Source organism: Peromyscus eremicus, chromosome 16_21 (assembly GCF_949786415.1).
Source record: "Peromyscus eremicus chromosome 16_21, PerEre_H2_v1, whole genome shotgun sequence".
NCBI lineage: Eukaryota > Metazoa > Chordata > Mammalia > Rodentia > Cricetidae > Peromyscus > Peromyscus eremicus.
Genome location: NC_081432.1, coordinates 25707251 through 25942562, shown reverse-complemented (window position 1 = coordinate 25942562; position 235312 = coordinate 25707251). Strand labels below are relative to the sequence as shown.

The window sequence follows — 235312 nt, the reverse complement described above, 5'->3', positions numbered from 1 at the left end:
CATAAGCAGTGCTCTAAGTAAAACTAGCTATTGCCAAGCATGACTTCACTTGCTGCCTGGAAAGATAACCTGGAGAAATAGCTGAAACAGTGGGTCACTGCCCTGAACAACCTGACCACAAAGGCTTACACCTGTCAACTCTAACGTGCCTTTACAAAACAAAAGCTGACTGCCATGTAGGCTTCTGTAAACCATCCTTTGCTTTCTCACCCCCTGTGGTTTTAGAGTAGAAAGTGAGAGTGCAGCTGGACCTGAGCTTTCCGGAGCTGTCGTGGCTTCGGTCCACGGGCGACACTACTCTTCCACTCTCATTGGTGTCCACCAGTGACATCTCTTCTCTTCCACGCTCATTGGTGTCCACCAGTGACATCTCTTCTCTTCCACACTCATTGGTGTCCACCAGTGACATCTCTTCTCTTCCACGCTCATTGGTGTCCAAGTACTATTCTAGAAAGATTCCCACAACATTTCAAGTAAAATTCAGAGAACCTGATGTTGTAGCAAATACAGTCATTCATCACTAATCCGTGAGGATACATTTTGAAAAATGGGCCATTAGAAGACTGCTGATCCGTGAACACTATAGACTTATATTTACATAATCTAAGGCATCATTAAGACACACACACACACACACACACACACATATGTGGGGAGAGAGGGAGAGAGGAAGACTCACTATGTAACCCTGACTGGTCTGGAACTCACTCTGTAGACCAGGCTGACCTTGAACTCAGAGATCTGCTTGCCTCTCTCTCCCAGGTGCTGGGATTAAAAATGTGTGCCACATGGAGATGGGGATTTAGCTCAGTGGTAGAGCGCTTGCCTAGCAAGTGCAAGGCCCTAGGTTACGTCCTCAGCTCCCGGGGGGGGGGGGGGGGGGGGGGGGGATGTGTGCTACCATGCCCAGCTGTAGGTGTGGAACCATCCATATATGCAGTCAGATCATGACCCGGAGTGGTGTGTGACTGTCTTTTGAGGGTGAAGGAGTGATAATTATCTTTTCAAGTGCTACTTAAAAATCAAGCAGAATCAGGACACAAATTAGCTAGGGTTTGGCAATATGACAATTGCTCTGATAGATATGAGAGTGTTCAAATCACTGTGATAACAGTAAGAGTGGTCTGGGTAGATCAGCAAGACTGAAAACCTCATTAAATAGAGGATGGACTCTGAGGAGAGACAGTGCTGTAAAACTCTTGGGTAAGCCTGAGGCTAGCAGAAGGGGAAAAGTGAGGCAGTAGCTGAAGGAGGAGATGGGATCAGGTGAGGATTTAAATACCTTATTTTCTGTATTAAATTAGTTATGTGTGCAGGGTAATGAATGCTACATCGTGCACGTGGAGGTCAGGTGACAATTTGGGGAGTTGGTTCTCTGTCCACTGTGGGACCTGGGGTCAGACTTAGGTCATGTCATCAGATTTGCGCAGCACACACTCTGCTGGCTGGGCCGGCTTGCCGGACCAGGGAAGGATTTTTTTAAAGGCAGAAATGTAACAGAATATGTCTATATAGTAATATTTTTAGAGGTCCAATAAAAGGAAAAAGGTCTAGAAAAATGGTTTATTCTCCCTCGCCTGTAATTCATTCCTTTACAGTTGGCCTTCTGTAGCGTTTCCCAGAGGCTGTCTTCCTATGACGCAGATTTGCCTTCCGGATGCTAGTCTGGTAAGATAGTGACCAACATTCCAGCTACTCAGAGAGCCTGAGGCAGGAGCATTGCTTGAGTCCAGGAGTTTGAGACCAGCCTGGGCAACGTAGTGAAATCCCATCTCAACAAAAACGACAGGCATTTTGTCAAAGGTATTTCAACTCTCTTGGTAGGCTTGTGTACCTGAATCCAGATTTTGCTAGGTGGGTGCAGGTGCTTAATACTAATAAAAGTCTAGTGAGTTATACATGCAACTTAATGTCTTCAGTTGACACTTTTTAAAAAGTATAGGGAAGGAAAACTGTTACTCCTTTACCTTCTTGGAGTTCTTATATTGGATTCGTTGGAACAAAAAGTAGATTAATGAAGTAAAAAAATCAAATGGAAGCTTATTAACATGTATATGTCATATATACATGGGTTTTACCCATGGGAAAAAACTGAGTATATTTCAAAGAAGTAAGTGAGAATTTCAGGTTAAATATGATCCTGTGCTGAAACCAAGCATTCCTCTGTCTGCATGCTCGTGCATGTGTATGCATGGGTGTGGGGCGGAGGGCCCGTGTGCATGGAGGCTGGAAGAAAGCATCTAGTGTCCCATCTGTCACTCTCCATCTAGTCCATCGAGGCAGAGTCCCCCCTCCCCCAGAACCTTCAGCTCTCATTTTCTCAGCTAGGCTGGAACCCAGTGAACTTCGGTGATCTTCCTGTCTTCTCCACGCGCTGACTAGAGCTGGAGTTACAGACACGTGTGGGATGTTCTGCTTGTCTCCAGGGTCCCATGGTTGTGCAGCAAGCTCTTTTTTTTTTTTTTTTTTTTTTTTTTTTTGGTTTTTCCAGACAGGGTTTCTCTGTGTAGCTTTGCGCCTCTCCTGGAACTCACTTGGAAGCCCAGGCTGGCCTCGAACTCACAGAGATTCGCCTGGCTCTGCCTCCCGAGTGCTGGGATTAAAGGCGTGCGCCGCCGCCGCCGCCGCCGCCGCCGCCGCCGCCGCCGCCGCCGCCGCCGCCGCCGCCGCCACCACCACCACCACCACCACCACCACCCCCCGGCTGCAGCAAGCTCTTAACCACTGAGCCGTCTCTCTAGCCCTGCACGGCACAGCTGTGGTGTTGAACAGGGGTTGAAGAGGAACCTGGAAACAGCACTGCCATCGGTGCCCATCCTCTTTTTACTTTTTGAACATAGCCATGCATTCCATCTTCAAGGTATGCTTTGGTCTTGTAGCTCAGGCTAGCCTGGAACTTGCCGTGAGGCTGAGAATGCCCTTGCTCTTTTAGATAACCTAGTCTTGGAACCTCTTCTATCTGTACATAGAATTTTCTTCCTTTTCCAGCCACTGCTACATGGTATTGCCTAGGTGGCTATGTCGTATTTAATTAGTCCTCCTTGGGAATTCTTGAGGAGTTCTTAGTCTTTTGTTACAAACTGTGATACAGAGTCACATGTGCAGAGATTTCACAGGTGTCTAAGTGCATCCTAGAGATTTTTTGTTTGTTTGTTTGTTTGTTTGTTTGTTTTGTTTTTCGAGACAGGGTTTCTCTGAGCCTTTCCCGGAGCTCACTCTGTAGACCAGGCTGGCCTCGAACTCACAAAGATCCGCCTGCCTCTGACTCCCAAGTGCTGGGATTAAAGGCGTGCGCTACCACCGCCGGCCAACATCCTAGAGATATTATCAGGAGAGTTACCAATGGCCCTCCATAGACTGTACCTACTTTTTGTTTTATTTTGACAGGGTTTCTCTGTGTAGCCCTGGCTGTCCTGGAACTCGCTCTGTAGATCCGCCTGCCTCTACCTCCGGAGTGCTGGGATTAAAGGCATGTGCCACCATCAGCGGGCTTGTACCTACTTTTTATGTAACTGGTTTTCTGTAGCTGGACATCAGGCTTCTTTGCACATTGACCGAGGTGCTGAGGGCTAGCACTTTACCACAGAGCTGGCTACACCATCCATCTCTCTCGCTATAACTTAAATTTGCGTTCTCCTAGTAAAAGTGAGCTTAAGTTTCTTTTCCTAGTTTTTAGAGACGTCTTTACCTTTCTGACTGCCTTGTCTCTAGCCTAGCTGTCTGTTGGTTTTCGGGATGATGCTTGCTGATGTTTTATGATTATCATTTTAATATTTACATGTATTGCATCATTGTTTATCCTTCTCGAGTTGGACATTTTGTTTGTTTACTTATGCATGTGCATATATCCCAAAGTGCCAAGGACTGAATTGAGAACCTCTTGCGTGCTAGGCGAGTGCCGTCTCAGAGCTATGTCTGCACCCACTGATTTACATTTAGAATGTGCCTCTTTATTCTGCTGTGAACAGTTGTTACAAAGCACTTTCCTGCGTATTTGGGAATGTTTATTTGGGAGTAAAAACAGACCCCAACATCTATCACAGCTAGCTCTGAACAGGCCTTGCCTCACCTGGGTCTTAGTCCTTCACCTGTAAACCGAGAGGATTGTGCTAACCGATTTCCTGCTCTGTGCCCTTTTAGCATTTCCCCAAAGCAGAGTGCGGTAAGCTTCACAGTCCCCACAGCCTGGGTTCTGGAGCACAGCAGTGACACACTGGTGCTAGTTTCCAGCCATCCTGTTCTAGCAGTTTCTTGTTGGAGAGACGAGGCTTCATTTGGTTACAGATTTGCTTTTCACTTGCCTTCCTGGACACTTTTCAGTCAGAAATGTACTTGATGTTTTGTTTCATTTACATCAGAGATATTCTCTAAGAAGCTGACTTTAGTGATAGTGGGGAGTTCGGAGGGAGCTGGGTAGTGAGAATGAGAAAGAAAATATTCTTGCTTTAATTTGGTTTAACACTGGTCAGTAAATCTGCATCCATCTTCATTGCTGCCGAATGCCTCTGTTGGCCTGTTGAGCTTTCCAGACCCCAGGGGGACACTAATCTCTTTAAGTCTGTTTCCCCTCAGAACTCAGCACATGAGTTCCATACCCCTCCACTAGAGAGCTAAGGACTAATTACAATGGGGCTGCCTGTTCTTAGTGGGGCTTCACTACTTGGCATCCATGGAAATCCCCTTAGAGATGATACTAGCATCCATGGAAATCCCACTAGAGATATTACGTGCATTGTTTGATGTAGCCCAGCAGTAACAGGAGGCATAGACATAACGTGTGGACCTAAACGGTGTTTTAAACAAACCTCAGGACTGCTAAAGCTCCCTGGTTAGCTCTCTGCCTTTGATTCCTGTCAGTTTGTTCCCTGCAGAGCTTGCCCATACATTGGTACTCTCTGTGTGTGAGCCCACAGTGGCCAGAAGAGGGCTGGATGACAGGCAGTCAGAAGCCATCCTCTGTGGGTGCTGGAAACCGAACTCCTATCCTGCAAGAGCAGCAACTGCTTTTAACCACTCACTGTCTCTCTAGCCCTGAAATGTCATTTTTGACATGACTTTTTCCTATTTAAGAACTCAAGGGTCCTCCTAGTGTGTGTGTGTGTGTGTGTGTGTGTGTGTGTGTGTGTGTGTGTGTGATAAAGATTCTCAGCTTGGCCCTCCAAGGTCTCCTCAGTTGAATGTGGCTTACCTAGTTCTTCTCCCAGTCTTATCAGATGTGCACTCCCAGCTTGTTCCAGCTTGTGTGTTGACTGTGTTCCTTGTTTGTCGCATTGAAACTCCCTCAGGGCCGTTTGCTTCTGGTTGTCAGTGATGACCACATTCTCTCCAGACAGCTGTGTTATTTGTCCACATTTTTGCTGTTGCCAAAAGCAATGCTATTTATATCTACACATGTGTACATTTGGAAAATGTTAATTTAAAAATGAATCAGAAAAAAATGATTCAGAAGTTGTTGGCTAGGAAGAAAATATAAGGGACAGCCTCTCCATGTTGGATTTTATTAGTGTATGTGCAGTAATGGGAGATGCCTTCTGGGGTTCAAGAGTGATGTTGGGATTGTGCAGCTTAAGTCACAGAAAGTAAATGTTGACCCACTTTGTCTGTAAGGACAGCAGGATTAAGCTCCAGTGTTGAGATTGAACCTGGCCTGGTACAGGTGGCAGGGGCATGATGTATCTCAGTCCCAGGGAAGAGTCAGTAAGAGACCAGTAATTGAGCCCCAACCACCAAATACAGTTCTTTTCGTAAATTAGAGGTTCTTAGTAGACATAAATACTAGGAGCAAGGGCCTGTATCATTTATACTATGCAGATGTTTTTCATGTGAAAATAAAATAGTTAAGTAATACAAGCCCTGTCTCTGCCTGATTGTGTGTCTACAAAGGGAAAAAAAAAAAAACAAAAAACATTTGAAGGAAATTCAGAGCTGAGTGGAGAAGCAGGTGTTTGGGTAAATATACTGCCCTGGGTACATGCACACCAAGTACAGGGTGAAGGGGACCCCCTCACAGCAGGGGCTCCACCTCCCGCATCAGACACAAGCCACACCCAACACCTGTTTTCACAGAGATCCTTTATTAAGCAGGGAAGAAAAGTTCAAGTGGCCGCTTTCTGACTCAGGCGGAAAACAGCAGCAGATGACCTTGCAGGTGTCATTTTTAAAAGAAAGGGAGGTCTGTGTTAGAATGTTCTAGGATGTGGTGGTAACGGAGATAGAGGATGAGGGAGAAGGGAAAAGGGGCAGGGGTATTCGTCCCAAGGGACAAAGGGCAAATGGTGGTTTATAAAGGTAAAGGGGGAAGCCCCTGTGTTAGGATGAGGTGTTTAATTTTAGGTGAGCCAAAGGGGGCCCCCGACCACCGGATTCCAATACTCCGATAGCTGGACCTTGGTAGTCAGCCCCAGGAGGACGAAGTGGCCAAACAAGGGAACAGACCGCGGTGGCCAGCCTCAGGAATGCAATACAGTGGTCCCCAGCAAGGCAGAGGGAATTGGGGAGAAGGGCAAGGCCCACCAGAGCCACACACTTGAGTGGGCCAGTGTCCCTTCAAGGGGTAATTTAAATTATGAAGCAGTGTTCTGTGCTTTGGGAAACATGGCTGTGCAGGGTGGGGTGAGGCCATAGATGGGTAGTTGAGTAACTCAAATAAGGTACCCCACAAAAAGGTTAAGGGGATCTGTCTTCCTCCGCCTCTGCCTGGAGAAATCGAAAAAGGAAAGACGACCTGTGGCCTCGATGTCATTGTTTAGAGGAGGGAAAAGAATCATTTCCCATTAATCCTCTCAGTGGAAGTGTCTGTCTAAAGTGACTCTAAGATTTTTGGAACGCCTGTGGCGTTTCTGTCCTTTCATCAAAATTTTGCACCGATCACAGACTGAGAAGGAAATAAAATCAAAGCTGACCAACCCAGCCTCTCTCGTTTATAATTGTTTTGTTGGTGCATTGATGTTTATGCATATGGAACCCTGATCATGTTCTGCAAGCACCCTCTACTTTCTGGCTGTGGATTTCTTGTTGTTGTTACTTTTGTTGTTGTTGTTGTTGTTGTTATATCAGGACAGGCTCCCTGGCCTGGAGTTTGCCAAAGCTGTCCAGTGATCTGCCTGTCCTGGTCTCGGTAGGACCCTAGGGGGCTTGGACAGGTCCTGATCTGTTTCTGTTTTGTTAGTTTTTAGTTGTTGTTTTGAGACAGAGTTTCACTGTGTAGCCCTGGCTAGCCTGGAGCTCACTCAGTGGACCGGGCTGGCTGCTGCCTCCAGAGTGCCTAGGATTCAAGGCGTTGGACCCCCATGGTAGAGCTTTAAAAACATTTTTAAACATGGGCTCTAGGAATTGATGCCATCCTTGTGTTTGTAGAGTACCATGGAGCTATCACCCCCACTCTCATATATTTCTTTAGATACCATTTTAGAAAAATCGTTTTAAATATGTTTCAAGATGCTGGCAAGATGGCTTAGCTGTTAAAGTTCCTTGCCACCCAGCCTGACAACCTGAGTTCAATTTCTGGGATGCACATGGAGATAGGGGAGAGCTGGTATCTGACAACTGCCCTCTGACCTCCACACACATGCCGTGGCATTTGTACATATATATGTGCACAGCACATGTTTGAGCACACACACAAATAAGTATGTACTAAAATTTTAAAGAATATTTTAAGTGTGTCTTGCTTCCTTAGAATCTAAAATATTGGTGATTTGTTAGATTCGCACACACGGCTGGGCATGCAGTATGAATTTAATAAGTTCATTTTGAGTGAAAATGCCTCAGTAATTCTCTTGGATGTTGAATTAGCTCTTGCTGTGGCAACGAAGAGCCCTCCAGTTTTGGTGGCTTTCACTCTCAAACATCATTTCTCAGCTGCATTCTGAAGGTATGCTCAGCTGGTTCAGCTGAGCCTGACATGATTTGTTCAGGCTGAGATCGCTTTCTTTGGGAACCCAGGGGTGGTGGTGGGGTGGGGGGACAGTGTCTGCTTCCAGAATGACCTCCGGGTGAAGCAGAGGAAGGAACGTGTCCTAAATGTACCTTGCAGAACTCGTCCACATTCCGTTGGGCAGAGTGAGGAACATGGTAAGACACACGCCCCAAATTAAAGGACAGGAAAGTGGAGTTTGCCTATGGGACGGGAGATGTGAGGGTGAATGTCTGTTGAGAACTGAGCAAATATAAATGTTTCTTGTGATGAAAACATGTATATTTAGAATTAATCAGCCAGACTCAGAAGCAGTCAGAAGCCAGTGGGACACAGGCCTCCTCTCCATCAGAACTCATCAGGGTGACATCGACCACAGTGTCATGAGAGCTTCCTCACAGCTGTGTCAGGTGACCTTGACATCTAGACGGAACACATGTGCTCTCTTCTGTGTTCCTTCCTGGGGGAACTCGATGGCACGTAGGCCCGGTCTTATTTCTCTGGGGGTGCTCTTCGGACAGAGTGTGGGGTGACTTACAGTGCCCCTGCTGCCTGGGAGGTAGGTGACATGCACGACTCTTTTGTGGCTTTCATTCAGCACAGCGTTCTCTGCCTTTAAAACCTTCATTCTGGAGATAGCTTTGGGAAGGGAGGGGCTTCACTTTTGGTACCATCTTGGTGACGTTCCCGGTGGGTCTGGTATAAAACAAAACATTAAAGCAGTGTTTCTCAACCTGGGGGTCGCAATCCCCTTGAGGGTCAAATGACTCTTTCACGGGTTTGTATATCAGATTTACATTATGATTCATAACAGTAGCAAAATTACAGTTGTGAAGTAGCAATGAAAACAGTTTTGTGATTGGGGGTCACCACAACACGAGGAACTGTATTAAAGGGTCACAGCAGTAGGAAGGTTGAGAACCACTGCATTAAATGAATTTTTTTCTTTAGAGATACTTTAAATATGAAATGAAAAGAATCTGGTAGGGAGGAAGGTTTCCAAGGGCTGGGAATGCGAAAGATTTAATTAAAACTTCAATTACTTTAATGGAAGCATCTCCCAGCATCAACACAGGAAATAGCAACGTCTTCCAGCTAAAACTTGGTGCCATCTCGCTTTTAAGCTCTGGTCCCATGCTTTCCAGCGTGGATTTCCTGGCGAGTCACACTTAGACCTGTGAAATGAGCAGTTCGGTTGCCTGTTGCTGATGAGCTCCCGATCTGTTTGCATTGTCCTGTTTGTGCTTCGGGAACTTTCCCCCTTCGCAGTTCTGTTTCTTGTCAGGAGAGAGGTGCTGCAGGAGGAAGGCCTGCCTCCTCTGATTCTGTGGGCTCTTCGCTTGATGCTTCTGTGGCATGCACACCTTAGTGGGACATTCAGTAGCTTCCCCTGACCCACGAAGGGCACCCCACCAGCAGATTCTGCTGCCATGAGTTTTCCGTGGCTTTCTCTGGCATCCCCAATAGTGCTTTCTAGTAAATTTTACTGATATGATATCTTAGTAAAATTCCCAAACTTCCATGGCTTTGTCCTTTTCATAAAATCTAGAAGTCATCTCTGGTTGATACTCTCTGTCAGCCCTCTTTACAACTGAGTAGTTATTCTCCTGTTACAATTAATAGTATTTTCTATCAGGATTTCTCGGCTTAAGCTAGCATGTGGTTTCTGTCTTCTCATTTTACCTTGACGGATACATTTGGCTTGTAAGGAGTAGTTCCGTTTTCATAAGTCCTTCTGAGGCTAACACATGCAAAGCACTCAGGATTGTGTCTGACAGCGAGTACTTCATCAGCGTTTGGTGATGATGCTGCTGTCGTCATCATCATCACTGTCATCGTCACCAGCAGCATCTAAAGGTGATATTTCTGTCGTTCGTCCACAGGATGTTTCGTCTTAACGCCCTTGCCGCGCTGGCAGAACTAGCCGTGGGCTCGCGATGGTACCATGGGGCATCTCAGCCCACACAGAGCAGGCGAAGACTGATGATGGCAGCTTTCCTGGGAGCATCGGCGGTGACGGCCAGTACCGGTCTCTTATGGAAGAAGTGAGTGTTCTTTCCGGCTTGATTTTACGTCAGGCTCCTTTGCCGAATCATTTGGTATTGATGATGTAGATCTGTGAAATAGGGTTTCTCACATAGTTGTGCTATCCTGCCGGAGCAGCAGGTAGAAAACGGTGCTCCAAGCTCTGCCAGCTCCCCCTCTGGATATTTGTATGGTGAGATAGGGATGGCTTCCGAAAAGGATGTTGCCTGACACGTGAGAATTTGGTGGCCACATGAAACTAATAATCCTCGGTACTCTTGTGTCACCTCATCATTTTCTCACTCGTCGCTGAGCCTTCCCTGGCGGGAGAAGAACATGCAGTGAGCCGCAGGCCTCTATTTTTCTGTCTCTGCCACACTGCGTGTGTACCTTCCACTTCGTTCACCCTGTCTTCAAGTAGCTGTCTGTATGCTTGGCTTCCCAAAGCAGTACACTTTAAAAGTGGATTCCACTGAATAAGTATATAATAAAGTCTGCCCACTTTAAACATATAGTCAGTCCCATGATTATTAACAAAAGTATATAGTTGTGTAACCACCCTCAAATCAAGAAATAGAACATTTCCACCAACCCATAGTGTCTTCCCATGCGTCTTCCATGTCAGTCTCTTATTACCCACAATTCCAAGCAGGTGCTGAGCTGATTTCTATCACCATCCCTTTATATTTCTGAAATTTAGTCTAAGTGGGATCATAAAGGATTTATTTCTTAGAGGCAGGTGTGGTGGCCTAGCCTCGGATCACAGCCCTCGGGGACACAGAGACAGGAGCCCTGAGAATTTGAGGACAACTGTCTTCAGAACAAATAGTGGCAGAGAAATAGCCATGCCCGTGTGGATGTGTCGTCTTTAACACAGCGCGGCGTGTTTGAACTCTGTCCGTCTGCATCAGAAGTTAGAGTCCTTTTGCAGTCCAGTAGTTCTCTGTCATATGAACATCGTATGAAAACGTGTCTCCATTCATGAGTTGCTTCTTCCTTGTTTGTTCTCATTGATAAAACCACCTTGAAATCCATAAACAAGTCTTCGTTGCCTGTGGCTCAGAGGGTGAAGGCTCCTGTCACCAAACAAGGTGACAAACCTGACTTTGATCCCTGGGACCCACATGATGGGAGGAGAGAACTGACTCCCAACAACTGTCCTCTGACCTCCACACGGACACTGAGGTGTGTACCCCACACACATAAATAACAGTAATAAAATTTAAAAAATGTGTTTGAAGCAAAGTAAAACACCAAACAGTTTTTTACTGGGTTCTGGGCACTGCACCACTGTGGACTGGCTGTGCAGTGATCCAGTTCCCACACATTTTGTACTATTCTAGTCAGGCTAGCGTTTCATTGTGCTCTCTATTTCTCTAATAGATGATGCTCTTCCCAGAGTTATTGTCATCTCTTTGGCCTCCTTTGTTAATTGTCTATTCAAATCACCACTAAAAATTACATTACTTTTGAAAGATTTTTATTTATGTGTACGTGTGTGTGTGTGTGTGTGTGTGTGTGTGTGTGTGTGTACATGTGTGAAGGTACCTGCAGAGGCCAGAAGAGGGCATTGGATCCTCTGGAGCTGGAGTTACCAGTGCTCCTGAGCCCCGGACATGAGTGCTGGGACCTGAATTCAGGTGCTCTGTAGGAGCAGTGCATACTCCTAACCCCCGAGCCATCTCTCCAACTCCAAAGTGTATTTTTTTTTTTTTTTTGAGTGCTAAAAGGTTTTTCTGGACACAAGATTTGGACAGATATGTACTTAGTGTAAATATTGTCTCTGAGTGAATAGTGCACATTTTCACCTTTTTTATAGTGTCTCTCAAAGAACAAACACTTGATTTTGAGAGGTCCAGTTTGTCAGTATTGTCTTATTGAGGAAATTGTTGTTTATCCCCTAACGTATGCTCTCTGTGCTCTAAGTTTTAGGGTTCTGGCTTTAGGGCTTCCTGTAGGTTAATTTTTGTGACTGGGGTGAGGTAGGGGATTTGTTTTGTTTTATTGTGATGCTAGGGCCGGAACCCAGGGCGCTGTTTGTGCCAGGCACGTGCTGGGTCACCCTCCCAGCCCTCCACTTAGTCACTCCCGCAGCATCGGAAGAAGCTCGTCGTTTTACTCTTCAGTCATGGAGTTGTCAGGTCCACGGACGCCTTCATTTCCTCAGCTGTGTGTTTGCTTCCAGGAGTCTGTGCCTTTGGACTTTAGATGTACTGGTTTGTCTCTTTCTTTCTATTCTGTGTGTACGAGTGTTTGCTTACATGCATGTGTGCACCACATGTGTGCAATGCCCCTGGACTCCAGAAGAGAGAACTGGAGTGACAGACAGCCGAGAGCCACCATGTGGGTGCTGGGAACTTAATCTTGCAGGTCCTCTGCAAGAGCAGCCCCTGCTCCTAACCAGTTTCAATACCACAGACAGCTAATGGTGTTAGCAAAGTCAACCTGTTCTTTCGGCCCCCTTTCGTCATGACGTGGGTGAGTCAACTTTCACAGTCGTTCATTCTTCTTGGTTTGTGTATTTATGGTCTTTACTGTCTCCCTCCCGGTAGTGGTGGGTTTTGTTCTTTTTCTAGTACTTACTTTAGAGTTTTGTGTCATCCACCTGGTATTTCTGTGTTTTCCGATACAGGAAATTAACACCGTCTTCCAAGCAGCCTTTAGCTGTGTCTCACATGGTTACTATGTTGTTTTCACCCGGTTCATGTTATTTCCTACTTCTTACTATTTGATCTTTATTTTTGTCTAATTAGTTATTTGGAAGTCTGTTGCTAACACTTAAAAGTATTTGGTGGTTTTTTCCATGCTTTTTGTTTGTTTGTTTTGGGTTTGTTTATAGCTTAATCCACTGTACTTCAAGAAATAATTAGGAGGGTTTTATTTTGTTTTTGAAATGGTGTTTCTGTAGTGCCCAGGCTGCCTTAGAACTTGTAACCCAGACTGCCCTCTGGCTCAGATCCACCTGCCTTAGCTTCCCCTGGTGCTCCGATCATAGGCATACACCTCCAACGCCCCCTCCCCACTCGCTTGTTTTATGGTTGATTTTGTCCCTGACTGCAGCTTACTAGACACAGCTCTCTGTTTCATTTTCCTACTTTTTATTGACAGGTGTTAACCGTATTAATGGTGTCCAGTGTGCTATTGCCCTGTGTACATACACTGTGGATTGGTCTTCCTTGGGGGACGGTTCCGGACATCAAGCCCAAGTCCACCCGCCTGCTAGGCGCATGCCCTGCTCCGCCCTTTCTCTGTTCCTGCCTTCCCCCTTCTCCCTCCCTCCTTGTACTTGCTCTAAGAGCAGGGCTGACAAGCCTTTCCGAAGGGCCAGCTACTTGTGTAGCAGGGTGTACCAAGCCTCTGTTCCTGCTGCTGTTATGCACAAGCAGCACTAGTGACCGAAGCGCAGCTTCAGTAGACCCTGATGGCTGTGGAGACTTGAGTTCCATGTAATTTTCGTGTGTCACGGAAGATTATTGTTTGGAATCCTCTCAACCGTTTGAAAATGTGGAAAGCATGTGGGAGACTAGATTTGACCTATGGATCGTAGTTTGCCAATCTCTGCTCTGGACCGTGCATCATACATCTTGTGTTTGTCATAGCCTACCTTTAGGTGGTGTTCTATTACTTGCCATATGTGTGAGAACTCTGCAATGACATATTTTAAATTTCCGTCACTAACTGTTGGTATTATTGTGTTATACATTCCATGCCTGTATGAATACACACACCCCAGAGAATTTTGTTATTACTGGTTATTTTTGCTTTAAATTAAATTTTAAAGAAAGGGGCAGGGCCGGACATGGTGGGAAACAGAGGCAGGTGGATCTGAGTTTGAGGCCAGCAAACGTGAGGTCTACAACTCACGTTCCAGGACTTCCAGGACTATGTAGTGAAACCTGTCTCGAAATAAACCAAACAAGAAAGTGGCAACCATTGTCTTCAGTTGTATACTCAGAGGCACCAGCCTCCGATGGATGGCTCTAAGCTCAAGACCACACAGATGGCCCTGGTCAAATTCAGTAGATCCCAAAACAAAACAGAAGGACGTGACTGTAGGAAAGGAACTTCTGGAGGAGGGGGGCGAGTGTTGACAGTAGTGGGGGGAGCATAAGAACAGATAAGAGTAGGTAGACAATGTATGAAATTGCCAGAGAGCTGTGTGTGTGTGTGTGTGTGTGTGTGTGTGTGTGTGAGCACATGTGTGCATGTGTCGGTCAGAGGATAGCTTGCTGGAGTTGGCTCTCTTCCTCCCACTACATGGGCTCCAGGGATTGAGCTCAAGTCTTTGGGATTGGTGGCATGTGCTGAGCCATGTTGCCAGCCTGAGAAATTCTAAAAAGGAGAAAGATTTTTGCATTTATCCACACAGTTTCCATTTCTGGTGCTCTTCATTCCTTTGCGTTGGTCCACATTTCTTTTTCTTTTTTCTTTTTTTTCCCCCTTAAATTTGCCTTTATTTGTAACTTAATTCTTTTGTGCAATGACAACCATGTGAATGTGGTGGCTGGTTGCTTTTCTGTCTTTCCTTGAGCATGACTTTACTGAAAAAGAAAAAACGGGCTTGGAATTGGCATGTCGGGATTCACTGTGACGTATGGTGAGAAATTCCCTGCTTTGTGCTCTAAATCAAGAGAAAACAGAGTCACAGTGAATCAAATTCTACAATATAGTTAAGCATAATAATGTTTCAAAATGTGCTTGTAGGAGACTAATTGAAACAAATCACGCTTCCCTTCTGCCTGCGGGTCTACTCTTGAGGTAGAGTCCCTGTCTCCAAAAACTAACCCAGGAGCTATCTCCAATTAACAACTGCTCACAAAGGAAAAATTCTCCAAGAGAATCTTACTGGGTGTACAAACCACACCTAAGGGCAGGCCCCATGCCCAGCAGTAGATGGCCAACACAAAATGAACTCCAAGCTGGTTTTGGAGTTTTTGTTTGTTTGGTTGTTTTTTTGTTGTTGTTGTTTTGTTTTGTTTTATTTTGTTGTTATTGTTTTTGGTTCTTGTCTCATAATGCTTTGTTTGGGCATTTTTGCCATACTGGTCTTTTGCTTGTATATTATGATTTCTAATTCTTTGTTTTTATGGTACATGTTTCTCTGCTTTTTTGTTGTTGTTTGTTTTGTTTTATTCTTGCCTGTTTGTTTTCTAAAGAGAGAGAGAAAGAAGGCATGGAGTTGGAAGGGTCGGGAGGACGTGGGAAGAGAGAGGGAGGGAACCAAAATCAGAACATTTTCTATTGAGCTGGGCGTGGTGGTGCACACCTTTAGTTTCAGCACTTGGATAGGTGGATCTGTGAGTTGGAGGCCAGCTACATAGTGAGTTCCAGGATAGCCAGAGCTATGGAGAGAGACCTTGTTTCTAATTAATTAATTAGAGAGAGAGAGAGATTTTATTACTTGTTTTTTATTCTATATCTATTTTTTATTGCAGTAAACAGCACATAACATTTTTCATCTTAACCATTTAAAAACATATTTTAGTCATATTAAGTATATTCTCATTGTGAAATAGGACTCCAGAACTTCGTCTTGTAAGAATGAAGTGGTACACTTATTAAAAAGAATGGAATGGTATACCACTGAAAAATAAAAATGAAATATTAAACTCATTGAAGAGTAAGAATGAAATGGTATACTCATTAAAAGGTAAAAAATGAAGTGATATGCCCACTGAAAATTAAGGACGAAATGATATTCCTGGAGCTGGAGAGATGGCACGGAAGTTAAGAGCACTGGCTGCTTTTCCAGAGGACCGGAGCCCAGGTTCAGTTCTCGGCAACCTCACAGCAGCTGACAGCTCTTTAAAACTCCAGTCCCAGGGGATCCAAAGACCTCTTCTGACCTCTGCTGGCAATGCACACACATGATGCACAGACATACATTCAGGCAAATACTCTTACACCTAAAAATAAAATCTCAAAGAAAGAACTTAAAGCATGATATTCCCACTGAAAAGTAAAAATGAAATGATATACCCATTGAAAAGCAACTTCCCATTCCCTCAACTGTCCATCTTCAGGACCTTTTTCACCTTTACAATCCGAAGCTCCAACCCATTAAATAATAATGCCTCAGTCTTCATTCTGCTCTGTGACTTCACTAATCTTGGTAACTCATGGGAATGCCGTTATATAGTATTTGCCTTTTTTGGGCCTAGCTTATTTCACTTAGCAAGCTTCCTGTGCATAGGTAACAAGGCGAGGGGTGGGGGACGGGGGTTGCCGAATACTTCAGGGTTTTAGGAAGTCTTTCGTGTAGGACTTTGGACAAATGTGGTTGCTGCTCTGCTGAGCTGTGTATGAGTACTTGTTAATGGGATGGACCTCCATGGTTAACCTAGACTTCCCTTTTGCATCACCAGGGCTCACGCAGAGTCTCCGCCATGTGTCAACAGCAAAAAGCCTGACCCTGGTGATACAGGGAAGACTAAAGAGGAAGGGGAAGTCTCCAGTCATGACGGAAGGGCCGCGGATGCTGGGACCGAGCCTTATCCAGAAGAGAAGAAGAAGAAGCGTTCTGGATTCAGAGACAGAAAAGTATGGATCAGAGTTTTGCTACTGAATCAGAACTGTGTTCTAAAGGGGAGCCGTGCTGTCCACCTCCTCGTCTGGGTTTCAGATGGGTCACAGTCGCTCCTGAGTTCTTCACCTCTTTACTGTTGTTGTAAGCGAAAGGTACCCTAGGAGTGTGGAGCATCACGTGACAGAGTCGCAGCGCACACATGCGCGCACGCGCGCACACACACACACACACACACACACACACACACACGCGCGCACACATCTACTCACTCCAGATAGTGAGCCCACAGTAGACCAAAGTACAGATACCAGCAAAGGTTAACTTGGGGAGCTAGTATGTTTTATTGGGGTTATTTACAGGACCATGAATGAGAGGTCACCTACAGGAGCAGAAATGACTCAAAGAGAGCTGCTCACCCAAGCCCACCCCAGCATGAGTGATAGCTCACAAAGCTGGGAACCTGGAGCACACTGCACAGCCTGCAGGCAGCTCCACAGATTGGAGAATTTCCTTTCCAGGTGCCTCAGATAGTCTAAACCTCTTCCAGGTAGATCAGCTGATTTCTCCCCTCGCCCCCCAGGCTACTTGGCTGGTCTCTGCTTCTTTGTGGCTTCAGTGGCTGATCTGAGAGTGACTCTCAGCAGTCTCTACTATTTACTCTTGGTGGGGTGCAGGGGCGGCTAGTGAATCTGGTCAGTTTCAGGAACTTCCTAGAGCTGTTTTGAGTTGCTTACCTTCTGTCTTCAGGAACTATGTGTTTTCACCTCAGCTCCTCCAGAGATGAGATAAAAGTGAGCAGAGCAGTGTCTGTGGTTGGTCTCCAGGAGGCTCACACTTTTGGTTCTTTCAGTTCAAATAGTAAGCCCATGCTTGCTTTCTGTGTCTTCCTGTGACGTCAGACTTCGGAGTTCAGCAAGCATGCACATAAACACTCTAAAGGGTTATCTCTTAGACAACTTGCTTGTTAGCATTAAAATCAGTTGCTTCCAGCTACAGAAATATAAATGCCACAGCAGGTCAGGTTGCTTCCCATGTGCTGTGTCATGTGCATCTGTAAGAGTCACTCCTTCCAAAGTACAGAACTTTTTTGTTGTTGTTGTTTGGTTTTGCTCTTTTGGGAGGGCAACACCCAGCTCCCAAATAAATCACCCACGGAGACTTATTTCTTATAAATGCCTGGCCTTAGGTTGGCTTGTTGCTAGCCAGCTTTTCTTAACTCTAATTATCCCATCTACCTTTGGCCTCTGGGTTTTTAGATTTTTCTTTTCCTGTGTATCTTTCTTTCTTTCTTACTCCATTGCTGGTTGTATAGCTGGGTGGCTGGCCCCTTGTGTGGTTCCTCCTTCTCTCGCTTCTTCTTTTTCCTCTCCCAGATTTCTCCTTCTATTTATTCTCTCTACCTGCCAGCCCCGCCTATCCTTTCTCCTGCCTTGCTATTGGCCGTTCAGCTCTTTATTAGACCATCAGGCACAGTAACACAGCTTCACAGAGTTAAACAAATGCAACATAAAAGAATGCAGCACATCTTTGCATCATTAAACAAATGGTCCACAGCATAAACAAATGTAACACATCTTAAATAATATTCCAGAACACTTTTTAGATGAAATTATACAGTTTCTCAACTTCTAAATCCATTTGTGACCGGGGTGAATTTGAACAAAGGTTATATCACAGTTCGTCAGGTATTAGGTGAATTCTGTAAATTCAGAGCGTAGCGCTGCCACATGCTGCCAGTTTCATTTACACACTTCCACTTTAGAAATAGAGTCGAATGACTCAAGTCAACATGTGTCAGCCTGCTTCCATTTATAGCCTCTCCTCCCCTTAGCAGATGACAGTGCCTCCAGCATCTCAGGGGCACCAAAGCTACCAGTGCGGTGTATTAATTTGTACCTCCTGAAGCTGTAAAGCCTAACTGACCTACGTGAGGAACAGTTCTTAATTCTTCCCTAGTCTCAGAGGACGAGCCATGTCCCCTCCCTCTGTTGAAAGGTAGTCCTTGTGCATCTCATTCCCCAAGAATCATTTTCATCACTGACTGCTGTCACTATTTATTCCTTTAAGTAACATATAAACATGGTAAGAGTTCTTCTGTCCATAATTTAATGATCATAATCACATTTTTAATTCCGAATTTATTTTTTAGTATTTTATTTTTTACAAAACAAAATACATACTGTTTATAAAAGCAAAAATTACAAAGTATATACAAATCCATCTACTAAGACAAATGAGATCTTTTCAATAGAACATTACTGGAACAGTTCTTACAAAGAAGACTCGGGCTGTGAAGATGGTCAGTGGGTAAAGGCCCTTGCTGCCAAACCTGGTGACCTGAGTTTGATCTCTGGAACTTAAACCCCAGTGCTGGAAGGAGAGCACCGACCCCACTAGTCATCGTCAGCCCTCCACATGTGCGCAGTGGCATGCACATCTGCACATAGACACACACAAACATACAAACGTAAAAATGGAGACCTTAAAGAAATATTGCATGATAAACTATATCTTTTTATTGTGGGCTTATTAAAAACCATCTCAGGCTGGGCAGTGGTGGTGCACGCCTTTAAGCCCAGCACTCAGGAGGCAGAGGCAGGTAGATCTGTGAGTTCGAGGCCAGCCTGGTCTACAGAGTGAGTTCCAGAATAGCCAGGGCTACACAGAGAAGCCCTGTCTTGAAAAACCAAAATAACAAGAAAAAAAAAAAAACAAAACTCTACTACTCTTAGGAGTCAGCAGTTTGTATCATTTTAAAAAGAGACTGTATCTCTTAAAAGCTCTTGTGTGCCTCTCATGTATGAGGTAAAGCATCCTCATTTCTTTGTTTTTTGTTTTTTGTTTTTTGTTTTTTGTTTTTTCGAGACAGGGTTTCTCTGTGTAGCTTTGCGCCTTTCCTGGAACTCACTCTGTAGCCCAGGCTGGCCTCGAACTCACAGAGATCCGCCTGCCTCTGCCTCCCGAGTGCTGGGATTAAAGGTGTGCACCACCACTGCCCAGCACATCCTCATTTCTTAAGCAGTTGCTGTTTTATTATAACGAAATTCTTTCTTACTTGGTCAAAATCTCATAGATAGCTTTGATCCATGACCTTACTTCTGCTATTCACATACAATGTCTGGATTTTGTTTAAATTGTTTTCCTACAAAGCAAAATATATATGTGGGGTGCCACAACCACAAATGGATTAGCTTCTTTGTGTGTATTTTATTTTTGTCTTTTTTTTTTTCCTTCAGTGATCCTCCTGCCTTCACCTCCTGAATGCTGGGATTGTATATATGCCACCATGCCCCCAATACAAGTAGATTTTTATAATAATTACTTCCTCTCATATTTGGAATATATAGAAAACTCAGCAGTATACTTTTAATCCAGTTTAGCAGAAAACTATTCAGACCTTGCATTTTTCAGTTTGGCACCGCAAGCCATGAATTTTGGACCCAGGACATTGCCTACCCAGGGACAGTGTAGCTCATCGTTATCTGTCACTGTAACTGGTCCTGATAACTGTCTGATTACTTGTTGTTTTGTGATAGTAGACCCAGTTGTCTTCAGAGTTAACCTCTGTGAAGGTGATGGTGGCACACATCCTGCTGTGGGCCAGATGTCCCAGCCTGGCCTTCCCCTGATGAAGCCCTTGGGAAACTCTGTCGTACATCACAAGGCAGGCAGAAGCCAACCGGCTCAGTGGCATCTGGGTCGTGTGCAGCTGAGTGGTGTTTTTTCCCCTGGGGCAGGGACAGTTTGAACCCCACTCAGGACAGCAGCCTCTTAGTGGGGACATCCCTTCCTTGGCAGCCACCTTCTCGGTCTAGACCGACCGTTGATCCGCCTCCCTTGCTGTGTTCTGTCCTGTACTTGTCTGTCTGGCAGGGCAGGGCCTAGAGGGACTTTCTAACGCAGGAGGCACTTGGAGCCGCTTCGATAGGAGAGTTCCATGTACTGCAGGTGGTGGAATGGAGTGGATACAGGGTGTTCGGGATTTATCCATTTCTTGGCCTCTTGGTCCTGCACCAGCAGCTGGGGATGGCTACCTTCCTTCCCTGGGCCTTCTTTCACCTCTATGGGCAATGGGAGCATGAGCTAGTTCACGTTATCACCTGAATCAAGTGTTCATCACCCGATGTATTGTCGTTTTATCTTGCTGTTTTAATGTCAGATTTTTCCCCCCTTTGATGCTGAGGATTGAGCTTAGGACCAAGCATGAACTCTGTAATCAAACTATTTCTCCCCAACCTAATAATATGTTTTAAATCTCTTGATATATTGGGGACAGGCTCCGGGCCATTTAACCTTTAAAGTTTCCTATGGCTGGGCCTTATTGCCACTTATTTTAAGTGTCATTCATTCCTCCAGCCTCTGTATTACTTGAATATTGGCAGTCGGACTCTGAGGACTCTTGATTAGACTTGTCTTTGGTCCCTGGAGCCACACTAGTGGTGGCAGTGTTGTTTCCTGTTCCCAGTAAACTTGTAACGTCTGGCTGCTCCTCCTCCTCTTCCTCCTCCTCCTCCTCTTCTCTTTTTAGATTATGTGTTTTTATGTGTATTTAGACATATTTGTTTTTATGTGTATGAGTGTTTGCTTGCATGTATGTATGTGCAGCACATGTGTGTGGAGGCCACAAGAGAGCTCCAGGTCCCCTGGAACTTGAGTTACATACAGTTGTGAGCTAGCATGTAGTTGGTGTGAATTGAACCCAGGTTCTCTGAGAGAGCAGCAAGTGCTCTTGATCATGGAGCCATCTCTCCAGCTCCTTATTTTTCCTTTTAGCAGCTATGGTTATCAGTCCTTTCTGACTTCTCATTAGTGTATTTCACACAGAAAAATAATCCCTGAATTGGATTCAGTTATGCTCAGCAATTTTATGGAAGATATGTCTTAACGTAATGATGCTTAAGAAAGACTGATAAATGATGGAATGAATCATTATCATTTCCTTAGTAAGTTTTTGAGCATCCCCAGTCCCTCAGTAGTAGCCTATCATTGCTTCCAAACTTTGTTCTCTTGGACTCTGTCCTAAATTCCTCCTATAGTGATTTGGTGAAATCACTGAGTCACTAAAAGGAATCAGAGTTGATATGGAACAATCTCCAGGATATGGTGCTAAGTTAGAAAAGGCAATATAAATATACTAAATGTTACTAATATGTATATATTAAATGCTATGTGTATATATATATATACTAAATGCTACCAATGTGTACGTACTAGATGCTACTGATGTGTGTATACTAGATACTACCAATGTGTACATACTAGATGCTACCAATATGTATATATTAAATGCTAGCAATGTGTACATACTAAATGCTACCGTGTATGCATACTAAATGCTGCCAATATGAGGATTTACTAAATCTGTTACTTTTCTGAACCTATTGTTTCAGAATAAACTTTCTAACCACACAGAACCATTAGTTTATATTAACACTACAGCAGTTGAGTCGGGACGTGGGCCTTTTATCCCAGCACTCAGGAGGCAGAAGCAGGCAGATCTGTGAGTTCAAGCTGACCAGGGATACATACTGCAACACTGCCTCAAAGGAAAAATGAACAAAAATACTATAGCAGAATGTATATACTCAGCTTGTGGTCAAATTAGTAGTGTTTTGTAACATAATTTAGTAAGTCTTGCAACAGTCCAGAAACCTGATTCTCAGACTTGAAACTCCTGATCTCATGGTTTTATGATCTTATCTTTCTGCCTTGAATATGGTTGATTTTACCTTTTAATTCACAAAAGCCCCTGCCCTAAACATTCTGAACCACACTCTCTCCACTCTCTCCTCTCCCTCCCCCTACTCCTGTCTTTAGAGAGGCTACAAGAAATACCAATGGGCCGCAGAAAGGTTGTTTCTTCCGTAGCCACTATCCCTCCCTCCCCCTACTCCTGTCTTTAGAGAGGCTACAAGAAATACCAATGGGCCGCAGAAAGGTTATTTCTTCCGTAGCCACTATTGCCAGCAAATAGATGTAGTCTAAGTGTAATGCCTTTGGTCTAAGACTTGTAGCCAAGCCTCAAGGCTGTGCGGGGATTAAGTAGTTCTTGCTGTGTTTCCACGTGCTCAGTCTTTTAGTCTTCTGTGAATCTCAGATTTGAGATTTCTTTTTTTAAATGTATGTATGTATATGATGAGCGTTTGCCTGAATTGTGTGTCCGAGCACCATGTTCATGCACTAACCTCAGTGGCCAGGAGAAGGCATCAGATCCCCTGGAACTGGAGTTATGGAGAGTGGAAGCTGCCTTGTGGGTACGAGGAATTGAACCCTGGTTGTCTGGAAGAGTAACCAGTGCTCTTAATCTCAGAGCCATCTCTCCAGCACCCAGATTTTAATGCGAGTTCTCATTGAATTCCTGTCATGCGGAGTTATAAACTGGCAGTTCATTCTCTGTCACTAAAACCACATTTGGTGGTAGAACTAAGACCATTGCTAAACAGCTGCTGCCACTTCAGGGATAACAGAATAACTGCTGTGTTAATTGGACACATTTAATGTATGGGTACATTTGAAAGTATTGCCTGCTTTATAGATACAGAACTAATGAGTTTTTAGGTTTTATTGCATCGACACATTTTTATAAGATACTATTTAGTAGTGGCTACCTCAGCATATAAAACTAAGGTATAGGGGACTGGGAATGGAATGCACTTGGTGGGGTACTTGCCTGGCATTCACGCAGCTGTGGGTTTGATCCCTGAGCTTTAAAAAGCACGAGGTGTAGTACTGTGCACTGTAATGCCTGCATTTGGGAGTCGGAGGCCAGAGGATCCCAAGTTCAAGGTCTTCCTTATCTACAGAGCAAGTTTGTGACCAGCTTACAGACTTGAGACCCTGTCTTACAATAATAATAATAAATAATAATAATGTAAAATACAATTCAAGTATTAGAGACATTTTTTACTAAAATGTGTGATTGGGATAGTGTGTTGTGTACTCAGAAGATTCACATGTCAGACGTGTGAGCTGTCATAGTAACATGCAAACGTTTACTTAAATGTAGTCATGCTTGACTGTCGCTTTTACTCAAACGTCTGTGCACTGCCCTCTGTTTCTTTCTAGATTTGCTGCCTGGGAAGGTTTTCTGCGAATTTGCCTAATAATCTAGTCTAAAGTACTTCAGACCTGTAAATAATTGAGCTTCCGTGATACATATTTTATTTTTCTATGATATCATTTCATGTATTTTGCCTTACAAGGGCTGCTAACCATTCAAACCTGTGAAATTTCAAGTCTGTTTTCTCTTTGTATTCAGGAAAATCCACAGAAAGTGACTCCCTTTTTACAAGTTAATATTTAAGAGCCTACAGGCTACTGTATGCAGTAATTCCATTACTAAGGCTTTTTGAATTCTTTTAGTGGCATTTTTAGATTTTGCCAGCTTTCAATAACAAGAAATTTTTTTAAAAAAAAGGGGGAAATCTAAACAAAATTCTATGAACCTTGCTTCAACTAGAGTGTGAATGATATCTTGCAAGAAAGAAATTTAAAATTTTGAAATTGAGCTTATTTATTATATATACATATAAAAAATCCAACTGCAGAGAGATGATCAGCTTCTCTCCAAAATAAGATGAGCATATATGAGAGTCGGTGGACTTGAGCGTAGCTTAACATAGTAACATCCTCTGACTTTCTCTTTTTAGGTGATGGAATATGAGAATAGGATCCGAGCCTACTCCACACCAGACAAAATCTTCCGATATTTCGCCACCTTGAAAGTAATCAATGAACCTGGAGAAACGGAGGTGTTCATGACTCCCCAGGACTTCGTGCGATCCATAACCCCAAATGAGAAGCAACCCGAACGTAAGGTGCTAGCGTGGGGGCAGGCTTGGGGTACCCGTTTCTTAGGGCTGCTTTGCTTCCTTCTCTGGACTTCCTAACGTTTATGGGCGCAGGCAGTAATTAAAGTCACCATTTGACTGTTAGATGCTTGGAATTGTGCTCAGCTTCTACCGTCCAGTGTGGCTGTCTTGTTTAGGGGAACTAGCTGAGGTAAACGGTGTGTGGAAAGAAGCAGCATCAAGGTAAATGATTAAGGATGCTTTTAGGGAACACTGTGAGAGAATCATTGAGTAGGGTCCTCCAGGCTTTACACCCTCTCTTGGAGCAACCACTAAAAAAAAAAAGACAAGACTCAATGTTGTGATCCACAGTGTCATCAGCGTACAAGCAGGGGCGTGCTTACCACACAGTGAGTCCGCTCGATTCTGACAGCACTGTGCTGATTTTGCCTTACGGCATAGGACAGCAGCTCTGAGCCTGGTGTGGCTTCCTGCTGGAGGAGGAGGAGAGAAAGAGCTGGTCAGTGCAGACCTTGTTCTCCAAAAGTTTGCATTGTTCATTTTGACTTCCTCAGCAGTTTCCCACGCCGCCTGGCTCCAGCGGTGAGGGACATGGGACAGGAACTGCAGAAGGAAATGGCAAAGCGTGTCATTGTCGTACAGACACTTTGAGAAAGTCACTGAAGGCCTGAGGACTGAGGTCTTTAACAGCAGCTGAACCCTAGGGAGGAGAGAAGCTGATTTCTTTCTTCCACGGTATAGTAAACATACCCAAGGAAAAAGGAAATTACACAGCCATTCTAACAAACCAGAAAGCGTAATCCGTTAACAGGAGCAAACAACTAGACAGTAATCATCCCTGGTGTGCCCAGGGAGGACACCTGCGGCGGACAGCACGTGGGCAATGCCTATTCCCAAAGGAGTAGTTAAGACATTTCCAGACAACTGAAGCTTCGGTAGCTTGTTGCTAGTACACCAAGAATTGAAGGATGCACTTTATATTGACATGAAAAGACATAAGGCAGCAACTGAAAGAAGTCAAAAGCATTAAACCCCAGGCAAATAATATAAACCAGTACAGGCTGAACACTGTGAATCTGTGATCTGTAATGCAAAATATTCCAAAATCTGAGGTGTCTGCAATGTCAGTGTGACATTATGAGTGGATAATTCCCTATGTGACTGCTTGTGAATTGCAGTTAAAACACCAGTGCACAAAAAATATCATATAAAATTATCACTGGGCTCTGTGTATAGGATGCATATGAAGCATAAATGTATTTGATGCTCAGGTCGTACCTCCTCCACTCTATGTAGGTCTTGGGTATCAAATTCATGTGGCCAGGCTTAGTGACCAGCACCTTTAACCACTGGGCCATCCAACCCAAGAGTTAGATCCTTTTAAACTTGCTTCAGCCCCTTGTTTTGCGACGTGGGTGGGGGGCAGGGAGAAAGCAGAGCAGGGTGTACTCACAAGAAAGATTCTTGGAGAGATTTTCCTGTTTTTTTTTTTTTTTAATGATAGCATAGATATCATTTATGCCTGCAGAACAATAACTGTCCAGATAACAATCTTGTTTCCATCAGTAACTTTAAAGAATGTACTTTGCCTCTAGTGTGACAATGAAAATGAACCAATACTTTAAGATGGGCCACTAAAGACTGTTTCCTCACTTAAGGAATATTATCTTTATTTCTTTGAGAACAATTACTTTTTCCGGTTGTCTCCATATACTCTGGTATTAAACTCTGCAGTACTTTGCTGTTTGCTTGATTGTGTTTATGACGGTGGGGATTGAATGCAAGGCTTTCTGCATGCTGTGTTAGCATTCCACCACTGGGCTGCACCCTCCCCCGCCCCCTTTTTAATTACTGGAAAATGTACTCCATATACCGAATAGTTACTGAGAGTTCAGTACACAAGCACCCTTCTCATTTACCTGGGAAGCTAGAGTAATGAATAAGCGCTTTTCTTTTGAGAATCATGAGGGAAATTTCTGATACATCAAAATGAGATCTGCTGGGAAACTGGCTTCATTTTCATTTGCTCATTAGCAAGAATTCATTAGCAAGAGTGTTGATACAGCAAAATGAAATCGGCTTCTCCTGTGTGAGGTGAGGTGGAGAAGAGTGGGGCGTAGGTTTCTAGAGTTTGAATCTCTGTCTTCAGTGGTTGGACTCCAGCCAGCCATTCTACTTCAGCTTTGTCTTGTCATGACTTCACACATACTATATCCCAGGATAGCCAGCAGATCTAAATCTGTGAGGTTTAGTTTTAGAGCTTTTAAAATAATCACAAAGCACCGACTACATAAAGCCCTCAAATTAAAATTTTGAAATGAGCTGATGAATTTCAGAGCAAAAAGGTGACTAAGAATGCTTCTGTACTAAATATCAAAACTGTGTGTATATAGAATAGCCATAGTTAAATGTGAAGAGCATTAAAAGGAAAACAACATCACGTGCTCCTTGAACAATCTCACCCCCTCTGTTAAGCTGATGTGCCACCACCGTCCCTGGATATAAGTACGGGACTCAGGTGGCCGCTTCAGACTGGGGGTGTGGAGTGGCTCTCACTGTTGGAGTAAAAGCCGATTCTCTCTGGGTGTAGTGGTGCACGCCGTCAATCCCAGCACTCAAGAGGCAGAGGCAGGCAGATCCTTGTGAGTTTGAGGTCAGCCTGATCTACAAAGTGAGTTCCAAGACAGCCAAGGCTAAACAGAGAAATCCTGTCTCGAAAAACCAAAACCCCAAGCCAAACAAAAATGTTTCTCACTGCCAATTGATGACATAGGTAATCAGAAGCATGGAGTGGGGATAAAAGTTCCATGAAAACAAAGGAGTTTTGGGCAGAGCACAGCACACCCTATGGCAAAGAGAGTCTCTGTTTCCTTTCTACTGCGTCAGCCTGCTTCACTTTGCGTCTACACGGGAGAATAAAGTGTGAGTGAAGAAGCAGGTCTCACTGTGTGATGCAGGTATCCTGGAGTCCTCATTCCTCTAGGATGACTCTTCACCATGTTATGGATAGTCTTGCCTATAAAGAGCACTTTTAGCTAGTGACACATAATTTTTATACTTGATCAGGTATTTTAAATATATTTTTTGTAGTACTTTTTTCCTCCACATACCTACTGTGTTCTGCATTTATTTATTTACTTACAGGATTTCACTGTGTCTGTTTTTGCTTTTAATCTCCTGCAGTGTTGTTTCCTATAGAGTAGACCAACTGTAGCCGACTCCCTGGTTCTTTATGGCCCATGAACAGAGAACAATTGATACATTTTTAAAAGGGCCTCAAGACTGAAAGGAACACAAAACTATTTTATGACATTTAAGAATTTTATGCAATTCAGACTTCAGTGTTCATAAGAAGTTTTATGAGCATAGCACACTCATTCCTGTATGACAGTTTGGGAGCTGTAAGAGTACAGTGGAGTCGTTGTGACAGAGACCATAAACATTTGGCTTATAAACCTGAAGTATTTATTTTACGTTCTCTTAAAAAGGAAAACGTGCTAGCCTTTAGTATAGAGCGTTGTGTGGGAGTTAAACATGGGTTTCCTTGAGTGTGTGTGTTTTCACAAAATTAATGTGACATATTCAGAAATCTAAGCACTTTCAAAACCATGCTAACTTTTGGAGATACTTAGAGCCACGATATGCTGTTCTATAGAGAATAGCCATTTTTTTTTAATTTGCTGTAAAGACCAGGTCTCACTCTGTAGCCTAGATTTGATTTAGAGCAAAGTTTGTTTTGTTTTAAAGACCAAAAAAGTAAATATTTAAGGCTTCACAGGCCAAAAGGCAGAGCAGTAAATACTACTCTTATCTCTGGGGCTCTAAGGAAAAAGAAAAAAAGATAAAACAAAACACAGTGAGTTGGCTGGATGTGGCCTGAAGGCTGTCACTGGCCAAACTGCCCCTTCCGTGAACTTGTTAGGATTGAATGATGTGAGGGCATGTAGTCAGAATTCCTATTGTTGTGATTAGATTTGCCTGCTGATATGAAGGACCTCAAAGCCTTCAGTGAACGTGATTTAAGGAGAAAAGGGGTATAAGTTGAAGTCAGTTTGCAAGGTCTGTTAGGGTTATAGACATAACTGATGAGTCATAATTACTCAGATAAAAGTATTGAGTTTAAAGGCTGACACCAGTGGACATGGCAAGCTGGATGGGAAAAGCCCACATGGCCTCCACCCTACATGAAGAACTATGGGCAACTGAGGAATGCTGGGAGCAGGAGAGGTGGTCCTCCCCAGGGAAGAGCACCAACTGTTGTCCAGTGCCAAAAGGTCAGCCCTGAAGACATACATACAAGCAACATTATCGGACTGAACAGATTATATTGAGCAATATATATGTATATACATCATATACATATTTGCATACAATAACAATTAGTGAAAAAATCAACCATGAATTTGAAGGAGAATGGGGAGGGGTATATGAGGGTTTAGAGGGAGGAAAGGAAGGGAAAAATGGGATAATTAAATTATAATCTCAAAAACTTTTTTTAATTTTTAAAAGTATTGTTTAGATATCTGATAGCCATATGGCCTAGATTTATTAAACATCATCATTTTTTCCTTTGTGTGTATTTATGTGTGTATGTGCACATATGTGAGCATATTGTGTACACATAGGTGTGTGAGCATATTTTTGTGCACATATGTGTGTGTGCATATAGAGACTAAAAGTCAACTTTGCCCCATCCGCTTTGCGTTTTACAGAGTCCCACACTGTCCTGGAGCTTGAAGAGTTCGGCTGGCTATCTCTCCCTCCCAGCTCTGAGATTATAAACCTGGGCTACCACACCTACCTTTATCATCACGTTTCTCATGAACTTTGCATACCAGTTCAAAAGTATCAGACCCACACCCAAGGCGAAATATGCAAGAGATAAGCTGAAATCTGAAACTCTGATTATAAAAAGATAAACACTTAGTAAAGGCCAAGAACTACATGATTAAAGAACGTGAAGGCTCCTAGAAGATAAGCTAGATTATCATTCAAACTCTGAGGACAGACACACTGTAACATTTAAAATTATGCTAAAACCTCTAGTGTTCCAGATGTTTTATAAAAATTGGAAATCTTGAAATTTTCTATTCTACAATGAAGGTATCTTGTGTGAACCCAGAAAATTGACTTTGTCTCATTGTGAAAGACCTTGAAGTTTGTCACAGTTTACATGTTCTGAATTTATTAAGTGGCTGCTGTGGTAATCCACTTTAATAGTCTGGCCTTTGAGTACATTGAAATGGGTAAACTGCTGAGCTTGTGTGTAAGCACGCTGCCCTGTTGCTCTCCAGAATGCATGTCTCAGTAGAGGTGTGGTCATTGACAGCCGCTCTGTGTTCTCATGAACTGGCAGTTTTCACGCTGGCATGGCTTGGCCTCTGAAAGTTAGTTGTCCGAGCAAGTGGTAGAAGGAAAGATTTGAACTGGGGAAGGCGTATGCCTTGGAAGAGGGCATGGACCATCACTTGGGCCGTTGCTTGTGTCCTCTTCAAGAGCTTGTCATTAGTTTAGGTTTTGAGGTACCACACCCACTTCTTATATTCTTCTTAGGTTTTCCTGACTGCTTTGTGGGTTGTTTAAATACTTTACTGTCTTTTATTTTAAGTGATCTTTCTGTGTCTTGACTATATTTAGTGATTGTCAGGGGGATTACACACACTTCTCACAGTGTACTGTGAGAATGTAGTTTTACCCTCCTTCCCACCACAAGCCCTTCCCACTTTGTGCTGCAGTACCATCAGCCTCCATATTGAAAACGCCACTTCAAACTGTAGATGTGAAGAACTTCAGAGAAGACAGTGCTGTGGCTCTCACAGAGCTATCGACTGACTGGTGAACCGTTTCTGCTGCTCTTTTATTCTCTAGTTCCCACTTTCCTCCGCTGGCTGCCGTTCCCTGTGGTGACTTTTCGAGCAGGTCTCCTGTCATGGAGTTGTGCTTTGCCTTCATCTTACAATGTTTGTTTTGTCTTTATTCTTTTTGTTTGTTTGTTTGTTGTTGTTGTTCTTTATTTTTTTAAGTCAAGGTTTCTCTGTATAGCCCTGGCTGTTCTGGAACTCAATCTGTAGATTAGACTGGCCTTGAACCCAGGGAGATCTGCCTGTCTCTACCTCCTGAGTGCTGTCTTATTCTTTTTTTCTTTTTTGAAAGATTTATTTTATTTTATGTACATTGGTAGTTACCTGCATGCATGTCTGTGTAAGAGTGTCAGATCCCCTAGAACTGAAGTTACTGACCATTGTGAGCTGCCACATGGGTGCTGGGAATTGAACCTGGGTCCTCTGTCAGTGCTCCTAACTGCTGAGGCATCCAGCTCCTATTGTCTTTATTCTTTAAGGGTATTTTCACTAAAAAGGGCACACAGGGTTGGAGTCCTTTCCTTTCAGCCCTTGAATCAGCTGCCTCAAAGTATTTTCTTTGTCATTTTTTAGTAGTTAGATGTTTTTATCTTTTTTTAAAATTTAGTGTGTGTATGTGTGTAGGGGGTTCTTCTGAATATCTTAAATCTATAACAAAGTTGCCGAGGCAGATAGTATGAGTCACAAGAGTTAAGGTCCATTTCTCAGAAATATGGATATTTTAGGGACAGGTAGACTCACCATCAAAGGACATTAAGTGATAAATCAAAGTATATGAGTGCAAGAAAATTGACCTTACACAAATTATTCAGTATTTCCAGGTCTTAATTCCCTCATTAGTGAAACTGAAATAATAACTAATTTATAGATCAGTAGAAAGTTAATGTTCATCAATAGATATATGAAGTCAATATGCAAGTATGTCTGTATTATATAATTTAAAACAGGCAATTTCTTCTGATTACTACAAAAAATGCTGCTATTTTAGTTATAGTCCATAAAGTATATTACAGAAATGCATCCCACTTGCCCATCTTTGTAAAGGGCCTTTGGCAGTCTGTAAACTGCACACTACTCTCTTGGTCTTTCTCTGGGTCACTGCCGCTCCAGTTAGTAAGGATATATCTTCTTAGTTTGTAAGTTAAGACTTATAATGATCCTTCTTTCCTAAGAGACCAGAAGCTTTTCCTTCCTGGAAGCCTGTGAGGTGTAGGGGTTCCTTATCCTCGGTGCTGTGACGTTCACAACCAGAAAGACAGACACTGAATGTGGATAGGTTCAGGTTCATCCTGCTGAGAGCTCTTTGAAAAGGTTCTTTTTTTAGTTGCCTCATTCTCATTCTGGAAAAGGGTTAACTTCAGATTTTCTGCGCTGTTCCCTCCCTGCTTGTGAATAGGAAATGGTCCTGCAATAATGTTAATACCCTTGGGTTATGTCTGTTTTTTCTGTAGTCTCCACTCGTGTATGTGTGTGTGTGTGTGTGTGTGTGTGTCTGTCTGTCTATCTGTCTGTCTGTGTCTATCTGTCTATCTGTCTGTGTTCTTTTTTATGAGAAATTGAAAAATAAGGCAAAATAAGCCAAGTTTTAGTTATCTGGTTTAGCAGCCTGGAGGTCTAGCCCTCAGAGCCACTGCCCTGGATGACTTCAGAGAATGCTTCTCACACACAGGCAAATACTCTTCATTCTGTGCCTCTTTATTCTTCTGCTCTTTGTTTCTTCTCTGTTCTTATCCTCCTGCTTCTCCCCATCTAGCCTAATAATATTTTCTTTTATAGGAGGCTTGAAGCAATAATAAAAATTATAAGAGTTACCTGTCATTGGTCAAATGCACATTCCTAGGATAGACGATAAGGACAGAGTCATTTACCATGGCAACGCAAGGTTTCAAGGTCTCAGGACCAGAGGGAGGGGGCACAGTGCCCAGTCAGCAGACTTGGCAAGTGAAGAACTGGCAGGCTTTTCTTAGGGTGCTTTATGTGGATAACCTTGGTTAGACACCTGCAACTCTGACCTTGTGCATAATGGTAAAATCTTAAACTTATAATCTATTTGCAAAGGCCTCTAGGCTAGCCTGAACTTGCTCTAAGGTAAAATGAGCTAAATGTGTGCAGTCAGTCTGAGCGAAAGGAACAAAACAGGCTTGTAAGGGTCTACAGTCCTCGTGGGACAGCAGATCTGGCTGTGAAGCACATCCGAGTATATCTTCTATATATCAGTTTTATACAGTTACATGAGAAGTCATCTTTCTGACCATCCACGGACATGAGGTGAACATACCAGCTTTTGGAAAACACCCAAATCTGTTCTTAGGGAAGAAATGCAGTAGCATGTGAGAGAAAGTACAGACAGGAGCAACTGGTCATTAACAGTCAGTAACTCCATGGTCTTGCTCCCCAGGTGGGGCTCCCCACGGGGGTCGACCTGCTGAACACTAGTTGTCACCTGGTGTATACTCCCACGGCCTCTTGCCAGCTCTCAATAATCTGCAACTCTGTCTTGCTTTCTGTTCTTTTTGTTTGCTTGCGTGTGTGTGTGTGGGGGGGGTTGTCTCGTATATCCCAGGCTGACTTGAGCCAGGTGGGCAGCTGGGGAGGACCATAAGCAGCACCCATTACAGGTGTGTACCACCATGCTTGGCTTCAGTGTTTTTTTTTTATTATAGAAGTTTGTTCTGTCTTTCTTAATAATGCCATTTTTATTTATTTATTTATTTATTTATTTATTTATTTATTTATTTATTTATTTATGATTTTTCGAGTCAGGGTTTCTCTGGGTAGCTTTGCGCCTTTCCTGGAACTCACTCTGTAGCCCAGGCTGGCCTCGAACTTTTCTGATTATCTGTTTGCTTTTGTCTGTTTGTTTTAGTTGGTGGCCTTATTTGTTCAGGGTGGGGTTCTAGAAGCCGATTTCATTCAGGAGAAAATGTAATCGTTGCTGAGATTCCTTCTCAGGGGTAGATGTTAGCAGCATCTGCCTCTCCTCCTAAGGTCCTGGTAACAAACCAAGGCACAGCTCTGCTAGAATTCACTCAGAGTTTGTGAGTTTACGGGGCTTCCTTAGAGCGTAACTGAGGGATTACTTACAGAGGTATGGGTGCTCCTCTCCACCTAACAGGCCACACTGAAAACCTTCCCCAGTGGGGATGAGGGCTTTCTCACAGCTGCGTAGATGGAGCCCCACTTTCCTATCCCCCGCCCCCCGCGCCTGTATGCTCTAGCCCCTCCAGGAGGCCATGTGTAATTAAGGCAGAGGTGCATATAACAGGTGGTAGGGAAAAGCTAGAGACTCAGGTGAGTGCCTCCACCTCCTGCCACTCCATGAGGGGACATAGACGGTCATCAAGCCCACCTGGGATGTCCCATTGCTGGGGGTGCAGCAGAACTCCCAGGGGGGTCATTGTGTGGCCTGCAGGACAGTCAGTCACAAGGTCATCATTATCAGAAGCGGAGATGCAAGACAGAGCTTCTGGTGCTGGCACCATGTTCGTGAGCTAGTGTGAGGACTGGTGGGTAGACCAGCACCTTTCACACAAGTCAAGAGTTGATATCGGTCTGCCAGCACTGTCTGAAAACGGGGCAAAATAATCATTCTGGGGTGACTTTGGATAGATACTGTAGCTAAGCCATCCAGTATATTTAATTGAATAATTTAAAACAAAACGGAGCAGGACGGTGGTCATGCACATCTTTAATCCGAGCACTTGGAAGGCAGAGGCAGGCAGATCTCTGTGAGTTTGAAACCAGGCTGGTCTATATAGCGAGTTCTAGGACAGCCAGGGCTAGCTACACAGAGAAAGCCTGTCTCGAAACAAACAAACAAACAAAACAAAACCGAGAGCTGTCATGTGTTTCTGGTGAGCTCTGAACAGAGGCTAATTATTTTTTCCTCTCTTTTTCAGACCTGGGCCTGGATCAGTATATAATAAAGCGATTTGATGGAAAGGTAAGCATACTGGCACCCAAATGTCCTCTTTTCACTAAGAAGGTTTTTAGGTTCTCTAAAATCACGTGTCACAGATCCGTGAATAGCTGTGTAGCTGCTGAGAAGAGCGTGTTTAGGTTCAGGGGCCTGCGTCTCCAGGAGAGTCTACACAGGGAATCAAGCTGATTTTTTGCTGGGTTTGTTTGTTGTTGTTTTAATGTCTTTCCATGTAAGGTAACTCACGGTTTGCCTATTCCATGTATTAAGGCTGAATTCAGTGTTTGCTGACTTTTGAATATTAACACAAAAGTCATCACGAAGATGAATGAGCTTCCCAGTATTACGTTCACATTTCATATGATCATCTACCCGATTGAACCTTCTGGCAGTTTATAGCACTAATCCTAACTGTAAAACCATAAAAAAATCTCTGTCGTGCTTTTGTAACAGTTATAAAGAAGTCTCCTGATATGCATGTGTTTACATTGTACTTTCAATTCTTTACTTTGTACCTGATGGAGAAATCACATTGCACCACATCATTCTTAGGCATTGAAAGGGAAACCTTCAATTTTATTATCTCATAAAGCGGCCAGCTAAACATGGTTTTTCCCTTTCAGGATAAATTCTTCAAAAGGAGAAAAGAAAAGTTTACACAGGGTCAGAATGAAAGTAAAGGGTCAGTTTTAAAAATATTTTTTAATTAAAATATAAAAATATCATTTTCCCTCTTCCTTCCCTCCCGCCAGCCCCTCCCATGTACCAGGCCTCTTCCTTTGTTATTGTTACATGTATGTATGAATGCATAGATATATAAATACAATCTGCTGAATCTGTTTAGAGTTGCTTGTATGTAGATGATTTCAGGGCTGACACTTGGAATTGGATAACCAATGAAGGGGCTCCCCCTTGTAGAACAACTGAATCTTCTTCTCTAGTTCTTTGTCTAGGGGTAGAAGCCAGTGAGAGTTCTTCATGTCCGTTGGCGTGGTCAATGTTCAGGTCTTGTTTACACAGCCATATTGTGGCGGTACCGTGGGTGTAACTCCCCTGTCATTTCTAGGAGAGACAGCCTCACAGCGGACTTCCTCCTCTTCTGACTCGTAGCAGTCTCTATGTCCCCTCTTCCGTACTGTCCCCTGAGCGTTTTGCAGGAGTGACAGACGCATCCACTGGGTCCAGGCCCTCTGGGTCCAGGCCCTCCACAGCCAGTCGTCCCTGCCTCTCACCAGTTTTTTTCTGTAAGGGTCTGACTCGGGGTGAGAGCCACACTTAACCTGTGGGTGCAAAGATAAGTATGGGAGTTGAGTTTATGGTTCCAGGGAACAGGTTCTGAACGAGGAAATATTCTGGAGGAACTTGCTTTGCTTTTTAAATAGGCACTTCTCTCTCTGTCTCTGTGTCTGTGTGTGTGTGTCTGTCTGTGTCTGTGTGTATATGTCTCTGTCTGTGTGTGTCTGTGTCTATCTGTCAGTGTCTGTGTTTGTCTGTCAATGTCTGTGTGTGTCTGTGTCTACCTGTGTCTGTTTCAACTTGGAAGACATCTTGTATGAAGTATTTAGAGAATGCCATCTTAGCTTCTTTAAAGAAACAAAACAAAACAAAACAAACAAAACAAAAACAAAAAAAAACCCTTGTAACATAGCATTTAACACAGTCCATCATTTGACCACTAACAAACATTAGCTTATTTGATTGCTTTCTTATTGAATTGTATATCATAAAAGCCAGGACAAATATAGAACAGTAATTTCCTTGGGGTGCCTTTTAATTTTTATATAAATTGTATAGACCCCTTTCCATGTGAATCAGAAAAGAATGGTCCATTTGATACTGACAAAATAGCTGGGTAGTTTTACTGTTATGTTTAATTAACTGGACAGCTCTGATAAGAAGTGAATGAGATGTTCCTACTTCAGTTGATCGTCAGTGAAACTGAATTTGATTAAGCAGACTTTGCATTTTGGTGGGAGTCTTTTTCCAGAGCCCTTTCCTACCTTGTTAGTGAACTCTAGCTCTTTAAGAATACCAGCTCTTGTCTTTAGAGGAAAATCACAGAACACATCGGCCTCACTTTTATCACGTATTACTTTCAAAGCTGTCTACTAGAGGGCTTGAGTAAAGAATGCTGACATCTGTAGCGGATGTTGCTGGAAGAGCATGTTTTATAGACAAGTGATACTTTCAATATTCAGATTGAGATTAAAAGTTTTGAAAGTTTCAAATCTTGGATGACTTCAGATTTTCTCTGATGAAATATTTCAAAAAACGAAAAAAACCTATCACAGTGTTGGATATCTAACATAAGTACCAACAGCTGAGATGTTCTCAACCATTTCAGGTCTTTTTATAAGTAGCTTGTCTCAGTGGCTAAGGGTGCTAATTAAATAACTAATCATTTATTAGTACTATTAGAAATATGATAAAATAGCATATGGAAATATGTCATAGATTTTTTTTTTTAATGCACCCCTTCTTTTTTGTTGTTGTTGTTTTGTTTTTTCAAGACAGGGTTTCTCTGTGTAGCTTTGGAGCCTTTCCTGGAACTCACTCTGTAGCCCAGGCTGGCCTCAGACTCACAGAGATCCACCCACCTCTGCCTCTGGAGTACTGGGATTAAAGGGGTGCGCCACCACCGTCCGGCTAAATGCACCCCTTCTAATATGCATATATTCCCCTAAGATTTGTTAATGTAGTCATTTCATGTCCCATACATTATTTTTTATTAAAAACTATTTAATTTTCATTTGATGTTTTTAGCATCTCGTAATTGGCCTATAAACAAAGTATGTATTTCCAAGTGGGGCCTTGTTCTACAGTGGTGTCAAGTATCTAATCTTAGTTGCTATCTTTTTTTGCTTATTTCACGTGGTTTATAATCTTTTCTTTCCCCGTTTTGTCTTACTCCTTTTTCTTAGCAATGTAAATATAGAAATTGTGCTCTGTATTTTCTATTCCTGTGACATGTGGTAAGCAGCTCTCTTGGAATCAGACACCTCCACATTTTCTTCAGACATCCAAGTGGAGAACTGCGTGGTGTAGATGTGATTATTTCCTGAGCAGGGATGCAGGAATGCAGGAATGCTGACTCCAAGCTTTGATGTCACCCTGGACTTCTCTTCCAAATCTGATTAAGTTCTTACCCTGTTTGCAAGCACAGCAACAACAGGTTCCCATTGAAACCGACTGTTCATCACCATCCCGTGTCTCACTCCTCTCCCCTCCCTGTCTTTCCAGCCTTCCCTCTCTCCCCCATCTCTCCTTCTTTCCTACTTGTCAGTCAGTCTGTCTTTCTCATTTATGATGGGGATTGAACCCGAGCCTCCATATGCTCTACCACTAAACAGCAACCTCAGCCCCAAAAGTTCTTTAAAATTATTGTATTTGCCATAGTTAGGGTTTCTGTTGCTGGGCAGAGACACCATGCCCATGGCAACTCTTATAAAGGAAAACATTCTATTGGAGCTGGCTTCCAGTTCAGAGGTTTAGTTCATTATCATCATGGCAGGAAGCATGGTGGCGTGCAGGCAGACGTGGTGCTGGAAAAGCAGATGAGAGTTCTACATCTGGATCTGAAGGCAGCAGGAAGTGGCAGTGACACACTGATCTCAAAGCTCACCCCCTAGTGACGAACTTCCTCCCACAAAGCCACACCCACTCCAGCGAAGCCACACCTCCTAATAGTGCCACTCCCTATGGGAGCCATTTTCTTTCAAACCACTACAATATGTCACTGGATTCTCTCCCACTCTGTGGGCTTCCTCTTCACTCCGTTGATTATTTCCTCAGCTGTACAGAAGAGTCTTATGAGGTTCCACTTGTCAATTGTTGACCTTGATATTCTAACCCTCCTACCTTTAATAACTTAAAATCAATCAAGTCCAAATTTTGTTAATTAATATGTGTTCAGGTCTTAGTGATGCTAAATACAGATAAAATAGGCAGAATTTTAATGTTTTGCTTCTGATTTGTATTTTTGTTTACCCACCAATGCCATCTTTAATAATAGGATGTATTACTTATATCCTCTTTCTTTTACAATAGGGAAACTTTAGAAAAAAAGAAAAATTAGATTCCCAAACAGTGACTGAGACTGAATGGCCAGCTTCTTGAAGGCTGAAGCTCCCACAGATATTTCAGTTAGATATTACCAGGGTAAAAATGAAAAGTGAGAACATGACTGCTCCAACGTATGATGGAGGAGGCTCATTGCAGATATGAGGGGGAGCACAGACAGAGGCAGCTGGAAGGGTCCAAACTGAACCCGGCCATGGGTAGAGGAGGCAGTGAGAAAATGAGACAGGAGAGAAGGAGCAAAGAGAGGACCTGGGAACCAGGAGAACCAAGAGGTCAAGAGAAGAGCCACGAGGGAGCCAGGAGACCACGAGGAGGTCTAGCCGAAATGGTGGCGGGGCTTTCCAGGAAAAGAGAAGCTGGGGGAGGAAGCAAAGCTCAGGGCTGCAGTTAGGGTAGGGGTGAGGTATGCCAGCCGGGGTGACTCTGTGACAGGTACTTGTGAGTAGGGCCTGGGGGACACTGGCGGCCAGTGTCTACTTTGATACATTAAACAGGTACCTCAGTTAGCCGTTTGTCCTGGGTTTCTTTGAGACCTAATAGGGTGATGACCTGGTGCTTTGTAAAAACCGCATTAACATATTCACTGACTGGTTGTCAGTGGTGTATTTTTCTAGCTGAAAATGAAATCTCTAAATAAAAGTGTTTGGGTCAAGAGTAGCCTTATATGTCTTTAATCCCAGGATGCAGGAGGCAAAGGCAGGTGGTTCTTTTGGCCACCCTGGTCTACATAGTGAGTTCCAGGCCAGCAAAGAGTACATAGTGAGACTCTGTCTCAAGAAAAGAAAAGGCAAAAGGAAAAAGAAAAGGTAGTGGTCGGGTCTCTGCCTTTTTTTTGTATGCCGGGCATATAAGTGCTAACACATAAGTACTCATTTCATCTGGGCCATCCCTTGCTTAGGCGGAGCATTGTACATTTTACAGGTTAAGAAAAGAGGATAGACAAGCTAGGTCACTGGACAAGTCACACAGCAGGGTGCAGTCAGCCATCCTGAGTGCATTATCCCACTTCTCATGTACCCAAGGTATTGTAGGATGTGACCCATTCGTAAATAGTGTTAATCCCAAAGACGTGAGGAGGAAGACCAACTCAAATCACCGTGACAAAATTAATTAAAGCAGGCAGTTAATTAAAACAAGCTTTCCTATTCATGTACACGGGCTGCCTCCTCCTGAAGCGGGGTTCAAGAGGTCAGCCTTGGACGTGAGGAAGACAGGGTTTTTATAACTCAGCGTAGGGGGTTCCTGAAGGAGGATTTGGTGGGCAGAATAGGTGGGGTTACAGAAGCAGAAGTGACCACAGCAACCTTTTGAGATGAAGGTGTTGTGAGGTAGTCCTGAAGTAGTCATAACAAGCTGGTCACAACAACAAGTGGCCATGACGACCCCCTGAAACAAAGGCATGGTTGTCGTGTCCTGGAGCAGGCGGTACCGAGCCGTTTGTAGTTAAGGTTACAGGTGGGGCGTAGCCCAGCCCTTGAGAAACAGATTTCATCATAAACAGGAGAGAACCCAGTTTGTCTTTACTGTAAGATGGCTTTCAAGCCCAAGATGGAGGGAGGCTGGCTCATCAATAGGATTTTTTTCTCATTGAATGTTCTTGCCTAATTACTGTTTGTGAAAAAGAACAACAGCCACCAACACCCCCACCCTCTACCCCCCTTCCCACCCCACCCCTTTCCACCCCACCCCTTTCCACCCCACCCCTGGCCCATGCTTCTTTCACTTTCTGTTGGGTGGGAGTTGTTGAAGTTGTGTTCTGCCCTTTTGTTGGTGATGATGAGTTTTGGTTTGGTGAGTTTGGGTTTGAGGTTTGGGTGTGTTGGGTTTTGAGGCAGAGTTTCAAAGGATTGCCCAGTCTGGTCTTGAATCTATGTGTTTAAGCTGCTCTGCCTCTACCTCCCAGATAAAGCACAGTTGGAAACCAATAATAAATGAAAAAAAAATTTCATTTGAGGAAAGAAAATATGAGGTATTCAAATTTAATAGCTGGACTTAGAAACTAGAATCAAGTTTACTGTTCTGTGTTCCTCATGTTATCATATGATCAGTTGGCATTTTGGAAAGTACTGTCTTTGTATTGATCCTGTCCCTCTTGAAGTGATCAGTATAGTGTGTATTTGAGACACTGGCTCTCTGCTGACTGTGGTCAGGCCATTTGAGTAAAATGTTTGTTATGAACAAACCAGGAATTTTTTTCCTTCCAGTAATGATTCACTCTGTGTCAGATGGAGCACCATTTGGAAAGCACTGGTTATGATAACCTTTTTTATGAACCAGAAGTTCAGAGTGTAATTAAACTATTATAGGACATTCAGGTGCTGCCTCAGCATTTCTGGAAATCCTTTGGGCTAGCAGTACAGCTCTGTGGTAGAACATGTACTTCAGCATGGGTGTGGCTCTGAGTTCAGTCCCTCACACAAAAGGGGAAAAAAGTTAATTCTTTGACACTCACTAAAATTTTGTTTTATTTTCCCATCTTTCCTACTCAAAAGGTTTTAAAATCACTTTCAAAATCCTTTTTCATTTTTTTCTTACAAATTAACTTCAGTTATTTTTCCACACAGTATCACCAAAATAATAATAATAATAATAATAGAAATAATAATAATAATAAATCTAGCTTTGCCCTGTGAACTCTTTATTTTCCAAAGCATTTCTTTCCATGACATCTGTGCCTGCATTGGATAGGAAGTGGTCAGTAGATGTTACAAAGCATGCTGAACTGGGGTAAGAAATGCAGTCCCATGAGTTGTACGTCACAGTGTAACATGGTGTGTAGCAGAGAAGAGTGTCGACTTCAGATGATGATGTCATCCTTCAGACACAGGCTCTGCCGCCCAGTTGATGGGTAGAAACACTGTTAACCTCTTGTCTCTGACCCCGTCAGAGGATTTGGACCATAGGTGAAGCGGCTTGCACGCTCGTAGCTGTTTTGCAGGGCTGTGAGCGTGTTTCCTTTATGGAAGCGCTACCTGCTAATGTGTGCGTTATCTGTCTGGGTTTTAGCAGCACCATCCCCTGTGCATAACTGTTCTCAGTTGAGGTGTCTGGAAAAGTCTTCTGTGCTGTCTTTGCCTGGGTTGTTTCATATAGGTCCTCCGTTTACCCAAGGGAGACCTGTGCTCTGTGTTGACAGGAGTTCCTACCCCTCCGCTGTAGAATCCAATCCTTTGGGCCTCGGCCTCATCAGTCCCCACTGCAGGCCTGTAAATCACTTGTAGGCCCCTGTTTTTCACCCAAGAACTTTTGTAATGATACTGAGCTTGGTTTGAAAATGATGGTAAGTTTAGGTCAAATTTTATTTCACAGCCAATGAAGTTTACTTACGTAAAAAAGCTTTTTTTAAACCACTTGATATTTGGAGTGGAGCTCAGCTAAATTAACTAACCTGAACTACTCCCCGAGATGGCAGCCAACACGATGGGTCTTCATTATACAAGGACAGCCCTGATGCAGTGGAATGTAACAGAGAGTACATGCTCCATTCTGAACTGCTCCAGTGAACAGTTCCCGAGCCTCTGATATCCAAATTTGGTTGTCTCTGTGTGAGTATGAATGGCAAAGCAAGCAATTTGCCATGAAGTTGAAAAACACGTATCACTAAAATTGTGGGGCATTGTAATAGGAAACCTTCAATCCAGAAATGCCTTGACTGACCCAGGGAAGACATGGAGCCTTTGTACCACTTTAAAAACGTAATGATTCGTGTGTTCTCTCTGGAGAGTGTGACTGTCTGGGTGTGGTGTGGTGCTGGGAGGTCATGTTGTAGATCCTTGTTTTAGTGTGCCTAGTGGATAATGTCTAGACATTTGCATATGTTCTTCATTCTTCTATTTCCAGGTTTTCGGTGATCATTTTTGCAGGTTTTAATTGTTCCTTCATATGTTGTGTTTTGTGATCTATATATGTTTGATTTGGGGGGTTTTGTTCCTATAATCAATGTCAATTTGTTTTTTCTTTTTCTCATCTTCTGATCAGGATTTCTGGCAGGTACTGACTCAGCAGCATGTGCTTTCAATTAATCACTGCTCTGGAATCCATATTAATGCTTCAAAGGCAAAAGGTTCAGTGCATGCCCCTGTCCTTCCCCCTCCCCTCCCCCCAGAACGGTTCGTCCCTGTCACTTTAAATTTCCTGCTTCATCTCTAATATGACAATTCGAACACTGCACAGTCCTTGAGAATGGAAAACCGGGCATAATTCAAAAGGAAGTTTTCTCAGTAGCTGTTAACACAGAAGGACGAGAAACTTAGCTGTAGTCTTTTGCACTCCAGCCGATTTTAATAATTGGTCATTTAAATGTTAGGATTGCTTGGGTTGTTTCGTTCCTAATCTAGCATAGAAATGAAAGGCAGTTTAAATGAATAGGTTTATTTTTTCTTTTAAATTTCCTAATAAATGCAAACAAGCAGTTGCTTGTTGCTCTTTGCTCAATAAAATAAATGGCTTAAGAGGAAATTGGTGGCATATTTAGATTTCGTTATTTTGCCCTTTTGAATGAGGCAATGACTGTAACTTGGGAAAATAATCGAACACATGGGAAGACTATACAGGTGTAGAGATTTCCAAGGACACTCAGAACAAGTACTTTTTAAACTGACCTTCAGATGCGTTCACTCGTTAGCTATAGGGTATACATTTTAAAATTTTATTCACTTAAAACTACTCTTGCATTTTTTGATAATTAGTTGTAATAAAAATATAAATTCAACTTAAATATTAGCATCACTTGATTTGGAATGACTGGTGCTATAATTAGTGAAGACCACAGGGCACTCTTTACAGTGCATTTCCCCTCTGCTCCTGTGTTAAAATGGGGTGTATTTCAGTAGTTCTCCAAACCATTCACCCTGTAATTGGTGGAATACACTATCTTTCATAGATAACCGTGGCATTAACTGTATTCTGAAACAAACAAATACTCTAAATTTCATCAACACAATTAATTGATAATCCCATTTCAATGCTTCAGATCCTGGGGATTTTGTTTCAGAATAGCTAAGGTACAAACAAGTGCTAGTCAGAGGAAAGCAGGGCTAAGCTCTTCATGGTAGAATGCTTGCCTACCATGAACAAGCCCTGGATTTGGGCCTTAGCACTCCAAAACTTTTAGAAAGAAAAGAGAGTTGATTGATGGCCAATCACATGAGAATGTCTTGCCCATGACTCTCATTGTGGCAGGACAAATGGTTGGGGACAGCTCAGAGTCCCTCACTCTTCATTTATAACCTCGTGTTTTTAAAAAGACTTGTCTTCCAAAGAGATCCTTACATCAAGGAGTGAGGAGAACAGATGAGAATTACTAAGTGCCAGGAAGCCCTGGAATCTACAGCCCTGAGCACTCAACCATGTGTAGGTAGTAAGCACCAGTCATTAGGCTTTCAGTACTCCAAGTACTATTTTGGTCGAGCAGAGATTGGAAATCAACCATTATCCACTCGCTTCAGGAGCACATATACTGAAATCGGAGTGATGCAGAGATTAACACCATGGCCTCTGTGCAAGGAAGGCACACAGATTTTGAAGCAGTCTGCATTTTTCTATCATCCATATTTTCCCGAACCTTTTATGGGTTTCTGGAATCAGAATATAGAAACTGTTTCGTTAAAATTAAGATCTGAGATGTTAAATATTTTTAAATTAGCTTTTACTGCATCCTTCAGAATACCTTGTAAATTTATATTAAACTTAAATTTTCTTTTATAGATGGTGAGGGAATTGTTCATATTAATTTCTAGAAACAGCGCTTGTTTTGGTGACACGAGTCCATATCTTTTAAGCTCCCCAAGCAAGCAGCAGTCACTCATTAGAGAAGGTGGACCCTTGCTTATCTCTTTGCAGGATCTGTTCTTTGCATGCTGTTCCTACTGCCTGTGGAGAGGCTGGCCCCAGAGGCCTGCTCGCATAGTGCACTATTCTTCAGGCCAACTTATTAATGACGTCAGACACTCACTCACTGTATTGACGTGGAGTAACCTGGTCTCTTTCCAGTCTCTCGAGTTCCACCGCTCCAAAAGTCTGTGGATTTAACACATTTTGGTTATTCAGGTTGACAAAAGAAAGATAATGTAATCATTAAGTGCCCCCAAAAGGAGGTCATTTATTTGCTTGCCTCAAATAGTCAGATTCCTATTAATACATTTTTAGTACATTTTCATTTTAGGTTATGTTGTGTTTGAATTTGAGGTCAACCGAACGCATTTGATGTTCCATTTTTTATTTGAAGCATAAACATAACTGGCCATTACCTTTCTGACAACGCCTCATTCTTGGCTTTTTCATCATAGAACAATGTTTGTAGTTCACTCTGGCATGAAGAACTTGGTTCTAGATTTCCTTTTCCATATTACTTAAGTACGAGCATGTTTGAAGACCACAGTTACATGATTCTAGGAGAGCTACTCAAAACAAGCCTCTGCTATTTATAGACACAGGTTCTCACCTTGTTCTGAATCTCTGCTGATGCCCTGTGGTCATAGAGAAGCTAGTTCTTTGAGAATAGAAAGCTGTAAGAGTATAGAAGAGCCTTTTATTTTCGAAGTGATGCACATTTTGATGATGAATGAAGTCCACACTTGACTGAGTAAGTAAAGGCATACTTAATCACTGGCTCAGATTGCCCTCAGATTAGCTGAGACCAGCTAAGCCCCAAAGTTAATGCTCCACAGCAGTGAGTGAAATTGTCTTTCCTTCAGAAAGGTCCAGTCCTCAGGAACATTTTCGGAAACTGTACACACAGACACCTGTGCGCCCCTGTGCTGTTCACAGCATATGAAGTGCAGTGGTTCATGGCGTGGGCTGTGGAGTTAGAGTCCAGTCGGTCCGGTAAACTCGGGCCCTTTGTTAACTTGTCTAAACCGGAGTCATCTTAGATGCAATCCCAAGTGCTGAGATGACGGGCGTGACCGAGCATGCCCAGTGTCTGCAGCTTCTGCACTGCTGTGGATTGTGAGCACGCCTTCTGAGCTGTATTCCCAGCCCCGTAATTCTTAGAAACTCTTGGCACACCTGTAATGGCCAGTGGTGTTCCATGGATATCTTTTAATGTTTGGTATCAAATTTGTTACTAAAATTCTTTTGCACAGGGCTTCCTGAGAGATAGTAGCTGTCACAGTCAAGAGTGTGAGCAGTGATTCTTGTAATAGACCTTTTATTTTTCCTCATACTTATTTTCCTTGCTGTATTTTTCCAAATGAGAAAGGATGAAATTACTATGTTGACTCATAATTTTAAAGTGTATGCATGAGGTTGTTTTACACTAAGTGACAAGGAAGCCATTTATGATACCTACATGACGACAGCCAAGAAGCTGAGCTTGGGACTGTTGGGGGCAGGGATTGCTTTCTAGGGGGTTTGTTTGTGTTTAGCACTAGTTCATTTGTGTGTCCGAAGTTCAGATTTAAATTCTTAGATTTGGGTAGCAGAATATCAATAACGATCAAATATAACTTGTCCCACTAAAGCTGATGTAAAGGAGTATACAGGCATGTAGTATCAAAACATACGATTTTCTTCCCCTTAGAGTTTTGATGATACTTCAGCAGATACTGAGGATTCAAATAAATCACTTCAATAAAGTTCTGTCCTTCACTTGAAGTTAATTCCATTCCAGCAGATTTATTTGACTTGTTACTACTGCTTTTAATCATATCATCTGCCGCTGCTGTATTTTAAGCATCTTCATGATGACATTTTCTCTGAGGCTAATGAAATAAGGAGAACATTTCATTCTGGGTAGTTGGGTTGCTCTCAGAGCTCAAGTGGTCAGAATTGGGACTGAAAAGAGAATTGCTTTCTGCAGATGGCATGTACATCATCTCAAGCACCCCCGCCTCAGTTTGTTGCACACTCATATATGTTGCCTCCAATGCAAAAGACCTTTGAGAAGCTCAGAAGAGAATCTGAGTCAGAGAAGGGGAAATCGTAAACCACACTGAGTTGAAAACATTTAAATTTAATTTTCATTTGGCATGTACCAAATCCGACATTTCTGCACAATTGAGTATGGACCAAATCAAGAGGGCATATTTTAGCTGTGCAACAACTCCTGTTTGACTGGGAATAATGTGACTGTTTAAGACTAACGTTTTCCCAAGGCTTTGGCAGCTCTCTGTGCACCAAGGAGATAATGAAGTGTGAGATTCGCTCGCTGCATGAGAAAATCGCTGAATCTTCTCTAACACTCCCTTCTCCCCACTGTAACTCCAGGTAGTAATGCTGTCTGCCATTTGGAAACGATAAGCCAAAATCAAGTTTTCTGGAAGCAGTCTATTACTGTCATTAATTTTTCAAAGTACAACTACAAATATTACTAGAGGGATTTGAAATCTTTTTTTCAGCAGTATAGAGAAATATTGATTCTCCTTTGTTTCTCTTTCACAGTACTGGTGAGTGTGCCCAGGGCTTTGCTCATGCAGACCAGATGCTTGGCCACTCAGCAACAAATTTTGCTTTTAAAAAAAAAAAAAAATGTTTTTTCAAGACTGGGTCTCACTATGTAGCTCTGGCTATCCTGAGACTCGCTATGTGTAGCCCATACTGGCCTGGAACTCACAGAGATCCACCTGCCTCTGCCTCCCAAGTGCTGGGATTAAAGATGTGTGACACTACGTCCAGTGCCTTTTTAAATTTTATTTTGAGATAGGGTCTTACTAAGTTATTCAGTTGGTCAACTCATAATCTGCCTGTCTCAACCTCAGTACCTGAGATTACGGGCCCACACCATCACATCTGGCAAGAAACACTGATAATAAAATAATCCTTAACAAGTGTCATATTAAGTGTCAATCCAAACTCTTGAGGTTCATGAAAGCTGGCATCTTAATTTAAGTAGCAGTGCTGTGTGCCCCCTTTTCTTTTCCTGTATACCACAAATATGTTTATAGGTTGCCACATGAGCATTTAGTTTGTGGGGTCTGTTGATTTCCAGGAGCTCCTTTTGTTTTAAACTCTAGAACTTGAAAACTGGGTGTGGAATAGAAAGAATGGTGAGATTAAATAGGCTCCATCTAATTGAGTCCTCGAAGGGAAAATCACCTGCTCTGTTCTGATCAACCCTGTAACTAACCGGTTGGGAGTCACCACACACTGAATGCTAGCACGTTGGAATCCTGACTGGAAACCCAGCCTCAGGACCCTTCATGGTTCGTGCAACTTTAGCCATAGACTTGGTGAGTCCGTGAGACTAGTCAGAAGCCAAAGGGCAGGCACCTGAACACAAAGCCATCCAACCCAGTAAAACTATCGGGGGGTTTTAATTCACTGTGAAGTGTGGTGATCACATGTGGGGGAACAGTGTGTTATAGTGTAAGTTTACTCATAAAACTTTCAGTCTCGGGCTGGAGAGATGGCTCAGCGGTTAAGAGCACTGACTGCTCTTCCAAGGGACCCAGGTTCAATTCTCAGCACCCACATGGCAGCTCACAACTGTCTGTAACTCCAGTTCCAGGGTACCCAACACCCTCATATACATATACATGCAGGCAAAATATCAATGCACATTAGAAAGAAAGAAAGAAAGAAAGAAAGAAAGAAAGAAAGAAAGAAAGAAAGAAAGAAAGAAAGAAAGAAAGAAAGAGAAAGGAAGGAAGGAAGGAAGGAAGAAAGGAAGAAAGAAAGGCTTCCGATCTCTGCTTCTCAGGAGGCTGAGGCGGGAGGACCACAGGCCTGCCTGTACTGTAGAGTGAAACCAGGGCTAGCTTAGCAACTTGGTGAAACTCTATCTCAAAATCAAAAGTAAAAGGTCTGGGGACTCCACTCAGAATACTTGCTTCACACATACAAAGCTCTGAGTTCAAGCCCCCAGTAACCACACTCAGACATGTAAATCGGGCATGTAAGGATGTAGCTCAGGGGTAGAAATCTTGCCTGTTAAGCCTGAAGCCCTGGTTTTCTATTTAAAAAAAAAAAAATCAGAGTGTGATACCATAGTACAAGTGAAACCACACCTGCCCCTTCATGGGGGGCGGGGAGGGTCTTCATTACTTAAGGTCGATAACTTCGGTGTCTTAGTGATATCACACCTGTAGCTCTGTTCTACGTGTTGAAATAAGGCTAGGTTCTAAGTGAATACTAAAAGTTATATTTTTTTTCTTGTATGACAGTGAGCTTTGAAGTGTGCTGCAAAGTTTTATCATCCAAAAGGGGACATTGATCACTAAGTTGAATAGAAAGGGTACTCTAGGTTGACGTGCATTCTGCCTCACACTTTTAATTTCAGAAGTTGAAGTGATTAGAAAAGAAATTGATAGGTAACACCTGAGCTATATGATGTGGCCTGATACTTCATAAAGTGCCTGCAATTGCAATTCTCTTTCTAAAATATACTTAGTAATTTTCACCATACGCTGAAATAGCTGAAGCCCTCCCTTGGGAACCTGAAGATGAAAGGCATTTCTTCCAGATGCTCACTGTGTTGATACTGTAATAAACCTAGTCTTATAGCATATGCTCTTGGAAGATAGCTGAAGCAACTTTGAAATATTTCTTTTCACTTTTAAGCACAGCTTCGATTTATTTCTTATAGTTTGTGTATTATCTTTGCTATTTATATTGATTTCTTATATTGAATTAATGCACGTTCTTTGGATTTTCTTAGAAAAATTACATTTTGAAGAGAAAATGATAAGGAACATTGTGTTTTCCTTAAAAATGTGCCTCCCTTTAGCTCTGTGAGCAAACAGAAGATGTTTGCTTAGGGCAAAAAAAGACTTAAAATTTAGTCCAGCATTAAATATTACCCCAAAGATGAAGCAAGGGAACATTTTGCCTGCATTTTCCATTTGCAGGATTGAACATTAATGGGACCTCTGGGGTCAGAGACACCAACCAACACCCTCTCTGACAGTAGTCAGCCTTTCAGTTCCTTCAACAGTTAGTCTCCATTTTTACCGTACTTCAGACTTTTTCGTTTCCATTTTCAAACCCGTATCTCTGTTCTTCATAGCTTCCCTATATGTCACGGGCAAGTGATTTGAGACTATCATCTAATTAGAATTAGATCTTTTTAAAAAGCCAGCTAAGAAGAGCCATGGGCACACGTTAGTCTTAATAATTGGTTTCCTAGTAACTCTCATTCCTTTTTTTTTTTTTTTTGAGGCATCATCTCACTGTGTACTCCAGGGTGGCCTCAAACCTGTAGAGATCTGCCTGCACCAGCACTCCCAGCCCCCCTCCAGAATTCTGACACAACCCTTTGACGCTGTCCTCGCCTTAATTTGTGAGATCAAATACGATGGCTCTATGATAATTTTGGTGTCGGTGATTAAAATGTCACAGCTTTTGTACAGATCTTCTGTAGAGTTTTGTACAGATCTTCTGTACAGACTCGTGGCACTGATGAATGTGCCGTCCTGCTGAGCCTCTCTTTAACACGTGGATACTCACTCGGAAAATACACCGATGACTGCTATTCCTCCCTCTTCCCCACCCCCAACTCCAGAAGCTCTGATGAGCGCTGTGGACTTTCACTAAGGACCGAGAGATTACATGGCCACAGTGCATCACAAGACAGGAGCCGCTCACAAATCCTCTTTAGTCGTTCGTGCTTCGTCTTCAAGGAGCTGCTGTGCGGCACACCCGTTCTGTGCTCACCCCTCCCTCTAGCACCCACGTGCCTGTGCAGGCTGTCCTTGTTCCCTCCACTTCTCCATTCCTTGAGGTGTTCCACTCTCCCTGGACACACTGTCGGTCGTGAGTCCTCTTAGATGTCTTGTCTTCCCAGTGTCTTTAACTTCTTACGTGGAGCAGTTTGACCTTCTCGGGGCCCTCCTGCTCCCCCCCACACACACACACACTACCACAGTTCTCAGGATAGCAGAGGTCTCACCTGCAGCTACACTGACAAAGTCTTTCCTTCCCTGAAGAGCAGAAGGCTCCAGGCCCAGGCCTGCATTGGTCAGTGAGCTAGCTGGAGTAGCATTCCAAGTGTAGTGAAGAGGCCCTATGGAGACTGAGTGTTTATTGCCCACAGTAGGTCTACTGTAGCTCTGTCTAGTGACATTTCTTTTATGTCTGCAGACTGTCTAATTGTCCTAAGATGAGGAGGATGGGTCCAAATTGTGCCCTATCTGCACCTCTCATGCTGCCCTTTTAACCACCAAACAGTATAATATTAGCATAAACATAGACCTACAGAAAATAGCATAAAGTTGAGAATCTGGAGATAAACCTCATTCACAATGGGTTGACTTCCAGTGGTGGCCTAAGAGCATTCGGTAAGGCGAGAGTCGTTTCTTCCACACACGGAATGGTATTCACTGGCTATCTAGACACAAAGAATAAAGTTGAGGGCTGGCAAGATGACTCAGTGGGTGAGGGTGCTTCCTGCCAAGCTTCAAGACCTGAGTGCGATCTCCAGAGTCCAGGGAGTGGAGGAAGAGAACCCACTCCAAGTTCCCTTCTGACTTCCAGATGTACACCACGGCACGTGCACATCCCTACACACATACCCATTAATACACAAATGTAAAATATACACCATGTCACGTGCACATCCCTACACACATGCACATTAAATACACAAATGTAAAATGTACACCACGGCACGTGCACATCCCTACACACATACCCATTAAATACACAAATGTAAAATACACACCACTGCACGTGCACATCCCTACACACATACACATTAAATACACAAATGTAAAGTATACACCACGGCACGTGCACATTCCTACACACATACACATTAAATACACAAATGTAAAATATACACCACGCACGTGCACATCCCTACACACATACCCATTAAATATACAAATGTAAAATATACACAACGGCATGTGCACATCCCTACACACATACCCATTAAATATACAAGTGTAAAATATACACAACGGCACGTGCACATCCCTACACACATACACATTAAATACACAAATGTAAAGTATACACCACGGCACGTGCACATCCCTACACACATACACATTAAATATACAAATGTAAAATATACACCACGCACGTGCACATCCCTACACACATACCCATTAAATATACAAGTGTAAAATATACACAACGGCACGTGCACATCCCTACACACATACACATTAAATACACAAATGTAAAATGAAGCTGGACTGCTTATCTCACATTACAGGTAAAAACTCAAAATGAATCAGAAAGTTTTAAAAAGGAATTAATGCTTTCAAACTAGAAAGTAGAAGTAGCTCCGTGCCCTTGGCTTCAATGATGGAGTATTAACTACAACTTGAGATAAAAGGGGGAAAAAAATAGGTGAACTGAAGTTCACCGCAGAACCTTAGGTGACTCGCAGAACATTATCAGGACAGTGAAAAATGAACATGAAAAAGGAGTGAAAATATTTTCAGAGTATATAGATGATAAGGTCATAGCATCCAGGAGGTGTCAAACTGTTCTTAAAATTCATCAGAGCGAAGCCAGGTGAAAAATGGCACAGGCCTTGGATAGACATTCAGATGGCCTGTGCCATCTCAGGTCATGGGGCGTGTGGCAGCAAGCTGGGCACAAAGAAAGATGCACATCAAAATTTAATGAAGCCAAGTGTCAGGACCAGCACTTGGGAGACAGAGATAGGACCACCTCAAGCTTGAGTTCCAAAGCATCCAGGGCTGAATAGCGAAACCCTGTCTGGAAGAGAAAAAGAAAACATTACAGTGAGGTACCATTGTATATCCATGAGGATAGCGGCACGGATGTGTGGAAATTGGAACCTCTATGTTCCTGGGGGCGGGTGTGTGCTGAAGGCGCTGAAGGAAATGGTTTGGCTGTCCCTCAAGACTTACTGTAATAGGGAGTTCTACTCCTAGGTGTATGTTGAGAAAAGCCCAACTACTCTGACAGTTGTTAGGGATTGCATACAGCAGCCAAAAGGCAGACGTCATCTGAGTGGCCTGCCTGTGGATGTGTGAGCCAATCCTGGTATATACACACAGTGCAATGGTTCGGGTAATAGAAAGTGATTACTGATCCGCGCTATGTGGATGAACTAGAGAACATTTGATGGTAGAAGCCAGACACAAAAATATTCATTTGATGTGTGGTTCAATAGTTAAAATGGTGACTTCTATGGAAATGCCATCACAATAATATGTAATAAACCTTCAAGGAAGAACTGTTCCAGATAAGGGAACCTAAAGAAACTTGGCCAAATGATGCATTTTTATTCTGACATCTGGACTGGGGAAGAAGGGGCATGGGTGTAATGGTTGGGATAGCTGTCTAAGTGTGAAAATGGACAGGACGCAGGTTGACAAGATGACCTGAGTTTGAGCCTGGGAGCTCACATGGTAAAAGAAAAGAACTGACGTCAGGTTGTCGTCCGACTGCCACACTCTCACGGTGGTATGCACACAGAATAATGTACTGAGGTTCTTTATTAATGGATGATGTTAAGTAATACTATGTGTATTAATATTGAACTTTCTGGTTTTATTGAGTTTATTCTACAGTGCTTGAGAGAATGTCTTTGTTCACAGGAAATATATGCTGATATATGTAAAGTAATGTAAAATAGCACCACGTCTCCAGCTGACTCAGAGTGATGTGAAGGCTGTCTCTGTATAAAATATAAAGCCGGTGGAGTCATGTGTTAGTAAACTTGCATAAAAAGTATATGCTGGCTCCTTCTACTAGTCTGTCAATTCTTCTGTCAGTTTGAAATTGAGTGAAAATCTAAAGTTAGTGGCCAAGTGTGTTTTCTGTCTTTATTCTGAGCAGCACCATGGAGTAATAGTACTTGTAGCTCTGGCCAGCGGCCCCCTCTCACTTGGTAAACTCTCACCTGCTCCTCAACTTTTGGCTCCCAATGCCATCTTTATTTTAATGCACAGAGCAGCGTCTCCATGAGATTATTATAATGTTAATTCTTTGGCTTCCATATACACTTACTACTTTGGATAGCAATCATATGCCTGTGGAAACATTTTCTTTTCATGTAAGTCTTCCTGTTCACAATGTTTTACAACGTATCAGATCATTATATATAAATAAAAATTTCTATCAATTGTATGCACATATATATTTTTTGAGGAATTTACATACTAACTTTCCAGAGAATGGCCTTGCTGCCCTGGCTGTCTGTCCTCCAGTAGATTCTCCTCCTGGGTAGAGAACCAAGTGTTGGCGTAAGATCCAGCCATACTGAGAGCACCTTGAACTATGTGCTCATTTTAGTTGTCAAGTCAAAGATATAATCACTAAATACTGTCACGGGGGATAATATATCAGCCACGAGAGTCAGAGAAGCACTTGCTTCCTGTCTTGTGTTTGGTTTCTGCATTGCTGGGGATGGAACTCCAGGCCTTGGGCATGCGAGGCAGGACCTCTACCACCGAGCAGCAGCCCAGCCCCAAGTTCTTTCTCCAGTGGCGGCTGCAGTCAAACTCTAGAGTCTGGGACCATTTGGTTGGCACCGCCTGTGCCTGTGGGTCCACACCTGTTGGTGGGCCACCTGAGTTGGTTAAGGTCGTGCGGGGGTGATGCCATGCTGACTCCCATGGTGCCTGTGCTCTCCATTGCCTAACCACTTCTCTTTCCTTTGTGATGTTGATGGGATCTCCACTAGACAGAGGTAACCGTGGTAGCCTGTGCCTGGATGCTGGTGTGGTGGTGCCTGTCGGTTTTCATGAGACTCCCGAAGTGCTGCCTGCTGTTTTCTGCTTGCATGAGATTGTTGCTTTGACTGCGCTTCCTTGGTTGGAGTTCTTAAAACCTCTTTCTTTCTCCCCTACCCCCTTGGTGCACAGAATAAATAGTTTCTTAAATACCTGTGGTTGGTCCAGAACTTACGGACTTGGTTTCAAGTGCAACTCTCCTGTGGATCCTTTGCAGTTTTTGAAAGTATCTTCAGCATCACCACTATTTTGTGCTTCAGAGAGGAGTTCAGAGGAGGAAAAGTTTAGCTGGACAAGTGGAAAGGGGCCCTGTGTTAGGCAGGCTGCTACTGAACCTGGCCTTCATGATCACAGAGAAAGAAGGGAGGATACATTTGAAATAAGAGCTGAGGCAGGAAACCATTTGATTTCATCAAAAAGCTGAAATTCAGGCCGGGCAGTGGTGGCACACGCCTTTAATCCCAGCACTCGGAGTTAGAGGCAGGTGGATCTTTGTAAGTTCGAGGCCAGCCTGGGCTACAGAGCGAGATCCAGGAAAGGAGCAAAGCTACACAGAGAACCCCTGTCTTGAAAAAAAAACAAAACAAAACAAAAGCTGAAATTCAGTAGCATTCACTAATGTAATAATAAATAGGTTGTTGTGTCTAAATCTTGGGATGAATGTCGGATTTGGCATCATATTTCAGAATATTCTTTATCCCAAATACTCTTCTGTATTTCAGACTAAGATTAAGTCCAAAAGGAAAGAGTAAAATGAGCATTTCAGAAGCATGTGTATGGCCTTGACACCCGCTGCCTCCCTCCAGTTCAGATCGCTAACAGTGTGCTTTTTTGGTCAGTTGGAACCAGTTACCTGTTAGCTTTTTCATTTGTTTGAATTTTTTTTCCTTTGTGTTTCAGAGTGAGGTCAGTTGTTTTAAAATTAAAACAGTTCTGAGGTAGGGCTGTGTGTTCAATGACAGGAAATAATTGAAATCATTTTCTAATTTCCTATTAACCCAGTGTTTCAGCAAAAAAAAACCTAATCATTTGGCCTTGGAATTTTCATTAGCTTAAAAACTGTAAAGGATCCATAGGTTTTGAATGGCCGTCCTAGAAATGCATAGGTAGTGAACTGTGAGGTGACCGCCCAGTCCCTCCTGCTGTCTGTGTTCTAATCCAGCCCTGTCTTCTTTATTTCTTGGTGGAACCTGCGTATACTAGAAAATTGCCCAGGAGCGAGAAAAATTTGCTGATGAAGGCAGTATATTCTACACCCTTGGAGAATGTGGGCTCATCTCCTTCTCCGACTACATTTTCCTTACGACTGTTCTTTCCAGTAAGTATGAACGTCCGATTTTATTTGTTTGTAAGGAGCGCGCAGAAATAGAGAAACAGCTAAGCTGATTGGCTGGAAACCAATACCTATGTACAGTTAGTGGATTAGAACTCTTTCGAGATTTTGTTTGTTTTTTCTGTGATTTGTGTATGAAGTCACTTGAAAGGAAAAGAAACCTAAGGTGTCACGTAGAATTTTTAAAGCACACAGCCTGCCGCATTACACCTGCTGGAACCGGCTCTGCGTTCTGTGAGGACCAATCACATACCACGACTGCTGCGGCTCTGTGTCTTTCCACACACACCATTTTCACGTGGCTTTGTCCTCTAAGGAAAAGTGGCCCCATTTTCCTGCTTGTGTTGACTACCCACTTTTTAATCTTGGAAGACGATTTCTGGGGACTCAGAACTCAATATTCACTTATGTAGAACATGGGTTTGTGTCTGGTTTTTAAAAGTAAAACGATTTAGGGTGTGTAACACTGTGGAACTTTGTCTTCATGTGAATTTTGATCATTCAGAAAAACTAAACAAGATGTTCATAGCTCTCTGTGGTGTGCAGTCTGTTAAACTATAACTCAGGTGAGAGCTGACGGTACAGCTTGCTGGTTAAGTACTTGCCTAGTCTGTGTGGTCCTGGGTTCAGCCCCCAGCACTGCAAGAGCAAAGTACCAAAGTGAACCAGAGCTCAAACTCGACATTCTGTTGACGGTGATTGAGTGTTATTCCAGCTAGGAATGATACGGCCATCCCCCCCCTCACCTCCTCTCCTTCATCCATGGATGAGTTTCTGTAAAGATAAAACCCTGAGTCAGGTGGTGAGGGTGGTTTTGAGACAAGGTCTCTCTATGTAGCCTAGGCTGCCGTCAAACTTGGCAATCCTCCTGCCTCAACCTGCCAAGCACTAGGATTACAGGTGTACACCACTATGCCCAGATTATGAGTTTTAAGAGTTGGAAGACATGGCTCCTGCCATGACCAAGTTTCAGCCTTATTCCTTCCATGTAACTGCTGACAGGGATAAGAAGTAAATGTATACCTTATCACAGCTGTCCGTGGGATGCCACTATGTCAGAATGAGGGTCTGCAGTAGCCCAGCCAAATTAAAGCATATCTTGGCTCTGGCTTTTGTTTGTTTGTTTGTTTGTTTTGTTTTTTGTTTGTTTGTTTTGAGACAGAGTCTCTCTACATAGCCCTGGCTGTCCTGGAACTCATTGTGTGTGTAGACCAGGCTGGCCTCAAACTCAGAGATCTGCTTACCTCTGCCTTCCCAGTCTGGGATTAAAGGCACGCGCCACCACACCTAGCCCACACCTTGACCCTTTTTTAGTTATGAGGCTAGCCTTTAATGGCTGAACCATCTCTCCAGCCCAGACCTCGACTCCTTTTTAAAAAACAGAAATCATTTTCTGTGTATGTGTTTATACCTGAGTGTATGTATGTGCACTGTGTGTGTAGATGCTACAGAGCCACTCAGTGTAGGTGCTGAGAACTGAACCCTGGTCCTCTGCAGAGCAACAAGGTCTCTCAGCCATTGAGCCGTTGAGCTTTTTTTCTTTTTCTTTTTATCCAATTTGGAAGTTCTGCAGCTGCTCAGATATTGTGACCTTCTTCAGATGCACTGAAGTCATACCTTTCAGTAGCTGGAGAGTTTTCTCTCCGGATCCCGCCCAACCCAAGCAGTCCGACAGCCCACTTATAAAATAAACACACAGACACTTATATTGTTTAAACTGTTTGGCCTAATGGCTCAGGCTTCTAGCTATCTAGTTCTTACATCTTAAATTAATCCATTTCTATAAATCTATACCTTGCCACATGGCTTGAGGCTTACTGGTGTCTTCACATGCTGCTTGTCATGGTGGTGGCTGACAGTGTCTCCTCCCACTTTCTTGTTCTCTCAATTCTCCTCTCTGTTAGTCCCGCCTATACTTCCTGCCTGGCCACTGGCCAATCAGTGTTTTATTGACCAATCAGAGCAATTTGACATACAGACCATCCCACAGCACCTTTCCCCAACACTTCAGCCGGTGGCATGGATTGTTGTTGTCTTCATTTTACAGACATACAGAACGTTCCAGAACTTACCCCTAGTCCCACTGTCAATGAGTAGCTATTTTCAGATAGGGGCCTAAACTGAGCAGCGTCTGGGCTCCTGTAGCTTTCCTGCCCTGCTCTCGGTGTCAGCAGTGGCAGCTGGAACTCACTCGCTGCCTCAGTTTCTCTAAGGCTGAGCTGTGGAGAGGCTATGGTGGCAGTCCAAGTGTCCTTGCAGTCTTCATGCTCCATACAGCATTTTCACTTTATCTAACAAGCTTCCAGGGAAAATCCGCCACAGACATTACCCTGGGGTCAGGTCAGTGCTTTCCCACCCTCAGGGCTGGTGGAGTAACAAGGCCCATTGCAGTCTAAGTATGGTAAATGATTCCCAAGTCATGCTGGGAGAGGACAGACAGCTCCCTAAGCCTCGAAAGTGCTGGTATTGGACCCTCGAGATGGCCCAGTGGGTAAAGACTCTTGCCACCAAGACTCACAACCTCAGTTCAATCCCCTGACCCCACAGGGAGGAAAGAGAGAACCAACTCTTAAGTTGTATACACACACACACACACACACACACACACACACACGGGGGGGGGGGGGGGGGGGATAAATAAGCATCGCTAGTGAGTTGGTGTAGGACTAGAACATGCATTTGTGTATTTATTTTTCTGATGCACAGCAGGTAGCAGGGGCTGTAGAAAACCAAGAGGACAGTCGAGTCAGGACCGCCCTTCTGATGAGTTGTTTGCACTCAGTGAGTACACGCATGACATCCTTCCTCATTTGAGCGCTGCCAACACTCTGCAGTCCCTAGCAGGCTGAAGCGTGGGACCCCAGCATGCTTGAGAAGCTCCACTCCGTTGGCAAAAATAGAATCTAAGAACTATAGGTAGCAAGTTGTTCTTTTCCAATTGACCACGCCTCAAAATAAAACCAGGGAAGCTGCTTTGCTGAAGAAATTGCATTGTGCAGCGTGATTTCCCATTAAATGGTGTTTGTTCTCATTGAAACTTTTCAGAAGTTTGATGAGAAATATCGTGTGCATAAAGTAAGTGGCACTGATTTCTTACTCTTCTCCATATGTAACTTGGATGAAGGGCCTTCTTGGCCAGCTAAACACTGAACCCCTGTTCTCCCATCTCACACACACACTTACACACATATTCTCAGAAACCTTTCTCTTGCTTTTTTTTTTTTTTTCTCCTTAGCCTCCACCACCACTTCGGAGTCTGTAATTTGTTGTTTATCTCACTCATTGTCCATTCTCCAACCTAAACTGTCTCTTACAGAACAGCAGTCGCAAGTTTATGATAGTCACTACAGATACTTGCTGCCCCTAAACAGTTACAGCAAAGACGCAGAACGAGAGTGTAAGATATATCGAGATCGGTGTGTTTGTTTCCTCCAAAACCAGCCCTGCTGTTGGTATCCTAGGCCAGGAATAGTCCTTGTAGTCAGCTGTTAACGTCTTCGGTCTGCAGCTGTGCGGGCAGAGCGGGGAAAGATGGCTTTTAAATTAATGTATTTCAAAACACGCTTGATTCCTCATGCTAATTCAGAGTCCATGCATTGTATCCTTCCCTAGGCCGGGTACACAAATTCTGCTGTTTATACCTCATTTCTCTGATCTGCTTTGATGGATTCACTTAAATTTTTTTCTTAGCATGAGCATCTGTATTAAGTAGAATATTAAATATTTACTGGATAGCTACTCATCAATAAAATAAGTTCATATTCTTACTAGGCAAGATGATTAATAATTATTATTGAATAATTTCCAAAGAGCCTCTGATCCTTCAAGTAGGTTAATAAAAATCAAGTGAGAATACACAAGCATGGTTATTTATGGCTCATTATCTGCACTATCCAACTGCAGCATTCGCTCGTGGCCTTGAGACAGAAGCGGGGATTTTTCTTCATACCTAAGTACAGAGAAAAGCTGTCAGGGTTTATCTAGAATGCTCAATATTACTAATTTGGGTCATTTTTACTAATGTTGAGATTGACTACATAGTAACAATGAAACTGAAAATCTGACTCGTGCCTATTGTCAATTCATTTTATTTTGACGTGACTATTTTGTATTCTTACCTCCATATGTGTTCCAATTAAAATTACTAATTCCATGAGCTAATAACATGGAGTGATCTTAGCTAGGGCGGCAGTAGTCATTTGTAAAAGCTCATGACTAAGCATCTTCCCACCAGAGAAATGCTATGGCGTGCCCGGTACCGAGGGCTTTAAAGCTCGTGTAGATCTGAGAAACGTCAGGCAGAATTCAGTGTGTTCTGATTTTGACTCTTTTAGATTCCAGGCAATTAGTGAAGAAATTGAATTGTATTTTCACGGTAGCATAATTTGGCTGAGTAAAAATTAAGCCATGTCTTTGTTGTTTTGCATGTTTCTCACAAATACATCCACCTGCTGGAAAATTACAATAATGTAGCTTCTGTAAGCAATTTAAAAAACACTTTTAAATATGCAGTATTTTAGGTTATTTGGGGGTCTATGTCATTTCAGTAGCCCCAGTTTCTCCAGAAAGTTGACATATTTACATCTCTGTAGCAACAACCACCCGGGGTGCTTAGCTCAGATGAACAAGATTGAATTCTTGTAGGACATCTGACTCCATATTTTTGATGACAGTGTCACATGGACTTCAGTGTAATTCCCTGTCTCTCTTTTGTTACCCTGGAGCAGACTGTGGAAGCCGCCACTAGCCCTGGATAACTCTCTGCCGGCTGTCCCCTCTCCCTCAGGCCCTCCTCTGTCCCGTTTGCCTTCCACCGGTAGCTGGGATGGTTCTAGGAACTTAATTCTCAGTGTTTAAAAGTGTTTTTTAAATTGCTTACAGAAGCTACATTATTGTAATTTTCCAGCAGGTGGATGTATTTGTGAGATGTATTTGTGATGTCTAAGGGTTTTGCTATAAGCCCCACTTTTCACAGTGTTTGCCTGTTAGAAGCTAGACTGGACTCTAATGTCTGTGCCTATCTTATTATATATCTATCTACATGCCTGTCTGCTGTACCTACCCCTTCACCGTAAACTCACAGCTTACGGAGTTTGTGGATGCTCAGCCTTCATCATTTGCTGCCTCCATGCTCCTGAAGCAAATTTTTTAATGCTTTTGTAAGCTGAGTATGGTGGCACATGCCTATAGCCCCAGCACTTGGGAATCTGAGGCAGGAGGATTGCTACAAGTTTGAGGTCAGACAGGATACTTAGTAAATTCAAGGCCAGCTTGGAATACATAGCAAAATCTTGCCTTAAAAGATTGAGAAAAAAAATACTGTCATTGAATGTTTTCCCCAGTTATCATCTAGTCTAGAAAAGCTGTTCAACACAATTTGTGGCACATAGAAGTACTCCACATATATTTGTTGGCTAAATAAATAAAATTCTCTGAATGATTACTTAATATGTGTATATATATTAAAATTTTATATTGCTACACATACCTTCAGCTTCCTGATTAATACTTAAAACTGTATTATATCAATATTCTCTATAATATATAAACAAAGCCAGAAAATTAATTGTAACAGCCAATTTTATTCTACTGGGACACTTAATTGAAAAGCAAATAGCTTTTGAATGCATACCAAAATGAGTTACATGTAAAGAGGGTCCTTCAGATTGACACAGGTTAAGTAACAAACTCCAGTTCTTTATTAATGCAGCTAACTCTAAGCAGCTAGATGACAAATTCCATCTTGGCATAAGCTGTTGCCGTGGTTATTGAACTTCTGCTTTTGAAAGGAAGCCACCCAAAATGAAAAGAAGGTCAAGTCGGTAAACATTTTTCTTGTAGTGCTCTGAATACAAGGATGGGATCTGTCACCCAGGCAGATGTAGTTTGGCCATAAGCAGTAATGAAGTTGAAGAGAGTGTACTTATACTGTAGAACATGACCTTAATGCGGGTACAACACAGGGTTGCCTTGTAGAGTCCCCCTTCTGGTACTCTGGAGAAGTCTAAGCCCTCTGACATCTCATGCATTGAACACTTGACAGCGTCAATGTCAGGAAGGCCAAGGTATGTAAATGAAAGACAGCAGCTCTCTGGATAAAGCCCAAAGATAGGCTGCGGGCTGTCAGCCAGAAACATCAGTCACTGTGGTTTTCTTCACATAAAATTATAGGGATCAGGGCTGCAATGTATTTTCCACAGAAAATGGCATTAGGAGAAGTTGTAGGTGGACTGAATGTCTATATAGCTAGAAGCTGAAGAAATGCAAAGAACATCATAATCTTTCTAAGAGGCTTTAAAGCCCAGAGTCTCTTGACATGTTGAGCTCCATACTATGAATGTTCAGAAAACTTAAGCAGTTAATCAACTAACCACATGGAATTTCAATGAGGAATAAAGGTCTTTTCCTCTTAGGATTTCCAAATACCAGCACAACTGGATCAATATCAATTTGAAGTCTGTCCTGAGAATGCATTAAATTTGCAATTTAATGTTTAGAACATAATAGAGCAGAAACATGGTTCTCCTGACTGGGACCTCCCAATCAGCATGCCAGCAATAACAGCCTGCCACCCTCTTATTTTAAGGGTGTCTTGGATAGTCTGTAAATCCCAGAGCATGGGTTTGTCTTGGCGGTATGCAGAGTGTAGGCATCATGACCACACATTGCGTCTTCAGATCTGTGAAAAGGTTTAATGGTCTAGAGTTGGGCTCCATCCTCGAAACCATACAAGGGAAAGTCTTTCATAACTTCCAGAAATCTAAAGGACTGCATGAGGTGGAGATGAACTAGCACACTTGGCCATGGGTCGCATCCCCAGCGTACACATAAAACCACCTAGCATTGATTACCTCTGTGAGAGGTCATTTGTTACTGTTCTTCTCATTGACTACCAAATCCTCAGTGTTCCCCAGCCGTGTGTGCTGCAGATCAACTGCTTGAATTGACCTTTACATCTGATTGATGACGACCTTGTTAGAGTCTGGAAAGTTTTGTCAAGCACTTTCATGAAGTGCCTGCCCTTTAGCCCAGTGATCCTTTTCCATGAGTTCAGATGGAAATTATAATTTATAATTACATATATAATGATGTTGATGTAAAAAAATAATTGGAAAAGCACTCAGGCTGGCTGAGTTTGGTGGCTGACCCATGAAAGAGTGGACTGAACCAGTTACTATAAATCTATGCAATGAGGTTCATACCATTCTTAATATAATGTATGTAATACAGAGATGCTATCAGCAATGAAAATGTTCATAATGTATTGATCAGTCAAAATTTACCCATTTTCTGACTCTATATTGGGAAAACAAATCTGCTTTCACATGTTGTGAACTTTAGGTGTTTCAGGTAGACTTTTAGTCTTCTTTCTCCACCAAGGAAATTTCTAATTACTATATTCTCAAAGTTAGAAACAAAAATTTTGGCCAGCCTGGTGTACAGAGTGAGTTCCAGGACAGCAAGGACTACACAGAGAAACTCTGTCTTGAAAAAAAATCTTATTTTATTGTTTCAAATTATATAATATGGAGAAGCGTGTGTGTGTGTGTGTGTGTAGTGCAGGCACTCTACTGACTAAACCATCTCCCAGCCCAGAAATGAGATGTTTTTAATGACGTGATGCCATTTCACATTATACAATCTGGTTCCCCTTAAGTGTGGTTAATGAGAAAATACAGCTGTTCAGCCACAATAAACATATTCAAAAATAATCTAATTTACTCTTGTTGGGCATATTAAATTACTAAATGCTAAATTAATTTTAGTTATTAAATTACTAAAACCTAAAGCTTGTGGTATAGTCAAAAAGTTGGGGGAGCGTTTTTAATTATAATTCTAGCACAACCCAAAGGAAGAGCTTTAATTTAAATTTTATTTCATAGCAGAATTTTTCTGTAATGCTATAGTCTGGATGGGTTTGTGTTTTATTTAGCTCTATTCTTATTAGTCTTTGTTCTCTCTTATTGCCTTGTTTCTCAGAGGTGTCTGTCAGACACAAAGACTGCTTGCCAAGGAGAGAAGGTGACGGTGACTTCTAGGTAACATGTGACACTAGGAGTGACCAAGCTTTGACTGCAGAAAAGTCCACTTAGTTCTCATGCTACCTTACGGGCTTTAGTGAAAGTTTGCAAGTTTCTTTTTAAACTTAAACTGAATAAGGTTCTAGGGCAGTGGTTCTCAACCTTCCTAGTGCTGCAACCCTTAATACAGTTCCTCGTGTTGTGTTGTGGTGGCCCCCAACCATAAAATTATTTCATTGCTACTTCATAGCTGTAATTTTGCTACTGTTATGAATTATAATGTAGATATATAAATGTAATGTAAATATGTAACAAATGTGACCCAAAGGGGTCACAACCCACAGGTTGAGAACCACTACTCTAGAGGAAAGTGCCTGATGGCAAAGGACTGCCCAGAAGGAATGAGTTCTGGGAAGTATCACAATCCAAACTCCTGCCTTAAACTTGGGGCCATGAAAGCTCCATGGTGTGTCTTTTCCTCCATCCTTGTGCGTAGACCCGCAGGCCCAAAGCTCTTAGATCAGGGTGGGCGGAAAGGCTGGCAGACAAGCTGGAGCTAGGGTAACCCGAGTCACACACTGGGTTCTCCTCCATATGGGTCTGCAGCACCATGAGCGCCTCCTCCCAGAGGCCGCAGGTCACAGTGCCATTGGCCACCTCCTGAAGGCCACCGCTGTCCATGCTGCTGATGCTGCCTGTAGGTAAAAGTCTAGTGCTCCTGTCTTCTTGGGCAGTAATGGTGCTGAGTGACCCTATGCAGAACCATCTGGACTGTTTGATCCTGGGGTGAAGGTAGCTGAGCTAGAAGACCAGCAAGAAAGCAGGGGTTCGGAAGCCGTGGCAGACAAGGCTGATGGGAGCCTACATCACTGATGAAAGCCCTCTCCAAGCAGGCACTGGGCAGGTCCTCTCTAGACTCTCGGGAAGCTTCATATGTCCTTGTTCCAGCTGTGTGTTGGTTGTGGAGACCAGGCCTGGTCTCTTTCTTCACTTTTCTCAGCCTTTGTTCTAGAGCCTTGAAAGGCCCAGGATAGACAGGGCATTCTGGATCTGGGCAGGACTTGCCTGGGCTCCTGAGCATGATGAGCCTTCTGTGTAGTTCAGACAGTGGGGCCAACTTGTGAGAAAGCATGCCTGTAATCTCAGCACTAGGAGACTGAGGCAGGAGGATTGCAAGTTTGAGTCTAGTCTGGGATACACAGCGGGACCCTGCCTCAGGACTGCGCCTTCACATAAGAACAAGGGATTGTGCAGATATCTGGCCATTAAAAAAGAAAGAAAGAAACAGGTTGTTTCTTTTGCTCTTTAGCTAGAAGGCCCTCTTCAACTTGCAGGCTTGGCTCACTGTCATTGAGGAGAAACCGAAGTTGTTTCTGGAGAAGGACGCTGCCTTCTGCAGACCCTGACTCAGCACCAGTGGCCGAGCAGAGAGGAGAGCCCACAGGCTAAGGCACTGACGAGGCAGAGAACTTTAACCCTTAGGTTTGTGTATGTCTGGTGGTTGAGAAAGATGCCCATGAGCAAAAGGTGGGTCCTCTGCGAATCTGACAGCTGACTGACCTGTGGGAAGATTGCACTGCAAGTTAATTACTGTGTGGGATGCAGTCCCAGTTTCCAAGTGGGGCACTAGCCCTTACAGCAAGCCACCCACAGTAGTTCAACTCATCACTGCACCAGCCCTTACAGCAGCACATAGGTGACCTCATCACTGCACTAGCCCTTACAGCAAGGCATCCACGGTAGGTGACCTCATCACTGCACTAGCCCTTACAGCAAGCATCCACGGTAGGTGACCTCATCACTGCACTAGCCCTTACAGTAAGCATCCACGGTAGGTGACCTCATCACTGCACTAGCCCTTACAGCAAACATCCACGGTAGGTGACCTCATCACTGCACTAGCCCTTACAGCAAGCATCCACGGTAGGTGACCTCATCACTGGCTTAGTGCAGAAGTTAGCCTCCAGGACTAGGACAGCTCAGCTGCAGCACTTAGTTTTCCTACACTGGCCACCTTTGCCTGAATATGACCCTGCAGGTGACAACCCTAGACGCGGAACCTTCTGGATAAGAGTGTGACTGTCGGCTGTGTCCATTTGCCTCTGAAGCTCTTGGGCCATCCTTTCCATGGCCACTTCCATCTCTCCCTTTGGCTGCTTACTTACTCTCTAAATGACACTCGGATAGCACAGCCCAGGTAATCATCTGGATGGTGTGCTTGGAGGGCTGGTGGCCACTGGGACGAGGCACTCTTAGATGCTGTGACACTGGAACCCAGGCACCCTCCCGGCACCACTAGTAAGATAGCCGTTGGTCCAACCCCTGGCTCTTCCTCAGGTCGCTGAGGCTTTGCAGAACCCAGCTGAGTTCTCTACAAGCTCACTTTCCTTGCTTCCAAGGCTTGGAAAGGACCAGGTGACTCCTCCAGGTGCCTGTCCTCTTCTGTTTTCTTCAGGATAAGGGAAGAAAGAGGCCCCAACCTCGTCCTGGATAGCGGAAATCTGAGGTGTTATTCAGGGACTTAGCTTTGAAGCCTTGCAGCAAGACAGCAGCCATCCTGCTGATCCCCTCACCGCCAGCAGCAGAGCCCTCCCACAGGCCCCTTCCCGCAGAGTGGCTGCTTTTGAGGGAAAAAAAAGGCCAGTGGGTTTTCAGGGTACCTATGAAGCATTCACTGCCAGAAATAAAATCAAACTAAAGCAAGCCAGCCAAGGTCAATGAAAAGAAAATCCATCTGCTGCTGCTTAATTGCTTTTAAAATGATGCTGAGGATATTTGCATTTTGGAAAGCATTCTTCGGAAGCCACGCTATCCCAAGGCAATGCTGAACCACAGCTGGGGCTCACTTAATGGAGGAAGGATCCCTACTCAGTAAAGGATGGAAAGAGTTCCTCCAGGCACCCTCCAGCCAATACCTGAAGCATCCAGAAAATCTAGTCTTGAAGGAGTGGAGGTGCTTGTTCAGAATCCCAGCACTCCAGAGGCAGGGCCAGAGGATACTGAAGTTCAGGGCCAATCTGGCATGATAGCAAGTTCAAGTTCTGAGCCATCTTACATTAGAAAATAAAGAGATGTAGAAATGAACAAAAAGAAAATCTAATCCAACCAGAGCCTATAAAATGTATTTGTTTTTGAGACCAGGTTTTGCTCTATAGCCCTGGCTGGTCTGTTCTGCTAGACCACACTGGTCTTGAACTCACAGTGATCTGCTTGCCTCCACCTCCTGAGTGCTGGGATTCTAAATGTGTACCACTACACCAACTCTTTTTATTTTTATATGTGTGTGTGTGTGTGTGTGTGTGTGTGTGTGTGTGTGTACTTATATGACACATGTATGTAAGTGTCTATAAAGGCCAGAAGATGTCAGATGCCCTGGGTTACAGGTGTTTGTAAACTGCCTGATATGGGTGCTGGAAACCAAACTTGGGTCTTCCAGTCCCTCTTACAGAGTTTTCCTCTTCCCCGCAACCCTACAGAAAGCAAGACACCAGGACATGTAATAATCTAGCCCATTATTTTGTATCAATTCAGAAGTAACTGTATTTAGAATGTTGCATTTCTGAGAGGCACTGGCCATTTAAGGTGCTTCACGGTAGACCTTGGGATGCTGAAGATGGAAAAGCAAGTCTGAGAATTCTGGTAGAGACGGGATAATGGTTCTGTGGTTTTGCGTTTATCCAGATGAGGAAGCAGGTGTGTCTTTTATTTCTCTCGCAAACGAAACTGTGTTAGGTTGTAAGAGCTACGCAGTAGATTTGGGCTCTACATGAGAAATTTAATTAATATAGTAAACAGAGCTTGGGTCTCCAAAGCGGTGACTTCCAATTTAAATAATCAGAGGCTGTCTGTTCAGCTGTTGAAATAAAGCAGCGAGGCAGACCACTGACTGGGAGGTTCGTGGTCTTAAGGTTTCCATGACTCAGAATTCTCAGCTACTGCACGTCAGTTACTTCATTACATTCTGCAGCATCCTAACAAACAGTAAAGATGTGTGTGGGTAATAGCGCTTTGAGTGGAGAACCAGAGCAACTGAAAATCAAATTGCCCCGAGTGCAGCCTGTTCCTTTGTTCATCTTTCCATCAGTAACCAAAAAGCATTCTGAGGCAGCACCGGACTCTGCTGTGGGAAGAATCGGGATTAGAGGTCCCGCCTTGCACATTTCCTGTAAATGTGCAGTAAGTGGAAGTGGCCCCAGAGGTGTGGCTACGGTTGCTGCCATCTGATTGTTTGTTTGACTTGGTGGCTGCAGACAAAAGCATCAGAATGTTTAAGATGTGCTCTGGGGTCATATAGGGCTGTCGTTGCTATCATTAGTGTTATGGTCTAAAACGATTACGAAAATGGAGTCATAACTAGAATAGACCTGATTGAGCTCCACTGTCAAGCAGGGAAAGATTGTCATGTCCGTTTTCATCCTTTCCAACATACAGACCACAGAAATCACGTAGGAAGTAGGTTCTGCTGTTTTGGAAGGGGAAAGCCTCAATGTTTACTCTGTGAATAGCCTCAAGTTTAAAAGAATGCCTCTCAGAGCCTTCCCGTGGAAGCAGGTTATGAGTGACCATAAACCCTGAAGGACCCCTGAAGCCTGCCAGAACAGTTAGATCTTAAAATCCCTGTGAAGTCTTCACAAAGGGAAGCAGGAGGCTCTCCAGACAATTCCCCAACAGTACTATCAAAGGCACGCTGGTTTGGGGCTGGTTTATCTCGAATGTTTTGATGTGGTCGGTGAATAACTGAATAGACTGAGGGAATTCCTGATGGGAGGACCTACCCTGATGGGCCGGGGGCCCAAATGAGAATAGACAAGACAGCGCTGTCCAGCTTACCTCTGCAGGGCCCAGGGGACAGTGGTGCAGCCTTGGTATGTCCTCACATATGAGTAACCCCACAGACAGCCCATGCTTGGTTCAGAGGACCCAAGCAGGACAGAAAATCCCAGGAGCTTGTACGTATAGGGTGTTCTCTTGTTAGTAAAATGAATTTAACCTTCATTGTAGGAGGAAATATTAACTATGATTTGATAGACAACTCATTTAGTCATTGAAATAATTGTGCACATGCCTTATAAAACTAAGAGGACAGTAAGAATGAAAGACCATGGGACCAGCAAGGTGGCTCAGATACAGGGCGCTTGCCACCAAGCCTCATAAGCTGAATTGTGTCCCTGGGACCCTCATGGTGCAGGGGGAGAACTGACTCCTACAAAGATGTCCCCTGATTCCACATGTGTATTTTAATGCACGAACGCGCGCGCGCGCACGCGCGTGCACACACGCTCTAAATAAATATAAATAAAACAAATGGGGCTGGCAGGCTGGCTCAGCTGGTGAAGGTGCATGCGTCAAGCCTGACAGCTGCATTCAGTTCCCAGAACCCACATGATAGAAGGAAAGAACCCCCTCCTGAAAGTTGACCTCTGACCTACACACACACACACACCCCATATAAAATAAATAAATGTAATGAAACAGAAGAATCAAAGACCATGATAAAGCTAAATTTACAAGCATCTGTTACTGTGCAATCAGAGGAGATGGATGGGGTTCGTGCGTGGGAACACTGAGCTGGCTCTGGCCAGTTTCTCTTCATTGGCCTGTGCTCCTCCTGATGAGGTTTCTCCTCTGCTGCTGCTTTCCCCTTTCCCTGCTCCTTAAACACCCGCTCCTTCCCACGTTCTGCCCTTCCACACCCTTCTCTTTACCCCTCAGTTCTTTAGGGGGCAGCTTCATTTCAGACTCTTTGGAGCTAACCACGTGACACACCAGCAGGTCCCAGCTCTGACCTTCTAACCTGCAGTCCATATTCCCACTGTCCCCTCCGCATCTCCGTCAGAATGTGCCGTGGAGCCCCTGAATTGGGCAGATCCCAGTGGCAGCAGTTTCATCTCCTCACCCCTTTTCCGTGTGTTCTATTTCTTCATTTAAGGGACACGTAAGTTACTCAGTCATCTAAGGCAGCCATGCTGTCATCTCTTCTCACGCTCACCCCGTCCCAGCTGACTGACGATCAGGTTCTAGAATTTCTGCCTTCCTCAGGCATTTCAGGTTCATCAGCTCCTCTCCATTGGCACTGCCGTCACCTCAGGTCACATCTTCAGCACGTACAAGAGCTTCTGTGACCTGCTCTGAAGGCGACTGTTTTTGCAGCTCGTCCTTCCACAGACAAACCCTCTGTAAATGCCCGATCGTGCCCCTGTCCGGGGTCTCCGTGGCATCCACTGTCCTTAAGCCCTCAGGATCACAGAAACTAGGCAGGTAGCATAGGTGAGCGCAGTGGGCCGAGTGTGGGACAGCAGGGGAGGATGGGACAGTGGAGCTCAGCCTCAGCATTCTGAAAGACGTGGCACACCTCTCCGAGAGTCTCACGTTGCCTGCGGGTCTGTGTTCACCCAGCCGAGCCTAACCTGCCAAGCAGCTGTCTGCAGGGTCTCTGTGAGATTACCTCACAGAGGTGAGCACCTTGAAGTCCTAGCCTTGTAGAGGCTGACACGGCATTAGCTGTGATCTGTTGTTTGTTTTTAGGTCAGAACATCTCAGCGTAAAAAGAATGTGCTGTTCCTGATGAGTAGTTCTGTGTTCTTGCTGGGTCACAGTGTGAGGCTTGGAGGCCCGGGGTCGGTAGTGGTCTAAGCCCACTCCAGGCCTGCCACGTGCCAGCTGTGGGGTTCTCACCTGGACGTTTAACTGCTTTGAGTCTCAGTTTATTCCTCTGGGTGTGTGTGTGTGTGTGTGTGTGTGTGTGTGTGTGTGTGTGTGTGTGTTTGAACTCAACATTTTTGACCATAATATTTCAAGCAGGAAAGTGGCTATATTTATAATGAAAATATCCAGCCATTTTTATCATTTTGTTTCCATGCCAAAGGAGGCTCACTGTTGGCCCCACCACCTGATACTGATAAAAACAAAATGCTTTTAAAGAGAAGAAATAACGCATGTGACCCAAACACATGCAGACTCTGCTCCTGGAATTGACTACATGGGTGGCCACGTGGGGACTGCTCGGATTCTGACAGGAAATAAAGTAAGAGGTATAGGAAAACGATTGTAAAGGAAAGAAACTGTCTAGAATTGTACTCAGAGTGGCAGCGCCCCTTCTTGCTGGGGCTAAGAGGAAGGTCAGGTTGTATGGTTGTGCCTGTTACTCAAGTCTGGGTGACAGACCACTGTAAGCACATGCTCTTCAAAAAGCCTCTGGCAACCGTGACAGGCCACGACTCTGGAGGGTATTTAGTTGGTACTTTCACTTTGCCAGTCCTCATGTGTGCATCATATATACGTGTGTGTGGTGTATGGGTGTGTGGGTGTGTGTGTGTGTGCATGTGCACGTGCATGCATGCGCGTGTGTGTGTGTGTGTGTGTGTGTGCGTGTGTGTGTTGTGTGTGTGCGCGCACGTTCGTGCGTGTGTGTGTGTGTGTGTGTGTGTGTGTGTGTGTGTGTGTGTGTTGGGTGTGTGTGCGCGTACGTGCATGCGTGCGTGCGTGTATGCATGTGAATGTGTCTTATGCACAGAGTCTTGGAGATCATTCCAAAAGGTAGGAAGAGAGATGATCATGCCTTACAGTTTACTACAAATGCATGTCATCATACAAAAGCCATGTACCCTGAAACGTACAGAAGGTACAGGATGCTTTGGAGAATGCCATCGTCAGCTCAAGTGACCTGATCTTTGAATGGTGATCCTAACAGGCTTTTCTAGTTCCAGTACGGTTTGGTAAATTTTTTCAGCAGTGTCTTTTCATCTACATCCATCTCTCAGTCCTTGACATAGTTACTTCCCAAGGCTGTGCTACTTAATTACTGCCTGGCCTCGGCAGTGCTGGCTGGTCCTCAAGACTGAAATCAGATCCTTTGCATTGTGAGAGGAAGTCCCAGAAGAGCTGGGAGGGATTCACCCGGTGACAAAGAAGAGGTTCCAGCCCACAAATCAGGATTAGAGTGGTCTCAGACGCCTCGTGGAAGCCATCAGGAGCGACTTTGTCATTCTGGGTCAACAGTCCTTCAGCTGTTGGAGTGAGAACATATCAATCACATTCCTTGAAAAGAAGCCAGAGAAAAGTGCTTTGATGTTTATCTGGGGTTAGGCATGATCCCAGCGTTCAGATAGAAGTGATCTAACCGGAAACCTTGCCTCCTTTCCTGTGTACCCCCACCACAGACTGCAGGTTGCTGACCTTGGCAGAGGGGTCAGAGGCCAGCAGGGCGTCAGGAACAGCCCCTCTTTGCTCAGGTTTTACTCAGTTTCACCAAACCCAGGTGAAGCTCATGGTCTTCCCCCAGTAGCCACTTGCAGAGGGCTAGCCCAGTGCCACTGCTTGCCCTGGTCATCAAAGCCACCTTCAACGTCTTTCACAATACACGGCGGAGCAAATCTGCACCCGCCCCGGCACCCTGCACACCCTGACATCATTTTTGGTTTTTCACTTTGTTTGTTTGTTTGTTTGTTTGTTTCATGTGTATGTGTGTTTTGCCTGTTTGTATGTCCATACACCACTTACAAGCCAGGTGCTGGCAGAGGCTAGAAGAAGAGTTTAGATCCCCCTGGAACTGGAGTTACAGACAGTTATGAACCATCATGTGGGTACAGGAAATTCAGGTCTACTACAAGAGCAGCCAGTGCTCTTAACCACTGAGCCATCTCTCCGGTCCCCTCTGTTTGGTTTTGTTCTTTAAACCTGTGAGATTGTAGGTACAAAATCCACCAATAAATAAATAAGGTTATCCATCTTTAGACTTGACTCAAGCTGGGCATGGTGGCTTCTGACGTTAATCCCAGCAGAGGCAGGTGGATCTATGTAAGTTTGAGGCCAGCCTAGTCTACATACTGAGTTACAGGCCAGCCAGGACTCCAAGATGAAACCATGTCTCAAAATAACTAAATAAATAAAAGATTGACATATACTAATATCTTAGTAGAAGATTAGACAAAAAACTCTGAAAAGTGCCAGTAGCCTGTAATCCCAGCAGCTGTGAGTCAGAAGCAAGCAGACCTCTGTGAGTTCGAGGCCAGCCTGGTCTACAGAGCAAGTTCCAAGACAGCCAAGGATACACAGAGAAACTCTGTCTTGAAAAAAAGGAAAGAAAGAAGAAGAAAAGAAAGAGAAAAGTGCCAATAAACACATAAAAATCAAATTCTCCAAGCGGTGTCCTTCCCATCAATTGTAGCTGTGGCCTAAAGAAGAGGGGGTATAGACCAGGGATGGCGGTGCACTGGGGAGGCTGAGGCAAGAGGACCAAGAAACAGAAGGAACAGATCTCTTGGATGCCAGCATCCAGTGAAACAGACGATTGGAAGCTGAGGGGCCCAGGATTCCCCACAGCAGCTGAAGCCAGGAACTTCGTAGCCACTGACTAGCTGAAAGGAGAATTGGCACCCAGGAAATACTGCTATCGCGGATTCACAATGGGGGTCTGGGCTCTGATTATGCAGCATGTACAGAGCTCATCAGACATGCGTCTCTGTCTGTGTATAATCCTTACGTTTTATGGGTTTGGTTTTTTAGTAAAGAAGATGATGATGACTGAAAACTTATTTAGTGATATTAGGACAGATAGGACACTTATTTTGGTTTTGTCTATAAAGTTCTCTGAGTTGGGAGCGCGAAAGGAAGGGGGTGGTAAATATCTTGGTTTTCTTTACCAGAACACTTAATAGCATGAAGGAGAATAGCCATTAATTTATGTTTCATTACAACACATGAAGTCTATTGGTCGAATTTTGATTGCTTCTGGAACACTGAAGACTGATGGAGGAGCTTCAATCATCACTTAAGGGAATGAGCATCTCAAGCTTTGCATATTTTTATCTTTTTTTTTAAGCTTTAACATTTAAGGATGCTCCACTTAGTAATTTGTGTATGCAGCTGGCATGTTGGAGTGGGGGCTGCATGGCTTACAGAATGTCCTTCTGTCCTTCCAGAGAGCAGTGATAATGAGTCAACTCGTGGACGGGAACAGCTTGAAACCCTCACAGGAGACTGCGTGCATAGAACAGGGCAGACACTTAGAAAAGCGGAGTGGAAAGCTAGCTTGTTTAAAGGCAAGAGCAAAGGTCTAGACTCTGACATTCTTGCATTACAGCAGTGTGTCTCGTGGTAGACAGGCTTTCTCCATGCAGTAATTAATAGTGTGTTCAAAACAACATGGTGTACACGCTCAGTATGTATAACCAGTAACAACCAAAAAGTGAAAAAGAGTATCGTACAGCTGATAATGTGACATTTTAAAAGTCAAAGCTGAAGTGTTTAAGAAATGGGGCTCAGGGGCAGGAGAGATGGCTCAGTGGTTAAGATCACTGGCTACTCTGGAAGAGGACCCAGGTTAGATTCCCAGCACCCACATGGCAGCTCACAACCAGCCGTTAACTCTAGTCCCAGGGAATCCAATGCCCTCTTCTGGCATCCACGGACACTGCACACATGTTGTGTACAGACATACATACATACAGGTAAAACACCCATACATATAAAATGACCATTTTTAAAAAATGTAAAGGGTTGAAATACAAATGGACAACTGCTGTCTTTACTGTCCACAAAATCCTCTTGGGGTTTTAAGGAGTTAAGCCTTGATCTCAACATTGTCTCTTTATGGTTTGGGTATTATTTTAGTGGTAAGCCATCTTTCTGAAGCGATTTACTTTTGACCGACGTATTCTTTCCATTTTCCTCCTTTGTTCCTTTTCTACTTGCAGCTCCTCAGAGAAATTTTGAAATTGCTTTCAAGATGTTCGACTTGAATGGAGATGGAGAAGTGGACATGGAGGAGTTTGAGCAGGTGAGTTACGCTGACTTCCTTTTTTGGCATTCTTAGCCAGTAGGGAGTGAGCAGTAAGTGCAGCCCTAGTGAGAGCTGTGGCAGCCACAGTCTTCCCTAGGAAAGCTCACCTGCGTGTGGAGGCCGCCCTTGCTAGTCCTCAAAATGAGCAGATCCCCTGCCTCTTCTTACTTCATACCAACTGTGGCTATCACAAGTCATTCTGAAACACTTAGATGTCAGGAATTTGCAGATAGGGCTGGAAAGATGGCTCAGTGGTTAAGAGCACTGGATGTTCTTCTAGAGGACCTGGATTCAGTCCCAGCACCCACACAGTGGCTCACCACCGTCTGTAACTCCGGTCCTTGGGAATCCCAAGGCCCTCTTCTGGCCTCCCTGGGCACCATCATCACACATGTGATACACCAGCATATATGCCGGCCAAACACCCATACAGTATAAAGTAATTTAAAACAGAAGATGTTTTGTACAGCCCATCTAGACAGTGGATTGAGAATTGTGGGGTGTTGAAACCTCCTGAGATACAGACAGTGTTGTGAGGATGACTGCCCTGCTTGTATGGGAGGTTCTGTACCCCACCCCCACCCCAAAACAAATCCTTGTTTTCTGAAGACAGGTTCTCCAGGAGGCTTCCTGAGTCAGAATCCTGGTTCTCCTCCTTGCTGCTGCTACTCAAATATGTGTGCCTCAGTCTCTTCATCTATGAAATGGGGATAATAGGACGTAGCTCCTAGGATGGCTGTATTGTACAGTTGCAGCCTCTCTTGTGTTTCACTGACGTAATGAGTCTCAGGGCGGTGATATGATTCTGTCATAGGTTCAGAGCATCATTCGCTCCCAAACCAGCATGGGCATGCGTCACAGAGATCGTCCCACCACTGGGAATACCCTCAAGTCTGGCTTATGTTCGGCCCTCACAACCTACTTTTTTGGAGCTGATCTCAAAGGGAAACTCACCATCAAAAACTTCCTGGAATTTCAGCGTAAACTTCAGCATGATGTTCTGAAGCTGGAGGTAGGTGCTGCCTCGACCGACCAGGTGATCCCCCTTGTGCACATAGAGCCTTGGAGTCAGGGGCCTGTACTCAAGGCTTTCTTACAGTCTCTCTCTCCAGCCATAGAAACTGATGGGTCTAAACCTTAGGGCTGATCTGTGAGTCAGGAGCCGATGGGAAATGACATATTCTGCAGGAATTGTCATGGAGTAGTATGGTTCTAGGACTAAAACAAAAATGAAAACATTATAAATCTTAGCTGTCTTTGGATTACCTATTTAAGGAGAAAGAAACTTGAGGGTCATTGCAGTCCTACCTCAACATGTTTGCAAATTTTGTGTTTATTGCATGGAAGACACCAGAATGTAGAGAGAAGAGGGGATAATAAATAGCCCTTTCTGTGAAAGTTTGCAGAGGCACTAACAGCTGGAAACACAGAATGTCAGAAGGAAGATCTCTGTGCTCAGAGGTACAGAAGCGTCTCACTGTGTTTGAGATTTATAGCTCAGTTTTCCATTCAGAATGTAGCCAGTCATGCTGTTCAGGCCCCAGACACCCCACCAGAGAGTGTTGATGTTTTCACAGTGTGTCTTGACCAAGTGGGTTTGGGGCTTGGGGCTATTGATTCTATTCAGGGCATTCATTAAACATCTTCTCTATGGGCTTTTGTCTAGCGACAAGAAAGTTCTTATTTTTAGAGATTCCTAAAAATTCCTTTACAACCTCTTTTTTCCAACATAAGTCCTACTTCAATATTATTTGAAATTTCAAAACATTAACTAAAGTCATTAAAAGCACATGGAAAGGTACTGCTTCATTTTAAACCCTGTCTGTTTCTTCTCTGCACTCTGATTTCCCCAGTTCTCTGATTTCCCATCCCCACCTGACTCAGTTATGACAGTTTGGAAAATCGCAGGCTAATTCCAGTTATCTGAAAGAATGCTGTCTGATCCTCATGATCTGGGAGGAAAAAATAGAGGGATGAATAAAATACTAGATGAAGCTTTAAAATTTGCTATTGTGTTAGTTTTTAAGTGATCTAATGAATAGTCATTGCTGGCCATGATGCACATCTATAATCCTAGCACTTAGGAGGATTGCCATGAGTCTGAGGCCAACATGGGCTACATTGTGAGACCCTACCTCAAAAACAAAATGAAACACCAAGCTAGATTTATTAAGTAAGGTGCACCTGTAATTCTAGCCCTCAGGAGGTAGACACAGGAGGATCAGAAATCCAAGGCCATCTTCAGCTACATAGACAGTTGGAGGCCATCCTGATCTACACGGGACCCTGGAATAGGTTTCTACAGTTGCCCGGGACTTCTTATGGAGGCCTGCAATAACTACACACACTGCACCTGCGTTCAGGGTCCGCAGAGCTGTTCTAACCCGCTCTAACTCCCTCGCACTGCCGAAGCACACACAGACTGAGAAGGCATTAGAAGTAGCTGAGCGTTGGATTTCAGTGTTCCCCGCTACATGCAGAGGAACACGCCAGTCTAGTAAGTCACTGAGAAGATCCTAACAACTGAAGCGAAGCACTACATACTCAGCTCTCATTTAACCAGAAAGTTAATCATAATGCCTCAGATTTTAAATTTTTCTATTATAGCTTTTTATTTTTATTTGTGGAGGTGAGGACCAGAGGACAGCATATGGGAGTCAATGGTTTTCTCTGAAAACACCATGTGTATCCTGGGTCTCTAACTTTGGTCATCAGGCTTGGTGGCAATAGCCCTTACCCTCCAAGCTTTTTCTCCAGCCCCTACTAGTCTAGTTAGGTGCCATTTTGCTTTATTTATTTGTTTGTTTGTTTGTCTATTTATTTATTTCTCTATTTGTTTATTTATTCATCTATTTATTTATTTATTTAATTGGCGGAGTCTCACCATATAAATCTGACTGTCCTAGATCACACTCTGTAGACCAGGCTGACCTCAATCACAGAGATCCACCTGCCTCTGTCTCCCCAATGCTGGGATTAAAGGTGCACCACCATGCCCAGCAACATTTTGCTTTCTTTAGTCGTACGAAGAGGACTGTCTTCCAAAAACAAAACTCAGGACTCTGATTTCTGTCACTTACCTTACCACAGCAAACTTTCAGATAATGGAGTTTAAAATGGAACTTCTCAGAATGGAGAAAACCAGTCATTTAAGCCTTAGGACTCAACTTTGTGTAAATGCTCACATTAGCACCGCTGGAGCATCCCTCATCCAAATGTTTGGCAACATTGGTGTTTTGGACTTTTAATTTACTTTTCTTTTTGGATTTTGGAATATTTGCATGTGTGTAATGAGATATCTTAAGGTGGAAGTTTACATTGAACTGTGTATTTTTATGTCTAAAATATGTATACTAGAGATGCTACAACTATATATAGTTTGTGTGTGCATATATATGTATATACATATATGCATCATGCTGTGCCTTCATGAAATTTGTATTCTAACTGGAATATTTCAGTCTATTCCTCATATAGAAGAAAGTAGTAGACCCCATCCAAAAATTTTTGTATAAGGCTATATGTTCTAGACTTTGCATCCTATATCTAAATCGCTGGAATGCACACCAGACTGGTCTTTACAAACATCATAACATCTGGCAATGTAAATAGCTTAATTCCTCAGCTTTATAATTACAGTTTGACACAGAATACAGATTCATAAAATTCAGTTACAGGAGAAAGCTCTGCGAATGGCAGTACTTGACAGAACAACACAGAGTCAACCCCGAGGGCACAGCAGGCGGCCACCTGACCTCAGTTTAGCTGAACACTCCTGGAAACACGAGTGGGAGTCTAAAGAGACAGAGCACAGGACTCTGGACTTGAATCCTGGGGCTCAAAAGAACTGAAAGCCCACTAATACGTCAGTTAGCAGTGAGATGAAAACATACAGAAAAGCAGGCAGCCGTGGCGACGTCTTTAATCCCAGCACTCGGGAGGCAGAGGCAGGCGGATCTCTGTGAGTTCAAGGCCAGCTTGGTCTACAGAGTGAGTTCCAGGACAGGCACCAAAACTACACAGAGAAACCCTATCTCAAAAAAAGAAAAAAGAAAAAGAAAAAAAACATACAGAAAAGATGAGAGATTTCATACATACATTCCTATATAGAGCCATAATGGAAATCCTATCTCTGATACTTATCTCAAGCGCTCTCTGGTCTTTGTCGTTGATTTAGGATTATTTGTAGGCTTTGGACCAGGAAACGCCAAGACAGTTTCTATTTTCTAGTTAGCAGGTCCTCATATGAGGGAGCCAATAGATGGTTTTTATTGGAAGGTGGGGATCCCAGATTAATATTGAGAAAGTGGTGTGTGAACAGTTATTTACCCTGAATCCGTTCTTTCCACCTAATGACACGACCTAGTGACTAAAGGCCTCTGTTTCCCCAGCTCTCTTCAAGCTTTCCTCCACCAGTACAGGGTCTTTCCAGCTAGATATGTCTCCTTTGAGGAAGTGTAACTAGCGAAAGGCCATTGGCTCTAGCACCAGTGAGACCTCTGATACAACTTCATTTCCATAACTTCCTGACTGTGGTATGTGATGAATTCGGTATTCTCTCGGAGTCTGGCTACTCATTCATAAAATGCTTAAATGAGTCAGTGTTTTGTTGTGTCCTGAATCATGTCCCTCCAGAATTCATGAGCTGTAGCCTTTTTATAGTTTGGATTTGAAATGTCTCTGTAGAATAATGTCTTGGATGCAGGGTCCCAGCTTGTGACACTATTCTGAAGGCCATGGAGCCTTTGGAGACAGGGCCTGGCTGGTGGATGTAGGTCCCCAGGAGCAAGCCTTCGAAGGTTATCCCCACCTCTGGTTCCAGCCTGACTCTCTCCACTTCCAGGCCTGGCCCATGGGAACAGCCCTCACCTCAGGCTTCTGCTGACACTGGCCAAGCTGTTCCCCACACTGTGCCTCCCACCCATGAGGAGCTGAAACATACACCAAAAGCTTTTCTCCCTCAAGTTGGTTCTGTCAGGGTATTTAGTCGCCATGATGGAAAAGTAACACACAACCTTAACACCGGCGTCTCAGAATACAGCTGTATTCAGAGTCAGGGCCGGAACAAGTAATTAAGTTCAAAGAAGGCCACTCGATGGTCCAGATCCATCCGACTTGTGCCTTTGTGGGGAAAGAAAATGTGGACACACCAAGAGATACCAGGACACACATGCACAAAGAGGAGATGCACTCTGGGCAGCCCCCTGCAGACCAACAGGAGTGCCGCAGAGGAGACAATGCCATTTAGACCTTCCAGAACTGTGAGAAAGTGGATTTCCGTTGTTTAAGCCACCCAGTTAGAGAATTTTGTCAGGGCAGCCCTGCCACACCAGTGACGACAACAAGTCTTGTGCTTTAGTGTCTCGGCCCTGGTGTCCACGGTTGTACTGTTTGGTTGTGTGCTCCATTTGCCGGTGGCCTTAGACAGGTCCTAGGCGGTGCCACAAGTCATCCCAGCTGAAAGACCAAGAGGCTTTCCTTTGATTTTGAAATCATTTTCTGAGAAGACGTCTGGAAATAGCAGCAATTTTTGTGTTTATGAAACACTTTTAATTTCCCTTTTCAAAGTTTGGGTGATTTCTCCCTTCACTGAGCATGAAATAAAATCTCATCATCACTCTAAGAGGCAAGTGGAAGTGATTAATAAATCTCAATACCTTTGATATGGCCTTCATAATTCCATTATTCTTTCTGTCTCTTACTAGTTTATTTCATGGCTTATCTCCTTTAAAACTTGAGATCAGGGAGATTTATAGTTCCACTTAGCTGGTCTTTTCTGCCTTTTTCTCAGAACAGCAGTGTTGGAATTAAAGAAAGTTTAATCCATCACTCTGCTTTTCCAGAAGGATGAGACAATGAGAAGTCTGTGAGCATGATACTAAATGCCTGCTCTGGTCGAGGCACTGTGCATATATTAACTTGTTTTGAGACAGGTTCTCTTGGTGTATCCTTGGCTAGCCTGGAACTCCCAGAGATCAGCATGCTGCTGCCTGCTGAGTGCTGGGATTAAAACCATGCACCACCATGCCCAGCTGACCATTTTTAATTCTCACCAACTCCATCAGAGTTGGGAGCTATAACCATATCATAGGTGTAGAAATTGAAACTCAAAGAGGTGAAAGTCACAGCTGTTTTGTGGTAGTGTTAGGATTCCAAGCCAGGTACATTCCATGCTTACTTTCAGACTAAGCTATTTCTGCTTATGACTTGATTTTTATTTATTTTTTTCTCTTAGCCTATGCTAAGGTTTCTATGGGACTTAAAACAGTTTGGATTTTAGTGGCAGAAAAAGACCAAAGTTCTATTATTCTGCCTTCTCCATCAGTCCATTTTCCTGGCTCCTTGCTACCCGGTACAACTCTTAGGACTGAGAAGAAATACCTTGTTATCTACTGTTTATAAGCTATTACCTAAAATAGCTATTGTTAAGGTCCTGGAGAAGTCCCTCAAAAGACCACCATCCACATACGCAGTCAGCAAGAGCGTATTTATTCCAGCATGCTGGGGCCTGCCGTCCTACACAAAGACAAAATGGCGAGGATCCCGAGAGGAGCCTGCAGGCTCCTTTTAAGCACACCAAGGGGAGGTGCTAGGGCAGTTAGGTCACTTTAGATATGATTGGCTCAAGCAAGTGGCCATCATATTAGTACATTTTAATTGGCTAGGGCTAGTCAGGGCCTGGTTTAGGCTATAGCTTTTCCATTTTAGGGGAGTAGGCCTGGGCAAGTCCCAGGCCCTGTCCTTGAGCTGCCATGGAGGCTGGCTAGCCTAGTATGGCTGTAGGGACTGGCTCAGTGGCCCAGGCTTGGTACTTCTTATCTCCCTTGTCCCTGTTGTCAGGGGTATTAGTGATTAACTGCCCTTTGTTCATGGCTCTCTCAGAAATTGCTTGTTCAGTCTCAGGAAACTGAAATTGAGGCCTGATCTCTGCGAGAAGACTGAGCAGCCTGTAATGGCATCTACTCGGTCCTCTCAGCTATATTATAGTCATGAGAAATAATAGCTGGTTAAACTCTATAGTGTTTGAGTGCTCTTAAATTCCGATGGCATTTGTTTCATTCTGCCCCCCCCCCCTTCTCTATTTGAGAACAACACCAATGGGCTGGAGAAATGGCTCAGTGGTTAAGAGCACTGGCTGCTCTTTCAGAGGACCTGGGCTCAGTTCCCAGCACCCACATGGCAGCTCCTAACTGCCCGTATCATAGCTCTAGTTCCAGGGGATCTGATACCCTCTTCCAGCCTCTAAGGATAACAACCAAACGTGGTGCACTGATACACCGGCAAGCCAAACACCCATCACTTAAAGTTTAATTTGAGAGAGACAGAGAGAGAGAGAGAGAGAGAGAGAGAGAGAGAGAGAGAGAGAACAGCAGCAGCAAAAACATGGTTTTAAAGAAGTGATGTAAGAATACAAAGTTACTTTTTAAAAATTCTTCTTAGGTTAAGAATTCCATCTAAGGCTACCAGAAATTATAGTGAGTTGAGTTCCTTGGAGACAAGTGCCAAGTCTAATTCAAGTTAATATATTCATTGATTTCTTGAAGACTATATAGCAAGAAAGGTGTCAATCAAAATGAAAGGTAGAAAATTCTTTGAAATATTATGGTTAATTTTAATTTGGGGGGAAGGTGGAGGAAAGGAGCTGTCATGTCAAAGAGAAGTAAAAACTAATTTATACAAGAATAAAGACTGTAACTAGGATCTGCAACAAAGAAACTGGGAAATGGGGGGGGGTGTCTGTATGGATATTGTGTAGCCAACCAGTCGCACTGTGGTGCCTCAGGAAGCATGAGCATCAATTACCTGCAGATAAATTAGGTACAGGTCAAAGAATAATAACCGTCTTCTGTTTCTGGTCTTCAAAAAGTATTGGCATTAACTAAACTTGTTCAATAAGGAAAAAAAATGGGCCATAAAAAATATGCTAATTATCACAGCTATCAATAAAAACAGAGGGCGAGCAAAATGGCTGGGGGAGTAAAGATGCTTTTGACCCCAGTTCAACTCCCAGCACCATGTAAGCTAGAAGGAGGGAACTGGCTCTACAATGTTGTCCTCTGACCACCACATGGGCACTGTGGCAGACGGGCCTCCACACACCCGTCATACCCACACATCATCCACACATAGACACACACAGACACAACATACACACACTCACAATAAATAAATTGTTAGAAGGGAGATTGGAAAAAATGAGAGTTAATCTGAATTTATTGTCGTTTATATATATACATTTACCCTCCTCCTACCCTAAGAGATCTGCAGACTAAACTCAGGTTCTCAGGCTTGGTGGAAAGTGTGTTTACATACCCAGCTGTCTGCTGGCCTGTTGCTGTTGTTACCGTTTTCAGTGCTGGGACCTAACCCTAAGTTTGGCCTAAGCCATGCGAGTGCTCTGCCACTGTGCTATATATATATATATATATTGGCTTTTTTCAAGGCAGGGTTTCTCTGTGTAATAGCTCTGGCTGTCCTGGAACTAACTCCCTCTGTAAACCAGGCTGGCCTTGAAGTCACAGAGATCCACCTGCCTCTGCCTCCCAAGTGCTGGGATTAAAGGTGTGCGCCACCACAACCGGCAAGAAGCATTTTTAAAATGTCAAAGTGCCTAAGGAGACCCTAGAATCAATCATATTTAAATCTATCAAAGCATACTTCTGTGTACTCTTCTCTTGCTCTAATGATACCATTGCCTACAAGAGACAGACTTACACAAAGGCAGAGACCACAGCAGGAGGGCTTTCCACCGGGTACTTCCTGGAACTAGAATGTTCTGGGTAGTCCTCCCTTGGTAGTCCTCTTTGGTAGTTCTCACTTGGTAGACCTCCCTTGGTATTCCTCACTTGGTAGAGTCCTCCCTTGGTAGTCCTCCGTTGGTAGTCCTCACTTGGTAGTCTTCTCTGGTAGTTCTCACTTGATAGAGTCCTCTCTTGGTAGACCTCCCTTGGTAGTCCTCCATTGGTAGTCCTCCCTTTGTAGTCCTCACAGTCTAGATGTGTGTTGCTTTTTGTTTTTTGTCCATGTGTTTTCTGGAAGAAATGACTCCAGATGTGAAATCTATGATTTCTTTTTTATTTGTTTTTACTTTGGCATTTGAAGACAGGATTTCTCAGTGTAGCCCTGACTGGCCTGATACACATTATGTAGACCAAGGTGGCCTCAAACCTGTGCCGATTCTCCTAGCTCTGCCTTCCATGTACTGGTCTATAAACATGTGCCGCCAGGCCTGCATCTTGGCACCAGGTCCAGAGTTGACACTTCTTTTAATGTTTTATTTATTTAATGTGCATTGGTGTTTTACTTGCATGTATGTCTGTGGGAGACCAGCAGATCCCCTGGAACTGGAGTTACCGACAGTTGTGGGCCACCATGTGGGTGCTGGGAATTGAACTCAGGACCTCTAGAAGAGCAGCCAGTGCTCCTAACCTCTGAGCCATCTCTTCAGCCCCCCAGAGTTAGCTCTTAATTACGTGCAAGAAAACAAAATGGAGTTTTCACTGGGATTGCTTTCTCTTTTACTCTTTTGCGTCTACAAAGCAAAATGTAGGTAATAATAAATTTATAGTTTCTTATTCCATCCTTGGTTTTAACTTGAATTATTCAATAAAGGGTACTTTACTCCTTTAAGTATTTATAACTTTAACAAGCAAAGTATATATTTAAATGTTTGGGGTTTTTTGTTTTGTTTTAAGAAAAAAAAGACCTATTAAGATAATAATAGTAGTAGTCTCCTTTCTTGTAAAATGCAACTTTTATATTTAGTTATAAAACTAAAGGCATTTTACTAATTATTTTTTCCTTTGGAAAAAGCACTTACTCAACATGAACTGCTTTATTCTTGTCAAAGTGTTGAGAGAAGACCAGAGCAAGCATTTCCTGAAATGTAAAAAAGGGACCTGTGTCGCTTTCAGCAGAAAATGAGATGTTAACAAATCATTGCAGATTGTAGGGCAGGGGCTGGAGAGGTGACCTGGAGACAGAGCACTGGCTGCTCTTGCAAGAATCTGGGTTCAATTTGCAGTACCCACAAGTGGCTCTGGGGGATCCGATGCCCTCTTCTGGCTTCCATGGATAACGGGCACACTCATGGTGCACAGACGTAATGCAGGCGAAACACCCGTACACATAAAGTTAAAATGCAAAAGCAAAGTGTAGGGAAATAGAAAATCAAAATTCCACTATGTCTTCGCCCTAGGAAACTCTTCTTAAACAATATGATTATTCCAAACTACATACATACATACATACATATATGTGAATGCATATTTACATATATGCACATGTATGTGCTCACATATATGTGTGTTGCTTAATTTTTTTTCTCTTTCAAGCTCTTTATTTTGCTGTCTCATTCCTTAAATCTAGAGTATTATCCACAAAAAAGTCAACAAATTGCATCAGTAGCATGATCCATGCATATTAGCAATTGACTACAGAGATGGAAGATTTTTGTTATTGTTGTTGTTTTGGATTTTTTTGTTTGTTTAGTTGGTTGGTTGGTTTCTGATTTTTGATACAGGGTCTTACTATGTAGCTTTAGCCATCCTGGAACTCATAGAGACCCACCTACCTCTGGCTCCCCACTGCTGAAATTAAAGGTGTGCGCCACTACACCCAGCTCTAGAACCCAGGAAAAGTACTGATCACTGCTTTGAAAAATAGATCATCCCAAGGCAGTGGTGGCACACACCTTTAATCCCAGCACTCAGGAGGCAATGGCTGGAAGGTAAAGAGCTCAGGTTCATCCCTCAGCTATGTACTGAATTTGAGGCCAGCCTGGGCTACATGAGAGCCTGTCTCAAAAAAAAGTTAAAGATAGATAATAGAATAATAATTTTCCCTGATGGTTTTTATTTATTTTGTTTTTTTTTTTTTTTTTAAGGGGTGGGAGCATCTCAGGGTAGCAGAGTCTCTTTGTTGTCCAGGCCAACGTAAACTTCTAGGCTCAGTCATCTTCCTGCCCTGGCCTTCTGAGAAGGGAGAGCTACAGGCATGTGCTACCATGCCTGGCAGTAGACATGGTTCTTAAAGGCCTTAGCCCTTCTCAGTCAGATTAATCATTTAAATACCAAGGACTCTTAAAGGCCTGCCTTCCGCTGGTTTTCAGGTAACTTTGCAATTCCGAAGTCAATGGTACGGCAGTGATACCTTTAGAATATTTGGCAGTTTCCAGGATTTTTCTGTCATCCGGTATACTTAATGTTACATTCTAAATTCATTTTAAACCGGCCACATGAAAAAAAAGTTGAACTCATGAATAAATCATGAAGATTTGATCTTCCTCCTGGGAAACTTCTCTTGACTGTCACTCAGGGTCTCTGCAGCCCTTTTTCAGTAGAACACAAGTCCTTCTCAACTTAGGAGCTCGGTGCGAGTGTTTTCAAAATTCATAGGTCATCCATTTTGGAACTCGGGAGCAGGGATAGTTAGGGTTTTGCTTCCAGTTACAAGTGAATTTTCACACAATAGAGTTGAAATGCACGCAGAAAATGGAGAGCAGTCTGGGGAAGGACGAGTACAGATTCACAGTTCACTGTTAAACCTCTACATGCTCCTAGATGGAGTGGTCTGTGGCTGTCAGTCTGTAGCACTGTCCTGCCTATTAACAGCAGACCGATGTAAACTGCGTGATAAACGTACCAGCCAGCATCCCTTGGCCCTTTACCTTGAGCGAGGCCCTGTTGTAAGTGCTTCTGTTCCTTGTCTCATTTAATCTTCACAGTGCTGTGAGGTTGATAGTGTAATCCCCACGTTTAAGAAGTGTGGAAACCGCCATAGGTGTGCACCACAACACCCAGCTCACTTGCTAACCTATTGCTAGACACATCTGCCCATTCCAGGCCATGGGGGTGCACACCTTTAATTCCAGCACTCGAGAGGCAGAGACAGGCGAATCTCTGATTGTGGCCAGCCTGGTCTACAGAGCGAGATCCAGGACAGGCAGAGATACACAGAGAAAACTCTGTCTAATAGGGAAGGAGGAAGAAGTATGGAAACTGAGGCACAAAGAGGTTAAATAATTTGCCCCAAATTTACACACACTGATTCCCGACAGTCCAGATCTTCCAACTTGGACTAGCCTGTCAGGATCTGCACTCAGTGTTGATAATAAAAAAGCAAGTAAAACATTGCTCTAAGCTTCCAAAGATAAGATGAATGAACCAGCATTTTGTTTATTTTGCTGCAGCCCTGGTTAGTCTAAATTTGATAATTCTCCTAGCCTCAGCTCCCACACGCTGAGGTTATCTATCAGCATGCACCACCACACCCAGCTCCAGACACATTTCTCACAGTGTCCCTCCCATGTACTCCCTAGTGGCGGAGATAAGTGTCTGGTACAAGTATGAACCGGGATGTGTAAATCCGTCTGTGAGGTCAGAGGACAGGAGTCTGCTCAGGGGCATTTTATGTGTCACCCTTGACTCTGAGATGCATTCTGTCTGAAGAACACACTGGTCTCTTGTCATTTGTTCTTTTTCCTGGCGTGGAAAGGAGAAGTGGCAGGCAGTGCGAGTAACTCTGGGACTGCAGCCAGGAAAGAGTGACGAGAGAATGACCTTTGTGCCCGGGTTTGTCCCAGACCAGACTTGAATCGATGACTCTCCTGGGTGTTCTCCTGTACCCTCAAAGCTGGTTCTGCAAAAATACAAGAGGGGTGTGCAGACAGACAGAAAGACAGAGAGCAAAATTAGTGGACAAGATCACTGAATAGAAACCTGTAGGTTTCCCCAAGATCTAGCTGGACCTAGAGACAGACTAAATTTGGGCTCCTGGTCAGCCTTCACTGGGAAGCTTGCTAGGCATGGTGACAGAGTCCTGGAATACCAGCAGACAGGAGGTGAAGGCAGGCTGGCCAGCATGAGCTAGCTGTGCGTCCTTTCTAAAGTAAAACAAAATAACAAAGCATGAGCAAGCTTAAAGTTATCTGAGTTTTTTTTCTCTCTCTCTGATATAACACACACACACACACACACACACACACAGCAGTCTTTAGCTGCAGATGCCTTTCAGAAGTAATGTCTTTATATTTCAAGAGGAAACGCTTAAGAAAAACGGCAGTCTTTAACCTCTAGTATGTTGGAGTCTCTGGAGTCTAGACGGTATCTTAGGAGCCAGAGCCAGCCTTGCAGTAACTCATGAATAAATAATACATTACGCACACCCTGTTGACTTGATGTTCTGAGCAAATGCCACGTTAGAGGGTCGTATCATCTCCTGAGTTCAGCTAATGGCGTAGAAACGGATGTCCCTCACATCTCTCATTTCTCATTACTTTTCTTACGAATGTCTTCTCTGCCTCCACACCGACGCTCTCCTGTCTGCTTTCTGCCAGTCTGCCCCACAGGGGCATGAATATCTTTTCTTGTTAAAGCTTAGGCTAATGAAATATAAACTACTGCAGTCATTTCTTAGAGAGAAAGACAGACTTGTGGAAGTAGAGGAAGCAAAGGTGCATCCTGAGGAACTGGAGCAGCTGCAGAGATGGGAGGAAGTGAAGATGGGCGTCCTAGAGAAGACAGCAGCGGACCACGATGTGCTCTGTGTGCCGAGTGGGGGCGTGGGCGCCTCATCAGTGATGCGTGTGGTTCAGGAACACACTAAGGTCTGAGCCTCTAGAAAGATCTACTGGTACTGTGTAGATTAGCAAAGAGGAAAAAGCCTATTAAATGGTTATAGTGTTTATCCAAGGAGAAATCAATAAGGTAATCTTAGGAAAAAGAGAGGAGAAAGAAAGGGGTTAGTTTGAGAAATCCTAAGTGAAAGGTATTTCTGGATTCAGCATCTAGAAGAGGAGAGAAGAAGAGAGGGGCCACCTGGGTTCTCAGGAAAGTGCTGAGTTAGTTCTGTTTGGACATCTTCAGGTTGATGGGCTTTTAGGGTGAGCATGAGACAGGATCTCCCTAAACAGGCCAAGCTGGCCTCCAGCTCATGATAGCCTCTTGAGGGCTGAGGTTATAGGTCTGTGCCAGAGTGCTGGGCTCAGGCTAAAGTACCGATGGACACCTCAGGAAGTTTGTCAGGAAGTGGTTGGGTACATGGGCTTGGCATTCAGAGTAATGATACAGCGGGAGATGTAGAGGATCCCCAGTGTATGGCTTCTGTGGGTCTAGGAGCCCAATGAAGGATGGTAGATTTCCCTAAAGAACAAAAAGAAGCCAGGGACAGACTGGCTGTTGTGCAGAATGAGGAAGAGGAGCCTGAGAAGGATGGGCCTCCAGGAGAGCACCCTTGTGTCCACGGGAGAGGTGCGGTGCAAGAGTGAAGGGTACCAGACACCTGACCGAGTGGACAGGCAGCTGGAGAGAGGCCACGATGGGAAATGTGTTCCGCGTCGCTGCTTCGAGCAGCTTTCCTTGGCCTCTCAGTTCATCCATTCATCCACTCATTTGTGTGTGTGGAGGGGCGGGTTGTTAATTGCTTTTACAAGTTCACATATGTACACTTTTCAGACTGACCACTCTCACCTCCCACCTCCCAACCACCCCTGTCCACCCTCCCACAAATCTTTCTTGACCATTCTCGTTTCCTGACGTTGTTTTGTGACCCACCAAGATTAACCAGGGGCCATCTGTGTGACCATGGGTTTGGAGCTTGGTGAACTCAGCACAGGACCCACAACTTAAAAGAGAGATTTTTCTCCTCTCCCAGAACCTAGCAATAGCCTAGAGGTAAAGGGTAGGGTCCCATGAACATTTGTGGGGGTTTCTGTAGTTTATCTTATCTTGTGTATTGGTGTTTGCCCTGCGTATATGTCTATGTATAACATACATGCCTAGTGCCTTTGAAGGCCAAAAGAAGACGTTAGATCCCCTAGATCTGGAGTTACAGACATTTGCAAGCTACCCTGTGGGTGCTGAGAATTGAACACAATCTTCGGGAAGAACAGCCAGTGCTCTTTTTTTTTTTTTTTTTTAAAGATTTATTTATTTATTATGTATACAGTGTTCTGTCTGCACATATCCCTGCAGGCCAGAAGAGGGTGCCAGATCTCACTACAGATGGTTGTGAGCCACCATGTGGTTGCTGGGAATTGAACTCAGGACCTTTGGAAGAACAAACAGTGCTCTTAACCTCTGAGCCATTTCTCCAGGCCCCAGCCAGTGCTCTTAACCACTAAGCCAACTCAGTAGCCCCAGTATTAGTGGTTTTCGAGACAAACTATCACTATGTAGCCCAAGCTTGTCTTACATTTGTGGTGGTACAAGAGGCTAAGACAGGCACATGCCACCTATTTAAATCTGGTCCTCCCCCAATCCTTGTCCACTGATTCATGAGGCAATGGGTTATTTAACTTGTTCACTTTTCAATCCCTTAGTTCATGGTTAGCACAGAACAGGCACATGATAAGTATTTCACTATAAATAGAATAACCCATTAGAATAACTGGTATACTATAATAATGTTTGTATTTTTTAATGGGTTTAAATTTTAATTTTCCTTCTGTGACCTTGGAAGCTGTGCTGACCAGTTTTATGTCAACTTGACACAGACTAGACTCACTTGGGAAGAGGAAACCTTACTTGAGAAAAAAAAATGTCCCCACCAGATTGACCTGTGGTGCATTCTCTTGATTAGTGATTGATGGGGGAGGGCCCAGCTCATTGTGGGTGGTGCCAGCCCTGGGCTGGTGGTCCTGGGAGCTATTCAAAAGCAGGCTGAGCAAGCCAGTAAGCAGCTCCCCTCCATGGCCTCTGCACCAGCGCCTGCCTCCAGGTTCCTGCCCTGATTTCACCAGATGGACTCTGATATCAAACTGTAAACTATAATAACCCTTTCTTCCCCAAAGTGCTTTTAGTCATGGTGTTTTATCCCTGACTAAGACAGGAGCCTAGTCTGTTGTACAGAATGGAGGTAAGGCTGGCCCTCAGGCAGGTATGCAGCCCCCATTCTGCCCGTTTCTTCATCCTCACGTGGCCACTGACTTGTCATCCCGTTGCTGACTGCTCTCTGCTCCTCAGAATGTCCTGCCACAGCCCACCAGTGTCTCCTGCACATCTCTCATTGTTCAAAGAGGAAACGAGGGGGAAAGCAGTGACCTGGACTTCCTGTCCGTTCTTAGTCTGTGCAGCTTTGCAGCCTTCAAGATTTGGAAGATGACCGGAAAACCGCTCACTTTACAGCCGTTATATTGATCCAGATTTTAATGTCCTAGACCAGTGGTGCGGCCCCTGGGGAGCATCCAGGGACCCTTTGACAGGGGTCATATATCAGATCCTTACATTACGATTCATAACAGTAGCAAAATTACAGTTAAGAAGTGGCAACAAAAATAATTTTTTGAGAGGCAGACGGATCTCTGTGAGTTCAAGGCTAGCCTGCACTACAGAGTGAGTTCTAGGAAAGGCGCAAAGCTACACAGAGAAACCCTGTCTCAAAAAAAAAAAAAAAATTATGGTTGGAGGTCACCACAACATGAAGAACTGTATTGAAGGGTCGCAGCATTAAGAAGGTTGAGAACCACTGCTGCTCTGGATGATTTCTAACCTTTTTTTTTTTTTTTTTTTTTTTTACTCCAGAATTCTATGGTTCTGGGTAGAAATGGAGCCTTTGGCATGGGATATAGAGTCAAAAATCTGTTTTTGTTTGTTTGTTTTGCTATTTGTTTTTTGGTTTTGGGGACAGGGTTTCCCTGTGTAGTCCTGGCTGTCCTGGAACTCGATCTGTAGACCAGGCTGACCTCGAACTCAGAGATCCACCTGCTCTGCCTCCCGAGTGCTGGGATTAAAGGTGTATACCACCACTGCCCAGCTTAGAGCCAAAATCTTGAGCCTCTTTTTTCCTTCTTTTAATTTCTCCAGTTTGTGAAGGCTCTTATAGCTCTTCACACTTGCTACAGTTGGAAACAAAACACAACATAATAGGATGTCAGTAATTTTCAGTATATTCAAATAATATAAATATAATAAATAAGTAAATGAGGTATATTGAATTCATTGCTCTGGAAGATACCAGTGAACTATTTTGATAATATTTTCAAATTTCCATGCAGATATCTCGCGATGAATGATATTGGAAATTAAGTAGTGTGAGCCCCTGTAGTCTAGCTGCTCAGGAGGTTGAGTCAGAATGGTGAGCTCAGGAGTTCACCAAGGCAGCCTGAGCAATACAATGAGACCCTATCTCTAAAATGAAGAAAGAGGAGCTGGAAAGATGGCTCTCTGATTAAAAGCAATGGCTGCTCTTCCAGAAGACCCAGGTTCAATTCCTAGCACCCACATGATAGCTCACAACCATCTGTAACTCGAGTGCCAGGGGTTTTGACACCCTTTCTGAGCGCCATGAGTATGCACCTGATGCACAGACATACATGCAGACACAACACCCGTGTGTGTGTGTGTGTGTGTGTGTGTGTGTGTGTGTGTGTGTAATTTTTAAATAAAATAAATACAATAATAGTCTTCTTAAATAGGAGATTAGGATGGCCACTTCCTCTTTAGTGGACATTGTATAGAATTATCAATACGAAATTGCTGTTATCATTGATCAGGATATTAATAGATCCTGTTCTACCTTCAGTGCAGAAGTTAAAATTGTTTTAATGGATTTTCTGTGCATTCTATAACTAACTAATCTTCAACCATTGGCAAAGAAAAGGCTGAGAATATACCTCAGTGGTAGAGCACTTGCCTAACATGTATGATAATTCCTGTCACCAAAGGGAAAAAAGACAAAGAGCAATTCTTGAAGTGTCCCACTTGTATAGTAAAATTACCTTAACCATCTGGGAGGTGACAGTGATTTTGTGGTCTCATTTTCTCTCATATTCTCAATGCTATTGAGGGTGAATTAGTCGGTAAGGGCAGGGAAGGTGGGTCAGTCAGTAAAGCACCCGCTTTATATGCCTGAGGACCTAAGTTTGACCCCCGAATCCAAGGAAGGAAGTCAGGCATTGTGAGCACATGCTTGTAATCCCAGCACTTGGGGTGGAGGGTGGGGGGGAGACAGGCAGACCCTTGGAGCACGCTGGCCGGCCAGCCTAGTCTACTTGGCAAGCCCCAGGCCAATAAGAGACCATGTCTCCAAAAGCAAGGTAGATGGTGCCTCCTAAGGAAAGGCACCCAAGCTTGTCCCCTGGATGCCATATACATAGACGTACATGTATACCTGCACACACACACACACACACACACACACACACACACACACACACACACACAGAAAGTGAATACTTTCACTTAATTTAACAACTGTTACTGTCTAAGGCAGTGTCCGCGAAGCCAGGACTCTGGCCCTGCCTCTGGTATCCTCACTTAGTAGATGTTCCTGCTTAGACTCATTTCCCACACAGGAAATGAAATGGCTTCTACTACCTCACCTCCAAAGGCAAAGCGCTGCAGCTCCATATTAGTTAACCATTATCGTATGAGAAATTACCCTAATTAATCCGCAGTCGATGACTTGTAGCATATATCAGCTAGAAAATTAATGAGGTATATTGAGTTCATTGTGCTGGAAGATAGGAATCGATTGTTTGGCCAGCCTAAAACAGCAGATATATCACAGTTTCCAAGGGACAGGAACCCAGAGGCAGTCTAGCCGAGAGCCTAACTGAACCAGAGGCTCCTCCTGTGAGCTCGCCCACACAGCTGCAGGCAGAAGGCAGGCTTCGGTTCCTCCCCCACCGCCCCACTCTGTGAACCTCTTCGTAGATTCTCAGGATATGGCAACGGCCTCTCCCTGGGCTCAGACTGATCCTGGTCCACTGCTGGCATGGCCTACACAAGCCTCTGAGTGTTAGGAGAAAGGGAATGCTGGAGGCCATCTTTCTGACTTTGACCACCTTCCACAGAGTACAAGGTTGGCTTTAGGAAGCCGGAGCCCAGACCAGTCAGTTCCAGTGGCATGCTGCTTCCAGTGCTCCTGTCTCACGCACTGGGCCCCATCCCCCCTTCTCCCAGGGGTTTCTCTTCCCAGTGGTGATTTTATTTTAGATGGTTCATGGTCTCTCTGTGGTAGCTGGCACTGCTCAACCTCCCCGGAGTCCTCCCCACGTCTCATTAACTTTGAATCTAGTGAACAGGGAAGTGTGTTCCTTCACTCCTAGAAGACAGATGCTACTCTATAGGAGTTAAGCACTGTACATCACTCGCTTCTCTCTGTATCCTGAAAAGCCCAGCCTCCTGTGCTTATGATCCAGGCTGCCCACGTGCTTATACTTTAGGCACGGCCCCTTCCTTCTCCAAGAACAAGGTCTCCCTCAGCAGCTTCTGCATCCACAAGGAAACTGTCTCGAAACCTCGGTACTGAGTCTCCCCCATGGCTCCTAGGAGTAGAGCCTTAGACTAGGCAAGCCCCTGTTACGCTACACACCATGATTTGTGGCTGCCGTTTACAGCACACGTTCTGGGCATTGCAAACAAATGCCACTGCACAGTCAAAGCAGTATGTAGTATGCAAATGTTTTCATGCTTGTATTTTGTTTCCTCAATTCGAGGAATATATCAAGATGGCTTTCAATTGTAGGGCTTTTTTTCTGCAATATTTTGTAGCCAGCTTGGGAAATTCCTACTGTGACACCTTGGTAATGCATTTAAAACCCAACAGATCCCTTTTTAACTCTGTGTTTGAGGAATTACACTCTCATAAAATGTGGAATATGATGCAAAAAGTTATATAAAAACATTCATGTATCATTTAGTGACAGCCCCAGATGTCTGAATTATTTTATTCGTTTGGCCTAGTGAATATCAATTTTTAAGTAACACGTTACCTACTTGGCTATACACTTGTGTAAGTTCCGGTTATTCATCTAATAGAAACCCTTCCCCTTCCAGGATACTGGCCCGAGAAACGGGAACAAAGTGTGTTGCCCATCAGGCACTCCTGTTAGCATATCCTGACGTAGACTTTGTCACGGGTACCTAGCATCAAGGCCAGATTGTAAAATTTGAGTCTGGAGTAACACTGCGGCTCTTCTTGTCAGTCACTAATCTCATCTACTTACTTCAAAGAGCTCCTGCGAGCAGCTTCTTTCTTTCTCCTTCCTACCAGGAAGGGTAGTGAAATCTCTCCTAGATTATCTCCAAGTTTGTCTTAGCGAATCCTGGAACATATACGTGGATCTGAATTCAGCGCTGTAGTTCACTTTTAATAAATAGCTTTACACTCTGACAGTTAGGATGCCTGAGGGAGCAATATCTTCAATTTGCCTCACTTCTGTGTGTAACCACAGGTGCGATGTGAGCGTGGTTTTGCATTCAGTTTCTGCCAGAGAAATTAATAAGCTTGGAACTGTTTGGTGAGTTAAGTCCCTTTATCTGAACATGCAATCGTTAACTGGCCAGAGCTATCCAGATTTTACATATGCACCGTGCCCCGGAGCCAGCTCTGCATAGTGAAACCTAAGTTCACTCTGGAAAAAGGGGACCTAGCCTTCCGGTCCTTGCTAAACCAGACTTTAGAGGCCATCCAAAAAGGCTCACCTTCCACCCCTGGCTTTTCAGTGGTCCCCAGGCCCGTCTGATAGAGGACTCGGGGCAGATGCCGAAAGCAGAGGGCAAGTTCCATGGTTGCTACTGAGCTGTGATAACTGTATGTCCAACCCTAGTACTGACAGCTTTAAACACTTGAACTGCTGCCTCTGTGTGCCATCATTAGCTGGTAAATATGGGACAGAAGACCAAGCAGCTTGTTGCCACGGTAACATAATTTTAGTGTATCTAATTGGTGGGTCCTGATGGAATGTACTCATTAACATCCTTTCTGCCTCCAAACTAAAAACAGTGCCAGTCTCCTCAGGTAACGCTGGCCATGGAGGTGACAAGGCCCATTACTGCCTCCCCGCTGTGTGACAGCCAGAGCGGAAAGGCAGGAATCTGAATTGGAATGAAGACAGGGAAGGACCGACTATTCACTTCATCTTTTTGTCTCAGCTAGCCATTCAGGTCAGATCCATGGAGAGTTCCAGAGGGCAGAGAGCTCTAGGAGGTAGCAGAAGTGGCTCAGTAGTTGTCACTACCCCAGTTACCTCATACCAGTCATTCACGTTGACATATCAGAGCTGCCAATCTCGTGAGACCCAAAGAAAACATTGAAAGGACCTAAGGAGCAAAGCAGTATTTCGGACACGAAAGCATTCTTCTAGAACCAGCAAAAGAAAAACCTTTGAGGGAAAAAATACAGAACTGCCCAGCTTTCCTTTAGTAAAGGCATTAGTAGCAAAACTATGAACCAGTCATCATAGCCTTCCAAGTGATTAGTCACAATGAGAAATGTGCATGAAGCAGAAAGGAATTGATGGGGCTGGAGAGATGGCTCAGAAGTTAAGAGCACCGACTGTTCTTCCAGAGGTCCTGAGTTCAATTCCCAACACCCACATGGTGGCTTACAACCATCTGTAATGAGATCTGGCTCCCTCTTCTGTGTACATAATAAATAAATAAATCTTAAAAAAGAAAGAAAAAGGAAGGCATTGATACACTCAGTCCGCCCATTCCCCTAGTCACTGTCAGGAGCGCCACCTCCAGCTCCATCTGACCTCAGCTCAGCTCCTCCACATGGACCACTTCAGGGGCCTCCTGACTCGTGTCCCAGGCAGACAGGACCTGTGTAATTTCACCTCTGCCTCTTCCTCCTGATTCACCTCATACCAATCGGTCTCCACCCAAAGGCCTTTGTACTGTGATTGCCTGGGGTGCCCTTCCTTCCTCCTCCTCCCGCCTTCCTCTTGTCCTCCTCACCTTATTCCTTCCTGCAGCGGAAGTTCAACTTCACTTCCTCACAGAGGCCTGCCCTTATTCACCACCCTTCCCCGCAAGAGGATCACATGTTCCTTACACATTTCCAAAGCACCGCGTCCATTTTCTTCCCATCACTCAGCTGTCTAACCATCTAATTGTTAAGAGCCTGTCTGCAGATGCTCTGTGGGAACCTCTGAGAACGTGTTAGACTCCCCATCCTTGCCGAGGTGTCTGGCACAGCCGACGTGAGCCGTGTGGAACATGATCAGGGACAGTGTGAAGGGGCAGCTATCAGATGTGGACGCAAGCCTGATGCAGACAGACACACCCTACAGGCACACTCCCTTCCTAGCTCCTCGGTGACCCATGAGGCATCTTCAGGGGGATCAGCTCAGCTTTCAGCAAGGATTTGTGTACAGCGTGGGCCTGTGGAAGCCCTGGTTGTACTTGGTGAGGTACCACAACTGCCTCTCCTTGCCTTCATCATGATGAACCCCAGTGTGGACCAATCAGACTTTTTCCACAGGCAACTTGACATTGCAAGGAGGGACGGCTAGCCCCTTCTGGAAATTGTGTTGTGACACATAAACTCCACAGGATTATGCCCGCTCCAGGGAGCTCCTCTGTCTGCTGTGCACACCCAAGAAGCACACAGGAGGAGGCTGACAGAAAACCAGGGCTGGGTGGCTGCATAGAAATGGGAGGTGGTGGTGCATGCCTTTAATCCCAGCATTTGGGAGGCAGAGGCAGTCGGATCTCTGTGAGTTCGAGGCCAGCCTGGTCTACAGAGTGAGTTCTAGGACAGGTACCAAAACTACACAGAGAAACCCTGTCTCGAAAAACCAAAAAGAAAGAAAGAAAAGAAAAAGAAAGATGTGGTGGTACAGGCCTCAAACCCCAGTACAAAAGAAGCTGAGGCAGGAGGATCCTGAGTTTGAGCAGCCTGGGCTACATAGTGAGACCCTGTCTTACCAAGCGTAACTACCGCCAAATCCCCCAAAAAGAACAGTATTTCTGAGAATAGGAAAATAATTCAATCTCATCTTCTTATTTCCCTTTATTTTTGAGACAGGGTCTTCTGTAGCCCAGGGTGGCTCTAAGTCACTCCTGCCTCACTTTTAGTTTATGCATTGCTGGGCAACTAAAACCAGGACTCCCTGCATGGCAGACAGGTGCCCTACCCACTGAGCTATATCTGCAGAAACCAGGGATTCCTGCACAGGGGACAGGTACTCTACCCACTCAGCGACATCCGCAGTTCCCATTGAGTCTTTTATGATGTCAACTGGGAAAAACAGAAAAGAAAACAAACAAACAAAAAAGTCCTCTAGTTCACCCCTGTTCAACTATCCACTGATTGGCCAATCAAGCTCTTCCAATGACCAAGGAAAATCGGATAAGGCAGGTCACGTGAGAAGTCACCGGCTAATTAAGAGTCTCTTAACTATTATTTTTGTTTGCCGGGCACTTGAAAGTCTTTGAAGTTTGTGTATGGTCCACAGAGGTTTGTGATCACAGCGGCCTCACCCCATAAAACCTGCGCGTGCTGTGAGGTCATTATTTTTAGCTTTTCTAGTTACTTTCAAGCTTCTTTTTGGGTGTATGTCATCAAAAAACAAAACAAGCTGTCCTCAGCAAAAGGGAATTTCAGAACCCCAGGAGATGAAGGTGGCCCAGAGATGGGGAAGGGCAGGTGGGGAGAAGGAGAGAGGCTGGGCCCCCATTTCTTTTATTTTTTCTTTTCTTTTTTTGAGACGGGGTTTCTCTGTATAGTTTTGGTGCCTGTCCTGGATCTCGCTCTGTAGACCAGGCTGGCCTTGAACTCACAGAGATCCGCCTGGCTCTGCCTCCTGAGTGCTGGGATTAAAGGCGTGCGCCACCACTGCCCGGCCCACCACATCTTTCTTACTGAAAACCAAATGATATTGTTGGTACTCTGGCCCGCTAGATACTGTGCCTTTCACCCTCCATGTCCACTCTGCCTTCTCACTTTGGATGTTAAAGCTTCAGTGAATACATGTTTCCGAGTCTCAAACTCTTTATCTTTCTTACACTTGCCTGTCTATTCCTCAGTCAACTTAATCTGAATTCAAGTTTCTCTGATTTGTGCTTTACTTTCTAATTGAACATTTCCTGTTCTAAAACGTTGGCACTTTACAATAGAGTATTGACTATAGTGAAGAATATTAGCTTTTTCCATAATAGCTAATGATAATGAGCTCACTGCTTACGGAATGGCTTTCTAGATGATCGGAATTAAGAATGGTAGGATTAGTCTATCGTGGTGCACACCTTTGATCCCTGCACTCAGGAGGCAGAGGCAGATGATCTCTGTGAATTTGAAGTCATCCTGGTCTACATAGTAAGTTCCAAGACAGCTAGGGCTGCAAAGTGAGAACCTCTCCCAGTGGTGGGGGGTGGGAGAGAATGATAGTATTAAGCCAAGCAATCTAGCCTGTGAGCGTAGCTCAGTGGTAGAGCATGTAACTGTGTACAGGGTCCTAGGTTCAATTACCACTACCACCTAAACAAGAAACAGATCAGGCCAGTTAAAGGGATTTGGGGGAAGGGTTGGAACAGTGGCTCATGGTTGCTTACATGGTTACAGAGTACCCGACCAAGTTCAGTTCCCAGCACCCTCATTGGGCAGCTCAAAACTACCTGTAACTCCAGCTACAAGGAGATCTGTCTCCTCTGGCCTCCATGGGCACTACACTCACATGTACATACCCACACACATGGACACTTGCACATAATTAAAAATAAATGGTTTTTGTAAAAAAGAAAGGGGGAGGGGGGGCCAGTCTTTCCAAGAAGTGAGACCAACTGACATTTGTGCTCTGAAAACTGAAGGACAAATTAGGAATTTTTAAACTAGCGTCTTCAAAATAAGACACTGTCTTTAAGGCAGGAAGAAATTTCAGAGTACACAAATTAGTATTTAGCGCCACTTGTATGTGTAAAATCAGACAGCCTAAACCGCTCCATGGTTCTCGTGTAGCAGACTTCTCTGCATCGCTCAGCTGGCGATCATTTTGTGGAGCGTGGGGAGCTGCCACGGTGGATTCCTGGAATACCATCATTTCTCTAACCCCACGACAATTGTTCTTCTTCGTGTCTTGGGTCTGTGACATTACTGTAGGAAGCTTCCGTCAAGAGCTGTTTTTCATAACATTGTCCCCTCCTGGGTATAAAGGGACAGCCTAGCTTACCATTACCTGAGAGGAATTTCCGTTCTTTCTCTTCCCCCTTACATATTAGCGCGTGCATACTCGATCATCTCACAGCCTCTGTGACGGGCTTGGTAAATCGTGGCAATGTTTGTCATAGCTCTAATCAAGCCAGTAAAACACATCTGTGTCAGCAAATTTAGAAAAGCCCCAAGAATGCGGTGTAAGCTGTGTCCTGGTAAATGTGCAGGGCATTTACCTGTTCTCTGTCAGAGTACTGTGAGGCATAAATGAAGGAGCAAATGGGAAGAATTTATAATCACTGTCCCACACCCCATTAATTTGGGCCCTGCGTGGAGTAAGTGGAAGGCTTCTGGTTTATTCTTACAGCTCTGGTTTCCATAAACTTCCCGAAGCCTGGTTTTTAGAAGGTGGGTTTCTGATTCAGCCTTTAATCCCGAGCACAGCTCACTCTTGCCCGTCTCTTCTCCCTCTGTCTCCTCCGTGCAAGGAACTCATGCCAGCCATGGAGGGGCGGGGGTATTAAAAGCATTACTTCTTGGTCTTTCTTTCCTTCCTCAATCAGCTTTTCTATGCTACGTTTTAAAATGTATTGTTTGATAATTTCACACATTTGTATAATTATTTTGATCATTTTCATACACACCCTTTCCATCCTTCATTCCCTCTGAACCCTTCCTTCCCAGCACAGCCCCTCTTACATCCATGCCTTCATTTTTCTATGACCCACTGAGTCTGATTAGGGTAGCCTATATGAGCATGAGTATGGGTTTGTTTGTTTTTACTGACTCATGGGCAACTTCCTGTGACTACTGAAGAAGAATGACTCAACCTCCACTAGCAACCATCAGGCATTAACTGCCAATCGATCAGGAGCCCTTCTCCATGGGGTGTTGTCTTCATAGACAATGACATAGTTCTCTTTAATTCTAGCTGAAGGGAGGCTAGGGAGATGGGTCAGTGGTTAAGAATGCTGTCATCAAGGACCTGAGTTCAGTTCACAGCACCCACATCAGGTGACTCACCATCTCTAACCCCAGCTCCGGGGTATCCAGTGCCCTCTTCTGTCCTCCATGGGCACATATAAACACACACACAGCATACATTCACACAGATACACATAAGCAAAACTAAGAATAAGACCTTGTTTTTTAAATGTAGCTGAAGGTAACAGACACAAGTATAACCCCAAACCTTTTGCTAATAACGTTACACACGTCAGCTGTTTACTGAGCTCTCAGTCTGTGCCCGGCTGATTACTGCCACACTCTATCAAAAAGCAAAGCACAGACATTAGAAGGATGCACCGTTATCTTATCACAGAGAAAGAAAAGGAAATGCTGTTGAGTACCATGACAAAAGTACTTTTTTACTTTCTGGGTAGTAAAAATACTTAGTTATGAGCCACACCAGGATTTTTTCCCTGTCAATAACTATAAAGCTTACACTATTCCTCTAGGCTTAGACTTTTAGTATACGGCGTTCTTATGCAGACACAAAAGGGAAATGCAAGTAAATCAATTAATAAATTGGTCTAAACTTGCCCTCCACTCAGGAGCCAGCACACCTCTGAATGTTTTAGTCTATATGGGTCCTGTCTGCTTTCCCACATACTGTTGTCCTTTGAGCCATCACAGCATCATTGGTACAGCATTTTGAAAAGAAAATCCCACTGCTGCCTGGGTTTCTTCTAAGCTGTTGACACCCATTTTGCCAACTTTGACTTGTTTATACAGGCTGTGGCAACAATGGCAATGTTGCCGCCTGGCTAATAGCAAGCTTAGAAGTCCACTGGTTTCAGGGATGCTAGCATATAGGGCTGGGGAGTGGCCCAGCAGTTAAGAGCATGGCCTGATCTTCTCAGCTCCCATGTCAGGCAGCCCAGTCACGTGGAACACCAGCTCTAGGGGATCTGCCGCCCTCTTGTGGCCTGTGCAGGCACCAGCACTCACATGTGTGTACACACACACACACACACACACACACACACACACACACACACACACAGAGTTCAAAATAATAAAGGGGCTGGAGATGTAGCTTGTTTACCACTCTAGTTGCATCGTGAACTTAGGAGAACAGGGCCTAAAAATGAGGTGGACTAGAGTCTCATGCAACAGCCAGCTTTATTCAGAGCATCAGACAATTTATAATCTGAAGGTTGAGTCCTGAGTAAAGTGTACAGTCACAAGGACAAGCCGCATGTGGCAAAAACATGTTTTTCCATAGAGGTGCATGAATAACAACAGCTGAAGTTAACTTAACTCCTATCCTCTCCACCTGGGAGGAGCGTGAAAACACATTCCAAGAACAGCTATGTGTTTTGAAGAAACTGAGGTCACAAGACTCTTTTTTTCCTGGAGTTTTCTCACAGCACTCAGAATTCTCACACAACTCCATTCCTGGTCTGTGTCCCAACAGTGACTCATCTGTTAAGAGCATGTACTGCTCTTGCAGAGGTCCTGAGTTCAAGTCCCAGCACTCATATCAGGTGACTTACAACCACCTATAACTCTAGCTCCAGGGTATCAAGTGCTTCTGGGGATGGATACACACACACACACACACACACACACACACACACACACACAATTTCAAAACAATAATAATTCTTAAAATGTAAAGAACAATGTAAAGGCATCTACAGACACAGGCCAGTGACAGAAGTCATAAGGTCCTGGGTTTAATTCCCAGCAATATAGAATAAGAAGTTCCAGACCATCCTGAGCTATCTAGTGAGATGCTATCTAAAAAAAAAAAGTTAAGTAAATATATCTGAGAAAATATCAATCAAGGTAACTTTACATCTGTTATCTAACTTAACCTCACAGTAATCCCAAGAGAAAGATACTGTCATCTTATCCATGTTGTAGATGAGGTAGCCGAGGCTTGGAAGGGTTAAACAGGTTGCCTAGAGATACACAGTTGGTATTTGTCCAAGGGAGAAAAAAATCAAGTCTGTTTGACTGCCAGTGCTATTTTCTTGCATCCATGTTACATTGGATTCATTTCCAGCCCCCAGAGAAGCAGTATTTTTGATGTGGATTCGGGGGTGGAGGGTCAGGGAAGTGGGGGGGGTGGGTATCCTGGTTTTTCCACACACCAAAAGAGACGACAGGGCTGCATAAGTGTTTTCCAGAGGTTACCAGTTTCAGCAGCTAAATGAAAGGACACCCACCAATGTCTTCAGTTGAGTGTAGATCCTGCAATTCCCTTTTTTCTTTTCTTTTATTTATTTATGTATTTTTTTTTAATGTATGAGTGTTCTGTCTGCATGCACACCAGAGAAAGCTTCAGATCCCACCGTTATAGATGGTTGTGAGCCACCGTGTGGTTGCTGGGAGTGGAACTCCGGACCTCTGAAAGAGCGGCCAGTGCTCTTCACTGCTGAGCCGTCTCTCCAGCCCCGAGATTCAGTTTTCTAACTCAGATGAGTTGGTCTTTCTATGTCCTGATCAAAATATTCTTACTTTCCTAATGGGCTACCGTGTTACGCTAATGATTTTCAGACATCTGTCCTTGCCTGAATTTTATAAAAATTGATGACATGGCAGAGTTTTGTAATAGCAAGTAGAAGAACAAAACAGAACTTCACTGATAGATTCTTTGGGTTCTCACTTTAATGAGTAAATGCACCTGCCAGTCTCACCTAATTTATCACTCCAGCCTGCCTTCAGATGCTGAGTACAAATTGTTTTGGCTTGCAAAGTCTGGCACTGTGTCTTGCCTACAGCCTCCATCACGCTTGTTGCTGTTCTTGGCTGTTTGTCCTCTTTCTTCCTGTCTTGTTGTATGTGAGCTGACCCAGCAAAGGCAAGTCGTCCTTTCGAACCAGCAGAACCCACACCTTGTCATCTCCTTGAAGCTTTAGGGGCAACTTCAAGACCCCCTCCCATCCTCGGGAATAAATACCAATTCTAAAGAAGCCATACCATCACCCCTTAGGCCTACCATAGTCTCTACTGCAGAATGTCTCTTAGGTGCCCATCTGATGATAAATTGGTTGGTAAAGTTTATAAATAAGGCATAGACATTCAACCAAAACTATTTAATGAGATTATGCTATGTGACCTAGCACTGTATGTGACACAAAAAAATAATGTAAATCACAGGCTCTTCCTTCAAGAAGCACATAATACTGGGCCAGGAGATGACTCAGTAGGTAAAATGCTTGCTCTACAAGCACAAGGGCCAGAGTCCAGGTCCCTGGAGCCCACATCCAGCCAGCCAGAGCATGCTGATGTAGGGAGCACTCCTGTCGGCAGATGGAAGGTGGAGTCAAGCCAGTCCCCAAAAGCCCTGGGGCCAGCCCACCTGGAATATGCCGCAGAGAACAAGAGACTCTGTGGACAATAAGACAAGGACCGACACCCAAGATTATCCTCTGACCTCCACGTGTGCACTGTACATGCGCGTGTACGCACACGTGCGTGCACACACACCATAAACACGAAAGAATTTTTAAGCAGTATATAATGTTATAAGAGATACAGTCACCATGAACAAATAAAGCCTAATGCGGTGCAGAATATACTCTTCTGTTGTATCAGCAGACATGTCCAACACCTTGATATTGTGTCATAATATTGTTATCTACAGAATTTACACTCAGGAACCACACACGCAATCAAGTTTTTAAAAAATTGCAAAAATGTCTCAATGTTTTCCGTAGGTTGACAGTTTTGTGTTGGACAGCATTCCTAACTATCCCAGGCCACTAGTAAGTAGCCTGTAAGGCTACAGTTTGGGCGCAGCTGATAGGCCTTACCTGTTGTCAGAGCTCAGAAGATTCTGGAAAGCTGAGTGCATTTGAGATCATTAATAGGGCCATAGAGTTCAGGGAAGGACAGGGTTTGTACAAGGAGATGAAACAGGGACAACTCCAGAGAGGAAAAAATGACAGGAAGAAAAATTACCCAGGTCCTTAGCATAAAACAAGCCTTCCTCCAGAGTTACAAGTTATTCCAAGTCCTGTCACAACTGATGGACGCCTCCTTTGGAACGGAGTGTCTAAAGGTGATTGGGTTCTCCCTGCTTCGACCGGGCAGCTTTCATGTTTCTGTTTCATTGCTGTGAGAAATCACCAGGCGTGTGGGCAGCATAGCTGGAGGAGTTGGCCATATGTGAGATGGGGCTAATCCGCATCACGCTGGAGCTCACTGTATGCATCCCCACTGGGCAAGCCCGTGTATTCTGACTTACACGGGCTTTCTCCCTTTATCAATAAGAAGTCTTCCATCTTTCCTCAAGGTTGCTCCTTAACAGTATGTGTTTTTAGGGGCACGGAGGTGGGTTAATAATTGTATTTTTTCTTCTGTTTTTTCCTTTTTCACTTTTCTTTTTCACCTGTGGTGGGACAGGGTCTCACTGTGTGGACTGAGTGTGTCTCTAACTCTCCATTCTCCTTCCTCAGCCTCCTGAGTGCCTGGTGGACAGGCACGCACCAACACACCCAGCATTGTTTATCTCAGTTACTCCCTGGGATGAAAAGACGGTCAATTATGAATCGCCAAGCCCAATGGAAACTCCTTATCTTAATTACTGTTTCGTTTTCCAGTCTGCCTCACCTTTAAGTACACCAGGCCTGGTACTGGTTCTTTGGTTCAAGTAAGGGACAAGCCAGATCTCCAGCTCTCTCCTGAAACTGACAGGCTGTCAGCAATGCTAGGATGAACCTGCTGTATTTTTGCCTAGACAGTGGATCCCAGAGCTTTCTCTACAGAGAGGTGGACTCAGGAAAGCACAGGAGCATCAGTCTAGAGCAGTCTGCCTCTCTGCAGCAGATAATCTGTGAGTCCTTGGTTCTTATCTCTTGAAATTGGAGCATTTCTGGGTTTTTTATCCCCAGCAGTATTTCTATTTCCAAAACTCTTGTGATCTCACATGAAAAGAGAAGTGCCCTTGAACTCTGAATAACACTGGGACACAGATCTCACGGGAATATATAATGCAAAGCTAGAGATTTTTCATGTTACTGGAAGCAGAAATTGCATATAACATCTATTACTTGCTCAAAGTTACCTTAAAGGGAAAAGCCCCCGAAATTCTTCAGCAGTTCCGTGTGGAAACGTTTACTTCACCGATGGGTTGGGACATTGAACAGCAGTTACTGTCCTCGGTTTATTGTTCAGGTTCTTCAGGAAGGCTAACCAGAGCTGTTGCAGAATATGAATGTTTTGAGGGTTGGTGTATGGAAATCGTGCAGATCTGGCGAGGAAGGTCTGAGCGTTAAGCCTATGGTGACAGCTTAGCCCATGACAGCGTGCATACTGAGACCTGGCAATCTCAGAATTTCCCTTTGAAGATCATAGCTCTTCAGGCATCCTTTTCTTTGAAGACAGATCTCTCCTAACGCCACACTTGATGCACATTTGAACAGAAGACAGGTTAACTGGCTGAAAGTCGCCCCAGACTTCCTTCAGGAGAGGCAGCCTGATTAATTAGGCTTGCACAATACGTAAATCATAGTTTAAATCCCCAGTTAGCCAGGCATGGTGGCCACGCAAGTGGATCTCTGTGAGTTGGAGGTCAGCCTGGTCTACATAAGTGAGTTCCAGGACAGCCAGAGCTACACAGTGAGATCTTGTCTCAAAACAAACAAATCCCCAAACATTCCAACTAAAACTTAGCAGACTGCAAACTTTTAATCAAATGCAGCTGGTAATCTGCTTTTTGTTTGGGACAGGGTCTTTTTATGTAGCCTAGGCTGGAACTCACAGTGTAGCCAAAGTTAGCCTGGAGGTCTGGCTCCTCTTGCCTCAGATTCCAAATGCTAGCTAGCCATGTGACATCAGAGCCATGGGGTGTGATGTGTTCTTTATTTCTGAGGAGTTAATCACTGTCATTAAGCACTGCTGCTAATTATCTTTTAATATTTTAGGTGATGTTTCCTTGTTTAAAATACAGAAATCTTGAGTCAGGCCTCGTGGGTCACACCTATAATCCCTGCATTCCAGGTGTAAAGCAGGAGGTTAAAAGGTCAAGGCATGGTCTACACAGGGTTCAAGGAAAGCTTGGGCAATATAGTCAGACTTTGTCTCAATCAAAGGAAAATACAGAAACTACTGGTGAATATTTCATTTCTTTCCTTCCTAGGAAAGAGTTCGTAGGCATAACTAGTTAAAAAAAAAAAACTATATATCTAGCTGTAATGAAGATTTTCATCCATCAAATAGAGCTAAACAAAGTTAAAAGATGGGCAAACTGGGCAAAAATTACCATACATTAACAAAGGGCAAACATTTTATATCAAATATTACTGTTCCTATTTTTGTATGTGTATGGGTGTTTTGCCTGCATGTATGTCTGTGAACCACATGGGGCTGTCTGACCGAAAGGTTAGCCCCGTTCCTGGTCTGGTTAGGTGACTGGGACTGTGATTTGTCAACTGATTTGATCACAGCCCAAACCTCTTTCTTTTCGATTCCCTGGGGCGGATCTTAAACTCATGGGCTCAATGATTTTCCCATCTCAGCCTCCCAAGTAGCTAGGATTATAGGTGTAAACCACCTTTCCCGGTGGGGAAGCTGGGGGGGGGGGGGTGGTGGGGGCTAGACAACGACACACAAGGTTTTGCCCTGGAACACTATGTGGATGAGGCTTGCCTTGAAATCCGCCTGCCTCTGCCTTCCCAGTGCTGAGATTAAAGTCATGCACCACCATGCCCAGCCCACATCTTGAATGCTGGAATTAAATGTATTCACCACCATTTCTGGGTCCAGCTAAACCAGTTTTAACTGTAAGAAGTCTTCAGGTTTGGAATTGAAAAGTATAGTTGTTTAGGCTGGGCATGTCACTCAGAGATTGAATAATTGCCCAGCATGCACAAGGACCCAGCACCACAAAGACAAGCAGTCTAGCAGTTTAGTTAATATTCTGTACTCTCATGATCTGTGAGAGCCTAAAGGATTGTGTTAGCCCTTGCTGAGCACAGAGTTATGTTCCAAATTGTAAGCCTCAACTTGCCAGAAGACAACCATGAGTGAGGCTGTGAAGATTGCTCTTATGTTTAGAGATGCCCATCCAGTTACAGAAACAGATTTCAACTCAAACTTGAAAATATGGCATGCTTACTGGAAGAGGAGGGTTCCCATAGAGAATGGTGCCTGTAATCCGTTTCCTTTTCAGGAACCCGATAGTATGAAACTCCTGACGGTATAATAGTGGCACAGAAGCCCCATGCTGTCCCACTGAAAAGCACGGGTGTGTCAGCCCACTGGCCTGAGATCACCGCAGTCTCGCACTGTGTGGTTCAGAAGCTAGAACAGGCCTCTCCAGAAGTTTGTCATTCTGAAAAGCTTGTGTAAAGGAAGGATTTGCCTGGGGTCTGGACAGGTCTCCTCAGGCTGTCACTGGATGAAGGAGCACGATGCAGCTTTACATTTCCCGAGTGTTATAATGACCAAGGTCTTTGCTAAATGACGCCCCACGTTCAGATACTGGTTTCTTCTTCCTTTTTTTCATTTTTTTTTTTTTTTTTTTGCCCTTGTAAGAAAACATCTTTTCTTCTCTCCCCAGCTTTTCATCTTCCTCAGATCATTTCATACAGATATGTAGACCATCTGTCCTTCTGAAAGGCTGTTCCTTCTCTCAGCAAGGAGCAGGGATGGGAACAATGATGTACTGCGCAAATGATGTACTGCGCGTTTAGAAAGCCAAGAAAAATCCTAGCGTTGGCTGGCTTCTCTTCTCTGGCCCTTTCTCGCCTGTCCTGCGCCCTCTGGGGATCAGCAGGAGGCTTGTGTGCATTAGAGAATGTGGCTGTGGCTGCCCAGGGGAAGTGCTAGGCTGGCCTTGGAGATAGAAAAGCAGCACAGACAGTTAGTGGTATGCCGGGCCACACAGGTCCTTTGCCACAGGACTAACTAGAATGGAACTCGTTAAGTGTCACCTAAGTGGAACTTAAGGGACTGCAATCTGTGTTTGCTACGTCAGAGCAGGCCAGTGATTGCACATACGTTTCCTGCATTGTGGTAATTTTTTAATGACCCGTGTCTCTCCTTGAGGCCCTTCCTTGACTTGAGGATTGATCACGTGCCTACAGCGCTCCAAGGGCACACGTGCAGGATTTTCAAGACTTAAGATGCAAGATGGGAGCCAAGCATAGCTCACTTGGAGGGCTGAGGTAGCAGAAGCATGAGTTTGAGGCCAATCTGGGCTGCGGCGTGAGACTCTTCCTCAAAAAGTAATTGCACAAATGATCTCTGCAGCCATGTAACATCTTGACATTTTAAGCTCTCAAACCTTCACTCAGTAGGTCTTCAGCTTTAAAGTGTTGAGCCAGTAGAGTATTTGTGTCTGTCTGTTAGTAGCTGTATGTGTGTGAAACACACACACACACAGCCCCGCCGCCGCCATATTTAAGACCTCAGAAACCAACAGGCTGAGGCTCAGTGGTAGAGCACTTGCCTGGCACACGTGATGCCCTGCAACGTGAAAAAACTCATTAGTTAGGTAGTTTTGACTCTGAAGGGCTAGTAGGTTAAACAGAGAAGTGCTGCCCAAAGACAAATCATAGAGCCAAAGCCCTGAGTTGTGAAGTGGGCCAGACTATGCAGAAAGGACAAGTATTAGAGTTCAAGCCTTTTCAGTTCTAATTGCTTAATAATAATGGAACATGTTACTAAAAGCCAAGTCTGGATCTTCAAATACAGTAAAAATGCTACTTTGGTCATTGAAATTGCTACTTGAGGATCTCCCCTGGAGCCTGCCCTGGAAACACAGCGGAGGTGGGCTTGCACCTCTGGAGGGTGAAAACGGAAGGCCTTTCATGAGCCTTAAGCAAGCCAGCTGCTGTGAGGTTTACAAACAGGAAGCATTCGGACCTCAAGTCTGCCTGGTCAGAGAGGGCCGAAATGCTAAGGTGTGAAATTGCCCATGACATGGGGAATTCCAGAAAGGGCAGTGAATGTCCAGACCCTTAAAGGCCAACCTGGAGAACAGGGGCCATAGCTTAGGCCTAGGATCCACTTCTAAATGAATTCTGAACCACTAACTCTGACTCAGGCCTTTAAGCTCACTGGAAACAGAGATTCGCCCACTTTAAACAGTGCAGAAAGTTGCCTACTTGCAGAATTTTTATCAGTTCCTCCGTTTTGTTTTGGGATGGTAAATTGAGCCATAAATCAAACTTAAATCGAATCCCAAAAACTTTGGGTTTTGTCAGAAATGAATTGGTCCTGTAGAAGTGATAGAGTGGCAGATGTAAAATCCCGAGTGCCCAAGTGGGGAAGGAGACTGTCACTCAGTATTGATGATGGTGATTCCTTTGCAAATAGCTTTGCTTTCATTTAAACGTGGTTCTCAGTCCCCCCACCCCCACCCTCGACTGTTCTAGCTTATTCAAAATGATGGGGTGCTGTCCTGAAGGTTGCTGAGATTAAAGGCATGCGCTGCCACCGCCCAGTTTTAAATGAAATCTTAATTTTCTGATAACCCTTACATTAGCTAGAGGTTCTTAATGCTTAGCCTTTTCATCTGCATATTTAAATATCTTTAACGATTTTTTTCAGTAGCTTTGTAGTTAGCATGTCTACTGAAGGCATTTTATGCTGTATTCATCTTTTTTAAATGCTTATTTTTCTTAAGCTTTATTGGTAGCCTAATATTCAGTTACTGTTTTCCAGAGAACTTGTAAATACACTATTCTTGTTTGAAGTCCTTAAAGATCTAAGTGCATACAAAAACTTGATTTTGCATATGCATAATTGATAAAATTTGTAATCGTTTTTAAGTCTTCCCTGAGAAACAAGGGCATGAGAAATTTTAGAAAGTGGTTATTACTATTAATGTATGAAATCCCAGCACTCAAGGGGTAGAGACAGGCAGATCTCTGTGAGTTCAAGGCCAGCCTGGTCTACATACTGAGTTCTAGGCCAGCCAGAGCTACGTAATGAAAGCCTATCTTAAAGAAAAGAAAGAAAAAATGTGAATTTTTGTAGAATTTTAAAATTGGCCCTATCCTCTCAAGGATGCTCCTGACCTGTGAGGGGTGAGGAGCTTTGGCTATTCTGTGTTTTATTGTTTGTTTTTATTAGTATCGACACATATTAATAGCTCAGTAATGATTTCTTTTCATGATAATTTCATATAAGCAGTTATGGTTTATCTGAGAGAAACTGAGGCCCAATTCATTTCTTTCATCAAACACAGTTAATCATTCTGCGGTCCATGTCGAAACACCTTCCGTTTAACTCCAGAAACACTGTCTGCTTCCCCCCAGTTTGAACGCCATGACCCGGTGGATGGACGGATCACTGAGAGGCAGTTTGGTGGCATGCTGCTGGCCTACAGTGGAGTACAGTCCAAGAAGCTGACCGCCATGCAGAGGCAGCTGAAGAAGCACTTCAAAGATGGCAAGGTCGGTCGCCTTGGGTGCAGGGAGAAACGAAACCATGGGAACGTCTGGCTATTGCAAAGACATCAACAAAACGAGAATGTGTCTTGAACCGGTCATTGTAACTCAGGGTTACAATGAATGCATCTCTCGTACCTGAGGTGCAGAGAGAGAAAAATAGTGAACAGTGGACAAAGAACACGAGAGTAAGCCCAGATTTCCTGTTCACACAGAGGTAGTACCATGCACTGGGATCAAGAGGTATAAAAGAAGCTAATTTGGATAGGAAGATAGAGTTCTGTCGTAGATGTCTTCTATTTAACTATTTTTGTTGATTGGTTGGTTGGTTTTCGAGACAGGGTTTCTCTGTGTAGCCTTGGCTGTCCTGGAATTTGCTCTGTAGACCAGATTGGCCTCGAACTCACAGAGATCCTCCTGCTTCTGCCTCCAGAGTGCTGGGATTAAAGGCGTGCGCCATCATCACCTGGCTATGATGTCTGAATTTGAGAAGGCAACTCAGTATCCAGGTCTGCCTCAGAGCTTTGAGCCAGGTTTGGTGATCACAGACACTGTTAGACTTACAACCATGAGAACTGGAGAGATTTCATGAGGAGGGTCTTACACAGAATGAAAACGGTGGATCAAGGACAGAATCCAGTGAAACATGATTTTGAGAAGTCGGGTTAAGGACTTACTCAGTCTACAATTAAAAAAAAAAAAAAGTCACTATAACACCATAACCAAAAGCAACTTGGAGAGAAAAGGGTCTAGTGGGCTTGCAGGTTATAATTCATCATCAGAGAAAGCCAACAAGAAACTTATAGGCAGGAACTAATGCAGAGACCATGGAGGAATGCTGCTTACTGGCTACTCTCCATGGCTTGCTCAGTCTGCTTTCTTATACAACCCAGGACTACCAGCCCAGCGATGGCACCACCCACAGTGGCCCTCTCCTATCATTTTTTTTTTTTTTTTTTTTTAATCTTTTGAGACAGTGTTTCTCTGTTGTAGCTTTGGAGCCTGTCCTGGAACTAATTTTGTACATCAGGCTGGCCTTGAACTCATGAAGATCCACCTGCCTCTGCCTCCCGAGTGCTAGAATTTAAGGTGTGTGCCACCAATGCCTGGCTCTCCTATCAATTTTTAATCAAGAAAATGTCCCACAGACTTCCCTACAGCCAATCCAATGAGGTGGTTTTCTCAGGAGAGGTTCCATCTTCTCAGATGACTCTAGCTTATACCAAGTTGGTAGAAGATTAACACACAAGGCCACAAACTTTGAGTCCAAAATCAGCAGTAAAGACAAACCTAGAACATATGAGGAGCTTGATCAGGAGCTTGTGTGTCTGGAGCATCCCAGACCAAGGACAGATGAGGTCGGAGAGGCACAGAAGCCTAGGCATTACTCAACAATGAGAGGGTGCTGAAGGCTTGAGGCAGAAATGACATGGTTGGTTATATACATAAAGAGAGTCATGGCCCCATTGTGGAAGAGAACATGGGGAACCAGCAAGAGTAGGAGCAAAAATACTGATTGATAGTAAGGTTGTTAGAGAATTTAGGAAGAGATGAGGAGTCTGAGCAGCATTGGAATCAGAGACCTTGGGTCCACGGGAGCTCTACTCAGTCCTGCTCGGGGTCCTTGGCACTGGCTGCACCTGGTGCAGGAAAGGACAGGTCACAAAGTGCAGACAGAACTGGGGGAGGAGGGGACTGAGCAAGCAACTTGACTGCTAACTGCTCAGGCACAAAGACACACAGTAGAGCCTGAACTAGAGCAGAGAACTCATGGGTTCTCACTGCAAGCCCCAAACCTTTCCGGTGGACAACAGTAGTCACGTGGCCGTGATCAGAACATCAGCCCAGCACTGAATATGTTCCGTGAGTGATTGCCAAAGTGGTGTGGTGTGCTCAAGACAAGGCCTCAGCTGCTTCCCTAGTGGTTTCCATGGTTGCTGTAGGTAAAGTCCCTATCCTCATTGGCCTTGGGAATTGAACTTTTCCTGTCTGCTTGCCATAGGACCATTCTAGCTTTTAAGAGCCAGAAGTAAGAGAGCCAACATTTGTCCCAGTTTTCTTATTGTTATGTCAGAAATCTTTCATGAACACCACTGCTTCCTAACTGCTTCTCAGCTGGACATTTTTCCTCCTTGCCTTGGATGTTGAAAAGCCGAAAGGATTCTGAGCCAGCCTAGCTTCCTCTGAACTCGGTCCAGCCTGTTTCCACAGCAGGTGTTCTCTTAGCCGAGGGGTAGACTTGTCATCAATTGATAGTGAGAGAATATTTCCTCCCCTGGAGAGTGCTTCTGCACCATCCAGTACCCAGCTCGTGTCTGTAAAAATTATATTATATTGATTGCGGGTGCCCAGGTGGATGTTTAGCCCTTTGCTGGACACATGATGTTTGTATAAAGCAAGCACTATTTTCCGTAGACAGACTTTTCATCTTTGTTGGTGAGAGCTTTTACATGTTTGTTGTTTGTTAGATGTTAGGGGTGCTGAGGATCTAGCCTGGGGCCTCCTGTATGCTAGGAGATCTGTCACACTGAGCCATGTACCCAGCCCGGGCAGAACTATTTTTAAAGGTAGCTACAGACATTGGCTTGACCTTAAGTTAGTTATCAATCATGATAGGCTAATTCATATTTTATCCTGAATTTCTATTTGAAAGTAACGAATTAGGTGTTGGAGACATCTCCCTTGAAGGCATACAGTGTTTTAGCTTGTCCAGGAGTTAATTTAAGACCCAAGACCTTGCAAAAAAGAGCTGATGTGAAAGGACAAACTGTGAAATTGGAAATCTGGGTGCAAACTCACTTTTGGCCCGAATTTCTAGCCTGCTTTAGCTAGGAGATTAAAATTGATTGCCCTCTCGTGTTGATTAAATAGTTGTGAACATAGCAATTAGCCAAAATGAGAGTTAATAAAGGGCCTTTGCTCCTAATATTACCAGTCCATCCCTCCAGAACCATTTCCCATTAAGAAGAACTCTCCATCTGTTTCTAAGCGCTTCCTTTATTCCACTTTGGATTTGTTAACATGAAAATGTAAGGGCTAGAGAGAAGCTCAGCACCCACGTGGTGGCTCCCAGCCATCCGCAACTCCAGCTCCAGGGGATCTGACGCCCTCTTCTGGTCTCCACAGGCACTACACATGCACATGGTGCACATACATATACACCAACACTCATGCCCATAAAATAAATAAATCTTTTTTTTTTGTTGTTTTTTGTTTTTTGTTTTTTCGAGACAGGGTTTCTCTGTGTAACTTTGTGCCTTTCCTGGAACTTGCTTTGTAGAGTAGGCTGGCCTCGAACTCACAGAGATCCGCCTGGCTCTGCCTCCCGAGTGCTGGGATTAAAGGTGTGCGCTACCACCACCCGGCAAATCTTTTTTTTTTTAAGATTTATTTATTTATTATATAAACAGTGTTGTTTGCATGTATCCCTGCAGGCCAGAAGAGGGCACCAGATCTCATTACAGATGGTTGTGAGCCACCATGTGGTTGCTGGGAATTGAACTCAGGACCTCTGGAAGAACAGTCAGTGCTCTTAACCTCTGAGCCAATAAATCTTAAAGAAGATAAAATGGCAAGAAGTTCTTCAAGCCAGTTAAGTCAGAAGTTGAGTGGTAGGGGTCCAAGCACATGCTTCCTAAACTCCCTGGTTTCTTTCACCCCAGCCTTTATCCCATTTTCTCCCCATTAATATCCTACCCAAAGAAGAAAGAATCCCTTGTAGAGTTTAATAAGTTCATTACTACTAGTTGTATAGTGATGAGCTTCGTAGTTTACAAATGACTACCTACCAGTTACTGCTTTCTCTTTTTTTAATATTAATACAGTATTAATTCGTCTTCTCTCTGTCAAACTCTGAGCCAACCACTTTCCGAGACATCTTGGGAAGGTCCAGGAAAAGGAACAGATGAGACCCGGGAGAAAGAACTGTTGAGGGGTAAAAGTGGAGACAGCTTGTTCACATGGGAAAAGGGTGAGATGGCTACCAATGGGCAAGAGAGCCCCCTGGTGTCTGAGAAGGCAAAGCCAGGAATTGCGTTAGACTGTTCTTCAGAGAGGGTTCCTGGAATCACCAGATGCCCCAGATGGTCCCAGTCCCAGAACTAGCCACCCCATGATACCTCAGCGCCAATGAGCCTGGCTGTGTTATAAATGTCCCTTGAAAGGATGCAGGTTTGGAAGCTGTGTCTTGGTATAGATGAGATGAGGGACGTGGGCCTGCCAGGCTGTTGAGGCTCTCATCTGTCAGTGTTTCTGGTCAGTTCAACACCACTGCAAAAGATGCAGTAGCTGCAAGGTACTCCTGATCAAGTAGAGATGAACCTGAGACAGACCTGCATTTTCAGGGTGCTCTGAGGCAGGAGAGCTGGTCCCAGTGGAGAGAAGACAGCAACAGCCAGATGTGGTAATGACCACTTTCAATGTGCTAGACATTTACCTCTTTTGTGCCCGATTATCACAGTCTTACTTGGTAGACAGAACCATTGTTCAGATTTAAAAAAAAAAAAAGTATTCTTTAGAGCCTTAGCGATTGACTAGAAGTCACGCACTGTCTTAAGAGGCAGCACTAATATCCAAAGCAAAGAAAATTCCACAACCTTCCTACTCATGACCTGTTTATTGTCATCATTTTGTTTTTAGGTTTTGATAAGAAATTAACTATGTAGCCCGTACTGGCCTTGACTTCTCAATCCTCCTGCCTCAGCCTCCAAGTGCTGGGCTTTCCGGCATGTACCACCACTCACAGCTTATTGTCACTGTTTATTCCCTATGATCTGAATAAGCACAAGGTTTGGGAGACACAACAACCCATGTCACCAGGTTCCAGCCTAAAGTTCTTAGGGAAATAGAAAGGCCCATTTACTGGAGCAGATGGTGGAGGACCATAAGTCCGTAGCTGAGAAGCCTGGGAGCCTACCCTCTTGACAACTGGAAATCACTGACATTTTGTGAGCAGGGAAAGATGGAGAGATGAAGAAAGTGATGTTTCAAGAAAATTAGATACTCTGGAAAGTAACAGAAATATGTGACTCCCCTGCTGCAGGCTGCACTTGAAGATAAGTCTAGAGCTTATGAAAGGTGGGTTCTGTATGAAGCAGGAGACGGAGGCGAGACTAGATGACAGGATGGTGACAGCCATGTTATAAGGAAGAAAACGATTCTTCTCCGTGAGCCACAGGAGAAACTGGAGCAGTTGGACTCACTCCCTGCAGATGGATTCCCTCTGTCTGATTTAAGTCGGGGCAAAGGATTTGTCTGTGAGGGTGTTTATGCTCATCCCTGGCCACTGGCCATCAGTGCTGGATGTCTGGTTCTACAGCTGACTCCAGAGGAAGCCAGGTTCTCCTTCCCATAGTTCTTGTCTACTCCAGCTGCATTTGTTTGGTTTTTCGAGACAGGGTTTCTCTATGTAGCCTTGACTGTCCTGGCACTCACTCTGTAGACCAGACTGGCCTCAGACTCACAGAGATCTGCCTGTCTCTGCCCTGTATACTCCACCATGCCTGACAAAACTTTATTTTTTTTTAATTTATTTATTGGGGAGGAGAGAGCACATATTCTACAGCATGTGTGGAAGTCAGAGAACCTCTGGAAGAAGCCTGTGATCTCCTTACACCTGTGGAGTCCAAGGATCGAACCTAGGTCATCAGACTTGCCAGTAAGGCTCTTGATCCACTGAGTCATCTCACCAGGCCTGCATTTTAATTTTTTAAACAACCTTTACTGAGCTATAATTTATAAACCATAAAAGTCACCATTTTTTAGGTGTACAGTTCAGTGGTTCTTAGTAAATGTGCAGTTATGCAACATCGCTGCCATCCTATATGAAAACATCTCCATCACCCCAAAAGATCCCTCGTGCTAGTTTTCAGTCACTGCCCATCCCTGCCCTACTCCCACAAATCAACCCTCTAGATAGTCTGCCTTTTCTGAGCATTTCATAATAAGTACAACACCATAGTGTTCTTTTTCTCCTCTGGCTTCTTCTACTTAGCATACTGCTTTGAAGATTTATCTGTGCTGACGCACATATTAATCATTTTTTGCTTTTTATTGCTGAGTAGTAAAGAATAGTCCATCATCCATGTTTTCTCTACCCATTCACCATCAAACACACAACCAAATTGCTTCCATTTGTAGCTGTTAGGAATACTGCTGTTCTCAGAGTTTACATGCAAGTTTTTAAATGGACCTGTTCTGTTGTTGTAGACATCCTTTAATTTTTTTTATTATTATTTTATGTGCATGGGTGTTTTGCTTGCATATATGTTTGCAAAACACAAGTGTGCCTGGTGCCTGCAGGGGTCAGAAGAGGTTATCAGATCCCCCTGGGACTGGAGTTACAGATGGTTGTAAATTGTCATGTGAGTGCTGGGAACTGAACTTGGGTCCTCCGGAAGAGCAGCCAGTGCTCCTAACCACTGAGCTTTCTCCCTAGTACCTGGACCTATGGTTTTTGTTTTTATTTTTTAAAAGACTCCTAGGAGGGAGATAGCTGGGTCATATATATTTTTAACTTTTTAAGAGATACCCAAACTAGGCCAATCATGGTGGTACACAGCTTTAATCCTGGCACTTGGGAGGGAGAGGCAGGAGAATCTCTGTGAATTTGAGGCCAGCTTGGTGTACAGTATGATTTCCAGGACAGCCAGACTCTTGAGTTGTAAGGTTCTTTATACAGTCCAGTTATAAGTCCTTTATCAAAAAAGTGATTTTTAAATATTTCCTTTTATCTTCTCATTTACAGTTTTCTTCTTGGTTTTGATGAGCTCTGATTCAGAGGTTTTTGGTTTAGATTGTGCATTGCTGTGTTATGTAAGGACTCTTATCTCACTCAGCCATAAAAATATCCACTGTTTTCTTCTAAACTTTTTGTTGATTGCTTTTACTTTCAAAAGACAGTTGGCCTTGTTAACAACCCCTGGTGTTAAATGCATTGTTACAATGCCTACAAATTGCCTCTGCTTCCACCCGCTACTGTTAATCTTACCTTCTTTTCTGAGTAGTCTGGCTTTTATGTAAGCCCGTCTTCCCTAAGGTCACTAGTTAACTAGTTTATAGAACAGTTGTCAATCATGTCTTTTCTACCTCCCTGTAGACTGTCAAGAAAGCTCTACTGACATCAGGCTCAGGGGAGGACACTCCCTCTGGCTGCTGTTGACATTGGTTCCTTTCACAACAGTAGATCTTATGAGAGCCTTAGTCTTCCTATTTGAATAGTTCGGCTCACAATGAGCAGAGCCCTCAGCTTCTACTCTACATCCCAGAGCTCATAGCCATGTGTGGGGGGTGGGGGAGGGGAGGAAGAGAGGGAGACAGAGAGAGAGGGAGAGAGAGAAGCAGTTACTGGTAAATAAGAATGTTGAGGTTGCTGTCATCTTTTTCTTGAAGGAAGCCTATGGAAATCATGAGCTCCATAACATCAAGGCCTATGTCCAGTGCAGTTTTATTTCTCTTGCTGTTCTTGGCAGGGTGCTGGGTGGCAAGTAAGCACTCGATAAATATTCTTTATTGCATCTGTATAATAAAGACAGAGCATTATATATTAGATTAACAGTGCCCTCAGATGATGTGTGTCCCACTGTTTGTCTAGATCATGATGAATAGGCACTTGATGCAGGCTGTCCTCCCTCCCTCTGTCTGTCTGTCTTCCCTGCCCCTCTGTCCTCCAGTAAGCTCAGCATGAGAAGTCTGGTCTTGGTCTGTAGCATTTAAAGTAGCAAACATTAGAGATTCTTTATCAGACTAGAAAATATTTTCTCTACAATGTCCTGTTTTAGGAGTTTTAAGTCATAGTCCTCAGAACCCTTTCGAGGCTGAGGCTGAGGGTGCAGCTCAGTGGCAGATCACTTGTCTAGCATGCACAAGTCTCCATGTTCTCTCCTCAGCCTGACGGGAAAAAAAAAAACAAAACAAAAAACAGGAATTCAGGCCTGGCAAAATGGCTCAGCAGCCAAAGGTGCTTGCCACGTAAGCATCATGGCCTGAGTTCAATCCCAGAGCCCAGATAAAGAGAGCCAAGTGAGATAGCACGGATCTGTAATCCGGCAATCCCAGCACTCAGAAGTAGTGATGGGAGACAGACACAGACTGACTCGGAGGCTCTCAGGAGCTGTGCTGAGATGCACAGAGCAGCGGCAGCAAGAGAGAAAAGTGAGCAAGCCCCAGTAAGACAGGAGAGAGCCAGCCCCTGGAAGCTCTCTCCTGGCCTCCGCACACACCATAGTACATGCCCACGTGCACACACACAATAATTAAAAAGCAGACTTTGGAGATTTTGTTGTTGTTTTTATGTTTATTTGTCTGTTTTCTGAGACTAGGTCTCACTATGTAGCTCTGGCTGGCCTGGAACTCACAAAGACCTGCTTGCCTCAGAGCCTCCCAAGTGTTGTGATTAAAGGCATGTGCCACCACACCCTGCTTAAACTTGTATTTTAAGGTTTTATATATTTTTATTTTATGGGAATGGGTATTTTTATGTTGAGTATTATATGAATGAGTATGTTAAGTTCATGCACATGTGAGTGCCTGTTGTATGAGGAGGCCAGACGGGGTATCAGATCTTCTGGACCTGGAGTTACAGACAGTTGTAAGCCACTGTGTAGGTGCTAAGAACCGAACCTGGGTCCTCTGCAAGAGCAGCCAGTGCTTTTAACTGTGAGCTGTCGCTCCAGCCCTATATAGCTTTTTTGAAAATGAAGAAGAGTAAGAAGAATGTTGTCTCAGCCAGGAGGTGGTGGCACAGGCCTTTAATCCCAGCACCCGGGAGGCAGAGGCAGGTGGATCTTTGTGAGTTCGAGACCAGCCTGAGCTAAAGAGTGAGTTCCAGGACAGGCGCAAAGCTACACAGAGAAACCCTGTCTCGAAAAGCAAACAAACAAACAAACAAGCAAGCAAACAGAATGTTGTCTGCTGCTCCCCCCCCCCCCCCCGAGGAATCCATTTCTTAGTTCTTGTGAAGCTGTGAAGCTTTGGTGCACTTTGTGCGTGTGTCCCAGTGTACACAGAAGTTGCCATTCTAAACCGTTTTAATTGTGTGATTCGGTGGTTTTAGTGCATTCCCATTTTACTGGGCAGCCCTCAGCACTCCCTCCAGAAGTTTGTTCACCTTCCCAAACTGAATCTCCTGACTCATTAAGCAGTAACTCCCCATCCCCTATGGGAACCACTATCCTACATTCTGTCTCTATAAACCTGACTGACCAAGTATCTCATGGAAATACAGTTCAACCAAAAATCCTTCCCCCGTGCCCTTTATTTTGCTGTTGTTGTTGTTATTTTGTTTTCAAAATAAGGTCTCACCATGTAGCCCAGGCAAGCATCAAACTCAAAACTCTCCTGCCTCAGCCTCCAGAGTATAGGGACTGCAGACATGCACCACCATGGCCTGGAGAAAGAAGGTGAGGCCGACCTGGTTTCTTCGTTTTGTTTACTGGCTCATCCCTCAGTGGACACTTATCTTTGCATGGTCTTTTGATGGAAGAAGGAAGTTGGTGTCAGTGTACGTCTAGTGCAGATACAGTACTGAAGAACCTGTGTGTCTACTCCAATGATACACTCATCTACAAGGTGGATGCTGGCACATGCTTCTATCAGCCAGCAGACTGTAGCATCCATATTAGGGGGCAGCCCCAGCTCTGGGCAGCCCACATCAAGGCAAGAAAATGACCTGAAATTAGGGGCAGCAAAAATGATGCCACTTGGTACATAGAGGTAGAGATTCCATGAGTGTCTGACTGAATGCTTGAATACAGGTGCACTTTTGTTCATAACTCTCCAAAACTGAAAATCACCCATTTTTGAAACAGGAAAACAGTTTGTGAGGGCCAGCGAGATGGCTCAGAGGGTAAAGGCACCCAGGTGACCTGAGTTTGATCCCAGGCACCCATGCGAAAGTGGAAGGGAAGAACTGACTCCTTAGGGTTGTCCTCTGACCTCCGGACAGCCCCCTCTCAAACACATACACACACTAATAAATTACAGATGCATAGGGAGCCCTTTTTTAAAAAAAAAGATTTATTTATTTATTATATATAGTGTTCTGCCTGCATGTATCCCTGCAGGCCAGAAGAGGGCACCAGATCTCATTTCAGATGGTTGTGAGCCACCATGTGGTGGCTGGGAATTGAACTCAGGACCTCTGGAAGAGCTTACCCTCTGAGCCATCTCTCCAGCCCCAGGAGTCCTTTTAAAGAGAAAAACAGATGTGATGTATTTACATGATATAACACTTTATACAATAAAAATAAACTGTAATAAACAAAAGCATGGAGCAGCCCTTAAGGAGAAGCCATACATAGCAAATGCATACTACTTAATTCCACTTATAAAGTTCAAAAGTAAACTAAGGTAATGGTTCTCAGTCTTCCTAATACTGCGACCTTTTAATGCAGTTTCTCATGTTGTGGTGACCCCCAACCATAAAATTATTTTGTTGATACTTCATAACTGTAATTTTGCTACTTTTATGAATCATAATATAAATATATGGTATGCAGGATATCTGATAAGTGATCCCTGTGGGGGTCATGACCCACAGGTTGAGAACCACTGGCCTAAGGGGAAGTTTTAGGTTTTGTTTTTTTAATGGAAAGGAATCCCCTAAAAGTCCACATAGTGGTTGTTACTGGGAATATGGGTGATGGAAGCTCATGACTTGCAGTGGGGGAGGAATCTTCTAGGATGTTGTTCCTTGACCCAAATGGAGATCCTGTGGGTACTAATTTAATCACAGCTCCTTAAGCGTGGGTGTTTGTGTTTTATGCAACCTTAGAGTCATCATATTGTGCAGTAAAACATCTTTTCATTTCTCTGATTCTCCAAAGGACAAATTATAGGAAGTCACATGACATAGTCACACCCCCAGGTCTAGCTCTCTGTTTGATGTGATAAGAAACACACAGTTGGCCCTGCCTGGAGAGTGCTAGGGAAGAGGTGTACATGGTCTGTACTCAGCGTCCTCATGATTGTGCTCCTAGGCTCTGTAGTTCAGGGATGGAAACCTGAAGGACCCGCACTCCATAGACGCTAGCTAACATCTGGAGTCCACTGGGGCCTGGGACCACATTTACAATGCCCAGGACATTCCCCAGTGTCCCACTTCCGCCTTTATTGTGGTCACAATGTGATTTATGAGGAGGTTGGGGGGCGGGGGGTAAACAGGCCACTCTTCTCCCGGGAAGGAGCTCTGGGCGACCCTGATGCAAATAACTGCTTTGCTGGAGTCGTCATAGACCAGCTTCGGGAAAGAATTTCTTCATCCCCAGAATGTCATTGAGGTCCCATGGTACATCATTTCATCTGGAGCTTTTTAAACAGAGATCATGAACAGCCTTCCCGGTCGGTGCTGGGGTTTCGCTAAGTACCGACACCGATCCCTTGTATGTCCCTGACTTTAGTGATTCTCTTACTACCTTAAGCCTAAAAGGCCTGTGAGTAGACTGTTCAGTGGAAGTCCTGACTCGGAGTTTACTTCTTAAGATGTGAAGTGGCCACAACCCGCTGAGGAAGTATGACAGACAGTGTTCCCAGCTGGAAAGCCCGGGAAGCATTTTCGTCAAGGATGCCCAGCCATCACCACAGGCAGCTTCGTGTCAGAGTCTACCTGGGAGGGAGAGTCACTTAGCCAGCTTGCTCTCCTTAGGGTAATACTCTAAAGCAGTAGTTCTCAACCTGTGGGTGGTGACCCCTTTGGGAGAGTTGAAGGACCCTTTCACAGGCTTCACGTATCAGATATCCTGCTTATGAGATATTTACATTACGATTCGTAATGGTAGCAGAATTACAGTTGTGAAATGGCAATGGATAATGTTATGGTTGGGGGTCACCACAACGTGAGGAACTGCGTGAAAGGGTCACAGCATTAGGAAGGTTGAGAACCACTGCTCCAGAGTTTGTCCCGTGGTGCACACAGTTGCTGTCTCTTGACTGACTGGTTCAGCATCTGGAAGGTGGAGAGTGTGTTTCCTGCTGATTTCTCTGGCTTTGCTCTTTCTCCAGGCTCTGCCTTACCTTGCTACCATTCCTATTTCAGGGCCTGACTTTCCAGGAGGTAGAGAACTTCTTCACTTTCCTGAAGAACATCAATGATGTGGACACTGCATTGAGCTTTTACCACATGGCTGGAGCATCTCTCGATAAAGGTAATAAAACCCGGAAGTTTCTTTCTTGAAGCTGGAAGCATTAATGAATGCCTCGCCTTGAAATGTCAGGTTTTCTTGGCATTGTCCTTTGGTTGGTTGGTCTTTTTTTTTTTTTTTTTTTTTGCTTTTGCTTTTTGGTTTTTAGTCTTTTGAGACAGGGTTTCTCTGCATAGCCTGACTGTCCTGGATCTCGCTCTGTAGACCAGGCTGGCCTTAAACTCAAGAGATCCACCTGGGTGCTGGGATTAAAGGCGTGCGCCACTACTGCCCAGTAGTTGATTCTCTTGTATTGGTCTTAAATGAGCCTTGCACTTCACCCAGAGACACTATGCTCAGCACATGCCTTTGATGGTGTAGCAGACAGGACAGAGGCACTGTGACTAGTCTGGAAGCAGGCATGAAGAAAGGCGGAGCTTCAGAACCTCTCTCCTCCAAGGCGGAGTCAGGGAATGTGTAACAAGAAGCCAGAGTCATTCGGTGGTTGGTCTTCGATGAAGGAGTGGTCTGCTTAGTGTCTTTGCTTTCACTTATTTTTAGAAATAAGAGAGCCAGGTATATGGGCACACATGCTTTTAATTCCAGCACTCAAGAGGCAGAGGCAGGCGGATCTCTGAGTTGATAGCAGCCTGGTCTACAGAGTGAGTTCCAGGACAGCCAGAGATACACAGAGAAACCCTGTCTCAAAAAACCACACACACAAAAAAATAATAATAATAATAAAGAAATGAGAAAAAAAAAAGGTCTTTGAAATTCACCCATGTATTTACCATTATGGGTGCTTTTCATCTATTCTTGAATATCCAGATACTCATCCAGGCTCAGGATTCTTTTGTCACTGTTTATATGTGATAAACTCTCTTCACTTTGAGAATGTGCTCCTGGAGGCTGTGATGCATCCTCACATGGCTGCGATGCATCCCCTCACACTGCGATGCATCCCCTCACACTGCGATGCATCCTCTCACACTGCAATACATCCTCTCACGCTGTCCAAAGCACCGACTGCAGTTTTAAACACGGTCTTTGTCAGCACTTGTCAGGAGATTCTGTCACATTTTTTATGTGAAATCACAGCTCTAACTTACATGTGGAATCTGAGAACTATCCAAACTCGTAGAAATGAAGGACAATGTCAGCTGCTACAGGGACCAGGAATGGGGTAAATGGGGAGATTGGTCAGAGGATTCAAAGTTTGAGTTGTGCAGGATGCATTCATCCTAGGGAGCTGATTGCTGCATGGTGACTGCAGTTACCAATGCTGCATCACATGCTTGGATTGCTAAGAGAAATGCTAAATGCTGATGACACACGTGCACACTCACACGCACACACGCACACACAGGCACACACACAGAGGCACACAGTTGTAACTATGTTAAAAGTTAGAAATATTGATTTGGAAGGTTAGCACACACACCTCTACTCAATACTCAGTAGGCTGAGGCAGGAGGGTCATGAATTCACTGACCAGCCTGAGCTATATATAGCAAGGCCCTGTAAAAAAAGGAAAAGGAGAAAAATAAAGAGACACCAGCTGGGCTGATTGCTGTGATACTTCACAGTGTATTACATATCAGCCCATCATGGTGAACCCCTTTCATATAGAATTCTTTGTCAGCGTATGTCAGTAAAGCTAGAAAAACAAATGAAATGACTCAACTTACAGCCAGAATTCATTGCACTTTTTCCTTTTCCAACCTGGATGCCTTTTATTTTAACCTATCTACACAGGTTTTTTTTTTTTTAAATAGCATTTGTTTGCCTAAAATAATGCCTCCTCTCATCTTTGTAGACTCTTTTTGGGGAAGCATGATGTGGATGTCATGGGGAGGTATCGCCAAGTCCTTCCTCCAGAATAGCTCTGACTGAGTCGCCGTCTCACAAGGCAGGATCAGATAGCATGTGCAAATCCGAAAACACAAGACTGAAAGTCAGAAGTTACAAAAATAGAATTAATGAGTGCCTCTAGGTTCTCTTTCCTCCTCAGCTAAAGCCAACGGAACCACTTAGAGAAAACAACGGTATGGGATGAATCACTATCTGTGTTAAAATTATAGGGTGTGCACAATAAAATGATTCAGGGTAGTGGTAACGAAGAGAAATGCAACCTTGTAATTAAGAAGGTGGTAGAGGAGTTTCTTTCAAATGACTTTGGGCCACTTACTGAGTAGGACGGCGGGCCTCCGTGTGCTCACACGCTCACATCCAGAGGCGGGGTACTAACTGCACAACCATGCCTGACGCACAGAGGTACATTTAGGTTTGAGGCCCGTGGTGCTGTGTCATTTACTTTGACGTCTTGGTTTGTTTTCTATGTTTTACATCGGCTCCCCTGAGTGTCTGTTGATAGACATCAAGGGCATAGGGCCTAGCTTCATGCCAAGTAACAGAATGCACCACATGCATTTGTCTCCCGGGACTGCTACAAAAATTGCTACAAACTTGATTTAAAGCAGCAAAAATTTGTTCTCTCACAGTTGAGTTTTGAAGTCATGGTGCATGAAATTAAGATGGTGACAGGGCCGCGCTCCCTCCAAGGGCTCTAGAGGAGCATCCTTCCTTGCCTTTTCAGCGTCTGGTGCTAGAGATGCTCCTTGGCCTGTGGGTGCATAGCTCCCATCCCTGTCCTGTCTCTGTGTGTCCTTCCCCTCTGTATCCCTAAATGTCTTCACCTACTTGGTCTTATGAGGTCTCAGAGCCCAGCTAGTAATCCAGGATAACATTATATCAAGAGCCTCCATTCCAACTGCCAAGACCACGCCCATCCTCAGCTAGCTCCAACGCCTGTGTCATGCCATCCTATTTTTAGGTTTTTCCAGACAAGGTTTCTCTCTGTAGTCCTGGCTGTCCTGGAACTTGATCTGTAGACCAAGGCTGGCCTCTGAACTCACAGAGATCTGCCTGCCTCTAGAGTGCTGGGATTAAAGGCGTGCACTACCACCACCCAGCCATCCTGTTCTTTATTATGGCATCTCTATGGGTTTGTGTGGGGTTTGCACATTGCTGTGTTGACTTTCTGCCACCCATACTAAATATTCTCTATGCCTGGAGCAACACCTGAGATAGAATAAGTCTACATACAACAATTACAGGCCTTTCCTCCTCTCTCCATGCACGGAATGGGGTCTGTGTGAGTTACAGGCCTTTCCTCCCCTCTCCATACACAGAATGGGTCTGTGTGAATTACAGGCCTTTCCTCCCCTCTCCATACACAGAATGGGTCTGTGTGAATTACAGGCCTTTCCTCCCCTCTCCATACACAGAATGGGTCTGTGTGAGTTACAGGCCTTTCCTCCTCTCTCCACAGAACTGTGTAAATTAGTACTGAGATGAACCCCAGAAGAAAGGAAGAATGGTACAGTGGTTAAGAACACGGGCTCTAGGCTAGGGATTTGGCTCAGATGGTAGAGTTCTTGCCTACCATGCACAAAGCTCTGGATTTGGTCCCCAGTACCACATGATAACCCATGAATGTTATCCCAGCATTTAGGAGTAGAAGCAGGATCAGAATTTTAAGGTCAACTTTGGTTACATAATCAGTTTGAAGCCAGCCTGGGCTTCAGGAGGCCCTGTCTCTAGAGAACACAGGTGCTGATATCACACTGCCTGAGTTTGTCTTGGCTGCTGCCATTTACTCAATGGGTGGCGTCGGGCTCCTTCTGTTTTTAAAGTAAGGATAAAGATACCTAACTCACAGGGTGTCATAAGGAAGAATCCACACAGAACACTGTCACCTTGTGTGTGCATTTACTAAAGGGCCTTTCCCAAAGTTGATAACATGAACACAGTGTGATGCTGCTCGTGTGTTTATTCAGCCAGCAGCACAGGTACCGTGCTAGGCATGGGTTCTGCCCTCAAGCAGCTCACAGGAGTGGGGGCAAGATGAGTGTGCAGGAGTTCTAGTTAGAGTGGTAAGTGTTAGTGAGACTGAAGAGTGGGAACCCCGACGCATGCTGTGGGCCTGGAAGGAGCGGAGCAGGGCCAAAGCAGGCCGGCTCCCTGGCCAGCCTCTTCTCTTTCAGTTACTCCAGGCTCAGCTATCTTCGTCTTTTCTAGAAAGGTTAAGACCTTCAGAAGCTGGCATTATTCCAAGGCCCTGGCACCGTTTCTTCTTTGGTTAGTTTAGAGCTCACAAACAAACCCTGAAGCAGAACGGAGCAGTCTCCCCAAGCAGCGTTATGATCGATATGGTAATGCGTCCTCCCTAGGTTTGCGGAGAAAAGTGCTCCATAGTCTAAATAAGTTTGGAAAATGCCAGCGTGGCACAGAATTTCTCCCCCAAAGCACTGTTCCTGCTGGCTTTTAATATGCTAATATCCGTTACTAATCCCCAAAGGAGGGGTGCAGTTGCCAGACTTGACTGCTCCAGAATCCCTTTGGTACCTTAAAGAGTAGTGCTCCTCTCAACAGTTCAAGAGGTCCAGACAGGCAGCAAGTACAGACGGGGCATGCGCCATCAGAGAACATGGCCCGGGCGTAATGTTGGAAGTTTGGTTGGTGGGGTTTTTTGGTTGTTTCTTTTGTTTGTTTGTTTGTTTGTTTGTGTGGGCCATGTGGTTAACAACTCGGATAAGAATGAAGTATCCCTGCTGAGTTCTGACCACCTGAAGATACGGTCTCCAGGAAAGACTGGATTTCCACTCTAGGCCATCTCTTGGTTAGCATTAAGTACAGCCAGCTCTGTTGCCCATTCATACACATAAAATCAAATGCATTGCCTCTGACTGGCCGTCTGAATTATGTAAGTAATCTGCTGAGGAAGGTAATGGGAAATTGAACACAACCCCTTCCCCAGTGCCTTCCTGTGATGAAATAGTTCAATTCGAGCAGGAGCTCAAGAATGAGCTATGGCCTCTAAATCTCAAAGCATGTCTGTTTCTGCCAGGAGAGTAGAAGATCTAGGTACAGGGGCCCTGGTGGAAGGCACCTCAGGATATTAGATTTGGTAATTGTGTGGGTCCGGTGTGTCCCTCATGGACTCGGAACTGTAATACGTGAGAATAATCACAAATAATGTCTGCTGCCTTTATTACTCAGACTGTAGCACAGAGCTACTTAGATTGAAGCTACTTAGATAAAAGATTCTCATTTAAAACAGTTGTCCTTCTTTTTTTTTTTTTTCAGCTTTCTGTTTTGGGACAGGGTCTCACTGCATAGCCCTGGCTGGCCTAGAACTCAGTGCAGACCAGGTTGGCCTGGAACTCTCAGAGCTCCATCTGCCTCTGCCTCCCGAGTGCTGGGATTGAAGGTGTATGTCCCCACCACCCCAACCAAGCTTTTCTCCATCACTCTTAGGACAAGAGAATAAATATTAAGCCTATGGCATAACTCGGGCCCGATGCTCTTGGCAGCCCCAAGGTGACCTTTGAAGTACCGTTCTCATCACCAAATGAGTCCAGTTTCTTTTGTCTCTGAAGTGACTTGGATCACAAGGATAGGCTCTAAGAACCCTGTGGCTTCAGATTCTCTGACTCTAATCTTCAGAGTCAACACCTCAGTCTTCTGCCATTTAGATCCCTCCTGACTTGATGGGGAGTCAGAGATCACTGGCGGAGTAAACAGTGTCTAGCTCACAACCAGCCCTCACATTCCGAACAGACACATTGGACAGACACGCTGGTGCCTCTCCTGACGACTAAGCATGCTGTCCTGTCGCCCTTCCACGGCCTCTGACGCCGCTGCCCATCAGGAACCCCAAGAGCAGCCGCCATCTCATAGCTTGCACGACAGCCGTAATGTTGGAGGGCTTCGTATCCCTTCTCTCTCTAATCCTTAAAACCTAGACTGGAGGTGGGCTTACCCCCACTGGATGGGTATAGGAACAGAAAAGGAAGTGTCTTGCTCACGGCTGCCCAGCTAAGCGCTGGTAGAGTCAGGACTTAAGTTGACATCTCCTCAACCCAAGTCTCTGTATTTTCCTTACCATCATCTGACCTCTCCGTATATTTCAAGATTCAGTTGGAGTCTGAGACGCTTTGCTGATGCACACAGTCAGAACACCGTTCAGGTACACCGTTTAGAGCCGTGCTTCATGGTAGCCTCCAGAAGACAAGCTCTCGGCTATCTCTCCCCAGTTGCCTTGGCAGAGCAAACATCGGGGGCAATGGTAAAACTAGGTCTTCTTCTCTAATCCAGACCAGCCTCATATTCATGACAGTCCTTGTGCCTCGGCCTTCCAAATAAGTGAGCCACCTTGTATAAGAATTAAACTAAAGTAATAAACTGCTGTGGCCTTCCGGAAGTGATGTCCTTCTCCCAAGGCTATTGGCATTGTTCCCTGTAGTCGCCCTGTTCAGGAGCTGGTTTTCCTACTCAGATACTCTCTGGCATCTTTAGCACTCACCTCACAGTGGAGGAGTCCTGGAGTGGTCTAGTCTAACTTCATATCATGGAGGAATACCTTAGTCCACACATCTGTGTTCCTCGTCTTTCTAACCTATCACTTCTCACACGGCAACCAAAGCATAGATGCCTACAGTCATGTCCCAGGAAGAGCTGGGGGCCCACGGGAGAGTTGGTAGGTTACAGCCAAAAGCATAGACATGGTAAACAGACACTGTCAGCATCGAATACGGGATCCAGTGCAGGACACAGAAGCAGGACTTGTTTAGTCCAAAGTCTCACATAGCCCAGGCTGACCTCAAACACATTATATAGCTAAGAAGAATGACCTTGTGCTTCTGATCTTCCCCGGACCTGCCAAGCGCTGGGGGTACAGGTGTGTGCCACCACACCGAGTTTTATGTGGTGCTGGGATAGAACTCAGGGTTCTCTGCATGCTAGGCAAGTGCTCCACCAACTGTGCCACATCCCTGCCCACAGGCACAGAGTCCCCGGTCTCCTGTGATCTGAGTGCTGGTCACCACCCCTGCTCACTGGGGTGCCTGTGACTTTTCACATTTGTGGGTGCCACTCTGATATCCGACGTGCTGAAAGATAACTGTGCAAGAAATCGTGCTAAGCATAAATTCTGCTTTTCTGCTCAACCCTGAGGTTGAGTTCTTGTTCCTTGTTAGTGGAGATGGGGACTTAGCTCAGTGGTTAGAGTTTCTCTAGTCTCTGGGTCTGGTCTGCATCATCGTTGGGAATAGGGGACCTTCAAGTGATGCTAAAACCTTGGATTTCTGGTTTTAGAGTGTAATGTCTTTGTAATGTCTGGCTGTAGATATTACAAGCTTGTTCCAGGACTCTGGTGAATGGACAGAGACATGGGCATGCTAGGCTCACGGTAACGTCATCCGGTCCCTGTGCTAGTCTTCACACTTACCAAAGGGCCAGTGCCCAGAAACAACCGGCCCTACTGTGACAGCTCCAGTAAAATATTAGTCTTCAAAGAAATGGCAGGGATGTAATTTACTGGGAGACCACTACCAACATGCAGGGAACCCTGGGTTTGATCCCGAACAGCACAAAAATGAAAATAGTGTTTAAAAATCTTCAAAGAACATCTTAGGAGCCGTTAGTTGTAGCCCTGCTTTTGTTCTTTGAGGAGATAACCTATACTTACTTTGTTTGTTTTGTTTTTTAAGACAGGGTTTCTCTATGTAATGGCCCTGGCTGTCCTGGATCTCACTCTGTAGACCAGGCTGGCCTCAGACTCCCAGAGATCTGCCTGCCTCTGCCTCCCTAGTGCTGGGATTAAAGGTGTGGGTCACCACCTCTGACTGTATTTACTTTTTTTAATGTTTTTTTTGTTTGTTTGTTTATATGGATGTCTTGCCTGAATGTATGTCTATGCACCACATGTATGCAGTGCCCTTGGAGGCCAGAAGAAGGGAGTGTCTGATCCTCTAGAACTGGAATTACAGATTATTGTGAGCTACCATATGGGTGCTGGGAACCAAACCCAGCTACTCTAGAAGAGCAATGAGTGCCCGTAACCACTGGGCCATCTCTCCAGGCCGCCATAGTTAACTTTTTACATTGTTCCTAACTTAGATGTTCTAAATTCTTAATTATTAGGAACTGAAGCTTTTTCTCAGCTTCATCATTATCTAAACATGAACCGTGTTTTCTGCCTCTTTATGTCCTGCTCGAGGCCTAGACAATTCCTCGCACACACTAGATGTTCAGTTACAACAGATGTAACAAATGAGAGAGTTTATTCTCAACGTGGCAGACCCTGGAAGAGATGGTAGAATGTTCTGAGATATATCCCTGCTGGCCCCGCTGTGACAGAGCACTCTGACAGAAGCAGCTGGAAGGAAGGTTTGTTTCAACTCACAGTTCAAAGGTGCGGTTCATCACGGCAGGGCGTCCGGGTGACAGCCCCGTAAAATAGCTCTTCCAGTTCTGTCTGCCGTCAGGGAGGAGAGAGCAGAGTCCTGAATGTGGCGTGGAGAAACGGGCTGCTTTTTCTTCGCTCTGACAACCTACCTGACAGGAGCAACTTCAAGAAAGAGGAGCGCATGTAGCCAGACACTTTTCCCTGTCCAGCCCCGGTGGCGCAGTCCCACAGCCGCTTTTAAAAAAGAATCACTCAGAGGCTTAATATTAACTACAAACTGGTCTGCGGCTTATTGCTAGCTAGCTATTACATCTTAAATTAACAGATTTCTGTTCATCTATGTATTGCCACGTGGCCATGGCATTACCGGTCTGCTGGCATCTTGCTCCTTGGGTGGCTGGATGGCATCTGCCCTGACTCCGCCTTTCTCCTCTTGGTATCTCTCTTGGATTTCCTGCCTAGCTGTGACCTGTCCTGCCATAGGCCAGAGCAGCTTGTTTATTAACCAATGGTAGCAGCACATATTCACAGCACACAGAAAGACCCTCCCACAGGAGGTGCATTGTGGGTGTCCTTTTGTTTGTTTGTAACTCACAGCTTGAGAGGACACAGTCTAGCACGTGTGGGTGGGGAGGGAGGGGTCACATCGTGTCCACAGTTAGGAAAAATAAGGAGGTTAACACTGGTGCTCAACTTGCTTTCTCCTTTTTGACTTTTTATTCTGTCCCTGCCTATTGGATAGTGCCTCTCATGTTCAGAATACGTCTTCCATCCTCAGCTAAACCTCTCTAGAAACTTCTTACAGACACACCCAGAGTCGTGTCTCCTAGGCGAGTGTAAATCCAGTGAGAATGACAGTGAAGATTAATCATCATGTCATAGCCCAGAGTTCTATCCGAATCCATGTGAAAATGGACTAATTTATAATTATCGGATACATTTGAAGTCAGAGAAAAGCTGCTGGGTTCCCAGAAGAAAACATGGCAGCTTTTATTTCCTTGTTAGAAAATTTAAAGCTTCATTAGACCTTGGCTAGTGCCTCTACCCAATCTCATTTGTACAGCTTAGTGCTGTAGTTGCGCAGAGGTATAAAGCACACCTCAGGATTGAGGGCAGCTATATATAAAGTGTGATCTGAGGAGCCTGGGACGTTCCCAGTCATAAATATCGTTCCCACAGGCCAGCTCTGCCTGCCTCCTCCTGCTGAGTAATAAAGGAGGGGCGTTCTGCAGCTGAGAGACAACACATTTAGAAGCCGAAGACCGAGGCAGGCGTGCCTTTGTGCGGCCCTTCGGAGTCTCTGCTCAGATCTTTTTTGTGTTGTTTTGGTTTGTTTTTTTAGATTGATTTTTTTTTTTTTTTTTTTTTTTTTTTTTTTTTTTGAGACAGGGTTTCTCTGTAGTTTTGGTGCCTGTCCTGGATCTCGCTCTGTAGTCCAGGCTGGCCTCGAACTCACAGAGATCCACCTGGCTCTGCCTCTCGAGTGCTGGGATTAAAGGTATGCGCCACCACCACCAGGCTAGTTTGATTTTTATTATATGTGATTTGAGTGTTTTGCTTGCACATATGTCCTACATGTATGTCTGTGCTCCACATGCATGCCTGGTACCCGCAGAGGCCAGGAGAGACTGTGGATTCCCTGGAACTGAAGTTACAGACCGTTGTGGGTGTTGGGATTCAAACCAGGGTCCTAGAACTGGATCCTCTGGAAGAACAGCCAGTACTCTTAACCACTGAGCCACCTCCCCAGTCCCTCTGCTCAGATCTTAACAGGAGCTGTAATCAAGGTTTTCACTTGTTGGAGAAGTTCAGCTCCTTTCCACTGTGGGACTGAATCCCCTTTCCTGCTGGCTGCGGATTCTCCCCAGGCCACAGCGCTTCTAGCCATGCACCCTCTGACAGCATTCCCTTCTTCTACTGTTGCTAGGGTAGATTCCCATAGAGGGGTCATGAGACTGCCTAAGCCATCACCATCGCCGTGGAAAGTAACCTACCTGCAGAAGTGGTGTATCGCAGTCAAAGGCCTGCCCACACTAAACAAGATGGGACCGTTTGGGCCACCGCTTTTAGGTTTATTCTTTTCTTAAGACTTTTTAAAAATTATGTGGGGGTGGGCAACATCCGTGGTTGTGAGCAAGTGCCCAGAGAGGTCAGCAGAGAGCATCGGACCCTTAGAACTGAGCCCGGGCCCTCTGGAAGAGCAGTGCACACTCCTAACCGCTGAGTCATCTCTCTGGCCCCCAGTTTTTTTCTTTGAAGGCTTCTAAAGATCTGGACGTTGTCACTGACTGAGGCTATTTCATCATTTAAAAAAAAGAAAAAGAAGCCAGGCGGTGGTGGCTCACGCCTTTAATCCCAGCACTCGGGAGGCAGAGCCAGGCAGATCTCTGTGAGTTCGAGGCCAGCCTGGGCTACCAAGTGAGTTCCAGGAAAGGCGCAAAGCTACACAGAGAAACCCTGTCTCGAAAAACCAAAAAAAAAAAAAAAAAAAAAAAAAGGAAAAGATGGCTCAGTGGTTAAGAGCCCTGGCTGCTCTTCCAAAGGTCCTGAGTTCAATTCCCAGCAACCCCATGGTGGCTCACAACCATCTGTAATGAGATCTGGTGCCCTCTTCTGGCCTGCAGACATACATGCAGGCAAACACTGTATACATAATAAATAAATCAATCTTAAAAAAGAAAAAAAAAAGAAAAAGAAAAAGAAGAAAACATGGAAGTCATAAAGTTTTATTACTGGGAGTTTAGAAATCGTTCTGTTTAAACTCCCACTTTGTTGCTCCTGACCTACAATAAAATCACTAACTATGGAGGAAAATGACTTGCCCAAATCCCAGCTGGTGTGGTATGAAACAGAGCAGAAGCTGAGGTCGGTTCGGAACCTCACAGCAGTGTTCCCATTAGTGCATGGTACCCAGAAGCGCCTGGAATGTTAGAAAAGAGCCGCCCGTGGAGAGATGGCTTAGCAGTTAAGAGCACTGGCTCCTGTGCCAGAGGACCTGGATTCCCAGCACAACCATGTGTAACTCCCGGTCCAGGGGATCTGACACCCTCTTCTGGCCTTCTTAGACACCAGGCAAGCACATGGTGTACACATATGCAGGCAAAACACCCATACACGTATTATAATAATAATAATAATGTGTTTTTAATTTAAAAAAGAAAAGAAAAGAGGCTCAACACTTTTATGTGACAACAGAAAGAGAAGAAAATTCAAAGCAAGGATCTCCCAGACAGCCTAGACCAGAGCATGGAGGTAGGGATGTCACAGACGTGGGCCGATGAGATGGCTCAGCAGTTAAGAACACTGGCTGCTCTTCCAAAGGTCCTGAGTTCAATTCCCTGCAACCACATGGTGGCTCACAACCATCTTTAATGGGATCAGATGCCTTCTTCTGGCCTGCAGGTGTACATGCAGACAGAACATTCATACATACATACATACATACATATATACATACATACATAGGAATGTCACAGACATGCGTAGGGAAGAGCTTCCATTGATGAGTTCTTGCAGTGCATGGAAGGCAGCCCCTGCTCTCCAGTTCATCTTTGCATCTTGTAAAAACACTGTTATGTGAGGAGGAGTGCTGGCCAGGAGTCCATTCATCTAAGGCAAAGCCATCAATCCTTAAAGTAAAATTATTCACAGTGTAGGCAAGGAAGCCCAAATCCGAAATAAATGTTTGCTTTATGAGGCATTTCCCATACAAAGACCCGGTTAATCTCCCCAAATTTAAAGTCACTTAGCATTCTAAAGATTGATCCTGCCTTAACTACATCACTGGGCATGTATGATGGTTTTGTGAAATGATATAAGCTCCCCGAGGAGGAGGAGGGATGCCTTAGGGATTTGTGACTGCTGATAGGAGAGGGGGGTGGGGGGAGGCGAACTGCCAACATCAAGGAGGTGAGGACAAAGTCAGCCAGCGTTACCTCCCACTGAGGAGCAGACCAGAAGAGAATGGGGACAGGAAGTAAGGGCCAACAACATGGCTCAGCTGCTAAGCCTGATGACATACGTGAATGCAATCCCCAGGACCTACATGGTAGAAAGAGAGAAGCGATTCCCATAGGTTGTCCTTCAGCCTCTGCACACACACACACACACACACACACACACACACACACACACAAACACACACGCTAAGACACACATACACACACACACACACACACACACACACACACATAGACACAATAAAAAAAAAGTTTTAGGGGCTGGAGAAATAGCTCAGTGACTAAGAGTACTTAGAGATCTTGCAGGGGACCTGGGTTTGAGTCCCAGTACCCGTATTAAGACACTCACTGCCTATAACTCCAGCTCCAAAGGGATCTGGTGCCTCTGGCCTCAGAACACACACACACACACACACACACACACACACACACACACACACAAAGATTAGACCCTGTCACACTTCTTGGTGACTTCAAGGTTTCCTATCTTTAGCAGCCTGGGAAGGTAAGCAGAGTCTCTCAGACCGTTTCAACCCGCTGAAGTTGACCGTATCTGCACCCAGTTCAGCCTTCAGAGTTAGACGCCAGTGTAGCCAGAGACAGTTCATCCAGGATGTAATTTTATAGAGAAGGAGCCTTCTGCAGATTGAGGATAGAGTCAAGGAGGAACATGCTCAGCCGATCACAGCCGTCCTGCCCATCAAATGCTCGCTCTACAGCTGGTACAGGATGCTGTTTGCATTCTGGGATGGAATTTTTTCTCAGGCAGGGTGCTCAATGAGCCAAGCACAGCACTGTGTGCTCTGTTGCCGGTTCATGGAAAAGGGGAAAGAGGAAGAATAAGTCTTTTCTGTGTGTATGTCTGAGAAGCAGGTGCTTCTGGCTGCCTCTCCACAGTGAGGAGACTGAGTGCTCGGTACTGCACACAGCTGAGAGCGAGACTCCACCTTTACACCATTTGATGTATTACCTAATCAGAAATCACTTTCTAACCAGACATAGTGGCTCACACCTCTAATCCCAGGACTCATAAAGCTGAGGCAGGAGGATGCAGGAATTTGAGGTTAGGCTGTCAAGACCCTGTCTCAGTGTGTGTTGGGGGTTGGGGGAGTATGTTGGCCTTGAGACAAGACCTGGCCTGATAGGTTCCCTTACGAGGAGCACTTGACTGGAGCTAATGAAGTCCCTCCAGTATGTCGCCTCCCCCGCCCCCCATCCCACCATATGTGCCAGATCTTGAGTCGGGCCTTTGCGCCCTTCCTGCTTTCTTCATTCACACTGCCGTCTCCACCCCACCCTACGTCACTCGATATCCCACGTGCACAAATTGAAAGCAGGCTGCCTTGGCACTCATTTCGAGTTCACATACAAAATAATGCCTCCTCCTAGATACACAGTGCTTCATTATGATTGGTGTGAGTTTGCACACAAGATATTTCTCCATCTTAATAGTGTATGTGCTGTCTAAATGGGGACTCTCCTCTAGCGTGTCTGTCCCCTAGTGATAGGATTTTCAGTGACACTAAACAATACCGGACAATGCAGTAAAACGTATAACTTAGCTAGGCTGAACCGGTTTGAGCAAGGGGCCCACTGAGGGGTCATCTGAGATGATGGCACCTGAGGTTCAGAAAACCCGAACTGAACTGCGGGTGTCCTTGGTAGCACGTACTGTTAGTTATGGGGGCAGGACCAACTGTGTCACTTCTGACAGGCAGCCTGGTCACACAGAGGTGCCAGCGGCCTGCGCTTTAGCACCATGTGGAGCAAGGACTTGGCCTCTTACTGCTGAAATGTCGCATTGCTCTTGTCTCCTTTCCGTGGTTAGCTCTCCTAATGCTGTCCTTTCCCCTCCCCTCCCCCCCAAATTGTGTTGAAAAGTGTGTATTATAGCTGCCAGAGTGTCTTGGAAGAAGTTATAAAAAAGGACACATGCAAGAAAGGACCCTCCCTGTGCAGAGGCGAGCCCTCCCAGGGCTGGAGCAGCACCCCTCCCCCCACTTGACCTTGGCAACCACAAGCCAGCTTTTCATTTTGTCCCCTGCAGTCCAGTAGGGTATGACTGATCACGTGACAGAAGAGCTCAGGAACCTGTGGGGTCACCTTTCCACACACCTTTCCGGGGGGGGGGGGGGGGGGGACAAGCAGCCCTGTCCGGCCACCTTTGTGACTTGTACTTCTCATGAGGTTGTTGGTTCATCCCCTTTTCATGGTTAGTGACCCTCACTGCAGAGAACAGACGGACCCGTGGTCTAGCCGAAATACCCCCTCCTCCCAGCCCTGGCTAACACTCATCCCTGACGAAAGGCACTGAGGATGCCCTGACTTGGCTTTTCTGTTTTCTGGACTCTGTCCCTTTTGGATGACAGAGTTGGGAAGGAGCTGGTGCCGTCCAGGTAGGAGGGCAAATGTGCACAGGGAAAGAGCAGTGGGATACTGTAGACGCAGCGGCCACGAGCTTTGTGACCCTGGAAAGTCACTTTGGTCCCCTGATCTCTCATCATCTCTGCAGCCTCTTCTGGTTCCGTGTGGATGTGTGAGTTTCATCACTCCAGAGCTCTCCTGAGAGGCCGTTGTGTGGTTAATTATATGTAACCTAATTTCTGACACATTATTGTAGCACACGATTTAATATGGGATTATCCAGTCATGGACCACACCAGGCACAGCTCAGGTTCTTCCTGGGGTTCTCAAAACAAATAGTACCAGATTATTATTTTTTTTATTTTATTATTTTTCTTTTTCATTTTTGATTTTTTTGAGACAGGGTTTCTCTGCGTAACAGCTCTGGCTGTCCTAGAACTCACTCTGTAGACCAGGCTAGCCTCAAACTCACAGAGATCCGCCTGCCTCTGCTTCCCGAGGGCTAGGATGGTGGTAGTAGCAGATTTTGAGTGTCAGAATTCTACCGATTCTCCCCCATCCCAATTTTAAGTAGACATAGGCCCCTGGGAAGATTATTAGACGTGTCATAGGTGATCCTTGGAAACCTAAGCTGTCTCTTTCTTCTGGGGCCTTCATTTCCCAATAGGCAAATGAGAAACTGGAATCCAAACACCTCAGCTTTATTCCATTGTGAGGTGTGTGTGTGGGGGGGGGGGGGTTCCTCTGTTCTTAGGCCAAAATAACCAGCACAGAAGACTTCTGTGACCTCAGAAGATTGGGGGGCCAGGCATAGTGGCACATGCCTTTAATCCCAGCACTCAGGAGGCATAGGCAGAAGGATATCTGAGAATTCAGGCCAGCCTGGTCTACAAAGCAAGTTTCAGGCTATCTGGGGCTATGCAGTGAGTTCTACCTGGGCACCTGGCCCATTCTTCCATTTCATTTAGATGTGTTTACCTACTAGTATCAGATCCTACTGGTTGAGGTCTGTCCTCAGAGACTGACCCCAGCCTTCAGACACTAGTCACAGCCTTACCTGTGCTTCTGCCCAGCCAGCTCCTAATGTGGCAGGGCTCTGTTGACTTGTAAGAGTGACTCAAACAACTTGGGCAAGCACTGAGGCTCCAGAGGCATGGGGAGAGGTCGGGGAGGAGCACAGGGCTTCTGCACCTTCCCATCATCCTCCAGGAACCTCCATGTGCCAGCAGACTGGAAGCTCTCTAAACGCTGTGCTCGGGGGTTCTTAGGGGGCCGCTTCGGTACACAGGCATGATTGAATGACTCATTAGCCATTGGGGACCAGCTCAGTGGGTTCGAGGACGTAGCTGGAAAATCCCAACAAGACTTGGTCTCTCCTGTGACCAGATCCATCTTGAAACCACCTGTGTGCTCTTGACATCAGTCAGCTCATGAACACACAAAAGGAGGCCAGTTTGGCAACTGCAAGGATATTAGGACTTCTGTCAAAAAACTTGGAAGACTGTAGTAGTTACCTGTCTGATCTGTGTGACGAAAGACCTATTGAAAGAAACTTGAGAGGCTGGAGAGATGGCCAGTGGGTAATAGGACCTGCTGTGCAGTCCTGAGGACCTGTATTATAATGTGGCTGGGCATGGCCAAGCATACATCTGCAACCATAGAACTGTGGGGGCCAGAGACAGGAGGATGGCTGGGCCTTGCTGGCCACCAGCCTGGCTCGAGGTTCAGTGAGAGACCTTGCCTCAAGAGAACAAGGAGTAATAGAGCAGAACATTCGACATCATAACTTCACCCTCTGCCCTCCATGCATGGACCACAGTCACACACATATATGAAATGAAAGCAGGAGAGGGAAGACATTTAAGGGAGGGAGGGTTCACTTCGGCTCAGCTTGAAGGTCCGGTCTGTCATGGCGGGGAAGGCCTGGCGGCGGGGGAGATGTGGCGGCAGGAGCTTGGGGCAGCATTGGCTCCACCGTCAGGAAGCAGAGGGATGAACGTTTATGCTCAGTTCACTTTCTCCTTATTTAGTCCAGGACCCCAGCCCAGGGAATTCTACTGACCGCATATAGGATGGGCCTTTTCATCTCAACCTAGTAACATCCTCACAGACATGCACAGGAGTGTGTTTCCATGGTGATTCTAACTACCATCAGGTTGCCAGTGGAAATTAGCCATCACAAGAGACCGAGTATGTATTTCAGAACCACAGTCACCAAATGGGGGAGCCAAAAATCACAGTACCGACAACAGGTCGGCACAGCAAAGTGAAGGTCCGGGGTGTGGGGGTAGGAAGTTCTTTTCACGGCGGTTTAGTTAGTGTGACTCAGAGGTTGAGAACGGTGTGAATGAGCCTACTCTCCGCAGCCGCTGTCAAGCATTTGATGTCATCCACTATCGTCCCATTTGTCCCAAGAGTTCCCAACTTGACAGCTCACCAGCTAGTTGGGTTGTTCTGTCCTGTTCTGATTCATCCCCTGGGGGCCTCTCCAAGGATCTCGTGCTGTGAAAAGGGCACCCCAGCAAGACTGTTCCCATCCCCAAGAGTCACAGTGACTTAGCCCTGGTCGTGCGCAAACCACTAGCGCCCCCTCCAGGTGGGATGGGGCATAATCTATAACTGCCCTGTGAGGGGTGGCACTTGTCATGAAAGGTTCTTGCTGCAGCCCCCAAGAGTCCCTGTTCTACAAACACTTAATACCAGCCTAATGAGGGGCTTGCTGGAAATTGTCAAGAGCTCTCACTGACATCCTGAGATACTGCCTACTGGTTTATTGGAGCAGAGTGCTGTCTGCATGGAGAAAGAGGAGTCTTAGAACAGCAAGATTGGCGAGGCAGTCTACCCTGAGAGAGCAGGAGACTTGGGAGCGCAGCAGGAAGCAGTTGTCAGAGCAGTTAAAACTCGAGATTGATGTGAGCTGCAGAAAATGGTATGGCCAGCAGAAAGCACACTCCAGCATACATGAGGTCCTCAGGCCCTCCACAGGACTCCTGTGGCCATGGAGGGAGGTTCAGTGGGTAGCAGCGTTTGAGAACACCCACCCTCATCCTGTTCTCCCTGAAGGATATCCCAAAGTCAACCTAGGAGAGCTCCCCATCACCAAGTGTAAAACGCAGCTCCATTGACAGTTCCTAGTCTCCTTCAAATTGCCTTTGGCCTCCTCCTCCTTCTCCTCATCTTCCTCTTCTTCCTCTTTCTCCTCCTCCTCTTCCTCCTCCTCCTCCTCTTCCTCCTCTTCCTTCTCCACACAGTTGAGTTAGCAGCAATCAGTTCTTCCTGCAAGGCTGTTTCTCAAGCTCAGCGCTGTAGTTTTGCCCAGTCCCGGCACATGAAAGCTTACTACAGATGCTTCTGCCTAAATCTTTTTGTTCAAAAAAAAAAAAAAAATCATTGGTCTCTCCTTCACTATAAGTCACAGGCTAGGAACGAGGGTGATCTGAACAGTGGCCACAGCTGCAGGAGGGAGACCCTGGCTCTTCTCACCTTCCTGAACAGCCTTGTTCCCCTCAAGCTAGAGGCTTTGAATACTGAGGCAAATCCATGCCTCAGCTATTTCCAGATACTTCCACCCCATTCATCTCCCTCGCACTCAGAAATAAACACCAATAAAACTCGTCTGTGTGCCAGGCAGCCTCGGCAGCGTCCTGTGGCATCCTCTGATTTGAATAGGAGAAAAGTAAACCCTAAGCTGTCCAGCGGCTCCGTCGGGGTGGAGCCACACAGAGAGCCCGGTCTCACGACACCTAGTGAGGTTCTGCCCCACCATGGTATCCTGGTATCCGTGTCTGCTGACCTTGGAGGCAGTGTGCTGAATATATATGGAGGTGACAGATGCCAGATGAGGAAGCAAAGAGGAGCTGATGTTAAAGATTGAAGTAGCAGAGGCACCCTGATGCCTTTGCTGGTCCATAGCGCTTCTGCGGAGTCTACGCTAATGGTTGCACAAGTTAGTCCATAGACAGAACTCAGTCCTTCTCTTTTCTTTTTTCTTTTTCTTTTTTCTTTACTTATTTTATGCATATGAATGTTTTGCCTGCAAGTATGTATGTGCACCTTGTGTGTGCCTGGTGCCCAAGGAAGTCAGAAGAGGGCTTCAGATCCCCTGGGACTAGAGTTTGGGATGCTTGAGAACCACCATGTGGGTGCTGAGACTCAAACCTGGGTTGTCTGCAGGAGCCGTGAGTGCCCTTAACCGCCGAGCCATCTCTCCGGCCCCTTTTCCTTCCTGCAGGTTCTGCTTCACTTTGGGGTGGATCTGTAGGCAGTAACGTAATTTATAGCCATAGGTAAGCCAGACGCCAGGTGAGAGGGAAGACGGCGGAAATCACCTACTTCTTCCTAGCTTGTCTTTCATGGAAAACCAATTCCGCATGACTGCTAGTATTTCAGAGTAAATGTCAGGGAAGGAAAACGGCAAGAGAAGAGAGCTTCTCTACCAAGGCCAAAAAAATGAAAATAAATAAAAGCTGTGTGTTGGTGTGTTGGTCTAGTGAGATGGAGTTTCCTGCTTCTCCAGGGGTACAGCTGAAAGAAGTGTACAGCTCAAACTGTCTTTTTGGTAGCTCAGTTAGCCTTGAACTCTTGTTTCTCCTGCCTCAGCTCCTGAGAGCTGGGATTGTGTGCCCTTGTGCTCTGCTCAGTCTCAGGTCTTTCCTTTAGTTCATGCCTTTTAACCTGTAGCAGCAGCACAAAAGAACAGACCCCGAAGGCCAGGTGGTGGTGGCGCACGCCTTTAATCCCAGCACTTGGGAGGCAGAGCCAGGCGGATCTCTGTGAGTTCGAGGCCAGCCTGGGCTACAGAGTGAGTTCCAGGAAAGGCGCAAAGCTACACAGAGAAACCCTGTCTTGGAAGAAAAAAAAAAATGCAATCCTCCTTTTCCTTTTTTTTTTTAAATTCTTCATTGCTGGACAGTGAGACTTAAACCCAGGCCTGGTCCATGCTGCCCAAGTGCTCCATCTCTGGCACACACACACATTTGGACAGTTTGAGACTGTCTCAGTGCCCCGACATGGCCTTGAACTTTGGTTTGGGTTTTGGCACAGGCTCTCACGGTGTAGCCCTGCTACCCTCAAAGGCTTGAATCTCCTTCCTCACCAGCTGAAATTACAGGTGTGCACCCCCACAGCTGACCTCCTTTTCTCAAACATGACCCAAATACAGTTGCCGAGTTTTGAGTGGTTGAGCCCCCGTCTGGAGAAAGGTAGAAATGGAGGCATCTGTGCAGCCCTAACTTGCCATCTTTCTCCTCTCAGTGACCATGCAGCAAGTGGCCAGGACAGTGGCGAAGGTGGAACTCTCAGACCACGTGTGTGACGTGGTGTTTGCACTCTTTGACTGTGACGGTGAGTGGGGTCCCGCGGAGGGTAGAGGGTAGGCCGGACCTCGCTCTGTTCCTAGACCCTATAGAGCGGGGCTGTTGTATGTGCAGCAGCTTGGCCCTTGGCACTGTGAGCTTGAAAGATGCCACCCTGGGCCTGTTTGTATTTTCTACTTCTCTGGGTTTGGTTTTGGTTTTTGTTGTTGTTGTTTTGTTGAAACGAGACGGGGTGTTACTATGTGTCCTGGCTGGCCTGGGACTCACTATGTAGACCAGGCTGGTCTCAAACTCAGTGATCCACCTGCCTCTGCCTCCCTCCCAAGTGCTGGCATTAAAGGAGTGTACCACCACACCCAGTACGTTTTCCATTTCCTCTAATTCCATCTTGCCTGTGGGCTTAAATTAGTGACCACATGACTGTCCAAATGACAGCAGGAGCCACATTTGTAAGAGGGCTTGAAGCTGTGTTTTCCCAAATTGCAAGCCTGATGATCCCCAAAGAAATGTAAATTAGACACACACACACACACACACACACACACACACACACACACAATTTGCTGCTAGTAGATGAGGGGCGCACACGTTTCGATGTCCCTAGAAACAAGATGGCGTGGCTTTGTCCTTACAGAACGTAGTGGATGCCAGGACTTGTGTTGAAAAGAGAGAGAAAAAGAAGGGGCTGGGCTCAGCAGGGAAGCATGCTTGCTGCTCTCGCCGAGGACCAGGGTTCAGTTCCCAGCACCCACAGAGCGGCTCACAGTCATCTGTAACCCCAGTTCCAGGAGATCCATCACTTAACCACCTCGGGCACCCCGATATGCACGTGGTGCGCATCCATGCAGGCAGACATTCATGCACATAGAATTTTAAAAATTAAAGGAAAGGATAGAGTCCGATCCAGCTTGGGGAGGCTGTATAAACCCAGATCAGTAAAGGTCCCAGGGCCAAGGCTAAGGAAGAGTAGGATGGACAGATAAAGGGCAGCAGGAACACCTTCCAGATGTCCACACCCCAGGGAGTCCTAATTACTTGCTGCTTGAAGTTCTCCGAACCACCCTGCTCCCCTGCACCACAGCACCCTCTGTTTGCCCCATGCTAACTAACACTTACCTCGCCACTGATGTCACGTGTCTCTCCCGCAACCTAGGAGTGGTCCAAGGACCAACACACAAAGCTTAGCTGTTCTCACGCAGGACCTGACTTCTGCTCTGGTCTCAGTGGGCTGCAGCTGAAAACATGAAGGGAGGACAGAGCAGTTCACCCTAAGCCAAGAGAGTTGAACTTGGCAGAGTGTGTGCCAGCCACAGAGCCCGCAGGGTGTGAGAGGTGGCGTTTTCTCCTTGAGTTTCTACTTACACCTCTGTTTTTCCTCACCCTCCAGGCAATGGGGAGCTGAGCAATAAGGAGTTTGTTTCCATCATGAAGCAGCGGCTGATGAGAGGCCTGGAGAAGCCCAAGGACATGGGCTTCACCCGTCTCATGCAGGCTATGTGGAAATGTGCTCAAGAAACCGCATGGGACTTTGCTCTGCCCAAATAGTATCCCACTTCCTACACCCTAGCACCCTGGACCCCCTGGAGTGGCCCTTCATGCTGCTTCTGCTGCTTCTGGGAGTAGTACCCCCTCCCATCTTTCTGGGAGTGACCTCTGGGCTCCATGGGCTTTCCTTTCCGCCCTTCCCGGGACCAGTCAGTGTTCTGCTAGGCTCCAAGTCTGCAGTCAGATCAAAGGTTCTAAAAAAGAACATGGCCAAGTCTTAAAAGTGGAGACCTTTGCTCCTTTAACAAGTGCCCTGTGGATAAGGAATGCAGGGAGCCCTCCCAACACCTGGCAGCCTGGGAAGCACCCCCCCCCCCCTCCAGGCTCGATTGCTATGGATTTATATTAAGAAAGTCCTCTGCTCTCCCTCCTCCTGCAGTTTCTAAGCTGCGAGTTTGGAAATACCCTGGCAGGCAGGAGGAAGTCTGTGATGAATGATAATGAAGGCGACCGGGCACCCTGAGCTGGCAGGAGGCCTGCTCGGAGGAGGATCCGTGGCAGACACAGTCAGCTCCAGGAAGGCTTGTGCTCCCAGCAAAATTCCAGATTCAAAGGGGCTGCCTCGTGGTCCTCTCCGCTCCCTCGCTCCCTCGTGTTCCTCCCAGGCTCCCTGTGACGCCTCCTCTGGGACTCCGCTTCCCCAGCAGCAATGGCTGAGTACCTCTTAGTGTTTCCTCCCCTCCCTGTGGGCCTGCGGAGCCCAGACCCCGCTCAGAGCCCATCTGCCCACTAAAACACTCGTAAAATATCACTTTAATTACAACAGTTTGCAGTAAATACCCCCGAGAGCGCTGTGTCCTTTCTTTTAGACCTTTCCTCTGGGCGCTTCATTTTGTCCCCACCAGAGGCCGCGGCTTCCTCATCACAAGCAACTTGAGACAGGACAAAGAGTGAGGGTGCTCCGACGTTAAGGTGGCGTTGTCCCAGCCCGGTTGGAGTAATATTTCGTTTGGGGCTGGAGTACACAGTCCCAGACAAGAAATGTATTTGGGGATAGCCTGTGAGCATCCTGCATGGTGGACCTGCATTTTCATATCCAAAGCAACATTGTCCTCTGGTAGACTCAGCTCTACCACTACTCGGGGTGGTGTCGAACTAGTCATCCCCATCTGTTCTCTCAGCTGCTGAATGACAGGCTGAGCTGAATGGGCCTGAAGTTCCTTCCCATGAGCCTCTGTTTCAGCTCTCCAGAACCTCCAGGTCTGCCTCAGTGTGGCACTCCACCCTACCTCAGAACACGACCAGGGGTTATTGGGCAGTGAGAGAGCTGGGGCCTCTGTCTTTACCTGCACAGGAAAGCAGAAGCGGGCATCTCCCCCAGGGCCCCCCTTCCAGGAGGCCAGCTTCGCCCTCCTCAGAGTCAGGGTTTCCTGCCTCCAAGGCGCCCTGTCCACTCCATCCTGCCTGGTGTCTAAGTGCAGGCTTTGAGGTGCTGTTGCTCTAAGCCCCAGGCATCAGCGCAGTCTAAGTATTTCTTAAATTTGTCCCAGAATCCATGCTCACCCTTTCCCGTGATCCATTCTCCAGAAGTCCATCCCCAACCTCAGCGGGGCCTTCACGTCTCCCCACAAGGAGAGCTCTTCAGGGGAGCAGCTGGGCTTCCTTAACCTGGGTTTCAGTGTGATCCAAGGAGACAAGAGATCCTAGAGACTGTTGCTAAGCAGAGGGGACTTGAGAATGTACCGTGTTTTTTAAAGTCATTTTAATTGCCTCCGGTGCCCCGCCTACTTTGAGCTACGGCTGAAGCACACACTCTAGAAGAAGGAGAGACGTGGACAACGGCGGCTGCCACACAGGGAAGAAGGGACCCCATGGCCCCAGGAGCTGGTGCTATGGCTCTGCACCCTCTGCAAGCCTTGCACAGACCAAGCCCCTGGGAGCCATGAGACGCCTCAGAAAAGTCAGGCAGCGGCTGAGGCCGGCTCAGCTGCGGGCTTCCAGTGCCACCTGCTGGCAGAATGGCTCAGTGCAGGCAGTCTCGTGCTTGCCAGCGGGGATTGGAAGGCACAAGGCAGGGCAGAAGGAACCATAGAGAAAGGATCCGACTGCAGTTGAGAGAGGGAAAAATATTAGTGTATTGGTCTCTGGCTTGAGAACATGAATGGTGATGAGTAGACGTGTGTTGTTCGCACTGTTCTGTGTCACCTTCACTGATCAGCCGCTGTGGACCAGGTGTTCTGAGCCGTGTCTTGGAGGAGCATGCATCCTAGAGAGAAAAACAGGAAGCAGCAGCAGGTTCCGAAGTCCAGAGAAGCAGGCTGGCCATCTCACACCCAATGCTCACACCAATGCTCACACCCAACCTGTGCATTCACCTCAGGCCTGCAGAAGAAGTGCGATTTGGGTTTGTTTGTTTGTTTGTTGTTTTAAATAGACCTGTAAGTCTATTTAAATAGACTGTTTTAAACAGGCCTAGATGTTCCAAAGATTGAGAAGCAGTAGGGCTGAGCAGAAACTGAGCATGCAGAGCTCCACAAACCAGGTCCATCCTGGAAACTGGAGTCTAGGGTTCCCAGCATGGATTAGGGAGTGATTTTGAATTACGGTAGGGAGCCAAGTGTGGTATCACATGTCTGTGATCCCAGAACTGGTGGTGGGGGTGGGAGGTGGCTTGGGGCAAGAGGATCTCTTTGAGTTCAAAGCCAACCTGGCCTAGATAATGAAACTTTGTCTCCAGCAAAAGAGAGGGCATGAAGACAGTGGTCACAGAAAGTAACTTAGAAACAAGTGATGAACATTTGAGATTGGGAGTATCGCTCAGTGGTAGAACTTAGGTCAGCATTCCTGAGGCCTGGGTTCAGCCATGAGTGCTCAGAACTGAATATAATGTTGGGTGTGCCACATATGGAGGCAGTGGGAAGCTCACTGACAACATTGATATGCGTGGTGTCCTGGTTTTGGTTCGCAACACCATGAACAAGGACACAACTAAAGGGAAATTAAGAAACTTCCATTCTTAGGCTGGACATGGGTTCTAGAACAGCCAGAGCTATTTAGAGAGACCCCCATCTCAAATAAATGAGTAAACAGAAAGTTCTGTTCTTACTTGCAGAAGACAGGCTGACAATACACTAAGCACCTGCTGCCTCAACAGATTAGAGGGAGACAGGGAGAAAAATCACAGGACTAGGAAGGTGGCCTAGTGGATAAAGCGCTCGCCACACAGGCCTGACAACCTGAGTTGGAGTTTGGATCCTCAGAGCACAACAGCAGAAGAAACTCTAATTCCAGACGAGTCTCTACAGGGGGTTGTGGGGTGGAGACAGAAGAATTCTGCACAGCTCAGGGGCCAGTTCTCTTGGCATATGTAGCAATGAACAGGAGAGACCCTGTCTCAAGGTGGCAAGCGAGGGTTCACACCCAAGATTTTCCTTTGACATCCACATACAGGTTCTAGAGTTTGTGCCTGAGCACACAGACCCACAGAAAGTAACACAAATTTAAAGAAACTTGGGGTCACAGGCATGTGCCGTCATACCTAGTTTTATATAGTGCCAGGGACTGAACCGTAGCTTCATGCATGCTAGACAAGCACTCTACCAATTGACCTACATCCCCATCCCCGATGTTAGGAATTTTTAAATGCATAAAATTACAGGTAATCAGCAGCTTAAAAAATAAGTACCATGAGCAACTCTGTGGCAATAAATTTGAAATTACTGTTTCCCAGAAGATATCTTACCAGATGGACATAAGGGGGAAATCTAAGTGGCCTAGCTACAATAAATTTAATCCATAAAAATTACAACAAAAAGTGCCAAACATTGGGGCTGGAGAGATGGCTCAGCAATTAAGAGCACTGACTGCTCCTCCAGAGGTCCTGAGTTCAATTCCCAGCACCCAGATGGTGGCTCACATCCATCTGTAATTGTCGAATCTGGAATCTGATGCCCTTTCCTGGTGTGCAGATGTACAGATAAAACATTCATATGCATAAAGTACATAAATAAATCTTTTTTTTTTAAAGTGCCAAACACAGGCGGCCTCATAGGGGGAGAAATAGGACCCTCTAATCCCCAGTAAGAAGTTAGGACAGAAAGGAATATAGAGCAGTGCTTTTCTAAGTACAGAATCTCTGTTTTGTATGATGGAAAAGCCCCACAAACGGACAGTAGTTTCAGGTCATAATATCATGAATGTAATAAATCAATACAATTAATGTAATTAATGAATATCATAAATACAGTTATTGAATGAAAAAAGAAGTTAGGACAGCAATATTAATATTTAGGAGCCACTGAGGACTTTAAGTGGGAAAATATTGTAATGAACTCTACGTTAATTATACTTATTTTTTTCAGTGCTAAGGTTGGAACCCATCACCTTATACATACACCAGCCAAGCACTGTACAGCAGCCTGCACTCCCAGAGCCCAGCCCTACATTTTTGAACAGCCAGCTTTCTGGAGATGCATGAGTGGGCTTCAGAGGGATCCACAGTGAGTCTTCAGGCCCCCTAGAAGCCTGAATCAGGCTGCAGAGCTAGAAGGCAATTAGCAGGTTTAGGAGAAGGTGAGATCACAGTCATTTGACTGGAGAAGGGAAGAGTGTGGGAGCCCATTTTCAGGTTCCTTGTGGCTTTACCCTGCAGGTCTGCATAGAGAGGATGATTAGGACCACAGGCCTGAGTGCAGGTGTCTGGGATGGTCTGCACTTGGCTGTGCTGGGGGAGGAGGTCTTTTGCTCCACCCCTTGGCGTCTCTATAAAAACCCTGGGGCAGAGACAGTCAGGGCCCGTTGGAATAGGTTCCAGGCCCTCTCGAGGCTATCCTGTATTCTCTATCTGCTTTATCTCCACAATCTAAATCCTTCTATCTAATATTTCCTGCTGCTTGAACTCAAGAAAACTCTGGGGAGCTCTGGGGTTGGTGGGTAAACGCCCTGCAGAAAAGCTCCTGGAGCATGTAACTTGGAGGGTAGCTAGGTTGTCAGTCACTTAGGATGAAACCAGACTTGTGATTGGGTAGCACAGTGGTGTGGTTGCTCTCCGTGGCCCTGCAAAGCTGAGAGAAGAGTCGGGATTAGGCAGAAGATGAGCCATTTGTCAGAATGTGGAGGGTGGGGCTGGATAGGTGCCTCAGCGGTTCAGAACATTTGTTCTCGAGGAGGATCCAGGTTCTGTTCCCAGCAGCTACATGGCAGCTGTCTAGAACTATAGTTCCAGGGGATCTAACGCCCTCTTTTAAGTTCCAAGGACACCAGGGATGCATGTGGTGCACACATTTTTAAAAAACAAAATGTGGAGGTACCTGCAAGAGGGAAGCATCTTGTAGGTAGGCCACTTATGAGGGTCCGACTCCAGGGAAAGTGTCAAGAATGGAGCTTTGGCTTAGGAGTCTCCCCCAAAATGATACACTCCCAATTCTCCCACCCATTACCACATGAACTCTCCAGGGTCAGTTTCCAACTGTGAAATGCTGATAGCTGCTCCACGTCTCCCTCAAGGGAAGCCTGGATAGAGGTTAAAGCAAAAGGACTTTGAATTTAAAAAGAATTGCACATGACGGGCCAGCCAGGAGAGAGGCCAAGTTTGATGGAAGGATGAATGACACATGACTCTCACCAGCATCCAGAGAACATGGGCCAGTGTGGAGCTTCAGAGGTGCCATGGGGATATATTCATGAGTCTACTCTACAAATAACTGATTTGCCAAGTGAGATGGCCTGTGCCTATAGTCCCAGCCCCCTGGGAGGGCAAAGCAGGAGTATCACAAGTTCGAGGCCAGCCTAGACTTGATAGCCTCCAAAAATACAGTATTTTTGTTTTTGCGAGTGTGCATACCTGTATGTGTGCATGGGGCCAGAGGACAACAGCGGCTGTCTTCTTTGGTGTTCCACCATTTTTTAGAACTGTGTTTGCATGTGTCCCTGTGTGGGGAGATGGGCATGTGGCTACAGGTGCCCACAGAGGCCCGAAGAGGTCACTGAATCTCCTAGATAAAATTACATGTGGTTGTAAGTCACCCAACATGGGTGCTGTGATAAAGGCGTGCACCACCACTACAGGCCTGTTTGGAAAAAAGATCACTGAGGGCAGGCCTGTGACAAGTCAGTCTGTCTTTCCTTCCCTCTGGCCCTCCCTCTCCTTCCTGGATATCGTAAAGTGAAATGTTCACTATACCACTGTCATGACAACACAGGCCCACAGCCAAGGAGCAAGCCAACCACACAGACATCAGGAACCAAAGCAAGTCTGGTAGGCCCTGTGCTCGGGCCAGGAGGGAAATGGGGTTAAGGTCTCCCCCATCTTGGTTTGGCTGAAAGTAGGGTATAAAAATTCACATGCCGAGAACACCAACTGTGCAAGGCAGGGGAGGTGACTTCTAGATGGGACCCAGGCTTAAATGATAGAATTCGAAGCAGGGAGGGTTCTGGTCTCTATCTCAGGCTCAGATGTCAGTCCCTGGAGTTTACACATAGTCCCGCTGTCATTCTCTGTCTGGGGTCCCTGAGGTCAGCGGCTACCCTTCTTCATGGTGCATCTCGGGATCCCTAAAGCTCTGGCCTCCAGAGCAGACATATGACTACTAAATTAAATTTTTCCCTTCACAGAAGTGACAGGCTTCCCACTGCGCCCTAAAGAATGAGTGAGAATTGGACAGATGGAAAAGATAATTGAGGATGAGCAGATAGACGGGTGAGGAAGGATTTTAGATGTGGGGAGGGAACGGAGGGAGACAGAAGAATGAAAGGACATTGCAGCCAGGTGTGCTGGAGACAGACTCTGCGCTGACAGCAGCCTGTCACAGGGTGGGTTCGGGTCAGTGGCGAAGCGATGTGAAGCAGCTTTCACAGTGACCTCTGGGTATTCACAGTGACCTCTGGTATTCACAGTGGAGACCATCTGAGAGCTCTGTGCTTCAGCCTCAGCAGTCCAGCTGGCCAGGAAAGAAGTTTTCAGGCTTTCTCTCAGAGCAAAACCATGATTTCAGCATTTGGGAAGTTGAAGCAGGGGGATCACAGCAAGTTGAGGCACTGGCAGGGAGAGTGAGCACCTGCATTTAAAAGAGAAAGGGTGTAACTACAGTTCCTCCCAGACAGGGTTCTTGTTTTGCTTTGGAGACATGATCTCACTTTGTAAGTGAGATTGCTGACTTACAGCAATCCTCCTGCCTCAGCCTCCCAAGCAATAATATTACAAGTATGAGCCACCGTGTCCAACTTTACATTTTGTTTTATTGTATTATTTGTTTGTTGTTTGGGGCATTCTTTTGTTTTGATTTGATTTGATTTTTTGAGACAGGGTTTCTCTGTGTAGCCCTGGCTGTCTTGGAACTCACTCTGTAGACCAGGCTGGCCTCAACCTCACAGAGATCCACCTGCCTCTGCCTCCCCAGTGCTGAAATTAAGGCATGTGCAACCACCACGCAGCACATTTATCTATCTATCTATCTGTCTGTCTGTCTGTCTGTCTATCTATCTACCTATGTATTATTTATTTTTAAACAAAATCTAAAACCAAGAACCGAAATGTTTAGCATGAACTGAGGAATGTGATTCTCTTGGCAGGCTTTGGACCGAGAAATCTGACAACATAGAGGCCATTTAGGCCGGCCCTCAGGCTCAGGACAGAAGTAGTTCTGGTAGGAGCTAGGGATGAGGCTCGGCGATGGAGGAGCGGCCTGCTCTGTGCACTGTGCCTGTTGTCCTGGGTTCCCTGTACCACAAAAGGGAAGGAGAGAGGGAGTTGAGAGAGGAAGGAAGGGAATGAGGGGAGAAGAGAGGAGGGAGGGGAGGAGGAGGAGGAGGAGGAGGGACCCAAGCCCAGCAGCAGAGGGAAGAATGGAAAACTGGGACATAAGCAGCTCCCTGCTAGGGACCACCCACCACCCACGTCCACCCCAGGAATGCTCAGCCACCTCTCCAGATCCTTACTAATTGGGACCTGCTGTGATGGTTTGATAAAATGTCCCCCGTAAGTTCATCTATTTGAAGGCTTAGTCATCAGGGGAGGAGGTACTATTTGAGAAGGCTTAGGAGGTGTGGCCTTGTTAGAGGGCAGTGTGACACTGGGGATGCGCTTTGAGGTTTCAAAAGCCTATGCCAGGCCCTCAGGGTTCAGGATGTAGGCTCTTAACTACTGCTCCAGCACCAAACCTGCCTGCCTGCCGCCATGCTCCCTGCATGATGAGCCTGGACTAAGCCTCTGAAACCGTAAGCCAGCCCCAGTTAAATGTTTTCTTTGATAAGAGCCCCAATGGTCCTGGTGTCTCTTCACAGCGGCGGGAACAGTGACTAAGACACCTGCCACCTTGTCAAGGAGCCAGAACAACTGACTTGACTGAACTTTTAAATAAGACTTTGTCATTTTTTTATGCAGGAAAAGAGGGAGGGCTCGCCACAGTCCCAGTCCAGGTCCTTAGCACACTGAAAAACAGGTTTCCCCCAGGTTAAGTAAGTACCCTGTGCACAGACTGAAGCACCTGTACTCAGCAGAAGAGGGGCTCCTGACACCTAGGGAAAAGAAAGAAGAGTGTGGTAGGTTGTTGTCTTTGGTCTTTTTCGGGGGAACAAGGGTGCCACGTACCTCCCAAATAAATCACACACAGGGGCTTATTACTATTTATGAATGCCTGGCCTTAGCCTGGCTCTGTTTCTAGCCAGCTTTCCTTATCTTAAATTATCGCCGCTATCTTTGCCTCTAGACTTTCCTTTTCTCTAACTTCTGTCCAGTGACTGACCAACCTCCTCCCTAAACCATAGAAACAGTCGTTATACATCTTCAGTTCTCTAGAAACATGGTTGTTCCTAACAACAAAAGGAACAAGTGAATCTGATTGGCTGGACTGAAAAGCGTGTATTGTATGTGGGTTGACGATGACGGAACACACAAGGGAAGTCACTAATCTTTGATTTCTGATTGGTGAAAACTGTAACTGTAACTTGGCAACAAATGTGATTTTTGTGCTTACAAACCCCGCTTCTGCCCCTGCTCAGGGCTGTCAGGAGAAACAAGGCTCCCGAGTTCCTGTCCTGCAGCCCGTTCCATCAGTGAACGGCGTATGTGGCAAAGTCTCTCTCCTTCCTCGTGGCGTGTAACGGACTAGGTGTAACAACAGAAATTCTGTCTAATTATTCAGGCCAAGGATATTGTGACTGGCCAGAAGTCGTCTGTTTCTCTCACACTTAACATACATCCACTGCAGAAGCAAAACAAAACTGTTTTCAAAATATATCCAGAATTTAGTCAGATGTGGAAAGCGGAAGGCTCACTGCAAGTTTGAGGCCAGCCTGGTCTATCTACAGAGCGAGTTCCAGTCCAGCCAAGGCTACTCAGTGAGACCTTGATTATATATATAAAATCTTTAGCCAGGCAAGTGGTGGTGCACGCCTTTAATCCCAGCACTCAGGAGGCAGAGGCAGCGAGTTCCAGGACTGTTACATAGAGAAACCTTGTCTCGAGAAAAAAAACAAAAAAACAAAAACAAACAAAATTTTTTTTAACTTTGATTGGGCTTACTGTTGTAGTTTCTTGTCAAACCATAATGTAAGGGCTAAGACATAACCGGTGGATCTGGACAAGTGGAAGTCATGGGCAACCTTCACGAAGTTGCTGTCACTGGAGTGGGAGGTCCGGCTGAGCCGCATGCTGACTGGCTCCACTCCGTAGGGACTCCTGTAAGCTCCTCCTCCTCCTCAATCCCCCAACTACTCCGCCACGAAAATCCCCATTCCGAGCCTTTACATGTCTGTCGTTCTTTCCACTCGAACCACCCTTCCTTCAGACAGTCACATGTCCCTGTTCCTCCAGAATTCTGTAAAATGAGCTTCTGATATAATTAAGCTATTTTAAATAGCAGCCCCTCCCCTCGATCTCCCTCTTTTTCGCTATGTCCCTTCACTGTGTCACTATCTGCATGTATCCTGGACTAGTCTCCACTCACGAAAGCTCTGTGAGGACAGGGCTTTGTTTTGACACCACTGCCACATCACACAAAGCCGTCTGACAAGCCCTGGGCATTCGGTTAACATCTATTCCATTAACCGTCTGGGACTGGAACGCCCAAGGCTACCACCAAGAACGGGAGCGCACCCGCAACTTCAGGACTTGCGCTGTAGAGCGGCCGCGCGTTCCAGCGCCTCCTTCCCCGCTCCAACGCCCCTTTCTTAGGAGACATACGGTAGGGCTTCCGCCCGGGTTCAACCCTCACTCCAATCCCGGGAAGGAGGGGCGGAGGGTTATGTCATCCTTCCGCGCCGGCCTGCCCCGCGACGCGCCGGCGGCTGGCGCAGCCCTTCGCTCGCCCGGCCTCCCCCTCCCTGGTTCCGCGCTCGGGTTCCGCCATGGAATCCAACAAGGATGAAGCCGAGCGCTGTATCAGCATCGCCCTCAAGGCCATCCAAAGCAACCAGCCCGAGCGGGCGCTGCGCTTCCTGGAGAAGGCGCAGCGGCTGTACCCGACGCCACGAGTCAGCGGTGAGTGGGAGGCGCCGCGGGGACCGAGGGGGACATTAGCACCGATGGGGGGAACACGGGAACGGACCGACGGGAGCAGTTGGCGGAGGGGGGAGGGGTGGCGAGGCGCGGCTACGCCTGCGCACTGCTGCGCGCGGGCGCTGCTGGGATTCGTAGTCCCGCGGTCTGGCGCCTCGGTGGGATGCTGGACCCCTGGGGACCTCCGAGGGCCTGGCTCTCAGGCCTTTCCAGTGCTCGTGGAACCCTCTGGTGTAGGAGGTCTCTGGGAAGGAGACGCGCTGGGAGAGCAGGCGAAGAGAACTCGCGTGAAAGCGAAAGCGAACTACTTTTCCCAGGGGGCTGTTGGGTGGCTCAGGGCCAGTGGCCGGCCTGGGAAATATTACAGTTCAGGAAAATAAACATAACTATTCTAAGGGAGAATGGGTTCTAGAGAGGGAAGGAATTCCTAGAAAGACAGCGTCGGATCTTCATTCGTTCGAATCAGAGAACCCTTCGCGAAATAAGCCACTCCACCTGCGAGTACTCCTGCAGTCTCTTGAACGCCGAATTTCGGGGTGGATGGATTGTTCAAGATCCCAGGCTCAGCCTCCCCATCCCACCTTCGTCCCCAACAGGCCTGGGTGGCGGGGCTTATGGACTGCTACGGCTGCTGAGTACCAGGCATCTCAGTAGGCTAGGGCTGAGATCTCCCAAACCAAGGAGGGAATAGTTAGCTTGTCTCTGCTACCCATGGCCTCACTTTACTTGGTCGTCTCTATTATTATTATTTTGTGTTTTTTTCGAGACAGGGTTCCCCTGTGTAACAGCTCAGGCTGTCCTGGAACACTCTTTGTAGACCAGGCTGGCCTCGAACTCACAGGGATCCGCTTCCCTCTGCCTCCCGGGTGCTGGGATTAAAGGTGTGGGTCACCACCGCCCGGCTGTCCTCTCCTTTTTTGTGTCTGTAATCTAAGTTCCCAAAGAAATTTAATACCGTCCGGAAGGAGAAAAACACAGGGTTTGTGCCAGTGGACTTAGTAAACTCTGACGTGTAGCCAATGTTCAGAGTTAAGAGACCCAGTCTCATCAAGATTGCTGCCATGTGACATTTCTTCTGAACTCGGGTTTCCTCATCTGCCAGGGAGTTGGAGCAGAAAATGTGAATGACAGGAGTACCCATAGCGCTTTTCAGTGTAGAAAGTTCCTGCCCATGTGTTTGTCATGAAGACAGCGCCATCCTTATATCTTCTGTAGATGAGAACTATCTCAGCAATTAGGGACTCAAGATATGACACAGCTAGAATTTGGAAAGCCCTGAGATGCCATACATGTTTATTAAAATGACAGGAAGAGCCTGCCCCTCACCTTCCCTGCCCACCTTTGGAAATGGAGAAAGGAGTGCTGGCCGACCAGGCGGCCGAATTCCTGAACTTTCCTCCCTCCCGACTCTGCAGGTTGATCTTTGGCCTGTGTGCCTTCTCTAGGAGAGGGTTTCGGTTGTATTTACCAGGACTGTTCCAGTAACTTGCTCAAGGTGCTCCCCTTTGGGATAATTCCGTCTCTATAAATGGGGAGCACGGTGGGATGCAAACTGTCAGAATTCCATCTGATTGCTGCTGGGAGCTAAGGAGCAGTTAAGAAAGCTGACGAAATAGGGCCTGTGGTGCACGGCAGAAGCCACCTGGGCTAGTTCAGGAACTTGGACAAGGTGTCCTTCCAGGGCTTGCTGTGTGTGTGTGTGTGTGTGTGTGTGTGTGTGTGTGTGTGTGTGTGGTGTGTTTTCACTCACTCTTGTGGAGGTTGGAAATAACTTGTTGAAGTCAGAGTCAGTTGTGTCCTTCCATCTGTGGGTCCCAGGGATCAAACTCGGGTAGTCGGGGTTGGCAGTAGGTACCTTCACTGTCTAAGCCGTCTCACAGGCCCACCTGTTGGATATTTGGTATGTCTTTGCTGGATAGAATATATGCCTCGTGTGTATAAACTAACAGCAGCCTTGCACTGAACTGACAAGAATGTAAGGCGAATTTAGGCCTGGGCTAGGGAAATGTTGATTAAGAAATATTAGGTGGCTGTCTACACTGAATGTTGTGGATCGGAGTTGGTTCCGGATGTTCATCCAGTACAACAGGTCGTTATAGGTGTGGTGGCCCATGCCTGTGATCCCTGAGCTCAGGAGGCTGAGGCAGAGAATTGCCTCAAGTGTGAGGGCAGCTGGGCCACATAGCAAGACCTCGTCTTTAAAAAAAAAAGGTAGCCGATGTTGAGAACCTATTTTGTTTGGCCTGCAAAGTTCACTCCTTGATGCCAAGTAGTTCAGCAGGATTGGCAAGATCCATACGGAAGCAAACTTCAGAGAAAAAGGACTGCAAGACAGGTGATAACCGTGATTTAACAGAAAAATAGGCATGCTTGTTTAGATGCTGAGGACTTAAGTGTAGTTAAGAAAATTCCAGTCCCTACCACCTGTGAGTTCACAGTTTTGGGGGAAAGGATGGTGTGGAGGATATTGCCTGACCATTACATTATAAGCTGGTGGGAGCACTGTAATGAGGGCACACAAATAGTGTTATCTCACAGAGGGAAAGGTTACAGGCTGTAAGGAATGAAGCAACAATCAGCCGGGCGGTGGTGGCGCAAGCCTTTAATCCCAGCACTTGGGAGGCAGAGGCCGGTGGATCTGAGTTCTAGTCAGGGCCAGCCTGGTCTACAGAGTGAGTTCCAGGATAGCCAGGGCTGCAAAGAGAAGCCCTGTCTTGAAGGGGGAGGAGGAGAAAGAGAGAGAGAGAGAGAGAGAGAGAGAGAGAGAAATTAGGTAACATTCAAACTTCATTTTGTTGGAAGGGACAGGAAAGGCATTCTGGGAGAAGACCTGGAGGCTGGAAGTTTGAAAAGATTTGGGCAAGCTGCCGGGCGGTGGTGGCATACGCCTTTAATCCCAGCACTTGGGAGGCAGAGCCAGGCGGATATCTGAGTTCGAGGCCAGCCTGGGCTACAGAGTGAGTTCCAGGACAGGCACCAAAGCTACACAGAGAAACCCTGTCTCAAAAAACCAAAAAAAAAAAAAAAAGTGGAATAGGGCCCGACTGTGGAACTCCTCCTTTCCTGCTAGACCAAGGTTTTTCACTCTCTTCTGTATAGAGGGAACTAGAGAGGTTTGGTTTATTGGGAGAGGCAGCTGAGTTGGTCATACCCTCCATGTACACTTGGAAGGTAGAGTACCAGGCTAACAAAGCTAGCATAGGCTATGTAGCCAGTTGGAGTTCATAGTTAGCCTGGGCTAGAAGAAATGAAAAGGGGGAGGAATAATTTTCTTAAAGAAAACAGCATGAGGCCAGGTATGGCAGTGCATGCCTATAAGGAGAAGGTTGAGGTAGGAGATTGTTTGAGGCCAGCCTGGACTATATCATAGTGAGACTCTGTCTCAAAAAATAAAAATTAAAATAAAAAATTAAAAAAAAAAAAAACAGCCAGAAAAGGGGAAGGAGAGAGAGAGTGAGAATGGCCTAAAAGATGGATGAGAGGGTCCGTGACCCCGAATAGGTTAGGACAGGGTGATATCAGGAGGGATGCAGAAATGAAGAGCCATCGTGTGATAATGACGGACAAGATGGATGGATCAGCGCTGGGGAATTGGGGTCGACTTTTGTGACCTGAACGGGCCCCAGCCAAAAGAAACTAGATGGGAAGAGGTGGGCAGAATGGGAAGTGCTCGTGGAACATTCTTGGGCAGGGGGGTACCAGCCCAGGAGGAAGCCCCAGGTTCCAGCTGAAAGGCTGTTGTCACCGGTTTGTTGACCCTCCTTGGAAAGGAGCACAGCTGAGGTCACTGTGGGAAAGCCGGGGACATGGAGAAGCCGTTGCCCGGTAGACAGCCGTGTATCACACCTGCCCTTAGCCAGTGGGAGTGGGACAGAGCAGCAAGAGGACAGAGCCCTGGCAGGGGACGGAGGCTGTTGCCATGGAGCCATGGAGCCATGGAGTGGTCTGGTGCTGCAGAGGCCATGGGAGAAAGGGACAAGTCGAAGATTAGATGGGAAAGGGTGGAGGGCCGAAGTAGAGGCGTTGGTCCGTGAGAGGTAAAGGGCGGGTGAAGGGAGAGGTCGGCTAAGGGGCTCAAACAAGTGTTGAAGACGCTCCAGGGTTAGCTTTCACCGTGGAAAGGAGGAGAGGGGCTTGCAGCTCCTGTGGGGGGGCAGGGCAGGGAGACACCACGACCGGACAGCCGCACTGTGGGACAGGAACAGGACTGCTGGGAGCCACAGCAGAACTGACGCAGTCATTGTCTTTTTCTGGGAGTTTCTTTTTTTAAAAAGGTCTCATTCAAAAGCCTGGCCGGAACTCTCTCTGTAGACCAGGCTGACCTGAAACTCAAAGAGATCTGGCTGCCTCTGCCTCCCGAGTGCTGGGATTAAAGGCGTGTGCTACCGTGTCCAACTTCTTTTCTAGGATGCTCTGTCCAGCATCTGTCCACCTGATGGTCACTGGCTTCACCTGATACTTAGTGAAAGAACTGGGCATGGTGGGGACATGGTAGCATACATCTGTAAACGCAGCACTTGGGCAGCAGACAGGGAACAAGAGGATCTTACATTCCAGGTCAGCTTGGACTACATAGTGAGAATCTGTCTCAAAGAAAATAAAAGATAGCAAAGGGCTTGAGAATATAATTAGGCCTCAGTTTCCCTAGCAAGGAGAGAGTTGGCTGGATGAGGTACCTACAGCTCATATTACCCATGCTTCTGTGAAGTGGCTCAGTCTGGGGTCTGGGCAGAGTCAGAGAGACCACCCTGCAAGGTCATGGTAGAAGAGGGGACTCTTGGTTCCCAAGGGATTAGGGCCTTCAGGATCAGTGGGAGAAAGAATTCTAATACCAGTAAGACGCAGAGTGGAGCTGTCCATTTGGGTCAGTCCACCTTTGTGACTCCCCAGTCCTTCCGTTCTCTGTATTTTATTGAATTTTATTTGCTCCTCCAAGCATCCAGGGACAGGGGTCAAGTCTACACTGAGGAATTAGCCACTGAATGCCAAAGGCCCCAGTCTTCTCTGTCTCTGTCCCCAACCTGAGCTTTTTCCTTGACTCACTTTGAGTGCCCGGCACTCAGCTACTTACCTAACAATGAAAGTGGCAGGAACAGGTCACTCGTGACAGTTGCTAGCCACATGCTAAGCCCTGTCCACCTTCTCACACAGCTCTTAGGAGGGAAATGCCTAGAGAAGCTGGGTTAATTTATCCAGGAGGATCCTGCTGGCAAGTGACCTTGGCTGGGTCTCCGCCAGTGTGGAGCCAGACCCTGGTGTGAGGAAGGGCAAGAGGTCTTGGCAGCTGTAAATCTTCCACTAATACCTCAGTTGCCCTGTGGCCTTTCTCTTAGTGATTTCTCACCTTATTGTTTGTTTTGGGTTTTGTTTTTGAGACAGGGTCTTTCTGTGTAGCCCTGGCTGTCCTGGAACTTGCTTTGTAGACCAGGCTAGACTCAAACGCTAATGAAGATCCGCCTGCCTCTGCCTCCCCAGTGCTACAATTAAAGGTGTGCGCCACCATACTAGGCTCTTGTTTGATTGGTTTTCAACATTTTTTTTTTTTTCTTTCAAGAAACTAATGTTGAAACAATAGCTTCTCACGGTGGTGCCCAGGCTGGTGTCACACCCCTGGACGTTAGCAGTCTCCATGCCTCACATCCCAAGTAGCAGACCATGGTTCACACCTCCGTGGTTCACTGATCGAGACTCACGCTGAGGTCAACATTAAGCTGGCCTGGTACTTAACTCTTCTGTGTCTTGCACATTGTCTATCGGCCACTGAGTCACAGGGTTTGTATTGATGAGTCGGGATGAGACTTTATCACATGCTGCAGGCCTGTTGGAGGCATTCAGACCAGTGGAGAGGCCAGCAGCCAGAAGTCTTGTGTTTTCAGCTCTATCTGGAGCCTTCTGGATGATGCCGCGTCTATATATCCACTCCCCCTTTGGTTCTGCAGTGTAGGGAAATGAGAGTGACTGACCAATGGAACCGCCTAGAAAGCTTCCAGAGTCTTTGCTGAGGAGTACTTATGCAGCTGTGAGGATTGGATCAACAGTGAGGTTGCCCCCCGGGACGTGCATGGCAAGCTGAGCCTGGACCACAGACTGCTTCCAAAGAGGTGAAAACAGGCAGCGTGGTTCAGACCCCAGGGACCAGCTCCTCCCTCTGCCTCCGGGACCAGCCCCACTTCGTCTGTTGCTTTCTTGCTTTGCCTCCATGGCTGCCTGGTGTCTCATGGCACTGCCCTTGGCCTGAGTCACTCTAGCCGTCCCCAACCCATGCATAGCTTTCCTCCCCTCCCCAGGCAGCTGCTCCTCTGGCCAGTTGGTCACCCAGGTTGTGATAATTGGATGCCGTGCCAGTCTCCAAACCACGGGCACATGTTTTCTTATTTCTTCCTGATGCCATCACTCTGAGGAAACCGAGGTGCCAGTGTGTGTCACGGATCGGCTAGGGTTAGACTGCTGTGCATCTGGCCTCTGTGAACCTAACATCTGGAGTTCCTCCCTTCACGGGCACAGCTGGAGATAGCCACCGAGTTAAAGAGCGGGGACCTGTGCACCTCCGCCATAGCGCCTTCTCCCTAGGGGAGTGGCAGTGGGTGATGCCCCCTCCCTTCTGAGGCTGTTGTGGTGATGAAGTGAACTAATTTTTATAGACCATGTGCTGGTGCCCGCCTCACACACACTGAACAACTCTCAGTAACAGAAACGACCGTTAGCAATCAGCTGCGCTGGCGCACACCTGTGATCGCAGCATTTGGGAGGCTCACAATCTGGGGGCCAGCCTCGACTATATAGCAAGGTACTGCCTTCAAAACAGGAAAGGAAAAAAGATGGTTGCTACTAATCATGTTTGTTTGAGACAGTGTCCTACCCTGTGGCCCAAACTCTCTGTGTAGCCCAGGCTGGCCTCCAATTCAAAATCCTCCTGCCTCAGCATCCAGGAGCTAGGATTATGGCCAGGTGGTGGTGGTAGTGGTGGTGGTGGTGGTGGTACACGCCTTTAATCCCAGCACTTGGGAGGCAAAGGCAGATCTCTTAGTTCAAGGCCAGCCTGGTTTACAAAGCAAGTTCCAAAACAGGGCTACACAGAGGAAATCCTGTCTCAAAAACCGAGGGAGTGTGTGTGTGTGTGTGTGTGTGTGTGTGTGTGTCTGTCTGTCTGTCTGTCTGTCTGTCTGTCGAGGGGGGAGGGCTAGGATTACAGGTGTGCACCACTATACTCAGCTACTAACGCTTCTCCGGGTATTCCCTGGAGCTCAGTCAAAGCCTCCGCCCCCTATGTGCCATAAACTCTGCTGGCAGCTGCTCTGTTTGAATTGCCTCATCCTAGGGAGATAGAGCAAGTTTTCTGCACTGAGCCACCATGGCTGGGGTGCCGAGGTCCGCCAGAACCCAGTGCTCAGTTCCCAGCAAGCCTTGGGTGTGAGCGAGGTGTACAGTGTGGAAGGTGGCTGGCCCTCGGTGCGGAGCTGTGACTTCTGAGAGCAGGAAGAACTCTGGTCTGAGTGTGCCACGGTTCTTCCTGGCCCACAGGTGCCCTGGGTCCCAACAAGGATGCGGGTACATGTTTTTCCAGGGGCCTGACAAGAGCTGTGGGATTCTAGCCCAGACACTGCAGCCTCTTCTGACTCAGCATTTGCTAGGGTTTGGGGATGCCAAGTCAGAGGAAACCAAAAGCTTGGATTTGAATCACCATGATCCCGTTTTAGGGTGACATCTCATGTAGGCCCCAATGAAGTAGATGATTTGACATGGCCAGCTGTTTAAAAGGTATACCAATAGGGCTGGAGAGATGATGCAGCAGTTAAGAGCATTGGCTGCTCTTGGAAGGACCCAGGTTCAATTCCCAGCACCACATGGTGACTTACAACTCTCTGTAACTTCAGACCCAGGGGATGTGTGGACACCAGAATACACATGGTACACAGACATATGTGCAGGCAAAACACCTTTACACATGAAATAAATATGTATAAGCAATAATAATTGGGGCTTGGTGACTCACACCTGTAATCCCAGGATTCAGGAGGTGGAAGCAGGAAGTTTATCCTCAACTACATAGAAAACTGGATGCTAGCCTGGCCTACATTAGACCCTGCCTAAATAAATAAATAAAATATAACGTAGGGCTGAGGGAATTGCCACATGGTGAACATTTGCCTGGCGTGGTCCCTATCCCGGTTTCAGTCCCTAGGACCACAAAGAAATCCACTAGGAGAGACCAGCACAGGGATTTTCCTGAGTCCCCAGCTCTGGTCTCCTGGGACAGACTTACTCCCCCCATTCCTCATCACTGCTAAGCAAAGGCTCCAAGGATTGGCCTTCCAGCCAGCCCCACTGAATCAGACAGGCTGCTAACCCCCCCACCCCAGCAGAAGACTGTCCTCTGTACCCAGCGGAGGATGTCTCTTGAACATAATGCTTTGGACTTAAAGAATCTGAAGGGTCAGACTGGAGAACAGGCTTTAGCAGTTAAGAGCACTGGCTGAGTAAACCTTTAATCCCAGAACGCAGGAGGCAGAGGCAAGCAGATCTCTGAGTTCAAGGCTAGCCTGCTCTACAAAGCAAGGACCTGAGTTTGATCGCCAGCACCCACATGGCTCATGACATTCTGCAACTCCAGTTTCGGGGCTTCTGACCCCCTCGTCTGTCCTCTCTAGACTCCAGGCATGCATGTGGCGCACAGGCATCTGTGTGAGTAAAGCACCAGTACACACACACACAAAATTCGAATTAAAAAAGGAAGGAGTGGCCTGGGGTGTTGCTCTTGGGCAGAGCGCTTGCTCAGCATGCGTGAGGCCCAGGTTTGGCCCCCAGTGCTGCAAATAATAAAGTTCATTTGAAATGGATCCAAGGGAGGTAGCCCGTGCCTTCAGTCTCTGGTAGGCAGAAATGGAGGATCAGGATGTTCAAGGTTATCCTTAGCGATATAGGGAGTTCAAGGCCAGCCTGGACTGCAAAAATGTCCAAAACATAAAATCACCTATGCCCTAGAATTATACACTTAAAAGGGGTTAAGATTGAGAACTAGAAGATAAGTACTAAACCGGGTGGTGGTGGCACACGCCTTTAATCCCAGCACTCGGGAGGCAGAGCCAGGCGGATCTCTGTGAGTTCGAGGCCAGCCTGGGCTACCAAGTGAGTCCCAGGAAAGGCGCAAAGCTACACAGAGAAACCCTGTCTTGAAAAACTAAAAAAAAAAAAAAAAAAAAAAGAAGATAAGTACTAAGTCTGAGATGCTGACCACATAAGAATGAGGATTTACGTTGGGTGTGGTGGTGTACACCTTTAATCCCAGCACTCAGGAGGCAGAGGCAGGCCGATCTCTGTAAATTTGAGGCCAGCCTAGTCTACAGAGTGAGTTCTGGGACAGCCAGGGCTACACGGAGAAACCCTGGGGGGTGATGGGGGGGAGACAAAAACAAAAAGCAAAAAGAATGAGAACCTGAATCCAGACCCCCCAGCAACTAACAAAGCCCAGGCTGAGTTATGCACACCTGTGACCCCAGCACTGGGGTGGAGACAGGAGGATGGGAGGTGGGAAGTCCTCTGGCCAGCCAGTTAGCCAAGTCAGCAAGCCCCAGGTTCAGCTAGAAACCCTGTCTCAAAAAATAGTGTGGAGAGGAACTGAGGAAGACGTCCCCCGGTGACCTCTGGCCTACACACACAAAAGAGTTAAGATGGTGGATTTTCTGTTTTTACCACAATGAGGGAAAAACTACTGTTTTCAACTAAAAGGAAATAATACTATTAAATCTAAACTAGGAATATTAAACAGTTTATCATTCTGATGCACTGTGTTAATAAGCAAATGTTTAAACTAGGAAACACTAAAATTAACATGAACTTGGACTTAGTATTAGCTTTGCATTAATAATATGCACTTAATATTAAAGCATTTTCAAGAGCCCGTATAAAAATAGAAAACACAGCAGGAAGTAATGCTGAGGACAGGGTCCTCAAGAGTGTGATGCCGTGCTGAGGCTGGGTGTGGACCTGAGTTCAGTCAGTAGAAGAATAATTCAGAAAAGCGTAGTAAAGCAAACAAGGGCATTGAAATACCAAGGTAGCATCAAGCTTGGCATGGCGATGCTCACCTGTAATCCAGCCCTTGGGAAGCTGAGGCAGGAGGGCAGTGAATCTGAGACCAGCCTGGACTGCCTAGCGAGACCCTGTCCAAAAGATAGCAGAAGGAAAAGTAACTGAATTGTCGATCAAATACTGCTGGGTTCGTTAGTCAAACACAACGTGCTCTTCTTTGGATTGTATTTCTTCATGTGAGACAGGGTTTATGTGTATCTCAGCCTGGCTGGAAGTCATCGAGTACTGGGATCAAATCATGTGCTACCATGCCCCACTGTACATTTGCTCTCCTCTCTCCTCCTCCTCTCTGTCTGTCTGTCTTTCTCTGTGGTGTATGTGATTTGCATGAGGACTTGAGAGAGCAGTCTGGAGGAGTTGGTCCTCCTCCCGTTTGGGCCCTGGGGGTCGGCTCCGGTCCTTTGTCCTGGCTAAAGGCTCATTTTCCTGCCGAGCCAATCTCGCCCGGCCCTCTTGTTGTTTGAGGGTGTGGATGTGGGGTTTCTTTGGATTGTTGTTTGTTTGTTTGTTTGTTTGTTTGTTTGTTTTAGTGGAGTCTCACTGTGTGGGCCCGGCTGGCCTGGAACTCACCATGTTCACCAGGCTAGCCTTAAACTCAGAGACCCCCTTGCCTCTTCCTTTGCCTCAGAATGCTAGAATTAAAGGTGTACACCACCACACCCAGCTCCTCTTTTGTTGTTGGTTTTTTGAGGCAGGATCTCTCACACACCCCGACTGGCCTCAGGCTCCCAATGTAGTTGAGGGTCCTGAGAGCCAGGTTTTAAGAACTGGGGTTAAAGTGTGTGCCACCAGGATAGTTTATGTAGTAGTGCTGGGGCTTTGGGTCTATTAGCAAACACTGTACCAACCGACAAGTGTTTCTCTGTATAATTTATTAAGAAAGAAAATGAATGCATATGTAAACAGAATATCTGAAAATAAGGAAGGTAATTACTTTAGTTACTTGAATCACATGGATCTGTTAATAAAGTTAATATTGCTAATATTTTAAAATCTGTAATATTCCTATTCCTGAGAACTGGGGCCCCTAAAAGAACAGGCCCAAGTCAGGAGAGCAGTGGGCCTGCTGGAGAGGTGGTGAGTGGGATGCAGGGGTCGGCCTCAACAGACAGACCTGCCAAGTGACCCTCAGTGGCTTCTTTTCCTTCACAGCTCTGATTGAGTCCCTCCACCAAAAACCACAGTCTGCCGGTGATCAACCCCAACCCACAGACACATCTCGCACCACCCACAGGAAGGCAGGCGGGACGGAAACCCCCTCAGCCAACGGCGAGGCAGGAGGAGGAGAGAGCGTCAAGGGGTACACCTCAGAGCAAGTGGCCGCTGTGAAAAGGTAGAGGCCATGGGGTGGTGGGGACTGGGGAGGGCCAGGGAAGCCTTCCTCACTTCATCCTGTGGCCTGGAAGAGGTGGGAGCCAGGGCCTCACTGCCCACCCACCACCACAATCGCTGACAGTCCAGACTGGAGACGTTGCCGATCAATGCCTTCCTGGCCACCAGCCCTAAGCCTCCCACAGTCTGTTTACCACACAAAGACTCCGCCATCTTGCCCTCCAGATTCTACCCCCAGCCCTACCCCTAACAAAGGCCTTTTTAGACCAGAGCCTGTGGGCAGGAGGCAGAGGCAGAGTTAGGTCCCGAAGGCGGGCAGAGTGAAGCTCTCTAAGGCCTGACACCACCAGCCAGGACCACTCAGGACTAGGCCTTCCCAACCCTCCTTTCTCCCACCAGCTAGCCTCAGAATCCTTCTGAGGTCAAGTTCACACCTCCTGGCAGGCAAGCTGAGTATGAGTAAGTGTGACCAAGTGGTTTGTCAAAACCAGGCACAGTTTCAACCACATGCGTCCACTAGCTATAGCTGATAGAAGCAGACTCCAGGGCCTGGGAAGTCCTCAAGAGCGCCAACCAGTGTGGGCCCTCCACGGGCGCAGAAAGGGAGGTATGTCGCAACAGGAAGGCATTTCTTCAGGGTCCTGTGCTTGGGGTGAGCAGATGCCTACCATCGCCGTCAGCAGGATGCACCTGCCCCTGCCTCACAGACACTCAAGGTCCTTCCAAGGCAGCTTCCAGCAAGGGAGCCAAAAACAGCAGCGGCCCCTGTCAAAGCCTAACCTTGTGTTCACGGTGTTTCCAGCAGGCCCTGCCCAGTCCCCCTTGGCTTAAGCCAAGGGGCTCCCTGCGGTTCCCTCGCCCCCTCCAGGCAGACAGCTGACCCAGCTCTGGTCCCCGCACCTGCCCTGAGCCGTGTGTCACACACTGCTTGTTCCTACACCTCACCTCAGGCACCCTGTCACGCTCTTGTCCCCGTTCCAGGGTCAAGCAGTGTAAAGATTACTACGAGATCCTTGGGGTGAGCAGGAGTGCCTCAGAGGAGGACCTGAAGAAGGCCTACCGCAAACTGGCCCTCAAGTTCCATCCAGACAAGAACCATGCCCCTGGCGCCACCGAAGCTTTCAAAGGTAAGCCAGCCCTGGGGTGTGGGGGCTTTGTTGGTTAGTTTGCTTGGTTCTCTTCCTACATAGACTGGGCTGGCCTGGAACTCGCAGAGATCCCTCTGCCTCCGAAGTGCTGGGATTGTAGGTGTGCGCCACCATGTCCAGGCATTCTGGTGTTATCTCCTGTCTTAGAATACAGGGCCAAGGCAGCTCTCCCCAGATGTGGGGGCACGAGAAGGTAATCTCAGGTGTAATTGTACAAGCCCAGAAGCACTCCCTGAGAAGGTTCCAGTAGCCACCCCTAGCTGTATAGACTGCAGTCTCACACAGGCCAGCCCTGCCTCCCCTTTATTTTCTGGGTTCCAGGAAGAGTTTGGACGGCTTCTCCAGAGTCACACAGCACCTGGGGCAGGAGCAGACTCCTGACTCACACATCGGGCAGCAGTGCCCCTGTGCTGAGAGCCCCGGAATGGAGGCCTTCCTCAGGACACTTGTCAGGGTCAGCCTCCCACCACTGTCCCAGCCTGCACCAGGGACAGAGCGTCTGCTGGCTCCAGAGCCTGTTAGTGATTTGGGGAACGGGTGTGTCACCTCTGGCTTTATGCATTTAGATTGTCCTCTTCCCTCCTCTCAGGCACTCATGCGCACCGCCTCCATACCAGCCCTGGGTCGCGGGGCCTTGCATTTTCTTGGTCCCTGGGTACCGTTCCCCTTGGGGGATGGTGTGGTGAGGACTGTGAGCCTTGTTGTGCGGTACTGGGTCCGAGCAGCAGTCGGGTGGGAAGCCTGTGACAGTGATGTGACCTCGTCAGATGGGGAAGGAGGGTTCTGTCCTCCCTCCCAGGGCTACCCGCTCTGAAACAAGCCTGTAGCCCACTGCTGTGAGTGGGGAGAGCGTGGGGAGCAGGCCCTGGGAGGCGCTGGCCTGCGCTGGGAGCTCTGATGCTGGGAGCTCTGATGAGGAGGCCCCAGTGCCAAGCAGAAAACAGCAGCTGGGCCCTGGGCCCTGGGGAGAGCAGACTCATCCTGGCCGCACACCCAGACACACAGGAGTCTCCACCAGGAACCAGGGGGTTGCCCCATGCCGGCAGTGTCTGCCGCTCCCCCTTTACAACAGAGGGCCTCGGCGTCCATTGTTTGGAGTCACACTGTGACTGCAGGATTGTACTGCCCTGTCTGGGCACCCACAGATGAGAATGTGCGACGTAAAAGATCTTGAACAGGACACACCTGAAGCAGGTGTGTAGGCTCAGGCCTACAACCCCAGCGTAGAGGCAAGAGGATAAAGCATTGGAGGGCACCCTGGGCTACTTGGCAAGTTCCTGGACCATTCTGGCAGTCTAGATGATGTAGTGAGCCTGAGTGTTGATGCTCCTCACAGCCCAGACTGCAGACTAGGGTGCTCCTGATCACCTGCTCCCCAGTGCTCGCTCAACAAGCAGATTCCTTCCCCTGAGACCCGAAGGAAGCTAGCTCTGGGCGATATTGGGGCCCCACCTGCACCCAGCCTTCTAAGGCCTGATCTTTTCACCCCTCCAGCCATCGGCACAGCCTACGCCGTCCTCAGCAACCCAGAGAAAAGGAAACAGTACGACCAGTTTGGTGACGACAAGAGCCAGGCTGCCCGGCACGGCCACAGCCATGGGGACTTCCACCGGGGCTTTGAGGCCGACATCTCCCCTGAAGACCTCTTCAACATGTTCTTTGGTGGCGGCTTTCCTTCCAGTAAGTCCACAGGCCGCTCCCCCTGGGGGTGGCGATGGGGTCTGAAAGCGGTACCCCTGACTCGGTCCTTCCACATTTCAGGTAACGTCCACGTCTACAGCAATGGCCGAATGCGATACACCTACCAGCAGAGGCAGGACCGCAGGGAGAACCAGGGTGATGTGAGTGACCAGGGGCTGAGTGGCACCCCGGGCCCCTAGGGAAAGCCCCAGAGAAGGAGTAGTCTTGATCCACTCAAGACACTCTGAAGCCAAGGAGCCGTCTTTGCTCCCTCCCGGTGCCATTCTGCTAAGGGACACCAGGGGGAGCCACACTCCATGTTGCTAATACTTGGGCTTCTATCAGGGAGTATAAGACGGAAGCTTCTCCACCTCCAGGCCGCTTCTAATATGAGTAATTTTTGTGGAGGCCATTTGTTCTTAAGGCTGAGGTAATGTTTTCTGAGCGATGGGAAGTTAAAACACCATGAGAGAATAAAAAGGCCTGCGTGGGTACTCAGCCTTCTAGAAAGTGAGTAAAAGCTTTATAACTAGGCAGTGTTTCAGATGCACTGGGGATGCCACGGATCAACACAGCCAGCTGGCGGAGACCCAGGCACTGCCGTCCGCTAGTGAAGAGCATTCACCAGGGACACGTGCTTGTGCATGCTCCCCACACACTCCCCCTCACACCTCTCTCCCTCCCCTGACTCCCCCTCACACCTCTCTCCCCCTCACACCTTTCTCCCCCCTCCCTCCCTCTCCCTCCCCATCACACCTATCCCCCCCACTCCCCCTCACACCTCTCTCCCTCCCCCCCACTCCCCCTTACATCTCTCTCCCTCCCCCTCCCTCCTCCTCACACCTCTCCCTCCCCCACACACCCCTCACACCTCTCCCTCCCCCACACACCCCTCACACCTCTCTCCCTCCCCCACACACCCCTCACACCTCTCTCCCTCCCCCCTACTCCTCCTCACACCTCTCTCCCTCCCCCCTACTCCCCCTCACACCTCTCTCTCTCCCTCCCCCCACTCCCCCTCACACCTCTCTCTCTCTTCCCCTTCCTCCCTCCTTCTCTCTTTCCCCCTCTCTCTTTGGAGAAAAGACCTTGAACCCCCTGCCTCCACCTTCCAAATACTGGGATTAAGCTTGAGGCACCACACCTAGCATACGTGTTTGTGGGGGGAGGCTTGGTTTTTGTTTGATTGTTTTGGTTTTTGAGACAGAGTCTCGCTGACTGGCCTAGAACTTGCTCTGTAGACTGTTCGTCTGGAACTCAGAGATCCGCCTGCCTCTGCGTCCTGCGTGCTGGGATTAAAGGCCTGGGCCACCGTGTCCAGCACTGTTTTTAGTTGAGACAGAATTTTGCTATGTAACCATGGCTGCTCTGGGGATCCAACTTTGAACCGTCCTGCCGTCTGCCCCCACAGTGCTAGGATTATAGGATGTCTTTATAGCTGACATGCAGAAGAGAGTTTAAAATCAAAATTATGGTGTAAGGAATTTATTTCTACTTGTCTTGTTTTTGTTCTAAGAATCAAACGCAAGACCTTGTTCGTGCTGGAAAAGCATACCACAGACTACACCCCAGCCCTTTAATTAGCTGCTTTTCTATCAGCAGAATATTTGTGTGGCTCAAAATTCAAAAAGCCGTGGACTGTGAAAGTCTGTCTCCCCAGGCCTGCCTCCCTTCTCCTGAGCACCACTTCCACTAATTGGTGGTTGTTCCTTCTTGAGTATCTTCATAGTGCTCGCCAGTGGTTGCTTTGTCTTTTTCTGGAAAAGCTGTCAAGCTTCTTCCCTGGGGGAGACCTTTGGGAGGGAAGGGAGGGCATCCCAGCCACCAGGTGCCATTATTAGAGAGCTCTGACTATTGACTGTCTTCCCTTCAGGGCGGGTTAGGAGTATTCGTCCAGCTGATGCCCATCCTCATCCTCATCCTGGTGTCTGCGCTCAGCCAGCTCATGGTGTCCAGCCCACCCTACAGTCTGAGCCCGAGACCGTGAGTACAGGCCCCGGGACAGCCCAGCACAGCAGGGAACCTCAGTCCCCATCAGAGCTCTGCCTTCCCAACCTAATCTGTGGGATGCCCAGTCGTAGTAGAAAACTGGCTTAGGTCAAGAAGGACACTGTCTCTGAGCCGGGCCCCTCAGACTTTGGAGGATTGTGGTTCCTCGGAAAGCACCAAAGAAGTTCCAGGCCTCTCCTTGAGGCAACACATGCACACTGTCCTGCGTGATTTCAGAAACGTGACTCTGCACCTTTGCTGACCCTAAGAGGTCCTCTGCTCTTACAGCCTGCTTAAAGCCCTAAGAAAGAACAGGTTTAGTCAGTCAGAGGAGGGTGGCTTACATCCTACCTTCTACATGGAGAGCTGTGACCCCGGATGAGTCATGTAGCCTTGGTTCCCTCATCTGTGAAATGGAAACAATAGCGTCCACCTACTTGGAAGAATTAATGAGTAACGTATTTGAGATGTCTAACTCACTGGACGTGCTCGGCATTGTTTGTTGAGTGGATACTCAATCTCAACGGCCAGTGGTTGACTTGGGTGACTTAGTTGACTCTCCTCGAAGGTGTCAGTGCCTGGAACAGTAGGGTCTCAGCTTCTGCTGATGCAAGCCCATAGCTCCAATCCCTTGGCCTGCCTCCTGCCTGAGGCCCCACCAGGCTTCCTCAGCCAGCAGGGGGCAGAGTTGGCCTCTGCTCCTACAGCAACCCTGCTTGCCTGGAGCCTGATGCAACCCCTCCGGCAGCTAGAGACAGATAAAGAATGCCAGTGTCGTCTTTGCTGGGGCCGCCCACCCTGGAGCAGTGGCTCCTCTTGGGTGTCATGGCTTCTCTGTTGCCTGCAGATCCTGTGGCTGCAGCTTCTTCTTGACATTTGTTCCTTTTTGCTTTTTCTTGTGGAGTTGAGAATGAACTCCTAACTCATGCTGACACACCATTTAGAGGCTCAGAACTCTAGGTAGGCCCTGGGCATCCATGAGCTTAGAGGCATGGAAGGCAGAGCCCACACCCTTGCCAAGACCAGCTTCCCAGACCAGCATCTCTCCTCAGAAAGGGCTTCTCCCCACATGCCCCAGCTCTCAGCAGAGAACCTGAAGGTGGAGTTCGCCATAGGCTGAACTATTCGTGGGGGGGTGGGGGGGCACTCCGCCTTTGCTGCAGACTTTCATTTTGGGGAACCAGCTGTGCCTGTGGCCTGTGTGGCACCTCCTGCCACTGGGCCACCCCCCTTCTGGCTGCCCACTTTGTGCCTGGTGTGTTTCTGGTCAGGTCGGTGGGCCATGTCCACAAGCGAGTCACCGACCACCTGAGCGTCGTGTACTATGTGGCAGACACCTTCTCTGAAGAATACACGGGCTCCAGCCTCAAAACAGTGGAACGGAACGTGGAAGATGATTATATCGCCAACCTCCGAAACAACTGTTGGAAGGAAAAGCAACAGAGTGAGTGTGCGTGCGTGCGTGCGTGCATGCGTGTGTATGTGTATGCATGCCCTCGTGTATATGCATGCACTGTATGTTATGTGTGGGTGTGCAAGTGTGTGTACCTGTGGATACACATGCGTGTGTGTTCTCGAGCATGGGAGGGTGGGGGTGGGGGTGAGGGTAGTTGGAAAGGGATGGTGAGGAACCATGCTTGAGAATAGAAAAACCCTACTTGGGTTGGGGGTTTAGCTCAGTGGTAGAGCGCTTGCCTAGCAAGCACAAGGCCCTGGGTTCGATCCTCAGCTCCAGGAAAAAAAAAGAAAAAGAAAAACCCTACTCACGTGCTACCCAACACCTGGCCCTGCCCTGTGCCAGCCACCTCCCTGCCAAGACTTGAACTCCAATCCTGGGTTCCCCTGGGGCTGCAAACCCAAGGCCATTGGATGATTTCATTGAAGTCCCCATGAGTCACTAGAGCCTGTTGTAGTTACTAGAGGTGAATGTCTAAGAGACAGATTGGAACCCTTGGCCACCCACAGCTCATGTACCTGCTCTATCTGTGAGACGATGGGGCTGTGGGACAAGGATCGTGGGTTCTCTGCCGGGCAGGCCTCCCCCATGTTCTGTGGGACAAGGATCGTGGGTTCTCTGCCGGGCAGGCCTCCCCCATGTTCTGTGGGACAAGGATCGTGGGTTCTCTGCCGGGCAGGCCTCCCCCATGTTCTGTGGGACAAGGATCGTGGGTTCTCTGCTGGGCAGGCCTCCCCCATGTTCTGTGGGACAAGGATCGTGGGTTCTCTGCCGGGCAAGCCTCTCCCATGTTCTGTGGGAAAGTCACCTCTCTTCCTAAGGGGGAGCTCAGTCTCTGCTGCTCCGGGTTCTCCCCACCTGGGAGGCCAGCCCTGCCCCAGCTCCTGGTCCTTCTTCCTGTTTCTCCAAGTGGCTCAGGCCGTGAACCCCAGGCGGTCCTGGAGGCCTGAGCATACCCTGTTTCTTTGCAGAGGAAGGCTTGTTATACCGGGCCCGTTACTTCGGGGACACAGACATGTACCACAGAGCACAGAAGATGGGCACCCCGAGCTGCAGTCGGCTGTCAGAGGTGCAGGCCTCCCTGCATGGATAGTTCTGGGCCAGCCACAGCACCCAGGTCCAAGTATGAGCCAGGACTGCTTCTCTGCTGCAACTCCTGGCAGCCTTGGCCTTGGTCATGAGCAGAGCGGGGGAGGGGGGGGGGGAGCCTGGTGATGATGGCAGAGACTCTCTTCACATCCTGACATGAGGCAGCTCTGGGCACTTTGGAAAACAAGCCTGTGGCAGCCCGCCAGTCACCCTGCCCTATTGACCCTGTTCTCCTGTACCCTCTTCAGGGTTCCAGGACAGGGGGTACCCAAAAGGCAGACAGAGTGGGGACCTTGTGGTTCCTTACCTCTTCCAATAATCAAGCCACCTCCCATTTCCCAAGCCTGAGCCCGTCACATATTAGTGGGTCTCAAACGGCCCCTCACATACGGTACCCCCACTGAAGACAGGCAAGTCCATGGGGAGTTAAGTGGGCAAAAGCAGGAGGAAATGAGCGGGTTGAACCAGCCCATCAGCAGACAGGAGAGGTGTGTGGGCCCCTGACCACTCCCTCTCTGGTGGGATCTGAGGCCCTCACTCCAGTGCTCTGCACCTGGGAGCCTGGGAGCCACGAGCCGAGCATCCGGCCCCACCCAGGCATCTCCCCTGTGGTCTTGAAGAAGGGAACAAAAGGTCACAAGTTCAGGGTCAAAAGCAGCCACTGAGCACAGAAGGGGTGGGGAAAAGTGAAAGTTGCTATTACCAGGCACCCCACCCCCTCCACCCCTTCCCCTGCATGTGGGTAATGGGCTCAGTTCCCAGTGCCCGGAGCGGGTAGCCTGGCCCAAGCCCAGCGGAGTGTGGGCAGAGCCAGGAGTTTTTGGCACAGGTACCCTGCCTACCCCTTCCTTTGCCTGTGTCCCCTGACTCAGAGCCAGCTGCAGACTGCTCCAGGGCCACACGTTAGCTCAGCTCAGCTTGGGGCAGCTCATCACACTGCAGAGGACCTGGGCAGGGCCAGCTGCTCGGGTGTGGGGCTGAGCTGGAGGTGCCTGCCACAGCTGCTCACCTAACTGTCTCCTTCTCCTCCCCAGACTATGAAATCCCTGGAGAACTTTTGGTGACACACACTGAGCCAAGGTGATGGACTGTATATTTAAGGAAAGACAGACACAGGAAAAAATTTAAGTGGAACTGGAGGCCGAACACCGCACAACTCCCCTCTCAGCCAGTGACTGGAGAAAGCTCTTAGGACAGACAGAAAGCCTGCTGCAGGGCTGCTTCCTCCCCTCCCAAGGGCTGGCAAGAAGCTCCACATCACCAGCTCCTAGGATACAGAAACCATGGCAACGAAAGTAGAATCTAAAACTTGCAGCAAATGTCTGTGGGGAAGGACTGGGGGAGGGGACACCCCACTGTCTCTCCTCCCCCCTCCCAGGGGCCAGCACCAGTCACCTCACAGGAGAAGCCAGGCATAGGCCAAGGAACCGAGGAGAGAATTCCCAGAGAATGTAACAGGAATGCGTATGTATGTATATATATCTATTTATATGTAAATAGACATATATAAAGATATATATATATATATAAAGTCTTTTTTTAACTGTGCAGGGATTGGGTTAAGCTGTTCAGCTGATTTCTTCCATATTTTAGAAAATGAGGCCTGTTGGGGAAGACAGCCTGGTTTTCAAAAGCTAGACAGTAGCCGTAGCTGACCGTATATACGGAACGTCAGGTCGGATGCTCTTCGCGTCCTCCTTAGCCCCAGCCTGGCTTCGATGGCAACAGTAATCATGGTGGTATAAACGCATAGAAAACTCCCAAAGGTCTCCAGGCTCATGGTTAGCAGGCGAGAAAGGTACCCCTGGAGATAGATAGCTGGTCAGTGTTGGGCCACGTCCTTGGCCAGCCTCAGGCGGGCTCTCTGCTGTAGTGCCCAGGAGCGCTGCAGCCAGTCCCCTGCCCATACCTCTTCCCCACCCAGGTCCCCAGGTGGGTTTGCCTTACGAGGGCCACAGGGCACAGCTCCACCATTGCCAACAGGCTCTCTGTAAGTTGGGCACCAAGGACTCCCGAAGGCTCTTCATCTGGGCGTTGACCGCAGTGCAGCCCGGCTTGTGAAGAAGAGCCCGTGCCCGTGGGTACCTGTCTTTATCTCCACAGTGGACTCCACCAGGCCTCTACTCACGGGATGAAGAATCCACCACAACCAGAACGGCTTTCCCCTTCAGATGAGGAATTTTCTCAAAACAGCCATTGCTGCCAGGGGAAGTAGGGAGCTTTCATCTACTCCCACGACTACAGTGGGCCTCTGGGAACTGCCATTTCCCGTTTTCCTGTGGCGGTGGATGTGGCCGTGGCCGTGGCACCCTGCCGTCTTCCAAAGCCTTACTTCCCCAAGCTGCCAGCCCAGAGGTGGCATCTGTCCCCCCAGGGTGTCTCTCTCTCTCTCTCTCTCTCTCTCTCTCTCTCTCTCTCTCTCTCTCTCTCTCTCAACCTCTCTCAACCCCCTAACAAATAGGATTCTTGCTGGTAAAGGAAGTTTGGTTAGGAATATCAAATCTGGTTTTTTTAAAACAAGGTCCCACCCTGCAATGAAGTGGCCACCCTGGCCTAGAGAGATCATGAGAACTGGACGCGGGCCAGAGGACCCCACCCACAGTGGCCCTGGTGCTCTGCCTCCACCACCCCAACTGTCTGGTCTTGGTACCTGTCCCTAGAGGGGCTGAGCCACGTGCAATAAGAACATAGATCCTAAAGGATCCCCCAAGACGCTGTATTTCTTGAATTAGAATTCTGAAATTGTACATCTATAAATATATGTTTATTATGTGACTGGCAGTGGTGGGTCTGCATTGAGCAGGGGAATGGGGCAGGGTGGACCCACCAACTGCCATTGACACCATCCAGCCTGTGCCTCAGGAGCTCCTGACCCTCCTGACAAAGGGGCTCAGGTGGCGCTGGGGTTGTAGAATGTGGTGCCCCAGGCATCAGTCCTAGACGGGACCTGCTCACCACCCCTTGACACATTGTTTTTCCTGGGCCAGGCTGGAGCCCACTCACGACCTGGGACATGCGGAAAATTCCCAAGTGGGTCTTGCCATCTCTGGTCCACAGTCTTCCCTACCACAGCCTCCTCTCCCTGGGAGGTGGGGAAAGCTAACACTGAGGCAGCCTCGGGCTCCGGGTGAGTGAGCCGCAGATCTGCCCGGCCTCCCGGAGACAGGGCCGCCAGCCGTGAGTGGCGGGCCCAGGCCCCTCCCGCCGGCGCGTCAGCCAAAGGCAGGCGGGCTGCCTGGTGGTGCCACCGCAGCCCGGGAGCTCATTGGCTGTCCCCGAGCAGGGTCACCGCAGCCTGCCCCGGCCGGCAAGCTACCACTTGTTAGCTGCACTTGGCAGAAGGGTAGCCAGCTTCCTAACCCCCACCCTCCCTGACTAACTAAACATCTCGGTGAGCCAGAAGGGGTGGGACGCCTTCCATCTGCAGCAAAAAAAGAGGCTTTGAGCAGTATGCCCCACCCACTGTCAGGTGGCAAGAAAAGCCCTTCTGGGCCTCCAGGGACCTGCCCGCTATCTCCCAGACCCGCCTGCTCAGGTCCGGGACAGGAGGGGCTCCATGGGACAAGGAGCAGCCACCTGGCCTGATTTTTTCCAGACGGTCACGTCACCTGACTGTCTAGGGCAGGTGTGCATAGTGCCAACATTTGACACTGGTTCAGGACCAGCTCAGAATTCCCTATCAGGCCTCCCACCGTATGGCAGAGGGAGTCAGCCCATTTCCCAGAGCTGGAAACGGACTTGTCAGAAGGAAGGTGATCCGAGGGTCTTCTGGAAGTTGTGTGTTTGCCTGTTTGGAGCCTATCATAACCATCCCTCTGCAGGCATTCACTGAAAGCAAATTTTACTGTGTTTGACATGACCACGTGGGGCTGGGTTGGGTTGGATTGGATTGGGTTTTATGAGGTAGCCTCACTGTATAGCCCTGGCTGCCATGAAACTCATAATGTCAATCAGGCTGGCTTTCCATTTGTAATAGTGAGCCTCCTGACTGCGTTTCCCTGGTGCTGGGAATTACGGGTAATGTATCTGGGGCCTCTTAGGATTTTGACTTTCTTTCTTTTTGAGACAGGTTTTCATGTAGCCCAGGCTGGCCTCAAACTTAACTGTGTACCAAAGGCTGGCCTTGGCCTCCTGATTCCCCCTGCCTCCACCTCCAGAGTGCTAGATTGGGCATGAACCACTACTCCAGGCCAAACCCAGTCTTCAAGGGTGGTGTGAGTTCAGGAGCATGGACAAGGGTGAGAAGCCACGCTTGGAGAACGGACGTCAGCTGGGATGAACTGCCCAGCCAAGCAGGTGTCTCTCCTCAAAATGGCATGGGTATCCACCTGTTTAAAGGACTGTACCCCTCAGTTGGGATCAGCCCCACAAGAAGCCTAGAAAAGCAGTTATTATGCAGGGCAGCAGTGGCGCATGCCTTTAATCCCAGCACTCGGGAGAAAGAGCCAGGCGGATCTCTGTGAGTTCGAGGCTAGCCTGGGCTACAGAGCAAGATCCAGGACAGGCACCAAAACCACACAGAGAAACCCTGTCTCGAAAAACCAAAAAGGAAAAAAGAAAACTAGTTATTAGTGTCTATGTGGACTCAGCTGTCTCACACTCAAGCCTGGCTTCATATGCACTGGCTAGGTAACCTTGGGCATGTCACTTAACATCCCTGTGCCTTGGTGTGAGAAGGGTTCAGACACCGGGCTCACGGGGCAGTTGTGTGGAGCGCAAGAGTTGGCCCACGGGAATCCCTTCACACGGTGTCCGGTCACAGCAAGCTCCGTCCAGGCGTTATTTGTCCTGTCAACAAAGATTCCCTGATGGTGATGTCAAGTCCTATTCTAGACCCTGAAACCACAGAGATGACAGGACAGTGCTCTTGAGGAAACGGGGAAGACAGGCGTGTGGCCGGTGGGGACAAGTCTTCCGACTGGGGCCTCTGGGATAAGAGGGTTGATACTTTCATGGTGGGGAGATTCCAGCCAGAGGGAGCCGTGTTGACAGAGACCTGAAGGTGAGGAGGGACCAGCAGGCACAGCCAGTGAAGACTATGTAGGCCAGATCCCCAGTCTGTAATTATCACACTGGCCATACACAGTCGTCTTGGGCAGAGAAAAAAAAAGTCACCAAGAATAAAAGCCCCTGAGCATTCCTGCTCCTGCCTGCCCCATATGTCTTCCCAGAAGCGCCTTAGCCATCCATGGTGCCCTTCCTGGCCGGGGTCTGAGGGTGATGCTGTAAGGCAAAAGAGAAACCACATGGGAAGTGAGGAGACCCAGATACCATTTTCCCAAACTCCAGCAATAGGATGTTCCTGAAGGACAGGGCCCAGGCCCTCTGCCCCTTCCTAAAGGCCCAGGACACAGGCCAGTCAGGGCCAGGAGGCAGCTGCGTAGGCTTACTCATCCAGGCAACCCTGCCAAAAGCCTGAAGTTAAGGTTTTGTTTATGGAAAGGAGCATCTGGTGCCACACCTCACCCGCACCCCCCATCGCCCTTCCCTCCCATCTGAGTTGCTCTAAACAAAGTCCCTTAGGAAGGACAGGATTGGCTGTAGTAGCTCAGACAGTGGGTGAGCTTTCCTTGGGTGAGGTGCCCAGTGGAGTTGGCACTGAGAAGGGCAAGGATCAGGCTTGGGGCTTCTGGGTGCTCGGGCTGGCAGCTTCAGTACCTTGTCTAATTGTTCCCATCTTTCTGATGGCCCTGGAGAAGAAAACACAAGACACAGGGATGCTGAGGATGTCCGCCCAGGCCTTATTCCCCCATCCTGACATCACTCAGATTTCCCCCTGACCATGCCACTCGTAGTGATGGTGTCCTGGCTCCACATAGCCTGCAGGCCCTGGCATGCACACTGGAGCCTCTGCCACCTTCCTTGCCTTTTGCCCGGCTGCCTCTGTCTGCATCTTGGTGCTGCCCCTTCGCCTGAGGCTCGCGTTGGGTACCCAGCTGCTGAGATGCACAGATGAGGTCTCCCAGCCTTCAGTGCTCAGCCTCCAGCCAGCAGCCCGAGGAGGCTGACTCCAGAGGTATCTGCAGAGTTTCCAGCAGATTCCCAGTCTGTCATTCCTCCCCTGGAATGACAGACATTTGCTTTGTGCATCATCCCTTCTGTGACTACACCCATCAGCTCTGTGACGACACAGTGGGAGTCCCAGGAAGAAAGCCGAGGAAGGAACAAGGCTGGAGGGCAGAAGGGACCCCTGGGCACAGAGACAGCTGTCTGCATAGTACTTGTACCTTGTTACCTCCTCTGCCAGGGTCACCTGTGGGCCACTCTGCAGCCACAAACTCAGACCAAGCTGTGTCCATCTAAGGCAAGGGCCCACTGGGTGGTAGACCTCATGATAAGCAGAAAGGGGGGTCTTTGGAGGGATCTTTCTCCTCTGCCCCACCTGCTGAGGGAAGCAGAATCCTACTGGAAATGCCCCACAATTCCTCTTCCTAACCGAAGTCAGGACCAGGAGCCAACTGGAGAAGGGCAATGGCCAGGGAGCAGCCCCAGACTCCCGGCATTCAGCCTGTGCCAGGCGGCACCACCCATGTCTGGAATCAGAAACAGTTCTGTTCTTGGCTTTCCCCAAGTGTTGTCCTGGCCACCAGCCTCTTGGTCACCTCTGGCTGGCATGCATTACCACCTGCTGGCTACCAGCCCATGGCCCTGTGTTCTAATAGTGACCTTCTGAGCCCCAAACTTCGTTACTAGCCACCACAGAGAGCACCACCAACACCGCAAACACCATGCAGAGAGCAGTTGTGTCCTGTAAGGGGGTCAGCCTCCAAGGCACAGGGCCCTCCTGGAAGGCTGTGGGCCTGTCTCTGTCGGGCACCTTTTTGGAGCTGAAGCAATGTGTAAAAGTCCCCATGGATGTCAAGGTCCGGTCCCAGCAGGAACAGAAAGCATTCGTCACTGGTACTGTTTGTAAAATTTCATCATGGTAATACCATCATCTTCCCAAGGCCTCCCCATTTATCATCTCGGCTGTCACCCTATGTCAGCCACCAAGCTCACAGGTGTTCAGGTTCCTGGGCCCTAGTCTGACTCGGGCCCTCAGGGTCCTTAGTGGCCAGGAGTCAGTCTTCAGAACCCAGGAGCCCAGCCTGCACCAGCTCACTGCTGAAGTAGGGTAGGATCACAACCAGGCGATCAAATGGCCTGGCCTACATCTGCCAATATTAATAGCTCTAGAGTCTGGCAGCCTGGGCTGGAACAGTCTAGGTTGAAACACAATTCGAGGAACTGTTGACTTGCGTTTGTTCCCAGCCAGGCAGCTGGTTGGGATGGGGGAGGGGAGGGGGAATAGGTGAGGGAAGAGAGCCCTCTGGCCTCTTCCAGCTTCTCATTCTGTGTCATGAGAACCCAGGATGGCCTGAAGACCAAATGTCACTCCAAGGTGGTGTTGATGTCAGTGCGTGTGCCCAGGCCTCTGGGACCCTGGGTGACCTGTGCACGGGGTTATACTGGATCTGATCTGAGATCAGGCCTCCTCTCCTTCCCCAGCCCTGCTGCCTGTCTTGCCCCAGGCTGGCCAAAGCCCACATGACAGGCAGCCTTATCAATAGAACAGCTCCCCTCTTTCCTTCCTCCTCCATCCTTCCCTACCCTGACTTTGCGTGACAACTACCCGCAGGTACCATTAACCCAGGGACTAACAGAACCCGGAAAGCCTGAGCTGGGCCAAGTGGCCAGACTATGCCTCTAGCAGAGAACCAGGGACAAGTTGGCCAGCTGGACACCCAGGGACAGAACCCTGGAGCCCTTCTCTTGAGCTGCCAAATGAGACTCGAAGATGCCACAGACTCTTGGTGCCTTACTGATAGATTTGGTACTGGATCTTTCCTGAGGGACTCAAGGGGCTGGTGGGCCAGCTGCTGAGTAAGATTTGAGGTTATAGAACCAGAAGATTTCATCCCTAGGAACGATAAGGACAGCATCGGTACCTTTCAGGCATAAGCGACTGAGTGCTAAGAGCAGCGGATTCTGTAGAGAGGGGTTTGTGGGAGGGGGACAGCCTGGAGCGTCAGCCTGTACATGTGGAGATCAGCGGACAACCAGTGGGAGTCATGTCTCTCCTGCTGTGTGGATCCCAGAGATCAAACTTGGGCCATCAGGCTGGGCAGCAAGCGCCTTTATCTTCTGAATCATCTCATTGGTCATAGACTCACTAGGTTTGACCTCATACTTCTGATCTTCCTCCCTTCACCTCCCAAGTGTTGGGCTTATGGGTGTGTTTCACCCGGCCCAATTTAAAATACAGGCTTAAAAACCAGAACCTTGGGGCCTGTGAGATGGTTCAGTGGGTAAAAGCGTTTGTTCTCAGTCCTGATGCCCTGAATCCCATCCCTGGCTCCCCGACAGGGTAGGAGGGGCACAACTATAGTATGTTGTTTTCTGATCTCCACAGTACCCAATGGATTACACACACACTCATACACACACACACACACTCATACACACACACACACTCATACACACACACACATATACTCATACACAAACACACACACATACACACACACTCATACATACACACACTCATACACACTCATACACACACTCATATACACACACTCATACACATACACACTCACTTGCACACAGTAACACACATAATTGTAGTGGAGCTGGAGAGATGAGCATTGGTTAAGAGCACTTACTGTTCTCACAGAGGACCTGGGTTCGATTCCCACCCCCCTCAATCATCTGTAGTTCCAGTTCCAGGGCATCTGACACCTTCTCCTGGTCTCTTGAGGCACGTGGTACACGTATATGCTTTCAGGCAAATACTCATACACATGAAATAAATAGCTCTTAAAAAAATAAGTTTTTAAAAAATTTAAGATTTTATTTCTAAGCCAGACTTGGTGGCACACAACTTTAATCCCAGCACTTGGGAGGCAGAGACAGACAGCTGTCTGTGAGTTTGAAGCCAGCCTGGTCTACATAGCAAATTCCAGGCCAGCCAGGGCTATACAGTGAGACTTGTGTGTTTAAAAAAAAAAAAAATTGTTACTTTTGATTATGTGTGAGCATGTATGCCTGGGTGTGGGTATGTACATATGAGAACATGCACTTGTGTGTCAGAGATGTTAGATCCCCTGGAGCTGGGGTTACTGGCGGTTGTGAGCCACCTTCCATGGGTGCTGGGAACCAAACTCAGGTCCTTCGCAAGAGCAGTAGCACTCTTAACCACTGAGCCATCTCTCCAGGCCCATAAAAGTAATGTAATGAAAAAATGTATTTCAGAAAATAGACCTTCAGATGTGGTGGCTCATACTTATAACCCTAGTGCTTGAGAGGCTGAGAGAATTGATACAAGTTCAAGGCCAGCCTGCTCTACCGATAAAAAAAGTCTCGGGCCAGCCATGGATAGATAGTGAGACCCTGGCTCATAAAGAAATAAATAGCGAAGACCAGACCTCACCTCACAGTGAGGAGACAGGCCCTGAGAAGTGACTTGCCAGGCTCACCTGCCTCAGGTGGGCCACAGCAGCTGCCTGGGTCACCCAGGAGAAAGAGCTTTGTCATCTTGTGGGTGACAGAAACAAAGAGGTGAGTTATCCCCATAAGGGGAGTCCAAGGCCACAAGTCCCCTGGAGAGGGACTCCAGAGAACATACCCCTGTGTCAGGAGTCTTGGGGTCCAAAGATATCCTGGATACCCCTCTCCCCAGTTCATAGCACAGCACTGAGGCACCAGGAAGTGGCCACCCTGGGACACAAGCTTGCCATTAGGTCTTGCTATTCCCCCCCTTCCTCCCCCCACTGACAACTGCCCTCTACACCCCCAGCCACAGCGTCTGGAATCCTCCCACCAAGCCCTGGTGGGTGGCAAGCCCACCCTGCCTGCCCTTCACTGGCTTAAGTCGGTGCTGTCCCTAGGCCCTGGGAGGTGAGTGGTAAAAGGAACCAGGAAGGGGCCTGGTTGGGCGCTGGGCCCCCATGAGGGCGGGTGGCAGAGCCACCCTGGGGCCCGCAGCAGCCAGAGCCTGCTGGGGGCCCATGGGGGTTGCAGTTACCTGTCTAGGTTTGAGGTGAGTCATTTCCTCCCTCAGCGGGCAGAGGCGGGGAGTGGAGGGGTGAGAGGGAAGACATCTAAAAATAGCCAGGCCCCAGACTAAGGAAGATGGCTAAAGAGCTGCCTGGGCAAGGATCCAGTTTCTGGTGGCAATAATACCGGCTGGGACCCCCACCCAGACCCCTGTCCTTCTGGCTCAGCAGAGTAGGCTGAGTGTAAGGCCATGAGAAAACTGAGGCGCAGGGCGGAGAAGAGAGGAGCCTGAAGCAGGCAGGACTGGGAGGCCAGGGGTGTGCTTTAGAGTGCTCCGCCCCACTGAGGCTGGCAGAGATGGACTCCCATCCCCTCTGCCTTACCTCTCCCGCCCACCCACCCACATGGGCACACACAAACTCAGTCCTCATGCTTACCACTGGCTTGAAACGTTTTCCCTCCTTCTGACACTCATCCCCCTCTACGTGGGCCTCCTTTTCCCCCTGGGTCAGGACAGAGATCCCCCTGTGGACTCCCCCTACCTTGCTAGGAAGTTATACCTAGGACCGTTTTCACCGGAGAGCAACAGAGGAGGTCCCAGACCCTGTGGGGTAGACCACCTGACTCAGTGGATCTAGGTTCAAATCCTGTCCATGTGAGCTGAGGACAAGTTGTTCCTTCTCTCCCTGCCTCCGCTTGCCCATCTGCATCGGGTCCACAGAGTGTGCAGGTCACATACACCCACTTGGAGCAGCTCTTCCCAGAAAGCTCATGCGATGAAACTGGAAACCTTAGCGGAAGTTATACAGTCCTGAAGATGTCAGGGCTCACTGCCACCTCCTGGACCTATGATGAGAGCCTGCCTGGGCTCCCCAGTGATGGGGACAGAGTGAGGGGTTCGGAAGGAGATTGTGTTTGTTTTTTTTTTTGTTTGTTTGTTTGTTTGTTTTTCAAGACAAGGTTTCACTGTAGCTTTGGAGCCTGTCCTGGACTAGCTCTGTAGACCAGGCTAGCCTCAAACTCACAGAGATCTGCCTGGCTCTGCCTCCCGAGTGCTGGGATTAAAGGCGTGCGCCACCACCGCCCCGGCGGAAGGAGATGTTTTACAATAGCAACAGCTGTGTGGCTCGGGATGGCCTCGAACTTATGACCTTCCTGCCTCAGCTTCCCCAGCACTGGGGTTGCAGGTGCGCCCTCCCTTCCTCCCTGTCTTCTGCCTTCTGAGTTGCCATTGCTGTCTCCACCCTACACGGGGGAACAGAGGCCTGAGACATGAACTGGTAAGAGCATTCAGACTCGGGGCACATGTGAGGACAGCCCCGTGTGCACTGCTGGGTCCAGGAAGGGATCAGTCATGTCCAGGGTCATCTGAGGGGACACTAATCTCTGACTCTTTCTGCATTTGTCCCATGGACACCATGCCTGAGGACTGTGGAACAGGCCATGCCTCTGATTACAGGCTGCGGTCCTCCTGTCCTATCCTGCCTCCCTCCTTCAGAGTCCCTGACCCTTAGGACCCCCGTTGGGAAGCACAGAGAACCAAGACCCATCACCTCATTGCATCAGACAACATCCCAGCCTGGAAAGCCATGCCCCCGTCGCGACAGATCCGAGGCAGGCAGAGCTAAGCGGTCACAGGCATACTTCCGGTCACAGAGCTAGGGGTAGCAGCCTGGACTGAGCCCTGGCATCACAGTCCTTACCCCAGGAAGTCTGTTGGGAATAGGAATTCTGGCATTTGCTGGGAACCGTCCCTGTTTGCACGCACTAAATTTCATGGAAAAACCCAAACCTTGCATCAGCTAGCCAATCCGCTCTGGTAAGAGCCTCTTTCAGATTCTCTGGCTTTCCCCACCCGGCATCTGACTCATCCCCAACAGTCCCTGGAGACAGGAGAGCAGGCTTCCAGTCCCTGTTGCATGGATGGAGAGATGCACAGGAAGGGACTTACTGCATTGAGTCAGGGGCCAGAGCTGGCAGCCGCCCGAGCCGGCAGACCACTGGTACAGCTAGGGGTGCTGGGGAGTGAGCCTGGGCTGCCGCTGCAAATGAACAGTCTTCAGTGCCTCGCAGGGATCTGTGTGGAAGGGAGGGAGGCAGGGAGGCAGGTGGGCAGGTGGGCAGGTGGGCAGTTAGTTAGCTTCAAGCCCTGGATCAACAGATGGCATTTCTTTTCTTTCTTTTTTTTTTTTTTTTTTTTTTTGGTTTTTTGAGACAGGGTTTCTCTGTGTAGCTTTGCACCTTTCCTGGATCTCGCTCTGTAGCCCAGGCTGGCCTCGAACTCACAGCGATCCACCTGCCTCTGCCTCCCGAGTGCTGGGATTAAAGGTGTGCGCCACCGCCCACCCGGCTTAACAGATGGCGTTTCTAATGCAGAAAATGTCAGGTCCCGAAGACACCCCCTCCCAAGTCTTACTCAGTACCTGTGGCTCCTCCCACACTTCTCACCCCCTACCCTAAACCTCTGGGGCTGGGCTTCCCTTCCCCCAGCTTCTGATTCCTATATCATTCATCCATTTTGGCCACCTCATTCTCTTGGTCCTCTCTGGGCCTCTTTGTCCACGGCTCCTCCGTTGGTCCAGTTGCGCCCTCTCTCCCCTCTCTCTCTCACTCTCCCGGCCTCTCTCTCCTCTCACTCTCCCGGCCTCTCTCTCCTCTCACGGCCCGGTTCAGTCTGAGTCCTCCCAGACACCTCTGTCTCGGCTCTGCCTCATACCTACAATAAAACGGGTCTCCCCAACCGTGCCTGGGAGCAGTCCTGTCCTCATTGCCATTCAGAAGGCATGAGTATAAATCTAAAGGGGGGAAAGTGGGAAACAGCCTTTGCCCCAGTGACAAAATGGGCCGTGGGCGTCCTTCCAGTTCCCGGAAGCTATCGTCATGTATTGGGTGAGTCTTTGTGAATAATGGGGCTTGACTCGTTAGCCGCTCTTTTCAATTTATTATTTATTTATTCGTTCATTTATTTATTTATTTATTTATTCATTCATTCATTCATTCATTCATTCATTTATTTATTTATGTGTATGTTTTGTCTACGTGGATATCTGTGCACCACGTACATGCCTGGTGCTTCGCCAAGGATATCGGGTCCCCTGGAACTGGAATTATATAGACAGTGGTGAGCTGCCATGTAGGTGCTGGGATTCTCTGAACCGGGGTCCTCTGGAAGAGCAGTCAGTGGTCTTAACGCTGAGCCATCTCTCTAGCGCCCCCCCCCCATCTTAGTTTAATCCCTATAACAACCTAATAATACTTCCATCCTCCCTATCTCAGCAGATTTAGTTTTCTGAGACTCAGAGAGGTTAAGCAACTTATGTTAAGGACACGCAGCCTCGTCCTTGCTCCGACAGGCCTGAGACAGCAGGGAGAGTCAACGGGCTTAGAACTGTTCTCCAAACAAGTGCCCCAGCGCGCGTGCGCGCCCACGTAGGGCTGCCCAGGTGTGTCTGCGGGTTGGCACCCAGTCCCGGGGTGTGTCTGTCAGTGCTCCTGGGGGTGGAGGGACTGGAGCAGAACAGAACAACTGTTGCCTGGGGGATAATGTCAGAAGGCCTGAACTGCAAAGGGAGCCTTCAGGCATGTGTGCTCAAGTACCCCTCACCCCGTGTGCTCAAGGTTCTGGGCACTCCCCTAGCCGACCCTGGAAACCCCAGATGGGGGAGGGACCCACCCCAGGGACCCACCCCTGCCCGGGAGCCCGCAGACGGGCCGGGCAGCACGTTTGCCCGCGATTGCCCCATCAGCTGCGTCTTCTCGGACTCCCGCACGTTGCACACAGCGCAGGGCGTGGCCGCCCGGGGTTGTCCCGGGTCCAGGGTCCCCCAGCCTCCTCCTCAGCCTGAGTCCCCGGCGGCCCATTAACCAGGCGGCCAGCGCCTTCTCCCAGACGCCTCTGGTGGCTGCTGCCCTTTGCTCCTGCTGCCGAGCAGACAAACGAGGGAAATGGAGTAAGCCGGCGGCCAGGCAGGAAACAACGGGCCCTTTGTGTTCTTCAGCAACTTTGGGGGGCGGGGTGCGAGGGGACGTGACTGCTGCAGGGATTTCTAAAGCTGAAGAGATGGAGCACCCCACGACGGCCTGCAATCCTCCTGCTAGGTCTTCCTGTCTCCCAGCGCCAGGGCCAGGCACAGGATTGGGGTGGGGTGGGGTGGGGTGGGGGCGAGCTGAGGCGCTCCACAGACTCTTGTTCGAATGGGTGTCTTCAAACTCCTTCTTTAGTGGTTTCCAGAGTCTAGGCTAGGTTTAGGGCTCGAAGGCTGACATTTGGTTTGAGATCCATCCTGCCTTTGCAGGGGCTTTGCTCTTTTCCACTTGGGCAAATCTCGTGACCCCTCTGGGCAGCATGTCTGTAAGTCCACAGTAAGGCTTAGAGGCACAGGTCAGGCTTTGAAGGTCCATTTGAAACATGGAACCACGCCCCCAGGATCTCATGTGTGCTAGGCATGACCTCTATCATCTCTATGCCCTCAATCTAGAGCTCTGTTTTAAAACCCTGTGACAGGACTATGCTCCGGACACCTACAGAATCCAGTCCAAAGTCCTGCGTATTCCACCTCCCTTGCCTGCCTAGCCTCACCACCGCCTTGACTCTTGCAGCACAAATAGTCTCTGGCTTCCTTATGCCTTCGCTCATGCCGTTCCCTTTGCACAGAATGCTTTTCCTTACATGCCTCGGGCAAATGACTCCTTGTAGAGATTGCCATTTTAATGTCACCTTTGCAGAGAGGACTTTTCACAAAACTGGGTCCAAGTAGGGGTCCTGGTTCCTGCTCAAAGCATCCCGTCCTTTCCCTCCAGAATCCCCATCTTGGCTCTGGAAAGTCAGTAAAGGAGACACTGTGTTTTCCTTCTCTCTGTCCGTGTGGCCTTCCTCAGGTGCCTGGGATACAGTCAGAGCTCAGTGAACACCATGGAGTGAGGGGGTACGGGATATGTGACAACTGGTGAAAATCAGTCCCAGCTGACCTCAATTAGTGACTGTCCTAGATGATGTGAAGGGGTCTGAGATGCAGCTCTGTGCGGCCAGCATGCCCTGCAAAGCAAGCAACCAATCAATCCATCAGGGCATGTTGAATGCATCTCTTAAAAAAAAAAAAAAAAAAAAAAAAAAACACTTTCTCTGCTTGTATTTATTTGTGTGTGTCCATGTGTGCATGTGGGAAGGAGTGTGTATGTGTGTGTTCATGTGTGTGTATGTGTGTGTGTGTGCATGTATAGAGGCCAGAGGTTGACAAATATCTTCTTTCTCAGTCACTCTTCACCTTCTGTTTTGAGACAAGGTCACTCACTAGGACCTGAGGCTCAGCAATTAGGCTGATCTGGCTGGCCTGTGAGTTCCAGGGACTCAGCTGTCTCAGCCTCCTCAGCAATGGGGGTTACAGACACACAGCACCTGGCTTTTCATATGAGTTCTTCAACTCTGATCTTTAATGCACAGTTTCCAACTGAGCCATTTTCCTAACTCTTTGCTTGTTCTTTTCCTGACAAGGTCTCCTGTAGCCTAGAGCTAGCCAGAGCTCACATAGCCAGAGCTAGCCCTGAGTTCTTCTTCCTTCTCTTGCCTTCTGCCTCCCAAGAGCTAGGATTGCACGGGTATGCACCACCATGCCTAGTCTTGTATGTATCTTAAACGTAAGCCAAGGGCTTGAGCTCAGGAGTCACAGCATTTGCCTTCTTGTGAAACACAACATATAATAAAAGTTGGATTTTTGTCGGGCGGTGGTGGCGCATGCCTTTAATCCCAGCACTCGGGAGGCAGAGGCAGGCGGATCGAGGCCAGCCTGGGCTACAGAATGAGTTCCAGGACAAACTCCAAAGCTACACAGAGAAACCCTGTCTCAAAAAACCAAAAAAAAAAAAAAGAAAGAAAAGAAAAAAGAAAGAAAGAAAGAAAGAAAGAAAGAAAGAAAGAAAGAAAGAAAAAAAGAAAGAAAAAAAGTCGAATTTTTTTTTGTTTTTGTTTTTTCAAAACAGAGTTTCTCTGTATTATATCTTGCTGTCCTGGAACTTCCATTGTAGACCAGGCTGGCCTCGAACTCACAGAGATCCACCTGCCTCTGCCTCCAGAGTGTTGGGATTAAAGGCGTGTGCCAGTACACCCAGCTCTAATAACAGTAATAAATTAAAAAAAATGGTCTTTAAAATAATACAGTACACATTAACCTAATCACTTCACTGTGGTAGAACCCTTGCCGAACATGGCCCAGACCCTAGATGCTGACCCTAGCACCAGAAGAAGAAGAAGGGCTGGCATAGCCGGGCATGCCTATAACCTCAGCACACCAGAGGCAAGGCTGGCAGACCTCTGGGAGTTCAAGACCAGCCTGGACTACAGAGCGAGACAAGGGAATAGAGAGAGGACAGCGTCCTAAGTGACTGTCCTCCAAGCCAAGCAATTGACATCTTGGGGCATTCAGCTGCATCTCCTTGCAAAAGATCGTCCCCGCTGGACTTCGTTGATGGAGAGGACCAGTGGACCCTCCCCTGAGTATCCATGCTCTCTATTACCTGTTGTGTGCAACTCTGTCTTCATTGCATGTACCCCGGGGGAAGGGCTAGAGGAAGACTGAGGCTGGGGGGTAGGTATAGGAACCCCTATGTCTTCTGGGTAAGGCTTTCTGGGTGTGGCCTTATGGGAGGAGCACCCACACCCCTGCAAGTAACCCCTCACCTAAGCTTTGTAAGGAAGCAGAATAAACTCACTGGTTCCCCAGGGTGAGCTTTGGTGGAATGGTGTCTCGGGACCTTAGGAGGAGACGTTGCCTGTCTCCCTCTAGGAAGGAATTTTAGCAACACACACCAAGCTTGGCTACTCCAAAAAGACAGTGCAGATGTTCTCACAACCTGTTGTGTGCAGGAAACCTCCCTGAAGGACCGTCCCCTCCTGGGTCTCCTCTGTCCCAGGAGCCGCTTCTGTGGCACCAGAGTCTCTACCCAGCGTGGGTGAAAGCACTCAGCCAGCCGTGAAGTGACAGGCTGACACTAGGCAGCCATCTTCACCTGCAGGCTGTCACCTGAGCTCCTGTGTGGCTGGCCTAGTACAAGGGTTGGCTCAACTGGCTCACTGGGGCTGTGGAACACAGTCTGAGCTGCAGGAGGCATACAGGATGGCCGCGGCCAGCTTGCACACTCACCAGCTGTCTGGCCTACATGGCTCCCATGAGACCGAGAACAACTGGCTTAAACCAGCCGAGCCAGGAAAGAGAGGCTGCCAGGGCTCAGGGTCAGCTGTCTGGGCTTCTGTCCCCTCGGGCACAATGCTTGTTGTTTGTCTGGAGGCAGAAGAGTACAAGCCTCGGGCTACTGCTGTTCAGCCGGGCACTGGAGGGCTCGGGAAGCAGCTGTTGGTAGAGTGTTCACTTAGCGCGCCCAAGGCCCTGGGTTTGATCCCCAGCACTGAATGAACCAGGCATGGTGGGGCATGCCCATAATCCTAGCACTTGGGAGGTAGATGCAGGAGGATCAGAAGTTCCAGGGCATCCTTGGCTACCTATTGAGTTCAGAAGGCAGCTTGGGCGACATGAGACCCTGTTTCAAACCAACAGGAGGGAAGTTAATGCACACAGAGGCCAGCTTCATTGTGCATTCTCATCCTGTGGCCTGCTGCTAGGAGCCCCACCCACCCACCCACCCAGCCCATCTCAGAACCTGTTTAGCCCATCTAGGAGGTGAGAGGTGACACTCTGTTCCAAAGTCACCCAGTTGCCAGTGGTTGCATGTGACCCTGCCCCTCTGTGCCTCAGTTTCCTTAGTAAACGAGACAGGACATAGGAAGTGGTTAGAGTCCTCTGACGCACATTGCCTGTCATCTGTATGTGCTGGCTACCTACTATCCCTGTGGCTGGGATAACAACCCCTGCTCCAGCTCTGATGATGGGGTTCAGCTCCCTAACACCTGTGAAAATGTGTGGCTTTGTGTTACGGTTAGTTGTCTTGCAGAAGATAAAGTGGGAGTACAGCTGGACCTTGACCCTAGAGATTCTGAGGTACTAGCACGGTGATTCATAGATGTCCTGGCTCCCCACAACTATGACTTTATGGGATTTCACGATAACCGAGTTCTCTGGCCCCTCTAACCCATCCAGAACAACTTCTAGACGGTCTTTCCCAACACACTCTCCTGGCAGCTGTCACCAGCAAAGGCACTGGGCAAAATGTCAACAGTGCTGCCGAATCTGTTGGGACTTTATCTGACCCCTGGCGTCCATCCCAACCAGAAATACATTGGCTGAAACTCGCTGGCGAGCTGGAGCAAGCCCGGGCTGGAGGAGGAAAGCAGACTGGGTCACTCGCTGCCTATATTTCCCCTGTTTTACTAGTTAATGCTGTTGTTACTTGTTAGGAAGTGGTTTTTAAAACTTAAGGCTTCACGCCAAGACCAGGCAGGCTTTGCGGAGAAGGGAGCAAAAGAGACCCGTCTACTGCGTGCGCACGCGCGTGCGTCCCCCACATCGCTGTCTCCCCCCCGCCCTCTCCCGCGCAGTTCCCCACCCCCACCCCCAGTTAGTGCACCCCGCACTTCTTTCCTCCCGCCCTGTTTCATGGACTCGCCGGTTTGTGCATTCTGGGACGGTCTTTGCGGCAGTGATGCAGGCTGGGACTCTTCAAGAAAGGGCCCATGGCCATGGCAGCAGACCGCCGCACCAGGGTGGACTAGGACCAGCTTCCAAGGGGGCGGTTCTCAGCCAAGAGCAGTCCCCCCTCCCCCACCCCGCTGCAGCCTCTAGCAACTGCGGCGGGGAGGTCCTAGGCCAGTCTTCACAAGTCTTCCTGCCCAGCGCTTCTAGAAAAAAGACATTGTCACAGAAGAGAAGTCCCAGGAGCACCCCACCCCAGTACAGGCAAAACAAAACACAAAAACCTTGTCCTGGGTTTCAGCTCAGAAAAACAACAGATCTGGGAATTGAGCTGAATGGGAAAGCAACTGCCTAGTTTGTGTGTGTGTGTGTGTGTGTGTGTGTGTGTGTGTGTGTGTGTGTGTGTGTGTGTGTGTAGGGGGTTGATTCCAGCACCGCAATAATAATCAATAACAGTAAACAGATAAAATGAGTTAAACAAGGAGGAGCTTGTGGATGGAGGGAAACGGGGAAAAAAACGAGATTAGATTTAAAGTAGACATTCAGTTATATATTCATTAGGCCACGCAAACTCATAACAGTCTCTGCCTCCTCAGCTCTGGGATTCCAAGTGTGTTCCCCTCCAGTCCTACCTATGCTAGGTTCTTAAGAGCGTCGATGTTCGCCGTAAGATTGAAAGATCTGGATATTTAGAATATGTGGGCTTAGCATTAAAATAAATACATAAGTCAGCCTGATCTGTAGGACATGCCATGGTGGCACACACTTATGGTCCCATTACTTGGGAGGCTGAGATGGGGATGGTGAGTTCAAGGCCAGCCTGGGCTACATAGTGAGATCCTGCCTCCAAAGGATAAAGACTGAGGATGTAACTAAACAGTAGAGAGTTTGCCTGGAATTGGCAAGGCCCTGAGTTCCACCCTTGGCACAAAAGGAAGGGGGTGGGAAGGGAACATGGCGGACATGATACATTTTGAAGACTGACTAGGAGAAAACCCCCGAAAGTCACAAACTGTGTGTCACCTTGGCTGTCGGGATAGCCACAGTCCGCACTGTGGTCGTCATGAGTTAAATGTCCAGATCTCATATGGGCATTCCTATGTATGTCTGTGCACAAGAGGGAAGCAGGAAACACCATATGAAGAGATAGAAACTTCACCTTTCATGAGACAGCTGGCCAGCGAACTATCAGACCGAGGCTAAAGACATGCATTCCCCCACAGCCCTTGGAAGGAACCAGGCCTCATTAACATGCTGCTAAGTTTCATTTTTACTCTATTGCAGAGACTTCAGTAGCCCAGGCTGACCACAAACCTCTAATATAGCCAAGGGTGACCTTGAACTTCAGATCCTCCTGTGTCTACTTCCCGAGTGCTGGAATTACAGGTGTACACCACCAGGCCAGGTTTACGTGGTGCTAGAGATTGAACACGGGACTTCATGTACGCTAAGCAAGCACTCTCCCGACCAAGCCACATCTCCAGCTTCAAAATGATTTACGGCAACCCTAACAAAATAAATCCCAAGGAAAACGATATTAAATATACTGTTTTAACCTTGTAGAGGTGTTAGCTGCATTTATAAGTTTAGTGATTCGTGTGTTTGGGGGGTGCATGCCACAGTGCACATGTGGATGTCAGAAGTCAGCTTTCAGGGGTTCACTCTCCACCTCCACAGTAGGTCCCCAGGATGGAATTCAGGTCCTAAAGCTTGCATTATACAGCAAGCACCTTTACCGGCGAAGCCATCTCACGGCCTTTCCTTTCTACTTTGTAGTTTTAGAGAAAGTTCCATTAAGTTGCTCAGGATGGCCTGGAACTTGGGAGTCTCTTGCTTCTGTCCCCTAAGCTCTGTGATGGCAGGCCTGTGCTACCGTGCCTGGCTGAATCTTGACTATTTAGACACGTGGCAAGTGAGTCTCCCCATCTGCACTCCTGCTGGGTTTCTGAAGATGAAGGATGGTCCATCTGCCATGGTCCTGCTGGGCCGACAGAGCTGTCTGATGGTGTCTCTGTGGTGGCGAGGGCTTGGGAATCCCTCCATGTAGAAATGGGGGGTGTGTTTTTTAATAACTTCAGCCGGGGTCAGGTCGAGATCTGCCCACCACCGGTTTCCCATCGTTCCATCCAGTGTGCAGGAATTAGAGTATGTCACTACAGTCTGAGGGAGGTGACATCCTGTTGGCTAGAAGGGCCTGAGTCAGTGCCGGTCCCCAGCTTTGCCTCTGACCACCAGAAGCTCTCCAGCTTGCTGGAGTCAGGCTTTCCAGGCTTTTCTTAGTCCTCACATCACGTTCGGTTCCCTTGGTCCTGCAGGAACCTCTCTTTCCTTGAGTAGAAAGGCCCACAGCTATGAGCTGGCCAAGAAGAGGGAAGGAAGATTGTAGTTCAGAACGAAGGGCAACAGGGTTAGGAGTGTGGCCCAGTTGGTAGAGCGCTTGTCTAGCATGAACCAAGCCCTGGGTTTGATCTTTGGCACCTCGTGAACTGGGTGTGGGGGCCCATGTCTATAGTCAGAGCACTCAGGCAGTAGAAGCGGGAGGACCAGACGTTCAAGGACATCCCTTGGTTCCACAGTGAATTCTAGCCCATCTGCGGATACATGAGATCCTGCCTTTACCAAAAACAATACCAACAAGGCCAGCACACAAACAAAAACAACCCGGAAAGCAGGTATCACCAGGAAGGGTCCTGAGGACTGAGACAGAGAGGGGGCGCAGTCAGGAGCAGGAGATGGTCCCATGGCAGGTGGACAGCTTGAGTGAGGCCCACAGATGTGGCAGCGATGAGCAGGGTGGCCCCTGAGTCAACATGGACTTGGACTCACAGCAGCCAAGGCAAGGGGGACAGGAAGTGACCAGTGTTCAAATTCTACTTGTTTTTCCCCCACAAACCCCCTGTAGCTGTGGACAGAATTCCCAAGTCCCTGGTCTCGCATCACAGCAGGCCACACGGTCTTTTTGTCCTTTTTCCCAAGAAGGGTTATGGACAGGTGATGTGTCTGGCTCAAGGCCCTGCAGTCAATATGGTCCGCACACAGGGCTAACGGGGCAGGAGGGTGAGACAGGAAACCCATGACCAGATTCCAGGGAGGATGCTCCAGTCCCCACCGCCCCCGCTGGGTGACTGTTTGCCTCCTGAGCCTCAGAGCCGATGGGAAAAGCCTTCTCAGAGTCCATAATGTCCTCATGAAAGCCACATATGTTCACCTCCTGGAAGTAATTATTATTCCTAGTCTACAACGGAGCATCTGGTGCTTAGAGAGGTTAGGTTGATTGGCTGAGATCACACAGCAGGGAGCAATGGGTGGCGGCCTGCCTAGGTCAGAGGGAAGAGCGCGTGGTGTTCTCAGACCCATGGAACTCAGCAGTACATCAGGGAAAACACCGGGGACTTGTGCCCACGCGCGCGCGCGCGCGCGCGCGCGCGCGAGCTGGAGGCCCAGCGGTGTTGGCAGGAGTTGGTGCCCAAGTGTGCGCGCCCAGTTTAGACAGCGGCAAACAGCACGTGGGAGCGTGTGGACGGCCGGGCGTGGGACGGTGGCACCGTGTGTGCCGTGTCTTGCTTCTGCTGGCAGCCAAATGCTCTGGTCTGTGTTGATAAACAACAGTTTGAGCAAGCAAGCGGCAGCGGCGGGAGCAGGGACAAAAGCGAAGCGGGCGGGCAGTGCTCTGGCCCGGCCCGTGGGGGCGGGTCAGGGTGGCAGTGCGGGCTAGGAGGGACACAGGGACTGGAAGTACTGGCAGGTTGTTTTCTCAGCTGGGTGTGGCTGCCCGTGCCAAGCACCTGATGCCTGTAAACACGAAAACAGGAGTGGGGACACTCTGTCAGGAAGACGATGTTCTTCCGGGGGTGTCAGCTGCACGTTTCATCAACAGCTGGAGCCAAGGGCAAACACGTCAATGCCTCCCAGGCCGGAGGATTCCTCAAAAGTCAGCTCCTTGGAAGAGGCAGAAGCCCCAGAGGCCAGCGAGGCTCCTGATTGTAACTGAGCCCTGCGTCTGACACGGGGATAGTCTGAAAGGACATCTGCACTCTTGAGAGACTTGTGGGGTTTTAGCTCACCTCATTATTGCCCAGCAACTCCTCCAGTAGCTTCCCCTCCATTAGATGAACTCCGCCCCAATTCCAAGTCCCCCTCCCCATCTCTCACCTCCTCCTGGAAGCTCTCCAGGCTGTCCTAGGAGAACTTCAGAATGATCCCCCAGAGCTTACTGTGAGACTGACTCTGTGAACAAACCTCACCATGCAGAGGTTGCCTAATGAACATGCACGCGCGCGCGCGCGCGCACACACACACACACACACACACACACACACACACACACACACATCATTACAATAAATAAAATATTTTTCCATTCTGGGTACACAGAGGCCTGGATTAGTATGTGATAAGGACCAATCGGGGGCTACATAAATATGGTGGTGTATCAACAAGAGTGGTCAGACCTGGTTTGGAAAGGAAGGGGCATTAACACACAGAAGCAAAGAAGCGACCCTGTCCCAGTTAACTTGGGGTCCTTTTAAAACCAGTGTCTACCTCCGCCAAGAGCAGGCCTGTGGCTGCATGGCTGAAGTCGGCTACCGTCAGAGAATCCCATTTGGTGACTGAGGGGTAGTGTAGCCGTACAGCTGGCTGCCCTGTGTGCCTGAGGCCCTGGTTCCATCCTCAGCCACAGAACAAAAACCAAAAGGAGATCCTTGTTTGGTAGCTGGAGGCTGAGGAAGGAAGCGGCACTCAGAGGCTGCCACCGGAGAATCACAGGTGTGTCCCCTGGAGGATCAGTCTCAATGGATGTCCTTTCCTAACAGACTGATAAGAGATAGCCTTGCCTCTCTCTGTGAGAGCCGGTGAAGGGCCAGGCCTGTTCCTTCACACACCTCGATAGAGCCATCATTGGCCTCTGTGTTTCAACAAGCTCACCCTCCCACCCCACACAGCGCTTGCCACCTCTGTGAAGTTGGTTGGTTGGTTGGGTTTTCGGGGGGCAGAGGGGTGCATATTTGTTTGAGGGATTTGGGGTTGTTTTTGAGACAGTATTCTAGTATTCCAGGCTGGTCCCTGACTCATCACGTAGCTGCACTCCTTAAGCACCTAATCGCCCTTCATCCACCAGCCAACTGCTACATCCCAAACGTCACCCCATACCTAGTCTATTTGTGGGGGTTGTTTTTTTTTTTTTTTTTTTTTTTTTTAAAAATTTTTTTTTATTTTAAGATTTATTTATTATGTATACAGTGTTCTGTCTGCATGTATCCCTGCAGGCCAGAAGAGGGCACCAGATCTCATTATGGATGGTTGTGAGCCACCATGTGGGTGCTGGGAATTGAACTCAGGACCTCTGGAAGAACAGCCAGTGTTCTTAACCTCTGAGCCATCTCTCCAGCCCGGTTGTTTGTTTTTTAAGACAGGATCGTGGTTTATAGCTTAGACTGGGATCAAACTCTAAATCCTCTTGCCTCAGTCTTCTTGCCAAGGGCTGGGCCTACAGTATCATGCTATGTTTACTTATTCTTGTGGTGCAGGGGAACTCTGCCTCACAACGCTAGGCAAGGGCTCTGATTTTTGTGGTTTGCTTATTTCTTTCTTTCTTTCTTTCTTTTTTTTTTTTTTTGAGACAAGAAAGGTTGTCTTACTCTGTAGCTCAAGGTGGTCTTGAACTCACAGCAGTCCTCCTGTCTCTCCTCTTGAATGCTGGAATTACAGGCATGCACCATCGCACCCTATTTTGACTTTCAAAAAAACTGAAGTGTAATTTTGTGTTATCAAAAATAAAGAAGAGGTGGCGCACGCCTTTAATCCCAGCACTCGGGAGGCAGAGCCAGGAGGATCTCTGTGAGTTTGAGGCCAGCCTGGTCTACTGAGCAAGATCCAGGACAGGCTCCAAAACTACACAGAGAAACCCTGTCTCGAAAAACCAATAAATAAATAAATAGATAGATAGATAGATAGATAGATATGATATTTGGATTTTTTTCCATAAATAAAACACTTTGACTTGAAAATTAATACATTTTGGACCCAGAGAGACAACAACTGAGGGCAGCCTGTATCCACCGTGCTGGCTCAGGCGGTCGTGGGAGACCCTGGAGAAAATGTAAGGAGTGCAGGGCGCCACAGTCCCATGGGCAGAGCAGCCCTAAGTGATGCGCAGCCTAGAGGAGCTAGCCACATCCTGGACGCCCTACCTTGGATGAGGATGGATGACTGAGGAGAGGAGCGGGCAGAAGAGAGACCATTCCAGCCCCCACCCCTTCCCCCAGCCCTCTGCATATGAGGCTGTCTTTAGCCACTCCCTCCCGTGGCCCGGGGTCATGACAATGTTTCCTCGGTCCCCTTAAGTTAAAGTCTTTACAAGTCTTCCTTGCTTAATAGCTGCTTCGGGGGAAGTGTCAAGGGTGGCTACCTTGATAGCAGGGTACACTAATTTTGGAGTTGAAGGGACCTCTGAGGTCATTTAGTCCATTCCCCTGCCTTCAGGCAGTATGGAATGAGCCCAGCTGGGCAAGCCTTTATCTTGTTTTGAGGACTTCCGAAGGCAGGCACTCCACACCCTTCCCCAGACACTCATTCTGATGTCTAAACATTTCTTGCCAGGAAGTCCTTCCTCATGTCTAATCCTAACTCCCCATGGGATGAGCTTCTACCCTGTGGTTCTCCTAGGTCTGGTTGGAGGCTGTTTCCACCTTCCCTTTATCCAGGTCAGGAACCACCAACGACTTGGTCAAAGTCCTCACTATGTACAAGTCTCAATCACTCTTCAGCCTCAGTTTCTTCCTCCGTAAAACGAGGCTAGCAATGCTCAAAAGGTAAGAAACAGGGTCCTATGTGTAGAAAGGCATAAAACACGCTCCTGTGGGAAGGCTGTCGTTTTTATCAGTTTGCAATGCTGGGGTTGGAACCCAGGGCTCTCTGCACATGCCAGGCAAGCCCTCTGCCACTGAGTAACACTCCAGCCCTCCCCTGACCCCGTTATCATTATGTCTGAGTATATATTTAATTTTATATGTAAGTGCGAGTCTGAGTGTGTGTATGTATGTGCACCACATGTATGTAGGAGCCCACGGAAGTCAGAGAGGAATCTAATCCCCCGGAACTGGGGTTACAGATGGTTGGGGACCTCCATGTGGGTGTTGGGAACCAAATTCAGGTCCTCTGCAAGAGCAGCCAGTGCTCTTAACCACTGAGCCATCTTGCCAGCCCTCCTGTCGTTATTAATAAATGTTAACCAGGTCTCCTGGCTGTGCCATTATATATGACCATTTCCAATGTAACAGTATATGAAATAATTTTATTTTATTGATTTTTGTCTTTTTCAGGACAGCGTTTTTCTGTGTAGCCCTGACTGTCCTGGAAGTACCTCTGTAGACCAGGCTGGCCTCGAACACACAGATCTGCTTACCTCTGCCTCTGGAGTACTAGGATTAGAGGCTCGTGGCCACCACGCCCAGCTGAAATAATTTTAAACAAGACAAGAGCAGGGCTGGTAAGATGGCTTAGAGAGGTGACAGTGGATGCCACCAAGCCTGATGATGACCTGAGTTCTGTCCTGAGGATTTACACAGTGGAAGGAGAGAACCAATCGTAAGGTTGTCCTCTGACCTCCACATGAACACTGTGGTGTGTATGTGTGTGTGTGTGTGTGTGATGTATGTCTGTGTACCACATACATGCCTGGTCCCTGTAGAGGCCAGAGAGAACATTGGATTCCCTGGAACTTATAGATAGTTGTGAGCTGCTATGTGGGTGCTGGGAGTCAAATCTAGGTCCTCTGGAAGAACAGTCAGTGCTCTTAACCTCTGAGCCATCTCTCCAGCCCTCAAATTAAAATGTAGTGCATTTAGGAAAAAAATAAAACCAAACATTAATTCTAGGTTTCAAAAACACCATAGCTGGGCGGTGATGGCTAACACTTTTAATCCTAGCACTCTGAGGCAGAGGCAGGCAGATCTCTGTGAGTTCAAGGCCAGCCTGGTCTACAAAGTGAGTTCCAGGACAGCCAGGGCTACACAGAGAGACCCTACCTACCTACCCATCCATCCATCCATTCATCTAATTGCTTATAGCCAGGTCAACTTACAACAAAACTTAGCATTGTTTTTGTTTGTTTGTTTATTTGTTTGTTTTTGTTTTGTTTTTGAGGCAGGGTTTCTGTTTTTTTGTTTGTTTGTCTGCTTTTTGTTTTTCGGAGACAGGGTTTCTCTGTGTAGTTTTGGTGCCTGTCCTGGATCTGTAGACTAGGCTAGCCTCGAACTCACAGAGATCCTCTTGCCTTTGCCTCCCGAGTGCTAGGATTAAAGGTGTGCACCACCACTGCCCCGCAACATTGTTTTTAAGTAGCTCAGTTGCTAGAGCCCCACACGCTGGAAGCCCTAGGTTGGGTGCCCTTCCTGCTCTATATAAACCAGGCATGGTATCATAGCACTGGGTGGGGGGTGGAGATGGGAGGGTCTGGAGCTCAAGGTCATCCTTTGACTAGATAGTTAGTTTGAGACCAGCCTGAACTATATGAGACCCGGGTGAAATCAACCAATCATGGAGTAACCAATGCTGCAGACAGCCCCCAACTAGGGCAGAAGTCAGGAAGGTGTCTGAGAAAATGCTCACCGTAGGAGAACAACCCAGTTAGAGAATGAGAGGTCAAGTCTCAGAGGAGGGGAGCATCAGGACAATGTGGGGGACTGAACAGATTGCGTCCAGCCTGCAAATGCAATCCTCTCTGGCTTTGAGAACAATCTCTCTCCATCCTTCCCCACCCCCACCCCCAAGCTTGGCAGTTTCGAGTTCCACCAAAGCATTGAACATGCAGGGCCAAGTGTCCTATTTATGGCCTGGGAGGCCTGAAGTCTCCTCCCCCACACTAGAGGCAAGTAGAGAACTCCACCCCTGCCTTGGATCCACCTGGAGTGTCACTCAGGAGTCGCCTCTTAGCCAGTGACAGAAACTCACAACTTCTCAAGCAGATTGCCTCTGCTCCTCTCAGTATGGGAGTTGAGGCCTTGCAGAGAAAAAGGTCCCTGAGTCCTTATGTGCTAGGGCCCTAGACGGGAGGCAGGGACACATGGGAGTGAAAGAAGCCGTGTCCTCCAGGGACACCTACAGGCACACAGTCCAGCTGTCACAGCCATCCCTGTTTTAATAGTGCTAGCCCAAGACCAGAGAGGGCTTGAGGAAAATGGCGACATCTGTTCTTAGCCTCCCAGGACCAACCAGGCCCTTCCACTGGAACAGCAGAAGAGAATGACCTCCTAGAGCTCCAGACCAACAAAGAGGCAGGATTCTCTACCTCACTGACCATGGGGTCAGTATCCCAGCATCCTCAGCGAGGACAGGGACAGAGCTCCCCTTGACAAGAAGCTACAACAAGAAATTACAGGCATCCACAACCCTGCCAGGGCCAAATGCCAGGCCCCAGGGCCCAAGGGTGAGCCATTTTGTCAGTCAACCTTCCTCATCTGTGAGCTAAAGACAATGAACCTGGTCACCTTCCTTCATCCTGGGAATAGGGTCAGGTTAATGAATGCCCAGCACTGGACATGACTCTATGTAAGGCCAGTGCAAGATGCCTTAAGGCAATGGCCTTGCTGACCCCTGGTTCTCTCTTCCTGGCCCAGGATTGAGGGCAGCATGAGACCCACAATCTTGTCCCCTCCCTGCCCTGGGTGGGTCTTGGCTGCCACATCCTGACCTGCCCAGTACGGTAAGCAACTGTTTCAGTGAGATGGCCACTTGTGTCAGCCTGGGTGGCTGTGTCCTGTGTCTGCTCTGTTGCTCCACACCAGGCTTCTTAGGGTATTTTAAATATATTTTTATTTGTTTCTATGCATGTCAGTGTTTTGCCTGCATGTATTTATGTGTACCGCGTGCATCATGCCTGGTGCCCAGAGATCAAAAGAGAGAGTTGGATACCCTGGAACTGGAGTTATAGGTGACGGAACCACCCGAGTGGGTGCGGGAAACCAAACCAGAGTCCCTGAAAGAACAAGTGTCCTCCACCCCCACCTGCATTTTTGACAGGGTCTCTCTATGTAGTCCTGGCTGCCCTGGAGCTCACTATGCAGACCAGGCTGGCCTTGAACTCACAAATATCCACCTACCTCTACCTCCCAGGTGCTGGGATTAAAAATGTGAACCACTACACCCAGCAAGAATTGTCGAGCAGCTCCAGCCCTGGTCCATTCTCTGAATTTAAAATAAATAAATAAAATAATTTTTGTACTGTTTATTAGTTGCGGGAAGCAGGCTGCCAAGCATGCTTATGGAGGTCAGAGGACAACTTGTGGGAGTCTGTTCTTCCCGAAATGGAACTCAGTTTGTCAGGTTTGACAGCAAGCATCTTTATTTATCTTGTTTTCAGAAGGCTCTGCCTGAGGATGCCGGGACCACAGAGCTCCAAGGTCATCAGGGCAGAGAACCCTGTCCATGCAGGTCCTGGGTGCCAGGAGTACAACATCTTCCTCAATTGTTCCAGGAGGAAGACCTGGAAAGCTGAGTGCCTCCTCCAGGCAGCCTGCTCTGATCAGCCTTGGGCATAGAGGCTCAACCGCAGTTGGCATTTCTCGAGGGCTTGTGTTTTAGTAGGCCCCAACTTCCATTTCCCCATCCATCCTACCGTAGAGCATGTGACCACTGTGTGGCGGGTCCTGGGAAGAGCAGGCTCTATGCCCAATGAGGGAAACCAGATTCAGCTCTCTGTTGCTGTAGCAACCACATCTCCCTGAGAGCTTTCTCATTGGTTACTGAAGTTGACACCCTCTGCCATCAGGAGGAACCAATCAAAAAACAGACTACCTAAGACCCAGCTGGGTGCGGGTCTGCTCCCGCAAGTTAACTATAAGGCGGCTTTCAGTGGGGTCCTGGAGCTCGGGGGCGGCATCTCGCGGGATATTCCCCACGCCGAGCGGGGTGCAGGGGATGGGTAGGAGTCTGGATTTCTTCCCAGCAACCTAAATGGATAAATGAGGCTGAGCAGCTCCAAGGTTGGAGAGCCGCGGGTCAGGCGAGGAGGGAGAGTGTAAAGGAAGGTGGTGAGGGTCTCACTAACCCCGGTGACTGGTTCGAATCCTTATGCCCTCGCCTTTGTGTGACTTTTTACAGCCTCCTTTTCTCTCTGTGTCTCCCAGGGGCGAAGGAGGAGTCAACACCTGTTACCTCGTGTTAATCCTCGGGATGAACATCCTAAGAATGTTTTTAACTCCCGCAACACGATCCGATCCGGCAGTGGAGGGACGCTCCCTTCACCCACATTATACATGAAGCCACTGAGGCTCAAGATGAGCCCTGTGTCCAGGCGGTAGTTGGGGGGTATCTGGGGGGAGGCAAGCAATACCATTCCCAGCATTGACCCCACCCTGACCACAGGCGGCCTGACCGGAAGGATGGTTCGTGCCAAGACTGGTGGTTTCCTTTAGTCAAACTGCGTCAGACTCTCTCTAGGGGGTTAACCGACAGGAACTGGTGGCCCAGCCTCGGGTATGTGAAAGATCAAAAAGGAGACGCCAGCTTTCTCAGCAAAGTTCCTTTGTCAGACAGATGGAAAAGATAAAGCCGTCCTTTCGAGAAGGGAGAGTGTAACTTCCCCATGTCCTTGAGCTCACACATGTGCCCCAGGGAGAGGTTGAGCCATACACCTCTTCTTGGGGTGAACCCTGGACTGGACATTGGACAGGACCCCACTTTCCTTAGCTGTAAAATGAATTTGATTACTTGTGGGGCATGTGTGGTTCATGTCTGTTATCCCAGCACTTGGGAGGCAGAGGAAGGGAGACTGCCACAAGTTCAAGTCCAGCCTGATCTACACAGCAAGTTCCAGGACAGTTAGGGATACAGAGCAAGTCTCACAAATCAAAGGAAAAAAAGGTGAGGAGTGTGAAGATTAATCCTAAGGGCCAGAGGGATAGCTTGTTGGTGGAGTGCTTGCCTAGCACATTCAAGACCCTGGATCCCATCCCCAGCACTGTAACTAACTAAATAAGTTAGTCAATTAATTAAATCAGCTGGGTGCTTGCCTCCCATGCATGAATTTGAATCCAATGCCTGGATTCGAACCCCAGCACTACGTAAAACTAGTTGTGGTAAAAAGTGGAGGGACTACCTACCCACCACCCCCACATTTCCCCAGAGTACTCTTGATTAGAAGCAGCAGGAAATATTAGAAGTATAGAAGGGAGATAAACAGATAGAAAATACAAGATAGCCTCGAGAGGGCCTGGAACCTATTCCAAACGGGCCCCAACTGTCTCTGCCCCAGGGTATTTATAGGAATGCCAAGGGGTGGAGCAAAAGACCTCCCCCCCAGCACAGCCAAGTGCAGACCTTCTCAGACACCTGCACTCAGGCCCGTGGTCCAATCATCCCTCCTATGCAGACCTGCTGGGTAAAGCCACTAGGAAACCTGAAAATGGTCTCCCACAGTAATGCATGCCTGTAACCTCAGCACAGGAGCTCAAGGACATCCTCGGCTACATAGAATTTGCAGTCAGCTAGGGCTACATAAGACGGTCTTGCCCGGTGGTGGTGGCACAAGCTTTTAATACCAGCACTGGGGAGGCAGAGGCAAGCAGATCTCTGAGCTCAAGGCCAGCCTGGTCTACATAGCCAGTTCCAGGACAACTAGGGCTGTTACACAGAGAAACCCTGTCTTGAAAGAACAAAAACAAACAACAGACCCTGTCTCATTCATCGATATCATCCACATTATCATTATCATCACAGCACACACAATGTAACAGTACATGAAATAATTTTATTTTGTTGATTTTTATTTTTATTTACAAGACAGGGTTCCTCTGTGTAACAGCCCTGGCTGTCATGGAACTAGCTCTGTAAACAAGGCTGGTCTTGAACTCACAGAGATCCACCTGCCTCTGCCTCCGGAGTTCTGGGATTAATGTGCCACCTCTGCCCGACTACACTCACAGGTTTCTTGGTGTGGCCTATAACGTTCAATGGTCAGACAAGATGCTCAGCTGAACCCCACCAGAGCCAGAGAAGCTTCTACCCAGAGGTCTTTGGGCTTCACTTCCTGGAGACAGTTCTCCTTGCTAAACAGGGAGGCCCCCAGCATGTGTCAGGCTGGCAGGTTTAGTGCTGGGTTCCGATCAACCTTTCTGACAGTCCCAAACAGCCCCTTCCTTTCTCCAGGAAAGATTAAAAAAAAAAAAAAAAAAAAAGCCCCTGGACACTCCTCCCCCCCCCATTTTGCAGACTAGGAGGCTGCGGTTCAGAGAAGTTAAGACAGGTCACGGGCTGGATTGCGTGGCAAGATGGGATGTAAATGTCAGAAAGACTGACTCAATGGACTCAGCACAGAAGGGAACTCTGGAACCTTCTCAGCTGGGAGAAACAGAAAAATGCAGCCAGGCTTGCTCTTAGCTCCTAAACAGACTCATTTGGCGAGCTGGAGCCCGGGGGTGTGTGCTGGGCTAGCTCCAGCACCATACCCTAGCTCACCTTATCTAATGGGAGCTGGCCTGGCACCAAGCCCCTGGAGGCAAAGCTCGTCATCCCTACCTCCAGTCCCCAGCTCTTCTCTCTGTTCCCACTACAGTCCTCACCTCCATTGCGGCTCCTCTTCTTGCCTGGAGAGCATCAAAGCCTTCCAGAGCTGAGCCTAGCTATTGCCTACAGGCCTTGGAAGGCTCTCCCACGGTTGGTTACTGTTAGAGGTATCCTGGGAGCCAGCTGCTTCCTAGCTTCCAAGCAGAAGGGTGAATATTCAGTGTCTCAAACTGCTCTCCTTTTTCTCTTTGTCTCTGCAGCAAAGTGGAATTTCTACAGCAGCCAGCTACTGGGATTTTCCGGGTCCCTTACAAACCTTATATATATCCTTGTCTGCCTGTATTTCTGAAAACTCTGTCATTAGGCAGGTAAGATTAAATAGTCTCTAAGATAATGTAGCAGATTTATTCTTGCTGTATAGTCCAGGCCGGCCTCTAAACAAACTATGTAACCTAGGCTGGTCTTGAACCTAAAGTGATTCCCTGCCTTAGTCCCCTCCATGCCGAACTGGAATAGTGAATGTCGTTCTTTGACATTAGTGTGAAACACATTACAGAATCCGCAAGAGCAAGCTCTGTTATCACAAACATCATTTATTGTTTTCTTTCTTTCTTTTTTTTTTTGAGACAGGATTTCTTTGGGTAGCCCTGGCTGTCCTGGAACTTGCTTTGTAGACCAGGCTGGCCTTGAACTCAGAGATCCACCTGCCTCTACCTCCCGAGAGCTGGGATTAAACCCCTTATTGTTTAGATATGTGTCCTGAATTTATTCAAATCCCCGCAATGAGAGTGAGTGTGTGTGTATGTGTGTGCATGTGTGTGTGTGCTCGCTGTCACTAGCCCTCAAAAGCTCCTCATGTATCATTCCATTTAATTCTCACAACTCCTGAGACGGATGCTTTCATTGTCCTTGTCTTACAGAGCAGGAAACTGAGGCCTGAGGAGATTAGGGGGCTTGCCAAAAGTCTCCAAACCACAGAGCAGAGAGAAGAGGGCAGGAAGTCTGGTCCAGACCCTACACAGCACTGATTAGTGTTTAGTATACCGACTATACACAGCACTGATTAGTGTTTAGTATACCGATATAAACAGGGACACCGGCACACCCTTCGGCTCATGCAGGAGGCTGCTCGACCACCCCATTGCACAGAGGGGAATGTGGAGGTGGCTAATGTTCAGATGTCTGGTGAGTGGCAGCTTCGGGATTCCAGCCCAGCATTCCCATCTCCTCAGACCATCTCAGCCTAGCCAGAGCCTAGAGTCGGCTCAGTGGGTGCTGGAGGCAGGGACAGCATGGCGGAGGAGCGGAAGCGGGGGAGCTCCTGGGAACAAACTTTGACCTTTCCTTCCTTTTTGTCTCAACTTCTAACTTTCTCTCTCCTTCCTTTCAGTCATTAATTAAGCCACTGAGAACCCACAAAAGTGAAACCCAGGAAGACCAGAACAAATAATCATTCCCCCCACCCCCAGCCCCCCCACCCCCGCCAAAAAGAGCTGACAGTCCCTAAACAAACAAGCCAAGCCGGGAGTATAGCTCAGTGGTAGAGCAATTGTCTAGACTATGTAAGGCTCTGGGTTCCACCCCCAACGCCGCCCCAGCCCCTGTTTCTATTCTGGAGTGTGTGGGGTGGGAGCTGTGCTGCATGTTTTAACCGCCTACAGCTATTAAAGCCCTTCATTTCTTCCTTAGGAGACTGGGAGAGACTGACCCAAGGTCAACCCAAGGCTAACTCACTCTAACCTCACTTCAGAGCTGAGCCTCTCATCGCCGCCTCTAGCTGGAGATGCAGGGAGAGCCCAGTAGGTCCTTTCAGATTGGTGTGGGTGCACACACAGAGCCACAAGCGCTGCACGGTCACATAAACACACACACACACACACACACACACACACACACACACACACACACACCCCACTGCCTCTAGCTCCTTGACTCAAGTCCCAGTTACAAGCGGCAGCCACGCTTGCCGCCTCTCAGCTTGCTTCCACCACCAGGAACCGAGCAGGGAAGGGTGTGGGGAAGGCCACCCTGAGGGCAGGGACAAAGACAGGCCGGCCGACTTCAGGACCTGTGCATGGAAACTCCTTAGGCAACAGATGGCCGTGCAGACTGAGAAAGCAACTTGAAAAGTCTCCTAGGATGTCTCAGAATGACGTTCTTGGGCCTCAGTTTCCTATTCTGTGAGCTGACCTGTCCCCAGGCTGTACCTGAAGCTTATTTGTGGGAAACTTCCTCGGGTCAGTTAAATGTCTACCCTCCCTGCCTTCTTGTGAAGTTCTTCCTGGATCTTTGCTGCCGAAGAAGAGACAAGGCTCTCTTAAGAGCTTGCCTGCAACCAAATGTTAGAAATGCGTCCGTCGAGGACCCACTCAGGAGCTGGTGGGATGGCTCCATGATAAAGCATGAGGATCAGAGTTCAGATCCCCCGAACTCACATAAAACCTGGGCAGGTATGGTGGCCATCCAGTACTCAGAAGGCAGAAACTGGGGATCTAGCTAGTCTGGGGCAAGCTGGCTAGCTAAACTAGCTGGAGCTGGTGAGCTCTGGGTTCACGGAGAGACTCTGTCTCTATAAAGTGGAAAGTGACCGGTGAAGATACTTGTCATCCGCTTTGGACCTCCACACACATGTACACCCACACACATATGCATGCATGCATACCACATACACGCATGAGGAGGGGTGCCTAACTAGATATTTTTATTATTTTTTTCTTCTATCTGAGGTAAGGTCTCATGTATCCCAAACTGGTGTTGAATTCACTATGAAGGTGAGAGTGGCCTTGAACTTCTGATCTTCCTGCTTTCACCTCTCAGATGCTGTATTTACAGGCATAAGCCAACACCCACCAAGTCCAATTTTGATTTTTCTTATTAAATTGCATTAATTATTAGTGTGCGGGGGAGGGTCTCACACCTCCCATGCCATGGCTGAGGACAACTTTTGGGAAGCTGGTTCTCCCCTTTGGTTCCAGGGTCAAAGCTCAGATAATACCCACTGAGACATCCCCACCAAAACGCTCTCCACCCACTTTGAGATCAGGTCCATCTGTGAGATCCAAGCTAACCTCAAACCCAGGATCCTTCTGCCCCTGTGCCTTACCTTATTTTATTTTATATTTTTGAGATGGAATCTTGCTTTGTTGTCCTTGCGACTCTCAAACCCCTGGACTCAAGTAATCATCCTGCCTCAGCCAATGAGTAGCTGGGACTGACTCATCCAGGTCCTGGGATGTCCATCATCCCATACAGCATCGACCACACCCTCCTTGTATGCCATGAGCTGAGTCTAGGGGATAGGGCAGTGAACAGGAGAGCTCTGTCCTATGCTAGGAACACAGTCCCAGCAGAATGACTTAGAGCCAGCAGCCGGGCAGGGGGTTGCCTTGGCTCCTCAGTAGAGGACCCAGTGTGGCGAAGGGCTGGGTACGGAATAGAAATGAGGAAGCCTGGGCCCCTGAGCTCAGTGTACCTGGAGCTCTAGAGTACTGCTGATTCAAAGGAGAAGTCAGAGCTGCTGGCCTTCCAAAGTGCTCCATCTACCCAGGTGACTTTCGAACCCTGCCTGATGCTCTCAGTCAGGGATACCAGCCCGTCTGGAGTTTCCTTGTCCTAGGTGGTTTCCAGCCCCACCCACTTTCCTGGAGCCCAGTTCACCCATGACTCCTGCCAGGCGTGCCCCAGTGTCACTCTGAGTAACCCCAGGGACCAGGGTGACCTCACAGCTCTTGATTCAGATTTAGTCACTTTACTTCCTGCTCTGGCATCTGGGGGAGTGGCAGGTCCCCGTCATGACTTCCTCTGTTGAACTGGCTCTATGTCACGCAGGGGAAATGGTGGAGACCTGGAAGGGGACCCCTAGCCACTCAGATGAATTCACTCTGACAGCTCAGTAATGATCCTGGCACTCCCCATTTCTAGTAGAAAAAGGGCCTGACCCGGGGAGGACAGCAGGGCCTCACCCACCATTCCACAGACTTCATGACACGCCCTTCTTTTTCTTCCCTTTCCACAGGAGAAAACTGACCTCAAAGAAATGATTTTTTTTTAAGTGCTGAAAATCCAACCTAAGATCTCAGGCACGAAAAGCAAGCCCCAACTACTGAGTCGGACCCCCCACTCAAACTTGGCTTCTTCAAGGACATACGGCAAGAAGTTGACAGAGGTGGAACTGGAACCCGGGGACCTAACTTTGAAATTATTTAATAAGTACTGCACACCTAACCTCGTGGGTCAGGAAGTGGAGAGGGAGGACTCGCTGCCCACAGAGCCCAAGCCCATTCAGGTCCAGCCTGTACCCCCGCTCCTTTGCTTTGGGCTGGCCTTGGACGGGACCCACATTTCAGAGCACTCACTCTCTGTTCTACACAACAGGCTCAGGGTTGTCATTTCCTTAGTAGACAGGACCTTAAGTTGTGGGGGAAGCCAGCAGACTTCCCCTGATGAGAACCAGACTTGTGCTGTCCGATGGGATTATGGGATTCTGTCTGTCTCTTCAAAAGCCCTTCCTTCCACAACTGGTCCCTGTTCTGTCAGGATCCCCCCACCACACACACACATACACACACACACATACACACACACACACACACACACACACACACACACACACACACACCAGGATTCCTTCCCTCTTCCTGCATGCCAGCCTTCATTTCCCACTCATCAGCCCCTTCTCTGGGGAAGACTGTATAGTTCTATGCTAGCCACACACCCACAGTTGTGGAGCACTTGATATGAGAGTCAGCTGAGACTCTGAATTTTACATTTAACTTAGTTTAAATTAACTCACATGTAAGTTGTAAAAATGCTACGCAGCCAGGCATGGCGGCACGGCACATGCCTTGAGTCTCAGGACTCAGGAGGTTGGGGTGAAAGGGTTGCTGCAATTTCTTTGGTCTGCCTAGTGAGTTCCAAGCCAGTCAGGGCTACATCATGAGATCATTTCCTCAAAAAAAAATGAACAAACAAAAAAGTGATGTACAATTCGATTGTTGGAAAAACGTTTATTATATTTAGACCCATTCCGGCATACTTAACTTTTTTTCTCCTTCCTTCCGTTTTTTGACTTATTTTTATTTATGTGTACATGTATGTCTGTGTGTCTGCCATGTGAGTGCAGTGCCCTCGGAGGCCAGAAGAGGGCATCGGATCCCTTGGTGCTAGTTACTAGTGGTTATGGTTACGAATCCCCCAATGTGGGTGCTAGGAACTGAACTCTGGAAGAGCAGCAAATGCTCTTAACTGCTGAGCCACCTCTCCAAACCCCTCATTTTTCTGTTTTTGTTTGTTTGAGACGTGGTCTCATGTAGCCCAGGCTAGCCTCAAACTCATGATCCTCTTGTCTCTACCTCCTGAGTGCTAGGGTGACAGGTGCATGCCACCATGCCCAGCTCTTGAATCTATTTTTTTTTTTTTTTACTTTTATTGATTCCTTGTAGATTTCACATCATGCTTGCTAATCCCAGTTATCTTCCTGTCCCCTTGCATCCACCCTCTGCCCTTGTAATTTCCCCCAAAACAAAACCAAGTTTTTTTTTAAAAAACAAAACAAAACAAAGAAACTAAACAACAACGACAAACAAAAAAACAACAACAAACAAACGACAACAAGAAAGAAAAGAAAAAGAATCTTCTGGAAGCTGTAGTGTGGCCCGTTGAGACACTCAGTTTACCCTCAGTCCATTGTCTTTACTTGCAAGTATTCATTGCCAGGACCCTTTGGTCTGGTTTCCGCCACACCGTTGACAATGGGCTCTCACTGGGGCTCCTCTCACACATCATGTAGTTGCCATGGAGATCCTGCTGTTTTGGATCCATAGGTTCATTCCCTTCACAGGCTTCAACAGTTCACAGATGGGGTGGATATTGGGGTAGGCCGATTCATAGCCTTGGTTCTGGGCCTAGGTTGGTCAACTCTCTGGAGTTCCCTCATAGTTCACTAGCCAGGTGAGCTCTCCAGCACTGCCTCAGCTAGCTCACACAATGCAGCCTACAGCAAGGAGCTGGGTCAGTTCTCCTGTTCTCAGACCCTCAGAATCTGGGTCCCCATCACTGTTCTGCCCAGGCAAGGTACAAGGCCCTCTCTTGCAATTACTGTAGGGGGTGTGAGGAGGGTGGTCAACTCTCCTGCTCTCACACACACCCTCAGGGCTAGTTTACCTGAGACCCTAACAACAAGGTCAGTTCTAGTGTGCTGCCCCTTAGGGTGCAGGGCCTGATCTCCCGTGTGCTGTAGTTGGGCAAGGTTAGTTTTCTCACTCTTTACCTCTCTCTCCTGCCACAGGTAGCAAAGGGTGGAGGGCGGAGGGCATCTTTCCTTCACCCATGCCACCATATAGCAGACGGGGTGGAGGAGGTGGGGAGGCAGGGGCCGGATCAGATCTACTGTTCTCATGTCCAGGGTTCGCTCACACTTCCCAGGTGAGGTGCATGCTTATGGTGATGGGAGGGACCATTTGAATCTAGTTTTTAAACTATTTTTTGTTTGTTTGTTGTTGTTTTATTTTGTTTTTTGGTTTTTTGAGACAGGGTTTCTCTGTGTAGCGTTGGCTGTCCTGGAACTCACTCTGTAGACCAGGCTGGCCTCGAACTCACAGAGATCTGCCTGCCTCTGCTTCCTAAGTGCTGGGATTAAAGGCATACATTACCACAGCCTAGGTTCTCTAATACTCTTTTTATTGACCCATGGTGACATGATACTAGTTTATATGTCATATTAAGTAAATTATATCATTAAAGTATAGTTGGATTTTTTTGGGGGCTGCCAACCTACTCCCAAATAAAGACACGGAGACTCATTATTAATTATGAATGCTCAGCCTTAGCTTAGGCTTGTCCCACTAGCTCTTTTTTTTTTTTTTTTTTTTTTGGTTTTTCGAGACAGGGTTTCTCTGTGTAGCTTTGCACCTTTCCTGGGACTCACTTGGTAGTCCAGGCTGGCCTCGAACTCACAGAGATCCGCCTGGCTCTGCCTCCCGAGTGCTGGGATTAAAGGCGTGCGCCACCACCGCCCGGCCCCACTAGCTCTTTTAACTTAACCTGTTTTTATTTATCTATGTTTTGCCTTGGGGCTTTTTACCTTTCTCTCATTCTATATGTCCTACTTTTTTGCTTTCTTAGTGGCTGGCTGTACCCTCCCACCCACCCTAGTCTCCCTGTAGTCTTTTTTCTTTCTCCCTGAACCTAAATTCCTCCTTCTACTTACTTTTCCTGCCCAGAAGTTCCACTTATACCTCCTCTCTCAATATTGGCCTCCTCTCTCAAAATGACCTTTTTACTAAACCAAATCAGGTGCCTTAGGCAGGCAAGATAAAACAACAACACATCTTTACATAATTAAACAAATGCAACACATCTTTACATAGTTAAACAAATGCAAATGTAATACATGCTTACATAGTTAAACAAATGCAACACATCTTTACATAGTTAAACAAATGCAAATGTAATACATCCTTACATAGTTAAACCAACGCAACACATCTTTGCATAGTTCAACAAATATCCCACACCATTAAAGTTAATTTTACCTGAGGCAGGTATGGTGGCTCAGACCTACAATTGCAGCACCTAGTTGGCAGAGGAAGGAGGATTGTCATAAATTTGGGCGACAGAGTGAGACGCTGTAGTCAAGCAAACAAATTGATTTCACTTGGTTCTACACTTTAACATGGCCACTGGAAAAAAGTTTAATTACCTATACAGCTGGCATTACATTTCCACTGGACGGCACTTGCCTAAACAGTGAGCAATTAGGCTCAGATCCTGGCTCTGTGTGCCCTTGCGTTCTGTAGCCAGCCTCTGGGAGAAGGGAAAGGGCTGCTCAGAGGAACAAGTGAGATGTCTGTAGAGCATCCGTCCTGGTACCCGGCATGCAGTAAGAACTCAGGGCGAAAATGATTATCGTTGTGATTTTACCAGGACACTCTAAAGTGCAGTTCACTGGATGTCAGCAGCATCTCTCCAGCCTGCCCAGTGAGGGGGTCTCCTGGGGATTTGGTGGAGGAGAACAAGCTTAATAATGTCTCCATTCTCAGGATACTCCCACTCTCCAGTGGGAAGGACAGCCATTGCTAAAAAAAGACCCAGGCTAAGTCAGGTGGCGAGAAAGAAAAACATAGCGGCTTTGGCTGGGATGGCAGGGGTGGAGCGAGGGTGGGGGGAACGAACGCTCCCCTGGGGACAGAGGACTGTTGAGCTCCACCTGATGGTTCAGGAGCCAGCCAGGTGCAGCTCTGAGGGAGAAGTGTGCAGGCAGCAGGCACAGCTGGTGTAGAGGGTACAGAGTCAGCCCCTTCCCCGGCTGTGTGTCCTCCACAGCCCGCCGTCCGCTTCATTGTGATCTTCATTGTGATCTTCGCATCCAGTACTGCTGGCCACTGCACCGTCCCCACGTTCATGGAAACCTTGTCAAAGAGCTCCACGCTGTTCCCTGTCTCATCTGTACTTCCGGCTGCCCTCCTGATCTCTCCCCTCCTTTTCTTCTCCCCTCCTCTAGGAATTCTCCCCTGACGCTTGCTAACCCTGTTGATCTCTGGCTGGGATTCTTTTAGAAGAGTGAATATTTTGCTCTACATCATCCAAGACACCCACCCTTCCCCCCATTCCTTCTCCTCTTTCTAGGTCAGTCCTGCCTCTCCAACAATCTCGCCTCCTTTCTCCACCCCCTCCAGTGCTGGGGGCTAGCTAAGCTATTCAACAAGACCTAAGGCTTGCCATAGCCAGGCTCTGGGGACTCTGAGAGGCGAGTCTGCCGAGGCAGAGTGGAAAATCCCTCCTTGGGGGAAGGGCCGTGGAAATTTCTTCTTCGGGAACTCTTTTCCGACTTGGACTCCCCCACCAGAAATCAATCAAGCATTTGCCCAGTGACCTGTGAGGTGGCCATGGCTCTTGCTCTCCACCTCCACCCCAGACTGGGATCCAGGGAGGGTGACTGAAGGGAGGTGGGGGGGAAAGGAGCAGCCAGTGCAGCCAGCAATCCAGCCCTGTCTCAGAGTCACTTTGAGATGTCATCCATCCTCTGCGTTCGGAGATGATGAAACAGAGGACAGTGATGAAATCATACAAACCGCAGGTCATTCCTCTGCGGGTCCAGGCTCCTGTGTTTCTTGGTTTTCCTCACCTCTAAGACGGAGATAACAGTTGCAGCAACAGCCTTGGTGATTTGATTTGACTATGAAGTGGCTGGTAAATTTGAGGGATCTAGCCTCGGCAACCTCAGCTTGCTTCGTCACCCCACGGTTGGCAGAATGCCCAGTTCCCAATCTCTGTTCTCCATGTCCCCGCTGCTCACTGTAGACTGTGTCCCTTGTCGTAATTGTTTTGAAACGTGCTGCCCAGGCTGACCTCAATCCCCTGGGCTCAAGCTATTCTCCTGCCTCAGCCTTCTGAGGAGCTGCCGTTTTTTGTTGCTGATACTGTTATTTTAGACAGGGTCTCACTGTGTAGCCCTGGTAGGCCTAGAACTCACTATGTAGAACAGGCTAGAATCAAACTCTCAGAGATCTGCCTACCTCTGGCTCCTGAGTTCTGGGATTAAAGGTGTGCACCACCACATCCAGCTGTAGCTGCATTTTTAAAATACTTGGTTTTTGTTTTGTGGTGCTGGTGATGGGACTCTTGGACTTGTGTGTACATGCCAGGCAAATGCTCTACCATTGAGTTATACCGCCCCCTCCCCCCAGCCTTTTTAAGGCTGGACCTGGAGCTATATAATCCAGGGTGGCCTTGAATTTAAAATCCTCCTGCCTCTGCTTCCCAGGTATGGGGATACAGGCATGTGTCATCATGCCCCCTTCAAGTAGCTGCTATTTAAAGTGTGGCAAAGTCTAATTTGTCTGATCATTTTGTTGCATATACATATAGGTAAGCAACCATTCACTCGCTCATAAATAAATATATAAATAAGCAAGCCCAAAATCACCAACCCAAGATCAAGACAGTTTGCCCCTGTGTTTTCCTCTTAGAGTTTTATACAGTTAGCTCTTCTCTTTAGGCCTATAGTCTACTTTGAATAAAAATTTTACTTTTGTTCTTCTTTTTTTTTTTTTTAGACAGGATGTCTCTGTGTAGCCCTGGCTGTCCTGGAACTCACAGAGATCTGCTTGCCTCTGCCTCCTGAGTGCTAGGATTAAAGGCATGCGTCACCACTGCTCAGTAAGTGCTGTTAACTACTGAACCATTGCTCCAAATTACAAATGTTTTGGAAAACAGAATCTTACTGTATAGTCCTGGCCTGGTACTCCCTATGTAGCCTAGAGTGGTCTTGAACTCCCTAATCTTCCTGTCCCTACCTCCCAAGTGAGAGGATTGTAGGCAGGTACTACAAGGTCTTGCTGGGGTTTTTTTTTGTTTGTTTGTTTGTTTGCTGTTGTTTGTTTTATTTGAGACAAGGTCTCAGGTATCCTAGGCTATGTAGCCCAGGATGGCTTCCTTGAACTCCTGAGTCTCTTACCTCTCTGTCCTGAGTGTTGGGATTAAGTTTATATAGTTCAAACAAAGATTTAATTTTATTATTTTTAAAATTATATGTGTGTGTGTGTGTGTGTGTGTGTCAGTGTGGACATGTGCAAAGTGCAGGTGCTTGAGGAAGTCACAGTCTCAGGATTACCCTGTAGCTGGTGTTATAGCTGCCCTGTATAGTTATGAGCTATGAGTTATAGTTATGAGCTGCTCTATGTGGGTGCTGGGAACTGAACTTGGGTCTTCCTCAAAAGCTGTATGTATTACTAACCTCTGAGCCTTCTCTCCAGCCCTGGTTTTTTTTTTTTTTTTTTTTTTTTTTTGGTTTTTTCGAGACAGGGTTTCTCTGTGTAGCTTTGCGCCTTTTCCTAGAACTCACTTGGTAGCCCAGGCTGGCCTCGAACTCACAGAGATCCGCCTGGCTCTGCCTCCCGAGTGCTGGGATTAAAGGCGTGCGCCACCACCGCCCGGCCTCCAGCCCTGGTTTATATCCTTTTAATCACGCTACACTTTCAGAACGATTTCTTCCTTAGGCACTTAGGCATAGAGAGAGTTCAGTGTATACCATTTCGTCTTCTTATGCCCTACTCATCATTTTGCTTGTAACTGTGTGTGAAAGAGATAGTGTGAGGAACAGGGATGAAGTCTATGATATCAGCTCTTAAAGGTTCCGACTCCCTCTGTCTTTCTCATGAAGCTTCCCACGGATCCATTCAGTTATTCATAGGTTGGATCAGTGCAACACTCAGCAACCTCCATCTTCGCAGCCACTGCCATGTGGCCACAGGCTGCTGCCGATGTCTTCATGAGCTACCTTGACTGACATGAAGATGGAGGCCCCTCGTCTGGTCCCCAGTGCAGAGTGTCAGGTGGAACGTCCTGCTGTCTGCTCTGACTCGTTCATGGAAAGCCCTCCTTTGGGGATTATTACCATGTAATGAGCTATTGTACAATTCTAGTGTCTATACCCTTGTTTCCTTAGACTTTTCCCTGGATCCTCCAGCAGTGCTGGCCACCTCCAATGGCAAAGACCAAATGCAGCTTATCTAAGGTCACTTGAGCTTGAAAGCATGGAGAATATGGGGTACATGGAAGGCCTGGGCAGTCAGAGACCACTTTTCCTAGGAGAAACCCTAAACACATGCTCCCCGAGCCACTTTGGACCTCAGTATTTCCTTGTGAATCACAAGGTAAAATGAAAGTTATATGCCTAACTCAGGAGACAAGGCAGGCAGAGGACTGTCTAAGTAGGTGCCACCAAAAAGTTTTCTATGAGAACTTCTTAGGGTTAGGTTGAGGGATATAGCTCAATGATAAAGCATATGCTTAGCTAGTGTGAGACCATGGATTCAATCCCCAGTGTGGTAGTTTGAATGAGAATGGCCCCCATAGGCTCACATGTTGGAATGCTTGGTTCCCACTTGGCAGAACTGTTTAGGAAGGATTAGGAGGTGTGCCCTTGTTAGAGGAGGTGTGTCGCTGGGAGTGGGCTTTGAGGTTTCAAAAGCCCATACCATTTCCAGTTAGCGTTCTCTCTCTCTCTCTCTCTCTCTCTCTCTCTCTCTCTCTCTCTCTCTCTCTCTCTCTCCCCCCCCCCCCCCGCCTTGTGCTTGTGTCTCAGGATGTAAACTCTCACTTACTGTTTCAACACCATGTCTGTCTGCCTGCTGCCATGTTCCCTGCCATGATGGTCATGGACTAAACCTCTGCAACTGTGTACAGCCAGAGGTTTCTCGGGAAGAATCTCTCCCACCCAAGGTTCCACAGCCACTTATAAAATAAGCACACTGAGGCTTATATTAATTACCAACTGTATGGCCTATGGCTCAGGCTTCTTGCTAGCTAGCTCTTACAACTTAACTCAGCCCATTTCTATTAAACTGTGCATTGCCACGTGGCTTTGTGGTATTACCTGTTCTCTCGCATCTTGCTTCTTCTGGCGGTGGCTCAAAGTGTCTACCCCACTCTGCCTTTCTTCCCTCTCTATCTCTCTTGGATTTTCCCTCCTGGCTCCATCATGCCCTGCCATAGGCCAATGCGGCTTTATTTATTAACCAATGGGAGCAACACATATTCACAGCATACAGAAAGACATCCCACAGCCACTGTGAGTCTCAAATTAAATGTTTTCTAACTTGCCTTGGTCATGGTGTCTTATCACAGCAATAAATCAGTAAATAAGACACCCAACACCAAAAGACCACAAAAGTCCACACATTATTACTACTACTAATTATTATTAATTATATTTTTAGTTTCTCAAGATAGGGTTTCTCTGTGTAGCCCTGGCTGTCCTGGAATTCACTCTGTAGACCAGGCTGGCCCACCTCTGCCTCCCAAGTGCTGGGATTAAAGGCCTGGGCCACCACCCCCCAGCTTCAAACACGGTATTATTTAAGACTGTTTTGAAAACATTGACATTTGGAGGAAAGCAGGAGCAAAGAAGAGAGCCAAGGAGTCCCTGTGACAGGAAGGACTCTTGTTCTACAGCTAGCCCCAGGACTGCTCAAACCCAGGACTGGCTCTTCCTGTGCCCATGGCCGGACCCCAGTGGCATCCTCTTTAGAGTCATTTCCCAAGAGCATCGCCCCTTTACAGATCGCAAAGATCAAGTGACCTGTTCTAGTTTATCTGCTACAAAATGTCTGAGTCAGAGTCTGAACCCAGATCTCATCAATTCTAAACCATGTGGCCCTGGCCACAAAGAACAAGACTTCCTCCAAGACCTCAAGCCTTTAAGGGGCTGGAATTAGGCCCAGCTAGTAGAGCAGTTGTCTAACACCGTAAGGCCCTGGGTCAATCGCCAGCACAAAAGTCTGTAGTATTTCCCTAAGCTAGGTAGTAGGCATACTGAACAACTTGTAGTTCTCTCCTTTCTCCTCACAAGGCTGAGGCCGGGAGGATCTACTGTTCCCCAGGCCTAGGGAGAGTGGGTGGCTGAAGACTCTGACACTATATACCAGAGGAACCTAAGAGCACCCCACGGGGCTGGAGGGATACAGAACAAGCTGATAAATGACATCTAGGACTGCCAAGATTTCAACACGGTCATTGTGAAAGATGGAGGTGGGGGAGGCAGAGGAGAGCCTTGAAAGGGCTTTACTTTTCTCTGGGCTCTACAGGAAAGGCAGAGGGGCCATGTCCCTAGCAAAGGCCACTGGGAAGATCAGAGCCTAGGGCTTAGCCGAGGTTTAGAGTAAGGCATCTTGGTCACACTGATGCTAAGGAACCAGTCCTTCCTCTTGCCTTCATCGGACCAGCTTCAGAAAGGAAGGGCCTACTGAACCATCCCACTCAGGCCTGGAGAGACCAAGGCAGGGCAGGGGCTGGCCATAGTTCTCCTTGCTCCTGCTTGGGGACCAGGAACACAGAAGAGCAAGCCATGGCACAGTCTGGTTCTCGAACCGTGCCTGTCAGCTAAGAGGGAGTGCTGGGCTGTACCCTCGGGCTGAGCATGGGTCAGCCTTTGCCCAAGGAGATGGCTGTTCTCCATGTGTAAGATATTCCAGAGCACCCCTGCCCCTACCCACCCCTCCCAGGGTGGCTACCAAGAGGGACACTAAGATAGGTAATGACTTTCCTGAAGCTGTGTACCATTTTCTTTCTTTGTTCTCTGTCTCTGTCTCTCTCTGTCTCTCTCTGTCTCTCTGTCTCTCTCTCTCTCTCTGTCTCCTCTTTGCTTTATTTCAGTAGAATCAATGTTGCTATAGCTGGTCTCAAACTCATTATGTAGTCCAGGCAAGTCTAGTTCTCACTATATGGCCCAGGCTGGCCTCAAACTCACTATGTAGATCAGACTGGCCTTGGATTCAAGGCAATCCTCCTGCCTTTGCTTCCTAAGTGCTGGGATTCTAGGTGTACACTGACTGTCACAAATGGCTTCTAACCCAGGTTCATTCATTTCGGGGAATAAGCCCTGCAGGCTCTATGAAAGAGATGTGGGTCTCCTTGGCTACCCCAAAGGTCAGGCCCTGGATGGAATCCCAGAGGAAAACACAGATTTTTAGTCTCTTCCTTCAACTCGCTGGAGAGATCTGGTTTTCCTTTGTGGTTTGTGGGAGAGGTAGAGATCAAATCTAGGGCCTTTTACAAGCTAGGCAAGTACTCCACACTGAGCTCCACGGCCGGCCTGAGGGATCTGTTTTAACTAAGCCCTCCAAAAGGTTGCTAAGTAAAGAACCACTTTCCAGCCTTGGGCCCACAAAGCCTGTGTGCGATCAGAAGAGAAACAAAGGAAGCAATAGCTCTCTCCAAAAGCCAGTTGGTGTGGGTGGACCCTGGAGTCAGGAGTGGGAAAGGCCTTGGCCTTCTTGGCCGCACTCCAGCATTTCTGATAAGGAACTCCAATCCAGCCCATTGTCTGATTGGGCCCTTTCTCTGGTAAGAAAATCAGGGGTCACCCCGGTCATCCCTCTGCCATTGTAGTGTCGGGAGATTCTGCTCCCGCCTAAGCCACCTCTCCTGAGCTTAGGTTCCTTGTCTAGTTAGTGAGAGCTTTGAGCTGAACTGTCCTTTCCAAACTTCTCTCAACCTTTTTCTACCCCGAGATAGTCATTCATACCCCTGACTGTGCACCAGGTCAACTTAGACTTGCCTCGTAGATAAGGGCCTTAGGCTCAGCAGGCTGTGACCGGCTTCTCATTGGGAGAGCCAGGTAACCCTCCTGCTGGAGACTCTGTCTTCCAGGGAGGTCTGACTCACCCTTCACTTTCAGGTACTTTCCAGCACACTCCACTAGTAGCTCCAGCCAGCAGAGCTGAGGGAGCCTGGGTTCTTGGCCCTGACGGCATAGTCCACATACCTGTTACCAGGTTGCCAGGTCGTCCAGGAAGGGGTCAGGGAACACACAAGGGGCCCCTAGAATCTGATGGAACTTGTCTTCACCAGCACCACCCACCCAGCCCTCTCCCGCTTCATCCATGGCACTGATGAGACTCAAGTGTTTTAACAAACATGTTTATTAGAAAAGTAAAAATATTGCATAGGTCTTAATACTTGAACATCAAGTGTATTCATGAACCGTGAGTATCTTCATGTAAACAGTTCTAGATGGAAGACCCAGGTGGCACTCCTCTGGGGGAGGGGTTCCAGCCCCCCCCACATCCCCCCAGCCCCATCCCCTCACAGTTCAATCCTCCAGTCCGTGGCAGGGGACAGGCTGGACGAAGCTCCCGGGTGTTATTTTTTCAAGTGTCAAAGATCCCGAATGATCCTAACACCCACCCCTTCCTACTCTTACATTCATGCGTCTGTAAGATAGCTGCCTCCGACAGGTCAGTAGTGAAGCTCCCATCCCCACCCCCCCAAACAAAAGATATAAAACAAACGACAAACACACTCGGTCTGAAACAGACCGTGAGAGACACGAACTATCTCCGAGACCTCCCCCCTCCCTCGGCACACACCCCTGGCAGAGGCCAGTGCAGACCAGCTGCCCTCCAGGCTCTGTCATACTACTGTTGTTGTAACTGTCAGTAATAATAATAATAATAATATAAAAAAAAAGGTACATGCTACATACACATCCAGCCAGACGCCTGTGCGGCCCCTAAGCCTTTGTTTCATGCTACAGTACTAAGGGGCATGTGCCCCAACAAGGAGCCACCTGCACACAACCTAGCGACCTCCCTTTGACACTTCCTTCTCCCACCTTGGCCCTGCGCCCCTCAGGTGGCTCTTGTCAGTTTTCTAACGCGGCCATCAGTCCTCGCCTGAAGTCTCCACCACAAGTCTCCTGTCTCCGCTACGGGGGGGGCACTGCGCCCCCTCCCCCCCCCTGGACGAAGTTCAACACTCTTCAATGAGCAGCTGTTCGGAGCTGTAAAGCTTCTTCTTGATGACTCTGAAGCCGGTGCTCAGCGTCAGCGACTGGCTGTAGCCGGGGACCAAGGAAGAGTTGGCAGAGCTCAACAGCCCCTGAATCTTGGGCCAGAGGCGAGAGTCCAGACGCAGCACCAGGGTCAGCTGGAAGGTGGGCACCAGGCTGGGGTCGAGGGCCAGCTGAGCCACGCTGTGGCAGCTCTTGCCTTGCTCCACACAGACGTCCAGCAGTGCCCCCCGCAGGCCGCACGGCTCGCTGTAAGCCAGGCGCAGGAGCTCCTTGCCCACCTGGCTCACCAGCTGGCCTGGCATCAGCAGGCGTGCAGGGCGCCGCGAGCCCAGTCGCGCCTGGGACAGGCTCTCCTGCAGCAGCTGCATCAGGTTGGCACACAGATGCTCATCCTCGGGGTCGCTGAGGAGCTCAAAGTCGGGCAGAGACACCCCATCCAGGTACGAGGAGTCTGGAAGAGAGAACACAGGGAACGGTATTAGAGCGGCTTCCACCAGGAGCTGTACAGGCGCTGGGTGGGGGCGGGGGGCTAGTTTTGCTAAGAAAACGGCGTTCCTGCCCACTCCGTGCCTCAGTTTCTCCGCCCCACACTCGTGCCTTCTCACCCTGGAGCAATCTGGTTCTCGCGGTGGGATGGGAAGCCGAGGTGGCTTTGATCTGGGGTACAGCGCGGTTCGTTCCCACCTCCCGGGCCCCCCGGAGTCGTGCACCGGCACCCGCTCACTGCTCACCTTCCTCCGGCCCGAAGCCACTGTTGCTGCTGTCCAGAGACTCACAGTCCGAGCTCTCCAGGCTCGCGCAGCGGTCAAGGCCCTCTTCTCGGGCCGCGGACCCCCAGGCGGAGCGCGGCGGCCGATCAGTGGCTGGAGTTCCGGACGAGGACGAAGAGGAGGAGGAGGAGGAGGACGACGACGACGAGAAACGATCCCAAAGGCTAGGCATGGCGAGGTCAGACACCAGGACGCCGGCTGCTGAGCTGCGGGTGAGGGATCGCAGAAGACGCTGAAAAGACAAGAGGGGCCAGGATCCCGCGTCAGTGTCGGCGCTGCACAGGACCGAGGGCGCTGGGGCCCCGACAGCCGTGGTCGTTCCCCCCACCCCCGACGAGATGTGCACACCCGGGAGGGACACTCACCTGCTAGCGCGGTCAGTGAGGACTGTGGACAAACGCGCCCTGCCTCTCGAAGGGTGAGCGAACTGGTGCCAACCCCCGATCACTGCCCGGGCCTGTCCCTTCGAACCCTCTTGCACCTCCCCCCTGCCCGCTGCGATCCCCTAGCACCAGCGCGCAGCAGCCTATAAGGGCTCTCGCGGAGAGGCCACGCCCCCTCCGCGTCGCAGACCAATCCGGACCCGGGAGTGTGGCCCACCTCAGCCAATGGGCTCCGGGCGCACGTTCGCAACGTTCTCTCCTGCCTGGTGACAGCGGCCCGGCCCCGCCCCCACGGAGCCCCAGAACGCTCCCGGCCGAACCTCCCCCCACCCCATCTTAGCCGCGGCCACACCCCCTTTCTGGAAGGGAATGGAGGCGGCTTTCAGCAGCTGCCAAGGTCCCTGAGGGCGCTCGCGGCAGGGGAGGATCAAGGAAAGACTTGTTTATTATAGGGTCGCGTTGCTGGGGGGAGGGGACAGCCCACGGCTGCACCGGGACGAAGAGTTAGGGGACCCTGAGCGGCGATGAACAAGGGTCGACAGGTACCCCCAATGTCTAGGAGCCCGAGGGCCAAGGGCAGTACCCGGCACACAAGTGGATGCCCGTGGGACCGTGGCGCGGCGAAAGACGTTACCCCGCTGTCCCGCGAGCATCAACAACGGGATGTACGTTTTGGTGATAGGTCCAAAGACAAGGCAACTCGGGGCCTGGAGGCCTCCATGTGTACCCCATCAGTCTTCCTGTTGCTGTACAGCCCCCGGGGGATGTGTTTATGAGGACATCAGCGCTCCCCCCGGGGCGAGGTTGTCCCCCCCAAGCAGAGGGTTTGGGTGGGGGTTAGAGTTCACGGACTCGGATTCATAGCGCCTGATCCACGGCCAGGGAACAAGGACTCACGTCACACCGACACACTGACCCACCCGCAGGCCTTAGGGACAGACCACTGCGGAGCCTGTGCCTTCCTAGCCCGCTGCGGCAGAGCCCCTGGCGTCCGCCGGGTCCTAGAATCCCTCTCACGCTTTGTGTTAAAAAAAAAAAAAAAAAAAAAAAAAAAAAGACTCAGAGGGTTCAATGGAACCCAGGACGGAGATCTTCGGGAAAGCCCGAGTGCAATAGCCATCAGGGGTTTCATCACTCAGGCGAGGCAACAGGAAATCTGCCCTGGCAGCGATGCTTGGGGGTTAATGGTGATTGCTTAGGATGGGAGGAGATTCAGACGGACTAGACTTTTTTTTTTTTTTTAAAGTTTTTTTTTCAGTGTAGCACACCTGGACCCTGATGGAAGAAAAACCAAACTTACATCAGACACTTTGGCCCGGAGGGCAGGAACCAAACCAGATCAGACGGGGCGAGTATCAGATCGCTGCAGGGCACGTTTGCTTGTGACACATGACACTTGCCCGGGAAGTCAGGCCACTGTCCTTTCCAGCCCCACCTCCCACTCCCCAGTTTTATCTTTTGACAGTCTCACAGCTGGCCAGACTGGAACTCACTATATAGACCGGGTTGGCCTTGAACTCACAGAGATTGATCTGCCTTTGCCTCCCAAGTGCTGGAATTAAAGGCATGAACCAAGTAGCATACATAGCTCCTACCGCCGATATTTTAAAAATTAAAAAAGACTGACTTTTAGAACAGCCAGGTCTTATAACTGCAAAAGGAACAGAATCCAGAGTCTCCCACACTCACTCTCATTTTCCAGGTGGGAGAACCCCTGTTTTAGAACACATTTGTGGACACCCCCGCGCCACACACACACACACACACACACACACACACACACACACACACACACACACACACACGGGGGTGGGATAGGCTCAGATTAGGAGACACAGTTTTAAAGGCAGCTGCAGAGAAAAGTACTGTGTTTGTCTCTAGGGCTCCCAGGCCTAAGCGATGGGATGGCTTTCTTTCCTGACATTCAGATCTGCCACTTGCTAGGAGACATCGGATGGGGCGGCGAGATGAAATGCTTCTGCAGGAGAAGGTGACATCATCGTGTAATGTCTTTCACGGAGTGGGAGAGAGTTGAGGGCCTGTGTGAGTGAATCTTCCCGCTGCCAGGGAGAAGGAGGAAGAAATCAATTGACCAGCAGAGCACCCATTCCCCCTACTAGGCTGAGCCCATTGGAGATGGACTATGGGCGCTTTTTCTTCACCATTTTTTTTTTTTCCTATGCTGGGGATGAACCCGGTGCTTCAGGCATGCTAGGCACAGCCCCGCCACTAGGCTGCATCTCCAGCCTCCCCTCCCCCTTCCTCTCTCTCCTCTCTATTACATTTTTTTTTTTTTGGTAGAAAAAAAAATACTTCAGAAAAATATGACGCATTGGCCCAGGAAAAATATTTTTTCTTGAAAGTGAATATTAATAAACAAAAGAATCCCTGACCAGTTTGGAAAGGGGTTTATTAGAATTCAATTATTCATCCAACAGACAACCATCATGGGCTATGTAAGCCCCCCCCTTTTTTTTTTTCAGTTTGGTGTCTCTTTATTTTTTGAAGCAGGGACTCATGTACCCCAGGCTGGCCTAGAACTTGATATGACCTCTTGAATTTCCCCAAGTGCTGGGACTACAGGCATGCATCACGAAGCCTGATCTGAGCTACACCGGGGGTCAGATTGAACCCAGTGTTTTGTGCATACTACGCAAGTGCTATGACTAAGCCACATCCAGCCTCCATCAGTGAATCTTTCTGTTCGTGAAAGAGCTTCCCTCAAATGGGGAAGGGTTTTATTCAGAGGCACTGGATAATTCTGTGGATTTTTGTTGTTGTTTTCCCCAAAAAGCACTCTATCCAGGGGCTGGGATACTGGTTGATAGAGTGGAAGCCGAACACATGGGAAGCCCTGGGTTCCATCCCCACAGGGAAAAAACCCACACAAGTCAGGTGTGTGATGCACCTTGGGAGGTGGAAGGCAGAATATCAGAAGTTCAAGCTCATACTAGGCCACACAGAGAATTCAAGACCTTATCTTTTTTGTTTTGTTTTGTTTTTTGAGACAGGGTTTCTTTGTGTAGCCTCGGCTGTCCTGGAACTAGCTCTGTAAATTGGACTGGACTTGAACTCACAGAGATCCACCTCCCTCTGCTTCTGGGGTGCTGAGGTTAAAGGTGTGTGCCACCACAGCCCCATAAAACCTTGTCTTTAAAAAAAAAAAAAAAAAGGCCGGGCAGTGGTGGCGCACACCTGTAATCCCAGCACTTGGGAGGCAGAGGCAGGCGGATCTCTGTGAGTTCGAGGCCAGCCTGGTCTACAGAGCTAGTCCAGGACAGGCTCCAAAGCTACAAAGAAACCCTGTCTTGAAAAACCAAAAAAAGAATTTGGGCTAGAGGGATAACTCAGCTGTGAAGAGTACTTAACTGGCTTACAGAGGACCCCAGTTCTGTCCCCAGTACCCATACTGGGCAGCTCACAACTACCCGTAACTCCAGCTCCAAGGAAATCTGATAATTTATACACATATTTTAAAATAATAAAAGTACATGTCTTTTTACATGTATTTAATCATGAGGTGTGTGTGTGTGTGTGTGTGTGTGTGTGTGTGTGTGAGAGAGAGAGAGAGAGAGAGAGAGAGAGAGAGAGAGAGAGAGAGAGAGAGAGAGAGGGCCTGTGTGGAGGTCAGAGGACAACATATGGGAATCGGTTCTCTTCTTCCTCCACTCTGTGTGTTCCAGAGACTGAACCCCAGTTTGCCGGCTTGGCTACAAGCATTTTTGCCCACCAAGCCATCTCAACAGCCCCAAGAAATCCATCCTTGGTTTTTATTGGGGATTTTGTTCAGCATTTGGTTTTTGTTTTACTCCAGGGGTTGAACCCAGGGCACATGTTGGAAAAGTGCTCTTGCATTGAACCATAACACCAATCATAAGTCTCATTTTTTGAAAAGTGATGAAGAAAAGGACTAGGAACCTAGCCTGGTGATGTTTTTCAGACTAGGAGAGGATGGATAAACAGACTCCTGTACAAGGAGGCCTGACAGAGGCCTGGACTGGACACCTACTTGGTATGACGGGGACAAGACCTATCACTGCTAAGAGAACGTTTGAACCTAGAATGTGTGTGTGTGTGTGGGGGGTTCCTGGGGAACTGGGGTGACCTCTTCCCCCCATGTGAAGGGACAGCTTTATCTGCTAGCTTCTGAATCAGGACCCATCATTCAATATCCACCCCTCCCTCCCCCAGTGCCCTGGCTGTGACAAGTCGGGCTTGCCCGGGCATGCCTCCCCTGCACCCCCAGCCCAGCCCATAGGTTTCTTCCTAACCGTCATCTTCCCCCCTAAAAGCCTGAGGACAGTGTTCTACCCATCTTAATACCTGTTAGCCAGCACTGTGCCCGGTCCACAGGAGAGTCCCAGGACGTTCCCCCACCTGAACGAACGTTGGGATGGACCAGTGGACAGCTTATGAAACATAGAGATGGCATTCCCAGAATTACACAGATGTGTAACTGGAGTCCCAGGATCGGGCTGGGTGTGCAGAGGGGCTCTTCTCAGGACTTCCATGCTACCTCTCTAGCCCCTTTGCAACTCAAGCTGGGCCCAAAGCAGAACATTTCCCTTCCTCGGGTGGGGGATGGGAGCACCACTCAAGGACAGCCCAGTTAGCTCTTTCAGCTGGAAGGAAACATCCCTAGGCAACAGGCAACCAATCACCCAAATGCAGAGAGCCGATCTAGGGACTCTTGAAAAGCATTTTTTTCCCCTTTAAGTACCTCAAAATACTTGACCGTATTTTATTTCTTTATGTTCGAGCTGGGAATGGATCCCACGGCCTCACATATGCTAGGTAGGCGCTCCAAAGTGGAGCGTTTTTAAAAATTGAGGCGAGAGTCTTATCTAAAATTAATCGTTTCAAGGTGAACAAATAGTACATTCAAAATGTTGGGCAACTGCCTCCTCCACTTGTTTCCAAACATCTCTATGGCTCCAAAGAAGACAGGGACCAATCCATCACTGTCTTCAAAACACCTCCGAAGCTGATGATCCCTGTCAGGTGAGGGCAAGCAGGGGGACCTCTTTGTTCAGCCACAGAAAATGTCATTCCCATCCGAGTCTCCCATTTGCGTGTGTCTTTAAGGAGTCCTGCTCCAGGAGACAATTCTCATATGCACACAATGTGCAACATGCACCCTGCTGGGAGATGGCCCTAGTGGAGAGGTGGCTGACTTCCAATTGGGAGTTGGTTAGTGTCACATTTTGGTGACTTGCACCTCCGGAGTTGGCAATCAGGCCCCACACCCCAGTCTCTGTGGCCAGAGTCATGACCATGTAGAACAGATGCCTCACCCTCGGTTGCGCTCTGTTCCCGTGGGACCCACCGGAGCCTGCAATTTAAAGTCCGCGAGCGCTCACTCCTGGCCATCTGCCCCTCCCTCTGTAGGCGGTGCCTGTCCTGAGCACCAGTTCCCAGAGCCTCAGTCTGGCAAGTTGCCCCGGTCGGGTTTGGGAAGTTAAACCAGATCTTGGGGTGGGAGTGTGAGTCTGGGAACCCTAGAATTCAAGATGAAAATCCTGAAGACCCATAGGGTTGTCTCTGCTTCTGCACTCACTGGTCGTGGCTTCCTTAGCTCTCTGGAAACTTCGGGGATAATCTGAGTGGAGATGGCTAGAGAACAGATCGCATCCCCGGTGGTGAGGGAGAGGGTGGAGTGGTAACAGGAGGTGGAGACAATAAGCCTGCAAATGTGTACCCAAAGACTTCTCTGGCTCGTTTACTTAAAACAACAACAAACAGCTTGGTCAGAATAGCAAGATTGTAGATGCACCTGGCCCACTGGAGGGCTGTGAAAAGCTGTTGACAGCTCCCAACACAAGCCTTCAAGTGGGATTTTGATTGTTCGAAGGGAGTGTTAAAAACCCAGTGGGAGGCTTTTTGCAAATGAAGCTGCTTTTTGAAATGGAAATACTGACAATACAATATAGTACAGCTTTTGAAAGCAGCTTTTAAAATCTTATCTAGAAAGGACACCCCAAGGAAAAGACACAGTGCCCTTCTACACCCCATGCCCAGAGAGCCCATTAATCCTTCCATCCCCAAGGGGCTTTTGAATCTGATTAAATATTGGAATTAGGGGCTGGGGGGTGCAGCACAGAAATACAGCATGTGCTTAGCATGCATGAAGTTCTGGGCTCAATCCCAGCACCACATACAAAAACAACAACAAAAGGGATTTTTTTCGGGGGGGGGGGAGCTTGTAACATATAGTTGCTCCTCCCTCCAAACTCTATTTAGACGGGGTGGGTCCAGTCGGGGTCCTTTTGTACAAGTGACTCCAGGCCATTTTGTGCTCATCTCTGCATCTCCGCTGACCTCTGGGGAAGGAGGGCAGGGAAGGCCTGGGATGGAGGCTAGGCTGGCTCCTCAGCCAATGCAAGCCTGTCTGTGGGGGCAGGGTACCGTGCCAGGGGTGGGTGAGGGCACACAGCTGCAAAGACAAGGCCTAGATGTGACAGCAGTGAGCTCACAGATGGCCAGTTCTGCTAGGGTCCTGAGTTTCCCAAGATGTCATTTCCTCTGGGGACAGGGCAGAGGCGAGGGGAACCCCACAAAGGGCTGGCTTGATAAACTGTCCCTGTTGAGGGCCAGAGAGATCCTGAGAGCTAGGAGGGTAGATTCAGGATTCTGCCCGACTATTTATTTCAACAGAAGCAAAGACCCAGACGGCCTGACCGCCTTGGTGCGGCCCTCCCATCTTTTCATCTCCCACCCTAGGGACCCAGCGAGGCTTGGAACTCCAGGACAGTGTCTCTTTTCTCCTGCACCCGTCTGCCTCAATGGCTCTCATTAAACAACTTTCTGCCGGCTTTGAAGGACTCCTCTGCCATCCTGGGTCTGAAACACTTACGAAGAAAGAAAGAAAATGATGGAGTTGGGAGGGCTAGGCAGCCCCTTCCCTAGTTAGTCCCAAAAGACAGGCTAAATAGCTCTCCATTTCCTGCAGTCAGTGGAGGGCCTATGGAGTAATGGACCAGGAGTGCAGCTACCCTGATTTCAAGGCTGTTTGGCTGCTAAGGATGATGGGAGTTGTTTTGGGAATATCCCTGGTACAGATCCCAGGAGGCATAATATGACTTTGTTATAAATGATACAACATTGCACTCTGGTATATAGTTGATCTAGATCTATGTTAATATAAGTAATAAACTTTACTGACTACGTTATTTAAGCTCTCTCTGTGTGTGTGTGGTGTGTGTGTGTGTGTGTGTGTGTGTGTGTGTGTGTGTACAGATCAAAGGACAGCTTTCTGGAGTTGGTTCTCTCTTTCTACCATGTACGCCCCTAGAATCAAACTCAGGTCAGCAGGCTTGTTGGTAAGCACCTTTACCTGCTAAGCCATCTCACTAGCCCCCTCTTTTTTTTTTTTTTGCTTATTTTTTCTCATATATCTCAGGCTGGCCTTGAACTCAAAGCGGGGAGCAGGGACAGGGTGGGCTTTGTTCCTCACACTGGAGATGTGAGTGGGAAGTACCAAGTCGTCAGGGATGGGACCATGTTGGCAGCCAAAATTAAAATCACCACCTGCCCAGACAACAGAGCAAGCTCATTTTATTTTCCTTTTCTTTATAAAAAGATTAATTTTATTTATTTCAAAAGTCCTATATTGCTGGGCGGTGATGGCGCACGACTTTAATCCCAGCACTCGGGAGGCAGAGGCAAGCAAATCTCTGGGTTCTAGGCTATGCCTCGTCTACAGAATGAGTTTCAGGGCAGCTAGGGCTACACAGAGAAATTCTGTCTTGGAAAAAAGACAAATAAAGGAAAAACATCATTGTGTACGTGTATTTGAGAAGTCTTGGAAGCCAGCATTGGTGTTGGATCCCCTGAAATGTGAGGGGTCCCTCATGGGTGCCAGGAACTGAACTCAAGTCCCCAGAGGAAGAGCAAGTGCTCCTAACTTCTGATCCATCTCTCCAGCACCTCCTTCTTTTATTATTATTTTTGAGACAGATCTTGCTATCATTGTATGCTTGGCTAGTCTGGAATTTGCTATACATATGGATCAGGCTGGCCTCAAACTCTCGACAATCCTCCTGCCTCTGTTTCCCAAGTGCTGAGTTACAGGGTGTGACATCAGGCCCAGCTCAAAAGTCTGTCTTTAGCTCCATTGGCTTTAGCAGCCAACAGTAGGTGTTTATATATCTGTCAATTAAAATAATTGATATGTGGCTGGGAGGATGAGTTGGTCAAGAGAGTTCTTGGCCCACAAGCCAGACAACCTGAGTTCACCCTCCAGACCTACATAAGAAGCCAGGCTCGGTGGCATGGGCTTGTCATCCCAGTGCTGGGGAGGCAGAGGCAGGTAGACCCCTAGGGCTCTGACCAGCGAGTCTAGACTAATTGACAAGCTCCAAGATTAGCAAGAGACTCCTTCCCCAAACGACAAGGTGAACAGATTCTGAGGGATGACACCAGAGGTTGAACACACACACACACACACACACACACACACACACACACACACACACACCAATATTTGTGTACCATGTGGAAGCAGGGTTTGGGTTTATCATTGCCACTTTACAGGTAAGAAAACGGGAGTCCTTGGGGTTGGGGATTTAGCTCAGTGGCAGAGCACTTGCCTAGCAAGCACAGGCCCTGGGTTCGGTCCCTAGCTCTGGGAAATAAATAAATAAATAAATAAATAAATAAAAAGAAAAAGAAAAAGAAAATGGGAGTCCAGCTATGGGTGCCTTGCCTGAGGTTGCACAGCCAGTAGACTGGAACCATGATTCCAGACACATGCTGGGTACTGGGCCCCAAATACTCTTGAGTTGTGAGCCATGAGAGAATGTGAAGACTGGGGGAGGGGGCGTCACTGGGCCCAGAACAGCTGGAGTGAGCACTTGTAATCCCAGGGAGCTGTTGACATAAGACACCTCTGGTGTTGGCCTCTGTGCTCCCTGACCAGGTTCTCCCCTCTTCAGAATTCAGCAGGGCCCCCTCCCTGCTGCCCTGACTAAAATGGTGAGAAAGGCCGGCTGACACCGGAGGGGTTTCCCTTTGCCAAATACCCTTAGTCCCAGAAGTGACAGTGACTCTGTCATCACGTCGTCACCCCTTTGGGATCCACCTCCACCTTCTATCCCACCCAAGGCTTTGATGTCCCCCTAAATGTGGTGTGTGAGAAGGTGTGTGTGGGGGGTCTTCCCAGCTCCAGTTATCCTATCTGTAACTCACAAAGGGACAGACTTTGGAACAGACCTCCAGGAACCACAGTTGAATTTTGATCGCAATCTCAAGCAGTCTCAAGGCTGGGGCTGTAGCTCACTTAGTAGAGTACTCGCCAGGCATGTAGGAAGCCCTGGGTTCAAGACTCAACACCGCATAAATCAGGCAAGGTGGCACATGTCTATAATCTCAGCAACTGGCAGATGACAGAGTGCTACGGAGTGAGTTCGAGGCTAGCCTGAGCTACTGGAGACCCTGTCTCCAAAAGTAAAAAAATAAGTAACAAACGCAGAGAGACACAAAAACTTACAGACTTTGCTCTGTAAATTGGTACACACACACACACACACACACACACACACACACACACACACACACACACAGATGACACAGGGCTGCGCAGTCCCTTTCCCCTCCTCCCACAGCTGAGGTGCTCTCGAGGAGAGGGGCTATCAAGGTGACAGATGCCAAGCAGCTGACTGGGAGTGGGGGCTCCTTCCCCACGGACCCCCTGCAGAGGGGGAAAGCGAGGACGTGACACAGAGAACGTGCCTCTGGGGGAACCGGAGAAGGGGGGAGTGGATGGAGAGGGGAAGAAGGGAGGGGCTTGCCAGGCTCCGCCCACCGCCTAGGCGGCCGGCTGCTAAGGTGCTGAGCTCAGCACTTTGGCTGCGGCAGGGGGTGGGGGCGGGCCACCACGGCCGGCCTGCACTTCTCTAGAGAGGGTCTGGGAAGGATCGAAAGGGAGGGAAAGGCCAAGGAGGCCCTCACAGCCCTGAGGCTGTGAGGGTGGGGTCGTGCTAACAAAGCGGACTCTGTAGGGGTGGAGGGCAGGGGGGATGGGGTTGGGGGGGGCTTGCATGCACACACAACCTAAAGGATGGTGGGGGTGGGGTGGGGGTTTGTGTGAGTCATCACCTTAAACCCTCACTCAGCCCCAATAACCTACTAAGTCAGAGTGGCCAACCTCTGTGTTCTCTGACCCAGAATTTACTTGGCGCTGGGGCGGTGGTGGTGGGGGATGGGGCGCAGGGAGGGAGCTGGGCCTGCAGTCTTCCATCAACTTGCACCCCCAGTAGTGCAGACAGGGACTTTAAAAATTTCAGGCGACCTTGAGGAGAGCAGGGCAGATCAGCTGGGCAGAGCCAGAAAGCCAACTCTTTGTCCCCACCTGGCACCAAGGGCTACCAGGCTGTGGGTGGGTGGCTATTTTTGAGCTGACCTACATACCTATTTGCCTCTTTATCTTTTTATTATTGCACAGTTATTATGGGCGCTTTTCTGTAGGCCACCATGCGGCTGTGGTGTTTGCCGAAGGCTGCGCAATGAGGCCTGAGGCACTGTCTCTCGGGCCCAGGAAGTTTTAAGAGTGTCTGGGGCTGGAAAGAAGGGCATCAACAGACCTGAAGACGCTTCCTTCCCCAAGCTCTTCCCCAACCTTGGTGTACCAGCCCTGCAGGCAGAGAACCAGACTCAGACTGGACAGTGGTATTACCTCTGCAGTCTAAAGTGGTGGGTCTGGTTCCTTGACAGGGTGACCCTATGGTTCTGCGGCCCTGAACTGTGGCTTTCCTTTGCAGATGAGGAAGCAGCGAGGCCCAGAGATGAGTTGTGGGTAGAACTGGTTTAGGATTTACTGCTTTAAGAGTAGACGGACCCCACCCACCCACCCAACTGTTTATTTTACCTTTGTTCCGGCCTCACTAAAGCCTCCCTCTCCAAGCCTTTTAATAGTTCCTTCTGGTCTTGAGAGCAAGTCTGGCTCCTTACCTCACTCAGCCTAGCAAACCTCCAGGGCAAACCCTTGCCTATCTTGAGATTCATCTCCCTCCCACAGCCCAGGATGGGGAAAAGCACATATGGTTCCAATTACCTCTGAAACGCTCTTAAATTTTCCATAAAGTACAGTACGCATGGCTTCGTGCACACAGCTTTGCACAGTAATGTGGATGTTCAAAATATACACAGCCACTAAGGTGGATCATAAAGGGCAAGGATATAATTTCCAGTATTTTTAATTGCACTAAAGAGAGACTGACGAACAGACCTGAGGCTGAGATGCGCAGAGACAAAACAGGTTTCTGTGGGCTGTCATCTGCTGCCTCTCTAGGAATCTGCTGCCCCCCCCTCAAAATCTTTGGTCCCTGAGAAGAATGGGGGGAAGGGGGATGATTTTGCAAGCATTGTTCTTTTTTCATTCAGAGTTCCCTTTCTCTCTCTTTTAAAGTGTGTGTGTGTGTGTGTGTGTGTGTTGCATGCACAGCACACCTTGTGGAGGTCAGATGACAACTTGTGGAGTTGATTCTCTCGCCTCCACCTTTATGTGAATTCTGGGGCTCAAACTCAGGTCTTCGGGTTTGCACAGCACGCACCTTTACCCATCGGGCCATCCTGCTGGCCTTCCTTCAGTTGGATTGTTTTGTTCAATGGTGTTATAATTGACTTGGTCAGGACCTGTGCCTTGGGGATTAGCGTTTGTTCCTCTTGCTCTCAACTCTTCCCCAGCCTGCTCTTCCTTCCCCATCAGTTAGAGTCAACCCGCTGTAGCCATGCATTTGAAGATGTAATCTAGAGATGAAGAGTGTTGGAGGATGGGCATGAGATACATGCAAGGATAATTTTAGGTAAGAGAGTTGAGCATCAGGGGATTTGGGTAGAGGGGAAGTGAGGAACCTACAACCTTTTCCCCACGGGTATGAAGGAATGATTGTGTTCTTTCCAGAGGTCCTTTCTATGGAATAACTGCTACCCAGCTTGTCTTGAACCAGGGGGACTTGCAGGAAGGCTTTCTCAGACAGATTCACGTTCCTTCATACTCCAGTACTGAGGAGTGCAGGGCAGACGGTCTGGAGCAGGCCTGTTGGCCTTGGAAGCCAGAGCTTAATCCACAGCTTACACTGAAATGACCCTGTCCTAGGTCTGAGCCAGTTTTAACTTCTTCAGAGCAAATATATATATAACTTATGTGTGTGTGTGTGTTTGTGCATGTGCTCATGCATGCAGGTGCCTATGAAGGCCAGAAGAGGGCGTTAGATTCCCTGAAGCTGGAGTTACAGGTGGTTATGAGCTGCCTGACATGAGTGCTGGGAACCAAACTTGGGTCCTCTGGAAGAGCAACAAGTGCTCTTAACCACTTAGCCATCTCTCCAGTCCTCCCAGATCTTATGCATTTTATTTATTTATATTTTTGGCACTAATCAAGGACTCTCCTGAGCTATGTCTCCAGCCTGAACTCACAGATTGGAAATACTGAACACCTCCACAGCTCCACAGTTCTCTTCAATACCCAGTCTCCGTGTTAGATATATGCAGTATATATTCATGCAGTCAGTATTTGAACCAGAACTGGATCGAGGTCAATGTGGGATCAGCAAGAAATCTTCCCTGACCTCTCCCCAGCAGTTGGAAATCTTGCCTCCTAAGTTCAAACTGGAAGGGGGCTTTCCCTTCTACACTTGCAGACACTAAAGGGGAAGTGTCCCAAGAACATAGAACAGGGAACCAGATCCCATGGTCTCTCTGTTGCAGCTGCCCCCTCTTCAGAGAGCCCTTCCCTGGTTGCCCTCAACCTCCTTGGTTGTTTTTTTCTCAAAACACTCGCTCCAGTCTTAATTACAAATGCATTTCTCAGTCAGTGCCTGATGCATACTTTTCTGGTCAAACTGCAATCTCCGGGAGGCTAGGATCTGCGTCTGTTTTGTTCTGGATCGCCCAGTGCCCAGAGTTCCCAAGCACTGAGCAGGAAAAGAAAAGAATACATGAGCAT

At 47.4% G+C, this 235312-nt stretch overlaps 3 protein-coding genes, 1 long non-coding RNA gene, 1 other non-coding gene and 1 pseudogene across 10 annotated transcripts; 4 read left to right on the top strand and 2 right to left on the bottom strand.

The window, feature by feature from the left end:
- The first annotated feature begins 1667 nt into the window (after positions 1-1667).
- On the top strand, positions 1668-144423 carry Micu1 (mitochondrial calcium uptake 1). Its single transcript, XM_059281814.1, has 12 exons — positions 1668-1803; positions 9799-9960; positions 16306-16480; positions 24116-24278; positions 34038-34081; positions 54937-55051; positions 73782-73864; positions 74682-74879; positions 109963-110100; positions 122126-122234; positions 142038-142127; positions 143487-144423. The coding sequence occupies exons 2-12, from the start codon at positions 9800-9802 to the stop codon at positions 143642-143644; spliced, it is 1434 nt and encodes a 477-aa protein (XP_059137797.1). The 5' UTR covers positions 1668-1803; position 9799; the 3' UTR covers positions 143645-144423.
- LOC131894029 (U6 spliceosomal RNA) lies at positions 43576-43677 on the top strand. The gene has a single exon (XR_009374816.1). It is a non-coding gene; the product is annotated as a U6 spliceosomal RNA (small nuclear RNA).
- LOC131893725 (3-keto-steroid reductase/17-beta-hydroxysteroid dehydrogenase 7-like) lies at positions 71079-73751 on the bottom strand (annotated as a pseudogene).
- A 9367-nt stretch (positions 144424-153790) lies between the features above and the next one.
- On the top strand, positions 153791-175637 carry Dnajb12 (DnaJ heat shock protein family (Hsp40) member B12). 6 transcript variants are annotated; one of them, XM_059281780.1, is made up of 10 exons: positions 153791-154061; positions 165321-165501; positions 166482-166627; positions 168143-168328; positions 168410-168489; positions 170202-170311; positions 171589-171761; positions 172745-172842; positions 173897-174330; positions 174966-175637. In XM_059281780.1, the coding sequence occupies exons 1-9, from the start codon at positions 153929-153931 to the stop codon at positions 173924-173926; spliced, it is 1137 nt and encodes a 378-aa protein (XP_059137763.1). In that variant the 5' UTR covers positions 153791-153928; the 3' UTR covers positions 173927-174330; positions 174966-175637. The 6 variants fall into 6 exon arrangements, with proteins under 6 accessions (XP_059137763.1, XP_059137759.1, XP_059137762.1 ...); XM_059281776.1 differs by having other exon boundaries at positions 153846-154061; positions 172745-172890; XM_059281779.1 differs by having other exon boundaries at positions 153846-154061; positions 172745-172896; positions 173897-174326.
- A 44689-nt stretch (positions 175638-220326) lies between these two features.
- Ddit4 (DNA damage inducible transcript 4) lies at positions 220327-222480 on the bottom strand. The gene is made up of 3 exons (XM_059281741.1): positions 222352-222480; positions 221948-222218; positions 220327-221667 (listed from the first exon to the last, which is right to left on the bottom strand). Exons 2-3 carry the CDS (start codon positions 222156-222158, stop codon positions 221174-221176), a joined length of 705 nt encoding a protein of 234 aa, XP_059137724.1. The 5' UTR covers positions 222159-222218; positions 222352-222480; the 3' UTR covers positions 220327-221173.
- A 1247-nt stretch (positions 222481-223727) lies between these two features.
- LOC131893691 (uncharacterized) lies at positions 223728-229538 on the top strand. The gene is made up of 4 exons (XR_009374733.1): positions 223728-224359; positions 226310-226381; positions 227234-227370; positions 229090-229538. It is a non-coding gene; the product is annotated as an uncharacterized LOC131893691 (long non-coding RNA).
- Positions 229539-235312: the final 5774 nt, after the last annotated feature.

Coding starts and splice junctions, on each gene's coding strand:
- Dnajb12 (XM_059281780.1), top strand. CDS start 153,929: ATGGAATCCAACAAGGATGAAGCCGAGCGCTGTATCAGCATCGCCCTC. Junction 165,502..166,481: donor CAAGTGGCCGCTGTGAAAAG/GTAGAGGCCATG, acceptor TCCCCGTTCCAG/GGTCAAGCAGTGTAAAGATT. Junction 168,329..168,409: donor TGGTGGCGGCTTTCCTTCCA/GTAAGTCCACAG, acceptor TCCACATTTCAG/GTAACGTCCACGTCTACAGC.
- Ddit4 (XM_059281741.1), bottom strand. CDS start 222,158: ATGCCTAGCCTTTGGGATCGTTTCTCGTCGTCGTCGTCCTCCTCCTCC. Junction 221,668..221,947: donor TGGCTTCGGGCCGGAGGAAG/GTGAGCAGTGAG, acceptor TCTCTCTTCCAG/ACTCCTCGTACCTGGATGGG.
- Micu1 (XM_059281814.1), top strand. CDS start 9,800: ATGTTTCGTCTTAACGCCCTTGCCGCGCTGGCAGAACTAGCCGTGGGC. Junction 9,961..16,305: donor ACCGGTCTCTTATGGAAGAA/GTGAGTGTTCTT, acceptor TTGCATCACCAG/GGCTCACGCAGAGTCTCCGC. Junction 34,082..54,936: donor TAAAGCGATTTGATGGAAAG/GTAAGCATACTG, acceptor TGCGTATACTAG/AAAATTGCCCAGGAGCGAGA.